The 286032-nt window shown below is 35.7% G+C and overlaps 27 protein-coding genes, 2 long non-coding RNA genes, 1 other non-coding gene and 1 pseudogene across 35 annotated transcripts in view; 19 read left to right on the top strand and 12 right to left on the bottom strand.

The window, feature by feature from the left end:
• Positions 1 to 7229: 7229 nt before the first annotated feature.
• LOC110721008 (uncharacterized protein At4g26485-like) lies at positions 7230 to 9083 on the bottom strand. The gene is made up of 3 exons (XM_021900133.1): positions 8559 to 9083; positions 8254 to 8446; positions 7230 to 7699 (listed from the first exon to the last, which is right to left on the bottom strand). Exons 1-3 carry the CDS (start codon positions 9043 to 9045, stop codon positions 7426 to 7428), a joined length of 954 nt encoding a protein of 317 aa, XP_021755825.1. The 5' UTR covers positions 9046 to 9083; the 3' UTR covers positions 7230 to 7425.
• An 18079-nt stretch (positions 9084 to 27162) lies between these two features.
• Positions 27163 to 29729, bottom strand: LOC110721009 (uncharacterized protein At4g26485-like). Its single transcript, XM_021900134.1, has 3 exons — positions 29029 to 29729; positions 28685 to 28877; positions 27163 to 27586 (listed from the first exon to the last, which is right to left on the bottom strand). The coding sequence occupies exons 1-3, from the start codon at positions 29519 to 29521 to the stop codon at positions 27313 to 27315; spliced, it is 960 nt and encodes a 319-aa protein (XP_021755826.1). The 5' UTR covers positions 29522 to 29729; the 3' UTR covers positions 27163 to 27312.
• A 15272-nt stretch (positions 29730 to 45001) lies between these two features.
• On the top strand, positions 45002 to 45421 carry LOC110720789 (F-box protein At4g19940-like). Its single transcript, XM_021899827.1, has one exon. The coding sequence runs from the start codon at positions 45002 to 45004 to the stop codon at positions 45419 to 45421; it is 420 nt and encodes a 139-aa protein (XP_021755519.1).
• Positions 45422 to 51618: 6197 nt separating this feature from the next.
• On the bottom strand, positions 51619 to 54764 carry LOC110721010 (F-box/LRR-repeat protein At4g14103-like). The gene is made up of 4 exons (XM_021900135.1): positions 54486 to 54764; positions 52985 to 54020; positions 52764 to 52910; positions 51619 to 52675 (listed from the first exon to the last, which is right to left on the bottom strand). The coding sequence occupies exons 2-4, from the start codon at positions 53990 to 53992 to the stop codon at positions 52388 to 52390; spliced, it is 1443 nt and encodes a 480-aa protein (XP_021755827.1). The 5' UTR covers positions 53993 to 54020; positions 54486 to 54764; the 3' UTR covers positions 51619 to 52387.
• A 1958-nt stretch (positions 54765 to 56722) lies between these two features.
• On the bottom strand, positions 56723 to 58477 carry LOC110720790 (F-box/LRR-repeat protein At4g14103-like). The gene is made up of 4 exons (XM_021899828.1): positions 58473 to 58477; positions 57341 to 58409; positions 57118 to 57264; positions 56723 to 57043 (listed from the first exon to the last, which is right to left on the bottom strand). The coding sequence occupies exons 1-4, from the start codon at positions 58475 to 58477 to the stop codon at positions 56723 to 56725; spliced, it is 1542 nt and encodes a 513-aa protein (XP_021755520.1).
• A 976-nt stretch (positions 58478 to 59453) lies between these two features.
• On the top strand, positions 59454 to 60808 carry LOC110720792 (protein FAR1-RELATED SEQUENCE 5-like). The gene is made up of 3 exons (XM_021899829.1): positions 59454 to 59501; positions 59974 to 60136; positions 60273 to 60808. The coding sequence occupies exons 1-3, from the start codon at positions 59454 to 59456 to the stop codon at positions 60806 to 60808; spliced, it is 747 nt and encodes a 248-aa protein (XP_021755521.1).
• A 212-nt stretch (positions 60809 to 61020) lies between these two features.
• LOC110720793 lies at positions 61021 to 62662 on the top strand. Its single transcript, XM_021899830.1, has 3 exons — positions 61021 to 61258; positions 61355 to 61960; positions 62079 to 62662. The coding sequence occupies exons 1-3, from the start codon at positions 61021 to 61023 to the stop codon at positions 62660 to 62662; spliced, it is 1428 nt and encodes a 475-aa protein (XP_021755522.1).
• A 13234-nt stretch (positions 62663 to 75896) lies between these two features.
• Positions 75897 to 80450, top strand: LOC110721011 (annotated as a pseudogene).
• A 1111-nt stretch (positions 80451 to 81561) lies between these two features.
• LOC110721012 lies at positions 81562 to 99502 on the top strand. 3 transcript variants are annotated; one of them, XR_002511384.1, is made up of 10 exons: positions 81562 to 81848; positions 85928 to 85972; positions 87457 to 87525; positions 88429 to 88545; positions 90685 to 90781; positions 90954 to 91016; positions 97298 to 97971; positions 98076 to 98213; positions 98296 to 98376; positions 98455 to 99502. It is a non-coding gene; the product is annotated as an uncharacterized LOC110721012 (long non-coding RNA). The 3 variants fall into 3 exon arrangements; XR_002511385.1 differs by lacking the exon at positions 85928 to 85972 and having other exon boundaries at positions 98303 to 98376; XR_002511383.1 differs by lacking the exon at positions 85928 to 85972 and having other exon boundaries at positions 81563 to 81848.
• Positions 99503 to 101911: 2409 nt separating this feature from the next.
• On the top strand, positions 101912 to 104501 carry LOC110720768 (B3 domain-containing protein Os06g0112300-like). The gene is made up of 3 exons (XM_021899809.1): positions 101912 to 102341; positions 103435 to 103736; positions 103950 to 104501. The coding sequence occupies exons 2-3, from the start codon at positions 103437 to 103439 to the stop codon at positions 104256 to 104258; spliced, it is 609 nt and encodes a 202-aa protein (XP_021755501.1). The 5' UTR covers positions 101912 to 102341; positions 103435 to 103436; the 3' UTR covers positions 104259 to 104501.
• Positions 104502 to 108610: 4109 nt separating this feature from the next.
• Positions 108611 to 109629, top strand: LOC110720769. Its single transcript, XR_002511356.1, has 3 exons — positions 108611 to 108779; positions 108909 to 109021; positions 109130 to 109629. It is a non-coding gene; the product is annotated as an uncharacterized LOC110720769 (long non-coding RNA).
• A 615-nt stretch (positions 109630 to 110244) lies between these two features.
• LOC110720794 (putative F-box/kelch-repeat protein At4g22430) lies at positions 110245 to 111549 on the bottom strand. The gene has a single exon (XM_021899832.1). It carries the CDS (start codon positions 111547 to 111549, stop codon positions 110245 to 110247), a length of 1305 nt encoding a protein of 434 aa, XP_021755524.1.
• A 628-nt stretch (positions 111550 to 112177) lies between these two features.
• Positions 112178 to 115866, top strand: LOC110720795. The gene is made up of 4 exons (XM_021899833.1): positions 112178 to 112461; positions 112544 to 112600; positions 112689 to 112839; positions 115721 to 115866. Exons 1-4 carry the CDS (start codon positions 112321 to 112323, stop codon positions 115864 to 115866), a joined length of 495 nt encoding a protein of 164 aa, XP_021755525.1. The 5' UTR covers positions 112178 to 112320.
• LOC110721013 (B3 domain-containing protein Os06g0112300-like) lies at positions 115173 to 118856 on the top strand. The gene is made up of 3 exons (XM_021900136.1): positions 115173 to 115335; positions 117526 to 117661; positions 118091 to 118856. Exons 2-3 carry the CDS (start codon positions 117530 to 117532, stop codon positions 118394 to 118396), a joined length of 438 nt encoding a protein of 145 aa, XP_021755828.1. The 5' UTR covers positions 115173 to 115335; positions 117526 to 117529; the 3' UTR covers positions 118397 to 118856.
• Positions 118857 to 120181: 1325 nt separating this feature from the next.
• Positions 120182 to 129460, top strand: LOC110721015. Of its 2 annotated transcripts, XR_002511386.1 has the most exons (11): positions 120182 to 120330; positions 122016 to 122240; positions 122340 to 122462; positions 122563 to 122606; positions 122728 to 122844; positions 123034 to 123126; positions 123252 to 123355; positions 123450 to 123616; positions 124582 to 124703; positions 128341 to 128441; positions 128832 to 129460. XR_002511386.1 is itself a non-coding variant. In XM_021900137.1 (8 exons), exons 3-8 carry the CDS (start codon positions 122370 to 122372, stop codon positions 123590 to 123592), a joined length of 594 nt encoding a protein of 197 aa, XP_021755829.1. In that variant the 5' UTR covers positions 120182 to 120330; positions 122016 to 122240; positions 122340 to 122369; the 3' UTR covers positions 123593 to 124840. The 2 variants fall into 2 exon arrangements, 1 of the variants encoding a protein (XP_021755829.1); XM_021900137.1 differs by lacking the exons at positions 128341 to 128441; positions 128832 to 129460 and having other exon boundaries at positions 123450 to 124840.
• An 802-nt stretch (positions 129461 to 130262) lies between these two features.
• Positions 130263 to 131688, top strand: LOC110720796 (F-box/LRR-repeat protein 25-like). The gene is made up of 3 exons (XM_021899834.1): positions 130263 to 131096; positions 131172 to 131244; positions 131390 to 131688. Exons 1-3 carry the CDS (start codon positions 130263 to 130265, stop codon positions 131686 to 131688), a joined length of 1206 nt encoding a protein of 401 aa, XP_021755526.1.
• A 5242-nt stretch (positions 131689 to 136930) lies between these two features.
• On the bottom strand, positions 136931 to 138345 carry LOC110720797 (putative F-box/FBD/LRR-repeat protein At5g56810). The gene is made up of 4 exons (XM_021899835.1): positions 138110 to 138345; positions 137452 to 137719; positions 137185 to 137316; positions 136931 to 137074 (listed from the first exon to the last, which is right to left on the bottom strand). The coding sequence occupies exons 1-4, from the start codon at positions 138343 to 138345 to the stop codon at positions 136931 to 136933; spliced, it is 780 nt and encodes a 259-aa protein (XP_021755527.1).
• A 1077-nt stretch (positions 138346 to 139422) lies between these two features.
• Positions 139423 to 141867, bottom strand: LOC110720770 (F-box/LRR-repeat protein At3g26922-like). Its single transcript, XM_021899810.1, has 4 exons — positions 140756 to 141867; positions 140335 to 140466; positions 139866 to 140191; positions 139423 to 139747 (listed from the first exon to the last, which is right to left on the bottom strand). Exons 1-4 carry the CDS (start codon positions 141674 to 141676, stop codon positions 139735 to 139737), a joined length of 1392 nt encoding a protein of 463 aa, XP_021755502.1. The 5' UTR covers positions 141677 to 141867; the 3' UTR covers positions 139423 to 139734.
• Positions 141868 to 153711: 11844 nt separating this feature from the next.
• On the bottom strand, positions 153712 to 155497 carry LOC110721017 (FBD-associated F-box protein At5g56370-like). The gene has a single exon (XM_021900139.1). The coding sequence runs from the start codon at positions 155422 to 155424 to the stop codon at positions 154450 to 154452; it is 975 nt and encodes a 324-aa protein (XP_021755831.1). The 5' UTR covers positions 155425 to 155497; the 3' UTR covers positions 153712 to 154449.
• An 873-nt stretch (positions 155498 to 156370) lies between these two features.
• Positions 156371 to 161097, bottom strand: LOC110721016 (F-box protein At4g09920-like). The gene is made up of 4 exons (XM_021900138.1): positions 160710 to 161097; positions 157406 to 158367; positions 157105 to 157275; positions 156371 to 157002 (listed from the first exon to the last, which is right to left on the bottom strand). The coding sequence occupies exons 1-4, from the start codon at positions 160765 to 160767 to the stop codon at positions 156769 to 156771; spliced, it is 1425 nt and encodes a 474-aa protein (XP_021755830.1). The 5' UTR covers positions 160768 to 161097; the 3' UTR covers positions 156371 to 156768.
• A 4852-nt stretch (positions 161098 to 165949) lies between these two features.
• On the top strand, positions 165950 to 166542 carry LOC110720799. The gene is made up of 2 exons (XM_021899836.1): positions 165950 to 166168; positions 166234 to 166542. Exons 1-2 carry the CDS (start codon positions 165950 to 165952, stop codon positions 166540 to 166542), a joined length of 528 nt encoding a protein of 175 aa, XP_021755528.1.
• A 4441-nt stretch (positions 166543 to 170983) lies between these two features.
• LOC110721018 (AP-5 complex subunit zeta-1-like) lies at positions 170984 to 181763 on the top strand. 3 transcript variants are annotated; one of them, XR_002511387.1, is made up of 17 exons: positions 170984 to 171275; positions 171381 to 171521; positions 172770 to 172861; positions 174788 to 174884; positions 175425 to 175468; positions 177054 to 177142; positions 177747 to 177838; positions 177933 to 178079; positions 178693 to 178840; positions 178993 to 179069; positions 179533 to 179604; positions 179739 to 179786; positions 179868 to 179995; positions 180074 to 180221; positions 180514 to 180721; positions 180999 to 181233; positions 181330 to 181763. XR_002511387.1 is itself a non-coding variant. In XM_021900141.1 (16 exons), exons 1-16 carry the CDS (start codon positions 171174 to 171176, stop codon positions 181046 to 181048), a joined length of 1683 nt encoding a protein of 560 aa, XP_021755833.1. In that variant the 5' UTR covers positions 170984 to 171173; the 3' UTR covers positions 181049 to 181763. The 3 variants fall into 3 exon arrangements, 2 of the variants coding, with proteins under 2 accessions (XP_021755833.1, XP_021755834.1); XM_021900141.1 differs by having other exon boundaries at positions 180999 to 181763; XM_021900142.1 differs by lacking the exon at positions 172770 to 172861 and having other exon boundaries at positions 171166 to 171275; positions 180999 to 181763.
• Positions 181764 to 184573: 2810 nt separating this feature from the next.
• LOC110721019 lies at positions 184574 to 190200 on the top strand. Its single transcript, XM_021900143.1, has 3 exons — positions 184574 to 188357; positions 188491 to 188595; positions 188735 to 190200. The coding sequence occupies exons 1-3, from the start codon at positions 188031 to 188033 to the stop codon at positions 188867 to 188869; spliced, it is 567 nt and encodes a 188-aa protein (XP_021755835.1). The 5' UTR covers positions 184574 to 188030; the 3' UTR covers positions 188870 to 190200.
• A 29589-nt stretch (positions 190201 to 219789) lies between these two features.
• LOC110720771 lies at positions 219790 to 221813 on the top strand. Its single transcript, XM_021899811.1, has 4 exons — positions 219790 to 220238; positions 220563 to 220628; positions 220744 to 220818; positions 221364 to 221813. The coding sequence occupies exons 1-4, from the start codon at positions 219942 to 219944 to the stop codon at positions 221487 to 221489; spliced, it is 564 nt and encodes a 187-aa protein (XP_021755503.1). The 5' UTR covers positions 219790 to 219941; the 3' UTR covers positions 221490 to 221813.
• A 7086-nt stretch (positions 221814 to 228899) lies between these two features.
• On the top strand, positions 228900 to 230050 carry LOC110720801. Its single transcript, XM_021899837.1, has 2 exons — positions 228900 to 229392; positions 229476 to 230050. Exons 1-2 carry the CDS (start codon positions 228900 to 228902, stop codon positions 230048 to 230050), a joined length of 1068 nt encoding a protein of 355 aa, XP_021755529.1.
• A 1522-nt stretch (positions 230051 to 231572) lies between these two features.
• Positions 231573 to 237782, bottom strand: LOC110721020 (electron transfer flavoprotein subunit alpha, mitochondrial-like). The gene is made up of 8 exons (XM_021900144.1): positions 237602 to 237782; positions 236102 to 236284; positions 235331 to 235542; positions 234620 to 234777; positions 233855 to 234013; positions 233657 to 233709; positions 232539 to 232679; positions 231573 to 231925 (listed from the first exon to the last, which is right to left on the bottom strand). Exons 1-8 carry the CDS (start codon positions 237680 to 237682, stop codon positions 231839 to 231841), a joined length of 1074 nt encoding a protein of 357 aa, XP_021755836.1. The 5' UTR covers positions 237683 to 237782; the 3' UTR covers positions 231573 to 231838.
• Positions 237783 to 239448: 1666 nt separating this feature from the next.
• LOC110721021 (anaphase-promoting complex subunit 10) lies at positions 239449 to 242638 on the top strand. The gene is made up of 7 exons (XM_021900145.1): positions 239449 to 239732; positions 239964 to 240152; positions 240248 to 240308; positions 240420 to 240512; positions 240608 to 240678; positions 241965 to 242069; positions 242162 to 242638. The coding sequence occupies exons 2-7, from the start codon at positions 239974 to 239976 to the stop codon at positions 242229 to 242231; spliced, it is 579 nt and encodes a 192-aa protein (XP_021755837.1). The 5' UTR covers positions 239449 to 239732; positions 239964 to 239973; the 3' UTR covers positions 242232 to 242638.
• A 5074-nt stretch (positions 242639 to 247712) lies between these two features.
• On the top strand, positions 247713 to 263271 carry LOC110721022 (protein disulfide-isomerase 5-3-like). Its single transcript, XM_021900146.1, has 15 exons — positions 247713 to 247996; positions 249278 to 249368; positions 250052 to 250146; positions 252073 to 252130; positions 254814 to 254998; positions 257041 to 257098; positions 259295 to 259335; positions 259468 to 259542; positions 260738 to 260794; positions 261020 to 261086; positions 261203 to 261349; positions 261523 to 261747; positions 262186 to 262338; positions 262428 to 262505; positions 262585 to 263271. The coding sequence occupies exons 1-15, from the start codon at positions 247956 to 247958 to the stop codon at positions 262660 to 262662; spliced, it is 1449 nt and encodes a 482-aa protein (XP_021755838.1). The 5' UTR covers positions 247713 to 247955; the 3' UTR covers positions 262663 to 263271.
• Positions 263272 to 263528: 257 nt separating this feature from the next.
• Positions 263529 to 263601, bottom strand: TRNAK-CUU. Its single transcript has one exon. It is a non-coding gene; the product is annotated as a tRNA-Lys (tRNA).
• A 662-nt stretch (positions 263602 to 264263) lies between these two features.
• Positions 264264 to 265940, bottom strand: LOC110721023 (early nodulin-like protein 1). Its single transcript, XM_021900147.1, has 2 exons — positions 265304 to 265940; positions 264264 to 264974 (listed from the first exon to the last, which is right to left on the bottom strand). Exons 1-2 carry the CDS (start codon positions 265482 to 265484, stop codon positions 264517 to 264519), a joined length of 639 nt encoding a protein of 212 aa, XP_021755839.1. The 5' UTR covers positions 265485 to 265940; the 3' UTR covers positions 264264 to 264516.
• Positions 265941 to 281504: 15564 nt separating this feature from the next.
• Positions 281505 to 286032, top strand: part of LOC110721025 (TBC1 domain family member 25-like) — a 10238-nt gene continuing 5710 nt past the window's right edge. The window contains exons 1-5 of the mRNA XM_021900148.1: positions 281505 to 282136; positions 282667 to 282762; positions 283279 to 283382; positions 284599 to 284873; positions 285805 to 285927. Coding sequence (XP_021755840.1) covers positions 282041 to 282136; positions 282667 to 282762; positions 283279 to 283382; positions 284599 to 284873; positions 285805 to 285927 — 694 coding nt within the window. The 5' untranslated portion in view covers positions 281505 to 282040. The remainder of the gene's footprint in view (positions 282137 to 282666; positions 282763 to 283278; positions 283383 to 284598; positions 284874 to 285804; positions 285928 to 286032) is intronic.

Here is a 286032-nt window from a genome sequence, read left to right on the forward strand (position 1 = left end):
AACACCCCACTAATATCATTATGTAAGACATGAAATTAAGTACTACCAATACCAATCTACTACTATTTCATTTGATTAATATCAACGTCGTTAGGCAAGCAAAATAGTAAGCATACTCATAATATGATTATGCAAGAAGCAGCAGAAAATGAAGTAGCTAAAGTATTTATACATTTGATTTAGAAGACAGTGCAAACTTGTAGGTTTTGCTGGGATTACAGTCAAAATCCTTATCGCCTCCGAAACCGTACTTGGTGTGATAGCCAGGATACTTGCTAGCCTTGAACTTGATTTCTTGAATTAGATTTAGTCCTTGATCAACTCCGATTTTCGGGATATCCCATTTTAGATAAATTCCATTCGATTTCGAGGTAATGTGTATTTCACCATCTTCATTGATCATCTTCTTTGCATTTCTTATGAAACCCCTTACAAGTTTTTTATGTGTACTGCAAAAAATAAGAAATATATTTTGGCTAATTAAGCAAAAAAAAGAGACTCAAAATGTTATAGATATAATAGAAAAGAAAATACATGCTCACCGTATATCATCATCATCTTTACCAAATTTCCCACTGTGCGGAAAATTATAAATGATACGATCAAACACCAAGCTGCCAACAAGAGGATGTTTCGCCATTTTCATGGCGTCGACATCGTGAAGGACCGTGCTACCTCGAGTCACCAGCTCTACCTTGTTGCTGATGAACTTCCCATAGTTTTTGATTAAAAAGTCTGTTAACATATGCACAAGATTACCAGGGAAAAAAAACACACACACACATTTTTTGTGAATTTTGTTGACATTATTAAACCATCCAATTTGTTGCACAATAACTTTAACATCTGTTTTAACACGTATGGTCAAAGTTATAAAAGGTATTAAGTTTAAGACTACACATAGATATGATAGTAAGAAAAATACGACCAAGTTTGACCACTAAAAGTGAATATTAAGATTATTTAGAAATGAAGGAGTATATTTTTTGAAGGGAAATGAAGGAGTATTTAATGGTTCGAAGTTAAAATATTTTTATAGTAATGGTGTTGCTAGTAACTCAGTAAGGTATGTACCTTCCGAATTGAGCGAAGTGGCGGTAATGTTAGTAGCAGTACCAAAAGCAACAGCCAAACAAGCAGAGAATGAGAAATCACCCTCGCCGACGAGTAGTATCCTTTGAGCGCTGTTGTATTGCCCTATTTTCTTAACACTTGAGACAACATGACTAATTGTAGTAGTAACGTTTTTTACCAAGACAGCTTCTGGTATCACTTGGTCAACATGATCTTTTAATAGTTGTTCTTTGAATGTCTTCTTTTTCTTAGCATGTTCTTCATAACCACTGCTCAAATCAACCACAATGTTTGAGTTGTTTGAATGATCCAAGTTGTTCTCATGACTTTCGATTGTTTCGTTTGGACTCGAACAACCCGAGATCAGTTGAACGTCGTGGTGATCGGATATGTTGATGCAATGGCTTTGTCGTTGGTTCTCATCATTATGAGATAACTTTTGGTAATTGGCCTTATGATTATCTGATTTTAGTGCTTCATTTTTTGGCTTTGGACAAATCTTCCTCCATAAGTTGGACAAGATTTGACCCATTTTTTGTATAACTCTTAGAAGATGTGAGAAAATGTTTGGTAATTGGGTTCCATTTTATACATAAGACTACCACTTCAAAAGTAATTAGCATTAAATTTAAGACTACTAGAGTTGCACGCCTGATTAAAGGAATTATTGGATGTTAATTGGAATTTGAAAGGATGTTTATTAAGTTTCCGAGGAGACAGAGAAATTAAAGGAGGTTGGAGTAACAGTTTTACTAGAGAAAAGAGTACATAGTTTTGAATTACGATAAAAGAGTAATATTGAAGGTGAATTTATCTAGTTGCATGCATAGTTTTGAATTATTTTTTTAATAATTACTCGTACTAACCTTTGAGATTCACTAATAAAGCTCAAAAATATCTATACTTTATCTATCTATCTCTATCCCTACATTTTTAAAAAGTATCATAAAATTCTTATGAATAGTGCTTGGACTATTATATTTAAAATGTTTATTTATTTAATTGGCCCTATTAATGTTAATGAGTTCTTTTTTTTTTTAAACCTTGAGAAAGTGTGTTGATATTTATAACCCTAAAAATATATTTGTTTACATGTTTTCCTCACTCATGCTAATAACAACTAAAGTTGTGAATTTGTGATATAAGGCCAAACCAAAATAGATAATCTAGAGTCCATACATTGTGTCACGTCATCATTCAACAAGCATTCCACCACATTAATAAGGAAAACCAACGAGAAGACCCCCATTTATCTCACAGATAAACAAAATAAGTTTATCTCAACTAACAAAAGGGAAAAGCTAAATTTTATATTATAAACACAAATTCTTGATTAAGGCTGGTAGTAGTTGGAGTAGTAGTAGTAATAGTAATTTTAGAATCCTGGCCTCCCTGGATTATTCTAAAATTTCAAGGGTTCCCCTTGGAACATTCTAAAATTCCAAGTGTTCCCCTGCAACTGTAAATTGGTAAAACTAATCCCCCCAAAGTTCGGATTATTTAATAATAATCCAAACTTGGGATTATTTTTACCAATTTTTCCAATAAAAAAACACATCAAATTTAAAAATGGTTTTTGGTGGCGATCGAGGTGATGGTTAGTTGTCGGTGGGTGTTTGGCAGGAGGAGAGAACGTACTTAAGTTAGAGGGGTGAAATGACATGAAGTACACGTAATTAGGATAAGTCTGTCTAGTAAAACACAAGCGTGGTATATATTAGTACTTCAAATTAATGACTTAAAGTATAGCTTATCTAATTTGCATATTTATTATAAGGACTTTTTGTCATAAACTACCTATTTTATAACACTTTTTTGCGAGAAACTACCTAATAAAAAAATATTGTAAGAAACTACACATTAATTAAAAAGGTAAGTGTTGTAAATGACTACCCTAGGTCAGAATGGCACCGTTGACCAAGCTTTTTCAGCATTGACCCCCTTGCCCCTCACATGACTTTTAATTATGCCTTTCCCTCCGTTTCCCCCTTAATTTTCCCTCTAGCTCACCCAAATAACCCCTAATTATCCTCCCTAACAATATTAAGTATGCAAATTATAGTACAACCATCATTTCATTTTATATGAGAAATATAAATCTGCACAAAAAGAAACTCGTAAATAAAGAAATACGATTATCGTAGAAAGAAACAAATGTACCTTTATGTCACATATGTTATACCCTCCCTTGCTATCATCAATTTATAAGCATCAGCTTTACTCTTTTTCTCGACATTAGACAATAGAGAATCTTTGATTTTAGGTTCTAAACCAACCCATTTTTCTTGTGGAAACCTCGTTGCCTTAGTTATATCATAGCCATTATGTTTTTGAAACTCTCTGGTATATCAATATACCACAATCCAAGGGATATAATATGTGCCAACTTTATCGAACTGCATTTGTAAGTCCTAAAAATCTCATACCCATACGGGTTGTAATCTCATACATAAAAAGCCGGATTTCTGAAGGTATCAAAGAGTAACCTCAAAAACAACATACTATCAATTAATGGAAGGCTCTCCACCACTCATGACAATTATAACTACGGTTGAATTTAGTCGATACTAAATTTTTAAATATAGACAACTTTTCAACAATTAAAATACAAAATGGAGCAACATTACTTGATTAAACTTTGATGATGTTGGAAAAATTAATTGCATGAACTAGGTCTAATTGACAATCGTCCTCCAAAACCTCTCCACACGAGTTAAGACCCTTCTTACAACAATTACGCATCCAATAAAACCAGAATTGTTGAATTCAGTTGTAACTCTTAATAAAAACGATAGCAACAAAAGAGGTTTGTCAATTCATCAATTTATCCATTCTTGTAGTTTAGGTGGACATGGAAATAGTAACAGCGTTGATCTCACTTTTATTATTAAACTCGTAATAAATGTCCCTAATTGATCTTGAAAGCACAATATGTTGAGCTAACATAGCTTCTAAAGTTCTAATCAAAATTATGACTATGTAACCGAGGTATAGAAGATTATATTATTACCAAAAAGTGATACGGAGTATGTATAGAAGATTATATTATTTCTTCATGCGTGTAACTAGAGCTGTCAATTCGGGTAAACAGGTCGGGTTAGTGTGGGTCGGGTCATATCGGGTTAATGATGTAACCTATGCGAGTCGGGTTCGGGTTGGGTCACGTCGTCGAGTCGTACATCTTATCGGGTTTAGGTCGGGTCAATAAAAGGTCGGGTTACATTCAGGTTAGATGAATAATAGGTCGGGTTTATTCGGGTTTTCACGGGTTAATCGAGTTAGGGTCATTCTCGGGTTCGGTTCAAGTCAATAATTAGCGGGTTATAATCAGGTCGGGTCATTCTCAGGTTCGAGTCGGGTTCAGTTCAAGTAATTAATTTGCGGGTTATATCAAGTCGGGTCATTTTCATGAGTGAGTCGGGTTCGGTTCAAATCAAAACTTTGCGGGTTATAATCAGGTCGGGTCATTTCCAAGTTGGGTCATTCTCGGGTTCAAGTCGGGTTCGGTTCAAGTCAATAATTTGCGGGTTATAATCAGGTCGGGTCATTCTCGAGTTCGGGTCATTTTCGGGTTCAAGTCGGCAAGTCAATAATTTACGGGTTATAATCAGGTTGGGTCTTCCGAGTCGGGTCATGTTCGGGTTCGGGTATCAAATATGAGTTAATCTGGGTTTCAGGTTGATTTTAGGTCCGGTAATATTGGGTTCGGGTACAATTTTTTGGGTCGATTTGTTAACAGTTTATGTAATGACGTTCACATTTAATCATTATCAATTTCTTCATTTATTGTAAGATAAATAATTTCAGAGAAGTTTAAATTCGAGCTAATAAGTTCACGTAAGTTTAGATAAGATATATATACATTATAAGTTCATATTAATTCCAGTAAGATAGGTTTAGTTTAGATTTTTAGAAGATAAGTTCAAACCCTATTCTGATCTATTCACATTGTTTTAACTCATTTTAGGGATAACAATTTCAGATAATTTCATGTTCGATATCACATGTTCAAATAAGTTATTAAAATTTGTAATTTAGATGTTCTTTCATAAATTTAGTATGGCATATCTTTATATGGGGTTAGTTGGTTTTTTTTTTTTTTTTTGGCTTGGCAGTTATTAGAGTTCCTTTTTTTTTTTTTTTGTGGTTTTTTTTAATGGTTGGGTGGTAATGTGTGATGGATTAGGGTTTTCACCAAATTGCTAGATTTGGGGGTTTGAAGAGTTCTAGTTGAAACCAACATTGTTATTATTATATAGGATAGGATATATGGATTTTCTGATAGTTGAATATTTGCTATATATTGGGTGATTTGTTTTCTTTGTCAGGCTTCATCTCTTGTTCGTTGGTTATACTGTTAAAAATGACTTGATGAACTAACTGATATCAATTATTCTAATGTTCTTCTGATGGTTTTCTGTTTGTTTATGTTAACTGATTTGGTTTCCTTTGCAGGTCTTCATAAAACCCCTTTTAGCCCGTCCATTTACTCTGGAGGGCTGCAAGTTCCGTCCGTCTAATACCTTTGGTGACATTAGGGCTGCCATTGTTCGTGAATTAAGGCCTGATCATGACCTCTATGAATTTAATGACCCTAAAACAGACTTCCTGAAGATTCCCGGTGATTTCGGTGTATTGGAGGATGATTGGACTATAGCATCTGTATCCGAGAGCTGTTGTCCTACCTATATTACCATAGCTATCGTCCCCCCTGCTCTTATGGGTACACTGTCATGCCTTTGTTGCTGTCACTGATCTTACCCCCCACCAGCTTGACCTGCTAACCTTCCTTGACACTCCTCAGCATCATGTGAAATACCTTTATGGTTGGGATATGATGGACGAAGCTGAGGATTTTGGTGTTTATTATATTGAGCGTTTGAACATCAAGTGGCTTGGATTAAGGCCTTCGGACCTTGAACGCTTTCCTGCTGATGTCTTTGATAGTCTGGCCTTGCCCCGGCCACGTGATTTTGATAATGTCCTTTCCAAGATCCAATGGAATCCGCATTTCAGTAGGAACCAAGCATGGGTTAGAGAATTGGAGCTCTTCAAAGCGAATCAAAAGTGTGTAATGTTCCAGCCTAGTGGCCCTCTGAAAAATCTACTGTCCAAGAGACTGTTTGAGATGGATTGCGTTTAGCTTCCACCTTAACCCGACTAGTAATGCAGAGAATGCAGTGCCCTTGGTGGTTTGTTTAAATACTAGAGATATTATGAGCATGTACTCTTAGCTGTTTTATGTAATCTAGCTTTTTTATGATGATACTCCGTACTATATACTCTAGGTCTCTAGCTGTTAATGTTTCTAATATGGAGTATTAATTTAGCTATACTACTCATGCACTCTATTTTAGAATCTTCTGAAATCTCATCTGAGTTTTGTATCAGCGCCCTCTTGGAGTTTGTCACTTGAAGATGTGTTTCGGTTCGATGACCAACTTTTATACTTCCTACATATTCAATTATTTGCATCACTTGAATAAAAGTTTTATTTAACATCACTTTCCCTTTTAATTGAAAATGTGTTTTAACTAGAATCATACTCTGTCAAAAAAAAAAAAAAAAAAAAACAATCATACTCATTATTCACTCTTCACACTGATATCACTCAAATATAGGTTTGGTTATGACGAGTCATTTTACCCGTCAATCAAATTAGGTTAGGTCCACTCAAATTCGGGTCAAAGTCTGGTTTGTTCGGGTACATATTGGATTTGGAATAGGTCAATTTTGGGTCAAGCCTTTTCGGCTCAAGAGAATCCGGGTCAAGTTTAAACTGAGTTTAGTTTGGACACAATAAAATTGATTGATTTTGGGTCGTCAAATCTTAGTTATGCTTCCCTTATTACCATTAGATATTAGAATGTAGACTGTAGAGATGAAATGTTACATATTAATCCAGTAATATTTGTAAAAATAACTCATTAACGTGTACAATTTACGAATCAGTGTGTATGTTGTCATCAAGATGCGATCATGAAAGTTTACCATCAAAGAATTCAAGACACATTTACAGTAAATAATTATGTTTTACGGAGTATTTTCTAATATGCAAGTTACTCCGTACCTAGCTTAAGTTTTGTGCTTGATTACTAGTCCATACTCCACATATCGGTGGTGTACTGTGTACAAGAAGAGATTTACACTATATATAAACAGATAACGTACTTTTACAATGGCTACATGTACACTAAATCTGTAGCCACTGTAAAAGTTTTTAATCCAAATAGACCATAATATACATTCAACACAAGCTTAATTTAAGATCAATGTTAGATTTGCAATAAGTTAGGCAAGCAAAAACAATAATAACAACATCAACAAGCAATTTCAACTTGGATCCACCTTTTATTTAGAGGACAATCCAAATTTGTAGGTTTTACTAGGATTGCAATGGAAGTTCCCATCTCCTCTAAACCCATACTTGGTCTTATATCCAGGATACTCGAGACGTTTAAACTTGACTGCTTGAATTAGATATAACCCTTGATCACTTCCTAGTTTTGGTATATCCCATCGACGATAAAATCTACTAGATTTCGAAGTGATGTGTATTTCACCATCTTCTCCGATCATCTTCTTCGCGTTTTGTAAGAAACCACTTATCAGCTTTTGATGCATGCTGCAAAGCATTCAAAAAGTTCTAAGATGCACATTGAGATGCTTTTAGACTAATCCCCTTAGAAAGAAAATAATATTACGAGTAACATTTCATATTCATACTCAGTAACATTTTTACTACTTTTTTGTTTGCAATTTTATTTATTGGAAACACTACTATCACAAAGACCACCTTTTCAGTGGTTAATCCATAAGGAGATATTGAGAACAAATATTATAGGGTTGCAAGTTTGCAACAACTCACGAAAGTGGTCTTATGATTTATGATGGTAAAACGGTCTTACACAAGTGTATTATTATTAAACTTTTAATTTCTTCAAACTACATAATAATTCTTTACTTTATTTTTGTTGAAATAACAAAATTGATTTTAGTATCCAAGTTGACCCATTTCGGGAGGTCCTTATTTTTTTGGTATTACACTCTTAAAAAAAATAAAACAAAACAAAACAAAAACAAAATCAAAATCAAAGGAACCCACAAGCATTGCTTTATCTATCTTCAAATAACTTTATGGTACGGATAGAATATGATAAAGAAAAAGCTTATTCTTACCGTAATTCATAATCACCTTTACCAAATTTCCCAGCATGAGGAAAATTGAAAATCACACGATCGAACATCATGCTACCGACGAAGGGATGATTCACCATTTTCGTGGCATCGACACCATGAAGGACCACACTACCTCTAGTCTCCAACTCCGCCTTATTGTTGGGGAACTTGCGGTAGTTTTTGGTTAAAAAGTCTGCAACATTATATTGTTACAAAGATACACATTTTATTTTTCAATCTAGTTACAAACTTGATCTTATAACATCGCATAAACAATTACAAGCTCAAAAAAAACATCGCGTTACCTTCATGGTTGAGAGAAGTTGCAATAATATTAGAAGCCGATGTACCAAAAGCAACAGCCAAACTCGCCGAGAAAGAGAAGTCGCCTTCACCAACAAGTAACACCCATTGATCACTAGTGTACGGCCCTATTTTACCAACACCTATTTTACTCAACACTTTCTGTACAATTTCCGCTATAACTTGATCATAAACATAATCTACGACAGATTCTTCGTTACTTTCACTGATCAAATCGAACACAACGTGGGGTGCTGGTGATGAATCTAAGTTGTAGTCGTCATCATCATTATTCCATGGAATACCAGCTCTTGATTCGGAAACCGGCTGAAAATGATCGGATATGTTGATGTAGTAGTGGCTTTCTAGCTGATTATTCTGATCAACATAATAAGTTTGGTGATTATTGGACAGAAGATCTTTTCTTTGTGTTTCATTTCTTGATTTTGGGCAAATCCAACTCCATAAGTTGGAAGATATTTGACCCATTTTTTGGACTAGCTATAATACTGTATGACTAAAATCAATATTATGAACTTTCATATATAGAGTGTATACTTATAATAATTAAAAGAGCTTAATCTATCGATTGGAAATAGTAAATCGGATTATATTATTAAATTATCTGCATTAATAGTAAGTTGACGACTTCGTTGACTTCACCTGAATTTTGATTGGCACCTAATTACCCAATCAATATTCCATTTGATTAATTAAGAGAATTTTTTTATTGAATAGTTATAAAGTGAACAATAATGGGTTGCTACTATCAAACTTCAAGCTAAGGAAAGCTTCAAGAGTTCAAGACATTCCATGTAAAGTATAACGAGTAGTTTAATAGGTACGGAATTCCCTATTACGAGTAGCTAACTTCGTGTATTACATTTTACATACATTGATACAAGCATATCCTTAAACTTTTATGAGTACTATTTCTTCTTCTTCTAGTTGAACGTCATAATCCCATAAACGAGGTCGACTATATGAACCAACATGAGGACTTTTCAGGAGGTCACCCATCCTAATACTACTCTCAATTATTGTGGCTCATGTTTGCATTTGTTGTCACTGTCCTACCATAACCCTCCTCCTTTATCCAGGCTTGGAACTAACAGCAGGAAGCCCACTAATAGAGTTAAGCATATCAAAGTTTTAAAAAGTAAGAGTATTATTTAAAATAAAAAATTAAAATAAACCAAAACTCATCCAAAAAAAAAAAAAAAAAAACACCATACCAACCCTATATACTAGGCGATTTCTATCTATTTTTTTATTATTATTTGTGTAATTGGACATAGCCTTTTTTTAAGTTTTGGGACTATGGTTTAGTACTTTAGTGGTATGAAACACTCTGTAATTAAAAACATAATAATTGTAATAATTAGCAATCCACTCATTTGTCATTATGCTTGTTGGGTTCCTTTTCATGTTTATTTAAGTTAAACGTATACTAGCTCCCACCGTCCCTCCATCTCTGAATAATTGACATATAATTTTTTTCACTATTTATATAGTACTTTAAGCTTGAGTATAGTTTTCCTTTTTCCTAAAAAAAAAAAAAGCTTGATTATAGTTTTATAATAACATACTAATAACAATAAATTTTATCATAAAATATGTTGTTATATAACTAGGTATTAATTATAAATTTTCATAATATCAAAAAAAATTTACTGCTTATATTTTTTTAGTGATATTTATATTTTATTCTATATAACTAAGTAAGGTCAAACTAATATTATGTATGTCAAATTTACTGTATCAATTATTCTGAGATTTTGTACATTTTTATTATATATATATATATATATATATATATATATATATATATATATATATATATATATATATGTATATATATATTTTCTCTTTTTTGAAGTCAAGGGGACACAAGATATAATGTATGCAGTAGATTTAAATTCAAAGAACAATATCGTAACATTTTTCATAAAATACTACTCCATATTTCGTACTACATATGAGTACAATATATGGAGTATAATTCTACTCCGTATTTTTTTACATCATGCCGGAGTACTATAATAAGTAATTGCAATTTGCAAATTAGATACCTTTTTCTCAACAAAAATAATCTTATACGTACAGTACTATGACATTGTCGTTATTGCTTTGATGACAATATTGAATGACGTGAATAGACTATCGTCACTACCTCATAGTGATATTTTAGTCATCCAAACCTACTGCTTTCAGATACGAGCATTATTCATATTAAGATTGTTAAAAATATCGTAAGAATTTTAATAATTTGACTGTACTGTTATTTATTTTATTTATAACACATTAACTTAGACCATTATTGATAGTTTAATATTATGGGTGTAAACTATTTACCTAACTAGGTTAGATCCCGTGTCATGTACGGTGATCTATAATTATATATAGTTATAAATTATTGATTGATAAGTATCATAATCATAAATTAATTGAGTAATAATAAAAGTATGTGATATGTTGATTTAGTATTTGCATTTTTTTAGTTGTAGCTTCTAATACACAACTAAAACAAAAGTAGGAAAAAAATTTGAGCAATATTTTTTCTTGTTGTAAAACACGTCATAAATTATTTTAAGAATATGATTTTTGGTTTATAGTTGTCCAAATTTTTATTAGAAAGATTTTTTTGAATATTTTTATTTTAAATATCATAATTATTACGTATTAACATGGAATATTTATAATAATTTCTTTCCATAATCAATAGTTTTTTTTTTAAAAAAAATAATAAGTAAGGACACAGCAGGAGATGACACGTGTCATTGATGATATGTCTTTTAGTATATACTAGATAGATAGATTATTCTCGTGCGATGCACAATTTGAAATATTAACTTTTATATTTATTTTTTTTCATACCAAAATTTAAAACAAAATATTATCCCAAAACAGATAATGCATCAATTATTTTTTAGAATAATTAGAGCACATGGAAAATTTGGATGATGAAAGGGGTACTTGAGGAAGTATTGTTAGATAGTATAGACTGTTTTTCGGAAATTGATACTTATAATATTATAGTTGACCAAAAATTTATTAAAATAAAATAAAATAAAAATCATAAAATGATGACATCATTTATAGTTTTAGAGGGAATTTTTTTAATGACATGACATGTTGTTCCTATTTTCGTATTAGTTATACTCTCTCTGTCCCACAATATAGTTCCCGTTAGTCTATTTTGAAGACCTAAAATGTTGTTCCTGTTTCTATTTTTGGATAGTATGTAAAGACCATTATACCCTCATTTTTTTTTACTTTATTCATTGTACTTTTTAAATTATCCTTGAATTTTGCACATGCCTTGTACTTTTTTCCACTTTCTCGATCTCTCTAACTTTTGTCTATAATTGTACTTTTCACTTTTTTTAATGTACTTTGATTAGGGGATTTTTATCCACCAATCACCGTCTGACAAGTGGACCAACCAGGTTCCGCCACGTGTCCTTCACGAAGGCCAACAGGAGCCTGCCACGTGTCAATCACAGATACGTCCTCTACGGACCAATTTAGACGCGCCACGTGTCCACCCATGCCAAATGGGAAAACCGGCCATCAAGGCCCAACTCAGTCTAGAGGCCCGATCAGCCCTAGGTTTACCTTAAACCTAGAGAGTGGCACGCTTCTCAAGGCTATAAATACTCAATTAATCCTCATTAATTACAGAGTGAAAAAGTAATCAAGCAGAGTAGAACAGAGTTATTACGGAACATCAACAACCGGCTAATCTCGCTAACGACGCAGATTACCAACACTAAGCACTCTCACCTAGAGAGATCTCATTACTTTAATTTCTGTATTGATTACTCCTTAATCAGGTACTAACTTGACCGTTGGAGGCGGAGCTCTCAGGAGTCTCCGTTATTTTACAGGTACAGGCGTCCGGTTCCAGTCTCGGAATTGTAACTCTCCCGCAGGACATCAGAAAACCCCGAAACATTTGGCGCCGTCTGTGGGGAGAGTACTTCAGAGATGGCATCCAAGTCTGTACCGACTCCAGAAGAGAGGCGTCCCCTAGACGACCCTCAAGTTCAGTCGGACCATGATACCGAAAGTGAATTTGAAGTTGAAACTCATACAGCTCCAGACGGGACCCTAAGGGCCCGACGTACCCGCCATACCGAAAGGAGGGAACGGGAGCATCTTCAAACAGGAAGCGAGCCAGCAGGCGCACCGCTTGCTCGGCAACAGCCGACTGATGGGTCTGCTCCCATCACAAGGAACGAACTCATGACCTTCATGAGGGACTTCAAGGGAGAGATTCAAGAGTTGATCAACAAAAAACCGCCTGCTTCAGTCAAAGAGCAGTCGGCCAAGAAACCTTCCACTTCACTGAAGAGGAAGCCAGTGCAAGGGCGAGAGGCGACTCCCCATCCTAAATCCAAGAAGCGGGAGCCACCTGCTCTTGATTTTACAAAACTCCGTTATCCTACGGGAAATAGGAAACCGGTTCGTCATATTCAGGCGGACGGGTCAAAGCAAACGTTCACAGATGCTCGGCTCCTGCTAGAGCAGAAGAAGAGTGACCGATTATCAGAGTCGGCTTCTACTTCAAATTTTCAGGACAGTTTGCGAAATGCCTCGATGAGGCATACTCAGTCGTACCATGAGAGTCAGTCAGGCGGCACCTCCCGTCAGTCCGGCTTTCATAGTGCCCAGGCGGTACCAAACTTACCGTTTGTGCCGCAACAACAGTATTTTATGCAGCCACCTCCATTTGGTGGACCTGCAGCAAAAAACGTCCAACCTATGGACTGGCAGCTACGGCTGCTTAGACTTGGTGAACAGCCGTCGGCCTTCTCCAAGGAAATTACTGAAGCCGCTCAGCCGGCCAAAGTAAAAAATGTTCTAGTAGGCGCCTATGACGGCACTACTAACCCAGAAGACCATCTGATGGCATTCACCAACCTGATGTACCTTCAAGGGTTGGATGATCCCACTTGGTGCAAGTGTTTCCCAGCGACTCTCAAGGGAATTGCACAGCAATGGTTCGGCAACCTGCCGACTGGTTGTGTAAATAGCTTCAGGACGCTTGCTTATTTATTTGCCTCCAACTTCGCAATGAACATCCCTGCGAAGAAAACGACCCTTGATTTGGGAACAATTCAGCAGGGCGAGAAGGAGGGGCTTCGTTCCTACATCAGGCGGTTCAACCTGATGAGAATACAGATTCAAGGGTTACCGGATGAGGTAGCTTATACTGACTTTTTTAGAGGTCTCAAAGACGGGTCTACCTTCAAATTTGATTTAGTTCGAAAGAGGGTGGCGACTCTTCAAGAGGCCTTGATTGAAGCAGAAGCCTATATACAGGCGACTGATCTGTGTACGATGAAACAGTCGGACGGGAAGAGGTTCGACAAAAGAGAGGGACGACAGAAACAGTCGTCCAACAAAGATGAGAAAAGAAAAGAGGTCTGGGCGGCTGATTCCTCTAAACAGCCGACTCAGAAAAAGAAAAAAGAATTCAAACCATACTCCCCGAAGTATGTGTTTAACAAGGATAACCAGTTTATCCTAAAAGAAATAAAGGGACGGCTCTCAATTGAGAAGCCGCTCCCCATGAAGGGTTCTGCAAGCAACCGGAACCAAGACAAAATCTGTGCTTATCATGATGACGTTGGTCATCACACCAATGACTGCATCAGTCTCATGCGGTACCTAGACCGCTTGGCTGATCAAGGTGATCTTGACACTTATGTCAAGAAATCTGCGGGGAACACTTCCTCAAAAAAGCAGTCGGCCAAAAAGAATCAACAGGCCGACAGTTCCGATACAGATGATGCAGTCGTCTACACCATTGCAGGCGGCTTCTCAGGAGGCGGCCCCACTATTAGGGGCAACAAAGATAATATAAGGCGGTTAGATGTAAATTCCGTTCACCAAGAACGGCCGTCCAAATATACATTTCCTGAGATTGTCATCACTGAAGAGGATCTAGGAGGAATAAGGGGGCCGCATGACGACCCTCTCGTTATTGAATGTAAAGTGGCCAACCAGAGAGTTGGTCGAATCCTCATAGATACCGGGAGCTCCTCTGATCTCATCAGCAGCAAATGTCTGTCAAAACTGAAATATCAGACGGACTGCATACATCCGGCCTCCCACCCTTTAATAGGGTTTGGAGGAGGAGTCGTCCACCCACTGGGACGAGTAGATCTACCCATTCGCCTGGGCGAGAAAGGGGAAGGACGACACATGGTAGTCCGGTTCCTAGTAGTAGAGGAACTCTCGGCCTACAACATGATTCTGGGTCGACCAACCCTGAATAATTCCAAGGTTGTTATAATCCCGTCTCTTATGCTGCTCAAGTTTGAGAGGGATAATGGAACAGTCGGCTCCCTAAGGGGAGATCAGAGGATGGCCCGAGAGTGCTATCTCTCGGATGTCAAGCCCACTGTTATGGCCACTGGGTCAAGTGGAGAAAAAACAGACCTTGACAATGTCAAGAAGAGTGCGCCTGTTCAAGAAACAGGCGACAAAAAGAGAAAGGCGTCCCACACAGAGTCCGCAAGAAAAGCAAGAAAATAGCAATCATTGGCAGAGGAGCGGCCGGATGAGTTCCGCCCTCAGCCGGCTGGTGAGCATGCGGACCTGATATTAGACGACTCCCGTCCTGACCGAACAGTCAAAGTTGGGACGACTGCTCTGAGAAACCTTGGTGACGACTTTCACAACCTGTTGAAAGAGTACAAGGACATCTTTGCATTTGAAGTCCATGAAATGCCAGGCATTAGTCCTGATCTGGCAGTACACAAACTCGCTGTGGATCCGAAAAAGAAGCCGGTACGGCAAAAGAAGCGGAACCATGGTGAAGAAAGAGGTCAGGCGGCAGCCGCCGAAGTCAAAAAATTACTTGATGCAGGGTTCATTCGGCAATGTTACTTCCCAGATTGGGTTGCAAATGTGGTGCTTGTTAAAAAGCCGAATGGCACCTGGCGAATGTGTGTAGACTACACAGACTTGAACAAGGCGTGCCCTAAAGACAGTTACCCTCTGCCTAAAATTGATAACCTGGTCGACTCAACAGCCGGACATGCGTTGATGAGTTTTATGGACGCCTACTCTGGTTTTCATCAAATTCCTTTATGGAAGAAAGATCAGGAGAAGACGGCCTTCGTCACTGATCAGGGATTGTACTGTTACACGGTCATGCCGTTTGGTCTTAAGAATGCCCCGGCTACCTTCCAACGAATGATAAACACAGTGTTCTTTGATCAGATTGGGAGAAACGTCGAGGCATATATTGATGATATGATTGTCAAGACTAAACTTCAGAAAGATCATCTGACGGACCTCCGAGAAACTTTCGCCACACTCAGGCGGCACCATGTCATGCTCAATCCCAAGAAATGTGTATTTGGAGTTGAGTCTGGGAAATTTCTCGGATTCCTTATCAACCAGAGAGGAATAGAGGCGAACCCTGAGAAGGTACAGGCGGTCATTGACATGCAGTCGCCACGTACCGTCCGAGAGGTTCAGAAGTTAACAGGTTGTCTGGCGGCCTTGGGGAGATTCCTAAGCCGATCAGGCGACAAATGCCTATACTTTTTCCAGGCAATTAAGAAAAAGGCAAGGTTTGAATGGGGGCCGGATGCTGAGGCCGCCTTCCAGAAATTAAAGGTTCACTTGCATTCCTTGCCGAGGCTGGTCAGCCCTTTGCCCAAAGAAAATCTCTACATGTACCTGGCCGTCTCTGATCATGCGTTAAGCGCTGTGCTCCTTGCTGAAAGGGACGGCTGTCAACTCCCGGTCTACTTTGTCAGTCACGTACTGAAAAATGCCGAGTTGAGGTATCCCCTAGTGGAGAAATTTGGTCTTGCACTCTTCATGGCTGTTAAAAAATTGAAGCCCTACTTTCTGGCACATGCAGTCGTCGTGTATACCGACCAACCAATCAAGCGGCCCCTTACCACCATGGAGTCGTCCGGACGAATGATCAAATGGGCCATAGAAATGCAGAGTCTCGAAGTTACTTTCGAGCCTAGAAAAGCAGTGAAGGGGCAAGCCTTTGCTGACTTTATTGTAGAAATGACTCGTCCTCCTGACTCTCAAGTTCCAGACCAAGTCTGGAAGGTATATGTGGACAGAAGCTCTACTTCAAACGGTTGTGGAGCAGGCGTCGTATGTCAATCTCCAGAGGGCGACCGGTTCGAGTATGCTCTACGCTTCAGTTTTCAGGCTTCAAACAATGAGGCAGAATATGAAGCTTTACTAGCCGGGATCCGCATGTGCAAGGCGGCAGGGGCAAGAAAAATAGACGCCTGTTCTGATTCACAATTGATAGTGAGTCAGTACAATGGCGAATACGAAGCAACCCATCCGGCCATGATCAAGTATTTACAGGCGGTCCGACAAGCAGTCGGCTCCCTTGAGGATTTCCATCTGATCCAAGTGCCGAGATCAGAAAACAACCAGGCAGATGCACTTTCGAAATTAGCATCATCCGCCTCCTCCGATACTCCTCGAACTGTTTTTTGGGAAGTAATGGAGAAGAGAAGCATCGAGGAAGACCCTATTGGAATCCTAGACAGAAGCTCAACCTGGATGGATCCTATCAGGGCATATCTGACAAACGGTACCCTGCCGGATGATCATCAACAGGCGGCAGCACTAAAAAAACGAGCAACCAGTTTTGAAATAATAAAGGGAGAACTTCACAAAAGGGGGTACCTTCAACCCTTCTTAAAGTGTGTTACTCCTGAAAAGGGACGAGAGATACTAGATGATCTTCACTCTGGTTTCTGTGCTTCCCATATAGGTGGTAGGATGCTTGCTCAAAGGGCAAGGCGGCAGGGCTACTTTTGGCCTACTTTGGAAGCAGATGCAATGGAGATGGTGAAAAAATGTGACAAGTGCCAAAGGTTTGGCAAATTAATTCACCGTCCGGCTACTGACCTCACTACCATTCACAGCCCTCTACCGTTTGCTAAGTGGGGCATGGACATTCTGGGTCCATATACGCCTGCTACAGGCGGCAGAAGGTATATTCTTGTTGCCGTTGACTACTTCACTAAATGGGTAGAGGCGGAGGCTGTAAAGGGAATCAAGACGAAAGATGTAATTTCATTCATTTGGAAAAACGTCATCACTCGGTTCGGGGTTCCCATGTCTATGGTTTTTGATAATGGTCCCCAATTTGAGACGCCTGTTCTCAAAAGCTGGTTGGGAGACCAAGGAATTGCACACTACTTTGCATCTGTCGGCCGTCCACAAGCAAACGGCCAGGTAGAAGCCTTTAATAAAATCATCTCAGACGGTCTCAAGAAAAAAATTGAACGAGCAGGCGGCCTATGGGCGGATGAACTACCACATGTTCTCTGGGCCATTAGGACGACTGAAAAAGGGGCGACTGGAGAAACTCCATTCCTCCTAACTTATGGTGCAGAAGCTGTTCTTCCAATAGAACACTACGAGCCGACTCTTCGAGTAATGCTATATGACGAAGAGGCAAACTGGGAAGCCATGCGCCTGGCATTAGACTCACTTCCTGAAAAGAGGGGCAATGCTGTCTTGCGCCATGAGATCTATCGCCTGAGAATGACTAGATCATACAACAAAAAAGTACACAGGCGTCCACTCAAAGTAGGGGACTTTGTACTTAGAAAAATGGAAGCAGTCGGTAGGGCTAATGAGTCTGGCAAACTAACTCCCAACTGGGAAGGACCCTACCGAATCTATGAGGAAGTCAGGGACGGTACCTACCGTCTGGAAACACCAGACGGACAACCGTTGCCTCGAACTTGGAATGTAGATAACCTTAAAAAATATTTCTTCTGAGAGATGTAAAGTAAAGAGCTACTTAATAAAGTTTGCACTTACTATTCAATTTTTGTATTACGAGGGGCATGCCGTCTGTACCTTTACAGTCGGCTACTCTCCATTGAGTTTTTTCACTCTATCTTCAGAGGGGCATGTCGTCTGTACCTTTACAGTCGGCTACTCTCCATTTGAGTTTTTCACTCAATCTTCAGAGGGGCATGCCGTCTGTTCCTTTACAGTCGGCTACTCTCCATTGAGTATTTTACTCAAACACTTAGCTAAAAAGACTAGGGCCTGGCCGACCCTGTGCCTAACAGGCGGCTACCCTTCTTTTACTTAGCACCTACGTTCACCAAGAACTTACCAAGGCCACCGACCGAATGATCAGACCAGGCGCCAAGCCACCTGATCAGATCTACAAAATTAATACGACCTGTCCCAACATCATAGCAGGCGTCCGACGGCATCCCTCCGGATGAAATTCGTCGCAGAGAGCAGCTCCCTTTTGGGTGGAACATTGTTCTATAAACTAATTACACGGCACCTATACGACTGTCCCCAAGGGCAACCACGTAGCCGTTTTTGAGACAAGGATAACTCTATCACTAACCAAACCAGTGGTAGCAGTTGACATCTGAGTCAGATGACCGCCTGTATTACTTGGGATAAATGCGGGGGGTACCTATTGAGTTAATAGCCAACAAACATTGGCGAATCAAGGGGTCTAGCCGGCCTACGCCGCCTGGTACCTCTACTTCTCAAACAAAAGTGACGGCGACTGAGTAACTCCAAAGTTAACTCATAGTCACTCCTTCAAATTTGGTATGGAATCTAAAAAGTTTGAGTCGTCCGCCTGTTTTAAACAAACAAGGGCACTCGAACCCCTATTCCTACTGGATAACCTATTGAGTTAATAGCCAACAAACATTGGCGAATCAAGGGGTCTAGCCGGCCTACGCCGCCTGGTACCTCTACTACTCAATCAAGATTGTGACGAATACTAAGTAACTCCTATGTTAACTTAATAGTCACTCAAACTTAGTATGGAGCCTAAAAGGTATGAGTCGTCCACTTGTTTTTAATAAACAAAGGCTCTCAACCAATACTCTTGCTAGGTTAACAAATTACGAGTTAAAAGCCAACATTGGCAATAAAGGGAAACAACCGGTACCCGCCGCTTGTTTTCCTACTTAATTCCTTGGCGACTAGGTAATTCTATTTACTTGGTCAGACAAATTGAATAAAGAGTTCGAATACCGATTGAATAAATGGCCGACTGATCATCTATCCTGGAAACAGACAACCAGTCGTCCAGGGGCATAGGCGGCATACTTACTATTTGTACCTGTCTTAACATTCGGCCATACACAACAGTCGGTCTAGTGAACAAATTAAACATTCGGCCATACACAACAGTCGGTCTAGTGAACAAATTAAAAATACTTAGACAAATTTGAACCAAAACAAAAATTTGATTATGAGCCGGCCATTAAAGACCAGCAGAATATTCAAAACCCCGGCCCCCTGGCCGGGTAATTACAAAGCAAACGGCACGCAGGCCGTAAAAAGAAAAAATACTTAAAGCTTAAGAAGGGGGCAGTTCAGTATCAGCAGCTGCCGCCTGGTCAGCACTCTTCTTGCTGGACTCGGCCTTAGCTGCACCCTCTTTTGATGCCTTACCCCCAAGTGGCACAAGCGCCACAACCGGCTCTTCCTCCTCCAACGCACCGTCCAACGCCTCTTCTTCAGCAGCCGCCAGGATCTGTTGATTATATATTTCCGAACACTGGCGGTACGTTCTTTCCCATGAGGCAAAGTCGGCACTGGGGAACAGTCGTTCCCAGGTCATGCGCTGGATTTGAGCGGAGTCTTCCACCATCTCCCGGACGAGCTCTTGTTTCTCTTGCTCGGCCTTATCCGAGAGCTCTTGGGTAAGACTCTTCTCTTGGTTCACCAGGCGTTCTTTTACGTTGGCCAAAGATTTCTCCATGGCTTCGTAAGAGTGCATTTTTTGGCGAAGAGGTTTCAGCTCGGCCTTAAGGTTGGTGACGGTCGCCTCCAGCTCGTCAACCTTCTTTTGGGCTGCCTCTAACTGGGCCCGAACAGCGGCGGTAGCCTGCGCCTGATAATAAAGAAGATCAATGGTCAGTACTTCATTTTGGGCAATTTGAAACATTGCCTTATCACAGCTGGAGGCGGCCATAGCCTTTGCGGCCTTTACCTCTTTGTTTTTCCGATCAATCGGCTTGCGAAGGCTGTTGACTCGGAGCAGGGCCTAAGTACAAAGAAAAAACAGGCGTCAGTTTCCAAATAAAAAGTTAACAGGCGTCCTGGAACTCAAAAGCTCAAAAATATACTAAGTATACCTCAGCAAGGACCCCTGAAATTCCATCAAGGTCAAGGGTGCCGGCACCCCTGACCGCCTCCCTGTCAGATGGAGGAACTACTTTAACCATAGACTTGGCTACCTCAACCAAGTCAAGTCCCTGGGGGCCGGCTGCATTAAGCGAAAGGAAAAAACAAGTTAGACCTAGTCAAGAAGGAAGCAAGGGTGAGTTTTTACAAGTGAGGGTCCATACATCTAGGCGGCCCCGCCTGGGTTTTTGAAGAAGTGGCCGGCTGCTTCTCAGCCGCCACTGTTTTCCTGGAAGACCCAGGAGAGCTTGCAACAGTCGTCCTCCGGGCCTTGGGGTCCGGCTGTTGCGAGGAGGAAGCCCTTGGAGTGCCAGACTGAAAACAAAAAGAGTTAGTATATGCATAAGACAACTAAAAGAGGAAGAGTTTTCGAAGTTTACCAAGGGTGCCTCTTTGTTGGGGGAGTCGGCATACGACTGCTTCATGAGCGAGGCCCGCAACATGGCCGCCGCAGTCTTAGATGCTGATATTTTGCTCATGGCGTCAGCTGCAAGAAATAAACAACAAAGTTAGTAAAAATCTCAAGTAAACAAGGCGTGAAAAAAAAACAGAGTATTTGTCAGGCCGGCTACCTCTAGAGCACCGACTGCCGAGGCCACAGGCGGCCAAAAAATACTCGTCATAGAGCCACTTGAAGCTCGGGACGCAGTTTAGGGGTACTTGCTCTCGTACCCCTGAAGTAGAGTTCACCCTAGTCTCTACTTTGAAGAGTCCTTTGTCTAGGATCTCTTTTTTAGCCTTTGGGGGAACAGGCGGCATGCTGCGGCCGCCTGCGAGAAGAGGCGGATCCCTATTCCACTTGTTAAAGCGTTTGTTCAGCTCCGTGTCTGAACCCTCGATAATAAGGAAGGTGTTCCGCCAATCCTTCCATTTGTTCGCCTTACCTCTCGTCATGAGGTAACCCCTATGGCTTGTTAGTTGGTACCAGCCGGTACCTCCCGACTTAGGGGTCCGGCTGAGATAGTTCATGTGGGCGAAAGCCTCAAAACTTGGCTCCACCCCGTACATTTCGCACCCGGCCACATAGCCGAGTACGTTTACCCAAGAGTTGGGGGCTAACTGCCATAACCCCAGATCATACCCATCTAAAATCCGCTGAACAGCCGGATGTAATGGGAAGCGCAGTCCAGCTTTGATGGCCGCCACATAGCAGCCAAAGCAGCCGTCACCATAGCTGGTACCAGCCGGCCAGACGACAGTGTCTTCTGGATCCGGCACGAACAGTAAAAATTCCGGGCCCATTTTGTGGTTAGCAATAAAGCTCGCCACGTTGTCTTGCATGGTTGCAATCCGGCCCCGGGGTACCCTGCAGTAGTAGGGGGCGTTTTCCTCTCTGTAAGAGGCGGACGGCTCTGCCCAATTATCCCCCTTCTCAACTGCATAAGAAAGTCTCGCCTCTTGTAGGCGGCTATGTTTTTCTTCTGAGCCTGGAGAACTGTGTCCAGAAGAGCTGGACTCAGACTCGTCCTCTGACGAGTCCGAGGAGGACGACTCCTCCCCTCTCCTAGAGGGGCCCGCCTCCTCTCCCTTAGAAGGAGCAGAAGGAAAATTAGACATGTCAACGGTAAGATGGGAAGGGAACACCTTGGCCCCTCTCTCAGAACTGTCGGCTTGACAGTCGCCTCGTTCTACATCTGGCGCCTGGTCAGATGTTTCACTAAGGAGCACCCTTTGGGAGGAGCCGTCTGAGTTTGATATCTTAGCAGTCTGTTTCGTTCTGGCCATCACGTTCTGCATAGACACAGATACAGTCGGACTTTGTATAAAGAGCAAAGATGGGTCCAGAAAAGGGCAGGCGGCACTCCTAGTCCTAGATTCAGCCGTCCCCGGTGACCGGCTGATCACTAACTTAGGTCGTGTCGTGTGCTTCCGTGGTGCCATTTCAAAAAATAAAAAGAAAATTAAGAGTAAGAGAACTGAGTTACCTGAACGAGTGACGGTTGATGAAGTCCTGGAAGTTCGGGTCAGTCGGCTTGTCAGAACAGGCGGTAGGCAGAAAAGGTCCGAAATGTCAGAGCAAGTTCAGGGGTCCGAATGTTCTCGCAAAGTTCTCAAATGTGAAAATGACCGAAGTCAGCACTTCCTTATATAGGCAAGGTGAGAAGGCGAAAGGTCGCTTCCAAATTCAAAATGTGGGCGGGAAAATCTCTCGGCCGTTTGCAAGGTGACACCTGTAGCAGGCCGTCGCCTGTCACCGTGCGACACCTGTCACAGGCGACACGTGACCAGTCACGTGCCACCTGTGAGGGGCAAATGATTAGGGGATTTTTATCCACCAATCACCGTCTGACAAGTGGACCAACCAGGTTCCGCCACGTGTCCTTCACGAAGGCCAACAGGAGCCTGCCACGTGTCAATCACAGATACGTCCTCTACGGACCAATTTAGACGCGCCACGTGTCCACCCATGCCAAATGGGAAAACCGGCCATCAAGGCCCAACTCAGTCTAGAGGCCCGATCAGCCCTAGGTTTACCTTAAACCTAGAGAGTGGCACGCTTCTCAAGGCTATAAATACTCAATTAATCCTCATTAATTACAGAGTGAAAAAGTAATCAAGCAGAGTAGAACAGAGTTATTACGGAACATCAACAACCGGCTAATCTCGCTAACGACGCAGATTACCAACACTAAGCACTCTCACCTAGAGAGATCTCATTACTTTAATTTCTGTATTGATTACTCCTTAATCAGGTACTAACTTGACCGTTGGAGGCGGAGCTCTCAGGAGTCTCCGTTATTTTGCAGGTACAGGCGTCCGGTTCCAGTCTCGGAATTGTAACTCTCCCGCAGGACATCAGAAAACCCCGAAACATACTTCATTCACTTTCTACTCTCATTTCTTAAATACCGTGAAAAAACAGAAACAGAAACTATGTATTAGGACGGAGGGAGTAGATTTTATTGATTTTTGATTTTTACTTTTTTTTTTTGAAGAAATTGATTATTGATTATTACTTATCTGATCAACTTATTTGAATTTATTAAACCTTAAACTTATTTTAGTTGTAATTTAAACTTGAGTAACCTTATCAGAACTTATTTTCCTGAGCTGAACTAATCTGAACTTAATAAACCCAAAATAAGTGAAAATAGTAAGGTGAACAAAACATACCTTATTTATAGTGTATAAGAAAAATAAATTGTGCAATCTTGTTATTTTCATTTTTAGTATGTACTATCTTAACAATATCAACATTCTAGATTTTTTTTAATATGAGTAATATGGTTTTTATTTTATTTTTTTTTATTTTGAGGAAGAGTATTATGAAATTAAAGTTCGCTATTTTAAAAAATATAGAATGCATATGGAAATATTGTAATGGCAGAATAGTAATTTAAATTTTAAAGAATGGTGATGATAGACTAAAAATATACCAGTCTCATTCCTTTTAACTTCATATAAAAATGCATTTTCATTATCATTTGAATTATTAGAAATTTAGAATATATTAAATATTAATTTTCATAATTTTGATAAATAACTTATTAAATACAAAGTACTACATATATTTTTAATTTTTTCTGAAACTAAATATAAATAATACTGTGTATTATTAAAACTAAAAGTTTTTCCTAAAAAAAAGAAAAAGAAAAAGAAAAAAAAAAAGTCTCATATGAGAAGGAAAAGAGAAATGGCAGAGGTACGAAAAATTGCAAGTATTATTAATCAGTTTAAAAGCTAACTAAAGTGAAAAATAAATTATGAGAATAGCTTTTGAAAAAACAAAGCTAAAGTGCGTGATAATGGAACCAATTAGTCTTTCTTGGTGGCTTAGGAACAAAGTATATTGTGTACGAACCAAACAATATTAGTAAAACTGTAACTAAAATTAAAAATAATTATACGTTTTCAAAATTAATGTGTTCCCTTTTAATGGTTACATTTTAATTATTTCTTAAATTAAAATAATTATTTTTTTTACACATTTTCTGCATATATACCTATTTTTCATGAAATTATCCTCATTTATCAAAATATTTACATATTTCCAATATACTATTTATATTTACAAAAATATTTACCTAGGTTTATTTTCCACTATCTTATTTTCCTTATTAACCGTAAAAAACCACCAATTGTAACCTTCTTTCAGGAAGGGATAAGAATCGATCTCAGGATCACCTGAAACCGGTAGGAAAGCTCTTACCAACTGAGCTATTCCTCACTCTCAAAGGGAGTACATCTTTGATACATGTATATCCTTAAACTTTTAATAAGTTGTAATTAGCAATGGGTACAATTAATACAATTAGGTACGTCTAATCGTCTATACCTATACCCTCTACATGTTTACCAGGCCATATTCTTTTAATTCTCTTCGATTACCTATGTGCTTTTGAAAAAAAAAAAAAAAAAACTTTTTGTTGTTGATCTCATTACACCCAATTTATTTTGTACAATATTTTTTTTTTTAAAAAAAAAAGTTTACACCAATAATCCCACCTTTTACAAGTCTTTTCAAAATAGTCTCATCTTTTAATTTTAAAATATGAGAAAAATTCCACCTTTTAGTGATATATTGGTATCTTCTCAAAATGGTCCAAGTGACCTACAACCTAAAGAACCGGTAAATTTTTTTAACATGTGTCGTCTAAGATGATCGATGTAAGCATGACTTGTTTTAGTAATAGTTAATAGATTGGATAAAACATTTAGAATGGTAGAGTCCAATAGAAACGACCAGAACACTAGCCATAAATCCTTCAATAGTAAGATACTAAGATTAAAAGTTGTAAATGAACCGCTAAGATTATAAATGAAAGGATTGAAACCTTTGATAGATATAAGGTACTATAATAATGATTTCTTTCGATGATAGGATGTGAATCAATGCCATCAAGGCGAGAAGGCATAACTCTTTTTGCTCCAAACACGGTTGGTGTAGCGCATATTCTTGGTTGCATGTTTGTGAAGCTAGAATAGCTGCACCACTGCTAAACCCAGTTGTTTCTTAATGAAACGCAGCACTAACTTCTTCTTCCTCATTTCCTTAATGTTATTCCCCGGGATTCCTTCTTTCCTTTTTCTTAGTTTCCTTATATCCTTTTTCTTAGTTTTTTTCTTTCCTATAATAATTTTGATCCCAATTTTATCTCCTTTGTTTTCTCTTTCAATCTACATTTTCTCCCTCATTTGTTTTTTCTATTTTCTTTCTCCTCTGTTTTCTCTAACTTTGTTTTCAATTGATTTCGTTGTCCAGTATGGGTTAGTTGTTATTCTCGCATAGATCGTTTATGCAGGTAAGCTTTGTGTGTTGTTGATTTATGATTAGGTTTATTTAGGTTAGATTTTGCTTAATTCGTAATTGTATATTATTTGTAATTATTATGTAATTAGTTAGGTTTATGAATATGTAATTAATATGAATTGATTTTCTAATTTTTCGAAGTATTTGCATTGGGTTTTTTTTTCTGATGAATGTTAATTTCATTGATTATTTGTTGATTTCGTGATGATTCTTGATGAATTTCGATTGATTTTGTGAATTTGATGATTCAATTATATAATAATTTTTGATGCGCTGATTGTGATGAATGTTATGAATTGATTATTGATGCTTTGCTATGAGTGTGATATTAATTCTGCTTTTTCAATGAATGTGATTAATTGATGATTTTGTAATTATATTAGTTCATATTGTTTGTTATTTTGATTTTGTTTTTTTGTAAAATTCAATATTTTATATCAAAATTGTAGATGTGATGAAAAATAATACGTTTTCTGAACATTGAATTTTAAATATATGAACATCATTTTATTTATTTTTATGAACATTTCTGATTAGTGATATTATGAATAAATTTTTTAGGGATATTATGAACATTCTGTAAATTAATTATAAACAAATTATGTTAAAATTATGAACAATCTCTGTTATTATGAACATATATAATATGTTTCATTATTTATTACGAATATATATCGTAGACAACACATGTCAAACTATCTTGTCGCCTTGATACCAGTATGAAATGGATTGTTTTACTATCTTAGACGACACATGTTTTCTTTATTTAAAAATTACATAACAAATTTACCAACAACATATATTAACATACAAGTATGAAATGGATTGTTTTATTATTTTAGGCTATTTTATATCATATTAAAATCTATCTATCTAAGTCAATTCTCTTTAAAATAGTGTTTGAACACTTCTTTTCTAATAAAATGTTTATTTACATATTTGGCCTCATTGATGCTAATTGTCTCTTTTTTGAACACTTACAAATAGTGTACGGACATTTATACCCCTAAAAATATTTGTTTATACATCTTTCCTCATTAACCGACAAATAGAGTTGTGGCAACCCAAACCGGAAAAGCTTCTCGGACACAACTAGCTATGACGCACGTATTGTACGCATTAGCCGCCCTAGTACTATTAAGATTTAAGAGTATTAACAGATATATAGTTACAGTGGCTAGCTAAAACTTTGTAGCCATGCCACTATAAGCTTTTAATCTAAACCATATAATTTGAGATACAGAAGTTCAATTAAGATCAATGTTAGACTAGCACTAAATTAAACAAACAACATCAATAAGTATTTTAAACTTTTAATTAGAGGATAATCCAAATTTGTAGGTTTTACTAGGGTTGCAATGGAAGTACCTATCTCCTCCAAACCCATACTTGGTCTGATAACCAGGATATTCGAGACGTTTAAAATTGACTGCTTGAATTAGATATAGCCCTTGATCACATCCTAATTTTGGTATATCCAATCGACGAAAAAATCCACTACATTTCGAAGTGATGTGTATTTCTCCATCTTCTCCGATCATCTTCTTCGCGTTTTGTAGGAAACCACTTATCAGCTTTTGATGCATACTGCAAAGCATTCAAAAAGTTCTAAGATGCAAATTGAAATGGTTCTATTACACTTCCCCGAAATATATAAACACTTCTACTGTGCTTATTACTTTGTTTCGTAAAATTCTTTTCTATTATATAGTTTAAAATACTTAGTACTTTCATAAGGTCCTTCAACCTTTGGATTAAAAATAAAAGTCCTTCAAACTTTGGATTAAAAATAAAAGTCCTTCAAACTTAATCTTTACTTCTTTTTTTTTCGTAAAATTCTTTTCATTTATTGTTTAAAATATTTTATACTTCATACTTGGCCTTCAAAAAAAAAAAAATAAATAAATAAATAAAGTCCTTCAAAAACTTAATCTTTAGTACGACGGAGTACAAGTATATTCTTGAGTAAATAACAAAATCAATTTTTTTTAAAACCCCGAGTTGGTCTACTTGGGGACTAGGCTTCTTGGACTCTCAAAAAATTAATAATAATCACAATAACTTAGCTCACTTGTATTGCTTTATCTATTTTCAAATAAATTTATAGTAGGGATAGAGTCAGTGTCGGGGCTCAAATTGCAAATTATTTATGGGGCCTTGTTCAACTTTTTAAAATGCGGCCTTCTGCTCGATAAATTTAATACCTAATTTTTATTTGATAAAAAAATTAATTACATCAGAAAATTCGTCAAAATTAAATTAAAATGGGAAAAATAATTTTAGGAGATGAAAAAATTTGAAAATGAATTGAATAATTGAAGAATATGAAGATAATAATAGAAAGTAAATAAAAACAATAAAGTTTTGGAAGATATAGAGTTTTTTTGGGAATTAGAATGGTAGATTGAAAATTTTTGGGAGGAAAGATTTGAATTGTTGTCCACTTCATTTAATTTCCCAAAAAAATTAATAAATTGTGAGATCTCATATACACAGCAAACTTGCTCTAACAACTACTCCAACTGCAATTTCATAATATTATACCAAACTTAGTTACAAATACCTAGACTTTGGGGCCCCACAAATTTGGGGGCCCTATTCCGTTGACCACCTAACTCCGGCCCAGAACTACCTCTGGATAGAGTATATATATGAATATATGATAGAGAAAAAACTTGTTCTTACCGTAGTTCTAAATCACCTTTACCAAATTTCCCAGCGTGAGGAAAATTGAAAATCACACGATCAAACGTCATGCTACCAACGAAGGGATGATTAACCATTTTCGTGGCGTCGACACCATGAAGGACAACACTGCCTCTAGTCTCCAACTCCGCCTTATTGTTGGGGAACTTGCGGTAGTTTTTGATTAAAAAGTCTGCCAATTCAATACTTTCACGACATTATATTATTGTCACTACAAGACACATTTTATTTTCAACATAGCTACAAACTCGATCTTATAACATCGTGTAAACAATTTCAAGCCCAAAAAAACATAGTTGAACGAGCTAATTAAGTACGGGTACCTCCAAGGTTGAGCGAAGTTGCAATAATGTTACAAGCCGATGTACCAAAAGCAACAGCCAAACTCGCTGAGAAAGAGAAGTCGCCTTCACCAACAAGTAACACCCTCTGATCACTAGTGTACGGCCCTATTTTACCAACACTTGAATCATTAGATGACACATAATTTACCGCGGTTGTAACATTTTTTTCTAACACTACTTCCGCTATAACTCGATCATCACCATAGTCTATGACCGGTTCTTCGTTACTTTCACTGATCAAATCGAGCACAACATGGGGTGCTGGTGATGAATCTAAGTTGTTATTCCAATCGGAAACCGGCTGAAAATGATCGGATATGTTGATGTAGTAGTGACTTTCTAGCTGATTATTCTGATCAACATCATCAACATAATATGTTTGGTGATTATTGGACTGAACATCTTTTTTTGTTGTTTCATTTCTTGATTTTGGGCAAATCCAATTCCATAAGTTGGAAAATATTTGACCCATTTTTTGGACTAGCTATAATACTGTATGACTAGAATTTTTGTTACAATGAACTTTCATAGTTCCATTGATTTCCTTTTTATGAAAATAAAAAAAGGTACCGCTATTATAAAATTTATAGTAAAAGGAGCTTAAACTATCAATTGGATATAGTAAATTGAATTATAATTTAATTATCTGCATTAATAGTAAGTTGACGACTTCATTGACTTCATCTGAATTTTGATTGGCACCTAATTACCCACTCAATAATACTTTATTTGATTTTATATATTTTTTATTTGCTTAACAGAATTTTTTTAATTGAATAGTCATAAAGTGAACAATAAAGACTTGCTAGTTTTGTTAGGAAAAAGGAAAAAAAAAAAAAGACTTGCTAGTTTACTTTGTTTCCAATAATATTCGTTGCATGCTAAAAAAAATAATAAATTTGGAGTATTAAGACATTATTTTTTTATTATGAATTAAGTAATGAAATAACATACTAAGTATTAATCTCAAATTTACATTATAAAAATTACTTTGTACTCGTATGATTTATATCTCATACTCCACATAATATAAAATAAAATACTCCTTATTAAACTTCATAAAATTTAACTAAATTTCTCTTTCTAAACATGGTGCATTGTCCGAGACAATAACTACGCAGTAGTTGTAATTTAAATTACAAAGAATGATGATGAAATTATGAACGAGTACTCCGTAGTATTTATTTTAATCTGGGAATAATTAAATGTAATTCTTAAAGGGAACACCTAAAATGACAAATGTAACCCTTTTGCAAAAGCGGAGAGAGTATGGAGTATTAAATCTGGAAGTCTCTAAAATAACCGGTAAAAAAAAAAAATTGGTACTAGATTAAAAAAAAAAAAAAGAAAAGGACTAAAAATAGAAGAGGTACAAAAAAATGCAAATAAATTTTAAAAGCTAATTAAAGTGAAGAAATTAATGATGAGAATAGCTTTTGAAAAAAGTAAGTTAAAGTCTTCCTTGGTGGCTTAGGAACGAAGTAATGAATTGTGTACGAACTACACCAAAATTATAAAAGTGGTTGGCTTTATAAATTTTGCATCAGATCATTATAAAACTTAAATACTAAGGTTATATTTGGTTAATCGGATTTTGTCTAAATTTGTTTTATATGAACTTATTATTATATAGAGTGTGTATTTTATGTGAACTTATTTTATTTTTCTTAAATTATTTTGTCTAGATTAATTTTATCAGATATTTTTATTTAAATACTTTTTTTTAAGAAAAAACAGATTTCATTGTTTGGAATTAACTAAATTTGTTAAACGAAAGAAGAACACAGCTAGGGTTTGTGTTTAGAAAAAAAAAAACTCTAATTTAGATGGCCCTTGATATCATGTTAAATTTCAATAAAACAATTAGGAGAAAATGGCTTAATAAGCCTTTACCATTAAACACGTATATATAGGCTTACAAGTTACAACATTAACCTAACTTACAAAAAACTCCTAAAAAAATATGTACAAATATATTCACAAAATATATCTAACTTAACACAAATATTTCCTAACAAAATTTATTTTTTCGGAATTAAGATAAAATAGTTAGTTAAATAAGATATTTGCAAAAAAAAAAAAAAGTTAATTAAATAAGATGAATCAAACATTAGCACACACGTTTGATGTACGACTGGTCACACCATGTGGCCGCTTGTAAAATAACAAAATAATCTAAAGGGTAAAATAAGGGGGAAATGGTGGAGTAGAAAGAGAAATTGAGGAAGAAGAGGGAAAAGGAAAAAAAAGAAAAAAAAATCTAAAAAAGTCACGGGCCCAGCACGTGACTTTATTTTGGCCGGAAAACGGGAGTCAACGCCGGAGTTCTGGTCAACGGACCCTCCTCACAACCCAAATGCCTTAAAAGGACCTTTGGTGCCATCTTTTTCATAAAAGGACCTTCCTCACAAGGTGGTCACCTTAAAAGGACCATCCTCGCAATTTTTCCTTTCTTTTATTCATTCTTTGAGAAACTTTATATTCAAAAAAAAAAAAATACTTAATGCTTATGTTCATTTTGGAAACCTTTATCATAAACAAGGTTTCAAAATAAATAAATAAATAAATAAATAAATTCATAAACCATATGTTCACAGTCATTTTTTTTTTTAAATTCATAAACGATATGTTCACTTAACATCCTATCTGTTTCGGGGTTTTCTGATGTCCTGCGGGAGAGTTACAATTCCGAGACTGGAACCGGACGCCTGTACCTGCAAAACAAACGGATGCTCCGAATGATTGGAGATCCGCCTCCGACGGTCAAGTTAGTACTTGATTAAGGAGTAATTAATGCGGAAATTAAAGTGATTGGGTCTCTCTAGGTGAGAGAGTTTAATGTGTGTAATCTGCGTCATCTCCCTTAATGAGGATTAAGGGAGGTATTTATAACCTCGGGAAACGTGTCAATCTAGGTTTAGGTTAACCTTGGGCTGATTGGGCTTCCCTCGGAAGTTGGGCCTAGGTGGCCGACTTCTCCATTAGGCATGGAGTATGCCACGTGTCATGACATAATAGGTCCAAGGCGGACGAATAAGCGTGTGTTACGTGGCAAGCCCTGAGAGGTCCAACTGGGGAACACTTGGCAGGACCTGATTGGCCCACTTGGCGCATTCCGATTGGTGGGAGCAAAATCCCCTAATCACTATCATCTCACAAGTGGCACGTGACTGGTCACGTGTTACCTGTGACAGGTATCGCCCTGTAACAGCCGACGGCCTGCTACAGGTGTCACTCGGCGAGAGGCCGAGAGATTCTCCCGCCAAAATTTTGAATTCCGGAAGTGACCCTTCGCCTTCTCACTTCGCCTATATAAAGGAGTGTTGACTTCGGTCATTTTCACACTTGAAAACTTTGTGAGAGAACATTCGGACCCCTGAACTTGCTCTGACATTTTGGGCCCTTTCTGCCTACCGCCTGCTCTGACAAGCCGACTGCAAAGGATTTTCAGAACTTCATCAATCGTCACTCGTTCAGGTAACCGTCGGTTCTCTTACTCTTAATTTTCTCTTTACTTTATTCTTTTTTTGAAATGGCACCACGGAAGCACACGACACGACCTAGGTTAGTGATCAGCCGGTCACCGGGGACGGCTGAATCTAGGACTAGGAGTGCCGCCTGCCCTTTCTGGACCCATCTTTGCCCTTTATACAAAGTCCGACTGTATCTGTGTCTATGCAGAGCATAATGGCCAGAACAAAAAAGACTGTCAGGATCTCAAACTCAGACGGCTCCTCCCACAGGGTGCCGATTAGTGAAACATCTGACCAGGCGCCAGATGTGGAATTGAAACAAAGCAGCTTGAAAGCCGGCAGTTCTGAAGGAGGAGTCAAAGTGACCTCTTCCCATTTTACAGTTGACAATTCTACATTCTCTCCTGCTCCTTTTAAAGGAGAGGAGGCGGGCCCCTCCGGGAGAGAGGAGGAGTCGTCCTCTTCGGACTCGTCAGAGGACGATTCCGAGTCTAGCTCTTCTGGCCATGCTTCTCTGGACACAGAAGAGAAAAACAGTCGCCTACAAGAGGCGAGGCTTTCTCACGCAGTTGAGAAGGGGGACGATTGGGCGGAGCCATCCGCCTCTCACCGAGAGCAAAATACCCCCTACTACTGCATGGTACCTCGGGGCCGGATCACAGCCATGCAAGAGAAAGTGGAGAGCTTTATCGCAAACCACACAATGGGCCCCGACTTTTTAGTGTTCGTGCCGGATCCAGAAGACACAGTCGTCTGGCCGGCTGGTACCAGTTATGATGGCGCCTGCTTTGGCTGCTACGAGGCGGCCATCAAGGCTGTGCTGCGCTTCCCACTACATCCGGCTGTTCAGCGGATCTTGGATGGGTATGAGTTGGGGTTATGGCAGTTAGCCTCGAACTCCTGGGTCAACGTACTCGGCTATGTGGCCGGGTGCGAACTGCACGGGGTGGAGCCGAACTTCAAGGCTTTCGCCCACATGAACTACCTCAGCCGGACCCCTAAGGCAGGCGGTACCGGCTGGTATCAATTGACGAGCCACAGGGGCTACCTCATGACGAGAGGTAAAGCAAACAAATGGAAGGACTGGCGGAGCACCTTCCTTATCATTGAGAGTTCAGACACAGAGCTGAACAAGCGCTTCAACAGGTGGAACAGGGATCCGCCCCTTCTTGCAGGCGGCCGCAGCATGCCGCCTGTTCCCCCCAAGGCTAAGAAAGAGATCCTAGATAAAGGACTCTTCAAAGTAGAGTCGAAGGTGAACTCTACTTCAGGGGTACGAGAGCAAGTACCCCTGCACTGCGTCTCGAGCTTCAAATGGCTCTACGACGAGTACTTTTTGGCCGCCTGTGGCCTCAGCAGTCGGTGCTCAAGAGGTAGCCGGCCTGTCGAATACTCTGTTGTTCCATGCATTTCTTGTTATGACTTTTATTAACTTTGCTATTTGTTTTTGCAGCGGACGCCATGAGCAAAATTACCGCCTCCAAGACTGCGGCGGCCATGTTGCGGGCCTCCATCATGCAACAGTCTTCAACCAACTCCCCCAACAAGGGGGCACCCTTGGTGGGCTTCGAACCTTTCACCCTCTTTTTGGAGTTGTGTTTATGCATATACTGACTCTTTTCTTCTTTTTTAGACGGGCGCTCCAAGAGCTTCTTCTTCCCAACAGCCGGACCCCAAGGCCCGGAAGAAGACTGTTGCGAGCTCTCCTGGTTCTGCCAGGAAACATGTGGCGGCTGAGAAACAGCCGGCCACTTCTTCTAAAACTCCAGCTGGGCCACCTAGAAGTATGAAATTGTCCTTGTAAATTTTAGACTTGCTCCCTCCTTTACTAGGTCTAATCCGTTTGTTTATGCTTGATGCAGCCAACCCTCAGGAGCCTGACTTGGTCGAAGTGGCCAAGTCTATGATCAAAGCCGTTCCTCCAGCTGAAAGGGAGGCGGTCAGGGGTGTCGGCACCCTTGACCTAGACGGGATTGCAAGGGTCCTTGCTGAGGTATACTTAGCATATTTTTGAGTATTTGAATTCCAGGACGCCTGTTTTCTTTTTTGTTTGGAAACTGACGCCTGTTCCCCTTTTTACTTAGGCCCTGCTCCGAGTGAACGGCCTTCGCAAGCCGCTTGACCGGAAGAACAAAGAGGTAAAGGATGCAAAAGCTATGGCCGCCTCTGACTGTGATAAGGCAATGTTTCAAATTGCCCAAAATGAAGTTCTGACCATTGATATTCTTTATTATCAGGCGCAGGCTACCGCCGCTATCCGGGCTCAGTTAGAGGCGGCCCAAAAGAGGAATAGCGAGCTGGAGGCGACCATCAACAACCTTAAGGCCGAGCTGAGACCTCTTCGCCAAAAGATGTCCTCATACGAAACCTTGGAGAAATCCTTGGCGAGCGTAAAGGTACGCCTGGTGACCCAGGAGAAGAGTCTTACTCAGGAGCTCTCGGAAAAGGCCGAGCAAGAAAAGAAAGAGCTGGTCCGGGAGATGATGGAAGACTCTGCTCAAATCCAGCGCATGACTTGGGGCCGCCTCTTCCCCAATGCCGACTTTGCCTCATGGGAAAAAACGTACCGCCAGTGTTCTGATAGATATAATCAAGAGATCCTGGCGGCTGTTGAGGAAGAGGCGTTAGAGGAGGAGGAGCGGCCGGTAGTGGCGCTTGTGCCGCTTGGGGGTAATGCATCAAAGAAGGATGCAGCTGAAGCCGAGGCCAGCAAGAAGAGTGCTGACCAGGCGGCAACTGCTAATATTGAAGATCTGCCCCCTTCTTAAGCTTTATGTCTTCTTTCCATGGCCTGCGTGCCGTTTGTTTGTATTTACCCGGCCAGGGGGCCGGGGCTCTGAATATTTTGCCGGTCTTTAATGACCGGCTTCTTTTTAATGAATATTTTTGTTTTGCTTCAAATTTGTTTAAGTATTGAATATTCTGATATCCAATTGTACACTATACCGACTGTTTTACATGGCCGATAGTTGCAGACAGGTACGGATAGTTAGTCACGCCGCCTATGCCCCTGGACGACTGGTTGTCTGTTTCCAGGCTAGACGATCAGTCGGCCATTTATCCAATCGGTATTCGAACCATTTTAAAGACTGGATCCCCTTTAGGCAGGCGGTCCTGTCATTTGTAAAATTAACCAAGTAGGAAAGTTGTTTCCTACTTGTCATGCTTTTAGGCTAGAGACTTTTGGCCGTCTAGGCCGACTGTTTCCCGCCATATTTAATCTAGTGTGAACAGGTGCTGTATGAACACCTTTTTAGTTTCATACTAAATTTTTAAGGAGTGACCAAGTAAACATGATTGTTACCTAGTTTCCAAGTAACTGAGTAGTAGAGGTATCAAGCGGTGGGTACCGGTTGTTCCCCTTTATTCGCCAATGTTTGTTGGCTTTTAACTCATAGGTTGTTAATCTAGCAGGAGTAGTGGTTGAGAGCCCCTGTTTGCTAAAAACAGGCGGACGACTCATACCTTTTAGGCTCCATACTAAGTTTGAGAGAGTGACTATGAGTTAACTTTGGTGTTACTCAGTCTCCATCACTCCTGCTTGAGTAGTAAAGGTACCAGGCGGCGGAGGCCGGCTGAACCTTTTGATTCGCCAATGTTTGTTGGCTATTAACTCAAGAGGTACCCCCTGCATTTATCCCAAGTAATACAGGCGGTCATCTGACTCAGATGCCAACTGCTACCACTGGTTTGGTTAGTGATAGAGTTATCCTTGTCTCAAAAACGGCTACGTGGTTGCCCTTGGGGACAGTCGTATAGGTGTCGTGTAATTAGTTTATAGAGCAATGTTCCACCCAAAAGGGAGCTGCTCTCTGCGACGAATTTCATCCGGAGGGATGCCGCCGGACGCCTGCTATGATGTTGGGACAGATCGAATTAGTTTAAAGATTGGATCAGTTGGCTTGGCACCTGGACTGATCATTCGGCTTGTGGAATTGGTTAGTTCTTGGTGAACGTAGGTGCTAAGTAAGAGGAGGGTAGCCGCCTGTTTAGGCACAGGGTCGGCCAGGCCTTGATCATTTTTAGCTAAGTATAAGGGGGTGGTTGTGTGCTTTGGAACCAGTCGGCCCTCTTCTATGGAGAGTAGCCGACTATATATCCAGACGGCATGCCCCTATGGTGATAGAGTAAAATATTCAATGGAGAGTAGCCGACTGTAAAGGTACAGGCGGCATGCCCCTCTGAAGATGAGTAAAATACTCAATGGAGAGTAGCCGACTGTAAAGGTACAGACGGCATGCCCCTCTGAAGATAGAGTAAAATACTCAATGGAGAGTAGCCGACTGTAAATGTATAGGTGGCCTGCCCCTCTTAAGTAAGAATAAAAATTAAACATGGAGAGTAGCCGACTGTTTGTCAGTAGGCATGCCCCTCTTAAGTAAAAATGAAAACTGAGTATGGAGAGTAGCCGACTGTTTGTTAGTAGGCGTGCCCCTCTTAGTACAAAATTGAATATTAAGTATGCAAACTTTTATTAAGTAGCCCTTGACTATTTATATCATTCAAAAGAAATATTTCTTAAGATTATCTGCATTCCAAGTTCGAGGCAACGGTTGGCCGTCTGGTGTTTCCAGACGGTAGGTACCGTCCCTGACCTCTTCACAGATTCGGTAGGGTCCTTCCCAGTTGGAAGTTAGTTTGCCAGACTCATTAGCCCTTCCAACTGCTTCCATTTTTCTAAGTACAAAGTCCCCCACTTTGAGTGGACGCCTGTGTACTTTTTTGTTGTATGATCTAGTCATTCTCAGGCGGTAAATTTCATGGCGCAAGACAGCATTGCCCCTCCTTTCAGGAAGTGAGTCTAATGCCAGGCGCATGGCTTCCCAGTTTGCCTCTTCGTCATATAGCATTACTCGAAGAGTCGGCTCGTAGTGTTCTATTGGAAGAACAGCTTCCGCACCATAAGTTAGGAGGAATGGAGTTTCTCCAGTCGCCCCTTTTTCAGTCGTCCTAATGGCCCAGAGAACATGTGGTAATTCATCCGCCCATAGGCCGCTTGATCGTTCAATCTTTTTCTTGAGACCGTCTGAGATGATTTTATTAAAGGCTTCTACCTGGCCGTTTGCTTGTGGACGGCCGACAGATGCAAAGTAGTGTGCAATTCCTTGGTTACCCAACCAGCTTTTGAGAACAGGCGTCTCAAATTGGGGACCATTATCAAAAACCATAGACATGGGAACCCCAAACCGAGTGATGACATTTTTCCAGATGAATGAAATTACATCCTTCGTCTTGATTCCCTTTACAGCCTCCGCCTCTACCCATTTAGTGAAGTAGTCGACGACAACAAGTATGTACCTCCTTCCGCCTGTAGCAGGCGTATATGGACCCAGAATATCCATGCCCCACTTAGCAAACGGTAGTGGGCTATGAATGGTAGTGAGGTCAGTAGCCGGACGGTGAATTAGCTTGCCAAACCTTTGGCACTTGTCACATTTTTTCACCATCTCCATTTCATCTGCTTCTAAAGTAGGCCAAAAGTAGCCATGCCGCCTTGCCCGTTGAGAAAGCGTCCTACCGCCTATATGGGAAGCACAGTAACCAGAGTGAAGATCGTCTAGTATCTCTCGTCCCTTTTCTGGAGTAACACACTTTAAGAAGGGTTGAAGGTACCCCCTTTTGTGAAGTTCTCCCTTTATTATTTCAAAACTGGTTGCTCGTTTTTTTAGTGCTGCCGCCTGTTGATGATCATCCGGCAGGGTACCGTTTGTCAGATATGCCCTGATAGGATCCATCCAGGTTGAGCTTCTGTCTAGGATTCCAATAGGGTCTTCCTCGATGCTTCTCTTCTCCATTACTTCCCAAAAAACAGTTCGAGGAGTATCACAGGAGGCGGATGATGCTAATTTTGAAAGTGCATCCGCTTGGTTGTTTTCTGATCTCGGCACTTGGGTAAGATGGAAATCCTCAAGGGAGCCGACTGCTTGTCGGACCGCCTGTAAATACTTGATCATGGCCGGATGGGTTGCTTCGTATTCTCCATTGTACTGACTCACTATCAATTGTGAATCGGAACAGGCGTCTATTTTTCTTGCCCCTGCTGCCTTGCACATGCGGATTCCGGCTAGTAAAGCTTCATATTCTGCCTCATTGTTTGAGGCCTGAAAACTGAAGCGTAGAGCATACTCGTACCTGTCGCCCTCTGGCGACTGACATATGACGCCTGCTCCACAACCATTTGAAGTAGAGCTTCCATCCACATATACCTTCCAGACTTGGTCTGGAACTTGAGAGTCAGGAGGACGAGTCATCTCAACAATAAAGTTAGCAAAGGCTTGCCCCTTCACTGCTTTTCTAGGCTCGAAGGTAACTTCGAGGCTCTGTATTTCTATGGCCCATTTGATCATTTGGCCTGACGACTCCATGATGGTCAGTGGCCGCTTGATAGGTTGGTCTGTATACACGACGACTGCATGTGCCAAAAAGTAGGGCTTCAATTTTTTAACAGCCATGAAGAGTGCAAGACCAAATTTCTCCACTAAGGGATACCTCAACTCGGCAATTTTCAGTACGTGACTGACAAAGTAGACCGGGAGCTGACAACCGTCTCTTTCAGCAAGGAGAACAGCGCTTAACGCATGATCAGAGACGGCCAGGTACATGTAGAGTACTTCTTTGGGCAAAGGGCTGACCAGCCTTGGCAAGGAATGCAAGTGAACTTTCAATTTCTGGAAAGCCGCCTCAGCATCCGGCCCCCATTCAAACCTTGCCTTTTTCTTAATTGCCTGGAAAAAGTATAGGCATTTGTCGCCTGATCGGCTTAGAAATCTTCCCAAGGCCGCCAGACAACCTGTTAACTTCTGAACCTCTCGGATGGTACGAGGCAACTGCATGTCGATGACCGCCTGCACCTTCTCAGGGTTCGCCTTTATTCCTCTCTGATTGATAAGGAATCCGAGAAATTTCCCAGACTCAACTCCAAAGAAACATTTCCTGAGATTGAGCATGACATGGTGCCGCCTGAGTGTGGCGAAAGTTTCTCGGAGGTCCGACAGATGATCTTTCTGAAGTTTAGACTTGACAATCATATCATCAATATATGCCTCAACATTTCTCCCAATCTGATCAAAGAACACAGTGTTTATCATTCGCTGGAAAGTGGTCGGGGCATTCTTAAGACCAAACGGGATGACCGTGTAACAGTATAACCCCTGATCAGTGACGAAGGCCGTCTTCTCCTAATCTTTCTCCCATAAAGGAATTTGATGGAAACCTGAGTAGGCGTCCATAAAGCTCATCAAAGCATGGCCGGCTGTTGAGTCGACCAGGTTATCAATTTTAGGCAGAGGGTAACTGTCTTTGGGGCACGCCTTGTTTAAGTCTGTGTAGTCTACACACATTCGCCAGGTGCCATTCGGCTTTTTAACAAGCACCACATTTGCAACCCAGTCTGGGAAGTAACATTGCCGAATGAACCCTGCATCAAGTAATTTTTTAACTTTGGCGGCTGCCGCCTAACTTCTTTCTTCACCATGGTTCCGCTTCTTCTGCCGTACCGGCTTCTTTTTCGGATCCACGGCCAGTTTATGTACCGCCAGATCAGGACTAATGCCTGGCGTTTCATGGACTTCGAATGCAAAGATGTCCTTGTATTCTTTCAATAGTTTGTGAAAGTCGTCACCCAGGTCCCTTAGAGCAGTCGTCCCAACCTTGATTGTTCTGTCAGGACGCGAGTCATCTAACATCAGGTCTGTATGCTCACCAGCTGGCTGAGGGCGGAATTCATCCGACCGCTCCTCTGCCAATGATTGCTATTTACTGTCTTTTCTTGCGGCCCCTGTCTGGGATGCCTTTCTCTTCTTGCCGCCTGCTTCTTGAACAGGCGCACTCTCCTTGACATTGTCAAGGTCTATTTTTCCACCGCTCGACATAGTGGCCATAACAGTGGGCTTGACATCCAAGAGATAGCACTCTCGGGCCATCCTCTGATCTCCCCTTAGGGACCCGACTGTTCCATTATCCCTCTCAAACTTGAGCAACGTAAGAGATGGGATTATAACAGCCTTGGAATTATTCAGGGTTGGTCGTCCCAGAATCATGTTGTAGGCCGAGAGTTCTTCTACTACCAGGAACCGGACTACCATGTGTCGTCCTTCCCCTTTTTCGCCCAGGCGGATGGGTAAATCCACTCGTCCCACTGGGTGGACGACTCCTCCTCCAAACCCTACTAAAGGGTGGGATGCCGGATGTATGCAATCAGTCTGATATTTTAGTTTCGACAGACATTTGGTACTGATGAGATCTGAGGAGCTTCCGGTATCTATGAAGATTCGGCCAACTCTCTGGTTGGCCACTTTACATTCAATAACGATAGGGTCGTCATGCGGCCCTCTTACCCCTCCTAGACCTTCTTCAGTGATGACAATCTCAGGAAATGAATATTTGGAGGGCCGTTCTTGGTGAACGGAATTTACATCTAACCGTCTGATATTGTCTTTGTTGCCCCTAATAGTGGGACCGCCTCCTGAGAAGCCGCCTGCAATGGTGTAGACAACTGCATCATCTGTATCGGAGCTGTCGGCCTGTTGATTCTTTTTGGTCGACTGCTTTTTCGAGGAAGTGTTCCCCGTAGATTTCTTGACATAAGTGTCAAGATCACCTTGCTCAGCCAGGTGGTCCAGATACCGCATGAGACTGATGCAGTCATTGGTGTGATGACCAACATCTTCATGATAATCACAGAATTTTTCTTGGTTCCGATTGTTTGCAGAACCCTTCATGGGGACCGGCTTCTCAATTGAGATCCGTCCCTTGATTTCCTTTAGGATAAATTGGCTATCCTTGTTAAACACATACTTTGGGGAGTATGGTTTGAATTCTTTTTTCTTCTTCTGGGACGGCTGTTTAGAGGAATCAGTTGCCCAGACCTCTTTTCTCTTCTCGTCTTTGTTTGACGACTGCTTCTGTCGTCCTTCTCTTTTGTCGGACCTTTTCCCGTCTGACTGTTTTACCGTACTACAAAGATCAGTCGCCTGTATATAGGCTTCCGCTTCAATCAAGGCCTCTTGAAGAGTCGCCACCCTCTTTCGGACCAAATCAAATTTGAAGGTCGACCCGTCTTTGAGACCTCTGAAAAAGTCAGTATAGGTTACTTCATCCGGTAACCCTTAAATCTGTATTCTCATCAAGTTAAACCGCCTGATGTAAGAACGAAGCCCCTCCTTCTCGCCCTGCTGAATTGTTCCTAAATCAAGGGTCGTCTTCTTCGCAGGGATGTTCATGGCGAAGTTGGAGGTGAATAAGTAAGCAAGCGTCTTGAAGTTATTTACACAACCAGTCGGCAGGTTGCCGAACCATTGTTGTGCGATTCCTTTGAGAGTCGCTGGGAAACACTTGCACCAAGTGGGATCATCCAAAACTTGAAGGTACATCAGGTTGGTGAATGCCATCAGATGGTCTTCTGGGTTAGTAGTGCCGTCATAGGCGCCTACTAATACATTTTTCACTTTGGCCGGCTGAGCGGCTTCAGTAATTTCCTTGGAGAAGGCCGACGGCTGTTCACCAAGTCTAAGCAACCGTAGCTGCCAGTCCATAGGTTGGACATTTTTTGCTGCATGTCCACCAAATGGAGGTGGCTGTAAAAAATACTGTTGTTGCGGTACAAACGGTAAGTTTGGTACCGCCTGGTCGCTATGAAAGCCGGACTGACGGGAGGTGCCGCCTGACTGACTCTCATGATACGACTGAGTATGCCTCATCGAGGTATTTCGCAGACTGTCTTGGAAGTTTGAAGTAGAGGCCGACTCTGACAATCGGTCACTCTTCTTCTGTTCTAGCAGTAGTCGAGCGTCTGTGTATGTTTTCCTCGACCCGTCCGCCTGAATATGACGAACATGTTTCCTATTTCCTGGAGTAGGAAAACGGTATTTTGTGAAATCAAGGGCAGGTGGCTCCCACTTCCTAGATTTAGGATGAGGGGTCGCCTCTCGCCCTTGAACTGGCTTCCTCTTCCGTGAAGTGGAGAGTTTCTTAGCCGACTGCTCCTTGTCCAGAGCAGGCGGCTTCTTGTTGATCAACTCTTGAATTTCTCCCTTGAAGTCCCTCATGAAGGTCATGAGTTCGTTCCTTGTGATGGGAGCAGACCCATCAGTCGGCTGCTGCCGAACAGGCGGTGCGCCTGCTGGCTCGCTTCCAGTTTGAAGATGTTCCCGTTCCCTCCTTTCGGTATGACGGGTACGTCGGGCCCTTAGGGTCCCGTCTGAAGCTGTGTGAGCTTCAACTTCAAATTCATTCTCAGTATCATGGTCCGACTGAACTAGAGGGTCGTCCAGGGGACGTCTCTCTTCAGGAGCCGGTACAAACGTGGATGCCATCTCAGAAGTACTCTCCCCACAGACGGCGCCAAAATGTTTCGGGGTTTTCTGATGTCCTGCGGGAGAGTTACAATTCCGAGACTGGAATCGGACGCCTGTACCTGCAAAACAAACGGATGCTCCGGATGATTGGAGATCCGCCTCCGACGGTCAAGTTAGTACTTGATTAAGGAGTAATTAATGCGGAAATTAAAGTGATTGGGTCTCTCTAGGTGAGAGAGTTTAATGTGTGTAATCTGCGTCATCTCCCTTAATGAGGATTAAGGAGGTATTTATAACCTCGGGAAACGTGTCAATCTAGGTTTAGGTTAACCTTGGGCTGATTGGGCTTCCCTCGGAAGTTGGGCCTGGGTGGCCGACTTCTCCATTAGGCATGGAGTATGCCACGTGTCATGACATAATAGGTCCAAGGTGGACGAATAAGCGTGTGCCACGTGGCAAGCCCTGAGAGGTCCAACTGGGGAACACTTGGCAGGACCTGATTGGCCCACATGGCGCATTCCGATTGGTGGGAGCAAAATCCCCTAATCACTATCATCGCAAGAAATCATTATCATAGTACCTTATATCTATCAAAGGTTTCAATCCTTTCATTTATAATCTTAGCCGTTCATTTACAACTTTTAATCTTAATATCTTACTATTGAAGGATTTATGGCTAGTGTTATGGTCGTTTCTATTGAACTCTACTATTCTAAATGTTTTACCCAATCTATTAACTATTACTAAAACAAGTCATGCTTACATTGATCATCTTAGATGACACATGTCAAACTATGTTAAAAAATCTTCCCGCCAAATTAATATATGATGTCAACTTTTTTTGTTTTATTTATTTATTTTGTTTTTTTATAATTCTCCTTAGTGTCTTTTTTTTTAAGTAAGTTGTATAATTATATAGGTAAAAAAACATGCATCCATTTGTATATTACTTTTTAGATATTCTCAATACAACAAATCAACGATAAATATCAATTTTATTTTTTTGAAGTTTTTACTTATTTCATTTTTATACACACTACGTTCATTTATCCCACATGAGTTGCATTGCATGGGGTACTATTCTATTTTGACTTATATATTTGTAAATGCAAAAAAAAAAAAGAATTGAAGGAAATATAATTTATTGTAACAGTTAGAGTGTGTTATTAAGCTAACGATACGTGTATAGTTGTATACAAGCCTCGCCAATTCGCCAATCAATTACTTCTCATTTTAACAATTATCCGATCAATTACTAGACCTAATCAATGCCTTGGTGTAATCAACTAAACTACTTAGCTTGCATGACAAATTAAAACCTCAAACAAATTAAACTTATAATACTTGAACACAACTCCTAGTTTACACCTTACATGTTGTACCCATACAACCATATTGGTGTCTGTATCCATTCTTGTACAAGCTTTTTTTTTTTTTAGGGAAATTCTACACGGTAACCCTCAGGTGTTCACTTTTCCACGTTGTGCCCCCTCTTTTTAAAAATTCCACCTGTAACCTCAAGGTCCATTTATTGACTACGCTGTAACATTGCCATTAGCCCTCCATTACATGTTGCCGTTAGTGGGGCCCACTTTACACCTATTTAATTTTTTTCTCGATTTTCGTGCTAAAAAACCTTTCGTTAAAGGTTTTAGGGGTCAATTTAGTTCTTAAGGGACCAAATTGAGCTCGGATATGACAAAAAAAAAAAAAAAGTAAAAGCCCCGTTTTTTGAATTCTAAATTTAACTACGGAATCTGAATTCACAAAATGGGGTTTCTACGTTCTTTTTTGCAAAATTCGAGTTCAATTTGGATTCTTAAGGGATAAAATGACCGCTAAAACCTTTAACGGAACATTTTTAGCACGAAAATCGAGAAAAAAAATAAATAAGTGTAAAGTAGGCCCCACTAACGCCAACATGTACCGGAGGGTTAACAACAAGGTTACAACGTAGTCAATAAATGGATCTTGAGGTTACAACGTAAAATTTTTATAACGAGGAAGCACAACGTGAAAAAGTGTACACCTAAAGATTTTTTTTTTGTTTTTTTGGTAAATGAACACATAAGGATTACCGTGAAGAATTTTGCCTTTTTTTAAAAGGCTCATTTTCTCTCTCCTCTCCTAGTTGTAAACAAAACCTCCCGCAATCAAATCTTTCCATAAAAAAATCATCAAAAAATGTCGTTTGATCAAGATGATAATTCGGGCATATTCCCAGATCAAATCATATCCAAGATCCTAACCCGATTACCCGCAAAATCAATTTGCCGTTTCAAATCCGTTTCGAAACGATGGAATTCAATGATCTGCAACCCCAATTTCATCTCTTCTTACATCTCTTCGTCTTCTTCATCATGGTCAATCTTCGACAGATTCATCCGAGTTATCCAAGATGTAAACGATTCAGTACCCGAGTTCAAGCTTCAATGGCAGAAACCCCCAAATGTGAATAATCTTACTATAAACCCTAACAAAATTGGTGATGATACTAAAGAATTTTGTCTCGATGGTCTTGCTCCTTCTGCATTAGTATTAAATTCGAGTAATGGGTTGTTGTTAATTTCGATCAAGATTAAACGAGAACTTTCTGGGAAATGAATAGTCCAAATAATGTAGATGTGATTGATACAGATGATAGTTTGTTTGTAGTTAATCCGATTACAAATGACTGGGTTTCGATACCGATTGCCCCGGTTCCGATAAATAGACAGGGTAGTCTTGGGTTTGTGACACAGGTTGGAGATACTGGGGTTTTGGAGAGGTTTTTGATTGTGGATTATCAGCCTTTTATTGTGACTGATTATGGTTCTTTGATGTGTTTTCGGTCCGAAACCGGGAAATGGGAACGGATTCAGGCGAATTATATGCTTGGTGAGCATATATGGAAGGGTCAGGGGGCTCATGTGGTTGATGGGCATTTGCTCTTGGTAGACCCGAGGATTGGGATTATTACTTGGGATGACCCATTTGCTAGGAAGAAAATGGTTTGTTTACGGTTTATAGGGCTTCCAAGACAGTGTCAAGATTGGATGAATTACTGGTGTATTGATGTTAGTGAAGGGTATATACAATATTTGGAGGTGTGTTATGAAGGAGGTCATAAGTTGAATTTGTGGAGGGTGAGAGATTATCAAGCTGGTGAATGGAATTTGGTGCATCAGTTGTGTTTCAATGATATGTTGTCTGATAGTAGCTACTTGGTTTTAAGATTGTGTAAAGTGATGCCAATGCCTCATCTGATGCACCCTTTTGAAGCTCATATCGCCTTTTTTGCTGTGGGAACCTTTATTTTTTCTTTGGATGTTCGGAGTGGAAAGGTGAAGAGTTGCTGTAGTAGTTTCTCTAGCATGACTAAAGCGTTGGATAGATTCATAATTCTTGCAAAAGTTACTCTCCCAAGTTGGCTAACTTCTTTTTCTCCAATCTTAAGTATTCAACCATTTTAACTGTATGATTGCATTGTATCCAATAGTGCTATGATGTCGTATTGTCATACAAGTTTCTGTTACATTAAGTAATGTGTGATAGCTAGAACTTTTGTAATATCACATTATATCGTGATCTCTCTGATGTTAGTGTTCATCGTATCTATACTCCTATGACATGTGTGTGGTTTACTTGATTTATATGTTACCATTTGAGAAATCTGATTTTAATGGTCATGAAGTACTCTAACTGGAGGCAACTCTTTTAGAATTATTTGGGATTTCGTGCAGTTTATGGTTATTTTGCACGAGAGTTGTTGAGATCAAGTTTGGGAGTTTGCAGCTACTTTTCTGTTTGCCTAAGCATTGAAATGATGATAAAATCTGATTTAAAATGCTAAAATCCAGTATGTTTGGTGCTCTATGATTGCGTTAATGGTTTGTCTTTCAGAATCTTGTGATTTTTTGGAAGGGGTATAGACGTGTAGTTACTTTCAACTCAATTGATTATGTGTTTAAAATCATTTTTGCTCTTAAAAATTGTATTGTAGTCATACATATTTCTGCGCCACTCTATCCATTGCAACTTATCTCTTTATGAAAATGGCATTTACTCCATTATTTTAAAAAATGAACACGATTACCTTTTCTTATAAGCTTGTGGAATCTTCATTGGACTACCAAGAAGAATTTGCTGTCCTGGTTGAAACTTGGTCAATTCCTCTTTGTCTTGCTGTTGATGTATTTGCGGAAGGTCTTTCTCACATTTCTTATGGCTATTGTTATCGGTCCTTATCACTTATGAGTCATGAACTCATGACTCCTTGATTTTATAATTAGTAATAAACTAGGCTTATACCAACACATCTCCCCTTACCCTTCCCCCAAATGACAAAAGGTTTGTAATTCTCCAGTGTGCTCTCTTGACCAAGTGCTTGCATTTGATCTATTTTTCTTAGAAGATTTTCGTTAGGGAAAAATATATCTTTTTCATCGTGTTAGTATGTGTTGCCATAATCGCTGATGTTATAGCATGGATAGTAAGCTCTTTTCACCCTTGTATATGTCTTTTCTAAACCCATTTTGTATGATTAGCCTCTTCAGTACTATGTCTAACTTTCATTTTCTTATTTCAAGACCTAAGGCCATTCTTTATGTTGCATTTAAAGCGGTGAACCTTTAGGATTTTCTTTTATTTCATTTTACTTGTTCATGTTTACCCCACAGTATAAACTCTGTCTATCTTGCTCTATCCGCAGAGGCTACTTTGCTGAAAGAACAGGGCAATGATCATTTCAGGGTCGAGATCTTCAATAAAGCTTTGGATTATTATTCAAAAAGCATTGCGCTGTCACCAAATGCACTAGCCTATGCAAATAGGGCTATGACGTATCTCAAGGTTGGTAGATACCATGAAGCAGAAGTTGATTGTACTGAGACCTTGAAACTAGATGACAAGTACTTAAAAGCATATATTCGCCGAGCAGCAGCCAGAAAGGAACTTGGTGATCTTAAAGGCTATTGAAGATGCAGAATGTGTGTTGAAGTTGAAGCCTGATGATGAAGAAATCAAGAAGCTATATGCTGAAGTTAAGAAGGTACTGCTGTTCAGAGCATTTCTCTCATCTCATATTGCCTTTTTAAAAGATTTCTTACTGCTTTAGAGTGTGTTTGGATTGAAGGAAATGGAAGGAAAGAAAGGGAAGGGAAATGGAGGGAGGGGGTATCTTTTATTTGGATAACAAATTAGAGATGAAGGTAATTGGAGGGGAGAGAAATGGAGGGATTGACTTCTATGAAAATGATCCCTCCAACAATGGAGATATTTGGAAGGATTACTCGTCATTCTTCCTTCCCCTTCTTTTCCCCTTCCTCCCCTTCACCTCCCTCCCCTTCTTTTCCTTCCCTTAACTTTACCCAAACAAACTGTTAAGAGTTTGAATAAAAAAAGTCGATCATAACCTTTTTTACTGAACGACTGAGATTGTTATTAGATCTATGTATAGATTAGAGTCATTTGGCTGATGTTACCTCTTTGTTCTGGATTATAATGCAGCTCAAATTGTCCTTACCCCATGACAACTGCTCCACCAGCTCAGGATGATCCATCTATCATAAAGGCTCGGAAGGTGATTTTGCTTATGTAGGTGCCGCATAGCACATGAGTTAAGGATGCTGCAGATTGATTTGCTGTGGAAGATGTTGACATCTGGTATTATAGTACCTTGATGTTTCAGTTTTCTCATGTTAAGACAAATTCCACGAAACTAAACCAAATTAGCTTATGTGTTTATAGTTTCATCCTAAACGGTTTACCAATGCTGTAAGAGAATGCAGTGAATTACACAGAAAGAAGAGTGTACTGTCTGTTCTACTACTGTTTATATCACTCACAAATCACAATGCAGGTGTTCTCCTCAGCTCTTAGAATTGAATTGAGCTTATGTAAATTGAACCCCCCCCTTCTTAGTATCATGCTTCTGTAATGAACCAACCCACACCACCATTACTACACACTTACAGCAGGAAGAAGAGACAAATACAACAGAAGAAAGAGAAAGCAGCAGCAGCAACAGAGGCAGGGGAGCACTCTCCACCCACAACAGCAGCCTGCAACACCGTCCCCTAGAGCTGTAACCGTTGGTGTCCTATTAGTTTACTTTGTATTGCTTTTTATGCTTTTGGGAAAAAGACGGAATGTAGTACTTGTAGTAATTAAAGCTAGTTGCCACATCACTAGTGAGAATAGTCCTATATATAGGGGAAGCTTAGGAGAGAGGAAAATCATCCAGAAAATTGTAACATTGAGCTTTTGGAGACTGGTGGCCTAAAGTCACTAATTCTGCTACTATCATTAGTAATCAATCCGTCTTTCTCTCTAGTTATCCTCTTAATTATTGCTTAGCCCACGTAGTCCGTTGCAGCTTCTTTCTATATTTCTTTTGTAGAAAGAGAATTGTAGTTGAATCGATATGAACGAAACCACCTTTCAGATGGCAAAATGATTATACCGTCTAACTTCCAAACCAGGGTCTTGGGTCCCAGGATGGTTGATGTTGGTTCAGAATGAGTCTTGTATAGTTGATTGATGTTATATTTCAGTCATTTCATAAGTCAATCTATTATCTATACATGTCGATCAAATCTGGTTCAATTATATGGCAGAAAGAACACAATATTATTTATCAAGCCTTTGACAAATCAAAGAATACAGCAGCATAAACATTAGGAGTGGCTTCCTTTATCCATAGTTCCATACTGTCAACTGACAAATGTTGACATAGAATAGTGTTATAAACTCGAAAATATTACCCAAAAACCTTAAAAGCCAAAAAATAGAGGGTTAACTCTTACCCTATCTTAATCGAGCCATTGGAATAAGCCAGATAAGAGACTAATGTGGATATGATTGATAAAAGCCAGAGTTTGTATGTGGTTAATCCGGTTACACATGACTGGGTTTCAATACCAATAGCCCCAGTTCCGATAAACATGAAAACTGAGAAGTACTGTTGGGTTTGTGACACAGGTTGGACCTGCTCACTACTGGTGTTTTGGAGAGGTTTTTACTCGTGGATTATCAGCCTCTTATTGTGTTTACTCATGGGACTTTGCGGTGTTTTCAGTCTGAAACTTGGAAATAGGAACGGATTCATGCGAATCACATGCTTGGTGAGCATATATGGAAGAGTACGGTTGCTTATGAATATGATTGTCATTTGTTATTTGTTGATCCAAGGGCCGGGGGTCATCACATGGGGTGATCTATTTGGTATCCAGAGAAATGTTTATTATCGATTCATAGCGTTGCTAGTATGGTCTAATGATTGGGTGATTCGGCGGTGTGGGTATCTTAGTAAAGGGCATGTTTATTTTTTGGAGGTAATTTGAGAAGGAAGTCAAAGGTTAAGATTGTGAGGATTGACAGACTATAATGGCTGGGTGAAATAGTTCTCACATTTACCATGTTCGTCCAAATATGTATCTAAAATTCTCAACATCTTCCGACCTTCCCATCTTGTCTGCAGGTTCAGCAGCAGGCATCACAGAAAAACAGTGTGTTTTGCTTCTCACAATAATTGGGTAAATGTATTTGCCAAAACGGCTACTTCTACACCTTGGGAGTAAACATTAGACTAACATCCTTATTGAAACGTTGATGGTGTATCTTTTGAAGGGGCTCGCGATTCACATCCAAGTTATCATCTGCTTACGTTACCTAGTCCATTAGTCCAATAAAAGAATGAAGAGCTAGTAGCAGATGCCAAACAGTGACACACGAGACCAGCTATCTATAGGAGTGTGCCGTGGTGCTTGACTGCTTGTCATTGATGTAAACCTATAAAATCAGTGTATCAACAAGTTGTGTTATTAATCTATTCAACCAGACTAGAGCTAATTTTAACTGCGGCGTAAGAATAAGAAATGAATGAGTCAACACTGCCTCACCTTCGTCTCGAGACACTGAACAATGACTCTAATCTGCTCAAACATGATGGTTTTCTTACTGAAATAGCCATTATAAATGAAACCACTATTATATGTGCTCCAAGCTCTCCTCGTTATTGAATTACTCAAGCTTATCGAAAAATTTTAAGAGGCAAATTTTACTTAATAGGTAGGTCCTTGTGATAACTGGTGAACAACTAGCCAAAAGAGAGGTACAAGTGTGGTACAATTTTAAGAGGCAAATTTTACTTAACAGGTAGGTGGTTAGAAAGTTTTATAAAATTACACTACAAGTATGGTACAAATTCTTATACTCCGTATACACTATGCAACGTGCATCAAACTATCCAAGAGTATTTTTTTCTCATTTAATCATTAAATGAGCAAAATTAACGGATTATTATACAATTCTGAAACTAGCAATATGCAGTTTTTTTTTTAAAAAAAAAAAAAAAAAAAAAAAAAAAAAAAAAAAAAAAAAAAAAAAAAAAAAAAACCTAGCATATGCAAGTTGGTGCCACAGCTTATCCAAACGCCAAATGAGACCATAGTTGAAGTATTTGAAGCCGTATTCGAGGAATTTGAACTTTGAATTTCCATGTTCATGCTCTTATCTTGTTGTATAGCTTGTACTTGTTAGATTCCAGGTTACATCTAATTTGACAGAAAAACATTAATCTAGAATAATGATTTTACAAGGAAAACTTATTTCTAGGTAAAATATATTAACTTTAAAAGTTACATAGAAAAGGGAATGTCAGGGGTAGGGGAGAATTACGAAAATACGGTTTCTGCTTCCCCTAGTTTCCACCCAGCCAGAGACATTCAATCAACAGGGATAGCAGCAGAAACTTTGAGATTGCATAGCTGCCTTGATTCCAGCAAATGTCATTTGCAGTGCAAGCTAATGAGCCAGCCTCTGATGGTGCTCGCCATCAAAATGGTGCTGTTTGAGCTTTACAACTCGGAATCACATAGATACTATACGGCCTAGCCATCAATAAGTATTGCTTGATCACCTCTAAATGTGTAAACTTTCTTATAAAGAGCAGTTTCACAAATAACTTCTATTCCGTTTTGGGAGAACAAACTACAGGAAACAAACAGTAGTTGCTTACTTCTCTTGGACTTAACAACAACAAAATTTTCCATCCAAAACTTTGATGAAAATTATGTAATCTGCTATGCAGCAGAAGCATCAAGTCAAACACTCGTAAAGCCACCACTTGAGTCTGTAATAAGACCAAGATATGTACATGTATAGACACCAATTGATTCCTAAGTAATCTCAAAAGATGTAATGGACAGATTCACTAGGACATTAAAATGTTGTATACATCAAAATACGGTACCAATACTTACAAAATTCGAGAAAATCCAACTCTAGTGCAGTATACATCAAAACATGGTACCAATACTTACTATCAACCCCCAAGATCACTACAGCATACGCATCGGATGAACAACTAGCCAAACGGGAGGAAAAGCAGATAGTTCTAAGCTCACACCATTATGGTAAGTTGTTACAATGTTAATTCACAGATTTCATGACAAAACATTGCAACCACTTACACAAATCAAATTAGAGCAAACATAAAGTAGCAAAATAATGACATACAGACTCATAATTCAAGTACCAAAAGCAATACTACCTCATCTGAGTTGTCTCAATTTCAACACCAAGTATGCATCATTCAAATGCAATTGAGCAGGATTTTGAGGACTTCGGCAGCTCTAATATTTCCTTTGCTTTATAAATTAAGTCTCCTTTCCTTGATTGCCGATCCCAGCATATCACCATTCCCTTCAAACCATGAGCATTATCAAGAAAATACTTTATCATTCGCATCTCTTCCTTATAACCTTTAAAATCATTGATGTTAATGAACTTCAGTCGGGATTTAACACAAAAAGGCACTGCTCTAGCTTTAAGCAAGAATTTTCCATCAAGTAGACTGGGGTTCCATCTAGCCACTCCCTGTATGTGAGTATAAATCAGAATCTCTAGTAAATAATCAAGGAAAAAATATGAACTTGATTACGAAAAAATCAGTAAATAGCACAACCTGCGCCAAGGTAAGAGATTCCAGGCATGGCGAGCTATATAGAAAGTCTAATAGCACATCACTCCAACTGACTTCTTGGCCAAGGGTGAGGTCTAACAGAGTCATATTGCGAAAAATTGGCAGTTCGAAATCACCACTTGTAAGAGCCTTCAAACAAGAAAAGGAAGGTTAATTTAGTAATGTAAATGCTACTTAATAACAAGTGACATTCAAAATAATACCTCTAAGCATTGCGAAGACAAGTACAAGGATCGACAACTACAAATCCCTGTGATAAGATCAAGAATAGCATTGCAAAGATCTTGTTCATCATCGTAGTCATCATCGTTAAAACACACGACTAGATGAACCTCTATTACGGAGTTTAGATTCCTGATACTATACCGTTCAGCTAGGCATTGAGAGTACTTAAAGTAGACCAAATTCGGCAAGTCAATGTGAACAATAGAGCCATTAAGCTGATCAATAGGTCCACTCAAACCATCAATTAGCGTCAATCTTTTAAGTAAGTGATTAGTGAAGTAGAGATCTAAACCATTCCAATCACACCCATCTATCACCAATTCTTCAAGCAATGGACAACGTGACAACATCCCATTTAAGTCATGGTAATTCAGACTAGACTCATAGTATGCACTGAAACGAATCGAGCTATATCCATGGAATGTAACTTCCTTAAAGAAGAGTACTTTGAGTCTAGGGAATGTTACTGATGTTGAGACGCGCAGTATAAATTTACCATCCAACTTCAACACCACCAAATTCTCACAGAACAACTGAGGAAGTTGTAGCACACAAGGTATTGGCATATCAATAGATAACTCAAATTCATCAATTTCATGACAAAAGGCAGCAATTATCCATTCATATAACAGACAATACTCGATATTCTTCCCACATCTAAGCCGAAACTTACTAATATGTGACCTCTCCAATTGTGACAAAATCTGTTTCACAAACTCCTTAAAACTAGCATTATCACTTCTTTCATTTCCCAAATCATCTCGAAGACTTAAAGAGACCGAATCATCAAAATCAAGAACACTAATCAGTTTGTAAATGTTCTTCCATCTAGATGAAAGAACAGTAGTAGCAACAGCATGTTTTGTAGGAAGAAAAGATAGAATTCGACCTAATACTTCATCAGGTAAACTGCTGATTATGTCTTTGCTTTCGGATGAATCCCTCGAATTTCTACGAGTTTTACACTTTCTTGTACTTTCACCCATGTTTCCTTTAGACAATATTCATCAAACCCTAAAAACAAACACAGAAGACTATCAGTCCATCACAACATATTCACGTTTATAAACATGTTACTTCAAATTCTTACAAATTTCCATGGTACATCGAGAATGTGACACAACGTAAAATTACACCCGGGTGTATAATGGACATTACCACACTATCAATGTTGATAAATATGCAAATTGCACTGTGAAGAAAGACAGTTTCTTGGTAAACATATATAGTATATACATCAATTAATTTCAACTAAAATAGGCAAAAAGCTAACACAACTCTCTTAATTATATGGGGTAAAAACTAAAAATCATACCATCAAATCATCTTCTCTGTTTTACCTAAAATAAATGAAATTTTTGAGGAAAAAAAATAAGGGTTGGAACAAAAATCAAGAGCAAATTAACATTTCCTATCAATTATCATTGCAAAATTTACATAAAAAAACAAAGGATATAGAAGTAATCGAAAGAAACTTACCATATTGAACAATTCTTCAACTAAATCTTTCCCGTAAAAAAATAAAGCAGAAGAATTTGACTGTTTTGGAAGGAAGTTGAAAAGATTAACTTTAAGTTTGATAAAAAAAAATAATAAATAAATAAAAATAAATGAATGAATAAAGAAGTTGAAATTGAAAAGATAAACAAGGGGATGTCAATCTTGTCAAATGTCAATAATTTATGCAGTGCAGTAGTCTTGACTGTTGAGTGAATGTGAACTGATTTTAATTTTTTAATTTAATCTATTTAAAGATATGGCGGTTTAAAAGAAGTAAAAAAATGTAGAAACTGAAAAATAATGCCGCCTTAGTTTAGACAGTGTAGAGTAGGAAGTAGGCTAAATGATGAAAATGAAAGGTATTGGTACACGTGTTGTTTCCCCATTTTTCCCGTATCTTTTCCTTCTTTAAGCCTTGCTACAGTGCCAACTCTGCCAAGGTTTCATTTTCTTGTTTTGGTTGACTATTGAGTTTAATTTTTCAATAATCTTTCTATACATTTTTTAAAAATTATATGGAATGCCTTTTAAACTAAAATATGTACTATAATTTATAATATTAAATTTTGTTAATCAAATTATGCCATTGTTTACTAGTATTATAAATCTATTATCATTCAAAACTCGAGGTATGTTGTTTGGTTAAAAAAAAAACAAAAAAATTGCAAAACGGATGTGGAATTTCAATTTCTCACATATTGTGATATTTAATTTACCCACCTTCGTCTATATTATTCAAATTTACTACTTCGTCTGTTCCTAAATATTCTTCCGATTTTGATTAGTTGTATTTGTGTAAAAAAAATATAACAATTGAATATTAGTAATCTACTCGTTAAGACGAATCAAATAAAACTCAACATGAATTTTTTATATAACAAGAGTAATGTAGAAGTCCTTCAAAAAAAAGAGTAATTTAGAAGATCATCTTATTTTATGAATAGTGCCTCGTTTTCAATTGAGAAAAACTTTTAGAAACAGAGAGAATAATAATTATAATTACCATGAAAAGTTAATTCTCATTGCAATCGAGGCCTATAACATACTATGATTAATGATATTATTGACTTTAGCATGTTAATTGAACAAAAAATGGTGGTAATATTTATATTTTTATACACCGCACTATTTATACACATTCAACACTATGATTGAATAAGAACAGAGGAAATACCTATTAAAATCAACCATCAGAAAATGACAATGCAACTTGTTTGGCGGGTGCGCCTTCTTCAAGCTTGGGGTCACCTTTCACAGATTAAATAAACTTCTACTCTCTTTGCAAGTATTCTTCTTACTCAGGCGTAAACATTATGAGTATGCTTACGGTCTTCAACTCAAAAGTAAAATAAGTTCAAATATGTTAACCTTAGGAAAAAGATTAATTTAAGTTTAAAATAACATCATATTCTGCTATTTTGATTTAACTACACTGTAATAGATGAAAGACTAGATGGTAAATTCTACGGATACATAGTAATAAGCTTTAATACGGAGTAAGTTTAGATGATTTTAAATAAGTGAATCAAAAAGCATCTTTTACCTTAAACTTGCCTATCTTACATGTAGTAGGTTGTGTTGTTATGGCATTCAAGACTAATCACGTTTAAAAGTGCAGTTAACACCTTAATAATAAATGGCTTTCTGCCTATGCACCTGAAAATTCCAGAAATAGCCACTTTACGAAAGAAAAGATGAAAAAAAAAAACAGCTACTGTGAATCTGTAAAAGGTAAATTTCCTAGACAAAAATAAATTCCAGCATAATTTCAAAGATGTGACACATATTAACAGAGCATTTAAATGGTGCATACATCAAAATATCACAGCATAAATTAACTAATAGGCCCGAAATCACAAACATACACAAGATTAGTCATGAATGAACCTCCAAGGGGAAGCAAGCAGGCCCTGAAATCACTAACATATGCACGAAATTAGTTACAATTGAACCTCCAAGGGAAAGCTCTAAGATCACAGCATCATGGAAAGTTGTTACAATGTTTATGCACGGATCATGTGACAAAACACGGTAACTACTTCACCAAGCAAAATAGACCGCAGTGCACAAATTATAGGAAGAACATGACAGACGAGCCTCAAATAGTAAGTACCAAAAGACATAGCAGCTCTATCAGGATTTAGTTGTCACATTTTACTTGTTTCAAAATACAATATAAATGTGACAACTAATTCCACACGGACGAGTATATTGCATCACTTAAATGCGATTGAGCAGGATGTAGAAGACTTTGGCAACTCCAATATTTCCTTTTCTTTAGCAAAAGAGTCCCTTTTTCTTATTCTTTGATCCCAATGTATGACCATCTCCTCCAAAAGATGAGCATTCGCAAGGAAATACATGATCATTTGCATCTCCCCTGTGAATCCTCTGAATTCCTTGATGTTGATAAACTTCAACCGAGAATGAACACAAGGCGGCACTACTTCATCCATTAGCAAGAAGTCATCGTCTACTTCACCATCTAGCAAAAAGTCTCCTCCATCTTGTAGAATGTAGGTGCATCTCAAGAATCCCTGTGTACCAAAAAAGGTTGTATATTAGAATCTATAAGTAATATAGTAAATAATCGAAACATCTATTGAACAACCTGCTCCAAGGTAAGAGACTGCAAACAAGGAGAGCTATTCAGAAAGTCTAGCAGCACATCATTCCAGCTAACGTCATGGCCAAGAGCGAGGTCCAAACAAGTCAAATTACAAAAGATAGGCAGTTCGAAATCACCACTTGTAAGAGCCTTCAAACAATCAAAACAAAGTAAAATTTCAGAAAGGCAAACGCTACAAAACCAAGTTCAGCAATTGTGAATGTACCTCCAAGCATTGACGGGACAAGTTCAAGGATTGACATCTATTAACCCCGGTGATAAGATCAAGAATAGTGTCGCAAAGATCTTGTTGATCATCGAATTCATCATCATTAAAACAAATTTCAATACGAGCCTCAATGATATTACTCAGATTTCTGAAATCATATTGCTCTGCTAAGCCATCGGAGTAGTTAAAGTAAACCAAACTCGGCAAATTTAGATAAACCATAGAGCTATTGAGTTGGTCTAGAGGTCCAGTCATCCCAGACTCAAGTGTCAACCTTCGAAGCAAAGGGTTAGCGAAGTAAAGATCACCGCCATTCCAATCACACCCGTTAATCACCAATTCTTCGAGCAATGGACAACCAAACAGAATCCCATTAAGACCATGATCATCCAAACAAGGTTCATAACAGTTACTAAACCGACTTAATCCATTTCCTCGGAACATAATTCCTTCAAGAAAAAGGACTTTGAGCTTCGGAAAAGTAAATGGTTTTGAAACACACAGTACAAACCCACAATCCAACTTCAGAACCACCAAACTCTCACAGTTCAATTGATCAAGTTTTAGCACACAAGGTACTCTACAAGTAAATGCCATATTAATTGATACTTCAAGTTCAGCAACCTTATGTAAAGAAGCAGCATTAATCCAATCACACAACAAAGAGTTCTTGTATCGGTAGCACCCACATTTAAGCCGAAACTTGGTAATACAAGACATCTTACACCGCGACAACATCTCATTCACAAATCTCTTGAAACTAGCCTTCTTGCTATTGTTTCCCGAATCATCTCGAGAACTAAAAGTAATCGAATCATCAAAATCAAAAGTACTAATAAGTTTGTAAAGGTTCTTCCACCTTGATGAAAGAATAGTAGTAGCAACAGCATGTTTTGTAGGAAGTAAAGATAGAATTCTACCTAATACTTCGTCTGGTAAACTACTAATCCTGTCTTCTCTTTTGGATAATTTGGTTGTTTTTTTAAGTGTTTTACGATTTCTTTTATTTACACCCCATGACTTCTTTAGGCAATATTCATCAATGCTAAATCCTGAAATAGATGGACTAATGCATTAATGTACATGTTACATCATAAAGTAATGTATAAGTAATGTTGTAAAGACATACACCATTATTGTAACGAAACAAATTATGCAAATTAGACAGAAAAATTAGCTAATTAGTAAAGTACATTAGATTCAAGGGTTTTAGCTAAAATAATCAAATTAAACTTTCTATACTCAAAAAAAAGGGAAAAAAAACTTGGACCACATGCTAAGAATGCATGATAATTGCTAAGATTGAAGAGATTAAAGGCATCAAACAAAGCATTAACCCAAAATAAACAGAAAGAGAGAACCAAATAAAACAACTCACCAAATAATCACTGTGATTCTTCATATCATTAGATTTTCCATATCATATGACAAATTTTAAGCTAATGTTTTTGGGAAAAAATCATTTTTCTTGGTTGGGTATTTTTTTTTTTTTTTTTTTTTTTTTCAACCGGTTGGATTTTAAAATGTTGAAGATGGAAAGACAACAAATTTGTCAATATTTATGCACTTAGCTTAGCCTCAGTGAAGTGATGTTTTAAGACATTTTTGAGTTTTGACTAGTTTTTCTCTGTTTTTTAATTGGTACAGAGTAGTTAAAAAAAAGTTTAAAAGAAGAAATTTGCATAGTCAAATGCCATCCTATTAAACGTAGGACAGTAGGCCAAATGATGAAAATTACAGGCCTTGGTCTCCGAGGCATTAACCCATTTATCCCGTATCTTTTACTTGTTTATCTGTAGAGTCATTTGATCGATTTTGGTCCCTTTAATTGGTAAACTGTTAAACAACGCTCCTATTTTACAAGGCATTGCTCTCATTTTAACATGGAAGGATAATATTGTCCTTTGTGTAAGTTGGACTATATAATGATCCATTATGAGACATATGGGCAATTTCAATATAATTCCGACCCCTCCACTTAGTACCACGTGGTTAAAAAAATTCCCGAGCCCACCACATCCGACCCCATGACATCCAACCCCACCACATTTGATCTACCACCAAAAATCCAATTTTTTTTAAAAAAAAAAAATTATTAAGCTTTAGAACAATGGACGACAACAACAATCGTACACCAGAGGCATCGTCGGAGGATTCTGTAAGTCCTCATACTTTTTTTTTTTTGAAATGAAAACATCCGCCTAAAATATCTGGAACCACCTTGGTGGATCCGCTTAAAATTTCCGGATCCACCAAGATAGATCCGGAAATTTTGGGCGGATGTCTTTTTTTTTTTTATTATTATTTTTATTGATTAATTAATCAAATTTTTAATTTAAAACCAATTAATCAAATTTATTAATGTAATCTTTGTATTATTATTATAATTTTTATTGTGATTATTATTATTTTTGTGATAATTTATTAGTTAATGTTGTGATATTAGTTAATGCTGGTTTATTTATTATTTGCTTATTATTAGTGTTTTAAATATATTATTGTGATCAATCTTATTATTTAATTTGTGATTAGTGATATTATAGTATTATTATTGTTTTATAAATATTGTTATTAATATTATAATAAAAAAAATATTGGAGAATTTTGTGTGTTTTCTTTTATTTTTACAGGATTTGGAGTCTGAAGACGGCGGTGATGGTGTGAATTATAGTGTGAATTTTGTCACAGACACGTTATTTCCAACGTTTGATAATGCAATTAAATGGGCGGATGCTGTTTCCATAAATTTGGGATTTATTTTGGTTAAATCGTCTTACAACAAAACCAGAGATGGTCGGCCGTATCAATATTTGAAATATGATCGGGGACGGAAGAGCAAGCCGAGAGATTTTGAGAACGCAATACGAAAGGACACAAAAACCAAAGCTAATGCTTGTCCTTTCTACATCAAGATATGAATTCATCACAGACAGTTGGAAGATCCGTGCAAAAAATGATGAAAGTGGAACCCATAACCATCCAATGATTGTGTATCAGGAGGGTCATCGTAAAATTAGTGGCTTGAGCCCGGATGCAAAAAATGTTGTGCATGACATGACAAAGTCCAAGGTTGCACCGCATAACATCATGGCAACTATTGCAAAGCAATTTCCTGATGATCATCTAAACATCACACACATTTACAATTGCCGGAATGACTTGAGAACGGAGATGTCTAAAGGCAGAAGAGTTGTTCAGCAATTTCTTCATTTGGCGAGACAGAGTCAGTGTATTTATTGGGTCATGACCGATGACCTCGGCGTTCTACAACATGCATTTATGGTGCACCCAATCACGGTAAACATACTACGCATATACTCACATGCAATCGGTATGGATTCGACATACAAGACCAACCGATACGGGATGCCATTCTTTGAGATAGTAGGTGTAACATCGACAAATCAGAATTTCCTCGTTGGTTATGTGTTCATGCGCAACGAGTGCACGACAAGCTATCGGTGAGTGTTGCAGAGATTAAGGGAGTTGATTGGGTATGATAAAGAACCATCGGTATTTTTGTCAGATCGTGAACTTAGCCTCTGTGCGGCATTGAGAGAAGTGTTTCCAGGGATGTCGCATTTACTTTGTCGATGGCACATTAACAAAGATGTGGAGGCTAGGGTGACTGATATGTTCAAAAATAAGAAGATCGGTACGAGTTTTAAAAATGGAAAATGGAAATGTATCATGGATGCTACAACCGATGCGGATTATATGTTGCTGTGGATACAATGAAAGCTAGGTGGGCAAGTTATCCGGCAGTGATTACTTACGGTGAGAGAACATGGCTTTGTCATAAAATCAAATTTGTTACATTTTGGACGAACCAAGTTCTTCACTTTGGTAACACGAGTAATTGTAGAATTGAGAGCCAACATTCGGCAGTGAAGACGTGGTTTGAATCATTGATAGGTTCGTTGTTATAATGTTGTAGTTGTTGTCTTTACTTCGTTTTAGTAATTTTAATTAAAAATCATAATGTTTTTTTATAATCTGAATCAACGGCAGGTTCTTTGGATACCGTATGGGCCCGATTACATTGTCATATTGTTAATCAGATCATTGCAATTTGTAATAGTTTGGAGGCATCAAGATCGAAAATTGGTGAGAAGTACAGACAATTGTCACTATCACGTATAAATGGCAAAGTGTCTCAACATTGTTTGAAAATTCTCGATGATGAAACGAGAAGGATGAGGGAGTTAAGTTATCAGGTGTATGAGCGTTGTGGATGTGCAATGCGTGTAACCCATGGTTTACCATGTGCTTTCCAGATACATGATTCGCTAGTTGCATGGTCAGGCTTGTATATCAGGCAAATTCATTCATTCTGGAAGACCTTGGTTATTGGTGATGGTGTTGATATACCTGTGTTCGTTAACGATTCAACCGAGGAAGCTGCACATTTTTGTTCCCTGGTTGATAAGGTCATTGGTAGTGATCCTGCTATACTTCGAAATGTATCTCGCATCATTGAAGAGGAGCTGCATCCGGATCATACAAACCTTGAAGAACCACATGTAAACCACAATGTTCGAGGTCAACGAAGGAACAATGATACCAGGCGTGATCCTTGTTATTTCGAACATATAAACCGTCGAAACACTCAACGTGGTACACAACAAACATGTACGACCTCTAGTAAGTCATGAAATTACACGTATTTGCACTCGTGAATTACACGCCTATTGTTCTTGTAGCGTACTAATAAATGATCATTAATTTTGTGCAGAGGATCAATGTGACATCAGTCAATGTAGGTATTTGCACTTGCTTCCAAGACCAATGTTGCCTTACATCACGGCATGGAAGGATGTCATTGGTGATGGAAACTGTGGCTTTCGTTGTGTGGCTGACTTCTTCTTTGGTGATCAAGCGCAATGGTTTACCGCTCGGGAAACAATAGCAAATGAGGTCACCGCTCATCCAATGTTGTACGAAAGGATTTACGGGATTGGAAGGGTTTGGATGAATGTAGAATGTATTCGATGGGATGGTGGGGCAGTTGATATGTGGCATTGGATGGTAGCAATTCAAGATTTATTTCCTATTGCTACTTGGTTCAACGCAAGGGTGATTTGTCTCGGTATAGGTAGCGTACCAACCTGCTACTACCCATGCATAACGGTGTTACCGTTGCGGGCACGAAGCACGGTCAGGGCACCCTCTCGTGAGTTCGTGATCACTACAGTTGGTGGGTCACATTTCATCGGTCTTGATCTTGCACAAGATTCACCTCTTCCCCGATTGCAGGTTGGTGGACCGAGCACCACGAGCCAAGTGGTGATGGATGGGATCAGCAATATGAAGTCATAAGGAACATGTGGGATGCATTAATTAGGTAGTGGACTTATTTATGTACTTTCATTAAGGTTGAACAGTTATAGCTATGTAATATAGATAAAAGTAATTAAACTAAATTCCAACAAAACCAAATATAAAAGTGTCCAGTTCTTACATTACATGCCGAATACAAAGTAATATAAAATAATGAAGACAAGTAATAAAAATGCAACCACTAATACGAATAAAGAGTAATCTAAATCCCCATCATCGCCTTCTAGTCAACTATCAGCTGCTCAGTCATTGCCTTTGTTTCACGAAACATGTTGGGATACTCATCCAGTGCTCTTTGGTGAATCTCCATGGACTGACTCATCCACTGCAAATAAGAAAACAACATATTATAGAAATTACAATTACTGAAGTCGGAGTAATAGTATAATAAAATACAACTACTTACATAATCCGTGTTAGTCCTCTCAGGTAGACTGCTACTCCCAGCTGATGAACCCCCAGGAGATACACAAGGGTGAGAAAATCTATACAGCATTGCATGTAACCAGGAGCGACCGTAGGAGCTCGACGACCAAGTCTGGTGTGGGTACCTAAAACTACACTGAAAGACGAAGGAGGGACAAACCTAGTCCACATCATAGATGTCATCTCGGTCGGAAATTCTACCCGATACTTCTTCAAGTTGGTCGGTCTCTTGGCCTTCTCAGGATAATGCTCCTTGGAATGTCTGCACAAATCCAAGTTGTCGAACCACTCGATCAGGCATGCACGGCTCAATGATGCTATGGTACTGGATGCAGCCAATAAATAAAGTGGGTGGCACGTGTCATGCAGGATCAACTCCGTACGGGAGCCAGTTAACCTCACGGTCAATCAGCTCATCCAGTCTAGCACGAAAAGCTAACAGGCGCTCCATGCTCTTGTTAGGGCACCTCGATCTAACATCCCAAGCAGACGCACGAGGGATATTAAGCTCCCTCGTCAAGGTATCCTGCTGAGGCCGAAAGCACGGAAAGTACTCGTAAATCCACGCTTGCAGAAGCGTGAGACAACCAGTAATCGAATCAGCATCTTTTCGTGATATCGTACCCAACTGCCGATACAGGTAGGCTAGAGTAGCTAAACCCCAAGAGTACTCATTAATCGGAACACCATCAACAACAAGATCGTAGAGGAAGGAAGGATGAGTACGGTAACTACTCTTGTCTAAAAACAGTGATCCTCCTAGTACTAACTACATGTATGCAGTATAATGGACACTAAAGAGCATCTGCGCCTCCAAATTCGTACCAAAAATCCTCTCAGTCAACACCCCACTACCCTGCCAAATGGTTTTAGTATCGCACTTCTCATTCAACTCTTCCATAGTCATATCCATGGTAACTGAGCACGCGTCCCGTATGGCGTCCGTGTTAGGAGTAGTGGAAACCATGGAACCATCAACATGAAGCCTAAGAATATGGTACACATCGTGCAGCATGATCGTGATCTTCCTAAATGACATATGAAATGTGTTCGTATCTAGCTGCCATCTCTCAACAAAAGCAGAAATTAACGGCCAGTTGAGACGCTTAAACATAATCCCGGGTAAGTGAGACAGACCACTGCCATCAATTAATTCGAGGTGCTGCTGTGCAAGACGACCTCGCCAATTAACCAATTTTAAACACAACTATGTCCTACTTAAACAGCGCAAAACATTTCGCTCCGTCCCGCCCCATATATATGACGCCACGTGACCGCCAAAACTATAGATAACAATACCATCCTCAGGACCACCTGGCATCGACTGCTACGCTAACCATGTCTCTGCTGAGCTGGTAGTAGGTTGACCCGCTTGACTACTAACAAATCTCCCATGCTGACCCCTATATACCGTATGATAATCCTGAGGGTCATACTCTTCGTCTCGATAAGCATGACTTGCCCGTTCTTCGTCCTCATCGTCAAATGTAGGTAGTCCACCCGACGAGTACATGGGGAGGCTCCCTTGTTACTGATGCTCTCCCGACCAACTACTAGAAGACCCATATTGCTGCTCATGACGACGGTGCCCCCGTAATTACTGAACGACATGACTCCCTCCTAACAGACGCATTCAAACGTCTTGATATTGCATGACGAGCCCCCGAACCCTCAATCTACATTAAATAAGTACAAAATCAAATATCAGTAATAATTACAAATATAACTATTTGATTACAGTTGAACAACAAATATTAATATTCAAAAAAAATAATTTCAGAACAACACCATCACCAACAACATTAATAATAATAATAATAATAATAATAATAACAATAACAATAACAACAACAACAACAACAACAACAACAACAACAACAACAACAACAACAACAACAACAACAACAACAACAACAACAACAACAACAATATTACTTATAACAATAACAATAATAATAATAATATTACCAACAATAACAACAACAACAACAACAACAATAATAATAATAATAATATTACTAATAATACTAACATTACTAATAATAATAATATTAATCAGTTTTTTAAAAAAAATTACTCACGAAAAAAAAATAAAAATTGGAACATCCGCCTGAAATTTCCGGATGAACCAAGGAGGATCCGTCTGAAATTTCCAGATCCTCCTTGATTCATCTTACAGGTGGATGTATAGTGTTGCGAATTTTTTTTTCGATTTAAACACATAACTGTTCGCCTCCGGTGCCGCCGCCTCGACCACCGTACGTCACCCGGATTCGCCGCAAGTCCGCCATCACCGGATTTCTTCTCCCCTCCTTGGATTGGTGGCTGTTGGTGGTGGGTTGTGGGTGTGTTTACTTTTCTTCTCTGTTTTTTTTTTTCAGATTTTTAAATTTTAGAGAGATAAAACAAGAGTGAAGTATGAGAGTAAAATGTGATTTCAGAAATGAGTGTTGTTAGTGTCGTGAGTATTTATTTACGAGGGGTAAATACGGAATTTCAAGCAAAAAATGCGAGTCATGCCTAGTAAAATGGGAGCGACGTTTAACAACCTCATTTCCATAGGTATTTAAAATATTCATGAATTTTTTTTCATCATATCGTTTGATTGATATTTAAAAGCAAAAATGGAGGAAGTTATAATTTATGAGAATTATAATTTTCCACGAAATATGAGAACTTATTTACCCACCTACTTACGGTCAAACACAATTTTTAAAGTGTTTGTCTGTTTGGTTGCACATTTAAAAAATGGAAGAATTGAAAACTCTCATGAATTTGAAAATAAAGGACTTACTTGGTAGACCAAAAAAATGAGTATGTGAGAAGTGTAAAATCATGGGAATTTTTATTTCCCACAAAATATGGAAATTTGATTACCAAGCTCCCTTTAATAACTCAAAATTCCCATAATTTGTCTGATGACAAAATTCCCATAATTTGTAAATACCCATATAATAACCAAATACGTTTAGATAATTCTTAGGAAATTTGATGTGGGATTTTAATTCCCATGAAATACAAATGCCTATAGGAAATTAAACCTTTGTCAACCAAATAATAACTAGATTTAAAAATTTCCCCATGACAATCAAATACATTTGTGGATAAATTCGCCAATATGGGAGTTATCCTTGAGGAGAGGGTGGTTTATTTCGATGCTCCTCCGATCGAAATAAAAAACCTTATTTGGGAGGATATGGTCAGGGTGGCTTTGTGTTAGGATCCAACCTCTTTCATCATGTATTTTGCTTTCTTATGCCTTTACTTAGTTTATGATAGACTTTCAATGTATTCGTGTAAGTAGTTTAGGCGCTAGAGGAGATTATTGTGTTACTGTCATTTCAGTGTTCACTAGTATTTCTCCATGTAAACAATATAAAGCTCTATATGGAGCGATGGTTGAATGAATGAAAAAGCTCCTATTCGGGTTGCCTTGCTTTAAGACTTGTGTGTTGATTTAAGGATTTATAGATATTGTGCTTGCCTTGTTTTAAAGCTCCCCACCAAACCAAGAGACTCTCAAAGACGCCTACATCCTTGTCGGTTCCGCTTGTGCCCGCTTCGAAGTATCGGCCGTCACAAGCCCCGACCCTGCACTCGTTACTAACGATTGCCTCATTGAGATACCTTTGGTCCGTGTTGCTATGTGCCCACGAACCTCTCTCACTCTAGGCTTGCGCTCTTGTTTCTAAAAGATAAGAGCGCGCCGCACGATCCGGTGTCAAACCACTCGGACCGTGACAGTTGGTATCAGAGCCAACGCTGCATCGTTGCCTAAACTCGTGTTCAAGTAGCACGCCAGTGATGGAAGATAATCTCGAATACACCTTCAGACAACGGCTGGCCTGGCTCGAGGGAAATTCCGAACAATGGGCCTTCCTAGAGGAAAGGGTGCCCAAGCTCGAAGATATTGTGATCAAGGAGGATAATGAAATCAGCAATCTACGTTCCATAGTAGATGGACTGTTGGAGCAACTGAATTGTGTCCAGACACTAGCTGATGAGGCACTCGACAAGTGTGCCACTATGCATGCTCCTCAAGGCTTTGGGGGTAGTGGGGGTGCATATATAAATCTTCCCAAGCCCCAAACCTTTGATGGGGCAAGAGATTCGAATCAAGTCGACAACTTCATCTTTGACATGGAACAATACTTCCGGATTTGTCAAATAGAGGATCCCTTCAAGGTGGATACTGTCACCATGTATTTAGTGGAGGACGCGAAGTTGTGGTGGCGCACCAAATATGCCGACATTCAAGCAAAATGAATCACGCTTGATAGTTGGGAGGATCTCAAGAAGGAGATCAAGAACCAGTTCTGCCCGGATAACACCGAGTTCGTGGCTCGCACAAAGTTAACCACCCTACACCACAAGACTTCCATTCGAGAATATGTGAAGGAATATTGTGCGTGCATGTTAGAGATCCAAGATATGTCAGAGAAGGATTGGTTGTTCAACTTTGTGCGAGGTTTGAAGGATTGGGCGCAACGTGAGATTTGGCGCCAAAAGATAGACACTCTAGCTGGTGCTATAGCAGTAGCTGAGAAGTTAATGGATTACTCACCCGATAAGGGCCCTAATTAGAAGAAGGGGAACAATGGACAAGCAACAAGCACTCCTAGAAGCCAACACCCCGCCTCCCAAGTTAGCTCAAACAATGTTGGGAGTAGGTACAACAAGACTGTGGGGGACGACTTTAGAAGGAGTGGAGCTTCCTCTTCATCAAGTAAGGGAAGCACATCAACCTTCTCAACGGGGAACATACCCCTAACATGCATCCTCTGTCGGGGCCCTCACAAGTGGTTCGAATGCCGTCATAAGGGAGAAATCGATAGTCTCCAAAAGAAGTTATCGGCGATGACGGTGGAGTCAAAACAGACCGAAGAAGCATGCGAGGTAGAGCCCGATGAGGAAGAGCCCTCAAGACTGGGCGCGGTGCACATGTTGTACGCCATGGGAAAGGAAGAGCCCGAGGAGAGGTCCAAAAACACTGAGTTGATGTATGTAGAAGTGTTGGTGAATGGGAGGAGGGGCAATGTGATGATTGACACTGGGGCCACCCATAACTTAATATCCCAAGGAGAAGCTCGAAGATTGGGGCTGAAGCCGATTCAAGAAGGGGGTAGTATGAAAGCTGTTAATTCAGCCGCCAAGCCAGTTCATGGGGTTGCAAGGAACATCCCAACAAAGCTGGGGGATTGGAGCGGAAACCTGGATTTCACTGTAGCCACCATGGATGACTTTAAACTTGCACTCGGTATGGACTTCCTACGTGCAAGTAAAGCTGTCCCGATGCCCCACCTAGGGTCAGTATTAGTAGCTGGACAACAACCTTGCCTCCTCAAGACTTGCAAGATGAGAAAAGGGTCTAAAGGCCCCCTCCTTTCGGCAATGCAACTAAAAAAGGGGTTGAAAAGGAACGAACCCACATTCCTTGCTACTCTATCAGTGAAGGAAGATGAAGCCCCTCAGGAAATCCCCGCAACTTTAGATAAGCTTCTCACAGAATTTGAGGACCTCCTCCCCAAGGATCTCCCTAAGGTGCTTCCTCCTAGGAGGGCTGTGGATCACGAGATAGAACTTGTTCCTGGTTCGAGGCCCCCTGCTCGAAGCCCTTACCGTATGGCCCCTCCCGAGCTAGCGGAACTTAGAAAGCAACTGGAAGACTTACTAGAGTCAGGATTCATCCGCCCCTCGAAAGCTCCTTATGGAGCTCCCGTGCTCTTCCAGAAGAAACAAGATGGGAGCCTCCGATTGTGCATAGACTACCGAGCCCTCAACAAGGTCACAGTGCGGAATCATTACCCCATTCTGTTGGTGGCGGACTTATTCGATCAACTAGGGGATGCAGTGTTCTTCACGAAGTTGGATCTGAAATCTGGCTACCACCAGGTTCGCATTGCTCAAGGAGATGAACCGAAGACCGCATGTGTGACGAGATATGGAGCATTTGAGTGGCTAGTTATGCCGTTTGGGTTGACCAATTCCCCCACAACCTTCTGCACCTTGATGAATCAGGTGTTCCATGAATTTCTCGACAAATTTGTAGTGGTGTACCTGGATGACATTGTAATTTATAGCAAGAACTTTGAAGAACACCTTGACCACTTGAGAAAGGTGTTTGAGAAGCTGCGAAAACATCATCTGTTCGTCAAGCGAGAAAAATGTGCTTTCGCCCAATAAGAAGTTGGGTTCTTGGGACACTTTGTAGGTAAAGGCCGCATAAGGATGGATCCAAAGAAGATACAAGCAATTCAGGAATTGGAAAGATCCAAGGAACACTTCCGAGCTTCGGTCCTTTCTAGGCTTGGCAAATTATTACCGCAGATTTATCAAGGGATACTCCGAGTTAGCCAGTCCCCTCACCGACCTCTTGTAGAAGGATCGTCGTTGGGAATGGTCAGAGAAACAGCAAAAAGCTTTTCAGAAATTGAAAGATTCAGTAGTGAAAGAGCTAGTCCTCGCTCTCCCTAACCCCAACAAACCCTTTGAAGTAGAGACAGACGCTTCCGATTTTGCCTTGGGAGGAGTATTACTCCAAGATGGCCATCCCATTGCATTCGAGAGTCGGAAGTTGAACAGTGCGGAAAGGAAGTACGCAACACAAGAGAAGGAACTCCTAGCTATTGTGCACTGCCTTAGGGGCTGGAGACATTACTTGTTGGGCTCAAAGTTCATCGTCCGCACCGACAATACTGCTGCAACCCACTTTCTCTCTAAGCCTAAGTTGACGGGAAGACAGGCTCGATGGCAAGAATCCTTAGCTGAGTTTGATGTAGAGTTTGCATACAGGACAGGGGCTAGCAACAGGGTAGCAGATGCGCTGAGCAGGCGAGCAGACCTGGCACCCCTACAAAGATTAGCCCCTTTAACTTCAAGCAACGTCGCTACCTCTGTGCGTGATCAAGTCAAAGCTTACTTAGGAGATGATCCGATGACAGGAACCATCAAGAAACTGATTGAAGAAGGGAAAACTAAACGTTTCTGGATGGAAGACGGACTCGTTTACACAAAAGGAAAGAAACTCTTCATCCCTAGAGCAGGTGGTTTGAGAAAGATGCTCTTGAGGGAATGCCACGACACGCTATGGGCAGGTCATCCGGGTTGGCAAAGGACACTCAGCTTACTGAGCACAAGATACTATTGGTCGGGGATGAAAGAGGACGTGATGAACTACACAAGAACTTGTCTGGTGTGTCAACAAGACAAGGTCGACCGACAGAAATCCGGTGGGCTCCTTGAACCGTTACCAATCCCTACTCGCCCTTGGGAGAATGTATCCATGGACTTCATCAATGGCCTCCCAAAGGTGGACCAGCTCTCCGCAGTAATGGTGGTTGTAGATAGATTCTCAAAATATGCTACCTTTGTTCCAATGCAAAAGGCATGTGGTGCTGAAGAAACTGCCTCATTATTTTTCAAGCACGTTGTGAAGTATTGGGGACTCCCCTAGAGTATAGTGAGCGACAGAGACACGAGATTCACAAGCATATTCTGGTCAGAGTTGTTTAGGATGATGGGGTCAGAACTCAATATGTCATCAAGTCATCATCCACAATCAGATGGGCAGACGGAGAGATTCAATGGGTTACTTGAAGAATATTTGCGCCACTTCGTTAGTGCCAATCAGAAGGATTGGTTGAGATTCCTCGATGTAGCTCAACTTTGTTTCAACGCCCAAAAGAGCTCCTCATCAAACAAGAGCCCTTTCGAGCTGACCATGGGCCAACAACCTCTCTTGCCTCACACAGTAGCAGACACCGAGGCCGGACGAAGTACTCAAGCTCGAGAATTCAAAAGGGAGTGGGAGAAAAACACAGAGATTGCTCGGGCCTACTTGGAGCGAGCAACTAGGAGAATGAAGAAGTGGGCTGATCAAAACAGAAGACCGTTGGAGTTTGATGTTGGGGATATGGTGATGGTGAAAGTGTTACCCGAACAACTGAAGTTCTTGAGAGGAAGAGATCGAAGATTGATCAGAAAATACGAAGGCCCCATCCGCATCATAAAACGGATAGGGAATAATGCGTACAAGGTCGAACCTCCAGCATGGATGAAGATACACCCAGTCTTTCACGTCAGCCGCCTCAAGCCCTACCACCCAGATCAAGAAGACTCAAGCCGCAACATCAGCAACCGAGCCAGCATCAGGAGCAGACAGCGTAGCACTTCTTCAGCAGAGACCTGTGGATCAAGAACTTTAGTCTCCTTAGTCATATTTTGTAAGTCGACGAGGACGTCGACAGCTTAAGTGGGGGAGGATGTTAGGATCCAACCTCTTTCATCATGTATTTTGCTTTCTTATGTCTTTACTTAGTTTATGTTAGACTTTCTATGTATTCGTGTAAGTAGTTTAGGCGCTACAGGAGATTATTGTATTACTGTCATTTTAGTGTTCACTAGTATTTCTCCATGTAAACAATATAAAGCTCTATATGGAGCGATGGTTGAATGAATGAAAAAGCTCCTATTCGGGTTGCCTTGCTTTAAGACTTGTGTGTTGATTTAAGCCTTTATAGATATTGTGCTTGCCTTGTTTTAAAGCTCCCCACCAAACCAACAGACTCTCATAGACGCCTACATCCTTGTCGGTTCCGCTTGTGCCCGCTTCGAAGTATCGGCCGTCACAAGCCCCGACCCTGCACTCGTTACTAACGATTGCCTCATTGAGATACCTTTGGTCCGTGTTGCTGTGTGCCCACGAACCTCTCTCACTCTAGGCTTGCGTTCTTGTTTCTAAAAGATAAGAGCGCGCCGCACGATCCGGTGTCAAACCACTCGGACCGTGACACTTTGCCACGGTTGATGGTTTAAGTGTTTTGTTTTTGGGTTATTCCCTCATTTGCATAAAAAAAAATTAAAAAAAAAAATTACATTTGTGTAGTTTCTAAAAAAAATAAAGGAAATAATTTTTCATGCATTAGAATTTTCTGAATGTCTACGAGCTCTTTTACCCCAACTTTTCTTTCACTAAATGTCTTGACTTCATTGATTCGATTATAACCATTTCTTCTTCTTTTTTTTTTTTTTTTTTTTGGGAGTTGATGTAAATTATGAAGTGAATCACTCATTATATAATATTAGTATAAAAGCGGTATGAGGAAATCATGAGCTAATCAGGTTGCACATCCATGTTATCTCTTTAATTTGAAAGGGTTATATCACTCTATCATGTGAAAAAATATCAAACAAATCAATTACAAGTACTAATTAAGGCCTTGTTTAGTTACACTTTACTAATGGTGGAAATAAAAATTCATGGGAAGTGAGTATATCTGTATATGCATAGTTGTTTGGTTAACATATACTTCCTCCATTCTAGTAATATTGTAACAACTGGAATTTTACATTATTCATTACGCTTGTTTGACCACATTTTATGATTTATACGTTAAGTAAAATATAGTTATGTGGGGTCTTGTTAGATTCGTCTTGTAAATGCTTTTGGACAATATCAACTTTTTATACTCCCTCCATCCTTTATCTACATGCCTACTTTTCTTTTGGGGGGTTTCAAAACTACATGCCTAATTTTATTTAAAGAATGTACTTTATGACAATATTCCCTCTTTTTGATGAGTTGTCATCAATTTTCTTTTATTTTATTTTTGTACTTTTGACATCATTTTCCAACACTTTTGCTCTCTATCTCTTCAATAATTATCAACTTCTTTTTCTTTCTCTCTAACCCCACATGCGCATTTGTACTTCCCAATCAAGGGTTTTAAGGAATTTTTAAGTTCCTTAATTCTCGTGAAAATGGGAATAAGCATATAGATAAGGGATGGAGGGAGTAATTTTTACTCTTATATAATTATAGATATTTAGCATATAAAATGTGCTTTGAATTGCGTAATTTCATCCTTGTTGCAATATTTGTGGAACAGAGGAATTATGTGGGAAGTTGAATTTCCTAGGTAAATGGAAATTCCTCCAAAACATGAGAAATTAATTCCCCCACTATACCTTGGTTAATCAAAATTCCCTTATGTATTTTTGGATAAAATTACAATTTTACTCTCAAAAAATTAGAAAAGTAGTTAAGGTAGTTATAATATATGAGAATTACATAAGGTTAACCAAACAAAACATAGGAAATTAATTCATGAGAAATACAATTTCCTTCATATCAACCAAACATGATTTTAGCATTTCCTAGGAATATTAACTTCCCATGAATTATAAATTCCTATGGGTTTCTATTTCCCTAATGCAACCAAACGAGGCCCGAAAACTTTTGCTTACAAGTTACAAAGAATAATTTGACATGTTTAGTTCCACTTTTCAAGTCATTCTTACTTAGTTTGACTAAAATATGGTGGTTCAAATTAGGTAATGTTCTTTTGAGCTTCTGAGGGTGTAGTAGAAAAGTTGTCAGCAGACAAAGCAAGTGTCAACAAAGTTGTGTTCAACAAGGCAGAACAATTGTTATATTTTTTTGGTGTTTAGAGAGCCACAAGGGCAAAGGTGAGAATCAGTCTCAGAATCTCCCGAAACCTAAAACAATTGTTATTAATTATTACTTATTGATTTATTATTAATACTAATTAGAGTAGATGCATTATTAGCCATTTATCCACAATAAAACACATAATTTGGAGGAAATTTTGTGAAGAACTACCCCAAAATAGGTTGTTTTGTGAGCAACTACCCATTTTTATTTTATTTGTGAACAACTACCTGTAAGATGACAAATATTTGTCTAGCACTAACCATTAACGGATTCCGTCCAATTGAGCCGTTTGTGGGGCCCACTCCTATGATTTACCAGGCCCCAATTAACTCCCTAACTACCTTTCACCATCTTAATTTGACCTAAGCGAATATTTGTGCTCCAAATTCATCCCTTTTTCATAAATTGACAGGGCTTAAAACCCCTTTTTTTCCTCTTACAATTGTCCTTCTCTTTCCTACTCATCTTCTTGTTGTAAAATTTACAAGCCAAGAACTTTATGCTAGAGTTTGTTGTAGTCCAAGATGTTTCCATTTTTTGTGGAATGCCACAGTTGCATTTGCTTGGATATTGCAAAGCATAGTGGTATGAAGACTTGGACATCCTACCAATAAATATGAAACAAAATTTGCTATTTATTAATTATAATGCAATTGAATTCAAACCCTAACCCAAATAAGCAAAACCCCTAATTCAATTCTAATCCTAAACCCTAGAAATTTAAATCCCAAACTGAATTGAAGCCCTAAACCCTAAATTGAATCTCTAATTATGTTAATTGAAGTAAATTAAAACCCCTAAACCAATTAAACAAAGACCAAGAATTAAAACAATAGCTTAAAACATTATCTAATTTAGTGAGAAATTGTGTTTAATTGCTTGAATTATTTTCTTTGGATTTTTGGATGACTTGAGAGGGGGGGACAACTATAAGAGGAAAGAGGTAGTTGGGGAGAGAGTTAATTGGATGAGAAACCGTAGGAGTGAGCCCCACAAACAACTCAATTGGACGAAATCCGTTAGTGGGTAGTGCTAGACAAATGTTTGCCATCTTAGGGGTAGTAGTTCACAAATTAAAAAAAAACGGGTAGTTGTTCACAAACCAGCCTATCTTTGGAATAGTTCTTCACACAATTTCCTAATTTGGATTGTCAAGGTAAATTCAAGGTTAAAAAGAGTTTTTAGAACCCAACAACTCTTTAATTAAAATATTATGATGATTTTACCACAAAAAATAGCCCATGTTTTGAATAACCATCCATTTTAATTTTATTTTAAAAAACAACTCAAAAAGACAAAAAAAAAAAAAAATCACCACCACTTAACATTTTTCGTAAAGAAAATCATTAAAGCTAATGCTATTAAACAAAATTGTTCGACTTGCAATGATTTGAGGTAAAGATTGACAAAAAAATAATTGAAAATGCTTCGTTTTGCATATTAGAAATACTCACTGCAAAACGAAGCATTTTCGATATTGTTGTCAATTTTGATCTCAAATCAAACTCTTTTAAACCAAAATGACCCTCAAAACTTTAATGAGGCAAATTTTATACAAAAAATCGATAACTTAATGATGTTTTTATGGAAAGTGTAAATTGGTGGTGATTTTTTTTTTTGGTGGTATTTTCAAATAAAAATTAAAATGGGTGATAATATGATATTTTGAGGATGGTAAATTTTTTTATTTTTTTATTTTTTTTTGGTGAAGTGAAGATGGTAAAATATAAATTTTCCTTTATTAAACTCCCAAATAAGTTTTTTTTAGGATGTTCAAAGTAGAGCTGGGCATCGTGCCGTGCCGTGTCGGGCCTGGGTGATGGCGGGCTGTGCCGTGCTGGGCCACCAAATGACACACCCCAGCCCACGACACGACATGGCCCACGTGCCTGGCTGGCCGGGTCGTACCAGGCCACGGGCCAGCCCATTGTTTTTATTATTAATTAAATAATTTTATTATTAATTAATTATTTTTAATATTTATATTATTTTTATTTTTTATAGTTCTTTATACTTCGTATTATTATGGTTCTTTTTATTAATTTTATTTTTATAATATTTATTTTTATTGCTTTTATTTATAATTTTTTTAATTATTTTTATTATTATGGTAGTGCTAGCAGGCCGCATCGCGGGCCGTGCTAGCGGGCCAAACGTCCGTGCCAAATATTTTTTTTTTCACGGCACGGCCCACGGCCACCCTCGTTCCTCATGCCGTACCGCTAGTGGGCTCGTGCCATATCGGGCCGCTACCGTACTATGCCCGTGGTGCCCGCAGCCCGGCCCATGTCTAGCTCTAGTTCAAACATACGAAGTCATTAAGCTAAAAGCTTTCTCGAAAAAGCTCTATTCAACTAAGGCACAATCAATCAAACCAAACCTAGCCTTTTCACGTTTACGCTGCTGGTTTCGACCCCTCTCTCTCCTCCATTGAAGCGTGCTCTGAATTCTCCATTGAAGCGGCTTCTGAGCTATCTCTCCTCCATTGAAGCATCTTCTGAGGTAAGGTGTTATTTTTTTTATTTAATTTCGTTGAATATCAATTAATTTCTTATTCTAGGGTTTATCGTGATTTAATTGTTAGTATACTCAATTTAGGGTTTTCTAAGGTGGATTATTGAACTATTGGTATGTATATTGAAGTTATGAAAGATTATAGTGGGCCATTTTGTTGATATTCTCAACCGATAAAAATTGATGCTATTATTGGAGCCTAATTTTGATAATTGAGTGAAATTTGACTGCTAATGTGTTGCGGAGCTTTGTTTGCATAACACTTTGGTGTAAGAACAGAACCATGAAAATGAACCTTTTCTCAGGCCGCCTCTCCTGCCCTTGCTCGGGGATCGGCCTATCCCGAAAAATGAATTGAAGTTTTAGTGATGAAAAATGTTATAATGAGGTTTTTGCTATTCCTAGACGATTTTATATCTTGTTAAGTCTAGTTAGCTAGTGAGAATGATTGATGCCTAGGGTCGAAGTTGGTGAAGTAAGATCATAAGTGAGAGGATAGTGGTTAACTTTAAGCTGGTAAATATCCGAGTTAGGCTATTGCGAGTGAGACATTTTTGAAGAGTTAGCGTTTGTGCGAAATCAGGGCATACCTACATTTGCATCTTAATTGGCAATAGTAGTTGCTTGTTGAAAAGTTATGTCCATTTTGAAACTTTCTTGACCTTTGGACCTGGAGATAAAGGTGGATAACTTCGTGGTTCTTTAATTCAGACGAGGCTTCTCAGAACAGAGTCATCTGGTTTGTGAAGAATGTGCTTAGAGGGAGTGAGAGAAGGGGGAGGGAGGGAGGGAGATATTTAGGGACTGCTGAAACAGTAATTTGTCCGAATATGATTGTGGGAAAGATTTATAGGAGTAATAGGACTTCTTCCTTCTTTTCTTGTCAATATTATGAATTATACTTACTTAGCAATTTACCTTCTGGGTTTAATTTAGTGTAACCAGGGGTTATAAATAGTATTGTTTTTTTCTTACTTATTTGAGGCAGGCGAATAGTTTTAGAAATTTAGTTGATGTTTCTTAGCAAAATGTTGTTGGAAGTTCCAAAACCCAAAGTTGCAGCATACAAGTCAAAACTAAAAAAATACTGATAATGCTTTACAATTCTTCTGGATTTGTGTATGATAATATCTGTTGTTTATCCCTGGCTCCCTGCATCTGTGATACTTTTTTATTTCCTTTGGGACGCTTCTGTGCAGCCTGTCTTTTCATATATTGTGATACTAATAGCCCTTCAGATATTAGTTATATAGTATGTGTAAGACATAAATACAATTAAAAAACAGAATTCATCAGTCTCTGGGGCTTTAGATCCATGACATGCATATGTTGTTTTTAAGTGTACTGCGATGAATTGTGAATATACTGGGTGCAGGTTATGGTTTATGCAAACATAGAACTTCTAAACATGGTTCAGAACTTCAGATACCACCCCCTGTAGAACTGTAAGGGATTTCTCATCCAAACTCAAAGTAGATTGTTAGTTTTGCTGTTTTGTTCCTGTTGATTAGTGTTACTTTTATACATGATAAGATCACCCCCTCTAGGCCTTTTAAGGGGTTTCTCATCCTATAATAACAAAGTAGATTATTAGTGTCACTGTTTTTTTCCTGTTTATTTGTGGATTTTGCATGAACTTCAAATATGGTTGAGGGATATTACCTGTGGACCTCTAGTTTGATTAAGGGGTTCTCATAGTATAATAATAGGTTCTCAGTATGTGAGATGTGATTATAGGATAGGATTGCAAAATGGAGGTATCTTTCTTGTTGAAGCCACCACTTGTCCATTTTTTTTTAGTTAGCCTAGGTGTCATTGTTGTTAGCTTCTTTAGTGGTTTTTAGGCAAGTATAATATGGCCATACTTCAATTACTTTATATATATCATCTTCTGAGTTAAAGAATTAAAAATGATTGCTTGGGCTGTCTCTAAAATATTAGTGGCTGTTAGGTTTCTAAGGAATTCAATTAGGGGAGAGGAAATCAGCACCTACATTCTTGCTGGTTGGTTGTACCATATATGATTCCCCACCTCTATCCAAGGAATTGAGTTAGTTCTTATTGGGTTTTCAACAAACATAATTACAAATTAGAAGGGGTAGCTACCTTCACCACATAACCCTTAAACCAGGCCACTGCCAGAGACCCACATAAAATGTTATGGTTGTTAGAGACCGATGACTAACACCACCACATACTGCTGGACTCACTTCCGCGGGTTCTGCCGGTGTTGACACCATTTATAATTTACCTGTGTCATCAGTACTGGCAATCTATCTACCCTCACCAGCACCGCTGAAGCTGGAGTCAAATCTGTCACCATCGGCAAACATCAGCCCCAAACATAGCTTGCTGCTACCATTGTCAAACCTTCCCCTAACCTAGGACACTATCTTACTGAGACAATCATTCAAAAAAATGACTTGACTGAGCTATCAATAGACCACCAGTAAAGGAGATGGCGAGGGGGTAAAAAGTTGATCTAAAAGCAAAAAAACTTACGGCTCAATCAACACAAATTTTTTGAGTGAATTCTGAATATGGCCTGAATCTTGTCTTTTGGTGGTTGAATTGCTTCCAGTTGGCCTAATTCAACTACCAAAAGTCAAGTTTTAGTTGGGCATATGGCAAGGTAATAGCAGAAACACAACACTGTAATGCAACCAATTGCAACAGCTGGGTCCAGGCTGGTTAGGAAAATAGCTGCTGAGGTTGGTTGAGCTGAGAGTGGTGGATCAAGTGGTATGAGCAAGAGCAGTTGATACTGAGGGAAGCAGGTTCTCAGGAGGAAAATAAAGTAGTGGACCCAAGTTTTCCAAATAGCTTTATTTTGTTTGAGAAACCAAACTATATAAAAGGATATTAACCAAACCAAAATTTTAAATTTATTTCTTGATTTCTTTCCTCTTTCCATTTCCCCTTCGATGAACCATGCAGTCCCTCGGTTACATAACTCCACTAATTTATAAATTGTTATTTCTATGGATTTTTGATGAATTTTCCTGCTTTGTTGTTTCTTTGTTTTGGACATTTTGGTAGTGTGAGTCATATTTTCTTCATTTCCAGGGCAGGTGCAGACAGTTCTTCGGTGTCACTCAGTGAAGCTAAAAGCAAGATGCTGGCCACTACAAATAACAATGAAAGTGCCTTATCTGTGGCTGGCCCTAGGCCAATGGAGTGGTCCACTGTGCCGTACAATGCTCCTCAGGCCCCTGGGCCAAATGGGAGACAGCGAACATCAAGTTTGGAATCACCAATCATGTTGTTGACCGGTCACCAAAGTGCAGTATATACCATGAAGTTCAACCGGAAGGAACAGTCATTGCATCAGGTTCACACAATAGAGAAATTTTCTTGTGGAATGCGCATGGTGACTGCAAAAATTTTATGGTTTTGAAGGGTCACAAGAATGCTGTCCTTGATCTTCATTGGACCACTGATGGAACCCAGCTAGTTTCAGCTAGTCCTGATAAGACAGTAAGAGCATGGGATGCTGAAACTGGGAAACAGATCAAAAAGATGGCTGAGCATTCCTCATTTGTTAACTCATGCTGTCCTGCTCGGAGGGGACCACCTCTTGTTGTGTGGGTCTGATGATGGAACTGCAAAGCTTTGGGATATGCGTCACAGGGTGCTATTCAGACATTCCCAGACAAATACCAAATAACTGCTGTTTGTTTCTCTGATGCATCTGATAAAATCTACACCGGTGGGATTGACAATGATGTCAAAGTGTGGGATGTTCGCAAAAATGAAGTTACTTTGACCCTCCAAGGCCACCAGGATATGATCACTGGCATGTCTTTAAGTGCTGATGGATCTTATCTTCTCACCAATGGTATGGACTGTAAGCTTTGCATTTGGGATATGCGCCCCTATGCTCCTCAAAACCGTTGCGTTAAAGTTCTGGAAGGTCATCAACATAATTTTGAGAAGAATTTGTTGAAATGTGCGTGGTCTCCTGATGGCAGCAAAGTCACTGCTGGAAATGCAGACCGGATGGTTTATATTTGGGATACAACTACTCGGCGTATCTTGTACAAGCTCCCTGGCCATACTGGCTCTGTGAATGAATCTGTTTTCCACCCAAGAGAGCCTATTGTTGGATCATGCAGTAGTGACAAACAGATCTACCTTGGGGAGCTGTAAACTGGTGTTTCTTTCTTATGGAAACACATTCAACATTAATGTCGTATAACGGTGTAACTGATTTCATCTCTTAGGTTCATTCATGTATTTACAGGAGACAGGTCTAGTCTAGCCAGTTTTACATAAGCAAAAAACTTGATGCTTTTGTAGAGAAAATTCTGTGATGCTTCAGATTAAGTTGAATTGGGAATCCTGCTTTTTTCCTGTCCTACTCTTGGATTGGAATATGTGTGCAATGACTGTTCTGTATTTTCCACAACTTAGGATAAGTTGTTCTCACTTCAGATGCTGTTACCTGATGAAAATTTAGCCAAATTTGGAAAGAATGTATTCAATAATGGTGACTAATCGAACTAAAAATGTGAATCAAATTGAAATTTTAGGTTTGGGGTTGATTTTTTTTTGATAATTTGTATCATCCAAATTTAAAATGTAAGTAGCCGAATTGGAAAGCGGAACCAAATTGAATTCAATTATGATTTATTTATCTCAAAAATGAAGTCAAGTGAAAATGGGCTATTTTAAAGTCATGATGTTTGGCTTGTCAAAAATATAAAAAAATAGTCATGATGTTGGGGACACACATAAGACTATAAGAGTGACTATAATTGGTAAACATGATACTTAAGTACATTATTATTTTTTTCAAGCCCGAATAAGCATTAAATTAGTTTAGTTTCTTTCTTAAAAAAAACAAGTTACGGTTCTCTAATATACCATGTTTTACAACATGGTTGCTAGGGTAAGGGGGATTCAAAAGTTGAGTAAGGATTAATTCATAAAAGTATGACCGATACCATATTTTAATTGTTGACGAGAATTGATCCATTTTTTTTTTCTCCCCACCAAAACCTCTCATGAGCAAACTTTTGCTCACAAGTGAAAGTGCTTTAAAAGAAGCCTAAAGACTAATACAAAGATGAGCAGAGCCATGTTGTATAGGTCCACGTGTCATGCTAGTGTGCCTCGTGTTCAAAAAGATTGTCCCAATGGCCCAAAAAAAAGGCGTGCCTAGTTGGGCTCATATCGATATTTCATAAATGGAGCCCATGCACAACCTGACTCCCGTGTCGTGCCAGTGGGCCACTTTAATTTATATGAAGTTTTAATTTTTGGTAAATTGATTAAAAAATAATTGGGTTTAAATATGAGCTTATGATGGACTCGTGTCGGGGTGAACCTTTTTCGTGCCGTGCCTAACTAGCCTAACCCATTTCTATCTCTAGTTAAGCCTGCTATACATAGCAATTTGAATAAAATCATTTTTATTTTCAATTTTCAACTAGAGCTTTTTAGACGAGAACAAAAATTAAATTAGAATGAGCTCAAAGCCTATAACCATTAACCAATTGACCATTGATGTTATCTAGATTTGACGGTTGAGAATATATGCGGGTCTTTAAACACCTTGGTTCTGCAGTGAAATTGCACCTCTCTATCTCCTCCATTGAAGCGTGCTCTAACTTCTCCATTAAAGCTGCTTCCGAGCTTTATTTCCCTTATTTACTTCCACTTTGAAGCTTTTCACCGTTGCACCTCTCTCTCTCCTCCATTGTAGCTACTCTGAGTTCTCCATTGAAGTGACCCCTGAGCTTTTTCTCTCTCATTGAAGCTGCTTCTGAGGTAAGATGTTTTTTCATTTTTATATTATCAGCGACAATTAATTGCACAATGTGGGATTTAATTTCATGCTATTATTAATTTAATTGTCAGTATAGTCAATTTAGGGTTTTCTAAGGTGGAATATTGAACTATTGGTTGTAATTGCTGATGTTATTTGAGCTTCTAACGAGCGATTTTATTGCCAGTATTTTGTTATTTGCAATTTATGTTCAAATTCTTAAGTGAGAAGATAAGTGGGTGAGAAAATTTAATCAATTAGGATGACAATATTCAACTGTTTGTCATATTGAACTATAATTTCGTTGATGTTGTAGCGAAATTCGAATGTACAAGTATATAGTTCCTTGATTGACTCTTTCACATTTAGTGGGTTAAGTTAAAAATACTCACAATTGATGTTCAAGATAAACTTAAGTAACTTCAACTCTTCATTTTGTTCAATGTACCAATTTTCAGATACCCGACACTCGGTCAAGGGTATGGATTTGTTGCTAGGCACTAGGCAGTTTAATTACATTTATCCTGACATTTCCATCATTTTGAACCACCTATCTTTACTGAAACATGATGAAATGGAGATGGAAGGAGATCAGAAAGTTATGTTAGAGTCTTTAAATGGTTTTGAGATTATAATATTAAAAGGAATCATCAACCTAAAATGTTTGTAAGTGTATTTGTAACTTGCAAAGCACATATAAAAGATAGAACTTGTTCACACATCTCTGAAGTTTTAAGCTTTGATGTGAATTGTATCATTTTTATGTACCCGACATTCATACCCATTTTTTATTAGCATAGATTAAGACTTTGAGGAAGTATAGAAGGTAAAATGTTTCCATTCAGTGTTTAATGATATAGCCTAAGAAAGTTATCTGATGCCATATGATGGGAATCATGGGATATTGTGAAAGATTTTTTTTTTTTTAATTTTTGGAAAGAAGACATTATTTTGACTTAATGATTGTGTATAGTTATCTTACGGGAGGAGATTCTTTAGATAGGGTGAACCAGTCTCTACGACTCTGCCCTTATTTTCCTCTTTGTGATCGAGGATTGTTTATTAGTATTTTATCAAGCTCTTTTCATATTAGTGTATTGTATATTGCTGTTCTTTATTTGCTGGGAGTGGAACAAGATGTACCTTTTATATTTGGACAAGATTGTCAAAAGGGTTAGAAGCTTCCCAAAAAGCTACTTTCTCCAGTTTGGATGCATTTCCCTAATCTGAAAATTTCATATTAATTGCTCATAATCTTTTCCAGTAATTGTCGCTCTTTATCTCTTTCCTCATCACACGAGCCCGTCTTTTTATCTCTCTTTTCACATGGACTCCTTAATTGGTGTGCCTTTTCCCCATGTAGTGATTAATATAAGCAGGGGAAGTATATTTTTGTAATAGTTGCGAATAGGGTTGAGAGCATGCATAGGAATTTCTCATGGGTTTCTTTTGCCAACAAGAAAGTTACACATATTGAAAAAATCTGTACTAAGAGAATTGGGGGTTTAAATTTTAAAAATTTGCACCTTGCCTTATATTATCACAATTGTGAAGCACATTGGGTTTTTGTGTTACACGGGGTACCTCATCAATCAATCAATCAATCAAAGCCTTAATCCCATAAATGGGGTCGGTTAACATGAACCAAATTTGATTATTCAGTGTGGTCATCGACATAAATCTTACTCCTCCATCCCTTACGATCGATCCAATGCTTCATCCTCATGCACATCCATACACTTCATATCCTTCCCAACTCCTTCCAACCAAGTCATTTTCGGTCTCCCTCTCCCTTGTTTAACCCCTCCATGGTCCCACTCTTCCACTCTTCGCACCGGTGCACCCTTGGGTCTCCGTCTTACATGCCCAAACCAACGCAGGCGATTTTCCTTTAGTTTATCTGCAATGCCTGCCACACCCACTTTCTTGCGAATAACCTCATTTCTGATTCTATCTCTTAGAGTGTTCCCACACATCCATCTTAACATGCGCATTTCTGTAACCTCCATCTTTTTAATGTGCTCCTTCTTAGAAGCCCTACATTTTGTACCATAGAGCAACACTGGTCTTATGGCACTCCTGTAGAATTTTCCCTTCAGCCGTAAGGGAATGCTTCGGTCGCATAACACTCCCGGGGCCGCTCTCAATTTAAGCCACCCCGACTTAATCCTTTAGGCCATGTCTTGATCAATGTCACCATTCTTCTGATGATTAACCTTAGATACTTTAAACATTCACTCATGGTCAAATCCTTTCCATCCAAACTCACCACTTCATTGCTTGTCCCCCTTTGAGTACCAAAATAATATACCAAATACTCAGTCTTACTCCGACTTAGCTTAAACCCTCTAAATTCCAACCTTTGCCTCCATTGCTCCAACTTGGCATTAACCCTATCCTTAGTTTCATCCACTAAAACGATATCATCTGCAAACAACATACACCATGGAACCTCATTTTGAATTGGTTTAGTTACTTCATCTAGAACCGTTGCAAAAAGAAAAGGGCTTAATGCAAACCCTTGATGCAATCCGATTGTAATAGGGAAATCTTTTGTCAACCCTCCACATGTCCTCACATTTGTTGACACATCTCGATACATATCCTGAACCAGGTCCACGTACCTTCATGGGATACCTTTCTTCAACATTCCCACCAAAGTACCTCTCTTGGCACCTTGTCATAAGCCTACTCTAAATCAATAAAGACCATATGAAGATCCTTCTTCTTTACCCTATAAAACTCCATCATTTGTCTTATCAAATGGATTGCTTCCATAGTAGATCTCCCCGGCATAAAACCAAACTGGTTATCCGAAATGCTTATGCATGCTCTCAACCTATGTTCAATCACCCTTTCCCACAACTTCATAATGTGGCTCATAAGCTTGATCCTTCGATAGTTAGAACAATCTTGAGCGTCTCATTTGTTTTTATAGACCGAGACCAAGGTGCTCTTCCTCTAGTCTTACGGGATCCTTGTAGCCGTCCATATCTTGTTGAAAAAGTCTGTTAACCAATCAATACCAATCTTACCTAAACACCTCCACACCATCGGTACACCATCAGGGCCAACCGCTTTCTTAGGCTTCATCTTTTTCAGTGCAATCTCCATCTCTACTCTCCTAATCCTCCGCACATACTCCATGTTGATTTCTTCATCACACACGGAGGTATCTCCTATCACAACTCCATTACTTCCATTAAACAATTCATCAAAGTACCCCTTCCACCTATCCTTGATGTCCTCCTCTTGTACTAGGACGATGTGGCAAATAAATCCATGAGATGGATTCAAAGGGGCTATAATAACCTTAAGACTAATACTGTAAAGAGGGGTTTTTTTTATCCAAGGGAGGTTTTTGCACATTCGCTCAGCTACAAGCTATTTTAGAATCGACATGTAAGGTGGAAGGCTTTTAGGCTTATTTGGGATTCTTTCCTTTTTAAATATAGGCTTATGATGTCATATGTGTTTAAATAAGAGTTTCTGACTGGAAGCAGATTTTGGTGGGTATTTAGATTTATTATAGATAGCAGCTTCTGTAATGCTGTCTGCTGTGAATGTGATGAAAAATGTTGGCACATTACACACCTATTCTGTTAGTGTAACTGGTCACTATCATTTTGTCCGTGAAATCAAAGGATGGCTTAAGCAGTTAAGCTTAAATTCTTGGTAGTTGACTTAGAAGCATCTCCAATGTCAAATCTTAGTAAGAAATAGACGTGGAATTAGGTTTAGAAGAAATGTACACTTGTACAGTGTGCTAACAGGAATGGGAAAATTTTCCATATCAGAGTAGTCCTCATATTTTCTTGCAGATATATAACTTAATTTAAAATCCAGTCTTGGATTGAAGGTTGCTTTGTTTCTGTATGAAGAGGAGAATTGTTGGAATGATGTATGATTTAGGGTCTTCAGTTTTTATTGTTCATGTTCAAATTGTTCTTTCAGGGTATTTTAAGATTGATGCAGGTCTCTTTCTGCTGTCAGTGGTTACATACTTAGTTTTGTTGCAATTCTATACCCAATTATCAATTATTAGTATTACTAATGTAAGTCTTCTTTGCTTCTATCGCAGACTCAAATTTTGTTCTATTGATGTTGAAGTTGATGTAATCAATCAGTAAGATGACATCTGTATTGTTTAGAGGGTTGCAAATTCGTCCTCTGTGTATTTATCCATTTTCTCTGTTGACTAAAAAAGCGGGTGTTTTATACTGCACATCTAATAACTTACATACCCAAAGTGTAACAGCACAAGATAAACCAAAGTCACAGTCAAAAGTTGTAGCTCGAAACCACAACAAAACACTTGACAAATTATTGACAGACTATGAAGCAATCATTGGTATAGAAACCCATGTGCAGATGTGATTACAATTATGGTTCAGAACCGAACACCAATATTTGCCCTGTTTGCATGGGCTTGCCTGGTGCCTTACCGGTTTTGAATTCCAAAGTGATTGAGTGTGCAGTGAAACTTGGCCTTGCGCTCAATTGCAAGCTGTCCTTAAATTCAAAGTTTGACAGGAAGCAATATTTTTACTTCAGGAATTGCGCCAATTCAAAGGAATATATTGAGGATATTCGTGGTTGTTATTTTTTGCACTTTTTTCTCAGTGATTATGCCAAGAAAACCATGCCCACTTTCTTATCTTCTTCTGTATCAACTTGTCACTTGTCCACTAATATCCAAAAAAATGCAAGTTTCAATGATAATGTCGTAGAAGCGTGGAAGTGAACCTACTGTAATAGAACAATGACCTACTAAAATGCAATGAACTGATGTATGGGGGAAAGAAACTTTAGGCTTTAGCTTTACAAGTTAGCTATGGGTAGCTTGGGAAAAAAGTTAGGGAGTTAGTTAAGGAAGACATTTATAAACAGAGAAGATTAGGGAGAGGGAAGTCATGTTGAATGTTGATGAGTGTTTTGCACTTTTGCTTATCTCTTAGGTAGTTGATTGGGAGAGAATCAAGCCTCTCGAATGCATTGATATCCTTCTTATTGCTGTATTCCAGTCGGTCATCAATCAGATCATCTTCTTATTCCTTACTTATCATATTCAACTCTACATTCAGTCCATAGCTATGATAATTCATAGCATATTAGTCCTGCTGAGGTAGGGTTTTCTAACCGACAAAAAAAAAAAAAAAAAGTGATAAATCTAATTGGTGATGGGATAATAGATGGGATAGTGAGTTAGTGACAGACAACATACTGATTACCACTTTGATTCAATGGTCCTGTTATTTCCTTTAACTTTTCCAAGTTTGCTAAGTTTAAGGGACGTGAAATTAATGAATTCTAAGATTTCTAACCGAATCTTACCAGGATTTGTATTAGTTGCCTTTGGGCTTTACTCTTACTTTAAGCATATTGATTCTCAAAGTTCTTAATTTTGTCTCTTAAGTATGATGTTATTGTGCCCTTTCTGTGGCAAGGAGAGATTAACTGTTCCTTTTTGATAAGAATAAGACTGAATATTAGCCTCAATTAGTGTTGCCTTTTTGGTTATCTCTGATGTTACTCTTATATGCTTTGTATGCCATGTTACTCTTATCTGCTTTGTATGGCGTTACACTTAGGCCGTTTATTGTACTGTAGATACTATTTGAGCTTATAGCCAAAGGAGGAACTGTCAAGGGTCTCATCAAGGAAAAGAATTTGGTCCAGGTAAATAGTTTTGCTTATATGTATAATTTTATTTTGAAATATGTTTTTTCTCTTGATCCTTTTGTTTTTTTTTAAAAAAAATTTCATGATGTCTTGGGGGGAGGGTGGGGAGATGATTTTGGAGGTTATGCATTGCATTGTCAGACTGTTCCAGACTGTTCGTTTCTGTGATATGAAACACATTAATCTGGTTTCTTGGTAATTTCATGTTTCCAAGAATTTTATTTTAATCTTACCCTATTGACATTAGAAATTGAGAACTTTGCTTGCCATTTTGATTGCGTACTTCAGTGCATTATCTGATCTTATTACCCTTTGCATATCTTGTGCCACTAGAAAATTGGAAATCCGAAAATGTAGTTTATGAATATGAGCTAATATATGACTGATGTGGTTAGCCAAGCTGCTGGAAAGTTGATCTTTTGAGATTCTGGCTTGATTTGCCTTTACATATTATGTCCTTGAGTTGGTCAATTTGCGTGAAAAGTTACACAAAGTTCTAGCATAAGACTGATATATTGTATTAAGATGAATCAAAAGTATCATAGCCAGCTCGCCAAATGAATATTATCCTATCATTCCTATGTCTTGAGTAAAAGCCACCCCCATCTATTATACTTTGACAGTAATTAGGTCCCCCAGTAAATAGCATCCTTATATGTCAACCAGTGTATACACCAACTGTATCATATTGCTTATGATCTGCCCAACACTCTCACAAAAGGGGGAAAATCCAAGAGACGAGTCTCTGGTACTGCTGCTAGATTCACTAATTCAGTGCTCTGTTATATTAAGAGTTAGTCCAAGAATACTGACTAGAATGCTAGTCTCTACAATTCTGCTTGTCATAAACTTAACAAAATAACTTGCTATGATTTACTTCTTGCCTTGATGAACTTGCAGATTACAAATCCAGCTGAGATAGAGCAAATGATTGATAAAGTGCTTGCAGAAAACCCAAAGCAAGTTGAACAATATCGTGGAGGCAAAACAAAGCTGCAAGGTTTCTTTGCTGGCCAGGTATATCATCTTGTGTATTTGATGAAATCTTTATCCTGTTTTTTTAATCATTGTATGGTATTACGTACATTATGAACATTTGGGCTTTGTAAAAACTAGAAGTTCTGGATGTGTAGGTGATGAAAGAATCTTTAACCTTGAAAGTTTATTGTTACCTTTTTAGATTTTGGTTCTTGTAAAATTGAACAATAAGTCATTCAATTTAAACCAATATATATTGAAGAAATTTCACTTTTGCTCCAGCAAACTTGAGGTATCATAGTTTCTAACTACACTAGATTCAGTTGATGACACGCTAGATCTTCATCTGAGTGTTATAGTCACTATTATATTAGGAGAATTATGGATTGTTTTCAGGTTCTATAAGCTCAAAATCAGTTACGAAGTATGATTAGTGGTTAATTACTTAATTATATGATACTCCATTATAGCATGATAAAATGCTCCATTAGACAGTCCTTGACAAAATTAGATACTAATAAGCAACTTTCTACACCAGAATTTGAGCTCATTTCATAGTCGCTTTAAAAATTACTTTGGTTATCAACTGGCTTGCAAAATGTTAAGAAAAAGAAGCATAAATTTAGCTTCTTAACTTACAATAAACTTTTTCATTCTAAGATGCTCATGACAGATACTCCGTACTATCATGCTTGCACATTTGATGCTAGTCTTAAATTGAAATAAATAAAGCAATGCAATTAAATAGAACGATCACATTCCCTACCATATCTCACCCAATTAACATAAAGTATACAGTATTATATCTTCATTGTAATTCATACGAAGTATTAAACAATATTGTATTACGATGTAGTAATGTCATCCCCAACTCATTAGGTGGTAGGCCACGAGATGAATGTAAAATGGAGTGGTTTTTTTTAAGAAAAAATATATACTTGTTTTTATTTTATCATTAGTTTATTTTATTTACACATTATTATTCCGTATTATTTAGGGATGAGCAAAATTATCCGAAAAATCGGAAAATTCGAAAATTTGAACCGTAACCGATCCGAAAATTAGGGTATCCGATCTGATAACCATAATGGTTCGGGTATCCGATCCGATAATTTCTTATCGGGTACGGTTATTGGGTATCATTTTAAAATTAACGGTTATCCGATCTGATAAGCAAATTTTTCAATTTTTTTCCTACTTAAATCTATTTATCCAAAATCTGAACTCTTACTTTACTTCATAATCACTTCATAATTTGAATGATTAGTAATATTATTAGTAATGTGGTCAAGATCATATGGTATTATTGTTAAATGATATCATAATAACTAAATTATAAAGTCTAAATTTTCATTATTGGATATCATATTAGGTACCTGATAACCGATTCGAAAATCCGGGTATCCGAAGTTTAGGTACGCGAACTTATTGGTTCGGTTCATTGATATCATTTTTAGTGTTATTGGTTATCGGTTACCTAAACCGATAATGTTAACGGTACGGATACCCGAACCATGCTCACCCCTTATTATATACACCTTATCTTTTTATTTGTCCTATAATTCTCTGATTATGGATTCTTCTTACAACCATTAACGAGTGTATGATCTATAAACCCCAAAACCAGATTTATTTACACTATTGAAATAGGAGCGTATTAAAACTTTAGGTCCAAAACAGTGATCAGCTTCAATTACCAGGAGCAAGGCAGGTAATTTATCACAGTAATTTCTTACAATAAATGAACCCCTCCATCCTCTCCCTAAGAAAAAATAATTTCTTTTTACATAAAAATAAAAATAAAAAATGCAAGAAATAAATACTACACCTCTCTAAAAAATAGTTGAAGCAAGTCAGAAACAAAATTAAAAGCAGCCCAGCTGAGGCATTCTTTTGCTCTGACTTTGACCAATAATCTTACCATCTTTGCAATCTGTAGCTTACTTTCAGGTATTTTTTTGGTCCAATTTTATTTTTATCTTACCATTTTTTTGTAAGATTATATCTTTATAGCTTACTTCAATTCCAACCAACACCTTTATCTGGGGTTGTTTAATTTCACTTTTTCTTTGATTGGGTATCTTCTGTTTTCTTCATATTTACTCAATTTGGTAAGATTTACAGATCGTTTGATAGTCATTGTGAAACTGTTACTAAATTTGTACACATTATTGTCAGCACTTTGGAATTCAGAATGGAACAAATAGAGTTGGGTAAAAGGAGGCGTCCGATGCATGAACAGACCGAAGGTGAATTCGACGTGGAACAAGAAATTGTAAGTTTGTAAAAGTTTAATTGAAAATTTAATTTTTGAATATGGAAATTATAATCATGAATTTTAAATTACATTAAAGGTACCAAAGATTAAATGTTAGAATGAGAAGTTGGAATTGAAGTTATAATTGTGAAATGTAATTTTGAATTTTACCTGGTATTTGTAATTGCAGATTGGACCAAGTGGAAATGGGATTGTTCACAACACAATTGATTTACTTCCTGGACTATTTCCGGTAATGCTATCTGTTTTTTGAGTTCAACCGCACTATATTTTGGGTAGTTGTGTTACAAAACAAGCTGACGTAGTTGATGAATTGTAGGATAACTGTTGAGATAAAGTCTAATCTAAGAGGATATGCTGATGCTGATTATGCTCAACTGAAAGTCTAGATGACTACTACAAAAGGGGGGTGAGTTGTAGTATAGGTAAAATAATGAACTTTTTGCGGAATTTAAATTAAGTAAAAACAGTAGAGAGACATGATATGAGTGTTTCTAAATTTCCACTATGTAAATTAAACTCTTTTATTAGTGAATAAAAATCCGTAACAAGTTCCACAAGAGCGGAACTTGTTCCCAACTCTCTCAGAAATTTCAACTATGAAATATCCTTCACCTCACATATTACAACTCTTACAATCCCCAAGATCTTAATTACAACAAGTAATACAAGACCTAATGCACTTAATATAAGAAGTATGGAACTCTCTTCTCGTTATTACTCACTGGAATATTATGCTCAAGAAAAATTGCTGAGATAGATTACATGGGTATTTATAGAGAGTAAGCTTAGTCATTAACCTCCCACTATAATCACGTACACATGTCAACACCCCACTAACATATTGTGGAGTAATCGTGACAAATGGTGATTATGATGGAGGTTTCCTAGCCTTACTCAAGAATCCACTATCTCAACAACTTGCTAGATATTAGCTTTGAGAAAACCATATAAAGAGAACAATAAAACCGTTTGTTGACTTCTTCAAAATAATATTTTTTAGAAGATAATTTGTTAAAAAGATATTTATGAAATACTTTATTTAAATACTAAGATAAAGAAGATAATTAAACTAAAAGGATAATAATACAATTCTATTTATTTAATTATTGAAACAGTAGAAAAGATATTTTTGTTTCAAAAGATAATATCCGATTTTATTTAAACAGTAGACTAATATAAAATATCCTTTTACAAACTTATTAAAAACAGTTTTATCATAATTCTCAAAAACAATTTTTATATTCCAGTTTAACGTTGTTTATTTTTATCTTAATAACGTGCCTCATTGAGTTCCATAACAACTTATATTGTAGGTGCTTACAATTAATCTAAAATGAGAAATTGCACGAGGTGTTTTCATGAATGCTGCTCCACATTCTTTAGTTTGTGTTCCTACTCCGGAACGGATTTTGTTGCTTGAACCTTTTATTCACCAAAGACTTAAAACACTCATTAGTCAAGTTTGTCAGATTGTCCATCAAAACCAAAAGGGTCAACAATATTCCCCCTTTTTGATGATGACAAACACTGACAAACTTAGGCAAATAAAAATCGTTCAGGCATGCAAAAGAAAACTTAAAAACATAAAAACACTTAAAAAACTAAAACTTTATTAACTTAAACAGAACTAAAAAAAACTTAAACTTATTGTCTAACTGAAAAAAATAACTTATTAACTTGAATAACTTATTAACTTGAACCTTAGCAAAAACACTTGAAGAAATATACCTCATGAGATTTGTTTAGCCCAGCAACACTTTAGCCTCCATGAAGTTTGTCATTTTCCCCCTTTTGGCATTATCAAAAGATCAAAAGAACAGTATGCTATACTCCCACTACGCTACGGAGGGGGTAGTAAGCTCAAATATAGCAAAGTGAAGGCAAGCTAGGTACCAAGCAATCCACATTACGCATATCATCAAGCATTAATCATAAAGAGCCAAGTTCCGTAGGAAAATAGAAAGTAAAGATATTAAAACATTCAACAGAAGGTTTAGTTAAAAATAGTACAAACCAAAATAAAATGAAATAGTTCAAAGTTTTAATGAGCAATCAATTTGAAAGTGCTAAGAGGCAGGGTGAGCTGGGGAATCCTCCTTCTCTTCAACATCCTCAAAAGCAACTTTGTGAATCGTCTTAAGGATTTCCTTGTGACTTTTGGTAATTTTAGCCTCAGCAGCAAGACAGTTATCTTGTGCTTCGATCATGGTTTTCACCCGCTCTTGAATTTTATCACCCATAGTCTTCACCATTCAAGCCATGTCATCCAACTTTGCCATCACCGTTGCAGATAATTTGGCAAGATCTGCCTTCACGTGCAGAATTTCAAAAACAGGAGCACTTGTTCCAGCAAAGGCAGCAAAGCCTTTGGCTGTGATGGAGGAGGAGGCTGGATAGGAGAAGGCTGTTTTGGTGGTGGTGGATCGGGAACAGAGGAGGGTTACGTTTCAAAAGGAACATGGGTAGGAGTAAAATCCGGATCAGAATGGTCAAAGGAGCTAGTACTTTTGATAGGCTTAGGATTCGGGAAAGGTTGTTTTGACAAAAGATCTTTTACTCCTTCTAAGTTCCCCCTTAAACACAGGAATAAAAATATCCTCCTCTTCACTCTCGGTATCCTTTAAAAATAGCCTTTTTCAACATTATCCTTTAAAAATTTTATCTTTTTATTTTTGGTTCAAAGATTTTAAGTGCAATCAACTAAATTCATCTCCCATATTCAACCGTCACTTAACCCCCACTCAAAATACACTTCCCAATTCACCTTTTACTTTCTCCTCATCAATACTCTACCTTCATCCATCACTTCAACCCAATTACTCTCAAACCGTCATCTCTCTCTCTCTTTCCTCCATTACCCATTCATCTTCCTCCCTAATACCAAAGATGAAAACCAACCTCAACACAAAGCCGACACCAAAACCCTCCATCTCTCACAAAACTCAACCAGAATCCATGGAGAATGAACCAGTTTCGATTGCCGTAATCCACCCTTTCGCTCCACCAAAACGAAAAGCGGCAACCACAGAAGGAGGCAGTCAGAAAAGACAAAAGGCATCCTCAACCCCTAACTGGAACTACACTCTCGGTTTTCACATCAATTACGATTGGTGTGCTGTTTGTAAGTTCTCCGAATTTTTGAGATTAATTGAATATCAACAATGGGTGTACTTGTTCCATAAATGTTCAATTTCTCCTGTTTACCAAAACCTTTTGGTTGAATTCAAAGACACATTTAAACATGAGAATGGAGTGTGTTCAGCCATTGTAAAAGGAAAGAAAATTAATTTTGATGCACAATATTTGGCTGATTTGTTCCAAGTTCTCAATTCCGGTCAGAGTTCCTATCTTAAACATAAACAAACTATTCATGTAGGAACCACCAATGATTCGAAAATTGTGAAGTGTTTATAGGAGGAAATCTGAGGGTAGTCACCTCAAATCATAGTGTTTTATCTCCTCTCCACAAACTCCTCTTCACCTTCACTTGGAGGGGAATTCTTCCACGACTACAAAAACGTAGCACCGTTTCCCTTCTGGATGCTACGATCAATTATTGCCTAGCCAAGGAAATCCAAATCAACTTCCCTAAATTGATGATTAAGCATCTCGTGTACTATGCTGACAAAAATACTATTCCCTACGGCCCTCTTTTCACTGTCTTGTTTCAATCTTTTGGCATAAGCATGGAGTCTGATACTCCTACCTACCTCAAACCGAAAAATATTCTCTGTGAACAATCTCTACTTAGGCTAGGAATGGAAATAGAGGGAGGGAAAATTCAGTTTATCTCTCGTACAAAAGCTGGGAAACATAAAATCAAAATTGAAGGGAGAGAAAAGAAGGGGAAGGGAAAGGTTGAAAAGTGTGCTGACACTGTCCTTGAGAGTGAGAGAGATAGTAGTGAGGGAGATAGCAGTAAAGACAAAAGTGAGGAAATACAATATGAGGGGGAAGAAAAGAAGGAAGAAATAAAATCTGAGGGAGAAGACACGAAGGAGGAAACACATTATGAGGGGGAAACCATCCAGTTCGGATACCGAGAGTGAAGAGGAGGATATTTTTATTCCTGTGTTTAAGGGGGAACTTAGATGGAGTAAAAGATCTTTTGTCAAACAACCTTTTCGGACTCCTGAGCCTATCAGAGTACTAGCTCCTTTGACCATTCTGATCCAGATTTTACTCCTACCCATGTTCCTTTTGAAACGGAACCCTCCTCTGTTCCCGATCCACCACCACCAAAACAGCCTTCTCCTATCCAGCCTCCTCCTCCATCACAGCCAAAGGTTTTGCTGCCTTTGCTGGAACAAGTGCTCCTGTTTTTTGAAATTCTGCACGTGAAGGCAGATCTTGCCAAATTATCTACTACAGTGATGGCAAAGTTGGATGACATGGCTCGAATGGTGAAGACTATGGGTGATAAAATTCAAGAGCAGGTGAAAACCATGATCGAAGCACAAGATAACTGTCTTGCAGCTGTTGAGGCTAAAATTACAGTAAGTCACAAGGAAATCCTTGAGACGATTCACAAAGTTGCTTTTGAGGATGTTGAAGAGAAGGAGGATTCCCCAGCTCACCCTGCCTCTTAGCACTTTCAAATTGATTGCTCATTAAAACTTTGAACTATTTCATTTTATTTTGGTTTGTACTATTTTTAACTAAACCTTCTGTTGAATGTTTTTAATATCTTTACTTTCTATTTTCCTCCGGCACTTGGCTCTTTATGATTAATGCTTGATGATATGCTGTAATGTGGATTGCTTGGTGCCTAGCTTGCCTTCACTTTGCTATATTTGAGCTTACTACCCCCTCCGTAGCGTAGTGAGAGTATAGCATTGTTCTTTTGTTCTTTTGATAATGCCAAAAGGGGGAAAAGGACAAACTTCATGGAGGCTAAAGTGTTGTTGGGCTAAACAAATCTCATGAGGTATATTTCTTCAAGTGTTTTTGCTAAGTTTCAAGTTAATAAGTTATTCAAGTCAATAAGTTTTTTAAGTCTTCAGTAAGACAATAAGTTTAAGTTTTTTGTTTAAGTTTTTTAAGTTAATAAAGTTTTAGTCATTTAAGTGTTTTTACATTTTTAAGTTTTCTTTTGTATGCCTGGACGATTTTTATTTGCCTAAATTTGTTAGTGTTTGTCATCATCAAAAAGAGGGGATATTGTTGACCCTTTTGGTTTTGATGGATAAACTGACAAGCTTGACTAATGAGTGTTTTAAGTCTTTGGTGAATGAAAGGTTCAAGCAACAAAGTCCATTCCGGAGTAGGAACACAAACTAAAGAATGTGGAGCCGCATTTATGAAAACACCTCGTGCAATTTCTCATTCTAGATTATTTGTAAGCACTTACAATTTAAGTTGTTATGTAACTTAGTGAGACACGTTATTAAGATTAAAATAAACAACGTTAAAATGGAGTATAAAAATTGTTTTTGAGAATTATGATAAAACTGTTTGTAATAAGTTTGTAAAAAGGATATTTTATATTAGTTTACTGTTTTAATAAAATCGGATATTATTGTTTTATAAATAAATTAATAAAATTAATTTATTATCTTTTGAAACAAAAATATCTTTTCTACTGTTTCACTAATTAAATAAATAGAATTTTATTATTATCCTTTTAGTTTAATTATCTTCTTATCTTAGTATTTAAATAAAGTATTTTATAAATATCTTTTTAACAAATTATCTTCTTAATAAATATTATTTTGAAGAAGTCAACAAACGGTTTTATTGTTCTCTTTATACGGTTTTCTCAAAGCTAATATCTAGCAAGTTGTTGAGATAGTGGATTGTTGAGCAAGGCTAGGAAACCTCCATCATAATCACCATCTGTCACGATTACTCCACAATATGTTAGTGGGGTGTTGACATGTGTACGTGATTATAGTGGGAGGTTAATGACTAAGCCTTCTCTATAAATACCCATGCAATCTATCTAAGCATAGTACACTTTCTTGAGCATAATATTCCAGTGAGTAATAACGAGAAGAGAGTTCCATACTTCTTATATTAAGTGCACTAGGTCTTGTATTACTTGATGTAATTAAGATCTCGGGGATTGTGAGAGTTGTAATATGTGAGGTGAAGGAAATTTCATAGTCGAAATTTCTGAGAGAGTTGGGAACAAGTTCTGCTCTTGTGGAACTTGTTACGGGTTTATTATTCACTTGTAAAAGAGTTAATTTACATAGTGGAAATTCAGAAAAACCCATATCATGTCTCTCTACTGTTTTTACTTAGTTTAAATTCCGCAAAAAGTTCATTATTTCATCTATACTACAATTCACCCCCCCCTCTTGTAGTAGCCATCTAGACTTTCAATAACTCGCTAAGTGTGGGTGGTTATGTGAAAGCAAGAGGGCAAGTGATTAATCAATATTCTGTTGCAATGCGCAGAGTGAGTTACATGTTTTGAGTGTAAATATTTAGATGGAGTTTATGTATTTTTTGTTTGTGTAAATGTACCCTAATGTATCCATTTTTTATGTCTTTAATCAATGGCAGCCCCCTAATATGAACTGTCGGGTTGAGTCATTTGGAAGAATATGCCAGAAATTTGATGAAAGGAGGACAAGATGGGTATGTGAGATGGGATTTGGTGGACTACTACATTTGGCTTCCCATATGCATCTTCCCCGACAGTTAGCTTACTGGATAATGACGCGTATTGATCCAATTAATAGGTGGTTAATTGGTACAAATGATCAGTTGTTTCAGTTTTCTAAGAACCAAGTGCATTGGATTTTAGGAATCCCCCTTGGGGGAAAAAAAGTTCCTACAAACAAGCAATTGTTCGGGGAAGTTCGTTTGAAGGTGCAAACAATATTATTAAAATATGGAAGATCATGGGACACCAAACCAACAATGTGGTCGGACATACACTTCAGTTGGCATTCCTCTTACACTACAGATGATGGATAGATTGGAGGGACATTTTGAGGCGCATGAGGAAGAAGAATTCAAAACGTTATTCCTAATCATTGCCCTTCAAATGATATTATGCCCTAGACTGGCATCTGACTTGTTACCGGCGTTGAGTTGTTCTATGGATTGCACAAACTATGATTGGTGTGAACTGGTTTTGTCAAAATTCATAGAGAGTGTGTCAAGTTTTGCACTGACGTTTTTATGCAAATGGGTTTGCCGGTGGATGCGGTGGATGTGCAATATTTGTTGTAGTGAGTATCTAATTTCTTTGGTAGTGATTATGATATCTTCAAAAATGTTGTGAATACACTTTGATCTTTCCTATATGTAACAGCATTATTGCCCTTCATTGCAGATATTCTATCTGGATCGCCTTGATTTGGGTCCTAATGAATGGGATATATATCCTCGAGTTAAGGCATGGAGCATGGCGCGCATTGGATATGCAGGAAAGCTAGACCGAACTATATCTGGTGACTATGGAAAAATCGGGGTAAATATAGTGAATTACCATGTTTTATAATATCTCAATTTTATCGTCTCTTGTCACACCTATTTTCATTATAATTTTGAAGTTGATAGATGTTGCATATGGCGAAAGACACTCTAAGGTAGCTAGGGACACATTTGGACCCCTGGAATCTCCAATGTATAACGTGAGTGTTGTTATGACTAGAACTATTGATGAGCTTCATCAGTACCAATATTTTTATACTTGTTGAAATGCTATGTAGGATGTTTCTGAGCTTCTTGTCGGTAGAACTAGAGGTAGGCGTAGACGTCCGGACTTATTTGCTTTACGATGGGGTACGAAGCAAGTATATGAAGATACTACCACCCCCCTATACAATGAAAAATCCACCAGCACTGATGGTGTGTTGAAAATTCAGCAACCAGTTGATTTATAATGAAACACTTTGGTTAACATGTAGTACTATTTATGCACTTTTTATCATACAACTTAATATTGTACTTTCATTTCAATACAATCATTAAGACCTGGTATTGTGAACTATGAAATCGTTGTGTGAGTTTTACATAAACTGTGTTTGAATGTCATGGTTTTAAAGTGACCTTGCCATTGGTTATAGATCAAAGGGGAGTGAGATAGAGATCAATATATCTTATGATTAGCAAGAGTTTTGAGAGCATGCACCATGTACGTAATGGTAAATCTAATTTATAGCTAAATATTATTTATATACCAGTTGATCTGAAGATTTAAAAAAAGTAATGGATTTTGTGACCAACTTTCCATGTTGCATAGATGTCAATCATGTCATCAGGACACTCATAAAAGAACTTGCTTTGTACGCATTTTTACTCTAGTTTTATTTTATTTTATTTTATTTATTTATTTTTATTATTTTATTTATTTTTTTGGGATTAAATGTGATTATTTTTAAAAACAACTTTATATACTCGTAATTTCATAAGAAGCTTCTTAATATTTATATTTCATGTTATTTTTCTGTACCACAAATTTATAGTTGTTATTAAAAGAATTATTGATTCGTAATGTAGTGAAAAAAGGCAAAGGAAAATCAGTATTTAGTTGTCTCTTTATTTGTATTATAGGACATTTTTGTTATTCCAGGATGAATTAATGTAATTATTAAACCACACTCAAACACGTCTTCCGGAAACTGGACATCAAGTTAGGTTTGATATACATAGAGTCATACAGATATGGAAAACAAAATGGCTATTCCGTATATGTCTTGTTTTTATTTTATTGTTTATTACTTCCTCCGTTCTTTTTTACTTGATTCGCTTTGACTTTTACACTACTCACCACTCCTCTTTTGACAGTTTTTTTTTTTTTTTTTTTTTTTATAATAGGTAAGGAAAAACATATTCATGTGAGATCTTTTTAAATTCGTCTCAATAAGTACTATCATAGTATATAACTTTTATAATTTTTACTTATGGAAAAGTAAAGTTATTGATTGTTAAAGTTTTGCATTGGCAAGCGTGATAAAAGAAACAGGTCAAGTAAAAAAAAACAGAGGAAATATTTCATATATGCATTTTTTTTTTCTTTTATTACCAACATTAAGGACAATTATTTTTTTCTTATAAAAATGATGAAGGTAAAAAAAATTACCCACTTATTTATATATGTCTTTTATTTTCTATTTTTTCTTACACTTATGTTTGTAAGTCGTATTTTTCAATTTTCGTCATCATCAATATTAAACTTTTATAAGTCTAATGTTAGTACTCCCTTCGTTTCTTTGGTTTTCCGGCTTTTTCCATATTAGGTAGCTACTACCCTCATAGTTTCATTAAATTGCGCGTATTCATGTACAATAAAGCATCCAATGGAGATGATCTAATAATCGTTTTACTTACCTCGTTGTACTCATTTAAGGTTATCGCACGGGTTAATAATTTTGTATATAATATTTAAATGTAAAAATGATCTAAGTTTAATTTATAGTATACTTTAAATAGTTAAATCGGATTTATATTGCGTATACATTATATTACTGGTACGAAAAATTATAGAATTTAAATTGTTAATTCGGATTTATATATGTACGAACAATTATATGGTTCATAATTCTGATTAAATCTATATATAAAAAATTATAATAATCAAAGATAGACAATACAATTGCTCCATTCCGATCCACCCTTTTGTACCATAATGTAACGTGGTTCATTATATGAGCGCCATAAAATCGTATAACATGTTATTATGCGTCCAAAATTGAATAAAAGGTCTGTTGTTTAGGATTAATTAATTTTGTGAGGGAAGTCAAGGGTTCGACTCCTATTCTTAGCCACTAGCTGTACTTTACTCCTTATTTTTAATTTTTTTTTACCGAACTAATGTTTTACTCCTTATTCTCTTACTATACTCTTTTTTGAACAGAAACCTAGAGTGCTCTTTTTTATTTTATTTTATTTTTATTTTTTGTTTTTTTTCTTTTCTTCTTCTTCTTCTTCTTCTTCTTCTTCTTCTTCTTCTTCTTCTTCTTCTTCTTCTTCATCATCTTCTTCTTCTTCTTCTTCTTCTTCTTCTTCTTCTTCTTCCATTTATCGTATCTTTGTTGTTCTCTCATTCTAACGACTAATCTCTTTATTTATCTTAATTTCTTACACAAAATTATTGATATAGTTTTTAAACACAAGTTGCTGAAAATTTACGAAAATATATTTTGCTACATTTTAGAAGAGATCGATAATTGGCCTTGAATACTAGTATTGTAAATGAAATTGTATTAAAATATGTAGCAGCAATTCCGGACTACCTAAGAAATTTTGAACAATGACTTATGGCTTGTTCTTTTCAGCTTAATTTCAGTTCAATTTAGTTCAGCTCCAATCAGTTGAGTTCCTAATTTCCTTCTCTCATAAACAATTCAGTTCAATTCAGTTCAGCTCAGTTCAGTAAATCAGAACATACCCTTACTTGAAATGGTCTTTAAACCACCAACTACCTACAATAAATTCAATATAGTTAATATCTAGCTTCACCATCAAGTAGCCCACACAGTACCTAACGCTATAACTGGATATAAGGAGCAACGTTAAAAAATCGGTTGTCTACGTGTTGCATCCTACAGCTGACTCAACAGGGCTGACATGGCGTAAAAGATTGACATAGTAATTAAAACAATCAAGAAGATTAACTAGGCAACACCCTTGGGAATAATACCACAATTTTGATTTCTAATGGAGTAAGAATAAAAATGCATTTAAAAATGCACTTTGTTGGTTTGTGCTATCATCAAACGTGGACACCAACTTTAAAGGGTATTTAGGAGATTATGGTGTGAGAAAACGTAAAAAGTGGGGATATAAAGTTAATTTTGCCCAAATTAATGATACATTCCAAAATGATGTTACATAACCATGAGACAGTGAGACATGAGTTTGTTTGATGATACAATTCACATCAAATTCTATACATCGGATATAATAAAGTTTGATATGAATATTATCCGAGCAAAATAAGTTGAATCCTAAATTGGACAGATCGGATATAGACCTTATATATGTGACATGTTGTCATTCTTAATTGGCCAAAATTACACATTTGGTGTGTGTAGGGAAGCTTTTTTTTAAAAAACATTGGTAGAAAATAAAAAGTGTAACTTAAAAAAGAAGGGAGAAATCATTTAATTTATTTACTACTCCGTACAATATAACTCAATTTTCTTACAACTCTCATTTGTAAATGAGTACAATAAAAAAATAATTATAAAAATAGAGATAGTGTATGATCTAAAATCCCATTCGGCCATCTCCCTAAACCAAATTTAATTACACCATTGAATTACGAGCCATTATAACTTTAGGTCCAAAATTGTGATCAACTTCCAAAGTGTAAGGCAAGTAATTTACCACAATAATTTCTTACAATAAATGAACCCCTCCAATCCTCCATCTTACCCCAAGAAAAAATAATTTTTTTTTACACACAAAAAAATAAAAATGCAAGAAATAAATACCTCTGAAAATTAGTTGAAGCAAGTCAGAAAAATAAAATAAAATTAAAAGCCAGAAGCAACCCAGCTGAGGCAATCTTTTGCTCTGACTTTGAGCTATAGGGGTGAAACAGAAAGTCACCAAAATCTTACCATTTTTGCAATCTATAGCTTACTTTCAGGTACTTTTTTTGTTTAAATTTCATTTATATCTTAACCATTTTTTTGCAAGATTATATCTTTATAGCTTATAGGTACTTCCAAGCAACTTCATTATCTGGGGTTGTTTAATTTTAGCTTTTCTTTGATAGGGTATCATCTGCTTTCTTCATACTTGTATTTCTGTTTTTGATCTGACATTTTTCAGATTGATTTACTTACTGTATTCATTATGTGTTGCATGTTTGATAATCCTCCTTGATCATCCACTATGAATTGGGCTTTTGTTGTCTGTTCCTAACTATTCTCTTGATTTTGTTGTCTTTTTTTAACATCTTGTTTTTATTGTAATGGATGTCTAGTGCATTGAGCTATCTAATCCCTCTATTTTATTCCCTTCGTCCCAAATTGTCATGCTAATTTCTTATTTTTCACGGAAATTAAGAAAAGTAGAGGAAATGTAAAATCACGTGTGAATTAAATCGAAAATAATCACAAAAAGTACCACAATTTTGTTTTTTAGTAGAGCAAGAATAAAAGTGCACTTTATTGGTTTGTACTATTATTAAATGTGAACACCAACTTTGAAGAGTATTTAGGAGATTTTAGTGTGAGGAAATGTAAAAAGTGGGGGTATAAAGTTAATTTTGCCCGAAATAAAGATTAATCTACCAAATTGATGGTACATAACCATGAGACATGAGTTTGTTTGAAGAAACAAATCACATCAAATTCTGCCTCCGATATAAATAAAGTTTGATATGAACATTATTCGAGCAAAACAAGTTAGATTCGTAATTAGGGTGGATCGGCTGTAGACCTTAGGAAATGTGACATGTTTTCATTCTTAATCGAACTAAATTACACATATGGTGTGTATAGGGGAGAAAATTCTTAAACCTTCTAGTTATCCTAGCCTAAGTAAAGAATAATTGTCCTGCTTGATTAATGTTGCTCTATGTTTAGCTAGCCATTAACTATATTAATGCTGAACAATTTCGAAGCTAGCTAGTTCATTACTTTCTATTAATGTATAATCTGTATCTTTACGTTGAAATTTTCGAACAAATATTTTTTGATTGTTGATATTATGAGCCTTTAAATTTCCTGTTACAGAAATGAGTGACGAATTAGAACCACTGCAAAATAATGAGCAAGTAGTAGCTGAACCAGAGTCTGATCATGCAGTTGAACTTGAACCTGACCATGAACCCAAAGTTGATCCTGTACCAGAACTTGGAGTTGAACTTAAACCTGAACGTGAACCCGAAGTTGATCCTGTACCAGAACCTGAAGCTGAACCTGTGCCTACAGATTCCTGCCAGGATGTTGATATCGAGCCACTTTCAGGAAAGCCTTACTTTCCTATAGTTATTGTGAAATCACATATCGGCCTTGTTGCTTATAAATATCAAGTGGTATGCTTTCTTATTAACTTTTCATGGATCATCTGATCTGTTAAAATTTTAGGAACAGAAAGCTTTAATTTACACTCATGTCATGAAACTTTGTGTCGAAATAACATGATACATATATGTACACTACGCCACAGCACAATTCCTAGCACATATGACATATTCTAGGTGCTTTAGAAGAATGACTAATGTCTTTCAATTCTTTGATGATACCAGATATTACCTATACAATTTTCTCAGGCCCTTCCCAACAAAACAATCCCGGTCATCTTAACTCGTGGTGGAAACAGTTGGGAGACAACTTATTTTGGTGAAAATGCACCGTCTTACAAAAGGTTCGACTCTAGGTGGAGAGTATTTGCTGAGGACAACAATCTAGAGGTTGGAGATGTTTGTGTTTTCGAGCTCATGGAACAAAGTGATACTTTGCTCAAGTTCAAGGTTCAGGTCCTTCGAGGCGACTTTCCATCTATGTTACTAAACAAGGAAGATGGTACCATCAACAATCCCATAGTTGTTGAATGAAATTAGTCATGCTTCTTTCTCTAGTATGATTTGCTAGGTTGTTTATTAGTAAGTAGTCTTTTGTTAACTTGTTTATGCAATAGCTGTGCTATTTGACATATAGCTTGGTATGAGCGTATGCCCTCTCCGTTCATGTGGTTTTTGTCTCACTGGCTCGAGCAAAAATTGTAATATATGGCTGCTATGTATAATTGTATACAAGTTAGTATGGAAGTACGCGTAAACGAGCAGGGTTTTGTTTTGAAAAAGGGTCAATGGATGTCATTTGCTTCTTAAGCCTGAAATAGTGAAAGCCACAGGGCCAAAATGACATAGACGGCAAAATTTTAACCAATTAAGCTAGTTGATCATCCATAAGCAAAGAATTCACTAGGACTAAAATAAAGTAAGGTGTTACATTAGTGTTTATTATTTATTTTTTCCTCTCTAAATCTCTATATTAGAAAGCTGCAAAAATAAATTGAGAGAAATTAGGAAAAAAAATTGCTATATCTTGTAAGAGAGGAAATAATGAAGATTTTATTATTTTCCAAATGATGTATTAGACCCTAATTTTTCGTAAATATTGCTCATTATCAATTATATAATTATCATGGTTCAATAAAAAAAAAATTATTACTATAGAAAACTATGAATTTCTTAAGTGTACCAAAAAAAAAAAAAAAAAACCTATGAATTTCTTAATGTGTGGCCATGGTATGCGTACAAAATAAAATAAAAAACCTTAATTTGAAGCCCAATAAAGATTAAAAAAGACTAATTAAGCTACAACTACAATAAGAAGGGAAATTGCAAAGTTATCTTAAATGTACTCTAACAACCTATTTTACTCCGTAATAAACATAAACTCCTACTACAACATAAATTAGGATATCATGAATGTTTATATACGAGTATATCATAATTATATGACGAATATTGGGATATCTTTAGACTTTTTTCCTTTAGCTTTATCTAGTCTAGGAATATAGAGAAATCCTTGAAATTTTACATACAGTAAAATTTTCAATTGTCTTTAACCCTTGAAATTTTAGCTTTAGCTTTAGCCATGGCAAACGAGAGTTGTATAGAATTACAATTGGAAAATCTAACCGATGAGATTTTGATTGAAATCCTTATTCGACTACCATGGCAATCAACCCGTCGATTTAAGTGCGTCTCCAAGAGTTGGATGTCATTATGTTAGAGATATCATTGTCTTAGAGATATGAGATATCGGAAAATATATGTGTGATATATTTTCCATAGATATCATTAAGAAAATAATATATTTAGCTTTATTTATGTTAAAGATATTAATTAATTAGATTATATATTTTTAGGTTTATGGTTATGTTAGTATATCTTTTAGGAAGATTGTTTCCTATATAGCTTATGAGCGTATGTTTTGTATAAATACTCTACCTATTGATGAATAACATACAAGCCTTTCCATTATCACTCTTCTCTCTAAATTTGTCATGGTATCAAAAGAAGGTTAGATCTTGGGAGGAGCGTCTCACAAAAATTTCCCCCTGTCGGTAGGTTAGAAAATTAAACCCACCGGTGGGATTCATTATTTTTAATATATATATATATATATATATATATATATATATATATATATATATATATATATATATATATATATATATATATATATATATAAAATCTTCCGTTGTGCTAGTGTCTTTGAGATATCTCTTTAATATTCTTTTTGATGCAATGATCATGCATAGCTTTGTGATGTTGTTTATGGTGGATCATGGTGCTCTGCCAAGATAAAACCAAGCGCATCATGCTTGGAGTTAAAGAAAAAAAAAATGGCAAACATTAAAAAAAAAACAGCTCTTTTGTATCGTGAGACAAGATATTTTGGTTTTCCTTGTGTCGTGAGACAGGGTTTATTTGTTGGTTTTTCTTGTGTTGTGATACAGAGTTTGTGATTTGATTCGAGCATGATTTTGCTCCTTTTGATATGAGTTTGGTTTTGCTCTAAAATAAAACCAATAAGAGATTTGAGCGTGATTTGCTCTATTTGATTGGAGCTCGGTTAGGAAAAATCAAATTGTTCGAAAAGAATGACGTTCTTGCTTGATTGGTGACTGGTGAATTCGAAAATATGAGCGGTCTTATCATTGAAAAAGAAGAAAAAAAAATGAACGACATCACCAGAGTAGTGCATCTCGACTTCAACCAAAAGAAAAATTTACAATCGCGTTCGTGTTATTGCCGTTACGATTGCTGGAGGGTGTTAGAGATGTAAGATATCGAAAAATATATGTGTGATATATTTTCCGTAGATATCATTAAGAGAATAATATATTTAGGTTTATTTATGTTAAAAATATTAATTAGATAATATATCTTTAGGTTTATGGTTATGTTAGTATATCTTTTAAGAATATTATTTCCTATTTATGAGCGTATGTTAGTTTTGTATAACTACTCTATCTATTGATGAATAATAAACAAGCCACTCTTCCCCTAAATTTGTCACATTAATATCGAATCCATACTTTGTTCACCGGTTTCGCCATCATAATAATAATGGTAAGGTTAATAATAACTTGCTTGTACCTGTTACAGGAACTAGGAAAGTAAGGTTTGGTGAAAACTTAACCATTCAAATACAAAGAGTTTTTCCAAGTTCGAAATCTTCTCTTAAAGACTTGATTCTAATTTCATTCGATTTCTTGCACAAGAAAGTCGAGGAATTTAATTTGTTAAGTGTGTCGAAAGACTTGTATATGATCCATGACGAGAAACTTAATCTTTTGATATGTAATCCCTCGACAAAGCAGTCCTTCGAACTTCCTTGTCGATGGAACTTCGATAAAAAAAAGCTCCTTTTATTGGCATCCTTTGTAGCGAGGATGATCCGGCAATATACAAGGTGGTTATTGGTCGATTTGTTGATGTCGAAAACATTCATTATAGTATCAAATTCGATGTCTTCTCATCTGATAGTGGCTGTTGGAGTAGCTTTGTGGTTCCGGTCCCCTCAAACTATAATCGAGTAACGAGTTATTATAGTCAGAATCAACCTGCTGTGATATGTAACGGCTGTTGGACTTACAGCACGCTTAGTGTAGTTGTATACGATCCTTTCGACAAGCCTGACCAATGCGACTACATCAAATTTTCAGAGGAATTTTTTGATGACGAGGATGATTATATACACTTCTATGACAGCTTTCGCCTAAGCAATGTACAAGGGTGCATACGACTATACAATACACGCGTTTATGATAGAGATTCAATTGCAATCTTTTTGGGACTATTATAATCATGCTTGGAACGATAAAAAGTTCAATCTTAGTAGTGTTAATCTTGGTAGTATGGCCGTTTCCTCTTGTTATAGGAAATACAGTATGCAAGTTAAAGGTTTTGATCCTTTCGACGGAGATGTTGTCTATGCACACGCTTTAACATCAGGCCAATTTCTTCTAATCGACATGAAAGCTTTAACGGCACATACTATCGCCGATTTAAGTCGTCCATTTCCTTCGATCATAAACTTATTTCCTTGTTCCTAACTCCCATGGCCAACTCCGATTTAAGTTAGCCCTTCACTTTTAAGGAGTCTTTGATTAAATATTTTAATGTATGCCTATATTATAGGTTCTTTTGTTTCCATTTGAATTGTTTCCACTTGAATAAGAATGTAGTCTTCTTTTTATTAATTTGTTGTTTTATCAATTCCAAAATTATAATCTAATTATGTATGATTACTAGTCTCGCCATCTCAAATGTATATGCACGAAGTAGGCTTTACTTGCTTATACAAGGGTATCCAAATTATATTACTCCGTATGTTTTATTATCACTCCCTCCGTCTCTAAATGATGTTGCTACTATGACTTATGAACAACATTTAGTGACAGAAAGAACATATTTACCAGCTTAATTAATTAATTACGATTTCCCCTCGTCATACTTTCTCACTTCATTCTATGATCCCTCGAACCCTTCTTATATCTTTCAATTCCCCAAATTCTTTATTGTCAATTGCATCAATCCATATAACCATATTTCTGCAAATCAAAAGATTGACCTGAACATTTTCCAATTCTAGTTAGATGTCATGTTATAGACTTATAGGTTGTAATAATTGATCCACTACTTATTGTCAATTGCATCAATCCATCTCTTACGTTACATGATAATAAATACTCCATTCCTTATACTTCATGCATCTTGTACACTCCTCAGTGTGACCAATCATAACTCGAAACCTATGCTCCCAAATATCTGGCAAATAGTACTTTGTTTTAGCTCTACGAGAAGCTTAATTAGCTTGCACTTGGGGTCGCAATCTCTCTCACTCTCCTATATAAAAGAGGTTACTAGTAGGCAAAACAAACACGAGTACATAAAAATAGTGCATTTTATCTCAAACATACGAGTTCATACAAGTCCTTGAGCAGTGAGGCATATTAGGGACCTGTTCCAGAGATTGGCTTCTCGGCCAAGTGAGGTAACTAAGGTGGCCAAGGCAGCACATCTGTGAGCCGCGACTATGTCGAACCGAGCTATGTCGTAAGTCTTAAGTTTACAACCTTTACACCATATTTAATTTTAGTAATTAAATACGGAGAGTTTAATTAACTAATTAGTCTTATAGTTTATGTTTATCATAGTATTGTATGGATTGTTAATGTGTTTTAGAGAGATGAAACCAAGAGCGAATACTTGTGAGGATATTGATATCGAACCGAAGACAGGAGCACCATTCTTCCATGTCAATCTTACTAAGACGCATGTTTCTCCTCTATCAACTGGTATGTTTTTTCTTTCATCTCTTTCAATTTATAAGAATATAGGTAGATAAAAAATATGATGCATTTTATTACGTTATTGAAAAGTTTCTTTGATTACATCAATATCAGACAATACCGGCTGAAGGTGTTCGACTCCTTCCTAACATCGAAGCCCCGGTGATCCTCACTCGTGGCACTGAGAGTTGGACGATGAATTACATCGTTAATGATATAGTAAATAAAAGGTTGGATAAAAGATGGAAACAGTTTGCTGTTGACAACAAACTTAAGGTAGGAGATGTTTGTACTTTCGAGCTCATGTCGAAAGTTCCAGAGGTTGAAGGTTCAAGTCCTTCGAGGTGACTTTCCAGCTGCTCTACTCAATAGCGATGAAGAAGAAGACGAACAAGAAGAAGAAGTCAAAGAAGAAGAAGAAAAAGGAGAAACAAGCTATAATCCTATAGTTGTTGAGTAAGAAAACTATTATAGGTTCAACCAGTATTAATTTTTAAGGTTTAGTTTTAAATTTAGTTTGTAGAATAATTTTGATGTTTTTAGGGAGCGTTGAAGTATGTATTTCGAATCAAGATGAGATTGTTGAGTCCGAAAACAAGCTAAGGCAATGTTCTTATTAGGCTAGTTGATTATTAATAGTAGTAACATAATTATTAACTAAAGTAATTATATTATATTATGCTGATATTAATAATATACTTACAAAAAAGTTGAATCAACCATGGGAGTAAGTTCAAATTAAACGACAAGTTATCAACCCTTAAAATGCTAGCTAAATCAGATTATGGCCTGAGTTATTCAAACTTAGTCGTCCTCATCCCTGCGTTTAGTTGACTGAAAAGTTAAGACTCATCAAGGATCCAAATGAGATTACCCCCCATTTATATAATTTAAAGTCTCTTTGGATCATAAAGAGCATGAAATCACAGCCATATTATAACACATTGATGTCATCACAAGACCTAACTTCTAGCTCATATAGTACATTGTTGTGATATACCATCAGTTGGACAGTTGCAGCTTTAAAAACATCTGGCCCAAGACTAGTTGTTTCTAAGAAAGCTCCCACATTGAATACAAGGTACTTATTGCAACGGATTACTTAAAGGCCAACATTGAATGCAACATAAAGTTTGTGATTAGAGAATAGTTTACAAGTTCAATATAGCATCAATAAACCTTGAAGATGGATAGACATAACACACGTATAATACAGAGATATCACAACACTATTCTACGAACAGGCTAGAGCTAATGAAACATTGAAAGAGCCACTTACACAACCGGGGAGGAAGCAAAGTTGGCCAACACGGGAGCACAAATGGGATAACATACTTATGTCCAGTGAAGCTAGCATCAGCCTCCACCTTTTGAGTCTGAAGATTATAGGAAAAGATTCGATCTTCCGTGCTAAAGAAGACTATATCAACATCAAAAGGATGGATGAAACAAAGCCGGGGCAGTGACTTATCCACACCACAACACAGAACACTCTCAACATCCACACGAGACAAATTGAACACCAAATTCCATTCGTTCACACCAGATTCAAAATCTTTTAACCTCCACAACGTCAACACAAAATCTCCTTTTCTAAACATCTCCATATAGTGAATATACCCTCCAGCCCCGAAAATGTCCCGTTCATCCTCCAATTTCAGAGTATTAAAGGGCTTCCTACACCCCTTAGGAAGCGGAATAAACCGACATCGAGCCATCTCCTTCTCCTCCTCAACACCGCGAAAAGGGTCATCATCATCCCAAGTAATCACCCCACAACTTAAATCAACCCAAAAGAAACGTCCAGCAAACTCAAACACCCCTTCAGCCCTCCAAAAATGCATCCCAAGCATATAACTAGCAGGTTTATCAACCCATTTGCCGGTATCCGACGAAAAGCACAATAAAGAACCAGAATCACTCCCAACAATAGGCTGATACTCGACAACAATAAACTTCTCCACAACCCCATTACAAGAACAATCAAGCCTTGACATAAACCCTACAGAATTCAGCTTATTTATCGAGCCCTCGAGTTTCGGAAGTGGGACCCACTCACCGGTTACTGGGTTTATGACAACCAAAACAAATTCCGTTTTGTGATGAGAAAATTGATTAGGGTTTTTCTCATATTCTTTAAAGGGATCTCTTTCGATATGAAACGAAACCAGAAGCAACCCATTGCTAGAAGCTACAATTACAGGTGGGTTTTTGGTAGGTTTCCACTCACTAGTAACTGGTTCGTAAATTAAACGATGATGATTTGCAGAAAGTGATGAAATGTTAGGGTTTTGAGCTGGGTTGAACTGAGTTACCTTCTCTTTTGACTCGGTGACAAATCGATCAACGATAATCCATGAAGATGAAGATGAGTTGTGAACAATGTAGGAAGTGACGAAATGGGGGTCACAGATTAAGGATTTCCAGGTTTTTGAAACACATTTGAATCGACAAACGGATTTTGCGGGTAATCGGGTTAAGATTTCTGTGATTACTTCACTGGGAAATCGACCCGGAAATTGTTGATCCGACATTTTTAAATTTTCGGGTTAAATTTCAGATTTTTCTGTATTTTTACAGCATAGAAGAAGAGAGAACCTGAGTATTAATGGAGTCTGTAAATAGAAAACATAACTGCTGATGTCATGTATGTACACATGTCTCTTTCTGGAACATTTTTTCCCGCCAAAATAATTAACTTGGGTTACGTTGATAATTGATATGGGATGTTCGATTGTTCATTGGGCCCTTCACCCTTGTGTCTAACTAGGCTCACTAGTTATTATGTTACATTTCCATGAAATTTATTAGCGTTTCTAAGTCAAATTCCAATTATTTTTACGTTATTCTGTCATATTACCTAAAGTTTTTAGGTGTTTAGAGAGCCACAAAAACGAGTAATGAGAATCGATCCACTTCTTTTTTAGTGAATGTGTATAGTATTACTACATTTTCTTACCTTACAAGATTCTAACTACAGTACCTTATCTTACATACGCCATTATACTCCTCCGTGTGACCAATCACAACTCGACATCTATGCTCCCAAATTTATTGCACATAGTTACTTTGTAGCTCGATGTACTAGAAGCTCAATTAGCTTAGCTTGCACTTGGGGTTGCAATCTCCTTTCACTCTAGCTTCTATATAAAAGGGGTTACTAGTAGGCAAAACAAATACTACTCGTAGTACTAACAATACGAGTACACACAAGTTCTTGAGCGGCTAAGTGAGGTGACTAAGGCCAAGGCAGCAGTGCAGCACGTTCGTGTGCCGTGACCAATTCCACCTTGTGTTATAGAGAAATGAAACCAAGAGTGAATACTTGTGAGGATATTGATATCGAACCGAAGACAGGAGCACCATTCTTCCATATTATTCTTACTAAGACGCATGTTTGTCCTCGCTATCTATTGGTATGGTTTTTTTTTTTTTTTTTATCACTTTCAATTTACTAGAATATAGGTAGATAAATAATGCAATAATGGTCCATTTTATTACGTTATTGAGAAGTTTCTTTGATTACAGCAATATCAGACAATACCGGCTGAAGGTGCTCGAATCCTTCCTGACATCGAAGTCCCGGTGATCCTCACTCATGGTACTAAGAGTTGGAGGATGAACTACATCGGTAAAAATGTAGTACATAAAAGGTTCGATAATAGATAGATAGAAACAATTTGTTGTTGACAACAAACTTAAGGTAGGAGATATTTGTACTTTCGAGCTCATGTCGAAATATCCAATGAGGTTAAAGGTTCAAGTTCTTCGAGGTGACTTTTCGGCTGCTCTACTCAAAAGCGGCGAAGAAGAAGATAAAGAATGCAAAGAAGAAGGAGAAGAAGAAGGAGGAGGAGGAGGAGGAGGAGGAGGAGGAGGAGTTACAAGCTATAATCCTATAGTTGTTGATTAAGAAAACTATTATAGGTTCAATCTTGTTTATTTCTTATTAGTTCATTAAATTTAGTTTGCAGAATAATTTCGATGCTTTTAGGGAGCACTAAAATATGTATTACTCCCTCCATCCCTATTTATTTGCTCCATTGGACTATTTATGATCTTCAACACGTGTTTTAAGACGTAAATATCTCTATTTTCATATGCGTAAAAATTATAAAAATTTAATATTAATAATGTATATAATGGGAAGAATCAAACAAGATCCCCTTGACTACATTATCATTATAAATTAATGAGAATTTATGGTCAAAGATTTTAAAGTTTGTACTCGATTTTTGCTATGGGACAAACAAATAAGAACCGAGGAAGTACGTATTTCGAATTAAAATGTGATTATTGAATTCAAAAACAGGTCAATGTTCTTGTTATTAGAGCTAGTTGATTATTATTAGCTAAAGTAATTATATTAGCTATGTGCTGATAATAATATCAAGACACATACCTATGTCTTATTCCTACATTCTCTCGCTTTTATCAACTTTTTTTTTGTCAGTATGTATTTATAATGGAGTCTGTAAATAAAAATATAAATTGCTAATATCATATTTGTACATGTTTCTCTTTCTGGAACTCTTTTTTTCCCTACGTATATAGTTGTATGCTATTACCCTTATCGGAATTTATCGGAATAATTTCGATATATTTTTTAAGTTTTTCTTACATTTTATAATAATTAAAACATTTTTTTACGTCTATTTTAAAATAATTGCAACACTTTTATTTGGTAAGAATAAACTATTATTTGATTACTTCTCTCTCATTAATCACATTCGACAAATATTTCATTATCTTCCCCTCCTACAAACCCTACTTAGTCCCGATACCTTAAAAAATACTTACCTCCGTTTTTTTACACGTATTTCAATTTAGGAAGTTTATTTTTGGTTTACACGTTTTCTTTTTGGGTAAGTTTTATACCTTGCTTTTTTAGTGTACTCCACCTGCTTAATCATTCTCTCTCCTATCCTTAATATGCGTGCCTAAATTGAACGTATCAACTAAATAGAAACGGAGGAAGTAATATTCAGTAAAAAAAAATAGGTCAGTAAAAATCAGTAACTTTAAAGAAAAAAAAAATAGGAGGGCAATCGGGGATTCGGTGGTACATTTTTTCTCTTTTAACGGTACAATAGTACAATTTTTGTGTACTATTATACATGTAGTGGTACATTTTGTCATCATATTTTCTACCACCGATTTTTCTTAAATTTTCATTATTTATAAAAATCAATAACTATATACTAAAAGACACACCAGCAATGACACGTGTCATTTTATGGTGTGTCCCTTATTTTAATTTTTTTTTAAAATAATCTTTAGAAAACAAATCTTATACATAAATATAAAGATAGCAAAATAATACATAAATAAAATATTTGACAAATCTTATACATAAATGAAAAAGATAGCAAAATAATACATAAATAAAAGATTTGATAGGTCTTTCCATAATAGATACATGGACAACTATATATTTTTTTTTGAGAAAAATATAAAATTAAGTAAAAAGAAATAAATATTACATCGGATTTTTAACATAATTGTGCTAGAATGTGTGCCAGAATGTTATGACTACCTATTACAACAATATTTTTTTTATTTAGTTATTTGTTAAAACCCACTAATAAAGTAATATGAATTTCAAATATTAAAAAAGTAGTTGATATAAAAGATTTGATGTACCCTTCTACAAATAAATATTAACAACTATTAATTTAAGGAAAAAAATCAAGTTCTTTACATAATTAGTGACATTCATTTGGACTACAGAGTGCAATGTACAACGTTTTAAGAAAATTCATTTGGTTAACAACAAGAAAACTGTATCAATTTATTGATGATAAATATATGAACAACACATATTGTCAAATGCATTTTAAAAATAGCTATCTATCTAATAAACTCTATTATAATAATTAGATGCATTATAGACTCTTTTATAATAAATTCATTACTCCGTATAATATTTTAGAAAAATTCATTATTAATTTTAAAAATAGTTATTAACAATAACTGTGCATGACACGGGACCTAACCTATATCATTCTATTTGCAAGTAAAATATATAGGGACTATGCGTCAATACTTATTCGAAAAAGTTTGCCAAATGCGGACTACGAAGTAAAATTGACAATACATTAAAGTCATTGAATTCTTGTAGACTTGTAGAGTTGTAGTGCGTCCGTTTGACGGTCAATATCATTACATTATTAGACACCAAAGAATTCAATTCAACAAATACGGAGCTCAAAACATTCCCTTCTCACCGGACTCAACCACAGAACCTCCGACCACAGGCTCTCTTTTACGGCGTTGGCATACAACCCCACTACTTTGATTCTTCTTCCTCCTTTTCAAGGGTTAGTTCAATTTTCTTTTTACCTTTTAAATTATTGTCAATCAAATTTGAATGTATCTTTGTTACATTTATGCAGTTTTTGTTTGATCTGATTCTAACAAGTACAACATTCTTAAATTATTCTTGCTGTTTATAGTTAAATTAAAGAGAATTTTGTTTGATTGCACAGACAAATGAGAATTTTTGTAAAGTAAAAAACAATAATTCTTAAAAGGGGTTTGAGAGTGGTAATAATGTACAATATTTCCCTTTTTGAAAGTGATATTAGATCAATTTGTTGTAATTCGTAATTTGGTTTTGCTAATTGTGATAAATTAATATTTAGCTAGTCTACATGCTTCAAAGACTAAGTATTGATCTTTGATCCTGTCTTTGGCTATTAAAAGTGTGGAAGAAAGAACAAGTTGCAATAGTAGTGGGCAATCAAATACTATTGAATGATAAATTGGTTACTCCAATTGAAAATGATCTTTTCTTGCAAGTTAGTGACATATATTGTGATGGTTTATGTGAAGAGCAAGTTGTAATATAAAATGCGCGATTGGATGATAAATTGGTTACTCCAATTGAGAACGATCTTTTCTTGCAAGTTAGCTATGATAATGATTTGAGATGCTTTCAAATTATGGACTCACATTAAGCATAGTTTTAATCTTGTACTACTAGATTTCATGTAATTTTCCCCCCTAGAATTGGTTGTAGTTCGAATTGTTGATTTGAGTACGTGTTTTATCTTAATTGCACCCTGATATAAGAGGGGGGTGAATTGTATTTGAGGTGAAATCTAAAAACTTTTGCGGAATTTAACTAAATGAAATAATGACGAGAGAAGATATAGGCTTTTCCAAATTTCCACTATGTAATCAAACTCTTTACAAGTGAAGATTCAAACCCGTTAACAAGTTCCGCAAATTAGGAACTTGTTCCCAACTCTCACAGAAGACTTCAGCAGCGAAGCTTCCTTAACCTCACCTTACACAAACTCACAATCCCAAACCGCAAAGTGCTTGAATACAATCTGTAATTACAAATACCTATTACACTCAAGAATATATGAAGGAAAATAACTCTTTTTATGTTATTAGATTGCTACTGGAATTTTTATGCTCAAGAGTTATGTTTTTCTGAGATAGTTTGCATGAGTATTTATAGAGAAGGCTTAGTCATTAACCTCCACTATAATCACGTCCACATGCCAACACCCCACTAACAACTTGTGGAGTTATCTTGACAGATGGTGATCATGAAGGAGGTTTCCTAGCCTTTCTCATTAATCCACTATCTCAATAACTTGCTAAATATTAGTTCTGATAAAACCGTATAATCAGAGATTTTTGCAACAATGAAACTGCTTGTTGACTTTATCAAAAGTTTGTTTAAAAAGATTTTATTTTAAAAAGGATTTTATTTGAAAAGATAAATTATTTATTTATTTTAAAACAACTAAATAATTATCTTAGATAATTATCTTTATTCGAAAATAGAGGACTAGATAAAACATTTATAAATTATCTTTTTCCTTAAAAGAATTATCTTTTAAAAACTAACTTTTATTCCAGTAGTCTTTTTGATAACATAAGTCATTGAGTTCCTTTCCGACTTTATATTATTGAGTGATCACAATTAAAACTAGAACGTGAGATTTGCATGAGGATTTTTAGAGAATGCTACTCCGCATCCAAGTTCCTACTCCGGAACGAACTTTGCTTGAACCCTTTATTCACCAAAGACTCAAAACGTTCATTAGTCGAGTTTGTCAATTTGTCCATCAAAACCAAAAGGGTCAACACACCCCTTCGCTCTAACTCTTGAATTGGTCGACAAAATTGATGATCATTTTCCCAAGCTCAACTTAATGTGTAATTTGTCAGAATGGGTCAAATTGATTGTTTATTAGAGGGAGCGTGACTCTAGAGAGTCTGGATTTAAGAGTGACTTAAACTACGTGTAGGAAGAAAGAGGCGTTTGTGATTTATTTGCTTCATTTCAATACTACAAAGTGCAAACTAGTGACTTTAAACAACTTTGCTTTTGTTATTTTGTTAATCTTTCCTTGAGTAAGAAGTGATCTCTTATACTTTAGTATTCCAGCAGCTACTCTGCTAATGTTTAGTATTGCTCTGATATAATAGGTATCTCTTATATGAATGTTTTGATTCTTGATATGTATGGAACTTTTTGTATTATGAAGAGATATGAACGAGGAGCAGCAACTTGATCCTGTATCTATAGATACCGAAGAGGATGAAGAAATTGAGCCACTTTCGGGCAATCCCATGTTTCATGTAACTCTTTACAAATCACACGTCAGTAGTCCATATCAATTGGTAGGATTTTCTTCTTACTCTCTTACGTTTCATTAATGTATGGAGTTGTGGATTTAAAGAACAATATAGCGATTTATAGTTTCATTCTTATCTTCATGATTGAGGTTAGATTCATTCACTAGATGGCTCATAGAAATTTGGTGCATAAATGAACTTTTATGATTTTTGCTGTCATTGTGACTTTTTGAGGTAGCATTGATGATACACACAACACTACAACACCTGCTTATTGACCTCTCACTTTTTGTCACACTCTCATTGTTAAAGCTCTTAAAATTACTTCATCAGCTATTTGCGGGCTTTCCCTATCGAGTCCAAATGAAATCTCTTGTTGTCAAACAACGTATACATAGTTAGCTTGCATACAATCCTTACAAGGATGACACACTGAGTCGCTGACTATAATTTCTGATTGATTGATGACTTCAGACAATTCCTGCAGAAATTACTCATATATTGCCCCATAAAACAGCCCCAGTTACCCTCACTCGTGGCAAAAAGAGTTGGGAAACAACTTATTTCGGCAGACATCCAACCCATAAAAGATTTGAATTAAGCTCGTGGAAAGAATTTGCTGTTGACAACAAGCTCAAGGTTGGAGATGTTTGTATTTTTGAACTCATGACACTTAGTGATGAGGCTTTGAAGCTCAAGGTTCAAGTTCTTCGAGGTGACTTTCCTTCTATTTTACTAGGAAATGACGGTACAAGTGATAACCCCATAGTTGTTGAGTGAAGATTATGATCAAGCTTCTTTAAGGTCTTGACTTAAATTTCTTAGCTTAGAAAGATTTGGCTTTTGTTTAAGAAAGTATTCAAGTACTGTATTATAGGCTGAATTGGAGCATCCAGTTCATTGAGGTAAAGCACGTTGGCACCACCGGTCTGCGACATAGCTTGCTACGAGTCAGTGACCTTAGCTTGGCCCGAAGATACATAGTAGTAGTGTAGTACTGCAAATTTGTAATATGGAGTTGATGTACTGTTATGTATATTGGATTATGTAGAGATTAAGGTTTTCCAAATGAAGGGAGTGTTATTATCAAAATTAGTTGATTATTGTGTTGGAGGCTTGGAGCTCATTGTTGTAAAATATATTTAAGCATACTAATGTTGTTAGCTGCTCTCTAGAAAAGTGTTGAGCAAATTAGTGGCAGTGAACACTACTCAAGGTAATTTGGTGTTAATTTTTTTTATTGTATTTTCAATTATTATTGGCAATTTGATGAATTGATCCTCATAGGCTAATTATAATATGTATGGGTCATTCAGTTGAAATTATCCCAAGTTTTAATTAAAAAAAAGGATAAATAGTTATTATTTTCATAGCTAGTAAACAAGCTAAGAATGGTCATTGTTATCAATTTGTCATCGGTTAAAACAAGTTTAAACAAAGCAATATTCAAAAGCGTAATTTTATGGTACTTCCTCTGATTTCTTTTAAATGCAATACGACTTCTCATTTCAAGCTTACTAATGTGTTATTTCAATAATAAATATCTTTTATTACTAATATGGAAAAAATTTAAAATTTTGATATTATTAATAAACTATAAAAGCAAGACGGATTTAACAAGATTCCACATGATTATATTTTTTCTTAACCATAAATCAACAAAGCTAGTCAATGTAAAGTATATGAAATTATAAATAGTGTAAAAGTCAAAGTATTGTATTTAAAAGAGAACGAAGGAAATATAAATTAAACTAATATTGTATGATTGACTATGTAAAGATTTAATTATTGTCTTGGCAATGTCCATTGATAAGTAAAGAACACAATAGTTTACATAGGGATTAATAATTTTTTAAAAAAATGTTCTTAAATCAACAATCAACTTAGTTTACAAAAGAACTTGTACCACATTAATAAATGAGAGCAAGGCTGCAAGCCAGTGCAAGGAGCCAGGGGAGAAGAGTTATAAAATCAAATTTAGGTGATAATGTGACAAGGCTTTGTTTTGTGTGGAATACATTTTTTTTTCCCCTGTATTTCTTATTAAGGAAAATGCTATACATAGTCGTTAGGGCTACATATAAGCATTAAATTTACACTAGAAAATCGTATAAATTTAGGGAATCATAATAATATAAACATTAATTACACTAATTTGCGCGTGTTTTTGTCATGAATTTCTAATATTATACAATTTTCAAGAGTGCATTTAATACTTATATATAGCCCTTAGCATTACATATTGCAAATTTAAACGCCTTTTACTTTCGTAAGAGTTTACTACTTTTTACCCAACTACAATAGTTGGGTAGCCATTATATTTCATTGAGTTTACTACTTTTTGTACTCCGTAATTCGTATTACTTCTCTCCCTTTAACAATTCAAGAGTTAGAGTGAAGGGGTTAAATGAAGGGTTTGGATCCGGTTTATAGTTTCGATTACTCTAAAATGGTTGGTTAAATGAAGGGTTTGGATCTACGGTTTACGGGTCAAACCAATTCATTCCAACTCAATTTCGGGTAAAATTATCGGATCAAGTCAATGTTTACATCTGTACATACACGTGTCATCTATTTTCCTACTTAATTTTCCCTTTTCTCTTTTTGGAACCTTTTCACTTTGCACTGCACGGCACTGTACACTCTTCCCCTCTCTCACCTCCACTGAAGCGGCTTCTGAGCTTTCTCTCCCCTCCACTGAAGCAGCTTCTGAGGTACGATCTTTTTATTTTTTATTTTATTTCGTCGAATATCAATTAATTTCATAGTCTAGGGTTTATCGTTAGTTTAATTGCCAGTATAGTCAATTTAGGATTCATCTAATGTGGATTATTGAACTATTGGTTATAATTACTGAAGTTATGAAAGATTATAACGAGCAATTTTGTTGATATTCTTAAGCGAGAAGAATTTTATGTTATTTATGGAGCCTAATTTTGATGATTGAGCCTAATTTGAATGCTTCGAGCAATGGGAGGGTTATAGGATAATAGGAGTTTTGGAGATTGAGAATTTGAGATGAAGAGATTTTTGAATTACTTATCAATTTTTAACATTCTAGCAAATATAGTCTATTCCAAGTGCTAGTATAGTGAGTAAAGAATGAAGAGCGAGGTTTCGATAATCGATATTAATGGCTTAATGGTGAAACCTTGAAGATGAAGATCTTAGTGGATGTAGCAAGAATTGTATAATTCGCTCCTATAGAATTAATGTATGGACAAGTAATTGCCTGTGCTTTACTGAGATTATAAGTTCTGTTCTGTTTTCGTCCAAACTCATTAAAAGTTATGGACTTATTGTTAAGCAAAGAATTGGGATTAAATTTGAATGCAATTTTTATAATGAAAAAAGGGGAAGCTGCTGCTTTTGGAACTAATTAAGCTACTACAGCATTGAGGTGAGTAGTTATAGATTGAAGTCATTGAACTATTGGACAGTGTATAAAGTTTATCCTTGATGATATGTTTACTTATTTGGTTCAGTTTGGTGACCTATTTTTAAATGTTCTGTGGGTTAGTCTAATAATAAGATCATCAATGTAGCTGTCCACGAGTCTAATTAATCACTTTGTTAATCCATTATTACCAGTCCCTTGTTGATATCCCCTTTTTATATATTTTGGTGAAGTGCTGTATATGTTTTGAGTTTTGTTTTTTCTTCTTTTTCAATTGTATAGTGTGATTGCTAAAGTTGGTTCTTTTTCTAAAAAGAATGCATATGTTGTTTATAAAAATATTTGATATGATTGTATATGATTGATGGTCTAGAACTCTAGATACCCCTCAAGTTTTATCTATTGGATTTAGGACTTTAGGAGTAAATTTTTGACAATCCTTGACTTGAGATTATTCTGAAAGTTTAATTTCATTTTAGATGTGAAAATGTACTTGTGTATTGTTTTCAATTCTAAGGAAATTACAAGAATGAGTCAGTTTGGGGTGAGGATGCAATAGATTATTGATTTTTGTTGAACTTGTTGGTAAGATATTGAGTTATCTTAAGTGATCTGTTAAGAGTCTCTTTAAATTAGAAGCAAGGCCTTTTGGCGTAGGATTTACTTATTTTGTTGTTGATTAGTAATAAAAGAGATGTTTAGAAATTAATGATTACTCGTACGATCTTTTTTCTTTTCTTGGCAGACTTTGAAATTTCTGATTACTTTTGTTTTTTATTGTATGGCATGAATTAAACAGTGCTGCATGGTTACTATTGGTTGGCTCATTGGTTGATGACCAAGATTAGCAATATATATGGGTCGTGATGTATTATCTCAGGTTTTGGGACATATAGGTGGATGATCAAGTTTAGCATCAATTTGTCTATAGTGCGTTTTCTCATAATTTGGCTCATAGGCTGACTTGAACTTACTATTAATCTTGTTTTTGGTCGAATGTAGAATGCTGTCTTAGTCTTACTTAAAGACAATAGAGAAGAAAAAGAGAGTGAAGATTCCCCAGTAAGTGGAGTGAGCTACTGCAAGTTGGTTTTGTGAAAGAAATATGGTAGAGCGATTCTTTGATGGCGGTAGCACCAACTCTGTTACCACTGTTGCTGTACAACCTCAAGAAGGCTGTTGCTCTACATCTGATCCAATTACGCTGCTCACTGGCCCTCCATCCTGGTACTCATTCTCTTAGTCTTAAGTAATGCAAGTTCCTAAGTATGTATCTAGAAGTCAACAAATTTTAAGAAAAATGTTTTTTTTTTTGTCGGTGGGAAGACATCACTTCTATTTCAGTTTGCTTTGAACATGGCAGCTCACTGTCAGTCCACGTCACAGGGATACATTGTCTTTATCTGCAATCGTCGCCATTTTGAAACCAAACCTCCTTTCCTCTCTCAGGTCTCTTCTCTTCCCCTCAAACCCCTGTTCTCCTACACATGCTGACTTGCTGATTTATATAATTGATTACGGAGTAGTAAAAGTGTCTATCCAATTCCAGGGAGTTGATGCTTCTTCACATATCTTTCAGCGAATTCATATCAAGTTAGTTACTACTGCTTCAATTACTAATGATAGTTTTGCATTGGTTGACTTGCATTTCTTTTTCCATAATTTTCTTTTTTAATTTTTAAAGTCTGTGGCTTTTGCGGTTCCCTGTTCCCAGGTATATAGATGATTATGATGATGAAGGCATCAAGAAATTTTTTGCTGCCTTCCATCATCTTCATCCTTTGCCCATTGCTGTTATTATTGATGATTTTGGTGACTTCTTTCTTGAAAGGTATAATTTTCTCCCTCTCTCTTTCTCTAACTTAATTTACTCTTGTTGAAAGTCAGAGCTTGCATCCTTCATTTGATTACACATTTTAGAAAGAATGGCCTTACGATGCCTTAACTTTGGCTGCCTGATGAAAATTACATGTTATTCATGAATTGCATAATACTAAAATTTCCTTTATACTGGATAAAGCAAGTGTCAAATGAAGTATAATAATCCTCGTGGAAGGGACTTAGCCATGGTCCGAGTTTTAGCCCTTTGTCATAGTGCAATCATCCATGCCAGGTGAGTTTTAAGAGTCCTTTTACAACTAAATAAATTTATTTGCAAATTCCTTTGCTTGCCTTTGCAAGTACTGATTTACCACCTATATGACATTAGTCCCTCTGTTTTTGGAATTCTGTCACCAGTAAAACAACAGCTTGCCAGCTTTTGCTCTCTGATACGTATCATGGAGACTTTCCTAGACAATTTATCTACAAAAGATGGATTTCGTCTATTTTCACAGTCCAAGGTAGGTGGGTTCATTGAATTTTAGGCCGGGAGATAGAGAGAGAGAGAAATGCAGTGAATGAGTTTGATGTAATAATTCTTGTTTTTGGTCAAAGGTGAAGGTGATGGATCTGGCTCATTTCTTCTTAAACATAGTGTGCATGTGCAAGGAAAGAGCATAGGAAAAAGGAGTGCTAGATACTCTATAGCACTTCAGTACCTGGTTTTGGAGGGATTCAGGGAAGACACACAGATTTGAATGTGTGATGTAATATGTCACTTGGTTAGTTTTATCTACTCTAAATGCTTCTCAAATCTGAAAACTTGTATATGCAAACTAATTCTAGGTGTTGGGAACTTGCAATATTTCTACCCCAGTATACGAGATTAGCATGTACTGTTTTTTTTTTTTTTCTTTTTTTTCCCTTAGAGATAGCTACGTCTGTGTTTTATGTCGGATATCAACTGGTTGATCTTTTTACAGCTCGTATACTATAAAGCAGGTCTTTCAAACTGTTACTTGTGGAAACATTACTTTATAAAAGAATGTTTACAGTCCTTATCACCAAGTAAGTTGAACCTTATGTCAACATCAACAGAGTCGATTTTGTAAAAAGAAAAAAAAAAAAAAAAGGAGTATGCCCAATGTTAGGTTTTACATGTCTTAATACTTAAATTCAAGAGTAAAATTTGATTACAAATGGCATGCCAAGTGTAGAGAACTCACTAAATGTTACATCAAGTGTTGGCATACAGGACAACCATGTAGCTACTGTAGAAGTTGATGTAGCTAAACATGATGTTTGCACAATTTCTGGTATAGTGATGTAAGGACACGCCAAATCCTTGAAAGCTTCACTGTATAGGTTGAGAGGTTATGTGGGTCGTTTGCATTTGTTTTGTTATGATTGTGTAGTATCTGAGTATTTCTGTAGTATCTGTGCAATTAATATTTGGTTTTTAAGGACAAGTACTTCAAAAATTAAAATATTTGTCCAATTAGAATAGCTAACTTGATTTTGAGACGAACCTATATATTTTCACCCAATTAAAACCTGATTCGGTGATTCCACTATTTCCCTTTACAATTGCTGCTATTTATCTATTTTGCATCTACACTTCTGTTTTTAAACGCATTGTGACATTAACGTTGACAACTTTTCGATTGTTTTGGCACTTGAAAGATTTGCTTTTAGTTCTGTTTTTGATGGGCAATTTAACTGAACAGTCCTTGGATTATTGTGTCAGCTTCTGGAGGATCAATCCATCACTCCTCCACCAATTATAATGTGATATGAAGGTTTTGGTGCGTGTTCATGTGGTTACCTTTAGCCTGTGATTTTCAAAACAAGCTGACGTTGATCGCAATGGTAAACTTCTTTTCATTTAAGTTTTTTTGTTTGTTATTCTAGCACCCTATTTTCTATAACTCTTTTCTTAGTTAATATACTCCATTCAGTTTCTTTATTCATTCTACTATCATAGCATGATGAACTTGTTGAATCCATTGGATGTGGTACCCACTTCCTAGGGTGCGTTTAAGTAGTTCTTTGGTTAATTATAAAATATATATTTCCTAAGATGCCTTGGAAGCTGTATCTCCCATGTACTTTAATTTTATAGGAAGCATGAACTCTTGTTTGTTTGATAATTGGAAGAAGATTTTCTATGGAAAGTTTTACTTACCTAGGGAGACCCAGTTAAGCAACAACTTTCTTTTTATGGAAAGTAGAACCTCCTATGTTTCTCCAACCAAACAACTTTGCATTCTCTCACTTCCTATGAAATTCTACTAATTGATTTTTTTTTTCTAATCTTTTATTTTAGTCAAATCAAACAAATACCTAATAAACATGTCTCGCTAAACTTCCAATTAGCATAGAATTTGAAACTTAAAATACGCCTCTTTACTCTATTTATATTATTTGACCACTTAATTAACTTTTCTCATTTCATATCATTTGTGATACAAAATATTGATATATTATCATTTATTTGTTTAAAATATCAATGTATTACTTGTTAGTTTAACTACTTATACATCGACTAACATGTTCTGAAAATTTGTCTTTGACCTTACTTTTGTTGTCTTGCACATTTGCACCTATCTTTAGCAACAAAAGTTTCAAAGTCTACTTTAGTAAATTTTCAAAATAGCTATTACATCAAACTCTATTCTCAATTTGAAATTTAAGATTTTTTTTGAATTATTTATTTATATTTTTTATGATTTAATTGTTGTGAAAGTATTACTTAGGTCTTTAAATGTTATGAATGCACTTTAGGAAAAAGTTAGTTAATGCATTGGTATTCGAAACAGACAAGTAATAGTGCATTGATATTTTGAATGAACAAATAATAATAGATCGATAATATAACAAGAAAAATTATGTGAGATGAAAAAAGTTAGTTAAGTGGTCGAATAATTTGCAATGAAGAGATTGTATGGTTTCCTCTTCTAGAATGTGAGTACTCCATAGAATATTCTATACTCATATCTAGAATGGAGATTGTAAGATTTGTAACGCTTGTAAGGAGTCAAAGGTGCAATAAGAACTTGTTATTTAATGGTGTTGTGGCAGTTTTCTTTACAAATTAACTAGTCCAGGGGTTTTGAGTTGCAACTGATGGAACATCACAGCAATGTACTATATGAGCCTGAAATTGGGTCTTATGATGGCAAGGATGCTTTATATTAATATTATCGAACACTATGCTTCTAGGCTTGCGCTACCATTACCTCAGCTCATATGTTCTTTAAAGTATCTTATGTTGTTTTGTCAAACGTGTGCACCTTAAGTTTTGTCTGTAGCAAATTATAAAAAAATTATGATTTATAGTGTATTGTGTATTTTGTTTCTTCTCCAGTTATAGCCCTTATAGGTGAAGCTAAACCAGTTTTGACATTCTGCCTGTCCACTCCTCGCAGTTTGCTTTTACAGTAATCACTCCTTCCCACCAAGATTGTCATAGTGAATATTTGCACACCTAAAGCTCCTTTGAATAATTATTTTCTGTAAGGTGTAGTTTCATAAATCAGAACTTCTGCAGTATTCTTTTTAATTGCGATTTTACCTCCCATTCTTATTGTAGGAAGAAATTTATTATTAAATATATCCAAGTTTAACACAGAAAATCTGGGGGATATTCATAAATAAAAGTAAATAAAGGTAAGACTGCAGGGATAGATGTACATGATAATATGCAGCTGCCTTCTCGAATTTCTTCTTGAGGCCTGAGGGAGTGGCTTATACATGGGACTAAATAGTTTGATGGTTTGGAAAACAGGAAATGTATGTTTATCCTTTCTTCTTGAGTCATGTGCTCTAAGCTTGATGGCTCATTTTAAACTTTGATGGTCTATTTAATGCTCAATTTCAATAGTTTAAGATTAGTCAGTACTTGAATATACTTCTTTTTTAGCTTCCTTGCAACTTAGGAGTACGGATTTTATATTGGATGTGTAAATGTTAGGGCCAGTTAGGATCTAGGCTTGAATCGAGTTGGTTTATATATATATATATATATATATATATATATATATATATATATATATATATATATATATATATATATATATATTTGGGATCATGTGAGAAGTGTTCTTATGGTGAGAAGTGTGAGAAGCAATTACAACCCTTAGATCTAGAAAATCCAATGGCTGCTATTCAACCCACATCATTAATGGAATTATCGGTTTTCACCAACTTTCATTGCACATGTAAGAACAAAAACTGCTCTTAATATCCCACTAATAACCAACGACAATCAAATTGCCCCTATACTACTTCAACCCTTTCTACTTTGACCACCTGGAAAACAAAGTCCTTGCCACCTCACTTGATCGCTCTTTGGCCTCCACAACCACGTACTACTTCCTATTCTGACAAATTGGTTTTCGTGAGGCCGGGTTCTAATGGAAATTTTGAATGATGTTTTTACCATTATGAAGGATAAAATTTTAAACATGGAGAATTTATAATTCATATTCATTCAATTGTTTTTGGGAGAAAAAAACGCAATTGATTTATCTAGGTCCATTTTTATAGGAAAAGAAACTAATGTATCTATAAGGTGATTTCAATGTATTTGTATTCTACTTTGGATGTATCTATTATGTTCTTTTAATGTATCTAGAGCTGTTAACAAATCGGCAACTTAACCCCTGTTTTAACACTATGACTATCCTATTGCTAAACGAAATATTGTACTCTTTAAATTGACTTTTCAAGACTTGTCTCTAAATTTGTTTACTTTATGTCATCCCATTGTGAAGATAAAGTTCTGAGTACAATTTCTTGTAATTTTATTTGACAAGAATCACTCAACTTAAGCACTATGAAAACAGAGCACCTGTAACTTTTAAAAAATAGAACATAGCTCAAATTATACTATCTTATGTACCTAAATTTACTTAGGTGGTTGCTAAAATTATGATTTGGGCAGTAATGGTTTAGATGGCTTTGTGCGTGAGTGCATGATTTAGTATTAACTTAAGTAATACTACTGATAATTTTATCTCACCCATTTTACCTCCACTAGATTTAAATGTATACTATAATTTAATACCTTATTTTTTTTTATATTTTATGCGTAATATTATAATTTTATCTCACCCATTTTACCTCCACTAGATTTAAATGTATACTATAATTTAATACCTTTTTTTTATGCATAATATAATTTAATACATAGTGTGCGTGACAAAGTATTAATTTTAACAATGCTAATCATAATTTTGTGTCACTGGATTTTAATGTATCCGCAACATATTTTTAATGTATCTACAGTGTATTATCAATGTATCCTCAATGTATTACCAATGTATTTGAATTTCTCACGCTTTTCACGTTATGGATACTTCTCACCGGATCTCAACCCTATATATATATATATATATATATATATATATATATATATATATATATAACAGTTTCCATCAGAGGTGCATAGAGAAAAGTGTCCATTACACCAGTTCATTGTGTTTTAAAATCTGTTTGTTTTCAGGTGATTTTTTTTTATATCTACACAGAATATTATTACTCAGTCAGATGGAGCAAACTGCTGAAATCAAGACCTTGCATGAGATGGCTATGCGCGGTATTCAGGTTTGTCTGTAAATCATGGAATCAGATTTGTATTCTTATACCTTATTTTCCAGCCTGATTTAGGAATTAAAAGAGGGGATGGTAAAGGAATGGATGCTTCACCGATGTTGAATTCATATCTGATTAATAGGGATAAACTCTTGCAAATCATGCACTATATATTTTGGTGGTGGCAGAGATGGGAAGAACTATTCCTTAAGTGTTTGGTACTGTTTGATTAAAGGTCTTTATTTTTAAGAGTTATGAATTCTAAATCCCAGTAACTGGCATTAAGCAAGGGCCTTAAAACTTACCTCTTTCAACATCTTGTTGATATCTTTTCTTCATCAGTCAATACAAGTGGAATTTGAACTATATTGATCCCTAATTTTGTTATTGTATCCTGGCCAGGCTTCCACTACGGGGTCTGCTTCTGCTGTTCATATGGAGTGTTAACCGTGCACTGGTTGATTAGTGTGGTGAAAGAAGATGCATATATTGCGGCATTGCATCAACAGTAGGTTGCTTCCATTTCACTAATGAGTAAAAAAAAACCTTATTCAGCTTAATTCCTTAGTTATTATCGTTGTCCCTCTAATACTTAATTAAGTAGCTGTTTCAGCTGGCATCCGATATGTTAATGTCTATCGTTGCAACTTAGTCTTGTATCTATTGTAGAGATGACTTGTATCTATTGCATGAGACTGCAAGTCTGAAGTACCTTTTAAGTTAAGATGGTTGTAGAACTTCACCTGTTTATGAGTTGTTATCATCGGAATGCTATGAATCGTCTAGTTGTTTACGAGTTGTCATACAGTGGTTGGTATCTTGTTCTTACCCTCTGTTACACCCTTTGTTTACGAGTTGTCATAAGTTAAGATGGTATCTTGTTCATACAGTGGTGGGTATGGATGGGTAAGAGTGGTGATCATGGTGGGTTGTCTCAAAAGAGGGTGGTGAGGTGGGAAGAGATAGATTAAGGCCTTTGTTTGGTGAGTTTGTGTTCTTTTGTAGGATCTATCTTTTTGTTCTCTCATTTAAATACATACTGTAATATTTAACTTGCTGATATTAGCGAGATCACCTAGTCGTTACAAATCAATTACTGTCTTGATTGACAATTTGACACCTTCCTTTTTTTCCGAAATCAATTTGATTCCTTGATTTGTTCCTTTAATGTGATCTTGAACCAAGTTCATCTCCTTGCTAAGCCTATAAAAATCGAAACCATTACTCAACAAATACCAACGAAAAATAGTTGTTCACTCAAAAATAATTAATCTCTAGGCAATAATTATGACTTCCATCCGTCAACTGTGAGTGCTCACAATTAAGAAAGCCATGCCAATCTTACTCGTCTTTTAGGACGATGGTTCATCTCCACATCTTGACAATTCTTGATTACATTACAATCACATCCAGATGAACTTTTATTGCTTTACTTGCAACAAATAGCTGTTGTTCTAAAAATCACTACACAACTTGTATCTAGCAGGCCGTGAGCCCGGGAGTCACCAAAGATAATCAAACCATTCATTATTCACTTGGGCTTATGTAGCCACATCTAATCTCCACTGGTAAGGGCTATATTTTTTTGGGGGAATACTAAGCGTTTTTTGGGTATAGCAGCAGATTAGCAACCATAAATGAGGTGGGCTTTCAAGATTTCAGTTGATAACATTATTTCCTAGGCATACTTTATGTAGATGCACTAAATCATGAAGTCAAACAATCGGATTATTGGAAATGAAGAGCATTCTAAATCATCAATGTTTCGGTTACTAGGCTATAGCCATATATAATTGTGTCAAGAAATATTATTGTGCCTGATTCTAAGAAACTATGGTGCAGATTGAAGGGGAAGATAGGATTAGTGCACTCTCAGATACACTTCTTTGTATTATTCTCTCTTTTCTACATACAGATGCGTCTGTTAGAACCAGTGTATTGTCCAAGAGATGGAGATATGTTTGGACAAAAGTCCCTGTCCTCGATTTTGCTCTCGTAGATTCATCAAACAAGTCATCTTTCATAACTTTTGTGTACAAGGCCTTGGTCCTTAATGATGCACCTGAGCTAAAACTCTTTCGCTTGAGTAATGTTGGCGCAGTCGAAGATTTTCATGTTCATTCATGGATTTGGTCTATGTTGAGACGCAATGTGTTGGAGGTTGGTCTTTGTTCTATCGACAGAGAGACTAAGCTCGCTGAAGGGCTGTTTGTGAGTGAGAAACTCAGGGTTTTGAAGTTAACTGGAAAATTTATTCTTCCTGTTAGTGCTCTGTATTTTAAGCTTCCAAACCTTGAGATCCTCCACCTTTCGGGGGTCATACTTGAGGATAGTCTATTGGATATACCTTCGGTCTTCCCTCGTCTTAGAGAACTTGCACTTCGTAATTGGTCAGTAATGAAGATCCTAAACATTCATTCAGCTTCTTTGAGGGTGCTAAAAATCATGTATTTTAAGCTAACAACAGAAATACAGGATATAGTCATCGAAGCACCTAATCTCGAATACCTATCTCTTTCTGATAACTTTTCATTCTATGACATCAAGGATGTTTCCTCATTGATTGAAGCTAAGATTAATGTTTGCAAACAAAATTGTGGAATGCTTGAGCTTCTCTGCCATATTTCAGGCTTAAAGACTTTGCTATTGTCCATAGCAACAATTTATGTAAGTCGTCGTGTGTACTAAATTATGTGTTTTGTTAGAATTGACATCTGATATGATCTGTTATCGGCTTTGCAGCAGGCTCTTGCAAACGTGTACCCTCACCAGTTGCCAGTGTTTCACAACTTGACCTGTTTAGAGCTAGCAGACGGTACATTGTCCTTTGTTCTACATATACTCGATCATACTCCAAATCTAACATCTTTGATCGTGCACAGACACATTTACTCTGTGAGTTTCGTCTCTTCAAGTTTCGTGTCAGAATATTTGTCTATTTTCCATTTGCTTGAATGTAGTATGGATTTTGCAGGATGATTGGACGGAGTACTGGAACCCATACCCATATTCAACACCTAATTGTTTATCAAGTACTCTGAAGGTTATCAAATTTTACGACTTTTGTGGGGCTGAAGGACAAGTGACTATGGGAGAATATTTCTTGAGAACAGCGGGAAGGTTGAGGGTGATGAAGATCCACACAGTTCATCGAGATGCAGAGGATGAAATGAGCGCCTTGCTAAGGCTATTCAAGGTTCCAAGGGTCTCGAGCATGTGTGAATTCACTATATGCATCCCAGGGAAAACTCAGTTTTAAGTCTTCATTACCCTCTTTATTACGCGTTTCAAGTTTCAAGTAGACGGCAATCTCTGGTTAATTGCTTCGTATTTGATTCAAACTTTCAACCAGACATAACACAAGATCAATTTATGCGTGGTTATTGTGATTTTTTGCTGCTTTCTCTTTTCAGAACCCTTCCCAAACAAAGCATGTATTCCTTTAGCATGGGATTAAACACTCGCGAGTATGGCAGTATGTTTAATTTTTGCTTCATAAGTCATAACTTGTCTGATGTCTTAATCTATATATATATGCAAGGGCAGCCAACAAAAAAGGAAAACAGCTGAAATCAAATTCCGTAATATCATGTTCAGTATGATGCAGTAAATTAGTGAAGATAATGAACAAATTAGTTAAGTTTTGTGCTTGTATTTGAATTTAAAATGCTAATGAACAATCGTTAGCCAAGGGTTTTTTTTTTTTTTTTTTTTTTTTTTTTTTTTTTTTTTTTTTTTGAAACAAGTTAGCCAGGGTATTTTGAAAATTAGATAATACACCCGGGTGCACCATGCTCATAGTGCACCCGGGTAAACAAAAAAAGGCGGAAAGAACATGTAGTGTTTGATAAAGAACATACCAATGTTTGACAAAGAACATACCTTTAATATGTTCTTTGAGTGTGATCAGTGTGTTCTTTGAGTAAAATTATATGTTCTTTACATTATAACTTATGTTATTTAACATATGTCGATAAACATATATGTTTTTTTGGGTTTAATAATACAAAGTATGTTCTTTGAATTTGGCGTGTATGTTCTTTAAGGTCGTAGTGATGCCCAAATTCTACTTTTATTATCATATGTCATATTTAAATTACTTTTATTATCGTATATTCTTTAAGTTTGATTAGTGTGTTATTTAGGTATTAACTATATGTACTTTACAATATAAATTATGTTCTTTTAACATATGGTATTTTGAAATTTGATATTGAAATCTTAAATTATTTTTAATTGAAAATAATATTAGAGTAAAAAAAATAAATTATTATGGAAAGTTGAATTTTTTTTGGAGAGATAGAAAACTATTTTTTGGGGAAATGATATCTTTGGTAAGGATTTTTTAAGAGGTGATCAACATTGGCATGACTCGCATCCCGACCCGATCCGGCCCGAAATAGGGTGGGATTGGGCAAACCTAAAAATACATTTTTAGTTAAAACTCAAACCGGGTTAGAAAAAAGCCCGAAAACCCGCTACTTTTCTACGGGTTTGGGCACGATAAATTATGATATGGCCCGGCCCTACTAGATTTTTTATCACCTCTAAATTTTTTCCGTTAATAATGTGTAATTTTTCAGAAAATTTAATTAAGTTTTAATCTCGTTCTTTTTATTATATCTTTATGTTCTTTGGTAATGCATGTTTTTGTCAAATACAAACATGTTCTTTATCAAATACATGTATGTTCTTTATGAAACACAAGATGTTCTTTCCGCCTTTTTTTTATTTATCCGGGTGTATGATGAGCACTGTACACCCGTGTGTATAAACCACGAATTAGGGTATTTAAGTCTGTCAAATAATCTGTTTGAACCTCTCTGATATGCCCGTCACTATTCTCAGAATCGCAGTTATCTTCATTGATAATTGAATATAATCATCCCTCATTAGACAGCCCCTTTTTTCGAGCTTAATATCGTTAATTCAATCAAACAACACCATGATAACATGTAATCGGAGCTCAGTCTGTAAATTTAAGGATACTAAGTCATTGAACAAAGCTGCAATATATTTTTTTTGGTTCATATGAGGGCGGGGATGAGAATCGATCCCAGGATCACCTGGAACCGGGAGGAAAGCTCTTACCAATTGAGCTGTCCCTCACTCTCACAAATCTGCAATATATGCTAGCAAACAAGTGAAAGGTGACAAGTCTGGAGCTGGAATTCTTGAGCTTCTTCAGCAAATTTCAGGCTTACAGATTTTGCAATTATCAAACACAACCATAAAAGTTTACTTTGTAGTTTGTACGTTGTAACTATTGATATCTATTACGTTATACTTTCATATCTTTGCTACAGTCCCTTGAATAATATTTTCAAATATTATTGTTGATCGTATATCTAAAAGAGTAACCATTTTGAAAGGCAATGAATAGATGAGGAGTTAGAGATTTGAAGAGATTAAGGAAGGCAATAAAGAAATTCTTATAAAATTAAAGGTTGAACTTACGAGAAATAATCAAAGATGACGTGTCATTGAGAGGAGGAGGAAGTCGTGTCATTGTAAGGAATGACGTGTCGTTGTACGACTTTGCCAAGCATATTTTAGCTCTACCTGACTTATTATTGGAGAAGAACAACACTTGGGTGTTGGTTGAGTTGCCCAAGGGCAAGAGAGCACGTTTTTGCAAGTGGATCTTTCGAAAGAAAGAAGACCGGATGGTACAATTCGGTATAAGGCAAGACTTGTGGTAAAAGATTTTTCACAAAAGGAGGGCATTGATTATCATGAGATCTTTGCTCCGGTTGTGAAGTTAACCACTATAAGGATCTTGTTAGTTATAGTGGTTTCAGAGGATTTATTTCTTGAGCAAATGGATGTAAAAAAACGTGTTTTTACATGGTGATTTGGAGGAGGAAATCTACATGAAGCAACCGGAAGGGTTTCAAGTTCCGGGTCAAGAGAACTTGGTGTGCAAACTTAAACGGAGTCTATATGATATGGGTTGAAACAAGCTCCGAGACAATGGTACAAGAAGTTTGACAATTTCATGCTAGCAATGGTTTTGTAAGAGTGGAAGGTGACCATTGTTGCTACTTTCAAAGGTATGACAATGGCTATATCTATTTACTTTTGTATGTTGATGATATGTTGATTGCAGAAACTAGTACGCAAATTGTCAATGACTTGATGATATGTTGATTTATCATGATTGATGCAAGGCCTCGAAGCTCACCTCTTTCAAGTGAGTTCAGGTTGATTTAGGAGGATTGCCCAAAGGCAAGGGAAGAGAAGGGCAAAATGGCCGTTGTTCCTTATGCTTCGGCCGTTGGTAGCATGATGTATGCTATGATTTGCACTAGGCTCGATATTGCCTACGCAGTGGGAGTTGTGAGTAGATTCATGTCAAATTCGGGTGAAAGACATTGGGAAGCCATGAAGTGGCTATTGAGTTATTTGTTGGGTACTTCAAGTATGGATCTTTGTTTTGGAAGAAATGGAGTTGTTTTGGAAGGTTTTGTTGATGCCTATTTTGGATGATGATATGATTCAAGAAAAAGCATTTCGGGATATGTGTATACTATTGGTGGTACGGCCATTATTTGGATGAGCAAGCTTCAAAAGTGTGTCTCTATGTCTACGATGGAAGCCGAGTATGTGGCTATGTCGTCAGAAGCGGGAAAGGAGATGGAATGGTTGAAGGGTTTCCTTGAGGAAATGGGCATGAAACAAGATGTTTGTGCGTTGTATAGTGATAGCCAAAGTGCGGTTCAATTAGCTAAGAATCTCATGTTTCATTATCGCACTAAACACATCAAGAGGCGTTATCACTACACTAGGAGTTGGCGTAGGATGGCACGATATGTTTGAGGATGATTGCCGGTTCCAAGAATCCGGCGGATATGCTCACTAAAGTTGTTTCTAGTGACAAATTGAGGTTGTATAGGACCTCAATTGGACTCCATCATTAATTTGAAGGAGTGTTGCGCTATGGTGAAAATAGTTTTGATGAATGTGTTGAGTGTCCTCGAGGAATGAGTGTATATGTAGTAGTCTATGGTGCATGATTGATCCTATCTCCAAGTGGGAGATTGTTAGGATTAGTGTAGAGATGTATCTATGCAAGGAGGCATAAGGAGAGAAGCTAGGAGCTGCCTTTGGTTGTGAGTTCGTTCGAACAAGGAGGAGTTCGGTCAAACTTGTGAAAAGTTCGGCCGAACTTGCTTGGGTTCAACCGAACCCGGTTTTGAGGCAGTAGCGACATGGACTTCAGTTCACCTTCCAACAAAGGAGCGACCGAACATCTAGGGAGTTCGACCGAACCACCCAAGGTTCAACCGAACTCTGGGTAGGTTCGGTCGAACCTCCCCTGCCCCCTGTTCGTCGCTTCATTTTCAGCTTGTGCGATTTGTTTTAATCATAGCCCTTGAATTGTATTTTATACCTAGACAATATATACCTTTACTAAGCCTCTTTATGATGTATTCACAAACATTTAAACACTAAGAGAGGGTTTGAGAGAGTTTGTGAGGAGCATTTGAATTCCATACAATTCATGTTTGTAATTTTATATTTCATTCATCATCAATATTACTCCATAGTGCAAGGGTGAGTTTTTTTTCTCCCGATTCTCGGGTTTTCCCACAGTAACATTGTCTCCCTTTAACTTGCTTTAATTTCTTCATGGTTGTTCTTGATTGTTATGCTTGCTTGTTCATTTTCTCTCGATTCTCGGGTTTTCCCACGGTAACATTGTCTCCCTTTTACTTGCTCTAATTTCTTCATGGTTGTTCTTGATTGTTATGCTTGCTTGTTCATTGTTGTTGTGGGTTGATAGCAAGTGAGTTTGAGCCTTTGATCCTTTCAGATATAATTACCAATTTGAATAATTAATAAACTATTAGCTGACATATTTCAAACGCAGAGAAGAAGAGTAAAACCAGACAAGAGTAAAACCATGTTACATTATTACTAATGTTTTGACAGACACCACCAGTCAGCATACAGCAGTGATCTTCAGTTTCTATGCAACAGGAAGGCAGATTCCCGAATTTTCAGAAAGGAAACTCTTGCTGGTTAAAAATTAGGTGAACACCTAATGAACTTCTGGAAAGGACTGTCTTCAAATACTGATTAAAATTTGCAAATTCAGCAGCTTTCATCGGTCAGCTGAAGTTTTACACCCTTGTGAGTTGTGACAATGCATAAATGTCAAATGTATGAATCCTCATTGGCTACCTTAATCATCAGAACTGTAATTTCAAGAAATTAGTTGGCATTGTCATATGGTAGTACTAGTACATTATTATATATTTATGAAGATCAAAGCAGAAGGAAAAAAAGAGTCCATTAAATCTGTAAATCCTTTACCTTGAGTCTGCGTACTCTGATTCGCTGTCTGACTCCAATTCAGTGTCACTGTCCTCAGACTGACAGTAATAGTCTTCATTGACAACAGTGATTTCACATTGATTTGAAGCCCTAGGAATCATTAACAGCGTTTTCAGAATGTCAACCTCTGTCACTGGATCTAGTGATCTGCGCGTATAAATTTAAAGCTCCTTAAGCAGCATGCTGTTGCCTAAGAAATATTTTATGACTTTAAATCCTTCATCCACATCAAATCCATGATATTCGATCTTATTAAGGGGCAATCCTTTTATTTCTAGTTTGATATCAGGCCAATCAAACATCAGCTGCCAACAACATATATAACATGGTCAGAGTATCATTCAAGAATCAATATAAAAAGAACAAATAATTATTTGTCTATGACGAGTGTAGAACAAGAAGCTACATATTATACCTTGTATATGGTAAAAGATGCAAGATTTGGAGCACGTCTTAGAATTTGCAGTACAGTTGACCAAGCAGTAAATCCAACTTCCAAGTGTGTTAAATTCTCAAAAATTGGAATCTTATAGAGAGCAATTGAACCCTGAAAATAAAAGGCAATGATACATACTTATAAAAAAGTCGAGGATAAAACTTCGTTGTAAAGAACTTACAACCATAATGAATACACACCAAAGAGATTGTCTAAATAATTGTTGATCCATCTGACAACACTTACATCTAGGATAATCTGGTAGAGGACAAGGGTCTGTGTGTAACAGAATTTCTGAAGAAAGTTAATCCATCTAACACTTGAAGTCCAAATATTTAGCCTAACTTCAACCAGAGATGATAGATCAGTCACTAAAGACTGCATGATATCAATTGATAGGTGAAGGACTTCTAGGGTTGGTGTTTTGAGAGTGATTGCTTTCTTCTTATAATCAACTGCAGAAATACTTAGTGTCTTGACTGAAGAGGAACACACGGAAAAAAAATTCAATCCCCTTGCAGTGATCAATTATCAGCTCATCAAGCACAGGACAACTAGATAAGAGGCTAGTTAAAGGGTCACCCTCTTTTAGAAATGTGACTTTGATAAGAGAAAGGCGCTGAAGGCAGGCAAGATTGAGTGAACTTGGCAAAGTGAGAGCAAAGCCTTCTAGGTTTAAGACAACAAGCTTTTCTATATTCGCAAAATGGGCTAAGGACATAGTGATCGAGAAATGCTTATTAGTAAGACAAAGCTCTTGCACAAAGAGAGTAGATATAATGGTAATCCATTCATGAAAATGAACATAGGAAAACCCCTTAAGGACTCCAAATTGACGCGTTCTAAACAAGGGGTACGATTAAGGAGAAGGATCCTGTTTATAAAGTTTCTGAAACTAACATACTGCTCTCGGTTGAAGACAGTCTCTGTACTAATCATAGAAGATGGTAGATCAGTGAAATCGAGGACAGGAATCTCTGTCCAAACATACTTCCATTTCTTTGATAATATGCTAGTAGCTACAGCACATCTTGTTGGGAGAAATGCCAAAATTCGACAGAGAAGTTTTCTAGGTAATTTACTGATCCGATCTACTGCTGCTGGGTTCAATAGTTTATTGCGCTTTGGCTCAAGCGCCATGTCTGCACTAAACACTTTGATGCAAGAACACACGGTTAGTGAAACAATCACATTATTAGCCTTATAATTGTACCAGAATCGTCAGTATAACCATGATAAAACCCATGAACAATTCACAAAATAAGGAAAATTTCAAAAAACATTGCAACTAACAAAGAACAGAGGAAGTTTAATTTGTAAATGATGAAAAAATTATACATACGACATTTACAATAACACACTAGATCTTCAAAACAATAATGAGACATCAGGGTAATAAGAAAAAAAGGAAAAAAAAAAAAAAACAGATTACACCAAAGAATATACTTCTATAAAGTGGTATGATAAGTAGACAAATTCTCGGATGATGAAATATTCAGATTAACATTTACATAAGCATGGCAATCTTCACATACAAAAATATTTCAAAGAAATACGTATTCATACAAAAATGAAGTACCTGTATTAGTATGGTGGTTGATATTCTTAATCTCCAAAGCTCCACTATTACATGGAGGTTGGCATAATGATGCTGAGGATAGACAGAATATTTCAAATTACCGTTCCAGTTACTCGTCAGTCGTCACTGTTTCTTTATAAACTAACCCAGACTTGCCAATGACGACAATTTGTAAGTGCGACTATGTGACTGGATTCATCGTTCTTGGTAAATGAAAGCATTGGAAATTGCAGTACTTTGAACCATTTGAAGAGAGTATTTGATAGGAATTCTGGGGTAAAGTTCAATGAACCAGACATTGGAAAAGCTTAATATGCATTCTGACTGTCACTGGTGTATATGTATTAATTGAAGAATTGACTGTATTGAATACAAATTTTCTGGTACGGAAAACAAACATAAAATTCATTTTATGGTATTTGATAGATTGAATGGTCGATACTCCTGTTGATTGCATCTTAAAGTCTTAAATTAAGATCAATGGCTACGAGTAAAAGATTATGCAAGTGTCAGGAATATCATTCTAGAAAATTCATGTCAAAGAAATTGTCTTATGTTGTGGCACCATTTGGGACGCGATATTATTACCAATTTGAATAATTAATAAACTCTAAACTGACATATTACAAATGCAGAAAAGAAGAGTAAAACCAGACAAGAGTAAAACCATGTTACATTATTACTAATGTTTTGACAGACACTACCAGTCAGCATACAGCAGTGATCTTCAGTTCCTATGCAACAGGAAGGCAGAATCCCGAATTTTCAGAAAGAAAACTCTTGCTGGTTAAAAATTAGGTGAACACCTAATGAACTTCTGGAAAGGACTGTCTTCAAATACTGATTAAAATTTGCAAATTCAGCAGCTTTCATCGGTCAGCTGAAGTTTTATACCCTTGTGAGTTGTGACAATGCATAAATGTCAAATGTATGAATCCTCATTGGCTACCTTAATCATCAGAACTGGAATTTCAAGAGATTAGATGGCATTGTCATATGGTAGTACTAGTACATTATTATAAATTTATGAAGATCAAAGTAGAAGGAAATAAAGAGTCAATTATATCTGTAAATCCTTTACCTTGAGTCTGCGTACTCTGATTCGCTGTCTGACTCCAATTCAATGTCGCTGTCCTCGGACTGACAGTTAAAGTCTTCATTGACAACAGTGATTTCACATTGATTTGAGGCCCTAGGGACCTTCAACAGCACTTTTAGAATGTCATTCTCTGTCACTGAATCTAGTGATTTCCTTGTATAGATTTTGAACTCCTTGAGTAGCATGCTGCTGCGTAAGAAATATGTTACCACTTTAAAACCTTCATCCACATCAAAGCTATAATATTCAATTCGTTCAAGGCGTAGCCCCTTTCTTTCTGGCTTGATATCAGGCCAATCAAACATCAACTGCCAACAACAACATAACAGCCATTTCAACTATCAAGAATAATCAATTTAGAAAATGAAGAAATATTATCAGAAATTACTAATTCAGCAAATAAATCATAAGCATGCAATGCAGAGGATTAGTATGAGGTCAGCTAATAGACCTTGTGTATAATGAACGATGCAAGATTAGGAGCATGTCTAAGGATTTGTAGCACAATCGACCAGGCAGTAAGTCCTACTTCCAAGCATGTCAGATTTTGGAAAGTCGGCATCTTGATAAGAGCACTAGATCCCTGCAAACTCAAGCCTATAATATTAGAAGTTTCTCCAAATGTTTCAGGCCATTTTATGAAATGAGAATTAGAGGCAAAAATTGCAAATACATAAAAGCAGAGAATATTATGTTATTGGCCTTGTTTTCGTAGCAACTAACAATCTTTATTCAATGATCAAAAGAGTCGGACACTAATCCTGATCTAAGCATGCAGGCAGAAATTACCTAGGACTCCTGAAATTACCCTGCATCAGAATATATACAAGAATATATGAATCCAAACAATACACTTAATAAAAAGCACTTACATCTAGAATGATCCGATATAGAACCAAAGTCTTTGTGTTACAAATTCTCTGTAGAAGCTTAATCCATCTGACACTTGAAGTCCAAATATCAAGTCTTGCTTCAACCAGCGATGGTAGATCATCCATCACAGATTGCTTGATCCCAATCGATAGGTGAAGGACTTCCAGATTTGGTGCTTTAATGAGGATTGCTTCTTTTTTGTGATTCACTGATAAAATTCTTAGTGTTTTAACTGAAGAAGATGACACTGAAAACTTTTCAGGTCCCTTACAACGATCAATATTCAGCGTTTCAAGGACGGGACAACCGGATAAGATGCTAGTCAAAGGATCATGCTCATCTACAAACATGATGTTCGTAAGAGAAAGGTACTGAAGGCAGGGAAGATGAACTGAAGACGGTAAGGAGAGCTCAATGTAGCCTTCTAGATTTAAGACAACAAGCTTCTCTTTAGCAAGTAAAAAGGATGAACTTAACTCAACCACGAGATGTTTAGAAGTAAGAAAAAACTCCTGAACATAGCGCCTAGCTAAAACTAATATCCATTCCTTTAAGTGTGAACGAGCAAACCCCTCATAGATCTCAAAGTGGACACGTTCTATACACGGGGCACCGTTAAGGAGTAAAATCCTGTTCACATAGTCTTTAAAACTAATATACTGCTCTTTGTTGAAGATAATGTCTGCCTTGTCCGAGTTTATCATTGGAGATGGCAGCTCAGTGAAATCGAGGACTGGAACATTTATCCAAACAAGATTCCATCTCTTGGATAATACAGTAGTAGCTACAGCACTTCTTGTTGGCAGAAATGCCAAGATATGACACAGGAGTTTGTCAGGTAATCCACTGATCCGATCTAAAGATTCAGAGTCGACAACTGCATCTAGCTTCGAAGGTGACTGATGCTTAGACTGAATCATGTCTCTGCATAAACATGAAATTGTGAAACGGAGTATTAGTCTTTAGAAATTGTGGTTACGAGGAGCTATTCGATGTCCAAAACAGAACAGTAACGCAGAACTGCAAGTTTGCAACATATAATTGCTCGATTTCTTTTCGTGCATCAATATGCACAATTCGAGTATCATTCATTCTTACTGATTCAATTTTACTTCCATTAAAACACCTGCAAAATTGTGAAACGGAGTAAGAGTCTTTAGAAATTGTGGTTACGAGGAGCTATTCGATGTCCAAAACAAAACAGAACACATAATTGCTCGTTTTCTTTTCGTGCATCAATATGCACAATTCGAGTATCATTCATTCTTACTGATTCAATTTTACTTCCATCAATACACGAAAAATTATGGAGTATGACGAACACTCCAAAATTAACTCGATCACTACATCACTACATAAGCGATAAGCAGTCCAGTAAACATAAAAATAAAAGTACACTTCACAATCCCTTGTTCACAACTTTCTGGTCTGAAGTGGTAGGTAAAATTGAAACTATATTTAAAATTTAAGATTAATAACATATATGAAAACCTAAGTAACAATTTAAGTATGAAATTAACAATGCAATATGCAGCAAATCCAATGAAATGTGTAGATTTGGGCATAGGTGATAAACATTGATCATCGATCAACTGCCAATTCATAGTGCAATGCATAAATTACGAGATTCTAAAGCATAGAATTCGCAGCAGTATGAATTATTGAATCAGAACTAACCTAGGTTTTTCGCATTCCAAATCAATAAATGAGAAAGTTAATTGCAATTGAAATTGAAATTGAAACTGAAAATTAAAAAGCAGAACTATTTATAACAATTTGAATTGCAGTACCTTTAATTGTGCAGTAGTAGATGACGAACTGACGAATTGGAAGAATTTGAGACTGACAAATGATAATGGCGCTTTAAGAAACCGAGAGATAAGGATGGAGAGTTTGATACTAGTATTAAAATTTCATTTGAAATTTAAAAATAAATTAATAATTTCCCACCAAAAATTTGTTTCACATGGAAAAGAGAAGGTCCAATTTCATTTTAAGGGTCCCGTAAAAAAAAAATTCATTTTAAGGGTAATAGCTTTTGGCCCATGGCAATATTATGTACAAGCTGAATATCAAACATGAGAAAATAACATTTCCACCGGTACAATAGATAAAATACTCCTTTCTTGAACTTTCTCGTAAGGTGTTGAACAGGTGTGGGAGAATTTTTGCCCTTTTATAATTTCTCCTTGCGTTCTCATGTGGACAATCTGTCCAATGATTAATAAAAAGCGGTGCTAGACTTCTTTTTTTTAAAAAATAAAAAAATATTCTTTCCTTTTAAAAAAATAATTTTTTAAACATATTTGTGTTTTGTGTGATCGTTTAATAAAATTAAAAATTTATGAAGATTTGATATTATGAAAATACAAATTAAATTATAACACATCTAACAATATCCTGCTAATCTTGTTTCGAAAAAAAAATATCAAAAATGATAATAATGATGTTTAAAAAAAAAAAAAAAAAAAGACAATGATAATCACAAAATATGGTCAAAATTTTATAAGTTTATCCTAGTAAATGTGAAGATAAAAAAGAACGTAACGCATATTTCCGTTCGAATAAAACAAGTTTAAATAATAAAAAATGTTCTATAATAACAATTCCAAACATAATAAGATGAATGAAATAGATGGCTTCAAAAAAAAAAAAAAAAAAAAAAAAGATGAATGAAATAGAGGGCATATAAAAACTCAAGATACTAGAGGCTAAAACCATGATAGATAACCAAACAAAAACCAAATAATTAAACCACTTGTAGCAAGATTCCAGTGTTTAAGTTTATATGATTACACAAGTTTGTTGATTAAATAGGAATCTAGCTTTGATTACTTTCTTTAATCTATTCCTTAAATTGCAATATAGTCAAAAGTTACTTCCTCTGTTCATTGCAAGTATTTAAAAATGAAACAAGCATGTAAAAATAAACAAGACGAACACTTGTAGCCAGATCCCTCTTACAAGTTTACTAGCAATTTATTCTTTCATTTAATATGCTTAGGCTTAATGGGACTGTCACTCATCATATACAACAGAAGGATCAAAGATTCTAATTTAGTGCAACCAAACTGAAGGGCCGAGCAAAAACATTCTAGTTTTACATGAATACATGGTCAGAGTTCATTCGTTCAATGATGAAAGATTTGTAGCACAAACTACTCCGTAAAAGTTATAGACACGAGTTCGAGGGGGGAAGAATAACAGCTGAAGCAAATCCTGATAACATGTTCAATACAACACGATTATTTTAGTAAAAGTATAATCCTGAAGCCTCTTTTAGATCATTTACCTGTGTAGTATAAAATAAAATTAAGCATTTCAGTAGCTAGCACAAAAGTTTAATTTGTTGCCTACATTTGACAGTAAGCTTATCTTTCAGTTTTTTAATTATGATCTTGGCACGTACAAGTTGGGATAGCAAAAATGTTGGTTGTCTACATTTGACACGGAAGCAAGTTTAGGCCCTGGAAACTTTGGATAGCCCTGTAATAGCATCCGTTGCTCGTGCACTAACCGGACTTCTCAAAGTGATTCTGAGTGCCTGCAAGAGAGGCGCGTTTTTTAACAGATATTCAATCAATAAAGTATCAGATTTCGCCCCATCAAACAAGTGAATGGTAACAACTTTCAGGGTTGGTATCAGATAATTCTTGGTCACAGAAGTTGGAAGTATAGGTAGGTGTATGTCATACTCTTCGTCGATACAATCTCTGCACTGAAATTCAAGAAAAATAACATGTAAGTCACAAATTATACTATCAGCAACATAACCTTTCATAAGACAGGATACTTAAATTAGTACTTACCCAATAATCAAAAGAGGTGACATTTGGAGCATGCTGCAGAATCCATAACACAAGATACCACCAAAAGTTTAAGTGGTTTGTGAACTTGAAACCCCGGCTCATGATTAAATGAGTCAAGTTCGGAAAGAACAGGGGCTGATCAAAGTTAAAATTGAAAGAGCTTGTTGAGTTAATCCGTGGTTTATACACACGGGTGTACAGTGCTCATCATACACCCGGATAAATAAAAAAAGGCGGAAAGAACATCCTGTGTTTCATAAAGAACATACATGTATTTAATAAAGAATATGTTTGTATTTGACAAAAAACATGCATTACCAAAGAACATAAAGATATAATTAAAAGAACGAGATAAAAACTTAATTAAATTTTCTGAAAAATTACACGTTATTAACGGAAAAAATTTAGAGGTTGTTTGGGTCCAATTTAGTCCAATTGGGCCTAGGCACTAAATGATCCAATTAAAAGCCCAAGGTCAAGGTTCAACTCTCCAATTGTGCTAAAGTCAAAGGTCAGCCCTCAAAGCAAGCCAATTGGGTTAAGGCCCAACCTCTCCATGTATGAAGAGGTATAAAAGCCATCAATATTCATACATTCATGATTCATTCATTGATTCACATTCACATACATTCTCATATATTCTCATATATTCAAGCAAAGCCTCAAGCAACTAATTCTCTTGCATAGTGTTCTCTTTCTACACATTGTACTGACTTTAGCATCGGAGGGGCCTTCCTCGGCAACACCCCCGAGGCTAGTTTACGTGTGTTTACTGTGCAGGAAACCTTCGGCCCAACATAACGTGGACGGAATCTAGTCTTCTCCGTTTCAGCGGACCTTCGGCAAGGTCCCATTGTTTTCACCCGAAACAATTTGGCGCCGTCTGTGGGGAAGACTTTCAAAAATCTTTAAGCCAAATTTCTAACCAAGATCATCTTGCAATTATCTTAGTAGCAATGGCTAAGAACCGCAAGAGCAAAAGCCTCCGTCAAGGAGCGGGCGAAAAGCCTAAAACCCCTACACCATCACCCTCGCCGGACCGGGACTCTCCCAAGGGTGCCGGCTCGGGGGGAGGATCATACAAGGAGGATTCCCTTTCTCCCGTAATTCATGACTCTCATTATAGGCCGAGTCACTCTCGGTCTAGCAGGGGTGAGTCCGATCATAGGACACATTCGGTGCCCCAAAGCCAACCATCGGCTGCGCGCCCTCATTCCCATACTCGGCCGAGGATCCCTTTGACGGGGCCCAGCTCGGAAGAGGTGGCAAGAGCGCTGGCAGTGCTCATGGAGGCGATGAGGGCACAAAATATGCCACCACCTCGTGATCGAACTCCTCCGCATACCCGGCATCAGCGGAGGAAGTTAGACCATGATGGTGGGAAGCTTCCTTCCTTCCGGGAACTGGAAGAGTGGGAAGAGGATTCCTGGAAAAATGAAAAAGAGAGGAAAAAGAACCCTCAATTTTTAAAAGGATCCTCCTCCTCAAGACCAGAAGCGCATAAGAGCAGCAGCTCAGCTTCTCGGCCAGAATCTACTCACCGAGAACCTGAGACTGCTCGCCGAAGCGTCCTTGACCGACTCGGCGGCAAGGAACCGAGCGTGCGCAGTCGCCTCTCGTTCCCTGCAGCCGAGGCCCAGACTTCCCAGCCAGGGACGAAAACCACTCCTACCTCTCTAAGAGGGCGGAGCGCGGTCCCTTCGGCCAAGAACAAGGGCAAGGCCGTTATGCTACCCGCCAGTTCACCATTCGAGCAATGGATACTGGAAGAGCGCGTACCCACGGTTAAAATACCGTCGCACATCACATATGACGGGACCTCGGATCCGAAGGATCACGTGGCCTCGTATGAGACTCATATGCATCTTTGCCCCAGATCCGAGGCGACTTGGTGCAAATATTTCCCAACCACTCTCAAGGGGGTCGCGCAAGCGTGGATCTCCAAGGGAGTAAGGCAAGGCTCCATAACAGGGTGGGATGATCTGTCCTCCAAGTTCAGGAGCAAGTTTTCCACGGAAAACCGCCGAGAGAAGACTACTGCAGAGCTCATGAGTCTACAACAGGGGGAAACCGAAAGCCTCCGAGACTATCTGACCCGTTTCAGTAACGAGTCATCCAGCGTCTCTCAGCTGGACCAGGGGCTAGCCGTTTTTGCAATGCAGAATGGCCTTCAGCCTGGAAAGTTCCTAGACTTCATGGTCATGCATACCCCGCAGACCTTGGAGGAAGCTCTGAATGTCTCGGATAAGTTCATCCGAGCCGAAGAATGGAACAAAGCGAAAACCCAACCTCAATTTGGGGGAGGGAAACAAAGGCAAATACCCTTGCCTGAAGGCCAAGGCCATAAGGCAAAGGGAAAGTCAAAGGCCTCGGAGCAATCTTTAGCCAGCGACCTAAAGAAGGAAAGATCTGCCTCATACACAGGCAGATACGAGTCCTACACTCCGCTCTCTCTTCCACGCGCCAAAATTTACAGCGTGACGAAGGAGGAGCAGAGTTACCGAAAGCCGAGACCACTCCCAGAGTGGTATCAGCGAAAAAATAAAAATCAGTGGTGCGAATTCCACGAGTCTTCGGGACACAACACCGAGGAGTGTATCCAACTGAAGGACCAAATAGAGGACATGGTCCGGAAGGGATACTTGAAAAAATATATCGCGGATCACCGCGAGAAAAAAGAGTCCGAGAAGTCAGCAAAGGACTCTCGGCAAGACCTCGACTTCCCCCGGAAAAACAGTAAAAAGCCGGAGGGGAAATTCCCTCCGATCAATGTTATCTCGGGAGGAATATACTCTCAGAGGGAGCACAAGCGACACCTTAGAGCTTTGACTCACCAGGTGAACAACGCTGACATTCAATCTCCCCAGTCGCCGGTGCCGAACATGACGTTCACAGCCGCCGACTGCCGGGGGATTACGTTCCCTCACGTGGATCCGTTGGTGATCATCGCCACGGTGGCCAACCACGACGTCAGTAAGGTCCTTGTTGACGGTGGCAGCGGAGCAAACATTCTGTTCCGAAAGGCCTACAATCAAATCAAGTTGAAGCCCAAGCATCTTACGCCGGTACCCTACCCGGTATCCGGGTTCAACGGGGCTTCAACTTATCCAGATGGGAAGGTGACACTTCCTGTCACCATCGGCTGCGATGAGGCAGCCAGGAATGTCATGATTGAATTTTTGGTCATCGACGCTCCTTCAGTGTACAACGTGATTTTGGGGAGACCCATAATTCATGAGATCCAAGGGGTCGTCTCAACTTATCATCAGCTGATGATTTACGTCTCAGACGCCGGCTTCCCCGAAAGGATACAGGGCAACCAAAAGGACGCCCGAAGGTGCAACTACCTCAAACCAGCCAAACCTGCAATCCTAAAATTTGCAATGCTAAGTAATGAAGCATCATCCAACATAATTTTGTAGAAGGAACTACCCAGCCGAGTGCAAGAAGCTAATATATCAACTTGTACGAGTATTTTGGAATAACATACATACAAATTGGAAGAAGCCAAAAGGCCTCACTTTTGTATCATGGGACAGCTTAATCAAACATCTTTGTTGCTGGATGATATAAGAAAAACTTACAATCACATCCAGATTCCAGGCATTGATATTAATTATAGGAAGATGTCTCAGTTTAAATGAGTATAATCCAATTACATTACAGTTTAATCGTATTAACAGAGAGGTTTTGTATCACAATATACATGTAATAAAAATTGACATCCATAAATTCATGCCAGTATATCCAAGGAGAAAATTAATAATATCCACAAACTCACTCCAATCCATATTAATTAAACACTGTATGCAAAAACGCCAAATCTTTAACCAGAAAGGTTAATATGATTCAGAAGGTAAGACCAATATGGCTTCTTAGTATGAATGAGAACCAAGAATTCGTTTTCAGTTTCATCAAAACAATCAAATGTTACACCAGCTATCTCACATCTTCAGGCAGGAAGTAAGAATAAGAAGGTCTTAAAGCATAGAAAGCATTTATTCAGGTATTCCCTGAAGAGTAGTTTTGCACTCTTGCACAATTCATCGATGTTCATATAAGGTCCTTGATACTGACAGAACACAGAATATAAGCAAGTCATATCCCTTTTCTGGAAAACTACAAAGTAACAACTAACAAAACATAAACTCTGTAAACAGAATTGTGAATAACCTTCTTAATGAAACATAGCATCTAAGATCCAAAAAAAAAAAAAAAAATGATAAGGGGATGTACTTGAGCAATGTCATTGGACATCATAAGGAGCTTGGCTTTCGTAATCTCTTTGAAGTGATTACAGACAATGTGACAAGGCTAATCATCAACAAGAACAGATCAATCAATCACCAGTTTATCATGAAAAGAGAATTTTTGATGCACATACAGAAATGTTTATCATTCTTGGCTTCTCACTTCTTGTTTCTTTTATAACCAGCTCTTCATGACTTCATCAATAACTTATCAACATAAAGCATCTAAGTATTTCCATTTAATTGACAAAACATTTATCAATAAAACAAATTAGTTTGGAGAAACGATAGGATCAAAAGATATGACCAGGTGATACTACTACCCGCACCTCCATCATACAATTATAATGCAATTTTCCATAACTTATTACACTATTGGCTATCTAACCAATAATGGACAACACTCAACATTGAAAGAGTCAAAAAATAAATAAAGCTTTTATTAAGGGAATCTTAGACAAAGAGTAAGTTTGGATCATACTGATATCAGCATAGTTGAACAACATGAGCAAATCAGCACTTCAACAACGTTAAATGTTTCCTGATTTCAAGTTTTGATTACTTAAACTAACAGAGAAAATCCAAAAATTAGAGACCTACGTACCATAAAATTGTCTGATAATTCTTAAGATCAACAAATTACAAATTGACATGCAGACAAAGCCATGGGAAATTTCAATTAGAGACCTACGTACCATAAAATTATTATGGAAAGTTGAAATTTTTGGAGGGAGAAAAAACTATTTTAGAGGAACTAATGATATCTTTGATAAAGATTTTTCCCGTTAATGTGTAATTTTTCATAAAATTTTAATAAAGTTTTTATCACGTTCTTTTTGTAATGTCTTTATGTTCTTAAATAATACATGTCTTCGTTAAACACAAACATGTTCTTTTTCAAAAACTTGAATGTTCTTTTTCAAACACCTAAATATCTTTCCGCCTTTTCTTTATTTAGTCGGGTGCACCATATGCCTTTTTTTCAAACACCATATGCATGGTGCACCTGGGTGCACAGATCATGCATTATGTTTACCAACCATTGCACCCTAGCTTAGAGCATACAAGAACTTAAAAATATTGAATCAAACAAATAACAACCCATATAATTTAATACAAAGCTCACCCCCATCATATTGTCTATGCCATAATTAACAAACCAATTAACTAACTTTCACGATTGATTTTCCTTAGTTACATTTTCATTTTGATTAGCAAAATTAAACAAATATACATGAACATAAAATAGTGAATCAAATAATACGGAGTAACATATATAATGCAAAGCTCATTTCCATCGTATTATCAAATCCTTAATGAAATTTATTGCGCATCTATCAGTTTTTCATATAGTTCGTATATCTCTTCTTTTAGACTCTCCACCCAAATTACTATATTTTTTGCTCTAGTACGAATTTAAAATGGTTTAAACACATCAAGTATCTTAAAATCCATATCTCAAACCCCCTAAGGTATGTCGATTAGAAACCTCGGGGAAATAGGTTTGGCTCATACCAATACTTTTTGGTATCAAATGAAAGAAAAAATTATTTTATACTCAAACTAAGCATATAGTATAATAATCAAGTTCCAAGTACTATAGAATAATATAGTTCACCCTATTAAATGGGTAATTGAGGATCATACCTAGAGATAAAGTATTAATAATCAAGTTTCAAGTACTATGGAGTAATATAGTTCACCCTATTAAATAGGTGATTGAGGATCATACCCGGGCCCAGGGCGGAGATTAATGTTTACAGAATCTTCAGCAGTAGTAGTTTTTAATACAGACCAGGGGAGGGGTAGATAAATAGAAAGTATGGTAACAAAATATCCAATTTTTTCGTTCCTTGCTTTCTTAGCCAACAACTTTATTTAATTTTATTCAATTGTGGAGCCCACAATAATGAAAAAGTTGTTGATTTATTCACGAAAATGCCCTCATTGAGAAACAGGGAATTTCCCATATATATTTGCTAGCTTGTTGGTAGTCCTTTCCTCAAAAGATAGCTTAGCTTAATCCACGGCACGGTTTTAAGCAGAACCCTGCAGGTGATGACATTAGAGGTCAGCTTTCCTATATGTTGTAATGTAGTTTTACAACGTATCATCAGTGGCATCACAATTTTACAACACAAATTTAACAAAAAATAGACAACATACCCGGCCTTAAGGAGGAGAAACTACTAGTTTACACTCAGATGAGGCCCTGGGAACTTCGTTGAGCCATCCAATTATTGCATCCATGGTATTTTCAACAACGTTACTACCCTTGAGCTTGATTCTGACCACCTTCAAGTTTACGGCGTTGTTCAACAGATATTCCAGCAGTATCTTATCAGTATCAGCCACATCCAACAAGCTGGCGTTAACGACTTCAAGGGTTGGAAACATACATTTGGGTAAAGTTGAATGTGCTGGTAGCTGTGGTTGGTATTCCTCTAGATTAGCAAGATGTGGAAGGAATTCCTCAAGGTTTAGCTGACCTAGGTGCGGTAGGTAGTCCCCCAAACGTACATTGGTGCCATATTTGCCATCTTTGCTCTGAAGTACCAAAGATATTAACCACTGAAATTATTGGAAACACTCGAGTTTAAATAGCTGGACTTACCGAGAAATAATCAAAAGATACGATATTAGGAGCACACTGCAAAATCCATAGCACAAGATACCGCCATGAAAAGTTTGAGCAGTTGGTTAAACTAAAGTCGTAGTCCACGATCACATGGGTCAAGTTTGGAAACAAAGGGCGTTGATCACGCTCAGTATACCCGGGAGCAGACTTAAAATTAATTAGATGCAAAACAAAACAGAAAATAATTGTATCAGATATTACAGTGACAAAAAGCAGAAAAACTTTAAAGAGTATATTGCTTACCTTTTTCGTTGCAATATCTAATTTCAAAGTCGAATGTTATCTCAACAATATCACGTCGCATTATTTGTGTAATCCATGAATGATAACTGAATCTATTAATTGTTTCCTCTCTTAATGAACTTGAATCATTACAGAGCAAGACTCTATCCACAAACGCGTTGAAACCGTTGACAGAATTAGAATCATGAATACATGATTCTAAAACTCTTACACTTCCCAAACAAAAATGAATACATGATTCATACTAGGATGGTGCAGTAGTAATTATGTCATGGGAATCTTAAAAAGATTAATTGCAATATGCATGCCTCCACAATTTACTAAAAATTTAGTTTTTTATTTGTGATGTAGATTACAAATACATTTATTGATAGATAGGGTTTAAAGTATGACAATTAATCACACAATAACATTTTCTTAAAAAACTTGTTACTCTCAAATGAGATAGGAGAAGCCGAGACTGAATACAACGAAGAGCAAAAGGCTTCAAATCCCCCACAAGCTAAGTAATGAAGTACTATCCAACTAACATAATTTTGTAGAAGGAACTACCCAGCGAAGTGCAAGATGATAATATAACTTGGACAAGTAATTTGAGATGGAGGGAGTAATATACATGCAAATTGAAAGAAGCCAAAAAGCCTCACTGCAGTATCATGGACAGCTTAATCAAACATCTGTAATGCTGGATGATATAAGAAAAACTTTCAATCACATCCAGGCATTGATATTAATTATAGGAAGACATCACAGTTTAACTGGATATAATCCAAGTACAGTACAGTAGTCGTATTAACAGAGATGTTCTGCATCACAATTAACACATAAGCTAGGACAGAGTGACAGACATCCGAAAATTCATGTCAGTATATCCAAGAAGAAAAATATAAATATATCCACAAACTCACTCCCATCCATATCTATTAATCACGATGACAGAAAAGATGTGATGCAAGTTTGCGCAAACTCAGTATGCAAAAATGTCCAATCTTTAAGCATAAGGTTAATATGATTCAGAAGGTAAGACCAATCTGGCTTATTAGCATGAATGGGAACTGAGAGTTCATTTTCAGCTTCATCATAACAGTCACATGCTCACATCCTACACCAGGTATTTTACAAATTCAGGCTCCTGAATGAGAATGTCTCAAAGCATAGAAACCAAATATTCAGGTGTTCACAGAAGATGAGTTTTGCAGTGTTGCACCATTCATCGCTGTTCCTAACAAGTCTTTGATACTGACAGAGTATAAGCAAGTATTTATCCTTTAAAATAACAGGTTATATAAGGAAAAAAAAATTAACTTTTTTTTTTTTTTGAGCCAGAATTGTTAACAGAATTTCAATAAACTTCTTATTGAAAAATTAAAGTACTAGATTCACAAACGGAGGATTAGAATGCTTGATAAAATGTCAGACAGAAAATCCAGGCAGATTCAGAAGTATTGTTTTTGAGTAACTATTTAATGACAAACACATTTCTAATATATTCAGGTCATGTACTCGAACAATGTCATTGGACAGCATAGGGAGTAAGGCTTTTGTATTCTTTCCGAAGTGATTACACACAATATGACAAGTAAAGGCTAATTATCATCAAGAACAAATCAATCACAAGTTGATCATGAGAGGAAAGTTTTTGTGATGCACATAGAGAAATATAATCTTGATCTCTTGGATTTTCTGTTCTTGTTTCTTTTATAACCAATTCTTCAAGAACTTATCAACATAAAAGTAATTTTGAATACACTAATCATCAAAAGGAATTAATAACATATCATCAACAATCAATTCATCATAAACATCCCCAATCGGTACAATAAATTTAGTTTAGAGAAATGATAGGATCAAAAGATGTGATCAGGTGATGCTACCCACACCTCCTTCGTACAATCATGATCTTCCTGCTTTAGTAATCTTCCAAAAAAATTACACTATAGGCCTATAGCCAATCTAATCAATACATAACACGTCAACATAGGAAGAGTCATAATTAGAGCTTAATATAAAGGAAACTAAGACAAAGGATGAGTTAAGATCATACTGTATATCAGCATGGTTGAACAACATGAGCAATTTTAGCACTTCAACAACGTCAAATGTTTTCTGCTTTCAAGTCTCAAAATGACTTAATCTAACAGAGCAAATCCAACAATTAGAAACCTAGCATAACATGGTCCAGAAGTTCTCAAGGTCCACGCATAATTTTACATGCAGACGAGGCCGTAGGAATTTTAAATAGCTGTGAAAAAGCATCAGCTGCCATAGTTGAGTTCTTCTCGAAATGAATCCTGATAACCTTTAATACAATTGCGTGTTGTAAGATGTATTCTATCACCGCATTATCAGCAAACGTTCCTCGAAAGTTGTCAACGTCTATAGCTTTTAGAGTTGATGAGAAACACTTGGGCACAACATTTGGAAGTGAAGGTGACTCTTCCATTGTGCGCGATTCAATCTAAAATTTCAAACAAACAGAGATTATAGATAAATTTATGTTTAATATTGGTGAAGCCAGCTTAGATTGAAAGATAATGTACTCACCTTATATTTAAGGGACACAAGATTTGGGGCGTGTTGGCACATTTGAAAGAGTAGTATTATGTGTAAATTTTGCGATAAATAACACATGGTTCTGACATCCAAACATGTCAATTCAGGAAACAAGGGTTGCATTTGAGCATCAACCATTACAGCCTGCAAAGAAATTTCCAAATAATGATGAAATCGTGATTTTGTCATACATTCTAAACTTAAACTTCCGAAAACATTGAAAAGTGCTGATCACAGATATGTATATTTAAAAAAAAAAAAAAAAGACTAATAAAAAATTCTCTAGAGTTACAAAAAAATGGTCTACATATAAGCATTATATAAAGTATATTTACCAAGGGTGTTGGAATCATTAGATTCAAAGTCTTCATGCTGTGAAAGTGCTTGAGAAATTCAGCAGCACTTATACCATCTATCATTCCGCAGATATCAATGTCAGCTTCAACTAATGAGGGAATGTTAATGTCAAACTCGCAACAGTAAACTTGATCCTCAATAGAAATATATTCTAGACTTGGAGCTTCAATTATAACAAGCCCTTCCATCCGAAATAGAGTACCTGCTACTGTAAGTCTCTTTAAAGAGGAAGATTGAATACGTAAATTTTGCAATCCATGACAATGATATAGAAGGAACTCATTCAGACAAGGTAAACCTGACCAAATATTATTCATAGAATCATGATCCTCAATATAACAGAACTCAAGGTGGAGAATCGAGAGGATTGGAAAGGAATACAAAAGGCGACTGCCTTTAAGGGGGCACCTCAGCTTTAACACCTTAAGTTTCTCACTCACAAGACCCCTTGCTTCAGGTGTTCCGCAAATAACATCGATCTCTAAAACATCCCGTCTCATCGTATTCCTGATCCATGACCAGACATGCATGTCCTCAATCTCCTCATCATCTTCCTGGTATAAGTTAAGGCGAAAGAGTCGTATGACAGGTGCATCATTGAGAATCAAGACCCTATTCACAAAGGTTGTGAAATTTGAAGAAAGTTTGTCTTTGGAATAACTAAAATCCAGAACAGGAACTTCGGTCCAAATGTATTCCCATCTTTTAGATAATATGCTAGTAGCCACAGCTTCTTTGGTCGACAAAAGCGATAAGATTTCAGAGAGGAGGGCATCCGGCAAATTGCTAATCCTGTCTACCTCTTCAGTTTCCGCCATTTTGGATGTTTTACTTCACACCAAAGAAAGAAGCACATAAATACATAAAGTGGTGAAAATCAAAAACAAAAAAAGAGTAAATAAACAAGAAGAGGTGGATACAGAATTGAAATGTAAACACTTACCAAGCTTTGGCTGACGGCTTAGTAGCTGGAGTGTAACAACGTTGATAAATATATAGCACTATATTTGTATTGAGATAATTAGCTGATCTTTAGATTTTTATAGGGAGAAATCACAAGGACTAGAATAATCTCATTGTATAACAGCTAGCAATTATTACAATTCCCTCCTTGAGTTCTTGGAATACCAATCAACTATTTAGTTTCCCAGAAAATGTTTTTCTATTTCCCAAGAGTAGAAGTGTAAGAGTCTCCTGAATTTAATGAAGGAAGTAAGACTAAAAAAAAAAAAAAAAAAAAAAAGAGAAACAATTCTCCAATGCTCCATACCGGAAGCTCCATGAGACCTGCCCCTGACAGGATTCGAAATCAAAATGACAAAGCACTGAAAATCAAATTAAAATATAAATTAAGGGATCGAAAACTAAAGGAATATCTTCCGAGTAGTATATAGAATTGTAGACAACAAACCAGTAATACATACGCAAATTGCCAGAAGGCAAGAGCTTCAACTGGAGTTCAGGACTATTAAGAGCTCACTCAACCACGCCTCTACAACCTGGACAAAAGTCACAAAACAAGGTGAGCGGAGCCCTTGATCACATCAACAAGTAATTAAACCAATTAAAGGAAATCGACGGCTACATCAGACTTGGTTATGATAAATAAACAACTTAAATTCAATTTATGGAGAGATACACATCTCAGAAACCAACCCCCATATCGCCCCAGCAGTTGGTTGCTAGGAGACTAGAACTCCCCACCCCCACAGGCCACACCCCAAAATAGAATAAATCCAAAACAGTTCATATCTCTACAACAAAATACATGAAGATGTCTTTCATTTAAAAACTATTTAGATTTCAACTTACTATAGACCAAGTATTCAAACTTTTAAACTGTGCAACTGCACATGTGATATATGAGTTAACACCTAAGAAAAATAAACACAATGTATTATAATCCTTTCAATTAATGTAAAATATCTGAAATTGGAAACAATATCTTCTACAGAAAGAAGTTCTGCATCATGCCTTTCAAAAAAAAAAAAAAAAGTTCTGCATCATACATTGAGCAACTCCATCAACATTCACACCATACAACCAGGGCGAATGAGCTAATTCATATCAGCAAACTTAAATATCTCCAAATTACAACAAAAGAAGCAACACAAAATGCAAGTTTCTCATCAAAAGGTCTTCAAGCCAAAAAGTAGCTAATCTTATTCGACGGGTGCAGTATAATTAAGCTGGCATTTGAGCATGAATGGACACTGACAATTTATTTTCAGCCTCTTTAGAACATTCACATCCTGCACCAGATATTCCACGTCTTCAGGCAGGAAGTTAGAATACAGCTCCTGAATGAGAATATCCTTCAGATGAGATTGCAGATAATCAGGCGCAGCCTCAGGCGGATTCCTGCGCAATTCTTCTACGTCCCTTAAAATTCCTTGCTGCAAATAAAAACATTGTAACTAATAAGTCATGTATATTTTTCAGGGAATCCCTGGAGTAAGTAGCTATCACATATTCCATAAACAGAATTCTGGGCTAACCTTATTATATAGGGTAAGAGCATCCAAATCAGGGGAGCATTTAATAAACTCCGTCACAAGACTCACAAGCCGTTCCCTGCCAAAATCAAGATCCAAACCAATACCTAATGCCAACGTATTCATGTTGTAAAACCTTGGCAGATTTGGATCAGCGGTGGCTGCACATAACAACTATCCAAGAGAAAAATCACAGTGTTAAGTATCATATCAAACCACATCAATACTTGTGTGAAGACTATGATCACTATCAATAAGTAGTGAGTGAAACATTAATATAATGTATACAAATAAGATAACATACCTGAACGACATCAATAGACAAAGTAAGGAACTTGGCGTTCACTAATCCTTTGAAGAGATTACAGATACGTTGATGACAATCATTGTAGTTTTCAGCAAGAACAGCAGTTTCGCGGAGATCCAGATGCACATCAATCAAAGATGCCAAACTCTTCACCTCAAAAGCATCTGATATACGACCTTTGACATGGAAGTACTGAAGGTTTGGGGCATTGATGACAAATTTATAGGGGCAATCTACTGATATATCAGTCACAAATTTATAACTAAAAGAGAAACTTTTCAATGTAGGTATGGAAATATCTATCACCCTTGGCCTCTCCCTTATGATTTCTTCTATTACCAACTCTTCAAGAACTTGACAACCCAAAAGCAAGTTTTGAGTACACTTGTCATCTAGGTACAAAACCCTCCTAATTTCAAGAACCTTAAGCATAGGGAAGCATACCACAGAAGGGACAATAATAGGCATGCGAGATAATTTCAATACAACAAGTGAGTTGGACATGAAAAAGTTCCTAGGAAACTTCATAAATTCTTTTGGAACAGACAGACAAAAGTCAAGTTCGAGCTCTAGAATATGACGAGAAATGGCTACATTCAACCATGTATGAATAGGAGCAGCAGTATAATGACACTCATAAATGAGACGGAATTTTTGGATATGAGGAGTATCATTAAGAAGCAATACTCTATTTACAAATCTCTTGAAGGAGATCTCTGAATCCTTACTTCCATAGATGTTGAGGAAAGAGAAAAAGTCTCGATGAAAGCTAGCATCAATGTCAAGAACAGGAACAGAAGACCACAGATATTTCCATCTAGTTGACAAAACACTGGTAGCTACAGCATATTTAGTTGGGAGAAATGATAAAATGTGACAAAGGATGTCGTTAGGCAACCCACTGATCCTATCTACACCTCCTTTAGAGCCGTAATCCATCAGATCTGCTTCTCTCCCTTCTAAGGTAACAGAAAGAAAAATACCATGAATTAAAGCTCCTCAATTTGATTCTAGCAAAGTATATAGTACTAAGATTCATAGTTCATTCAATATATATATATATATATATATATATATATATATATATATATATATATATATATATATATATATATATATATATATATATATATATATATATATATATATATATATATATATATATATTTAAAAAAAAATTAAAAAAATAAAAAACACCTAAAAATTTTGGGGGGGGGGGGGAATCTTATATCTATAAGCATAAAATCCAACTGTAACTCATAATTTTATGGATTCATTTGGCAGAATTAATTATTCATTTCCAAGCAGAAGAGAGAGCTAACCTTTGGCAAGATGACATGGCCATTTAACCAGGGCTTTAGTTCATCTCTACATTAAAGATTGGTGAATATGAAAGTAAAGGTTTCTCAGCCTTGCTCTCTACAACATATGTTTCTGAATGTTCAGATTTTCAATGCAATCACAAAATCCATACTGCTCACTAAACCTCAATGCCTACCCCTTCAAAACACTCCCCAAAATGATAAAAAGATGAAAATTAAATCAACCACATAAATAAATAAAACAAGCAGGCAAAAATAAAAATTGCTCCACTGCCATCAGTTCTGTAAAAACAAAATGCAATCACAGCCAAAAATGTAGAAACACAAGAATTATTCACAAAGTCCACATAAACCTAAAGACAAAAAATAAGTAAATAAACATATTGTCTATCAAAATTAGTATGATAAATTAAAATACGTACCTGTATGAATCTTCATAGTAATGGAAACTAGAAGTTTTCATCAATATGTGAGAGCTGGAATCTCATTCTATCAACTTAGATTTGTGATTTATACAAGACTAATTACAAGTTTCTTGAGATTATATCTAATTCACACACTAGAAATTGGACCAAAACAAGCAAAGTAAAAACTGATTTCCTACCATTAATGAATATGATTTTTTTCCATATGCGGAGCAAAATCCAAATGTTTCCATATATGTTGGATATTTTTACTTCCTAGTATCTCTTTTAGAGACATGAAAAACAACTTCCTCTGTTTTTTTTTTTTTTACTTGCAACATTTTTGCTTTTCAAGTTTCAATCAAAACAACTTCAACGGTTAATGTCTTTAATTATACATTTGTAAAATTTATAACAATTAAAATTTTAATAAAGTACACATTGAGACAAATCTAAAAAGATCCCATATAACTATGTTTTTCTTCAAGTTAAAATCGCAATGTGTAATTGAAGTAGAGTATGTGAATACCATCCACTTTAGAAATGTCTTAAGTAAAAAAAAAAAAAATTAATAAATAAATGAAATCACGCATTTATTTGACCAATTGCATAGACTTCCACTTGTCTCTTAAATCCTTATAAGCATAAAGCCATTAGGGGGGGGGGGGAGCAATCCATTGCCATCCATGGAACTTGACACACAATACAATTTAAAAGATGGAACAACATTTGGCATGGATGGTACAGCTTAAATTAAAAAGTTATCAGCACAAAGGATCACATATGACCAAGTCCTCAACCGTAAAAAATGGATTATCCAGTAAGCTAAAACAAAGAAAAACCAGTTTATTGGACAACAAGATTAACCAGAGCCAAGTCCTAAATGGCTACATACAAGGATCCCTCACTGGACACTTTCTATTCTACGCCACCATCCAATCAAAGTGACATAATCCTCAGTCTGCATTGGAATTTCTACAGCATTCCAGTGAAATCAGGATACAGCATATTCATAAGGATTTGGGATTGCTTTTCTCCTTGCAATTACGTGAATCAAAAAGAACCATTGTGGCCTCTAGCTTGTTGCATTTTCACTCAAAAAAGGTGAGTGTGTGTGTGTTGGGTGGGGTGGAGGGGGGATAAAGGATAAAAATGCCAGATTATTTAACTAATCATGTTCAGGTTGATTCAACTAATGTCATAACTAATTCAATATGAATGAGGAATCAAGGGCCAAATAGCAGCTTCAAAGAGTAAAATTCAATAAGAGAATGCAAACACCAACTGCGTCAAGCAATTCAATCTCTAAGAAAAATAATCCTTTAAGACCTATGACTAAGCCGACCCACAAAATGCAACATAAATGAGTGAAAAAATATAATAAAAGAATAATGGCCAATCAAAGCTTTTAAAAAGCATATTGTAAGGGGCAACTAAGGCATACAATAGCAGAGTTCAAATAACCAAACCATCAAAAAAGCAATAGAGTAGCACCATTAACAGTTTTGTTTTTTTTTTCGAAGATTCACTTGTTCAATAATTAATAGATTGAATTTAGAAAAGAACATGACTTACTTGATCTTTTCTCCAGTAATATTGAATTCCAGTCCATTTGCAAAATGACGAAAATCATCTAGAGGTTGAAGACATCATAATTTCACAATAGCTTTGGGGCATTGGATATTTTTAAGCGATACCCAAAAAGGTTGGAGTGTTGTCTGCTTATGAAGGAGGAAATTTACAATTTCCTCCACTCAATAGCAGTTTCTCAAGAAGACCACCGCATCAATCTTACTGTCACACCAAAAGAGGAGTCGAATTGTGAAGACGTCAATGAGCAAACAGCAAAGGCATACACATGGATAAGCTCAGCTTTTAAGCATGAAAGCAATACTGTACGTCGACAATACAAACTCGTTTTTAAAACAAACCGAAAACGAATGGTTGGAAATACAACTTTGATTATAGAGATAATGCAACTTAAGCCTTTTTGACATACCATGATAATACAATCACACCAAAATATCCATAACTATCGAATATATACTTCAGAAGAGGAAAGAAGGAGAGATCGCTATGTAAGATATACTTTGGAAGCGATTTTAATATTTAATTTAAAATCAAAACATCTATTTGCAAGATTATATAAGCATTTACTCAAAAATATCCCAATAGAGTGGGGATGTACAATTTGCAGATTGTTAGAAATAATGATACCATTATAAATAAAGATTAAATCAGCAAAGGCAATACTGACAGTATTATGCTCTGTACAAAACAGTTCGGAAGCAATGCCTTATACTTCCAAATCAATTTATCAAACTTTGCATAATCCGCTACTTTAGTAAAAGACTTTACCTACTCAAATGGTTTAGCCTAAAATTGGACAACGATTTCATATCCTTAAAACTAATTGAAACCTAGGAAGCAATAGTAATTTCATAAATTCATAAATTAATATAGCTCACAATTCCATTCCTGGCTGTATGTTTTAAAGAATGTAATTCTTGATTGAAATTAAGAAAAGACATAAAAGAACACCTTGGAGCATGAAGTGTAAGTCACTTGAAGCCATGATGTTGGATTTTCATTTAAGCAACCACCTCAAATCTATAACATGATTCGAAAGGGGAAGAGAGGAATGTGAGTCTGCGACAAGGTAAAATAGGTTGTACAACACATATGCAATGTGTACTTATGTGCTAGGTAAGACCATCAACACTCTAATCTCCACAAATGCATGCAATGTGCATTTATGTGCTAGGTATGATCAGCACTGAAGTGTCACTGAAAACCTACCAAATATGGAGAATAAAATGAGGCTTAGCTGACATTTGAGAAGATTCAAATCTAGAACTTCTTTTAGTAAATGATCCTTCAGAAAAGCATAAGCCATGCACTTGGAAAGATGGATTCAACCAGCAATCAGATAAAATTGCTAACATAAAATATACCATGATATGAGAACAAGACTGCTTGAGCCTTCATAGATTGGTTTTAGTTCAAAAAGCATTACACGTCCCCATATAACTATACTTTTACAAGATAATATTACACATGCATGCTATAAAGGGCATCAGCTATCACTCAAAAAGTTCCTTGGAAAGACCAAACTCCCATCACCACAGAAATGAAGAAACAATATCAATGAATATTTGTCATTCAGATTCACCAAGCTGTTAAAGCAATGAACTCCATGAAAACCAAAAGGCCTCACTGAAAACACAATTGCCCAAGTGTTGCAGTAGAAATTGATTATGGACTACGTATTACTAAAAGATGGAGCAAATTCATGCATTTATGTTGGCTAATATCAATCATGCAGACAGCCAAAGCAGAATTATTTCCATCACTTAAGGAAAGCATACAAAAGATAAAAAGAATATCCACAAGCTTATTTTATCCTCTATTATACCTATTTCCATCACTTAAAAAAGCATAGAAAAGATAAAAAGAATATCCACAAGCTTATTCAATCCTCTATCATACCTAATTGCTTCTCCCAACAAAGAATGTTACAACATCCCATAATTTTTAATCAGATGAAGGCTTCCTTGACAATTTTTACGTATCATCAAGCATAAATACAAATTGAAAATCAAAGATCGCTTTCCAAAATATTAAGGACAGAGTAAGAAAGTAATGCACCTTATTAATAACGTGTCTCATGTTCAAAAGCTTCATGTCATTTATGAGTATCATTATAGTGATACTCATAAATGGTTGCATGTGGCCATACACCATACTATCCAGAAGCTCAAACTCAGCTTGAATTTGTTTGTTTCAGAGGTACTTGAAAAAGCCGCCTCAGAAGTTTTCATAGTCAAGACCCTCATTGTATTAAAGTATCAAGCACTTCTCATATTGAACCTTCTCTTGTTTGCATCATAAGGCTTAAGCAAGTAATGTGCCTAGATGAGAAACTGAGAAGTACAATAAGAACCTGCTTTCCAACTGTAAAGTTCTTGAAGAGTCGTAGAAGAAAAGCAGCTGAGGGTGATGAATGTATCCATACATAAATTATAAAGTTTGACTTTTGGTAAGAGATTTATGATCATTGTAAAAGTTGTGTTACCCGTCTAAATCTTTCAAATGCCCAAAATATTGAATACTTTGTCTTAAAGGATTTGGCAACTTTGATCAATGCGCTTCTGAATCTTTACCAAACAACTTGTCCAGCAGATCACTATATCTATCTTCAATCACTATAGCACTATGAAACAGGCCACCAATGGTGTAGCAATTTCATCTCCATGTAAATATACATCATACAGTTTCTCATGATGAAATCTTTAGACCTTTCCCTCATAAACAGTAACAGCCAAGTGACCAAGCTGCCAGTCGTGAAATAAACTCTGGAAACTCCCATGCATACACTTTTTTAAAGATTTGATTCCACCAAAACAGGACCACATAAGCAAACCATTTAAAGTCCCTGAACAAAGAATTTACACAATGATGAATAACTATAGTTAATGCAACTTAATTATAGTTTAGCATCAACAAAATTTCAACAACTTTGTTTCTCATTTGACAGAGGTACAATATGAACTAAAAAGGCTTGTCATGGATGTTCAATACTATTGAATCTCATTCGATCAAACCATGCTGCAAATGGAAACTATAACTAGAATACATACTTGATGTACGCCAACAATCACGTGAGTCATCACAAACATTTAGTTGCATATCCTATTCTGATACCTTTAACCCCAAATCATTGAGTGAAAATAAGTTCATTCTTTTTAACTGTATGAAACAATTAATCTTCTTATCTACCATAGCAACATAATCCAAGGAACGGAACGAGTTAGTTTTATGATTGAATTAAATTTCGGATATGTGCATTATGCAACACTTAATCAAGTCTATGCCCCCTCCCTGACATATATTTTCCCAAAATTTGAAATTTTAGTTCATCGCTCTTAGTTAAATTCATTGTAAACCCTTCTCTCAACTCTAACTTCAACCACCAAATTTTCATCAAGTTGGCCTCCTTGTGCCAAACCACCGCCTTTTTTTTTCAGTTTCTGAATTCTAATTTCTAACTACTTATTCATCTTGTTTTTGATTTTATTTATGATTATAATTATTACTAATAATTCTACTTACATTACTCTCAAAGAAATAGTTTGCCTAATTTCGAACCCATAAAATTGGAGTCTTCTCCTCAACAATTGTGACATAATCTACGGCTCTATTTAGCAGTTTCAGATACCCATTAAAATACCACATTGCCCAGATTACAACAATTATTACAGTGAAACTGAAAGATTTTCAATTAGGGTTTCGTAAGTGGAGCTTAATCAATTATCATCTTTCCTTATACAATGGTGCAAACAAAATTTAGCCCAATAGACTATCTTCAGAACTAACAAGAACATAAAAGATTCTAAATTGGGCAAAAAATAATTTTAAAAAATGAAGAATAATTTCAGAAAAATACCAGAGAAATTGAAGAAGATGATGAAATCGATTATCAATTCCATTTCGCCGTTGTTTACGATAATTTTTGGTAAAATTCGATCAAAACTTGGGTTTCATATATTGTTTATTTTTCTTTCTCTCGATAAAAATGATCATGTAGAGTATACTACGTACAAATTTTTTTTTATGCCCGGATTGTTAGTTAAGTTGGGCCCTGATTTTTTTTTGGACTTAAAAAGGTAAATTCATCCTAGATTGTTACTATTTTTTTTATCTATATTTATTTATGGAAAATGTTATACATGATCCTTAAGATTACATATGAGGAGTTAAAAAATAAATAACAATCTCTCCCAAAAATGAATAAAAATAAATAAAAAATTAACATTAATTACACTGATTTGCACATGATTTGTCATGCATCGCTAAATTAATACCAAATAAGAAAAGTTATTAAATGCTTATTTATAGTCCTAAGGGCTTCATATAGCATTACCTTTTATTTATTATTGAAAACTCCATATCTTTAGTAATATTTTTAAATTGGAGAATGCATATTAATGTGAACTAGCTATTGACATACGTAGTATTATTTACGGAGTAATAATTCTTTATCTTACTGATAAATATACACATAAGGTCAAATTTATATTTGAAATCAGATCATATCAAAAAAATTATCTAGTGAGTTAAACGAAACCTTTATACAATGTATTTATTATTTTATTTCAGTTCAATCATTATTTGATTCTATTAATTGTAAAAAAAATTGTAATGATGTAATATTAGTACTGGTAAAATAGATATAGATTATTTCAAGCCGTGAATGAGCATTTCTTAGCCTATAATAGCTTTTGTCTTTAATGACTATACTACAATAGAATTTAGATGATACCTGTTAAAGGATGATGATCAAATATGATCAAGTTGGTTGCTCATTTCTGCTAATGAAGAATATTCAGTTTATTCCCTGCCAGTTGTCCTTTTTGTCATTTTCTTTGTTTGTTTCTGGTTGTATTTTCAGCTCTTATTTTGTAAGTTTCCTAGGAAAAATCCTAGTTGTGTAGTGTCACTCTGTAAGTGGGTAGAGCCTCATATATATGTAATGTTGTGGGCTGCTTTTAGCTCAGAATGAATGAAATGAAAAAACGGATGGATGAGCAAACCTAAAAATCACTGTTTCATTGCTTTCTCTCTATTTCAGTGTAACTTTGTCTTCATGGTATCAAAGTCGTAGGCTCAGATCTAGCCTAAAAAAGTTCTATTTTCAGCAAAAAATTGTTAATACTTTGTTTCTTTTGCATTTCTTCTTATAAAGTTTGAATCTTTCATTAAATAAAATAAAAAATAAAAAAAAAATCTTCTTGTTCATCATGCCAACTACAACTATGGATCCTATTAGCCCAATATATCTTCACCTTTCAGATGGTCAGGCATTATTTGTTGGGATTGAGAAACTCCATGGACCTTCCAACTTCAGGTCATGGAAGAGACCCATGGATATTGCTCTATCTGCAAAGAGAAAGTATGGATTTGTGACTGGAACACTAAAGAAATATCTTGATGATGATGTTAAATCAAAAGCATGGGATACTTGTAATAGTATGGTCATTTCATGGATACTTGGATCAGTTTCAGACTCGATCAAGCAATCTATTATGTTTGTCAACAGTTTTACCAGATGTGGACAAAACTGGAAAGGAGATTTTCTCTCACAAATGGGTCTAGGAAATACAAACTTAATAAAGATTTGTATGAGACCAAACAACATGGAAAAAGGATTTGTGAGTATTATACAAGAATGAAAGCAATATGGGAAAAGCTGGAATCACTTCATGCCCTTCCTGTAATCACTATAATCACCTTTGAAGTGAATGCTTTCTTGACTTCTCTGAACAAGCAAATGGAAGAACACAAGTTGTTTCAATTTATGAATGGTCTTGATGAAGTAACGGACCTCAAAGGAGTCAGCCTCTTATAATGACTACCTTACCCTCAGTAGAGACAACGTGTTGTTATTTGGAACAAGTAGAATCCCAGAGATCTTTATTTAACAACATTAAAGAAGAACCAAAGTCCTTAGTGATGTTCAACAAGGGATCTAGATCACCTTTAGGGGGAGCGTCGTCAGGGGGAGCACCTCTAGGAGGAGGTGGTGTTGGAAGAGGTTTTGCCACATCCTCGAGAGGAGGATGCACAGCTTGTGGAAAATCAAGTCACGTTACTGAAAACTGTCGGACACTTGTTGGTTACCCACACTGGCATCCTAAGCATCAGCAAAAACCTTCTGGTTTTGCACCTCAAAAAGGGAAAGCAAAGTTTACTCTAGGAAATAGCAAATGGGGAGGAAAGAATAGGAATGTGAACAACAGATCTGCTGCAAATGTGACAAGCAACCAAGGTGAGTCTGGTGGATCAAGCACAAGCTCATCAAATCAGTTCACAACTCAACATATTGAAGCATTGATGAGAATGCTCCCTAGACAGACACTTGGTGATGGAGATGATGAAACTAAAAGTAGCTATGCATGTATGGTGTCCTGTCACTTTGCTGAATCTATTGGAAATGAGTGGATTATTGATTCAGGTGCTTCTGACCACATGACTGGTTATTTGAATACTATGCATGATGTTGTAAAAAGTAAAAATAACCCTCAAATCAATCTTCCAATTGGTCAAACTACTACTATCTCTCACTTTGGAAATGTGAACCTAGGAAATAAACTCACATTGAAATATGTCTTGTATGTTCCTAGTTTCAAGCATAATTTGATCTCTGTAAACAAGTTGATGTGTGATTCTCACAGTATAGTTCTTTTCTATCCTAAGTATTGCAACACACAAGACTTGGAGTTCAATATTGTTAAAGGGATAGGAAGAATGAAATTTGGTCTGTACTATCTGGAAAATAGACCACTAGAGACAGTTGTTAATCAACTAAAAACTCAAATTTTCAGAAAAGATTTGAGTGCAGGGAAGATGGCTATGAATGTGAATACCTATATGAGTATCCCAACTGTGGTGACAAATGTTTTAAAGTTGAGTAACAGGACACTTTGGCATCACAGATTAGGACATGCTCCAATGAAAAGAATTGAGAAAATTCATGAACTGAAAGGGATGAATGAAGGGAGAGGAGAAGTATACTTGACATGTCCTCTGGCAAAATTCACTAAACTTCCTTATGATGTGAGTGAGTCAAGAGCAGAAGAAGCATTTGAACTTATTCATATTGATACTTGGGGACCACATAGAGTGTGCACAAAAGGAAAGTATAAATACTTTCTCACTACTTTCTCACTATTATTGATGATTACTCAAGAATGACTTGGGTTAATCTCATGGTTCAGAAATCTGATGCATACAAAGTTCTTGAAAACTTTGTAAAGATGGTGGAGACTCAATATGGAAACGACTCAATATGGTGAAAATACTCAGATCAGACAATGCTCCTGAGTTTGAAGATCAGATTTGCAGACCTCTCTATGAGAAGCTGGGCATTGTTCATCAGACTTCATGTGTAGGGAGGCCTCAGCAGAATGGAAGAGCAGAAAGAAAGCATAAAAATATTCTGGAAATGGGAAGAGCTATAAGGTTTTAGGCAGGGCTTCCTTTGAAAAACTGAGGTGACTGTATTCATGCTGTTGAGCACATTACTAACATATTACCATCTGTTGTTTTGAAAGATAGGAGTCCATATGAGGTGCTCAGTAACAAGAGACCTGCATATGGAGAACTGAGAACATTTGGCTGCCTTGCTATGGCAAGTAACCCAAGTTTATCTCATGAAAAACTTGATGCAAGAGGTATACCATGTATATTCTTGGGATATCCAATGACACAAAAAGGATACAAATTGATTAGCTTGATAGATGGGCATGCTTTTGTATCAAGAGATGTGAAATGTTATGAGAACATCTTCCCATATCACATTTTTCACACTGCATTAGCTGATAGAGAAGAAGAAATGAAGAATGATGAGAATCAGGACTGGATAGATGATGATGAGGGTGATACTTATGATAACACCGAGAATGGTGAAAATAAGGAAGAACAAGCTGAGATAGGGGAGTTAAAGAGATATGAAGAAGTGAGTATAGAAGAGATCAGAAGGTCTTCCAGACCAACAAGATCCCCTGTATGGAATAAGGATTATGAGGTAGGATCTGCTACTCTAAGCTATGCAAATGCAGTGAGAAAAATTGCTGACACACCAGTAAGTTCAAAATAATTGTATTATGGTTTCTCACTCAAAGGAACCTGATCCTGTATACTTTAAAGATGCAATGAAGAATACTAAATGGTTTGAAGCCATGAATAAGGAATTGAGGCATTAGAAGGGAACAATACATGGGAGATCACAGATCTACCACCTAGAAAGCATGCAATTGGATGCAAATTGCTCTACACTACAAAATATGATCCTAAGACAACTATGGTTAAGAGACACAAGTCAAGGCTGATTGTTCTTGGAAATAGGCAGAAGGAGGGTGTAGACTACAATGAGACCTTTGCTCCTGTAGCAAAAATGTCAACTGTCAGATCTTTTTTGGTAGTTGCTGCCATGAAAGGATGGGATGTTCATCAAATGGATGTGAAGAATGCCTTTCTTCATGGGGACTTGAAAGAGACAGTTTACATGAAGCTTCCTCAGGGTTATCCTGGAAAAGGTTTCAGGTTTGGGAGAGAATTCTATGGTGAGAATGCAACAAGTAGGCCTGGAAAGGTATGCAAACTGATCAAATCTCTATATGGGCTGAAGTAAGCACCAAGACAGTGGTATGCTAAGCTTAGTTGTGCTCTCATAGGGAGAGGGTATAATCAATCCAAAACTGATTATGCCTTGTTTACACAGAAGCATGATAAGGGATTTACTGCAATACTTGTGTATGTTGATGATCTGATCATCACTAGAAGTACCATGGAAATGATCTCTAAAGCTAAATAATAATTGAAAGACATGGGTGAGCTTAGGTATTTCCTTGGAATAGAAGCTGACAGAACAAAAGCAGGAATATCATATCTCAAAGGAAATACATCATGGACATTCTCCATGAATATAATATGACAGGGTGCAAACCTCTGAGGCTTCCTATGGATGCTCATGTAAAGATCACTCACAACTCTGGCACTCTACTTCCTCATCCAGAAAAATATCAAAGATTGATTGGGAAATTAATCTATTTGACCATAACCAGGCCAGATATTGCTTTCACTGTTCATACCTTAAGTCAATTCATGCATGCTCCTTTATCTGCTCATTATCAGGCTGGTATTAGAGTGCTAAGTTACCTATTTGGCTCACAAAGTCAAGGTATTTTATTAGCAGCAAATTCAAGTGCAAAGCTGGCAGCTTACTTTGATAGTGACTGGGCTGATTATCCTATCACAAGAAAATCCACTTCTGGATTCTGAATTTTGCTTGGTGCCTCTTCTATCTCTTGGAAGGCTAAGAAACAGCAGGAGGTTGCTAGGTCTACTGCAGAAGCTGGGTACAAATCAATGGCTTTGACCATTTGTGAGGTAATGTGGCTCAAGCAATTATTGAAGGATCTAGGTATAAAATCTCTTAGAAGCACTCCTTTCTTTTATGACAATCAAGCTGCTCTGGCTATAGCAGCTAACCCTGTTCAGCATGAAAAAACCAAGCATGTGGAGATTGACTGTCACTTCATTAGAGAAAAGGCAGTTGATGGTACTGTTGTTCCAAGATATGTTCAGTCTGCAAATCAGATAGCTGATCTTTTTCACTAAGGTGGTGTCTACAGATCAATACTCTCAGCTACTCAGCAAGCAAGCTGGGAGTTCAGAAATCTTCCTCTCAGCTTGAGGGGGAGTGTTAAAGGATGATGATCAAATATGATCAAGTTGGTTGCTCATTTCTGCTATGAAGAATATTCAGTTTATTCTCTGCTAGTTGTCCTTTTTGTCCTTTTCTTTGTTTATTTCTGGTTGTATTTTCAGCCGTTATTTTGTAAGTTTCCTAGAAAAGTTCCTAGTTGTGTGTTGTCACACTGTAAGTGGGTAGAGCCTCATATATATGTAATGTTGTGGGCTCCTTTTAGCTCAGAATTAATGAAATGAAAAAACGGCAGGATGAGCAAACCTAAAAATCACTGTTTCATTGCTTTCTCTCTATTTCAGTGTAACTTTGTCTTCAATACCAAAATACTTTTTCATTCATTAGTACAGAGTTTCGTAGAAAATAAATTTTATTAGTATTAAAATATAATTGAGATGAATATAGTCATAAATAATTAAAGTTATTATTGTACATGGTATAGACCGAGAAATTTTCAAAACACGGAGAGAGTAAGACTTTTAATTAGCCTCGTTCCAGACACGACTCACTCAAGAGTACTAGGTTCGTAAGCGTGTTCGACTCGATTCGACCCGTACCCAACTACCTAGCTGACATGTTTACCACTAAAACAATAGGCAAAAGTGCAAAACAATACAACATTACCCGAAATCCTCCTCTTCTCTCTTCGCTTCCCGGCGACTCATCGTCAAACTCCCAAGAACAATTAGATTTTGCAAAAATAACACCCAATTTCTTCAACAATCTGCAATCAAAAACCCTAAATTCACGAGCTTAATCGTTGAAAATAAATGGCAGATCGTGATAGAAACTGGGATTTCTACCTCCGAACACTCTCAGCAAGTGCCAGGGACTCCACTTCACCTGCTTCCGACCCTTCTCTTCTTGAATCCGTCAGTTTTTCTCTCTCCTAGGGTTTTTCCCCGTCCTCAATTTCTCTGAAATTATTCAATTCAATGTAAAATTTTGATGAATTGTGCTTGAAAATTTGTGAGCAGGTAAAGAAGCTTTGTGAGCTTTGTAAAGCTGAGAAGTCTGATGATTTAGTTGCTCGAATTTATTCCTCCATTATCAAGCTATTTCAACGTTCTGTTGCTTCTCTCTCCCAGTCTCGCTCTTCTCATGGCCTTCTCTTGCTGGTGAGTGATTACATTTTCATTGATTTTGGGATTTTATATTAAAATGTTGTTAATTTGAGCATTGATTATTGATTTATTTCTGGGGAATTTGCATTTTATTATTGTTAGAAATTGGAAATTGGAAATTGGAGGGCGATATAGTTGAATTGGTTTTCTACAAACTTTTTCTTGAACTTAGAAGGAGGAATAGTTTTTGAGTTTTTGTGTAATCGAGTGTTAGGCGAATGGGTTTTCTTGACCCGAGGGGGTTTATGCAGTGATATGTTTATAAATGAGTGTTTTTCAGAGGCGAATGAGCTCTCTAAGAGCTTGAGTGCTGAGAAAAAAGTGAATGTATCTATGATGATCATAGTCGGATATTACTTATGTTTTGAGGGCTTTCTGGCCTTCTATCAAGTGCTTTTTTACATATGAGTGTTGTGGAGGTTGGGTTCTTAAGCTAACTGTTAACTCGAGTTATGGAGAAGAGATGAATTTCATCTGCAAAAGCACGTCATGTATTCAATGAATTATTTGCCATCAGATATAAGCAATATATATGTATGTTGTGTACTGATTGGCAAATTCTGTTGGTTTCTTTTATATCCGTCTCCTCTTTTAGTTTTGCCTAATCCCATAGACAGTATGTGGTTTCTTTATTCAAGCTTGATTCAGAATCTTGGATATAAACTACTGATTACTTCAGATTTCAGATGTGGATAGAAACGTTAAAAGTTTTAAACCTTATATCATGGATAAAGAAAGTTTTGGAGAATTGTAAAAAGGTTTAGGTTAGAACATTACTTTTGTGCTAGGTCTCAAATTAAAGCCTGGTGGATCTACTGCTCATTGGTATATTGAGTTCATGACTGCATTACCTGATAGCCTGTCCCCTGACAAGCAGAGAGCTATTTTTTGAAAACTTCGAAAGCTTTTTATTTTTTTCCTTTTGATTTCCCCTTTTGGAGGAAATATGAAAATTTAAGCGAACCATGTAATGGTAAGCCATAGTTTCTCATGGTGGTGGTGACATGCAAAAGTTATAAGTAAAATACAATATGCAAAAAGGTCTTTAAGATCAATAACTCAGGCATTTTGGCTGCAAAACAGTATATCACATATCAACCTAAGGGATGAAGACATTTAAACCTTGAACAAAGTCCATCAATAGTTGAATTCTTAGTTCTTATATATAAAAGTATATACTTATCAAAATTGTCAATGAAGACATTTTTTTTTTAATTCCTTGTGGTGTTTTCTTCTCAACAGGCCATTCTCCAATTTTTCTTAGACTTTGGAGAGTCTGTTCTTCATGATGCTGATCCCAGTCTGAGGACATTTTTTCGTTCTTGCTTGAGCCGGTGATTTATCCTCTCCTTCATATCTGATAATGCTAAACTGTTAATGTCTGATGTTCCTGCCCATAAATGTGCGTAGTTGTATTCACAGTTAGAAAAAATGTCGAAGGTGAACTTTTTTGTAGTTATAATTCAGTCTTTTAAAAAGAGTAGACCTTAATGTACACACGTTTGTCTATTACACAAGTTTAGTTTGTTTTGATATTATTAGTCATTATTAAGGGTGCTTTCCTGTATGGAACTGGATTTATCTAATGATAGCACTAAATCCCGTATTCCTTTAGACCTATCAATGGGCGAATTTGAGCGGTATGTGAACATTAGTAAAGATGCTCGATTCTTCTCCAAGCTTGTAGAATTTGTGCGTGTAGACAGTTGATTTTTACAAATTATGTTCTAAGCATATACATGGTTTAGTTCGAAGGTTTGAACTGAATGCATATAATTAGTATTGGAAAAGGAATGAGCAACCAAAAAGATCACCTCCATTTTATGTATTTTCTTACACACATTAATTATTATGGAGAAGCTTTTGGGATTAAACCCTTAATATGTACAAACTGGAAGACAATGAAATAGCTGGAATGATATGTCTGAAACTGGATATTGATTGCACACAGTCCATATTTGAAGAAGCTGTAGGCCAGTAGTCCAGCACAATTGAGATGCAATTAGCTGAAATACACTTTCTAAGAATCTTTGTGGGGGTATTTGAGGGTGACTTAAATTATCCAGAAAATACGAAGGTAGTGTTTTGCATTATAGAAGGCTCATTTTACTATTTTAGTGATGTTTAGTTGGTGTCTGCAGTCTTATACCATCTTAACCTTGTATAAAGTGACTCTGTGATTGGGTCAAAGCTGGCTAGTTATGAAGGATTGAAGCCTAAATGGTATGTAGTGCTTTGAGATCATCAAACCTCTTGAATTTTTTTTTGGCATTATTAGAGGCTCTGGTTTGGGAATTGTTATGCCGACTTTCATTAGAAATTTAGAATGCTAGGTAATTGAAGATATATTTTCTTACTTATTTTTTTTGGTGGAGTTATAAGCTGTTAATCTTTAATATTAGTGAATTGCACATCCATAGTGTATATGTAATTATGTAGTGTGTTGGAGGCAGCTGTATTAGCATATTATAAAAAGCTGGCATCAGAATTATATATTCCCTTATGTTGCTGACCTTGTAGTATGAGGAATGCAATTGATGTAGTCTAGAAGTGAAACTAGTTTACACAAATACACAGCATAATATTGTACTCCAGTTTTGCTTAAAGGTGCTTTTGTTTTAGCTCAAAAAAGATGAAACCACTATCTAGAAACGAACTTCACTATCAGCACCACAAACACGAACACTTAATCTTTATAAATTCAACTATAGCTGAGGTCTAGATAATGTCACTTTTAGTTTGATAAGTTGAGGCTGGTAAAACAGTTGTTTCCTAGAGACATGCTGATAAAATTTATTTTTTTTTGGCAAGGGAAGTAGTGAAAATATTCTTAGCTTAATGCAGTCAAAGGTGAGATAATGGGGTTGGGGGTTGGAACTCTTGGAAGGAGAAGTAATGAAAATGTTAGGTGACCAAAGGGCTAAAAATGAGAAATATGCATACTCATGTACATAATTATTTTGCAATGAAGAAAATATTATTGTATATAGTTTAGACTTTGGAGCCATAGTACATCTACAATCACTCTTGTCTTTTAAATGAGCCCAAGATGGGAAGGTATTTGTGATTATGAACTGTCACTATATAAAAAAAAAAAAAAATCAAGAATTATGGGCAACAATGAATGTTTTGAGGATAATAAATTCTCAACCTTTCTTCTGGTAATTGTTAGAGTCGTGGCATTCTTCTTCTTCTGTCTTTTTTTAAAATTTTGGGAAGTGGCCTAATATTTACTATCAATATCTTAATGTTGACTGCAGTGATTTCGCTGACCCTGTCATTGCAGAGGCGACAATCGAATTTCTTCTTGTGAATAAGAAGAAGCTTCAGACTTCATTTCCAACTGTGCTACCTCAAGTATGTTCTGGAGCTGTAATACTTTCTGTATAGGAGAAGTGCACACTCATAGAATTTTTCTAGGTATTGCTGATGTCTTATAAAGTAAAGTTGCTTCTTTGAAAAATTAAATTCCTTTCGGCACAACACACGTTATGAAAATGATAAGGAAGCTGGAGTATATCTGTAGTAGGTGTAATTGCAATTTTTCTGTAGGATGCAAAACTCAAGGATTAATAATCCTCGTTCCTTTATCAAATTCTATTCTTTTTGCTCTCCCAAGTTTTTTTTGCGGCTCATATTTCTCTGACACTAATATTTCTTAATCACAGTGTGCAACTCATGGTTGCTTTTGCTTCTATTTCTGCCATCAAGTTGATTATATCCTATTCCTGAAATTTCTTATAAATTTACCTCTTTGTAAGCTTAGGTTCTAGATGGATTTTTAATGAGTTCATCTTGTATTTTTAAGGCTTCTGAGTTGAAATTTAACTTTTCTGATGTTAATTTAACAAGATGGAAAGCAAATTTGAATTATTAGTTTGTTTCATGTGCTTGCAGTTCTTTCCCTTGCTATTGAAGCTCATTGCATGGAATGGAGAGAAGTAAGTATTTCTATTTTTGTTTCATTGTATGCTATCAAATGGTGGAAGTCTTCACTATGTTCAAATTCTTCGGAATCTTAATGATTGGTGCTGATGGTTTGCATTGCTTTATATGTACAGCTGATAGTAGGTAGTTGAGTGCTTAGAGTATATCAACTAATATTCGACACCTATCTATTAGCCCCCCCCCCCCCTCTCTCTCTCTCTCTCTCTCTCTCTCTCCCCTGCTCCTGCTGATAGTTAAAAGGATCCCATAGCATCAGAAGTGTGTAACAGCCCCTGGTTTTGGCTTGCCTACACTGAAGTATTGGTGGATTGGAAAGCATTGGTCTGTTGCATTTTGATTGAAGCACTTTGTCTGAGCTTAAGTGAATGGATCTTAGTTTTTTAGAATCTACGAAGTATTGTAAGTGTTGCAGATTGTTTGGCACATAGTTTTTGGAGGTTTAATCGACTTAATTAGAATAAGATATAAGTGGGGTAGTTGGGGTATTAAAAAACTATAAGAAAGGATAGTGGGATTAACTGTTCATTGAAAAGTAAGGGATGTGAGAGGAGAGAAATGATAAAATTAGTAAAAGTGAAGATCATGACAAGAGAGAGATGTAATATTAAAATGTAGTTGGGTTTGCCATGGAAGTGTAACCCTTTTAAATAATGGCCTATTAAGGCGAGCGTAACACTTAATAAAAAAACAAAGACAGTATGTTTTTTCACGTGGAGAGATGCATTGCTAGCACCTTAGCCTTTCTATTCATGCTGGCATTTTGAGTCTTTCAAACCATCAGCTTGACCTGTGTACAATATCCATCAATCGTTGTTTTTGTTGCTTGAGCTCTTCATTCCAACCATGGTATCTGTAATCCTTCAATATGGAGTTATTACATCTCTGGCTCTTTATTATAAACTTTTAACTGAACAAATTCATTGAAATGGGTAGATCAATGCTTGGATTGATGCATCTTTGATCCATGTTACACAATTGTTAGCTTAGATCAAATCTTGGTCAACCAATATTCTTCGAACAAGACCACAGAAAAATTAGTATTTGCGGAAAAAGAGCTAGAGTAATTTAGAAAAATTGGAAAACCATTTAGTATCCGTGATTGGCAGTCAGTCCTGTGTGAGCCCTGTCCATAATAAACTTATTGTGCACCCATGCATAAGTAAAATTCATTGGTAATAAGCTTATGTGGTTAGTTGTTCCATTCAGACATCACCAGCTTCATGTTCTGCTACTATATGTATTATTTAAACTGCAAACACTATTCTTGGATAGCTGGCTACCTGGCTGTTAAGCTGATCCAATATGGATGTTCTCATTGAAGCAGCTTTTTACACTCTTGTCTGGTATTTAAACATAGATTATGATAATGTTGTATAAATCTTTGAAATATCAAATATGCATTTATGTAAACAAGACCTGTATATGGTGCAATCATATTCGTACATGTGCACCTTGTGATAAATTCTGTTATATATATGATAAAGTTAACATTTGAAGTTCTTATTCTACTCACCTACCGTAATCTAATTCATCTAACTTAAGTATCAGCTGATCATTATATATTAATTTACTTTGCAGGATTGAGAAATCATTTCTGAAGATATTTCCTGCACTAGTAGCTCCCGGGTCATTCTTGGCTTTATTTCCAGCTATCGCAGACTTGCCTGGTGAGTTTGCAATAGTGTGTCATATGCCGGAAAATGTTACTGAAAAGTCTAGAGTGATTTGTGTTTCAAAATTGTCTACATGCCACATAAGATGACATTGTAAAGTCAAACCAACTGGTTTGCACATGATTCTCTTAAAAGAATCCACTGTTGCACGTTCATGGTTCAACTTTGTTAGTAGGGGAAAAATAGCCCCCTCTCACTAGCAGTAACTTTACATGTGATGATTGTTATATCTTTTGCAATTGTCCTAGCCTATTACAACTTCCTATTAATTCTTGGTAAGCAGCTTTCATCCGAAGCCAAGTGCTCATTTGGGTTTGGCAACTGACCATTGCTGTCTCATTTATAGTTATGTTAGCACATTTAATCTCAAACTTTAACCATTGTAGATAGTTGTTTAAGTTTTCTAGGTTGGACTTGGGGGAGGAGGAGGGAGGGAGGGGGGGGGGGGTGTTGAGGCCGTCGTCAGCTCTCTATGAGAACAAATTTCTGACCTTTTTTTTCTTAACGAATCTTAGTCTAAAGGAGTTTCCATCTTATCATTAAAGAGAGTTTATAATAGTGTTATGTGCTTGTGATAATTACCTTTTGGCTGTGCTAGTCCTGGTTGTTGCTCTTGAGAAGGTGGAAAAAAGCTCTGGAACACTGGTTGGTAACAGCATTGCTTCAATCAAGAATAGTACTGCTCCTGAGGTGAATTTGATGAAACTAGAACTTTTCAGTATCATACTCCTTTTAATCTGTTGTCTGGACAATTTTGATGTACAATAGATGTTTTTGGATGCAGATGCTACTTGCCTTAATGGATGAGGCATATACTGGCTCAACCATAGCTGGCGGAGAAGGTGACTCTGAATCTGAGGATAGCAATACTATAGATGTTGCTGATCCTGCTTTCCTTGATCTTCTTAAAGATGAGAATGACTTTATCACTGTATGAATCTCTATTTATGATTATGTTTTCACATATTTCTGACAAATTAATTTTATAATAGTATAGTAGGGATTTTGGTGTTGGGTTCTCTATGTAATTTACTTCTCTTTGATATAAAGATGACATGGCAAGGTTTTAACCTGAAGGTTAAAGAGTTATTATTATCAATTAGGTTGAGCATGAAGGGGAAGAGGCAGAGGGTTGGGGCTAGGGGAAGTGTTAGGTAGCTTTAAGCATGTTCCAGGTCGGGAGCTTTAAGCATGTTCCAGGTCTAGACCCTGCACTTTGCATTTTATCTGCTTTACCATGCCTTTTGGCAGTGTCCACTTGAGAAGCGACATGGAAATTCATAAATAGCTAAAAGTAACCTGATATACCTGGTATAGACCATTGGGAGAAATATTTTTTATTTACTATTTACATAATCCCTTTAGATGATATTTATCATCTTGTATGTTTGCCATTTAGTGAATTATGCCAATTACCATAATCAACATTTAGGTTCATGTGATAACAAACTTGACTGAAACTGGAAGCGTTGCACTTGCTAACTTTACATTTTGTTTACTGCGTGAGACAAAAGGTTGACTTAAGAAATGATGGTATGTTTCAGGAACGTCATTGGACATCACCTGCAATTGCTTCAGCATTACAGGCTGCTACAAGTGGTGTTCAGTCTGACCGGTTAAAACAATCACTAAAGATTGCACCTCGCCTGCTGGATGTATATTTTGCTATAGCCTTACGCGATGTCAATGATTGTATGAGACTTCTTCCATTTTCGTCTGTTTTACCTTACTACTTCATAGTGTAAAGACTTGTTGCTTAGGTCATTGTGCCACCTGCTGTTATAGCCACTCTGTCATACTGTAATACATTAATTCTGAAGCATCTTTGCCTTTTCTTTTGGCAGCCTTGATCTGTGCACTTATTCCCATGCTTATGTTAAGACATGCTGCTATATTCCCAGACAAAATTTTTTCATATGAGGTAATGTGCATTTGATTTGTAGGAAGTCTAGAACTTTTACTTAAACAAATATATTGTCCACTTTGCTCATCTACTTTGTCTTGATGTATTTAGACTTGTTAAAAATCAACATTTTTAAGAGCATTAGGCAAATTCAAATGCAAACCTATTTCATAGCTGCATAGGCATTATGTTCATAACTTAGGCTTTCATTTCTATGATGAGGACTTCTCTTCTCTGCTTGATATGCAATCACAAGCTATTTATTTCATTGAATGCAAACTTTTGTTTTGATTCTTGTTTAATTTTTAAAATCAAAAGTTAACATATATATGCCTAGATGTTTGCTTAGAGTATACAAATAGATGTTCCAGTTTCTAATTTCATGATTTTGATAATTTTTTAGGCTTTCTGTTTGTTGCTCTGATACTCCGTATCTTGCTAAGGGAAGTATCAATTATTGACAATTATACTTTTCACACAGGTCAGAAAAAGACTTTTGGAATTTATGCTTGCTTCATTTCAGCGATCACCAGATTTTATCTCACTTCTGAAGGTACCTTAGTGGCTGTATATGTGTCATATTTCATAATTGTGCTGTGTGCTTAAACTTGAAGATGAAATCATCTTTCATTCTTTCAATTTTAAAACTTGTTTCCTAAGAATTTATGGCTTTCTAATGCTCTGCAGAAACCTATCGTGGACAGACTTAGTGAAGCTTATGACAGCCAAGAGAAGGTTGAACAATCACGTTTAATTTTAGAATGTCGATGTATTTGGTAAATGTATTCTGAGATTTGAATGTATTTTCTTTGGTAGACAGAGTTGGCTTTACAACTTTGTTGGGCTATTGGAGAGCATGGAGGGGGCGGTGAATCTCACAAAGATGCTGCTCGTGAACTTTTTGAAAGTTTGGAGTTACTTTTATACGAGAACCTCTCATCTAGGTAAGTTCAATAGTACTTCTTGTTAAAGAATAAATTTTTGGTGTCTTTGTTGATTGTATTTTGCTTTAATTTTTGAAGCCGTCTTGGTCTAAGACAAGGCACCACTAGCACAGGCTCTGAGAAGGCGGGACAGTCCAGACTTCTTTGCTTTGTTATAACAGCTATTGCCAAACTTGCTACTTATCACCGTGAATTACTACCTAGGGCTCGTGTATCCTTAGCAAAGGTTTGAATTTCATTTGAAATTTATAATTAATCTTGGATTTCCTACTGGATCTTGCGATATCCGTCAGCTTCTTGTTATTATAATGATGTCTCTCATGACCTTGTCTGGCTTTACCTAGGACCGTCATTTGATTTGAGTTTTGGGGATAAGGGAGTATTTTTAAGCATTCCCAACTGAAGAGAACAGGGAGGGATTCTGAAGTGTTGTCACTGTACAATGTTTTGTGAAATACCTGCCTAGAATTAAATTGGTTTAGGCTAAGTCCATGGCTAACTGAGTATTAAAATCTCAGGTAGTTCGGTCTCGATTATCTGATGCAAGGGTTTGGACAAGGGCTCGTGATTGTTTGGGTTTACTGAATGAGCCTGCAATATGTATGTCTGTGTTGGGATCGTCACGACATCCCCGGGGAGAGAAATATCCAGGAACTGTGAACTGGAGTGATGGTGGGACTAAAATGATTGCTCATGTCCCATTTTATATCTTGGCTGGACAAGCAGGTTAGTTACTTGTTGAAATTTGGTAGTTGTGTAAGGTATTTTTCTGTTCCTGATTACACTGTTACTATTGGATCAAATCCATGTTTTATTGTACTCGTTGTTTCAGCTGGTGTGGCCTGACTCCTGTGGGTTCACATCCTTTTAAATTTGATAAATATAAATATACTTTTTCTATGTGAATTGCGTTTGGATTATACCTTTACCCAGTTTGCTTTGTTTGAATATGAACAACTTATGTAGAGCTAGGTGGCTGACTCAAATTAATGTTTCTTTTCAGGCCCCCCATTTCATGATTTTGCATTCTCAGACATCCTTCCAAACAGATGATTGATGCAAAATCTGCAACAAAAGATATTGAATTTGTTTCTGTTTATACTTTTTGCTGAAATTGTGACCTGAGTAGAATCTCTCTCTTGCCTCTTGGGTTCGATGAAAGCTGTAATTTTGTGTCATAATGCCTACTCAACTGTTTCAAAGTTATTTCGAGAGTAAGATCGTGGGTGAAGGTAAAGGTTGTGCATCGATCCCTTGCATGTACTTTCCTATCCAGATGAGGCGTTATGGGACTTATTTTTGTTTTGCATTCCATTTCCATCTGCCAAGCTCAGGATTTGATTGCCTCTCATCCTCATGTTATGCTGCCGCTCTTCAGACCAATACTCTGGCTTATCTTCAAGCTTTGCTCTGGGCTGAAGTGATCAGTTGTTGCAACTTATTTGGAGTGCACTTTGCAGAGGACAGCTTCGGAACTCTCAAGTAGTTGTACAACATAGAATCTCTTTTTGCTATATTCAATGAATCTCTACTTTATTTCTTGCTACTGGACAATAAAACCTGAATTCAAGACTTGACTTGTATTTCAGTCTGTCTGCACTTTGCAATAAAACACCCTCCAAAGAGGAAATATATGTAAAATCTTTGATTATGTTTTGCTGATTCAAGTACGTAATTATTGTGTACGATGAGCCATCAGCATTAGAGGAAATTTGTACAGAGCAATGCCTGTGAATATGGCCATGCAATGAACACCTTCAGGTTTCAACATTATGCGCCCTTCAAACTCAGCCTATCCTAGCTGCGTATGTACAGATTATAAACACTTGAGGTTAGACTGATAACCTTTTATTAACACTCAAATTTAATAGACAGCGTTGGGTTAATTGAGGGATTTTCAGTTCATGTTTTATGTATACAGAATAAGTTTAACATTTACTTAATATCGTTTACTTTTTCTGCATTTTATTTTACATTGGTCAATTATGGTGTGACAGACATATGTCTAATTTCTACTCCAATACTCCCTCATCGCTTAAAAATTGTTACATATTTACGAAGTTAAGGAGAGTCAAGACCTATTTTAAACCTAAATATATACATTATCATACACGTAATTATTATAAAAAGTTGATATTAATTAAATTTGCGTGGTAACAAACCCAAATAAAATCTAACATGCACTTTATAATTTCTTACCGTATTGATTAATAAGGTCGAAAATTTGACCCCCCCAAAAAAAATTGAAACAAGTGAAAGCATTTTTGAGAAGGTAAAAACCTCTTTCGGCCCTTTGTCTGAAATTCTTTATGAAATTTTCATCAAAATGCTCAGTAAATATAAATTATATATCCAGTAAGAGTTTTCAGTTTGTTCCCTAGTTGTCTATGATCAAGGTACGCGCCCAAAATTATTCACATTAGTATTTGCCTGATTTTTTTCAAAACCCTAACAATTGTGCATTACTGCATTGCAATAATAAAATTTTGTTCATATTAATTTAATTTGATGAAATTGAGCATTTCTGATTTCCATAGCCTTTAATTAATTGCATGTAATTGTGTACTTCGAAAGAAGATTAGAAACTACAGTATGATAATCAACTAGAGAACACAAGAAACTACTGCGTTTTTTTTTAATGTATTAAATCTTGATTTTTGGTTCTTGGAAGTATCATTCTGTCCCAAGCCTATTTAAATATTGGATCCTCAAAGTGTATGGTGATTTGATAATGGGGGACTATAAATTAGTCTCTTTTGTAATGTAGCATGATTAGAGGTTGATTTGCATACGTTTATCCGGTTGCGATTTAGAGGATACTTGAATTGCTTAGGTAGCTGGCGGTTAGGAAGCACGGGACCTTATAAGACCTGAGGTTTCGCCGTTTTTGAAACCTCAATTGTTTTCGTGATTATAATTCATAGAAGTGGTTGAGACTTAGCTGTTCATTTCTGAAACCCGAGTTGTTTCTGTGCCGCATAGGTTGGCGGAAGTAGCTTAGTGGTATAGCATAGGCGCATAGCCTTAACAAGGGTGAGGTTGGCGGATCAAATCCCTCTTTCTGCTCCCGGCTTGGTCCTTTAGTTCTAAGGAGTGGAGTAGGCCAATGTAGAGTAGAGTTGTGTCATGGTTAATATAAACCTAGTCTCATTGGTGGTGGAATACTTTATTTTGTTGAATGAGAGAGTTTGCGGGTCCTTAATTTTTTTAATTTTTTTTTTAGCAATGAGAAAGGAGGAATATTACAATTAGTATGTTGTTTCTAAACTAGAAGGGTCAAGGAGTATTTTGTGGCGGATAACAAAGGAAAGCGTGAAGAGTATTTTGGGATGGAGTAAGTAATGTAGTTACTTTAGGGGTGAACTTGAACTAATACATTTAGCCGCTCATCATTCCATCAATAGATTGGGTTGTGATGGTGATGAAGTTGTAGGTGCATTTAATTTTCCAGGTTTTGTTTGATTTTGGGTCTTTACAGTGGAAACTCAACAATGGCTATAAGCCTATAACTTAATTATAGGAAATGAATAATTCTGATCTCAGTATATTAGTCATCTCATGTACTCTAAATAGTGAAATGTAGTGAAATGTTGATTGATTTTTCTATTACAGGATTATAGTAAGATTAAAGTGATTTTAATAGCTGCTGTGGTCTATAGTGTCTAGTAATACTAATTTAGAATGTGTAGGAGCTGTCAAATTTTATCACAAATTCACAATATGTTGTTTTTAGAGGTAATTGACTGAATAATGCTTTGTAAGTTAAAACCTCCATTGGTAGACTGTTTCTATTGTCATACAATTTTTTTAGATCATGTTGATTACTTTCATATTGTGGGCTATTTTGTCTATTACTTGTGAGCTCTCTGTAATAATCAAATACTCCATCTGTTTCATAATGCTAAGACATGCTTTTGAGTTCGAATATTTATTGCTGGCTGTTATATGCTTTGAGTCAAGTAGTATTGGTATTAAAAAAAGATACTTTCTTAAATTACAATATGTTTATTCTAAGAAAATTAACAGTCAAACTATGCGAGTATTCTTGGCAGTTCTATACATTGAGGCCAAGGTTGATAATATAACCCAATTTTTTAATGTTTCAAATTTTGGTTGAATTTCAATCTCTCTTATGATTTGTGTGACTGATCACAGATTCCAAAAGCTACATCTGCTTCCAAAATCTTTTGATTTTTTTAATTCTTTAAAGCATATGGTAGTCTTTAGGAGAATTAGGACATTAATTTTTTTCAATCAATAGTAGAATATTAAATTAAATGTGTACCAGGCTTGTTGAGCTCTCCACTATTTTAATATCTTATCTTATGCACGCCTCATGTTATATTGTTTAATTTTACATACTATTGATCTCTTTCTAACGAAGATTTTCGTCTTTTGAAACATGAAATTCAATTTTACACTAAAATATTGACTATATGAGGTGTACGTTACGCTATTACATACATACCTTGACAAAGACAAATGGTGATGACTGCTGCAACAATATTAATTTTAGCTGATTTTTGAAACTTTTTTCCTCTCTCTCTCCGTTCATTATATGTAAATAGTCCCAGTTAGTTTGACTGATATTATATTAAATAATGAGGGATTGGAGCCACTAGAGGACTATCCCAAATCCGGGACACATCTTATCAGTTATCAGTTACTCAAAACACTTGTACTTTGTTTTGATCACTGTAGCTCTTAAGCCAAGAGATTATCTGGGATATATTTTGTCAATTTATGTTTGAAGAATTCCTGTGTCCCAAAGAAACAGCCATCATCTATTCTGTACAACAAAGTCATTCACCTTCAGTTCTTGACATCAATGACTTTTTTGGTGCACGTAGTTATTCATTTTACCCTCAACATAAGAGATTATTAGTCTAATGATGTATTTTTTGTTTTGCCACAGTCTGCTGTCTTACCCTTTTACGGCTCTATCTAGTTTAATTTAAATGCTTGGAAGATTTGTCTGTTGAAAGTAAGGAACCCAATTGGGAGAGAGGCGCGCAAGCGCTGGTGGGGGGGGGGGGGTTTAGGAATATTCTCTGCTATCCATGCTGAACAAGCTATGTTGGTTCGTATTTTCCTCACAATATATTGTTTTTTTTTTTTTTTTTTTTTTTTTTTTCAGTTGATCAGTATACAATCTGCTGTCCTATGCTACAGAAACATCTGCATATATGCACGCGTGGGAATGTTGATGCGCTTTGTCATCAAGAAATGATGTCATCCCTTGAATGACTCTCTACAAGGTATACATTCCTTGGACGCAAAGTAAAAATATAAGCAAGACAGCACGATGTAGTATACTGAGTATGAAAGCAATCCTACTGCTTGATTGGAAGCCCACCAAGGAGTTCAATTTCACTTCCCCATGTTGTGGATTATTGACAACCATGAACATACCTCTATGTGGCTTTTACTAATTTGTCAGTTCCTCAAACATGCGAAGGAATTCTACGTTAAGTAGAGAGGATGTCCTCATATTTCCTAATGTAGGCGGCAGGTGAGTCTCCTATCATACCTTATGCATTTATATATAAATTTTGTTTTTGTTTTATTTTTATTAGTATGGTTAGAATCTTCAAAATAAATCATTTGTACGTGAGAGTTGTCATGGCATGGATCAGGTAGTACCTTCTGGTCAAACATAGACATTTAATAAAGGCTTTACATAGAATGAGCAAGAAGCAGGTTAACGACAGGTGGGAGAGTCAGGCATGAGGAATGAAACGTGCGCGAATGTTATAAAATAATGGAAGAAAATCCACATAGGAAATTGTATTGTATTTGGAATCTTTCTTCAAGGGAATCATATGTGAATGTTGCATGATTGATTAGTCAATTGGAATATGTGAAAATTCGAAGAAGATAATATTTGGACAATTAGAGAGTAAAATTTGCGGCTAAATCTGGAGGCTCTGTCAATCTGGTTGCCAATATATGAATATGGACTTGACCTCTTAAATGATCTTTGACTGTAACTCTGATGATATGTGTTGCAACAAAATTATGGATTTCTTTTCTGTTATATATAAATGAAGATTTTGTGTAAATTTCATATCTCGTAGTATTTGGATTAATCAATTCAAATATGCAGATTCAGAATAATTTTTTGCTCTTATGTTTGACAAATAATCTGTTTCTTTGTGATTAGAAAACTTACCTTGATTTAAAATTAATTTAAATATTCATAAATTAAGATTCTAACTCAACTTGAAGCTATTGCTTTCAATGCTTCTGTTGTGTTTCCCATGAGTCAAAGTGATTGTTTGACAGTAGTTGATAGTTAATGAAATATTGAGCCTCTCTAATGATGTGTACCACCATTATCTAGCTAGATATGGTCGTAAGCGAGTAATCTTGGTAGGACAGAGACTAGGATGGTTGTAGTTCAGTGGCTACAAGGAAATAAGCCGTTTTTTGTCAAACATTTCAGTCTCTGATTATCAGGAGTTTGTTAGGACCAGCTTCAGCCCTCATCATTTAGGCCATATTAAATAAAATTCTTCTACATAAAGAACCTTTTGAGAAAGTATAAGCAAATTAATATATAATGAGTCAAATGAAGATTGATCACTTAAAATGTTATGGTCAAATTTGATTAGTATAATGTTTATTATCCTTGCTGAACAAGTTCAGAATTATCTCAAGCTTAGTATTCCATCTCTTTATTTCTGGCATTCATGGTTTTCCACGACTACTACCGTACTACGTGCTGAAAATAAATGTTATATCATTCTGGATGTTTTAATATGCACTTTAATAGGGTTGGTCAAAATGGGATATTTGAATTTTCTTAGAAGCTGATAAGCATATCGCCTAAATTATGCTGAACTCTTCTGCTAAAGATCTGGAGGATCTGAAAAATTAATAATATAAGAGTTAATCAGGATTCATGGCCACTATTATACCAAATGCTTATTAAATAATTCAGATTGTTTATCTATTATGCTTATCAAAACACTTTTCAAGTTTTCAGACATAGCCGTTTATTTGCACCTGCTGAAGTTATCCTCTTCAAATATAGGGGTCAAATATGTTTTCTATGAGTTGCCAAAAAATAATGTGGTTTGACATCTCTAATAGGCGCACAACTACCTGGCTGCTGAGGGCAACTAAATTAGTTCAGCTTAACAATAGAATAACTGTTGAGTATGGGTTTTTACCTAGGAAGTAGAATTAGAATGACTGATTAGAATTTATACAATATTAAATTTATAAGTGATGCCATAGTCATTTGTGCACTCGTATAGTCCTATACATTGGTAGAGGGTAAGATGCCACTACTAGATTTTTTTTGTTCTGTGTTTTACATTATGGTTGTTGAAAGGTAAATAATTGTGCCACATAAGGTGTTTATAGGTTGCACCGGATATATTCTGATGGTCAATGATGTTATCTCACCAGCTTGATGTCAAATTATCAAGTATATATAGCTTGTTTCTTGGCATTCTTATTTTCACTTATTCTATGGTCCCTCTTATGTGCTCTTCATCTATTAATTTCTGAAAAGCCGTTTAACAATATCAACTTTTTTAGACGAATAACTTGACAAAAACATCGTTTAACTATAAATCTTTGAAGGATTTTTCTGAAATAATGTGACAAATACCTGTGTTTCTTAGGACTGTGATATATTATGTTTAATAATTTTAAATTTTATAATTTGAAATTTTGTTTCCATGGGTTAATGTTATCTTGTAGAATATGCTTCCCACGTGAGATATTGACTTGGTGATGGGGTGGATGTCATGATATTTTACCAAGTCTTTTTAGATGACTTTCCACTTTCCATGCCTTAATTTTGTTTGAGTGGAAGGCAAGCTCTAGAAATGAAACGTGGAATATATTTTTGGGTGCAAAACTAACTAAAATTTATTAAATACCTCTATAAAAGAACTCATCCCTCAGCATTTAGGCCAAACTTGAAAACCTTTTAAGCCTCTTTTTTTTTTTTTTTTTCCCTCTGCTTTTGCATTAATCTTCAAAACCTTCTAACTGCTTTATTTTGGTACTTGGTGATTCAATGGAGGATTCTATGAGCTCCACAAACCACAAGAATAAATCTAATTTTTCTGGTGATGGACTTGAGGTTTCTTCGGAAGACAGCGGTTGGTCTTCATACTTCGACAACTCCATAGCTAGCAGTAATGTGGAGGATACTGTCACCTGTTCTGGTTCTGAAAACTCTTCCATATTTTCTGGTGCTGCTGTTTTGGTAAAAAAGATGAACATGAATAATGATGATCATGTTGCGTCAGCTAGGTCTGTTGCTAAAAGGAGAAAGATGCTGACAACTTATATTGATCCTGACCTGGAGGACACTGCAATATCTCCTGTTTGTAATTCTGAGGTAAGGAGTAGCTCTCATGTTAAAACCTGCAAACCCATTATTAGTTTGTTGCCATAGTGTAAAGTTTTCTTGTTATTTCTTAAGGTTTCTTTTCAACTTCCCTTGATACGATATCAATGTTTTTGTTATTCAGACTCAAGACTTGGAACAATTGCAAATAAAATTACAAGAGACAGGTGGTTTGAACATTTTACCACCAGTGCAACAAGGGAAGCATGACTTTTTTAGCCTTTTTCAGGTATAATACAACTATCTAGGAATTGTTTCAAATTTATTGCCTGCATTGGTCTGAATTTGTGCCAATCAATGTGGACGTTCTTCACTTCTTTAATAATTCACTTAACTAATTAAATTTTTCTGGCATTGCTTTTCTGCAGGAAAAACAAAATACCTCTAACCAGACTGGAGAAGTACCACACTCGGGTTATATTGGGAAAGATATCAGCTATGCAGGTCTAAAGGAAAAGGGACTCTGTTTGGTTCCAGTATCTTTGTTATTTCGAGTTAGGTAAACAAAGACATGGAAGATTGGACATTTTACTTCTGATAATTCAACAGGATATGGAAAAGGACGATGATCTTATACAACATTGCTATCAGGTCACACTATATTGGGAAGGAAATGGTATTGCTATATTTCCTTCATGGATCTCAAGGATGCAAATAAGCTTCCCTACAAAAAGTCTATCTCGAAGAGCTTCTCAAATAGTCTTTGGCTAGAAGCAGGAGGCTGCGTACATCTGGGCCTTCCCTGACCCTGCCTCACTGGTATATATATGAGTTTTTGATCTAGTTGTTCTTGTAGTTGAGCATAATTACATGAACTGAAAATTACTGAAGTATCAGCTCTTGATAGAATAGTGGTTCAATTTGGTCAGCCGGCATGAATGAATGAATAGCTATGTCTTATACCCTTCTTTTGAGATTGAAGGGGACTTGGAGGCCAAAATCACTGGAGTGTCAGCTTATGTGGCATATGTTCAGAGTCTGGGTTTATGCCTTTATGCTATAAAAGATCATTTATGCTTTGTAGACCTGTGGTCATAAGCTGATAGGTACTGTGCTTAGTATAATAACATCAGTACCAATCCTGCTGCTGCCAACGCCAAGGAACAAGGGCATATGCTTTGGCAGATTCTGTATTACTGGAGTAGAATTGCTGCTTCTGCTATCATCCTCAAAAGGGTTTTACAAACACCTTTTTTTACCCCCCATGTGTAGTAGTCATGTCCACAGTTGCCTCCTCTTGCTAAGTTTGTGGCGAACAACCTTCCTCTTTTATGAGATCAGCTACCCTATTATATGTTTTATCCCATATGAAGGTTTGCATGTATTAATGAATACCTATTACCTGTTGAAGACGTGAATACAGACTCCTTAATCGTAAATGTGAATAAGTTTAGTGCTGGAGCCCAGAGGTGGCTGCTGTAGTGCTGTGGAACTTGAATCGTTTGTGTTATTAAAAATAAGCCTATATCCCTGATTTTGACTTCTTCAGATATTGTATCAAAATTTTTTTTTTCTTATTTAAATGTATCCTTAAATGTATTTAGCTCAGGACTTTTATTTATTATCTGTTACACAGATCAATTTTTTTTTTCTTATTTAATTAAATGTATTCCCATGATGTATAAACTATTGTAAGGCACATTTTTTGATAATTAATGCAAAGGTACTGTATGGCTGCATTATTGTATTCCTAATTTATGGTTTTCCTGGCTTGGCTGTGTTATTGATGCATGTTTAGTTTGTAAATTTATTTACTTATATTGTTATAACAAAGCACACTATCTGCTACTGATAGAGGCGAAATGTTTATCTGAGCATCTTCAGAGCGTTTGGTCTGAAATTACTCGTTTGTCACATTTGATTATACTACATTTGCTGATATATTTATCTTTCTGCCACAATGTTCAGTAATACTACTGCTCATGGGCCAAGATGATGAGATTGATGTCTTTGGTCTTAAAATGGGACAGCATGATTGAGCTGAGTATTTCCAGAGTTTATGTGGAAACCTTCACACATTTATTCATGCTGTTACAATTTCTATTCCAATTCTTTTGTTACTTGGACTACAGTACCAATTTCATAGGATTGCTAATTATTCTTGATGGTGTTTTAACATTGAGTTTGAAGAATGGGGAATCTATTGTGCGCAAGAATATAAGATTTTTGACCCCCTTTTGGCCCGTGTACGCTATTCTTAGTGTTGTGATTCATTCTTGTCTCATAATCGTGGGAAGAGAACTATCACTATTCTGGAAGCTCCACATGAACTTGATTTGGATAATTGTGATATTTGTTTGAATCTCGGTCCATTTGAGCCACCTGAAGTCTTATAATTGTTGTCTTCAATGTATTAGCAGAATCCTGGAGTTTTGTGATAGGGCTATGAGGATAGTTCTCTACTCAGAGTACCTAGCTGCACTTCTCAGCTCAATCTTTTCAATGAGAAGGTAATCAGATCATTACCAAAATGATTTATTACACGTCATTGCTAAAAATTTGCTATTTAGGGATTTATCATGCTTAACCGAGTGTTGGTGAGTGAATGTGTATCACTCATATCAGAATACCGTATCTGTATATTTTCTGTTTTATCTTTCTTTTTGTTAACAATTATTCCCATTGTAGCGTGCAAATCAGAGGCTCATCTACGTAACCTGGAAACCCTTTCAATGTTGTGAAGTTCTCTCATGGACCTATTAAATTTTGCAGGACATAACTGTGAATTCTGAATAAGGTTGTTACATTGGGATCATATGGCAGGAATCTGAGGAAAATAGAGAGAAAATTATAAGTGTAGAAGAACTAAGACCTTACAACAGTAAAGTATGATGGAGGATAATATTGGTCTCAAACATAGTATATTTTGCCCAGATTGAAGAAACATGTACTAGGTTAACAAATCCAATCCTATCAGTAACTGTCGTGTCTGAAGAGGGGGAAGAAATACAGTTATTCTGCTCAGCCATCAATTTAGTACCAGTATATAAGAGAACTAAACTAAGGCATGCATTCCTTTTAACTTGAACTGGGGTATTTTCCTTGGATGATTAGCTCCGGGGATTGTTAAAGACACATTAACTTATCTACTGATCTCTGAGTAGAAAACATCAGGTCCCAAATAGAGTCCTACTAACAGTTCAGTAGTAAGCAATTGGTTTACTGCTGTGCGCGTTTGGGTTTTAGCTCTGGCAGGAGGCTGTTGTGCAGGACTGCTCATTTGCTTCGATGTGTAGGGCTCAGTTGGATCACTTGGATGCATTCATAGTCTGTTTTGTCTTCAGCATTAGAATGCTAAACGCCTAAACTTGGGGCTAATTCATGGTTCATAAATCATTCCTTGGTGAAGTGAAAAGAAAAGGGCCTCTACTGCAAGCTTCACGTTTCAGAAATAATCTGTACAACTCTGTTCACTCAAAACACTTGCTTCTCAAGCATGAGTTTCGTATAAATTTTCATATTTATCGCTTTTCATGCTCGTATTTTATCCGTACCAATATGTGTATCGATTGTTCATGAGCTAAACCAAGTCATATTTCATTGTATATTAGCTACTAAGACTTACCAGCAGAACTGGGTTATTCAATCAGTATGCATTATCAATTTACTAATTTAGACGACGACAAATGGAAAGTTTCTGATTACATAAACACGCATTGTCCCTCTAAAGCTCTAATGCTGCTCGACTTGTATGGTAGTTGGTCCCTCGTTAAAATATACAAGTATCTAGCTTTCATTGTTTTCACACTTTTCATAATTTTCAGGCCGAAGTTGATGATCCTGTTTCTTAAAACTTCTAGAGAAGCAAACTGAGTTCGTTCATGATAATTTTAGGATGCCTTCATATGAGGCTATGATCGACTTTTGCTCCTTGTACAATTAGTGGTAAAGATTGTATTTGTCAAGCAAATTGCGTTGATAATTTTAGGATGTTAGATTTATCATTGTATCGGATGTGGCGTTGATTGAAATTATAATTTCATAGGCCTGTACTAACATTATACTACGTATTCACTTTCTTCACACCCTCCCACCTTACGTGTTTAGTTTGACTTTTGCACTATTTACGTATACCATTTTAGTTTGCTTTGATTAATGTTTAATCTTTATAGATCAAACATATTCATAACTCATATGAATATTTAGCTTGTTATAAACATATACGTATTATTTTCAAATGTTAAATTTAAGGTTTATACTTATTGTTAATTAAAGATATTACTTTTTAAAATTTTACATTAACACTCAAATAAACCGATGGAGTATCATCATAAGCAAAAATTAGAACACCCCCTGAGAAGAGCATCTTTCTTCATTCAGCAGAAGTCTACAAGACTACAACTTAACAGGTGGCACGTGTTAAGGTACGGTTGGATACAACACCAAATTTGTATACATATGACTATACTAGTATTAAATTATTATTAATTTGTACATAAATAAATGCGAAATTCCATCAATATAAGACTAATTATAAAATATTAGTACTCCATATAAATTAAATCTCCTTATGTAATTGTTTCGTAATTTGATTGGTATAGTGATCACGTAAAATTATTAAATTTTTTTTTGTGAATGTAATATTATAAAAGTCTTTTAAAAAAGGCTAAATGATAGGATTGATCACAATATGTCAACCTTATTTGTCATTTACTTGTAAAGATTACAAGCTTCAATATATAATTGCTCATTATATCACAAGAAGATATACTACAGATTATGCGAATAAATTTCCTAGTAATTGCTCATTATATTATAAGAAGATATACTACAGATTATGCGAATAATTTTCCTAGTTTCCCTTCTATCAATTATTTCATTAAGCATGAATCAAACATTTATAGATTAAAAAATGAATAAATTTTAAAAAGCGTTCAAGATCCTTGTTCTTGGACCAAAGAAGAATCATAAAAGTAATAGAATTATGATGAAGTCATCGTAGATTTAGAAAGTAATTGACAATCTTATAAACTTTTTTTTTATAAAAATTAAAAAAAATTGATTATACTTCCACTAGGATCTATAAATATGTTCACTGAGCATTATTTACATGTTCTTTTCTTGTACTTATATTTATTTTATTTTACTCAATCATTACAATGGTGACATCATATTATTATAATTTATAAGGTCAAGTGACTCAAGTCATAAGGTTTTGTAGTATTTATTTTATATTTATTAGCTAATCTATTATCCTTTCTAACCTCATATATTTATCACTAGGTTAGTCCCGTGCGATGCACGGTTTAAATAATAAAAAATTTACTTGAAAGTGTGTAATATAAATATTTTAAGCAAAACATAGCAAATCGTAATCCCTCCCATTAGATTAATTGAGTTAAAATGAAGGATATGATGTTAATATTCTTATTAACTTCATAGCTATAATAAAAACTTTAAAATGTTAGCGTTTTTTTTTTTATTCATTATAGAAAATTTGAAGAATTAATAAAGAGTGAAAAATCCAAACTCTACAATCACTAATAAAATGTAGAAGATTTTTTTTTAAAAAAAAAAAAAAAAAAGAAACTATGTTGGAGGAAAAAAAGAATGTAAAAGAGACCAATCGTCAATTATTTTTAATCAATAGGAATAGAAATTGTGTATTTAGTCAATTTAGTTATTAAAGTTTTTAGAAAAATGTACACAATCATTTTCAAATATTAACTTTACCTTGAAAAAGTTTTTTTAAGAAAAGAATGATGCCAAAAATAGTTTTGGAGGAAAAATTTATTATAACAAAACTGACACATGGATAGTGATGATGTCAGCGTTAATTACTTTAGTATTAGATATAGATTTGATTTTGCTGAAGTCATACATTTATCTGATCCAAGTCAACACATATTTGCTTTGTTAAATAATAACAACAAAAACAAATTCCTGCAAACAATAATTCATCTTCAAACAGATCGGGTGATCAGGGTATATTTTGCAATTAATAACTTATATCTTCAAACGTCATAACTTCCTTGTTATTCGTTGAAATTTAATTGGTGTGTGATCGACTTGTTAGAAAGCTCTTTAAATCTAGTTTTCAATCTAATTAGAAATACCCCCCTTTTTTAATTTATAGATCAAATTTAAGAGCAAAAGAGTACACAAGAGTCGGTTTTGGCAATTCTTTCAATTGACCAACCCTTTGCTTCTTTCTAAGTCAAATTAGTCTCAAAGAAATGTATGTATTGCGAGCTTCCTTCCATTCTGTTTTGAGAAAACAGAGAATTTTTTTGATAATTAATAGACATCACAAATTAAATTTACTGCTTTCTGTTTGTGGATCGGAGTGAATCTTGTATCTCAAAATTTGTATGACTAATGCCTAATGAAAAGTATAAATTTGATTAACACAACAAAAGTTTGAGATAATTGTATCAGTATCATGTATATTCATTTGTATTGTATATTCACGTATCAAAATTTTTGTACAGGAAAAATTTCTGCTATCTAATAACTATAGACATTGAGAAGAGTTGATCTAGTCTTCACCAAATGCCTAAATAATGATTCCAAAACTTCGTCGATTTCTTGAATTTCTGACTCTAAATTGACTAATTGTGACATCAACATTAACTTTCTTCTTTTGGTTGATCAACTCAAGAGTAGCATCAACTTGGCTGATAGATGTTGCTGCTTCCTTCTCGGATTTTTGTCCGACAAGTTTTGAGAAAGACCAACTACTTTTATGGTAGGGTCGGTCGAACCCCTGCTGCTCTATTTCTATGGTGCGATTTCAGCCCGTGTGCTTGATTAATTGCTAGCCCTTGGATTGTCATTTAATACCTAAATTATATAAAGTTTTACTAAGCCTCTTTTATATGAATTCACAAAACATAAACACATAGAGAGGGTTTGTGAGAGATTTGTGAAGAGAATTTGAATGTCATACCTTCATGCTTGTAATCTTGATTTCATTCATCATCAATACTACTCCATAGTGCAAAGGGTGGGTTGTTTCTCCCGATTCTCGGGTTTTCCCACGGTAACATTGTCTCCCTTTTTTTTTTTTTTTTACTTGCTTTAATTTCTTCATGGTTGTTCTTAGTTGTTGTGCTTGGTTGTTCTTCATTGTTGTGGGTTGATTGCAATTAGTTTGAGCCCTTAATCCTTTCAATTGGTATCAGAGCCAGGTTTAATCTTTGGTGTTTTAGTGATTTAGGGTTTGTGTTAAACTTGAATTTGTGATTGAGTTACAAAGTTTGGGTCTTTAGGTGTTCAAAGTTTGAATCTTGGGCGTCAAGTTGCATTCTTTGTTGTTGAAAACCTACTGTGAACTTTTTGTGTTTGATTTGCAATGGAAGAAGGCAACTTGAGAATTGAGAAGTTTGATGGGAAGGATTTTGGGTTTTGGAAGATGCAAATAGAGGACTACTTGTATCAAAAGAACCTATATTTGCCCCTTACTAGTAAACCATCGGTTATGAAGGAAGATGAGTGGAAAGTATTGGATGGACAAGCTCTTGGAGTGATTAGATTGACATTGGCAAAGAGTGTTGCTTACAATGTCAAAGATGTGACAACGACGATTGGTGTGATCAAAGTATTATCCAATATGTATGAGAAGCCATCGGCTATGAACAAGGTGTTCTTGATGCGTAGCTTATTTGAAATTGAGATGAATGATAGTGGTTCCGCCCTCGAACATATAAATGAATTCAATTCGATAATCTCTCAACTAGCTTCAGTTGAGATCAAGTTTGATGATGAAGTGAGGGCCTTGATTTTGTTGTCATCGTTGCCTAAAAGTTGGGATACCGTTGTAGCCGCCATTAGCAACTCTTCCGGAAAGTCGAAGTTGAAGTGTGATGATGTGAGGGACTTAATCTTGAGTGAGAGCTTGAGAAGGAAGAACTCGGGTGAGTCATCAGGTGGTTCTTATTCTAGTGAAGGTAGGAGACGTGGAAGACAACAAAGAGGTGCTCAAAGAGGAAGATCGAATTCTAGAGGGAGGAATGGTCGAAAGAGAAGGTGAACATTGTGTGTTGGGGTTGTGGTGTGAAAGGGCATAGAAAGAGGGAATGTCCTAATCCCAAGAAGAAGGGTGGTTCAAACCACAAGAACCACGATGATGCTAGTTCATCGGTTAGCTTGGCATCAAGCGATGAAATTGGTGATGCATTGATCTAGAGTGTTGATAGTCCCATTGAGTCTTGGATCCTTGAGCTTCATTCCATTCTTCTCCATGTAAGGAGATTTTCCGAAATTTCAAGAGCGACAAGTTTGGAAAGGTGTACCTTGCGGATGATGAATCGTTGGATATTGTGGGGAAGGGAGATGTCATGATCAAGATTTCAAGTGGGAGCTCATGGAAGCTTGAAGATGTTAGGTACATACCTAAGATAAGGAAGAATTTGATTTCGGTGGGTCAACTAGACTCAAGCGGTTTTAGAACCATGTTTAGTGAGGGTACTTGGAAGGTGTCGAAGGGAGCTATGGTGGTGGCTCGGGGCACGAAGACCGGTACTTTGTACACTACCCTAGGGTGTACAAGCATGATTACTACAACCGCAAATGATGAGACTAAGCTTTGGCATACTCGGCTTGGTCACATGAGTGAGAAAGGGATGAAAATGCTAGCTTCAAAGGGTAAGTTGTCGGGGTTTAAATCAATCGACATGATATTTTGTGAGACATGTGTTTTTGGAAAGAAAAAGAAGGTGTCTTTCACAAAAACCAAACGGTCCTTGAGGATGGAAGGAGAAGTTAGAACTTGTGCACATGGATGTTTAGGGCCCATATCCCATCAAGTCCCATGGTGGTTCTCACTACTTTGTTACTTTCACTGATGATTCAACCCGGAAAGTATGGGTGTATTTCATGAAGTACAAGTCGGAAGTAAATGAGAAGTTCAAGACTTGGAAGGCGGAAGGTTGAAAATGCTTCGGGCAAGAAGATTAAGGCAATCAAGTCCGACAATGGAGGAAAGTATGAGTTGGAAGCTTACAAGAACATTTGTAAGGAGCATGACATTGTTTTGGAGAGGACCATTCCCGATAAACCTCGCCAAAACGAGGTAGCGGAGCGGATGAATAGGACCTTACTTGAGAGGGCAAGGTGTATGAGGTTGTTTGCGGGCCTCCCAAAATGTTTTTGGGCAGATTCCGTTAGTACCGCGGCTTACTTGATAAACCGTGGACCTTTGATGCCTTTGGAATTCAAGATACCGGAGGAGGAGTGGAGTGGTAAGGAGGTGTATTACACTCACTTGAAGACCTTTGGTTGTGTGGCCTATTTGCAATCCGAGAAAAGAGACAAGCTAGACCCAAAGGCCATCAAATGTTACTTCATCGGGTATGGATGTGAGAAATATGGTTATAGATTGTGGGATCCTAAGAATCGAAAGATTGTTAGGCATTGTGACATCACTTTTGATGAGAGCTCCTTGTACAAGGACAACTTTGGTGGGAAATCCGTTGATAAATAATCAATTGGAGATGAGTGGGAATTTGTTGAGCTAGATGGTAAAGTTAGAAGTGGCAAAGAGGTTGAACAAGTAGAATTTGAGGTGCCAATTCAATAAGTATCTCCTCAACAATTCTGTACAAGGCAAGACTTGTGGTGAAAGGTTTTTCACAAAAGGAGGGCATTGATTTATCACGAGATCTTTGCTCCAATTGTGAAGTTAACCACTATAAGGATCTTGTTGGCTATAGTGGTTTCGGAGGACTTATTTCTTGAGCAAATGGATGTAAAAACCGCATTTTTATATGGTGATTTGGAGGAGGAAATCTACATGAAGCAACCGGAAGGGTTTCAAGTTCCGGGTCAAGAGAACTTGGTGTGCAAGCTTAAATGGAGTCTATATGGGTTAAAACAAGCTTCAAGACAATGGTACAAAAATTTTGACAATTTCATTCTAGGAAATGGTTTTGTGAGAGCGGAAGGTGACCATTGTTGCTACTTTCAAATGTATGACAATGGCTATATCTATTTACTTTTGTATGTTGATGATATGTTGATTGCGGGAACTAGTATGCAAATTGTCGATGAAAAAGAAGTTTTCAAGAAGATTTGAGATGAAAGACTTGGGTGAGGCCAAGCAAATACTTGGCATGAGAATTGCTAGGGATAGCTCAACGGGTGTGTTGAAGTTATCTCAAGAGGAGTATGTCAAGAAGGTGCTTACAAGATTTAACATGATTGATGCAAAGCCTCGAAGCTACCTCTTTCAAGTGAGCTCAAGTTGACTAAGGAGGATTGGCCAAAGACAAGGGAAGAGAAGGACAAAATGGCCATTGTTTCTTATGCTTCGACTGTTGGTAGCATGATGTATGCTATGATTTGCACTAGGCCCGATATTGCTCACGCAGTGGGAGTTGTGAGTAGGTTCATGTCAAATCCGGGTGAGAGACATTGGGAAGCCGTGAAGTGGCTATTGAGGTATTTTTTGGGTACTTCAAGTATGTCTCTTTGTTTTCGTAGAAATGGAGTTGTTTTGGAAGGTTTTGTTGATGCCGATTTTGGAGGATGTTATGATTCAAGCAAAATCACTTCGAAGTATGTGTATACTATTGGTGGTACGACCATTAGTTGGATGAGCAAGCTCGAAAAGTGTGTCTCTATGTCTACGACGGAAGCCGAGTATGTGGCTATGTCAGAAGCGGGAAAGGAGATGGAATGGTTGAAGGGTTTCCTTGAAGAAATAGGCATGAAAAAAGATGTTTGTGCGTTGTATAGTGATAGCCAAAGTGCGGTTTAATTGGCTAAGAATCTGATGTTTCATTATCGCACTAAACACATCAAGAGGCGTTATCACTACACTAGGAGTTTGGTGAAGGATGGCACGATGTGTTTGAGGAAGATTGCTTGCCTGTTCCAAGAATCCGGTGGATATGCTCACTAAAGTTGTTTCTAGTGACAAATTGGGGTTTTGTAGGACCTCAATTGGACTCCATCATTAATTTGAAGGAGTATTGCACTATGGTGAAATTGTTTTGATGAATGTGTTGAGTGTTCTTGAGGAAGGAGTGTATATGTGATAGTCTATGGTGCATGATTGATCCTATCTCCAAGTGGGATATTGTTAGGATTAGTGTGGACATGAATCAATGCATGGAGGCATAAGGTGAGAAGCTAGAAGCTGCTATTGCTTATGAGTTTGATCGAACAAGAAGGAGTTCGGCCAAACTTGTGAAAAGTTCGGCCGAACATGCATGGGTCCGATCAAATCATGTTTTGAGGCAGTAGCAACAGCACTTCCATTTTCTAGCATAGGTGCGACCGAACCTTAAGGGAGTTCGACCGGACCGCCCTAGGTTCGACTGAACTCTGGGTAGGTTCGGTCGAATCCCTGCTGCTCTGTTTCTACGGTGCGATTTCAGCCCGTGTGCTTGATTAATTGCTAGCCCTTGGATTTTCATTTAATACCTAGACTATATATAGTTTTACTAAGCCTCTTTTATATTAATTCACAAAACATAAACACATAGAGAGGGTTTGTGAGAGATTTGTGAGGAGCATTTGAATGTCATACCATTCATGCTTGTAATCTTGATTTCATTCATCATCAATACTACTCCATAGTGCAAAGGGTGGGTTTTTTCTCCCGGTTCTTGGGTTTTCCCACGCTAACATTGTCTCCCTTTTTTTTTTACTTGCTTTAATTTCTTCATGGTTGTTCTTAGTTGTTGTACTTGTTTGTTCTTCATTGTTGTGGGTTGATTGCAATTAGTTTGAGCCCTTAATCCTTTCACCTGCTCCACCGAAGCTTCACAAAATAATATCAAAGGCTAGGCTAGAAATATCGGGGCCCCTTCTACTAGCTCTAACAGGTTTCCATTCACTAAATTTAACCTCATGCTCAATCAAGTGTGCCAACCGTTCCATACAAATGACATAAATATACGGTGACAAAGGGTCTCCTTGCCTAATACCCCTAGATGGAGTAAAAGACTCTGTCGGTTCTCCATTCCATTAAATTTGAAGCTTGGCTGAGGTTATGCAATTCATAACAATATCCACCAACGTTTGCGGTAAGTAGAGCTCCATTAAAGAATCTCGAATAAAACTCCATCGAAGACGGTCATACGCCTTCTCAAAATCTATCTTAACAGCCATCCATCCAACTTTTCCTTGTTTCTTCCTCATCGAGTGCAACATTTCTCGAACAATCACAATATTGTAAGAAATTTGTCTTTTTGGAACAAATTGGTTTATATTAACCAATTAGAACTTATTGCGTTGCTGATTAAGTACTGTTTTCACCAAAAAAAAAAATTGAGCGTTTATACTAGAACTTATTGCGTTGCTGATTGCCATAGTCTACTAGTTTTTTTATTTTATTTTTTTAATTTTTTTTTTTGACAAGCCATAGTTTATTACTTACAAAAAAGCTTTCTGTAGATGCTTTCATTAAATGAATGATAAATTAAATTTAACTTGACCTCTTTTTTAAGGATGACAAAATGAAAAAGAATCACAAAGATCTAAAAAGATTCTTGTCGAATCAGGAGTATTTTCACCGTCTAGAAGAAGAGTGTTAACATCATAAACTTTTTGTTCGTCCTCATCAATAATGTAATACAAAGCGATAATATAATAAGCGCAATATTAGTCGTACTTTCTAATTTTGTATACCTTACAATTAAAAATTAGGGTTGAATAATATTTTTGAATAGAAACAAGGATTTTAAGTGTTTATTTGGTTTAATTGAAAAAATAAATTATAGAGTGATTTCTCAGGGATAAAAAAAGTGAAGAGGTTATTTCCAAAATATAATTTTTGTAGCTGTGAAAAGTTATTGTATTTGATTAACAATAACACATACCTTCTATTCTTTATTATACCTAGCTTCATTCATTCTAAAAATAATTGTACTTTCCCATAAAAGAATCAAATAATTAACTTAGTCAAAATGTTTGCTCATTACTTAGGTTTGGAGTTTTTGGCCCATACTAATCAAATATTGAACTTAGTCAAAAGCTTATTGAAAAGAAAAAAAAGTCAATGTTTTTATATAATGCTTGTCTACAATTCGCTAAAATGTTAAAGCAACAACTCGGCTTTAACCATTCCATTTCGACAATAACATAAATTTTGCATTCCTTTTGCTCACATCTTTGTTCAAGTAAAGGAGGAATAAGCGCCCAGCAGATGAGTACAAAATTGTTTTAGGCTAATTATTTTGGTGTTTAAAGTGCCACACGGGCATGTGATGAGAATTAATCCCAAGATCACCTAAAATCAGAGGGGGGCTTTAACCACTTAAGCTACCCCTCACTCTTTGTTTTAGGCTAATTAAAGCCACTATATATATATATATATTTATTTTTTTCCGTTTTTGTTCGCTGGTGTCACACACACTAAAAATAGAGAAAACATCTACTATATATACGAGTACTAGCTGAATACTTCAGAACATCACTTGCATTGAATCCCTAATGCAAGTCTACGTACTCTAACTACACACTCTTATATATAGTTGTGTTGGAGACTTGGAGGTAGGTGTTCATATCAATTGCATTCTTAGCTTAAAAGTACAGAAATGGAGGCTATGGAGCCGATCTTCACCAAAAGGCTAACTCAAACCGATGTTCGTGTTAGGCTGTCGTGGCCAACTGAACATTTGCATCTCTTGCAAAGTTCATTTATCGATCTTAACCGATCCCCGAGTAGGGATGATGAGAGCAAGTTGGTTTTTAACTTTTTAAGGTGTATGACATGGAAGGGCGCAATGCTTGGTCTCTAACTTGCACCACTAGGAAGTTAGGCAAACATCCTAAACATGTCATATCCGGTGGATGGACTAGGTATGTACTCTTCCATTCTCGTCCCCTCATATACCGTTGTTTTATAGTCAATTAACGATTGAATTGCTAACGTACATTTAATATCAATGAAACAGGTTTGTTAGTGACAATGGATTACACGAAAATGATGAGATCACCTTTTACAAGAATCTTGATCCTGATTCGTATAATAACAAGCCTTTTTTCGTTCATGTGAGCGACAGGGATTGAATAAGCATATTACTTTGTATGTAGCTTTTCATTTGTGTTTCCGGGGGATCGATCGAGTTTGATTTAGTGAAAGGCTCAACTTGTCTAAGAGTTTATATGAGTGTACTGTAATTTGTGTTCTTCATTATGTTGTTATATATTATAATTATAAGTTTGTGAATTTGCTGTTATATATACATAATAAGCTTCTTCTGTGTTAAAGCAAGATTTTACAACTACGTTTGTATCATTATCCGCGTATCTTTTTAGGTGGGTTCAAATAAAATAACACTAAATTTAAATTAAACGTAAATATGTTTATTACGTATTATTTTGTACACATAGTGTACATATATTGCACATATATCATACATATATATATTGACCTACGTCAAAAGTTTATTATTCTCCTCCTTTAGGCCATTGCTTGATGTAATCAATTATAATCCCCAACATAGTACATAAAAAAAAGAAAACAAAATTACAATTTTTCTCGAAGTATTAGCAATCAATTAGGATATATGCAAGACATTTTGTGATAATTTCCAGCCCTTTGCAATTAAAAATTAGGGTTGAATAATATTTTTGAATAGAAACAAGGGTTTTAAGTGTTAATTTGTTTATTTGGTTTAATTGGAAAAATAAATTATAGAGTGATTTCTCAGGGATAAAAAAAAGTGAAGAGGTTATTTCCAAAATATAATTTTGGTAGCTGTGAAAAGTTATTGTATTTGATTAACAATAACACATACCTTCGATTCTTTATTATACCTAGCTTCATTCATTCTAAAAATAGTTGTACTTTCCCATAAAAGAATCAAATAATTAACTTAGTTAAAATGTTTGCTCATTACTTAGGTTTGGAGTTTTTGGCCCATACTAATCAAATATTTAACTTAGTCAAAAGCTTATTGAAAAGAAAAAAAAAGTCCATGTTTTTATACAATGTTTGTCTGCAGTTCGCCAAAATGTTAAAGCAACAACTCGGCTTTAACCATTCCATTTCGACAATAACATAAATTTTGCTTTCCTTTTGCTCACATCTCTGTTCAAGTAAAGGAGGAATAAGCGCCCTGTAGATGAGTACAAAATTGTTTTAGGCTAATTATTTTGGTGTTTAAAGTGCCACACGGGCATGTGATGAGAATTAATCCCAAGATCACCTAAAATCGGAAGGGGGCTTTAACCACTTGAGTTAGCCCTCACTCTTTGTTTTAGGCTAATTAAAGCCTCTATATATATATATATATATATATATATATATATATATATATATATATATATATTTATTTATTTATTTATTTCCGTTTTTGTTCGCTGATGTCACACACACTAAAAATAAAGAAAACATGTACTATATATACGAGTACTAGCTGAATACTTCGAAACATCACTTGCATTAAATCCCTTATGCAAGTCTACGTACTCTAACTACACACTCTTATATATAGTTGTGTTGGAGACTTGGAGGTAGGTGTTCATATCAATTGCATTCTTAGCTTAAAATACAGAAATGGAGGCTATGGAGCCGATCTTCACCAAAAGGCTAACTCAAACCGATGTTCGTGTTAGGCTGTCGTGGCCAACTGAACATTTACATCTCTTGCAAAGTTCATTTATCGATCTTAACCGATCCTCGAGTAAGGATGATGAGAGCAAGTTGGTTTTTAACTTTTTAAGGTGTATGACATGGAAGGGCGTAATGCTTGGTCGCTAACTTGCACCACTAGGAAGTCAGGCAAACATCCTAAACCTGTCATATCCGGTGGATGGACTAGGTATGTACTCTTCCATTCTCGTCCCCTTATATACCGTTGTTTTATAGTCAATTAACGATTGAATTGCTAACGTACATTTAATATCAATGAAAACAGGTTTGTTAGTGACAATGGATTACACGAAAATGATGAGATCACCTTTTACAAGAATCTTGATCCTGATTCGTATAATAACAAGCCTTTTTCGTTCATGTGAGCGACAGGGATTGAATAAGCATATTACTTTGTATGTAGCTTTTCATTTGTGTTTCCGGGGGATCGATCGAGTTTGATTTAGTGAAAGCCTCAACTTGTATAAGTTTATATGAGTGACTTTAATTTGTGTTCTTCACTATGATGTTATATATTATATTTATAAGTTTGTGAATTTGCTGTTCTATATATGTAATAAGCTTCTTCTGTGTTAAAGCAAGGTTTTACAACTACGTTTGTATCACTAGCCGCGCATATCTTTTTTGGTGGGTTCAAATAAAATAACACTAAATTTAAATTAAACGTAAATATATTTATTACGTGCTATTTTGTACACATAGTGTACATATATTGCACATATATATATATATATATATATATATATATATATATATATATATATATATATATATATATATATATATATATATACCTACGTCAAAAGTTTATTATTCTCCTCCTTTAGCCCATTGCTTGATGTAGTTAATTATAATCCCCAAAAAAAAAAAAAAAAAAAAAAAAAAAAAAAAAACAAAATTACAATTTTTCTCAAAGTATTAGCAATCAATTAGTATATATGCAAGACATTTTTTGATAACTTCCGGCCCTTTGCAAGAAATATTAATTAAGTTTCGATGCTTTGATCACTTACCAGTTGTGTGATAATAGTACACCTTACAACAACAGGACTCCGTGAGGGATTTTGAGATTTGATGTTGGCAGCAATGTCTACATCATGAGGCTCTCTTCCTTCAGGCGTGGTTGCTAGAATATTTACTCCTGGTGCTGCAATATCAGGCTGCATAATGTTGGGGATAATATTTAGTTAGTTAGAAATAGATGTACGCTCTATCTTCAACCAAGCAAATGATGGTCGCTCTTACCTTGAGAAGGTTTTTAAGGCCTGCTGCAAGATCTCTAGCTGAGAAATAGGCAATTGTTGGTGCTGGCTTAAATGTTGGGATTGTTTTTGTAGCTAAGATTGTTGCAACCGAATTTTTTCAACAAAGTTTTTATACAATTAGCTCATAATAAACTACATATGAGAAAGAATGATAAACATGATCACACTAGGACGTAATATATACGTACTTGTACAGCTACATGTGCATGCAAATGAAGATGATGTTTAAGAGATAAGGAAACCATATCAACACCATCTTCTATCATGTCATCAAAAGCTGCCAAGATAGCAGATCCAAGGCATCCGTCACGAAAGCACACGCGATACATAGCTATGTGGGATGTTGGAGATCCTCCTTTTGCTGCACCGTTAGCTAAGCCATAGTATGAAGCATTTGTTACTGAGACACCTACTTCTGTTGATGCACATTTACTGTATGGTTGTACGGTAACACACTTTTTCAATTTTTTATGATCGCAATATATAGGAATGCACCAATCTAAGAGTATGTATAATGAGGAAAATCATAGAGATAATAATGAAAGACAACATGTAATGAGGAGAGTAGGGATCTAATTTTTTATACTAGTACAAATGTTTGATTGCTTTTAACAATTGACTATTCAATATAATTCGCACAAGAATAACTTTTTTGTATCAACTCTCTAACCCTTAAATGAAGTTGCAAATTGCAAAACAATTAACTTGGCAAAATGAAGACATTGGAGAGTATATATTATTCCAACTTGATAATTAAACTTACGTTAGTCGTGACGTACGTAAGTCGTGACCTCATTATTATATTCTCAATTCTTCCATTTGAATGTTTGACCATACGTTCAGCGTTAATCAACATTAATAATCTTTACTTAAATTTGTACACTTCTTCCTAATCAATTTAACTGATAGATATTATAGTTATGATAATATTTGTCGCAGATTAGGATAATATTTGTATATATTCTTTATCCTTATCGTACTAGGATTACGAGTCTTGTAAAACTCTATATATATTGATCAATGGTACATACTCCAGATTGAGGAGTTTTCAACACCAATGAGAATATCCTGAGGGAGATGTTGCCTTATACTACTGTCACAAATCAAATGATAGTAAATATCCCCTACCATCAAACCAAGATATCAAAACACATGTGAAATCGAACTATCAACCTTGCATACTTATCATTACACTTGGGTCTGGGAAGTGTAGTGCATCGCTCTGTAGGGAACGCCCCAATGGCACGCCCTTGCTCATTTGACACCACACTTAGGCAATGTGGCGCGCGCGCGTCGCTTTCGGGCGACGACCTAGCAACCATTGCATACTTATCACTACACCTGGGTCTAGGAAGTGCACTGCATGCGTTGCTGGGTAGGGAACGGCCCCACGAAAATATCAGTTTGGCTCATGTCATGGGATGTGACAAAGTTTTTACACTGGCTGTCACTAGCCTACCAAAAGCCTCCTCCATTATCCAGGCTTGGGACTGGCAGTAGGAAAACCCACTGGCAGAGTTATGCATTTACAAGTTCACCTGGGCAAAAATGGCTCAAATAAGGCCTACATGACATCTACTTTGTCCATTTTTTACCTTTCTTATCAAATGAAATCATTCTTTCTCATAACATGTCAATATTAAATAGTTTTAGGTTTATAAGGCTTGAAATCGTATGAAAGGAGCAATTTACTAAGTTTTAGGGCGCATTTTCATCCAAATTCAACCAAATAAGGCCTATATGACTTCTACGTTGTCCATTTTCTAGATTTTTCTTAACAAATGAACTCATTTTTTCTCATAACATGTCAATATTACATATTTTTAGGTGGCTAAGGTATGAAATCACATGAAATGAGCAATTTTCTAAATTTTAGGACGCATTTTAATCTAAATTCAACCAAATAAGGCCTATATGACTTCTACTTTGCCCATATTCTACATTTCTTATCAAATGAACTAGTCATTTCTCATAACATGTCAATAATACATAGTTTTAGATGGGTTAGGTATGAAATCACATGAAAGGAGCATTTTACTAAGTTTTAGGACGCATTTTCATCCAAATTCAACCAAATAAGGCCTATATGACTTCTACTTTGCCCATTTTCTAAATTTGTTATTAAATAAACTCATTATTTCTCACAACATGTCAATATTACATAGTTTAGGTGGATAAGGCTTGAAATCACATGAAAGGAGCATTTTACTAAGTTTTAGGACGCATTTTCATCCAAATTCAACTAATAAGGCGTATATGACTTCTACTTTGCCCATTTTCTACATTTATTATCAAATGAACTTATTCTTTCTCATAAGATGTCAATATTAAATAGTTTTAGGTGGCTAAGTCTTGAAATCACGTGAAATGAGCAATCTACTAAGTTTTAGGACGCATTTTCATCCAAATTCAACAAAATAGGGCCTATATGACTTCTACATTGCCCATTTTCTAAATTTCTTATCAAATGAACTCATTCTTTCTCATAACATGCCAATATTACATACTATTAGGTGGTTATTGCTTGAAATCACGTGAAAGGTGAAATTAACTAAGTCTTAAGACGCATTTTCATCCAAAATGAACCTAACTTGTTAATTGCTTTTTTTATGTTGTTTCAAATCATAGATATTTATAACTAAGTATCTTAGGTGTAGTTTAGGTGTTAATTCAACCATTAAGCTAAAATCTTGGAAAATGGAAAAATTAGAAGTCATTTTGGCCATTTTGAACCATTAATACTCTAAATGAACCTAAAACATGTCAATATTAGTTTTTTTTTGTATGTAAATTAATACTCTAAACGAACAACTTATGTGAACGTTTCTTGGCTATGCTCTTAGGTTTTCGACTCCAGCTTTGTTTATTTAATCTATTTGGAGTATTCTCATGATGTTACTGGACCTATACAGTGTTGTTACCAAGCGCACGTTTTGGGTTAATAACATTGTTTTGGGATGTGTTGCTGCTGATTGAGTAAGATTCTAAGGTTTTAGATTATTATGCATGTGTTTAATAATTTAATTTTGCATGCATGCATTTCTTATTGATTATCTAATTAACAGATCTATAAAGGTAGTTTTAAACAATAATATTTTATTGGTAGTTTTGCAAAATCTAATTTTCTTACAATAGTTAATTAGTTATAGCATTAGGGGTTGATTATTTTGTATGTTTGCTCTTTCTGCAAATCTCAAATGCGCTCATCCTTTTTGCTTTCTGTGGGACTTGGACAGTCGCCTACGCACTTGACTATCCATTACACATGTGCAAGAAGTGTCCATGTGCAGGCTATTATTTTGCAGTTTTCATGAGTTTTATATGTTCAGTGACTATTCTACTTTCATTTTGTTTCAGCTATATCAACTTAAAACCAAACTGGTAGTTGGGTTTACTTGAAAGTTGTAACAATTTAGGCTGTACAACTATTTAAACGGCTAGTTCTTGTAACAATTTAGGCTGTACAACTCTTTTAACGGCTAGTTGTCTTATTAGTAACACGAGAAAATTTGTTGCATTTAAATACTCAAGTGTTGTACTGTACTATTTAGGGGTAAGTAAAATTTCAGGTACTTGGAATTGGAAACGACATGCTAATATAATCAAGACATGCTTGATATAGAAATATATACAGTCTTCAAGCTTTTTTTTATTTTTTTTCTGATATAAGAGGTCAATAATAGACTCTCTGTTTTTTTTTTTTTTTTTTTTTTTAGATATATGAACTCTTGGTGAATTGTGGCACTCTAGAAATAGTAGCCATGCTTGAAACTGACAGTAAAACCACTCTTGGTTCAAACTAATAGCTGGACACTTTTAGACTTTTGTAATCAAGCTTTCTCTTCATTGATCTTTTAATAGTACCTTTGTCTTGCAATAAATCTGTGGAATGAAAATGGATGAAGTTACTTCTTGATATAAAATTTGGAAGATCTACACATTGTAACTGTAAATTTTGAGAAATTTATGGACAATGTTGGTGAGGTTTGACCATTAAGATTGAATGTGTCATTATATATTGAGATGAAGATATAAGCAATTTTCCGAGTCTTCTTTCTGATCCAGAGAAACTGGTGCATCAGCTCTGTATGTAGAGCACCGTATGTTTCACAGATCCTGATAGCTCACTAACATTCAGCTATTAATATGGCTTCATCTATTGTTTTTCTATATTTTCTTCATGCTGTTATTTATAGTTTCCACCCCTTGACTTGCCTTTGGCTTATATATTAGTCGAATTCTTCTGGAATTTATTGTTGTGAAGGAATAGAATTGACATTATTGACTTGCTTCTAGCTAAAATTTTATGAGATTTTGGTGACTGGTACCTTTTTTTACTGATTAATTGATTATTATGGTCAGATGTCTATTCTTGCTAATTCATGGATGATATGGTTTAAGTTACTATGTCGTTGCACTTCTAACTGAATTGAGTAACATGGAAACTTTTGTGTCAGTATCTTCATCTTGTAGTTGTGTCCCTTATACCTTGAAATTATAGAAATGAAAAATCACAAGTACATCAGCTTAATCAAGACATGCTTGATATGTGAAGCCCATTGAAAATTATAGAGGTAGTGGCAGTCTCCATTTGATCAGCTCCACTAAATACTCTATTCAGTATGCAACAGACTTAAAGACAAGAAATAACATAGTACTCATAAACAAAATATACATAGCAACTTACAACAAATATATTACTTACATAGATGTCAGACTCAAAGTTTGTTTATCAGATGTCAGATGCAGAACACTAGAACACTAGAATAATATAATCATATATCAGCAAGTTTCACACATTTGATTTACAAATCAACTATAATATTTTTTTTGACATTAATTAACTGTAATAACCAACAATGACACGTGTTAATTTCTAGTGTAACCTTATTTTATTTTATTTTAATAAAAAAATAATTAAAAATTTTTAGTTAAGGAAGTTATTTAAAAAGATTTGATTTTGTCAACAATATAAATGAGCAATAATATTTACCTTTCTTATATTGATATGCAATTAACTATGGAGAATTAATAAGGAAACAAATAATCTTATTTAAGAAGATGTAATGTTGGTCGAATATTTTTTAAGAATATTATCTTGATTAAATATACAATAAACATTTACAAAATTTTCGATTTATATTTTTTCTAGAAATCACTTTGAGCAAAAATATAATTCAGTTACATAAATCAACTATAATTATTCAATTAAAAAAAATGAACTACACTCTTCTTAATCAATTTTTATATAAAGTTAGTCTAATAAAATATGTTATCATCATCATTTCAGTAAATCGTAGATAATGTAATAAAACAATCTGTCTATATAAAACTGATTTTTTATGGACTATATATAGAGAGTTTAAATTAATTAAGAGTGTTTTTTTTTTTTTTTAATTCCTTATGTTTTAAGTTTATACATGGCAAATCATGTTATATTTGATGACATCTGAAAGGATAGTTTACTCTTTGATAGTTGTGCTTTTTCTCATGCTAGGTGGACGTGTAAACCGTATCTCACTTAGTTGCTACTTGTTAGGTGAGATATGGATTAATTACTCTGAATATGTTTTTATGGACCCTTTCCACATAGCATTGAAACTCTGGTAAAACTTGATTTAAATTAATAAATATCTTTCCTTGAAATAAAAAATTTAACGTAATATTCCATTATGTTTCAAAGAATATATATAGTATGTAAAACAATCGTTCATGGCACAGGGCCTAACCTAGTTTCCTTAAAACCTCACCTTAACTCTTTCTTTTTATACTTTAGGCACGATAATCAACAATTTGACATCTTATTTTGATTTGTTGAATTTATGCATTTTTATTATCCTTAAACTATGTCAATGACTACCCTCTACTACTCTATATATTATATACACACACATTACACATACAAATCAACACCATTCTAATAACGCTTTTTTCTCTAGCTATACATATTGATGTTTGAGACATATGGCCTCTTTTAAAACCCAAAATTGCTACCTTACTATTTTTTCTCTACTAATAATTTCTTTTCTTTGACCACTTCTAAAGCCGAAGTCAACAATCTTTCAACTAATAATGAGTCCTTTTCTCTTCACTCTGTGATTCTAGAGGAGCCCCGTATTAAGTCTTACATACTTAATTGGAGATAAGGTGATCCTTTGTCCCCTAGAAAGGCCTGTATTGTTGCTCGTTTTGAAGACGGACCATTCCTCATGCTCGTGGTGGACCTAAAGTTGGGTTAGGTTGATCAAGTTAAGACTAACCTATTGTCAGGGTATTCTATTTCAACTTTAGAGGAGATGTTAGCTGCCTTGACTGCACCATTTACTTGTGTTCACTTTAACAACATCATCATTGACCGCGGGGTTGACTTTAAGGATTTGGTTTGTGCACCTTTGTCTCCAAGTATGAATTCTTATTACATCTAATTGTACTTATTTAGGGCTTGTTCACTTCACCTTATAAAAATAAGTCTCGGGTCTAATAAGTTCAGATAAGTTACAATAAGGTTCAATAAGTTTAATAAGGTCTAATAAATTTAATAAGGTCTAATAAGTTCAATAAGATTTAATAAGTTTCAATAAGTTAAATAAGATCTAATAAGTTTCAATAAATCTAATAATAAGGTCTCATAAGTTTCAATAAGGTTCAATAAGTTTTATTAATTTAAATTAGGCCGAATAAGTTCCAACAAGTTCGATAAAGTCTAATAAATTTAATAAGGTCTAATAATTTCAAATGATTAAGTTCAAATTATATATATATATATATATATATATATATATATATATATATATATATATATTATGATATCTTTGTTGCTATTATAAACTATAAAGTCAATATAGTTAGTTTCCATGATTAAAAAAGTTGTCAATGAAAGAAATATAGTAAGAAAAATAAATTATAAATATTAGAGTTTTATATTCTAGAAAATAAGTTTTGAAGGGAATAGAACTGCACCAAGAAATGACATGTGTCATTCTAAGTATTTAATTTATTATTTAATTGATTTTTGATGAAAAATGGATGGGAGGAAAGTATATATATAATATATTCATATATATTTTTGTATTAATCTAAAAGAGGAGCTATAATACATTTTTTTTTTTTGAAGCAATAATACAATTTAATATATATAGGGTCGGAATCCGGTGAGAACCACATCTCTACGTTTCTTATACTCTAGCTTATCCATTGTTGGTTGTGATTTGAACTTATTGTAACCTACTTGTATTTTGTTTTTTTTTAAACAACAAATGTGATAGATTTATGAAGCAAAGAGTAGAATAATAAGTCAAAATGAACTTTTGAATTATGAGAGAGTGGATACTAGAAAATTGTAAGGACAAATAAGTTGTACTATTTGACAGTTGATTATACAGTTGGGATAAGAAGGGACTAATTCCTCGCCATCCAAATTTTTATAGAAGCACAACAAATTGAAAGCACATCCCACTTGTCCAAGGAAGTATTCTCCACCATTAAAATAACAAAAAAAATCAGCGCGTTTAGTGTGCGGCTCGCCACACCACGTGGTCGTTTATATAAGATCAAAGTAACTTGTATAACACTGATCAATTAAACACTATAACACTGACTGAGTAATCCTTATAACACAAATAAAGTAACTTTCATAATGGCTGATCACAAGGTGTGATCAGCCACATATAAAAGAATTTGTGAAAATTAAAAATTTCGTGATTAATTAATTTTATTTAAATTTTTGTTCTTGTGAATATGTTGTTTAAATATTTACAAAATTATTGATAAAGTATGTCTTTATCGGTTAGTGGTGTCTTAAACTTTTTTGTCGTGATTTTTATGATCATCTATTTCATTATTGTTCCCTTTGTAATCACTTGATTATTGTATGATTGATAGTGAGGAAACATCATTTATTTAATTTGTCATCATTAAAAGAAGATTTTATAAACTCTTATGTTGTATGACTGGAGTTTAGCAAGAGGGCCGGATCATAAGTTGGTGCTCAATGCATACAAATTTATAATATATTTCCTCGATTTTGAAATTTCAATAGTAACCAAGTTGATTAACACATAATTATGATCATTTATAATTATTAATTAGTAATAATTTACTAAAGGTTGATGTTATGTACTATGAAAATGTACAATGACACTTATCTGTCATTATTACTTGATAACATTTGCTTTCAATAACTTGATAAAAATAAGTTGACAAGGTTAGTGTGCATCAATTTATTGGGTCAAGTTAGGATCAAAATAACTATCTTTTATGTTGTAATACTAAATTTGTATGTAATCAGACTTAATATCGACACAGGTGATCTGTATTAGATTTAATAATTATCTTGAAAACGAAAAAAAGTACATGACACACGAGATATGAATCTATAATGAAACAAGTTGGCCAAATTATATGATATGATATGATGTCGATCTTTAGAAATTAAAGCCTACTCAGGGAAGCATTTGTCTTGTTACAAGTTTCAACAAAATTCTTAAATAGAATGGATGAAATTGGTGGGTCAATTTGTTTTGGGCTGCAACTCCACATGTTATAGCATGTGGTATGAAATTGTTGGGTACACGTGTGCTTGAATGCTCCATGTGCATTGTTGATTCTTGATTGGGCATTGAAAGCTCCATTTCTCCAACTCATGGCCCATTTTATGTTCAACAATTTTTACACCAAGGCAATTTTAGAATTCTTTTGGGTTTATAACATGCAATAGGATGTAGACATAACTCTATGTATAACCTCAAGCACTATCAACAAAACCTAATGATAGAGCTAGACATAGGTCGGGTCGGCACCGGGTTACTTTGGTCAAGGCTTGCCACAAGAGGTGTTGCAGTGGGTCATGAGCCGTGTATATATGAATCTTTTTTTTTAAATTTAGTACAAACACAACGAGCTGACCTGCAAGCTATCCACTCTCTTTAAAACCATATTAACAAAATATCTTAATAATGTTAAGGAGGTTTTTGCCACGACGCAATGCATTATGTGGTTTAGATAGTGCATGGGCTTTGATTATGGAAAACAGGCATGAGCCTCACTAAACAATTTTTCCTTAGCCCGTTTTAGGCTTGACACATGGACCCTGCACAGCTAGCTTTACTTGATGATATGTTTAAAATATTCTATGGAATTAGGTTTTAGGCTTGGGTTAGTTGATGAAATAGTTTTTCTTTCATTTCAAAGTAATAGTGGTAACTAAAGTATGACTTTTCACGATCCGATAGATAGGCAATTATAAAATATGGTCGGAGTAATTAATTATAATGACTATGTAATTTGTAAAGAACTCATACTTGACATTATTTATTGTTTATTTTCTTCTAAGTATCTATTTTTCTTCTTATGTATATTTTCATTATTCGACAAACTATCAATCATCATTTAATATATGTATAAATTATAAATGGTGATGGTTAGTAATAAAAATTTAACAAAGAAAGATACATTCATGTCTTATGAAACACTTAAAATTAGAATCAAACATTGACATGTGACTTTTGTTATAATTCCACATTTCCACATAAAAATTCATTGCCATTAATTATGAACCTTCAAAGAGCAACTGCTCATAATTTATCAATCTAGACAACGAAGTTTCCAAGTTGACGTAGGATTTGAAGGCCAAGTGTAGAATGAAGTTGCCCTAGTAAATAGTAATAGTAGTAACTACTCCAACTGTAAGGTTGGATGTATCGTTAACTGATTAATTTATGGACTGAAAGTATATCCATGTGAATCAATTAACTATCTTCTCTGATCTGCTGAAGTCATTAAATAATTTGTGCATATGAATTTAAGTGGTAATCTTTGAAAAATTATTGTACCATGAACTTTACACAAACATGTCAATATTTATTTGGCCTTTAACTAACCTCATAAGCCAAAAGATGTGTGGGAAAATATAGATGGTTATTTATTTATTAGAAAAGTGATATTTTGCGCATGAATTCCAAAGCTCCTCCATTATTTTAAATTTCAATTCGGGGTTAAAATGATTTAATACACATTGATATAAAATATGGTGAGGACAACATAATTTGAAATAACTATCTCGTTGAATTAAAGTTTAAATTAATACATATCATTGATAGGTCTAATTAATGGATATTTTTTTAATCGTTAGATAAGTGAAAATGTCAATGTGTGATTGTCACTACTTTAGCCTTATCATTTAATTGAGTTTAAGCTCATTTAATTATAAAAACAACCATGATTTTCGAGCCAATCTTCATTATTATTTGGCAAGCTTCCTTATTGGTTGTTCCTCGTTAGACTACATAGATTATTAACTTACAAATTGTATTTAAAATAATAAGTTTTGTCCCCCTTATATTAATATGAAACATAATAAGCTTTCCATCTAAAATATCACATACTAGTATATATTTATTGAATACGTAGCATAATTTAAACTAGCTTAGTAACAAGATAAACGAAATCCAATCGTATCCAATAATCCAATGAGGTATATATACTACCCACATAACTCAATCTATCATTGTTGTTCAAGGTCATGACTAGATTGACTACTACCAAACTTGTGACAGACATAACTTGAATATATAACTCCAAGTTTATATTAGTACAAACAAATGCAAAGAGATGTTTTGTCACACCCATAAAGGACCTCCACAAACATCAAAATATTTCTTACAACAGGCGGCAGATGAGTATGCTTGTCAATCTTTATTACTTCAATTTTTTATAACTTTTTTTAATTATATTTTTCATATAAATACCTTATTTTATACAAATATATGTGGAGGGGAATATTAATATCTGATTGGTCTATGCCGTTATTATTCCATGTGGCTCAAATACAAGTGCATATGATAAAGTATACGAAAGGTGACGCAACTAAACTCACAGGTGGCTAATAACTAATGATTAGTGAAGATATTAGGTTTAGTGACAAGTAAGAGAGAAAAAAATTAGAAAATAAGAGGGGTGGGAGAGAAGTAAGAGTTTACAATTAGTGACTTGTTACAAATAATAAATTTGGAACAAAATCTTCTACAACAAAAATAAATATTAAATAGCTAAGAATCTTTCAAATTGTCATTAAGAGATGATGTAAGTCAATGATTATAATATAATTAGAATTTTTAATTTTAAGCTTGTTTTATTTTATAATTAGCATATATCTATCAATGAATCTCATATTGGATATATGAGATAATTAGTAAGTATATGTTAGTTGCTCTCTATTTCAACGGTTGTTAGTTTTTTTACTCCCGTAATAAATTAAATACATGTGAAATTCTAGCAGTTGAAAATGATGATCATAGAAGAAATTTAATGTAAGGGTTTACATATATTTAAGGCCATTAGAATTTAGAATAAGCTAGCTAAGAAAATTTCATGCATGCAACCATAAATACTTGATTTTAATGAAAATGAGAATGAACTTAAAAAAGTAATACATCAAATATGATGAACTTTAATTTATCAGACTATAGAACCAACTCCATCCAAGAAAACTATACCTAATAGATTCATTCATATACCTATTTGATTCTTCTTTATCCATCTACTAACACACCCTAAATTTAATTATAATAATTCTCATGCATGGAATGAAAATTAGGTGATAACCACTTACTAATTGGTTTTTTTTTTATCACCAATGATCACTAGAGATGATATCATGCATGAAACTATAATACATACCGACCTCCATTTCGAAACAATAAGAAATATAATGTCCAAGATTCCAAGTAATGAATACTTTTTGTCAAAATGTGTTTATTTTAATTATTAGCTATTCTTACAATACATAATCATATGCATGGAGTAATGTTAAGTGACTAAGTAATACTTTAGGGTAAATCTAAATAAAGTCGTACATATAATTAAATTATATCATGAACCATTAACGAGTTTTATAACATAACGGACATATATATTATTAACAAATTTTGCATTTTCTTTTTAAGAAACTTTTTTTTCTTTTTTTTTTTTGGATTTTAAGAAACGAAAATTTTAATTTTATGGTAATTTAAAAGTAGCTAGAGGGGATACAAAACATGTCAATTACTTCAATTTTTACTTGCTGGATGTGGTGTCTTAATATAATAAGTTTTGAGTCCTAATAAAATACCTCTACTTTGTATCATTGTTATGATAGATGTCTTTATATGGAATTTTGATTATGGAGCACAATACAACAACATCGATATCTAACAGATGTTTTATGCAAAATTTTCCTTGGATTATTATTGGATAGAATTTTTCCATCTGGTACTTGATTCAAGAGAATATGACACAACATTTCAATTATAATCCAAGGAATTGTTAACATTCTCGTGTGACATTATATTGTTTCATTGATATATATGTGGATGCCCACTAAGTTTATGCAAAGTGTATGTTAAGGATGAGAATTAAATTCTTGATCGAATCATGTTTAAATTATTGCTTATTTAATTAATTTGCTTTTAAGACTCTTTTTACACCAAAACATTATCTAATATAATCTTTTCTCTAGGTTAACTAGTTTAATTGGTTTTTCGTATTTTATGTATTAGCTAGCTCGGTAACTAATTAACCATGCACATTATATTACTCGTTTATATAATTAATTAAATTAGTTAACATAAAATTATTGTGTAATAGTTTTGTCATCCTTACGTGTGATGGTATATGTTATTACAAATTTGAATTTCTAGGGTATTAACTTCCTGTTTTCTATATATTTGTTGAAAGGATCTTTAATATAATGATAAATTATTAAATCGTGATTATTATTCAAGTTTCAAACTTAACTATTTTGTAAAAGATTCCCTATTTCATTTCCTCTCTATCAAAGGATTGCGTGTCTATTTCAGATATGGGCATAGGGCTATACAATTTGCAAATTTGAATTAGAATCTTTCTGTTGATTGATTATATGCTAAATTTTTAAATTGAAATGAAAGAAATGTCAACAATTGAATATAAGGAATCAGTGTCAACCAGTAGCAAATTGTGTTTAAAATATTATCCCAAAAATAAGCATCTAGTAATGAATTTCAAATAGAAAAAAAATCAAAAGATTGCCAAGTCATATGCCTTATATTAGTTGCTAAACCACTAATTCAACAATTAATTATGGTTTGATGATTCCGGCTGAAGTCATACATTATCTGCTCCAAATCGTAAGGGTCCTTTTTGCTTTTTTCTCAATGACTGACTTGCAACTAAGTTGATGAAGTTGACATGTAGTGTGACCAAATTTTATCTCTCTTTATATCGTGATATTTTATTCCTTGACTTTTTTTTTTTTTTTTTTTCTGATTTACTTAATATTTTTTTGTATTCAATTCGTTTGATATGATTCAGTTTTTCATTTTGGGATGTTTTATAAAGTTCAATTCACTTTTATATCATTTTTTTTTTACAAATTTTTTGGTACCTTAATATTATGCTTTTTCAATCCGTCTAAGTTACTTTATCGATCTAATGTAGTACATTTTTTCTTTAGACTATCAACTTTTTATGGCATACTGTGTTTCATATATCATACAGTATCCATTTTTTTCTTACACCGATTCACTTTTTTTTTTTACTTTTCTTATAATATAGAACTTACCGTGATTCAAACTTTCAGATTTGGAAAGAGTATTATTATTACCCTAAATTAGTTTGTGTACTCTAATATAGAACTATAGAAGTAATAGTACACTATATATGGATCCCACAATAGTTATTGCCTTCAATTATGCATGAAAAGTTCTTGCTTGCGAGGTTGCAAGAAGAGATTCCAAGTTCTCATGACTCCCCTTCTTTAATATGTATTCAAAGTTAGTTGTCCTTTTTCATCCGGTAAACAAATTATCACAAAAATACTGATATGGAAAAATATTGAAAGAATCTGTAAGTGACTTTGAGCTATTAGAGACCGATCGAGGTGGAGAGTACGGACCATTTACGTGTTTATAATAGGTTAATTTCTCTCGGTTACCATTTCGTGGGACATACATTTCATATGTACGCAACATGAGATTATTCAACATACACCAACTACGGAGTACTAGCCATCTTTGATAATATCTGTTGTACAATGGCTTAGGTTTAGCCATTTAGATATATACATATTATTCTTTTGATGAGTTGTTAACATCTCGATTCCTTTTAATTAACATTTGAATTTTAGAAATACAAATAATTCAAATTTTGATCAGTTGGTGCCTTATCTTGGTGGTTGTAAAAGTACCTCCAAATGACATCCAACTTGCACTATCAACAATTATAATATTTTTGTAGTTATATCCATAGTAGGGTTACCAATACATCATGATAACCTAGGTTCCACAAATCACCTACCCTTCTTTTGCCGTGCTTATTTATTGCTTAACCTAAACAAGATTCTTCTCTTTAAATCATCATGAAAAATGATATAAGATGAGAATTATTATTATTATTGAATATTCTCATGAGATTTTGATTTACTCATTTAGACTTTAGTAAAAATGAAAAAAAAAAAAAAAAATTATTTTTATTTTTATTTTTATTTTCTTGCAAAGATAAAGAAAAAGATGCAACTTGTAATTATTAATCAATCCAATGGGCCCACAATTTTATAACCACAAAATACAACTATACTTGCTATAAATGTGACCTTCCAGCAAAGAGCTGTTTTCATAGGTGTTAAAAAACAGTTGAATCAATACATTGTCAACATAAACTCATTATTCATACAACAATATAGTATAACTCGATACTATTGTTTAATTTGTTGTTGTTGTTTTTTTTTTTTTTTAGAACAAATATACAAGTATGGATGATTCAATGAGCTCCACAAATTACATGAGTCAATCTCAATCTTCAAATTGTTCAGAAGAGAGTGGTTGGACTTTGTACTTTGAAGATTTCTTAGCCAACAATAACTATGATAATATTCAAGATCAAGATGATGAAGATTATGAACATACTTCCTTCTCATCTTCTCAGCACCGTGCTACGCGAAAGCTTTGCAGTAGTAAACTAATCTCCCAAAATAGAAAAATTCACGCCAAAAAGTTTGTTGATGAGGAGTTAGAGGATACTGCTAGTTCTCCTAGCCACAGTCCCAAGGTACGTACGTATTATCATTACTCCCTCTGTCTTTTTTTTTTCTTTCTGATCAATTTCCTTTTTGGTCCGTTTTTTAGTTGGTCCCCATTCGTGATTTCATAAAGTTGGAGAAAGAGAGGAGTTAGCATGACCTGTTTTTCTTTTTTACACAACACGTGTCATCTGCAAGTCAAACATGAAAGATTTAAAAAACGAAGGGAATATAATCAATATATATATATATATATATACTATTAGAAATTTATTGTATGAACGTATATCCTTTATTCATGGTTAGTTTTGTTCAGATTGACGACTCACCCATTTGCTTCCTTATTTGCGTAGGTTAATGATTTGAAGGACTTATACATGAAGTCTAAACAATTGGATACCCAAGATGTTTATTATCAGGTACGTTATTACCAACTTATTCAACAGAAATAATGAATTCTCGTATTATTTTTATTTTTTAATGTTTGTGGAGAATATTAAGTTTATATTTGTTTGTTAAATTGTGTTATAATAGGCTTATAATTCCAGCCATTTTCAGAGGAAGCATACGAAGGACGACATGTACACCTGTTTGTCACATCCTTCACAGGTAACTATAACACATATTTATCAAAAAAATTGTACATATTTTTACTGGTACATTTGTTTTTTTAGAAACTGTACTGTTCTCGATTGCTAAGGATATATGTAAATGCTACGGAGTTCTTCGTACTTCGTATGTAGATATTGACATCAATGGTAAATTAAAGATAGTGGTAATACCGTAGTAATAACAAGTTTTATCACTACAAATACGAATAAAAGATACAAGTATATGTATTGCACAATATGCAATATGAGTATTATTTGGTTTTATTAGACCAAAAAAAAACATTGTTACCTAGTAGTTTTTGGTGCATTTGGTAGGAGAGCTTAGCTTGATTTGTGTAGCAAACATGGCTTACGTGTAATCGGTCTTAGTCTGATTGGACCGTTCTTCTTAAGAAATAAAAAGATAGTATTTGTCAGCTTTAATTTAAAGTCAAATATGACAATTAAAATTTTTGTAAACACGTGTGTTAAATCATAAAAGACGGTTAATATAGAACGAAATCAAAGGCATTATATTAATATTCTACTTTGGATTTTATGCAGGAAATAAATGGGCTAGCTTCACAGAAGGAAGGGGAAGGCATTGATATGGATTTTCTAGAGACCCAATTGAGGAAAAAAGGACTTTGCTTAGTACCAATGTCAATGTTATTAAATCAAATTAGTTGAAATATTCAATTATGCAGGCCTAGTTTGTCAGTGTAGCTTCCTCTTTATGTAAATTGAGTAGGGGAGAACAAAAATGGGATTTCTCTCCATTCAATTTAATGATTATTCAATAATAATGGAGGAAATAGCTAGGGTTATTTAGAATGTATGAACAAGATCCTTTAGGCCAAATGTCTTACTATGTAAAAAGTAATATTATTTGACTATAAATTAGGTTTCATGTCGTACTAATAAAGAATTTAAATGTATCTATATATTGTATTCTCTTATTGCTTACCTGAGCTGGTTACCCCATTTAAAACCCAAATTAAGTTCTTCAGCTCAAAATATCATTTTTATACGGTAACACTCTCTTCGATCCTACTTATACTTCTTGTTTTCCGATTAAGAAGAGTCAAAAGTTCTTTGTGAAGGCTAGATAGGCTTGAATAGCTAGTCAGATCAGGCGGTATGTGGTTATGATGGTTGGTCGAGGGTTGATGTGAGTAGGCGTGGTGGTCAAGGTGATGGGTCAACAATGGGAGATTAAGAGGTAGGAGGAAAAGGGAGAATGTTTTTTGGGGCTTAGATGCATGTGGGGATAGGAATGGGAAAATTTATATCCCTAACTTATACTTAAACCCTTAATTAGACTTCCTCTCTAGATATATACTTTGCATGCACGTTTTATATACTTTCTTCGTTTAAAAAATAATACAACATATATGGAATTAAAGGAGGCACAAAAATTAAGGATGTGAAAAAGGGGAAAGAGAAAAGGATAATAGACTCCACTTATGACTTTCCCATATAATTAAGAAATTTTTTTTAATACAACATAACACGTATGTACTTGATAATTTCATAATTATTAATTCTAAATTTATGTACTAGTTTAACTGGTGCACTATGTGTATCTGTTCTGTATTAATATTCCATATTGTAAGGTAAATTTACAATTTCGTAGTACAAAAATTTATATGGAATAAAACATTGCAATTCAATATTTGTGAAATTTACTAAATAGGAATAACTTACAATAATTTTAAAATTGAGCTAAGGAAACACAAAAACAATGATCAACACTTGATAGATTTTTATAGTTGAATTGGTCTATAGAGTTGCATAGATAAGGATTCCCTTAAAGAAAAATTAAAGTTATATGGTATATTGGAATTACTCCCTCCATCTCTAATTTTTTCTTGTTTTAATGGTGATTGTCTAAATAAACAAAATAAAAATAAAAAGGAAAAAATCTTAGAGATAGAAATTATTTATCATTAACTTCAAATTTTGGTCCTTTTGATCCATCATAATCGAAAGTAAAATTAAAGTTTTGGTCTTTTTTATATCCATATTATTCTTTTGGATTTATAGGTAGTTAGGATTCAGACCAAATTGTACGACAAAAATTAAACAGACACAAACTACATACAATCATGAGTTCATGACAATCATTTGATTGTCGTATAATTACTTCATCTATGCTCTAATATTTGTACTAGCAATATTTTATTTGCGATTCTAAATTTCTAATCAAGCCAATATGCAGCTGTAAAGCTAAGCAAACTCATTATTCTAAAAAAAAAACATATAAATGTATATTAAAAAAAAAAAAAAAAAAAAAACAAGCTTTTGCTTTTTATATGAGAAGAATATCATTAATAATAATAAAACATAATACATGTAAAATTACTATAAAGATTAGTAAAGCACATATTTCAGCACAACTCTAATCTCCAACGCTTCAAGCTTGACTAGCTAGAGGCTAGAGCAATGTTTTTTGATATTTCACATATTTCCTGGTGAAAGCCTACGTACAATTTGATCTGTTTTATAATTGTTTTGATTAAAAAATTGACGAAAGACTCCAAACCCTTTTTGAACCTAGACCACTTTCCTAACTATTTACTCCATAATAAAATTCAGCATACCAACTTTTAAGAATTAAAAACCCAAAGAATTGAATAAGTTGGTGATAAATTCGCCTTCTCACATATATATGGATTGAATAAAGAAGAAAAAGTAGATCAGAACATTGAAAGAAAATACGGACAATGTTCTGTATGTAGAAAATAGTCTAATTTCTTCATAGTAAGATCCTAAGCTAGCTAGAAGGAGGTTTATTTAAATAGAGAGAGCTAGGAAAGAGAAATGGTAATTTGTGTAGATTGTTATACAAAATTATTATTGGTAAATGGAGCATGCTTGTGAATAAATCTAGGATTGAAATGTCAAAATTGGAGGTTATTTTTTCTTTCTAAAAGGCTCGCAAGAAAAAGAAAAAAAATTAAGAGAACCTCCAGGAAAATAGTCAAAATACCTAGTAAAATCAAAATTGGAGCAAGTACATGCAAAATATGCGCCTCTTTTGGTATATGTTAACCTCAGCACATACAAATATCAAGTACATATAAATATGTAAAATAATAATTCAAAAAAAAACAGTCTAATATTAATATTTTACTACGTTATTAAAGACTTCGCGAAATTATAAATACCAAGTATTATGCAGAATGCAGACTCCTCCATGATGTCAATTTCTCATCTTTATGTGAAGATTTACCTGCATTTATAAAATGAGGAACTTCCTTAAAAACTACACTAAAATTCTGAATATAAATTTGCTGGTTTCTCTTTTTATATTGTTAGAATTCAGGGCTTTTAGGGGTCTTTTGATTCAACAAATTGGAATGAAATGGATTGGGAACCCATATGGAAACCACATACCTTAGTAGCATAGAATTTGAAATGACAACTTTTAAAGTCGCATTTGTAATTCCCAGACATATCCCTTGCTCCTTCTACTAAGCCCATCAGCCTATTAACACATTACCAACCCTTCAATTAATTTTTCATCAAGCTCACTTCATCTCCTTCTTTCACCATCACTACTCCTTGACGTCTCTGCAACTAAATGCTTTGTCATTTCATCCATTGAAGGCAATCATAGATAAAGGGGCTACCATAAGTCCTAATAATATCAATTTTCACAATTGAAATTCAAGCATTATAATACAGGGAATTGATTTAGGATTTCAAATGAATTCCTTTATCCAAACACTACCTTAATGAATTCCAAATATACTAAGTACGTCAATTAGGTATAATATGATCTAAAGATATTTAGTGATAAAAAAACGTTCAGCAATAAAGTGTGTCATAAATCATTTTTAATGATCTAATATGAACTTATTTTTTCTGATTTGATCTGAACATTTTTTTTCTGAATAAGTATCAATAAAATGAACTAAAACATGGCCTAAGTTTCAACCAAATTTGACAAAGTTCAATTAGTTCCAATTAAGTTTGAAAAGGTACAATATCCCCTCTCCTCTCTCCAAAAACCATAGCCTCCATTATATTGTTGAATTTTGGAGGGACCTCCATCGATTTTTACCGGTGGAAAGTAGGGCGGCCAATCCCTGACCCGACTTGATAACCCGACCCGAAGTTACTGAGAGAAACCTGAACCCGACCCGAACCGAACAACCCGAATTCGACCTGATTTGACCCAAATTTCATATTTCGTAATATTATTAAGTTTTACACTTTTTTTGAAGAGTCTAAGCACAACCCGAAATTTGACCCGAACCCGACTTGCTAACCCGAATTGCCACCCCTAGTAGAAAGCCCCCATCTTTGTTTTTTGTGCGTCTTTACCTTTTTTTTTTTTTGTTCAAGGTTTATAATAACTTTTCCTCTTTTAGGAGGAACGTTTCTCCCTTGTAAGAAAGGGTTTTTCTACTTTTTAAGGAGGATTTTTCTCCTTCAAAAGAAAAGGTTTTTCTTCCCTCTTTTGAGAGGGTGTTTGTTTTTTTGTTTGATGGATTGTTGTAGAGTTGTTTCATGGTTAAAGATTTGTGCGGGATCGAAAAAGAGGTTAATCTTTCGATTACAACCAGGCAAATCAGGCGAAAATTTTCATCACGGCTACTACAAATCGATAAAAGCCTTCGTTGAAGAAAACTGTAAATCTCAGCGGCGTGAAAAAGGGTATAAAGAATGTACGATTTGCAACAACGATCGTAACTTTACTGAAAATATGTTTTTATTTAATTCAATTGTCATGTATCTATTTGATATAAATCTCTTGTAGATGTCATATGACTTTATTTAAAAAATAAAAATAAAGTACAATAAGTTCAATTAAGATCAACCTTGTCGTATAAGGTTAAGTTTTTTAAGTCCATATTATTTCCTATACTTTCGGATCCTACTTGTAAATAAGTACAACAAAAATAAGTTAATTTCAATATTAATAAATAGAATAATGTAAAACCGCGATTAGTTTAGTTCATACTTTTTGGGAGGAAGAGAAAAAAAAAGTTTGACTTTTGGGTAAGTATACAGTAGAGTATAAACTGCTTATTCAATTAGCGGTTTACAAACCATGTTAATTTGTGACTTAAAGTCTATTAGGGCTGACTTTAAAAACGGGTATCTCTAAATCTAATAGTTATCATGAGGTGACTTAAGTGTGTAGGTGATAGCTGGTTTCAAGATCTTTCCAACCATAAGTCATTTGTGTAATATGATTAAAAAAATAAATAAATAAAAATAAAATAAATTATGATCGTTTTACGAAAAATTGCCGAAGAATAGGTTGCTCGTACCTCCTGTCCTTTCAAATTGGCTAATATCGTCCGCTGCATTTACGCCGACTTTTAATTTTTAATTTTGTTTATCAGTAATACATTTTCGCTTAAAACTTATTTGTTTTTATTATTATTATTATTATTATTATTATTATTATTATTATTATTATTATTATTATTATTATTATTATTATTATTATTATTATTATTATTATTATTTTCGTTAAGTTATATTAAATTATTAAAAATTATACTTGTATTTCAGTCAGTGAATGCGACGAAAGCTTGTGGAGTGCTCAGATCTTCTCGTGAGTTTGGTATTATGAAGTTCATCATTCACGGGTTGTGGATAATTGGTGATTCTGTAAAGCGGTTTGGGGTACCTTTTGATTTTAAGGTAAGTCAAATGTAAATGTGAGACCTATTTTGCGTTTTACAAACAAAAAAATATCAATTTATCAATGGTGACGGCATGAGAGTCTCAAGTAAATGAGGGGAAAAAGAGTGAGTTGGTGATGACTAATGTTGAACGTCTTTTTCTTATTACGAAAATTGAGGTTTAAGGTCTATTATCTAAAGATCCTCAAGGGTTAAATAGTCTACACAAAAAATGAAGTATTGTACTCCATCTGTATTTTAATAAGTGTTATACTTTGATCAAACACGCATGTTGAGACACGACTTTGACCATTAATCTATCTAATTATATGCTAGTAAAATAATAAGAAAATTGATATTATGATAGTATACATTATAACGAATTCCACCATGGATTATAAAATAATACTTGTTTTTTATATATTAGTAAATTAATCAAGTCAAAACCATTACATGAATAGTAAAAAAAAAAAAAAAAAGTCAAATTATAACACTTATTAAAACACGTAGAGAGTATAAGAATCAACAAATATTTTACTTTAGTATCATTAATTAATTAATGTGTACTATATAATATGACACATATTTACTATACTTTGATGTGAAATTGAAATGGATTTGTATCTACTTAGAGTTTCTATCTAGTTAGAATAGATTTGAAATCTTTGGGGTGGGGGTGGGGGTGGGTATGAAATCATAGAGGTTTGGAATAGAGTTAGATACCATTAGTACAAGACTCCATGGCAAAAAATGCTCAACCAAACATTAGAATGGCTTTTACTCCATTCCAAAAGGCCCAACCAAACATCCCCTAATGTGCAATTAACAACATAATAATGTAGATATAATAGGGAAAGTCTTGTATGTGGCTAGCCATACGGTGTGGCCACATTGGTTTATAAGAGTAATATTCATTTAAATGTATGAGTAACCTCATTTTTTCATAAGAGTAACCCGATGTTATCCATAAAAGTAACCCAAATTCATTATACGAGTAAAATCAAGTAATTTAGAAATAAATATCCCCATTTGTTTATTTAAGTAACCCATATTCTGTTGTTTTAAAAAATGAAGGAATAATTCCACAAATTTAAGAGAGTAACCCCTTTTTCTCATTTAAGTAACCTACATACGTTAAGGTAACCCTATTTGCTCATCACCGGACCCCTATTACTTACTTAATTGTCTTATAGTATGTGATTATGTGAAGTGGTCACACCATGTGGCTAGTCACATATAAGAATTTGTGTAGACAAAAATAATAAAGGATAATTTTTTTTTTTTTTTTTTTTTTACACAAACAGAACGAACAAACAAAGGATAATATTGGACACACAAATTTGAGAAATTAAATTGATACACCATCTGTTTCACTACTTTTATGCAGCACTATTTACTTTATGATGATAAAAAAAATTGCAACACTACTCCTTTTAGTAACTCTTATAACTTGGGAGGGTTTTTTGGTTCCTTCTAGGGTTTCTTTCTTGGGAGAGTTTTTCTAGCCTCCATTGCTAGATATTTCTGCTTTTTTGAAGGTGTTCCTTCACTCTTCTCTTTTTCTCTTTCATCTCTTTTTATCTGGTCTCAATTGTAAGTTTTTGTGGGGGCTTCCACTGGTATTTTTACTGGTGGTAAGCCCCAAAAAAACTTTTTAATTGCTTTCAATAATTGGATCTCATCTTTATGATGATGATTATCCTATTAGGCTTATTTCTTTGTTTGTTCGTCTGTCAAAGATTGAAGATTTAGGGTTTCATAATCTCCGAAAGTATCTAGAAGACCATATAAAGTTTATCACCCAAACAACTATTCATCCATGGATCTCAAGCCGAATTCGTGCTAATTCACAGATTGTATTGCTTCGGATGAAGTTTTTTATTAAGGCGATTGTTGATCGAATCTGCGATGTAACTAGTTCTAAGGTGATTTGTACTTGTGTTGGAATTTTAGATTTTCTAGAAATTGTTTGTAAGTGCCATTTGGCTATCTTTCATTGATGAAATTATTTTTCTTCTTGGGAAAAAAAAAATAACTCTTACAACTTAATTCATTTACTTGTATAAAATAAAAAATAAAAAAAAATAAAGGCACAGGATAGAAGTGGATACCGTGAAATTAAAGAGGAGCAGTGGAGAATAGCAGTATGCTTATCCGAAATTTTTTGTACTAGTAATTTTTTAAAATTCCAGTCTAAGTAAGATTTTTTTACTAGTAATACTACAACAATTCGGACTTCTTGGGTTCTTATCTTGGCTACGGTGGTAGTTTCTCATGGCGGAGTATATGGGGATCAAAGGCACTCATGAAAGAGGGGGTGCTATGGAGAGTGGGTAACGGGGACAGTATTAATATTTGGACTGACCCATGGATTTGTGATGATGAGGGTCGGTTTACAACTAGCGCCCCTACGTCGGAGCTAACAAAGGTTAGTGATCTAATAAATTTCGAGAACATGGCTTGGGATTATGAACGGCTGCAAGTTCATTTTAATGAAAGAGATTTAAAAGGCATTCTTGCAATCCCTTTAAGCTCAAGAACTCCACCAGATGAATTGACACGGGCCTTCTCAAAAAACGGCATGTACAATGTGAAGACAGCCTACATGCTTGGTAAGGGTTGCAACCTTGATGACTTCCACCGTGCTTGGGTTGACATATGGAAGGCGAATGTAATCCCGAAAGCTCGTAATTTTCTGTGGCGGCTATGTACAAACACGATCCCTGTTCGTTGGCTCTTAAAGCACCGTCACCTTATGGAAATTGACTTGTGCCCATGGTGTGAATGTGAAGCCGAAACCTGGCAGCATGCTTTCTTTGAGTGCGAGCGAATCAAGAATCTCTGGGTCAAGTTGGGCAGTGCAGAGATGAGAAAAGATGTGGGCTCTTTATCTCCATGTGACCTGATTGAAAGTTGGAAGGATGTGGAGAAAGAAGTCATGATCCGAGGCATCTATCTAATGTGGGGAATATGGCAGGATAGGAATATGAGGTGTTTCAAGGGAAGGATGCTATCGTGGATTTGCTTGTAGCCAGGGTATTGAGATGGGTCGAGGAAAGTACCAACTTATCCAAAGCCTCCAACAGAGCTGCTGCTGTCAGTCTTTGCTCAAGCCCGAAAAGATGGACTCCCCCTCCTATTGGGACCATCAAGATTAATGCAGATGCATCTGTAATGAGTGATGGCTGGGTTGGGTTGGGAGTGGTTGCGAGGAACGATAAGGGGGCAGTTTTGTTTGCAGCATCGAGAAGGATTCGCGCATGGTGGTCGATCGAAATAGCTGAGGCGAAGGCAGTCGTTTGGGCAATAAGCTTCGGCTCCAAGTTTGGATATAGCAATGCAGTAATTGAGTCAGATTGTCAAGCCATTATCACAAGACTTACGAAGGAGGCAATGTATAGCACTGATTTGGACTTGGTGTTAGGCGATGCAATGGCACAGAGCACTCCCTACGGTAGCATACAACGGAGTCATGTGAGACGGGAAGGCAATACGGTAGCCCATAACCTTGCAAATTTCATTCCTTTCGATTTTGAGCAAATTTGGGAAAACTTTGTTCCCCCTAATGTAGCCCCATATGTACTTATGAATGCTATTGGCATTTAATTTACTTGTTTGCTTCCCGTCAAAAAAAAAAAAAAAAAAAAAAAAATTGTTTTCAAGTCACCCGATTTTCATTGGACATAAAAGATTATTATTGACAAAAACTAAATATTAGTCCGTATCTCTTTTTTTTTTTTTTTTTTTTTTTTGTTTTACCTTAAATTATGAAAAAAGTAACCAGTACATGGGTGTAAAAGTATGATAACAGTATGTAAATATAGTAAAAGGTTGGGTGAATGTAAAAAAAAAAAAAAGGGATTGTTAAACACCGCCCTCAAATCTCCAAATAACGCCCACAAAATAAACCTAATTTACAAACTTACCCTTATCTGTAAACAAAAACTACCATCTCTATTCTCCAATCACTTTCACCGCTACCAATTTCACTCCACTCTAAAAACTTTCAAAATTAAATTAGAAAATTCAGCAAAATTGTAAATAAAAAATAAAAATTGATGGAAATCAAAGAATGTGAATGTGAATGTGATTAATTAAATTTCTTAAAAAAAAAAAACAATTAGGCGAAAAAAAAAAAAATCAAAGATGAGAAGAAATTGGGTTTGTAATCCCATCTCGCCACCTTCCCCCACTTTCTTCCTATTTTCAGGAGAGAGAAATTGGGTTTGTATTTTGCTTCTTCCCAGTACAACATGCATTTCATTACAATCCTCATCAACCACCACCTCCTCCCTTTACTTACAAAATCACCACCACCCACACTTCAAAAACATCCGAAACTGTAGATCTACGCATCACCATCTCGCGAAAATGCCTGTAGGACAAGGGGAAGGCCGTTGTGGGGGATGCCGGCGCATCAAAAGTAATTTTTTTTTATTTTTCTGAAATGGGCGGAAACGCCCAATTATTTCGAAATCTCTACGCCCAGAAATTTCGAATTTTCGACGGAGATTCGTAATTTTTAGGCGTTTCATGTGGAACCGCCCAAAAAGTTCGAACCACCGTCCAAGATTCGAAATTTCTGGACGTTTCCTACTCTGTTGTGCAAAATTTATGGTGGTAACCGATGGTTGTTGCCTCGTTGGTGACTGGTGACCACTGATCATAATTTACATAGTTTGACAATATAAATTGGGTAACTTTTTAGTTTATGCCTTTGACTAGCTAATATGTGAGATTGTGAGGAAGTGAAGTATGAAATTGTTAGTTTGCATTGACTGCGAGAGTAGGGTAGCCAACGGGAAGGACTTTTATATGTTTTGTGATGACCATTAGTAAATAAAATCTCAAGATTTTCTAATAAAACCTGTAGAAAAGCTCAACTTGGACGAGCCAGATCCCAGATGTTTTTGTCTGTTAAAAACTTTTGAACTAAATACTTATTTTGTTAATTGTAATTTTTTGTAAATTATATTTGATTAGTTTTATAACAAGGGTAGGAGCGTATTTTTAGGTTATAAATGCGGACGTTACTTGGAGATTCGAGGGCGATGTTTAGCTTTCCAAAAAAAAAAAAAAAAAAAAAAAAAAAAAAAAAAAAAAAAAAAGGGTAAATATAGTAAGTAAATACGGAAACGTACAAGTATTATAGGCAGGGTTTTTAAAATTTTATAACAATATATTGATAAGGAGTATGTTATTTTTCCAGGGAATACAAAGTCTAGTTCATTACTGTACAAGGATATGAATGGAAATAAATGTTTCCACAGGTCCTGAACTGCTACAACTAAAATTGAGGGCTTGTAAATAACAGCACCTTGTGTAAGACAGGCCTTGTCAATTTGTCATATTGATAACTTGATGGTCATATACAGTGAGCCCTGTCACTAAAATTTACAATTTTTTATTTTTCTCCGGAAGTTTCTCTAGCAACTCTGGTATTATTTCGAACAGGTCACCAACAAGCCCATAGTCCGCCACCTGCAAAATAAACGTATGCTAAATTCAAATTCAAAGAAAAAGATTCTTCAAAAAAAAAAAAAAAAAAAAAATTTTGAAGAAAAAGATAGTGTGATAGCAGCATTCTGTGATAAACTGTGTTATTGGAAGGGTGACTGGAGGTGATTCCTCAGGCATAAGTTTCCAATTTTCGGTAGGCAGTACCTAATACTAATTTCCATGCATAAATCATATCATACTAGTTCCGACTATATATTAAGTTCTTATATGCAATAAGGAGAAAAGTGATCATACTAATTCCCAAATTGGAGGGCCAAGTTTTATATCATTCCTGAATTAGTGCATCTATAACACGCCTTAACATGATCTTTTCCGTGGTAATATGTCAAATTAGGTTATGGGTATTGCACTATTGCATTAGTTCCACATTGGCTCACCAATATGCAATCTGATTTCCAATTCCTAATCACTGAGAAAGAACGGAGGGGAGGAAGATGTACATTCGCATAATTGCTGTGATTCAGCGTTTCTAGATGCAAATGTACTTTCATGAATCAAGGGTACAGAAAATCAAATATAAATCTTCAGTTTCATATGCAATTAAGCAATAAAGATAAGAAAGCTGTTTTCCTACCTGGAATATGGGGGCATCTGCGTCCTTATTTATTGCTACAATCACTTTGGAGTCTCTCATGCCAGCCACGTGTTGAATGGCTCCTGATACCCCAAAAGCCATGTACAGCTCTGGCGCAACAATTTTTCCTGTCTGTCCAACCTGAAACAAAGACAAAGACAGGAAAAAAAAAACTCGAAGTTAAAAATGACCGTGTTCAGTAAACTATATGATGAATAATTTTATATTTATCGCTCTATATTTCTATAAGCACCAACAGTGAGTTGAGTGTTGCATACTAAACGTCAATGGAAAACTATCTAGGGAACCTACTATGGATCAAAAACAGAGATTGTATTGACGATAAAAGCTTTCTGTCTGACTCAGCTAAAATTTAACTTTACACTGTAGCCTTCCCATTTGTGAAGGCGTCCATAGCTCTATGCAATTTGGATGTCGATGTTGATGTTGTTATACTAATATCAGCGTATTGTTGGAATTTAATATTGTTGAAGCACTAGATAGGATATTTAATACTTTGTATTTGTTTAGCCTTCAGTCTTTCACCCCACCTACACCCCCTCCTCCCCCTCCCTCACAACACAAACACACACACACACAAAAGATGTATGAGTTTTTTTCTAAGAGGTTTTCTTTTGATTCCATGCAAAATACTTACCTTAATAGATTTGACGGCATTTTTTGAGTTCCAAGATTTTGAAACTAAGTCTTGTTTGAGCTGTTAATGTAGGAAGTGATATCTATTTTAGAGGTCCTTAAAATGATTACACAATTTGAAAATGTTAATGTTGATCTTTTCATAAAAAGCTTCAACCTGCACCCTTTCATAGTGAAGCTACAAATATTAAACACGGGGCGTTTTTTGAGTTCCAAGATTTTGAAACTAAGTCTTGTTTGAGCTCTTAATGTAGGAAGTGATATCTATTTTAGAGGTCCTTAAAATGATTACACAATTTTAAAATGTTAATGTTGATCTGTTCATAAAAAGCTTCAACCTGCACCCTTTCATAGTGAAGCTACAAATATTAAACACAGGGAACTAGACAATGAAAACAAAAATACAGATCTTAGATCAAGCAGTCTATAAGCACAATAAGGATTCAGGGTCACTGATTTACCTGTAATTCATTGGGAATGAATCCTGCATCAACAGCAGCACGTGTAGCTCCAACTAGAAGGAAGCAAGGAAAAAATACAGGTTAATTACCTGCTATGTTACACATGTTAAGCACAGAAGAAAAGTGTAAAAGATATTTAACTCAAGCTCATATTTATGTAAAGTAATTAACAAACATATGTTAAATGTTTTTAAATACCTGCTGCATCAAGTTTCTCAGCAAGCTTCTCGATCAACTTGAAGTTCTCAGCACTTTTTAAACCTCGTCCTCCAGTCACTACAATGCGTGCATTTCCAAGGTCTGGGCGCTCAGTTTCCTGAGTGCTACGCTTAACAAATCTAGATTTATCCAGAATTTCTGCAAATGAATTACCAGAATCAGAGCTCATAAAAACTATACTTAAAAGCACAGATATATACATGTATTTCATGGGAAATTTTGTCAAGAACTACCAATTAAAGCGCGTGTTTTAGAAACAACTACCTATTAATTTTTTTTTTCAAAAAACTACACAAAGTTGTAAAAAGTTTAATTAGCAATACCACTCTAACAATTCCTGCTAGAATCTCCGGCATGTGGCTCCCACTTTTTACCTTTAAGAAGGGTAATTTAGTCAATTTAGATGGTGATTTTACGAAGGAAAGGTAAAAAGTGGGACCCACATGCCGGAGATTCTAGCCAGAATTGTTAGAGTGGTAGTGCTAGTTAAACTTTCTATAACTTTTTGGTAGTTTTTTGGAAAAAAAAAAAAATTTAATAGGTAGTTGTTTCTAAAACACGTGTTTTAATTGGTAGTTCTTGACAAAATTTCCTAGTTCATGACTCGGAATTGTATAAGTTGCTGTCCAATACCACCTTGAGGCTCTCATTTCATATAATCTAATTCAAAATTAAAATGGCAATGGCTATATTCACTGCCAAGTGTGACAACAGAAAAAGCTTGTATATAAACTAAACACAGACCTTCACCAAAGGCTGAGAGATCAACCTGAGTAATAGGAGCAGCATCGGATCTTGTTTCAGATGCTGGAACTGGAAATGAAGGAGCACGGACAGTCAAGATGCATGGAGACTCGCCAGTATATTTAACTGTACAAAGAGCATTTCCAGCATATATTGGCCTGTCATAGTCATTGACACATAAAATCCAGTGGGTTTTAGAATAATAGTCTTAGCAATTTTATCAAGAAGAAAAAGGAATAATAACAACAAAATCCAAACTAGAATGATGAATCAGATGCATGAACCAAGAATCTATTTTAGGTGGTCATCTACAAAGATACTATTCCTCCATTCACTTTTATCCAGTGCTACATGCTCTTGCAAACCAACTTTCATCATATCATTATTCACTCCCTAGATCCAAGTCATCTTTAGTCTCCCTAAACTTTTTTTTTGAAAATTCCAATAGCCAAACCCTTCACCTTCATGGCCACTGCATCGTATTTTATTCTCCCTTATATAGTTATATAATCCTCAATATCTGTAACTTCAACTTTCCCCAAATATGTACATTCCTAATTTTATCTTTCAAGGTGTTACCAACTTAACACACATCCATCTCAACATTACATCTATGCTACATGTATTTTTTAATGTACTTCTCCTTAAAAGTCCAACATTTGTATGCTTATTTTGTGAGATAACAAAAGCAGATAGGAGTAGCAAAAATACCTCACAAATTGATGAGACCCAGGTATCCCAGTTACATCAGTTACTGGAGAAACATCTAAAAGCGCAGCTGCACGGGGCAATATATTTTTACCAAATGAACCAGAAGCAGCAAGAATATGTGTGTATCCACCTTTCTTCTGAACTAATTCAACCAGATTTGCCCAAGTTTCAGCTAAAGGATGCATTAATTTATCTGAATCGGCCACAAGCACCTACAAGACATATCATTAGCACAAGATAGTACTATTTTTACACTTTACTAGTTCAAGGTACATACTTCTAAAAAAGATAGGGTAACCATGATCATCCAATAAAAAAGACATCTTTTAGCCCAATGGAAGAATTAGCTTTCAAAAATACGAAGTAGAATTTTAGAGATTTAGAAAGCTGCTCAAGGCTTCTCAGAACAAAATACAAACGGATATGACAAGTTTGTATGGTAAACAAGTCATTGACAGCTATTTCCAACTCTTACTAGAAAAACCACCAATATTCAGATGGCAACTCCATGAAAACTTTTCTTCCAAAATGGCTAGATTTGACCACAAATAGTAGTGAAATAAAAAAATTCAACTTCCATTGGCTATCCAGCTCAAATTTTCAGTAGTGTCAAAGTTGCTTATTTCTTTGTTTTGTGTGTTCTTTGTTTTACCACTTATCTCAAAATTCTTTGTTTGTTTCTACTTTGTTCAAAGATTTTAAGTCATATTATAAACGCCAAGTGAATGATATTATCCTATAAGTCTACATTAAATAAGAAAAGGCACATACCTGTGAAACTAAGGGATGGCACAAGGAAGCATGTGTTGCAGCTTGTTGGAGAGAAGGACCAGAACCTGCCAATAGCATGGAGATCGAATTATCCTTACTTAAACACTTTGCAGCCTCTACAGAACTAATAGACGATGACTTGATGGAACCTCCTTCATGTTCAGCCAACACCAACGTGCTAATCTGTTCCATTAAACAGTAGATGTAGCCTCATTAAACACAAATAAGGTGATCAACTTCATGCATTCTACAGAATCACAATATGATGATAATAATTGATTATTGATACACATGTTACATGTGTAGGCTATAGCCACTTCTAAAATAGAAATTGATCTCCTTGATTTAACCACATGTTAAAAACTAGAGTAAGTATGCAAGATTTGAAAAGAAAGATTTGCTTATAAAGTTGCAACATTTGATCAGTATATCAGAAAATGTAAAAGTGAAGCAACAAACTACACGAGGTGCAAGCATTGCATAAACATATGATGATGGTCACAACAGCATAAAAATAGACAGTTGAATCCAGAAGACATGGAGAGAGCAATTACTGAGACAGGCCAAACCAAGAACCACATTCACCAGACTCACATACCATTGTTTAAGTTTCAATAAATCTAAACATCTAAACATAGAAGAAAGATGTTGAGCAAAACATAACACACTTTCTAATACAGATATATGAACAATAAAACAATAAGGAGCAGCAAAGGGAAGCTCAATTAGTAGGAGTTTCCCCTCTTGCATCTGCATCACAGGTTTAATGTTCACCATGAATTAAGGGTTGGGTTGGATTTGTAGGTTCAGTCCTCAAAGAAGGCAACATTTACTCGTTACAACAAAAACACACACAGATGGACCATTAACGAAAATTATAACCGAGTTGCACACTCTTTTATTATATCTAAAACAGAAACGTGACATTACAAATCAATTTCACCATTAGACAAATGAAGCAATCATACGGCCGCTAAAATAAAAACACACAACAGCAATCAGACTATCTATCGCGGAGTTAGAAGTGCACATCTCAATCGAAGGAGCTAACTAAAACTCTATTGCAGTTTACTGATGAATAAATTGTGTAACAAGGAAATTTAATTTTCAAACTTTCAATAGCTAATCTTCCAAATAATTACAACCACTACTTACTAGCATTGCAAGTAATCATATCAAAAATATCAGCCCTAATTAACCATGATTTTCCACCATAATCAAATATGTATTTCAGTGATTACTTTCAATTTCCAAACAACAATTGCTAGTCACATAATTCAAATTCAATTGATCAATCAAACAGTAAACTAAGTTCGAATTCAAACAGTCAAACAATTACCAACCATAAATTAACAATCACCCATCCAAAATCAGTGTTAATTGGTTAAAATTTCGATCTAATAATCAAAAATCAATGGATAATAACTTAAATTCGATGGTAATGCAATGATCAACTCCCTCGTCCCAAGAATTTGAGATGATTGAAAAAGAGAAGCTTACAAATCGTGAAGTGGTGGATTGTCGGAAAGAAAAGCTTGCGTTGCGAAGTCGGAAAGCCTTAAGCATTGCTCCAATCGCCATTGAAGAAGAGAGAGAGAGGAGAGGTTGATTGAGAGGAGAGAGAATAGAAAAACGTAGAGGATTTGTATTTGTACTTGTTATTTAAATTGCTCCTAATTGACACATGAAGATTGTACATGCACTAGTTTAATTGAAACTAGAGTCATATCAATCCTATGATATGAGTCATTAAGCTCATCCATGTCATTGGAGAATACTCCCTTCGTTTTTAAATATTTACTGTATTTTTAAAGCGGATGGAGTAATTTTGAGTTAAAATTTTGTTAACTTGAGCTCCGATCCTCCTTACCTTCCTCTTTTTTTTTTTTTTTTTTTTTAACTGTGGAGTTCCATGGTAGAATTTCGCCACCAAATGGTGGAAATTATGCATTGGTTTGTGTAGAGGTGGGACCCACACTAACAAGCATATACTCTCTTCGTTTTTTTAAATGTATTACTTTGACTTTTGTATTATTCACATATTGTTTTATTTAATTTTTTTACTATTAAAAAATAAAATATTGTTATTATATAGTATATCATTAAATAGTCACAATGTCTATTTTCATAATTTAATTTGTAACAATTTTTATTAATAGACAACTAAATATATTACTCTAACGATCAAAGTTACGTCTCGAAAAATGTATCAATAAAACTGATGCAATTAAAAAAATCAAGGGGAGCATAAAAAAAAATAAAAAAAATCTCCAACATCGCAACCAAAATGGCATGTTATGGAGGAAGTTTACGAAGAATACATTGCAAAAACTCGTCGTTTTAGAGTTTGAAAAAAATGGTGAATTATGTTGTAACGGGGGAATGTATTAAGTTGGTGAAGGGTGATAATGCATTTATCTTTATAGCTTTTGCATTTCAATTGCATTTTATGAAAAAGTTACTAATGTATGTACGTTCCTGAAAGTTTTTTACACTTTCGTTTTAGTACGTTTTTAAAAGTTTTTTACGCTTTTATTTTCATAGATTTTGGAAAGTTCTTTACACTTTTACTTTATTTCATTTTTTGTAACATTTTTCACTCCCTCTATTATACTTTATTCAACACTTCTTATACCAACCACCTTTTTACACTCTCTTTTACTTTTCCTACCTTTTTTTTTCTTACCCCACTCACCTTATTTTCGTCTCTTCCATATTTTATGGAGTACCTTTTTTCTTATGCCTAATTGCTATCTTAGGTTTTAAAGAGGTAACAAATATGTGGAAACCATTACCCTCAAGTAATGGTAATGGTAATATTTGGCATTTGTAATGGTTCAATACGAAGTACTTTAATTGAATTCATTTCCAACCAAATAACACTCTTACCAAAGAATCAAACATGCTCTTAAAGTAGCTGAGTACTACCTCTATTACATTTTATAGATAACTTTTGAATTTTTTTATGTACTCCCTCCGTCCCCAAATTTTCTTTCCATTTGGACTATGCACGTTTGTCAATGCAATACTTTAACCATAAATATTGTTAGTTGATTATTAACGAAAACTATAACAATTGAATACTAATAAACTATTCATTTAGACGAATCAAATAAGACTCGACATGATTATATTATGTCTTATATATTAAGAGTAATTTAGAATATTTTCCCACCTTAAATAGTGTCAAAATTATAAATGGAAAGAACAAATAGGGACGGAGGGAGTATCACAAATTATACCCAAAGTAACACATAATATGTAACAAAGATAGTCGATAATTTCTGAGTTAAAAACTTTTGACACAAGAATGGAGCATGGAGTATATGGGATCTTATCCTCCTTGGGCTCCTCCTCATTGTCAAAAATGTCTAGCACTCTAGCCTATTAGCTTAATCACCTATTGGAATTTATTTTTTTAGTAGATAAAGAGAATTTCAACCTCTAACAGGTAACCCGAAGGCTGACACAAGTCACACAACATGCGGAATTAGTACATTCAGGCATTTAGCCATGTATTTCATATTTGTAATGAACTAGTTTTCACATTTCCCCGCTGTTGACAAGGTATTCAAACGGGCTAAAAAGTCGCGGGCTTCCAAACTATCTGCGGATTCAAATTATAATCAAGGTCTTCTCCCTTTTCTCTCTCTTCCTAATCTTTTTCATTTCAATTGCTATCAATTGTTTGGGTTACGAATTCCTTACAAATTTGAGATTTTTTTGGGTGATTCTGGGTTAAATTCATTGCATTGAATTGATTAATTCAAATCAAAGCTCTTGAATTTGATTACATTTTCATCCCCTTTCTTAATTTAATTGTTGGATTACATTTTCAATTCCCTTTTCCGGAAAATTCCAGAACTCCCAAAATGGCAACAGAATCATCTGAAGGAGAAGATGAAGGAAAGCTAGTCGGAGGTAGCAAGGATTTGGTTGTAGATGGTGATTTGCGCGAGATGACGAAGAATGCAGCTTGGAGTGTCAGTTCTTGTAAACCTGGTAATGGCGTTCAATGTCTCCGAGATGATAATTTCGAAACGTATTGGCAGTTAAGAACACTTCTTCTTTTCTCTTTAATCTTCAATTAGGGTTTTCATTTATATAATTATAAAGTTTTATATGAAATTTATGTTCCTTTTGTAGGTCTGATGGAGCACAGCCTCATATGATTAACATTCAATTTCAGAAGAAAGTGAAATTGCAAGTAATAGGGTTTACTTAATTTGATTTTAAAATTTGATTCGTTTGTTGTTGTAATTTGTTTGGTTTTTGTGGTGTGGTTGATTATTGTTGTCTGAAATTAATTTGGTTTCAGCTTATTGTGCTGTATGTCGATTTTAAGCTCGACGAGAGCTACACACCTAGTAAGATATCGATTCGGGCTGGTGATGGGTTCCATAACATGAAGGTAGTTTTAAAACATCAAACATTTGAATGTTATTGTTCCTTGTTCAAATTATTGTATTGTTGGGTTTTTTTTTTGTAAAATTTACATTAATGTAGGAAATAAAAGCTGTGGAGTTGGTCAAGCCATCTGGTTGGGTGTATATCTCATTATCTGGAAATGATGCACGGTGATACATTTCGACTAATATTGTTGTCTGATATTGGTTTGGTAGCTTACATATTAGTCATTTGTGAACTGAAATCACTTTAACCACATACATTCTTGTGAAGCTAATGGCTTTAAATCCAATGCTTGCTGTTTTTTATTTTTCTAATTTTGGATTACCTTTTTCTAAATCATGGTTGAAGCATTAAACTTGTAATGTTACGTTGTGAAAATATGTCCTCCTGAGATTTCTCATCAGTATCCATAGCTTGGGAGTCAGAAATGGACAGAGATGAGCGATTTTTAGCTTTGTTACAGGCGCTTCTATAGTCATAGCCAGAAAAGGTAGCTGATGAGCCTATAGGTTATTATAGTCCAATGATTTTGAGGAATTAATTATTTAGAATAGTATTCATATCTGGCTGATGATTGAATCTTCCAATTTTTTGGAGCATGAGAGGACGCACAAGAGGGTGCTTCTTTCTCCGGGGATTGGAGGTTTAGGGCAGTAAGGTTCTTATCTCTGCATTAGCATATTAGTATAGCATTCAACATAATGGAAATATCAATCTTATCTGTGAATATAACTATATGTGATCTCAATATTTATCTCCTTGCATCAAAGCCAACTTTCATTTTGAGACCAAGGCTTTGTTGTTGTTGTTGCATTAAAACCAACTCTCATTTTGAGATGAGGCTATGTTGTTGTTGCAAACCAATTAACCAACTCTCATTTTGAGACTGAGGCTGTTGTTGTTGTTGCAAACCAACTCTCATTTTGAGACTGAGGCTTTTTTGTTGTTGTTGCATCAAAACCCTCTCTATGCTCTGACCTTTCCTTGTGTAATGGCGTATAGTAGGTTTATGTATTCTGTGTCTTCCACATACTGCATCAATCTTCATGTCATTATCTTGGTAGCTAGCTGTTGCTTTGAGTAGATCCTTTCCTAGTCATCATCTTGGTGTCAACATGCTTCAACAGTTCATGTTTTGGATCCAAAAGTAGATCTAGGCTTGAGGTTTGGAAAGTTTGGACTCGTTGAAATCCTGGAGCCATATTTTCTTATATTTCTCTTCAGATTTACTGCTACTTTTGTATCCTACTTCGTATATCTCATTGTATGCTTTTACTCTATTTGCTTAGATGGTGCTTTTAGCTATGAGCTTTTACTTCAGAATAGGGAGTTGGATCATACTATTGAATAACTTCGTGTTAGTTTACATTAATGATCTCAAAAAGATGTATTTTAGACTTTAGAACACCTGTTTCTCGAGCCAATATCTGATAAGTGTTTTGCATATTTACAGGGAAACTTTTGTTAATACTTTCATGCTGCAAATTGCTGTTTTGTCAAATCACCTTAATGGAAGGGATACCCATGTGCGCCAGATAAAAGTTTATGGACCTAGACCGTATGTTTTTGTTGATTAGTTTTTCAATTCTTGCTTCATTTGTTGCCTTTTCCTCTGTCTAAATCATCATTTTTGGGTATGAACTGTAACAGGAATCCTGTTCCGCGTCAGCCATTTCAGTTCACCTCTGCTGAGTTTTTGACATACTCCACTGTCAGATGAGGATAGTGAGATGCCATTGTTTCTGTATCACTGCACTGCTGTATGCCTGTATATGTAGTTTTTATTGTTGCTTTGAGGCGATCTTATTTTTTCCTTTATTGGTAACCAAGGGATGAAGCTATAACTGCTGATTGGCTGCCTTGCAAATCTTGTTATAGAAGTATACCAAGCACTCTGCCTGAACTGTAGGAATTAGCTAAGGATTGGCCTGATTCATATGGTATTGCCTAATGAAAATGTATAACCGCTGATTCGCAGCCTTTATGCTTTTTCCCATAATGCTCAACTATAGATAGGTATACCTTATTTAGTTGTTTGTACTCCTAAATGATAAGTCGAGGATGCTGATTTGGCTTCCAGCTGATTTGGTTTGTTTCCGGCAATGTCTACATTTGTTCAATTTTGCACATTTTCTTCCATTTTACTTTGGTAAACCACTTATGGAACTTGTAAGCATTTCTAAAGTTATAACAAAAATAAAGTATCGGATTCACCACTGATATTAGCAATCTCGGCCAATAATAAATTAACATGTAGAATTTCTGTTCGCTTCCATTGTAAACTGATGACACCCCAAATCTAATTAGGGGAAAAAGTCTAAAAATATCCTACTTGTATATGCGGTGCTCTAATTTGTGCTAGGTTGTAAGTTGGAATATGGTAATTTACTTGTCAAAATTAGAGTTGAAAGCCAATTTGGATCCTTGAATTATCAAAATTTGATGGTTTAGATAGTTTTCTTGTCGTCAATGACATTTTTGTCTTTTACAATTTGTCAAAATGGTTCCTAATCTTCTTATTTTCAATACTATTGAAGCATTTTCATTTACCTTTTTTCTAATTTAATTTACTTTTAGTAGCTTTTCTATACACTTCAATGAAATATGGAGTAAACAAAAGCTTAAGTAAAACAATTTTTTCTTGCCTTGAAGAGTTTTGACAACTGGTTCTTACTTCCTCCATTCTTTTTTACTTGACCCGCTTTGACTTTTACACTATTTATCATCCCATCTTTGACCGTCTTTTGTGAATTATATGTAAGAAAAAATATATTCATGTGAGATCTTGTTAGAATCGTCTAAATAAGTACTATTATAGTATATAACTTTTTAAATTTTTATTTATAGAGAATTAAAGTTATTGATGGTTAAAGTTGTGCATCGACAAACGTGATAAAAGAAACAGGTCAAGTTATAAAAGAACACAGGAAGTACATTCTAAAAGGAAATTTTGTAAATTTCAATTTGTAGTGCATTTTCTATTAATGAACGAAAAAACTTCTCAACATGAAATTACTCTTTAAGATAACTTATTTAATGCTGGTCATGAGCTCATATTGCAATTTGTAATTGCATTCTAAAAAATACCACAACTCAAGGCGTTTGTATTGCATATGATCAACAAAATACATGGCACGTTTTAGCTGAAAACATGAATAGTTTATGTGCCTGACGCATACAAACAAACAAAAAAAAAAAATTAACCTTTCTTGGGTGGGGGTGGGGGTGGGGGTGGTCCTTTACTCCTAACATTGATTAGGGTTTGAAGTTGCTTACACAAAGGTTTACAACTTTCCTTGCATATTGCCTTTGTTGCTTGGTGTACTCTCATGCATACCTCCATGCACGCATCTGGGCAAGGCGGAATAGGAGGTAGCGGCGGCATTGGTAAAACTACCTCCGGAGGACCTTCTTTAGCATTACTTGATTGTGATAAAATTATCATAACCATAAAAATCATCACACTCACCCCCTTCATTCCCATTCTTATTTTCTTGTCTACACAAAATTTAAACACCCCCTTTGCAGGGGTGTTTTTTAGGCTTGAGTTGAAGACAAGAAATAAGAAGAAAATAAAAACTTATATTATTAGGATGGAATTTGAGAATGTATAGAAGAATAGATTATATAGGTTAACTTTAATAACTTTTAAATGGTCTATAAATTAACTTTAAAATTGTTGTTAGTATGTTATTATTAGTTAGGATTAGGTAGAATTAGTTGGTTATATTCTATATATAAAACACGTTATTGTTAATTGCTAATATTTGGTTGTGTTTACATTTTGAAAATATATTTCAACAAGTCTATAGTTGGGAGCATTAAACATTGAACATTTGCATTATTTGTGGTTTGGTGTACTTTTAATTTATTTTGTTGTAGTTGGATATGATCCCCTACCCCTTGTAAATGTCAATCTATCTCTACATAGAATAAACACAAGAATGAAGTGCCATAATAATCTCTCTACACCCGAAAAAAAAAATAATAAATAAATAAATTTACTTGTAAAAATAATTAATTACAATGTATTATTTGATTTTTTTTTAGAAAAATGACAAATATTGTTGCATTATTTTTGAAATTTAAATGATTTATACTTTCTCGGATAATAGACGATACAAATTTTTTGAGTTATGCCACTCATTTATTCTTAGATCAACTTCGTATGGGAGCCTAATCAATTACAACACAAATATGGAAAATTTAAACTTCCTTATTTTCTCTCAAAAAATGTGGGAATATTGAAAAGGCTACATGAATAGAAATACACATTTTTTCTAAATAAAGAATTTTGCACTTTTCTAATGCTTACTCTCAAGTATACAAAGAGCGGTGCTTTATTTTAGCTTTTTTACACTTTACAACCAAAATAATTTTGATCGAATTTATTTTGTATTTACAACGGAGTAGTTTTGATTTCATTATATATATCATATGACTTTTCTATTGATGAATTAATATTACTCTCCATTACTCCATTAGTAGCAAATGTCGTCATAAAACTTCATTATTAGGATTTTTTTCCAAACTAAGCTTTCTTAACAAAATATTTTGCAAAGTGTACTCGTGGCCAAACTATTTACCAGACTAAGCTTCTGGGGTAAAACGTTGTCTCGGACAGCGTTTTATACCCTTGTTTTTTAAAAAAAAAATTAAAGTATAAAACGCTGTCTCGAACAGCGTTTTTACTTGTTGACTTTTTTTTTGTGATTTTCTTAATTTCTGATTTTAAAAAATAAAAAAATAAAAAAAAAATTCAAATACACATAAGACGCTGATTGAGATAGCGTTTTATGTACAATTTTTTTTGTACATAAAACGCTGTCCCAGACAGCGTTTTTCTGCCGGACTGCATTACCAACAGCCTCCCCACTCCAAATTCTGCCCTCAACACACCACCCCCAGCCTTCAATTAGCCACCACCCTCAAACACCACCCTCGCCACCAACCCCTACCGTCCCACCACCACCAACCACCACCTCCCGCCACTTTCGACCACCCTTATGCACTTCAAAACACTCAACCACCCCCTACAACACTACTACCACCCTCACCACCAACCCCAACCTTACCACCACCATCGACCACCACCAATCACCACCTCCTGGGACTTTCGCCCACCCTTAAGCACTTCAGAACACTCCGAACACCCCCAACAGCACTACAACCACCATGAGCCACCACATTAACCACCACGGGCCATCGCTTCTACCCCGTTTCTCATTATGGAGCCCAAATGTCTTGTGTTTGATATACATCGGCCTAGAAGGATCTATTTTGTTTGACATAAGTCCGATTTGGACAAATAAGGAAATTAAACTTCAAACCACACACAGATTCATTCAAAAAACATTTATTATATTAATAATGTAAGTGTTATATACATCATTCTAGAAAATCCGACTACAACAAATAAATCATATAATACTATCCCGACTCATTTATTTAGGGTAATGGTTCTCTATCCTGTCTGTCGGCCCCCCGTCTAACATGACGCTGCATGTAATGAGTAATGGTGGTGAATGGGTCTCGGGGCGGTGGGGGAGTCTGCTGGCTGGACGAAGGGTCCCCTGGGTAGGGGTGGGCGCAGAACTATGGATGATGTAATCCTCTGCGTCTCTGGGTGACGTAGGATCACCTCCATCGCTACTCTGGCCGAGATCGAACTGTGAATGGACGGAGTGGCCATCATGACCGTCCCGCTGATGGACGAGATAGCCGTGACCATATCTTTGTAAGGTAGCCATGCCCATATCTCACACCCGCTCTGGCTCTGGTGGGCCCGTCTGCAAGGGCGACTAATAGTGCATCAACCATCGCCACCATATTCGTCGCCTGCAGTAATCATCGATTGGGTACATATAGGCACCATTTCTACATATATCTCAGTGGGAACACCCTTCTTTGCAACAACGCTCCTCAAAGCTTTTAAATGTTTATTTGTAGAAACAGGTAACACTTGAACCCCATTGACAGTCTCAAACCTCATTTTAATGTTTAGTTCAACATTCCTTGGGTTTGAACCAATACTACTATGAACCTCGTTCATCAAATCATTGAAAGTCATGTTCGGTTCAAGTGTTAGTGGTTCCACATTTCCTCCACTATACTCGACACGGGGTCCATCGAACAGAATTTCACCTCCCCATCGGCATAACAACGTAACACAACATTTTGTGCAGCCATATTCTACATAACAACCAAAACACATTATACATAAAGGCACTAACTCATCCCTAAATCGCCATATTTAAACAAAAATGTACATACTTTTCAAATTACAACAACTTAGAAGCCCTAAATCACCATTATTAAACAACAATGTAGGTTATCACAATTACTCAAAAACTAACAATTATCAACCATTAACAACAATTATCAACAATTACCTAAACTAACAATTCAACATTTTCAACAATTATCTACACTAACAATTTAACATTTTCAACAATTATCTCTACACTAACAATTCAACATTACCAACAATTATCAACACTAACAATTCAACATTATCAACACTAACAATTCAACATTATCAACACTAACATTCACAAAAAAAAATCAACAATTATAATTAAAAAACCTAGATTTTAAAAACCTAAGAGAAAGGGGGCAAGTACCTAATTCGACAAGGAAGTGAAGAGAGGGGGCATCGAAGCAGTCGGCGGCCGGTCATTGGCGGGCGGTGGTAGGAGGAAGACGTCGGTGGGTGGGGGATTTGGGTTGCGTGAGAGAGAGATTGAGTGAGGGAGAGATTGGGTGAGAGGAATGAAATGGGGGAGTTTGAGTTAGAGAGGAAGTTGCCTCTGTTTTACAGCAGCGATAGAAACGCTGACTGAGGCAGCGTTTCATTAAACACATAAAACGCTACCTCAATCAGCGTTTTACTACATTTGATTTTTTTTGTAAAAACATTTTAAATATAACAAAATACGAATTTTTATTTTTATTTTTAAAAAAAAGTCAACAGGTCCTGACAGCGTTTTATACTTTAATTTTTATTTTTTAAAATCAGGGTATAAAATGCTGTCTGAAATAGCGTTTTACCTTACAAGCTTAGTTTGGTAAATAATTTTGCCACGCATTCACTTTACAAATTTGTTTTTGTACATAGCTTACTTTGGAAAAATATCCGCATTATTGTTCCACGGACCAAATAACGGACCAAATAAAAATTACAGTACTAGGGAGTGGTGCGCAACTATTCATATCAAATAGAGAGCAACCTGCCATAAAATACACGCTGCCGTAGCTGCTAAATGCATGACGTGCGCTTAACACTATTCATCTCATCTCACAAGAGTGAGATACCCAAGCTCCATTTTTTCCCTTGAGATCTCCTTCCTTTTATCTCTCTCCTCAATTCTCTCTCACCAGATCCCTAATTTTCATTCTCATTCTTCAATTTCCTCAATTTACTAGCAAATATAGTCCGAACGCCATGATTTCTTCTAGCAAGCTCAAATCCGTCGATTTTTATCGGTTAGATGTCTTCTTCTGTTCTAATTTCATTTGGAATTTGATAATTTTATGATTTTTTAATTTATTGTTCTGTGATTCGCATTTTCTGGCTTGAATTTAATCTGATTTGTAATGTGTTTGGTTTTTATATCATTAATTGTTGTTGTTTGTGCTCTGAATTTTGACATTTGAGTAGCTTAATCGAGCTTGAAATTGATTTAATTTAAATTTTGTTTATAGAATTTTGAGTGTTTAAAAGGAAATTGTTTAGGAATGTTGAATATTTGAGCATTTGAGTGGATGCATTGTTGATATGATTGTTTTTGAAAATTCAAACTTCGATCAATTTGGACTGTAAATTGTATCGGATTTTGAGATTATATTATAACAACTTTGTTGTACGGACTATATGAATTCTTAGTTTGATTGTCTGTAGTTGTCGATTCGTGTTGGTCTGGTTTGTTCTTAGTTAGCAGTGAAGATGCATGTTCTTGTTTTGCTTTACAAATTGGCCATGGAATATGCACATCATTACTCCCGCTAATCTGAAATATTAGTATGTTTATCCATATTATAGTTCAGTTCTTCAGTATTACAACAATTTGTATGATATACTCCTTATAATGATTCTTGTTTACAAATAAGAAATGTATCTAAAAGTTTGACAACTCATTGTCTTTCATTGTTGTAAAATGTTTTTTTATTATTCGAGGGAACATCTTTGGAAGTGTATTAAAACTTAAGGGATATTGGAGTATAAAGTTAAAGAGAAATTTGTTTCTTTACTTTCTAGAAATACATTAATTATCATGTATCTTAGTGAAACCTTTCCAAAGGGCATGCTTCGATTGTGGGGTAGTGCATTGGGTATTAAAAGTCAAATAAAGAAAATGAAGGTGTGCAAGGAGGACATTAGTGATGGTGGTGTGGTGAGAAGGAAGCAGGAAATGACTATTACTCTCAATTTGGAAGTAACAATTAGTCAATTATCGTAGGGTGGTGGTGGGTACCTATTATCCCCATGATGCGGGTAATAATTCTCTCCATCCCTCCCTCTTTCTTTCTTATACAGCCACTACCTTATTCTCTTTACCACCGCCTCATCCCCTTCATCACTATCTCTACTCTCTTATATTTTATTTATTTTAACTTAAATTACCTCTTTAATGCATTACCACTAATCCAATCATGCCTTAGGAGGAAATGATGGGGCATTTAGAGAATTAATATTGTGTCCTAGAAATTAATATCTGTAATTTTACCTATTTGTGTTGACTGATCTTTTCTCCATTTTGCATGCAGAAAAATTCCCAGAGATTTAACAGAGGCATCATTGTCAGGTGCAGGATTGTCCATAGTAGCTGCCCTTGCCATAATTTTTTTGTTTGGGATGGTAAGTAGCTCTTGACTGGTATCCTTAGTTTTTGCAATCATGTGCACATTTTCCTCAACGCAGACATTTTTTTTTTTTCCTTCTCTTCACCCCTCACCCAAGATGTTCAGTATGGTCTGCTTTTATGGAGTGAGACAAGTCTGGCTAGCTGAATAGTTGCATGCTTAAACTTGAATTTTTGAGGCCCATGAAGGCTCAGTTTTGAAGTGGTTGAGATCTGAGTAGTCTGACACTCTGTCATTTTGTAACTAATAGTCCATGCTGATGCTCTAGCTTGTTTAATTACTTGAGCTAAATCTGTGGCACTTTTAAAAAGTTGTTTGGCTCCCAAACTCCAATGAGTCTTTCTGGACTTTTCCGGTGATTATGGGCTTTATGGCATAAATTTTGTCACATAATTGGTGTGTCAAAATGAGATAAGCTGCAGCAGAAGTATTGCTATGAGCCATGGATATGCAAGTGGCTCAAGCTATGCAGGGCCTTGATACCCTACCTTTGAATGAAGCAATGTATTTTCCTGAGGCCAACATTAACTTCATCAATTCTGACATAAAACAAAACAAAAGTTATTTCTTGCGAAAATATTAAATAGAAAGTTATTAATTTACCCCCCCCCCCAGCCAGTAAGCCTATATCAGCTGTCAAATGTGTGACTGGTAACAACATATATGGTATCTTTGCAGGAGCTAAGCAGTTACTTGGCCCTCAGCACCTCAACATCTGTGGTAGTTGACAAGAGTCCTGATGGAGAATTCTTACGCATTGATTTCAATATGAGGTAGGATAATACAGGAACCAACTATCTTAATCAGTTTGTTCTATTTCTTTCAGATTCTGTCTTTTCTCTCTCTTGCTCGCTCCCCTTCTTATTATTTTTTTTATATACAATTAACCGTGCAAACTGGACTTGAATTACTTCGTATTCTTAATCGTTGCTTACATCTGCATTATATTCTTGTTTCATGCTGCTGCTTTTCAAGGTTTTTGGGCGATATTCTGATCAATACATTTGGTGTATGTAATTTCGCATATCTACCTATCCTAAAGTTAAAAAGCACTTTGATAGAAATGTTAGATGTTTTTAGAGTAAATTCATTTTACTCTCATTAAATTTGTTTAATGACTGTCTTCTGTTGGTTTGAACTTGTTTTTGCTCTTTGAATGCTCCTTGGGCCAATCAATAATAAGAAATATTATAGCTTAATACCAATGGTGTTCAAAAAAACAGTGATGACCTTAAGTCTTAAATTAATACTGTACATAAAGCTTTATGGAGTTTTTTTCAAGCTAAATTTAATGAATACTTTCAGATTGTCATTGGAATTTGTTTTTATGTTAAGCCTGTGGAGGGTTTATATAAATCTGACCGAGACAACCAAATGACCTTCTTTCTATCCAATATTCACAGAAAAATAAAAGAATGACGTGGCAGTGATTCCTGTCACTAGAGATGAGGGTAGATTGCCAAAACCCTCCAAAACCAAACAATCTATCCATGAGCAGGCCAGCAGGGATAAACATACAAGCTTTATCTTGAGACAAAGCTTTGCATGCTATATCACAAATGAAACATAATCATGAATATCATACCTTGGGGCTGGCCCTGTGATTCACACTGACTTGTCAAGAACTGCAGATGTTTAGTAAATCTGAAACACCCCTCTTTCCGTATTTTGATGTCTTATAAAACTAAAATTGCAACAGAAACTGGTTGATTGATATATGGAGCAAAAGGTGTAGCATTACATTGGAGACAAGTGATGGCATGGGGAAATGTAGTTGACAAGGATTCTCCCATCTTTGAAACGTTTAGATGTCAAAGGGAGCTGACAATCTTGTTTCTATCTTTAACAAGGCTGAGCAGGACCGATGAACAAAGAATATAAATCCAGCCTAGGGTGAACAGGGAACATATAGGTGCTTGCTTCATAATTTGTCAATTCTTAGACAAGTGCAAAATTGGTTGAAAACAAATCTCTGACTTCCGCTGAACCGATGATCATTATATACAAAAGAAAACTATGGAATAATTTATGTTGATCCTTTGATTTTGGTTGGACAAATGATGATGTGGTATAGAAGAATAGTAACTAGCATGGGAGTAGGCAGTTGTAAGGAAAACCTCCTATCATGTTTACAATATTCCATATACACTTATGCTGTAATATTCCAATGAAGGGCAATATACACCCTTATGAAATCTACTGATTTTCTGTTGGGTGTATTATAATCTAATTATTAACTTACTAAGATTCTTACATATAGGGTAAATGTTTTTATTTCCATAATTTATGCTGGTGTATCAAGCATATATGAGAAAAACTGTCAGTTTTTGTTAAAGGATAGCCCGAGAGATTTTCTTCATTAAGTAAGCTAGTTAAAGCCTATAGCAGTAGTGTAATTGGTGTCCTCAGATGTTATAGCCTTTTAGGTGTAGAGTATCAGTGCCTGACTTTCTGCTGTTCATTGCTACTAGTGGTTCATCTGTGGATTTTTCTATTGCTTCTTGTTCTTGCTGTTTATGTCATTTCCTTGGTACTACTCAAGGTTTTGTTTTTAGGTTGCTTTAGCATGCTGTTAACTTTGACAATTTAAGCTTTATCGAGCCAAATCATCCTTTGCTTCTTCGTTCTTTTATATGTTTCTTATAAATGTTGATTAGTAATGCTGTATGCTAACATATTTCATAATATATTTTTTGTAGCTTTCCAGCACTCTCTTGTGAATTTGCTTCTGTGGATGTGAGCGATGTGTTGGGGACGGTAATTACTATCATCCTATTGCTTCCGTTGATTTTTATGCTTTATGAAATAAAAAAAGTTCTCTGCAATCATATGAATCCAGCAATGAATACTGTAGGGGGGGGTGTCTTTCTTGCTTGGGCATGAAAAGAGCATAATAATTCTACATTGCAACTGTCATGGACTAAAGCTTGCTTGACTCTCACACACACACAATTAACACAGAAAACAGAGAGGAAAGATCGAATCTTTGATTGAAATATTGAAAATGGGGGCTTCTACAAGCTAGCAACTTTAGGCATTAGTGACTTGAGGTCACAACGCTCCTAAAGATTCACTCCAAAATCTGCCTGCCTGTTCCTTTTCGCTCTCTCTCTATTTTTAATAAAACTAAAGACTATTAACCTAGTAGTATTAGACTGCCCATAACGCCCCTCCTTAGGTTAGTTTATTACAGCAACCAATTTAGCACTTGGTTTTCTCAACATTAACTCTTCTTTACTCTTCTTTGGCATTGTATTATACTGCTTTAATGGACAAAAAATTAAAGTGGCTCATCAAATTGCATGTGCTTCTTAATATTTGTTAATCAACAACAGTCCTTGCATTTTGGACTAGTGATCTAATGGTACAGACTATAAGCAATTATAGCTCTTTGTTATCATAGGGGAGATATTGTGTATCATCGAACTAACTATTTTTAGTTCATGGGGGATTCTTGAGAGGAATTGGTTTGGCGTGTGATGTTAATATACTTGAGGTTTTTCTTACTGATTTTTGCATTTTCCGTAAAATCTCTAGTGTTGTAGCTTTTGTTGTTTCTCTCTGTCAATTCCAACTTCTCACTATCAAACTTACCTTTCTGCTGCAAAAGTGTAGATCTAATATAATAGTTTGTCATTAGATACCAGGTTTTTGAGTATTTAATGTATAGTGGGTGGCGTCCAGGTAAGGGTCTTAGACCATCTTCAATGGTGAGACTTATGGGAATTTTTCTAGGAGAGAGAGAGTATTTTTTGCAAAGGATACCAATAAGTTGGTATCTAAACTTAGCAACTCCAAAAGAAAGTTGCTAAGTTTAGATGCTCAACTTTGGGTCTCATTTGACAAAAAGTGTGGGCCCTTTATCAATATTATAATATATTTTGTAATTTATTTAAGTTTTAATTTTTTTTTTTGAAAAACTTACAATATAGATTTGGTGGGCCATAAATTGAAAGTGACATTAGTATACTTTAGAGAGTCTCACCATTGGAAAATTAGACTTCACATGAGTTGCTAAATTGAGAAGTGGGTTGGGTATCACCATTGGAGGTAAACAGCCCCGTTCCTGGAAGTTTAAAGGCCCTAGGCATAATGTAAGAAAAGGGCCCCTTACGTAAACATTTTTTTTTTATACGCAATACATTTAAATAAAAGACAATGAAAATAACTTGAGTTAAGTATAGGAATAGGGTCTATCTTTTTCATTTTTTCACCTTTTGGGACCTCCTAGTTTTTTTTTTCACCTTTGGGACCTCTTATTAACAATCCGGTAAGTTAACTCATGTTTAACTCATCGGAAAAAAAAAAAAAACTCAGTCCCTTCATTAATATTTTGCCCAAAAAACTCAGTCCCTTAATTAATATGATGTCAAATCCAAAAAACATAGGTCCTTAATTTGATTTCACCAAGGTAAGATTGCTTTTTGTTTATTTCTTCACTATTTTCATATTACATAGAATTTAGGGATTGCTGCTTCTTGTTGTTGCTGTTGGTGGCGAGCAGGGGTGGAGGTTTGGGTGCCATAATATTAATTAGCCAAAATTAAATATCTTAACCGTTGCCATAATATTAATTAGCCAAAATTAAAAGGCTTGAATTTTGGTAATTGAATAAATATGAAATGGTGTAATTGGAAAGATTAATATTTTGGAGCAAATACTCATAGAAACTGGAAGATTAGGAGAAGAAGTGAAGAGGTTATATTACATTGTAATCTCTACCTAATCGACAGCCAAGTATTTTAATGTTAATTGCTAAATCAATGCAGTAATTATGTTTTTAAAAAGTACGGAGTAAAATTCTACAACTATGCAAAGTTGCAAACTGATTTTTTTAATATTTTTTAATTTTTGGGCCCTTGCACTCGAGGCCTACCCTCAGGGGCAGTCTTGGAGGTAAAAAACAACTCATTTTGTATTTCAATACTCAAAGTTGAGTTTCACCAATGGAGATGGTCTAAGGGATTGGGCTAGTGGGCTTTTCTATTTTGTAGAAAGAAGGATTGGTTTAATTGTTTTTACTTTTAAGAAAGTAGCTATTATAAATTACATAAAATAAACGAAGTATAATTCTATTGGATATTAATGAAAATATTGAAGCTTTTGTAATATAAAATTTATTTGTAAAAGTTAAAATGACGTGCCCTTGCACCTGTATCCAAATATCGGATAGAGATCCTGTGTCCTAACTTTTTGGAATTTGCCAAATCGGACACTTGGACACGTGTCCGACACCCGTTCCTGAGTTCATGTAACTTAGGTGCCAAGTATGCTTTGGGACTAGGTAATTTGTTCAAAAATTGTCCGTGGTTCTTATGGGTGGATAGCTGCTAAACATCTTTTAAGTCCTACAGTTATTATACTCTTAACTCTTTTTTTTTTTCATAATCATTTTCAAATACATTTTGAGTTGTCTAAAGTTATGATATTTGATTTGCAGAACAGGTTGAATATAACCAAAACAATCCGCAAGTTTTCAATAGATTCGCATTTGAGACCAATAGGCCCTGAGTTTCTATCCGGAGCCACTACAAATCTCATTAAGCACGACGATGATGGTGAGGAAGACTATGGTGAAGGTTCCCTTGTTTTAAATGGGCAAAATTTTGAAAGAGCCGCACAAGAGTGAGTTCTATTCAATATAATTAGTTCGGATTTTTCGCCATATACCCCTGAGTAATTTTTTTATTCACCATATATCCATAAAATTTTTCAAATTCACCATTTACACTTAAGTTTCACACAAATATCACGAAATGCCCTTAATGGCTAACAACAGTTAACTCCGTTAGTCATTAAGGCTAAATTTGCCACGTGGCTGCATCTGGTAGGTTATTTTTTTTAATTATTTAATTAATTTATTTAAAAAAAAAAAAAAAACCACCTCTAACCCAGCTACCTTCTGCCAACCACCAAACCCCAGCGAGCAACCTCCCCAAAACCGCCGGCCTGCCAGCCTCCCCATCACGCCGATGCCGCACCTCCCCCTAACCCCACGACGGCGCCGCACTGCACCTCCCCGAACCACCGCGTCGTGTTTTTCCTCCTGCCTTGAACCGTAAAAAACCCTCCCGACAAACCACCTGATCCGAAAATCAGGCAACCACCCCCAATTCCAAACCCGAAAACCTTCGCCGGCATCCCAGATTCGCTCCCCCGCGTTGCCGCTGCTGACTTTAGCCGGAAACCATCACCCCGAAACCCTAAAATCCCAAAATCAAAACCCTGATTTGCGATTTTAGTTTTTTTTTTTTTTTTTTTTTTTTGGAGTTTCGTTGTGGTGGTTAAGGGGCAAGGGGAGAAGCGATTGGTGTTCACCGTGGGGAGGGGGGTTTGGACACCGGCGGTGGGGAGGGTTTTTTGAGGGAGAGAAGATGGGGTTTTTACTATGGGGAGAAGGTGGTTCAGGGGTTGTCGAGGTTTGGGGCCGCCAGCAGGTCGGGTATGGGTCTGGGTTATGCCGGCATAAGGGATCAGGCGAAATCCACGCCGGCGGGAGGTTGCATGGTGGTGGCTGCTAGACTGGAATTTGCTTTGGTGGTGGTTGTTATTTTTTTTTTAATTAATTAAATAATTATTTTAAAATTTAATTAATTTAAAAGGCAGCCAATTATTTGTCGCCACATGGAAAATTTAGCCTTAATGACTAATGGAGTTAATTGCCGTTAGTCATTAAGGGCATTTCATGACATTTGAGTGAAATTTAAGTGTATATGGTGAATTTGAAATTTTTTATGGAAATATGGTGAATAAAAAAATTAATCAAGGGTATATGGTGAAAAATCCGTAATTAATTTTATGTTCTTTTAAGGTTCTGTTCGTTCCTTGTGTTTAATTTAAAGATAGTTTGTTATAGAGGTATTCAAGAATGAAAAAGAGGACGATGCACCTTCAATTCTCTGTTATTTAGTTCACAAAGTTTGCATTTCTTTTTTGCTCATTGGACATTGGCATGATAAAATCACCCCAAAAACCTCTCTTCTCATTTCCTTATCTGTTATCTCTATGCTCTTCTTTCTTGACTTCTGTGCTTCATTGACCTTGCTGTGGTTAGGTTGGACCAACATGGTTCCCCACTCCAAATTTTGGTGGTTTTGTAGAATTAGTTAAAGTCTCAATTTTTAAGTGTGTGTGTGTGTGTGTGTGTGTGTGTGGGGAGGGAGGGGGGGGGGGAGAGAGGGAAGAAGCAGGTTATTGTGAAGTAGATGTGAAAATGATGAAAAGGCTAGTGCGTGGGAGAAAAGACTAAGAGTTGTTCAAAAAGGTGTTAGAGCTTCTGATTGTTTAACCGAGAAAGCTAGCCAAGTACCAAGGGATGGACATAGCCATTGGCTGGTATGGTTTGGGAAGAGTTATAAAAATAGTTTATTTCCCTTTCTTTATTAACTGTAAATTAAACATTACCCCAGAAATTTTTATTCTAATTCCGGTACCAACAAAATAAGGGTTATAGGCTTTGGTTTCTTTCCTGAATTCCTTCCCTTTCTTTCTCGTTGTATTTTCTCTTTTTGCTTCATGAACTACGGCCCCTAATTTGATTGATGACACTATGATACTTTAGTGTCAATAGTAATTAAAAAAATTTCATGTCTAGCATGGTTTGTTGCTCACTTGATGATCCATTAGAGAAATTTCTGTTGGTTGACAATAAGTTTTTCTTTTTGCAGGCATGATATTTTGGTAGTTAATTTTTATGCTCCATGGTGCTACTGGAGCAAAAGACTGGTACTCCCTCCATCTTGCAATTAGTGTTGTTTCAAGAAATTATTTTTCTTGTCTCAAAGTAATTGTTGCTCTACAACACAAAAGCAATGTTTGACAATCTTTTTCCCATATACCCTATCCTTGTTATATATCTACTTAATACTCTATATCAGCTTCCAAGTAAATTAAAAACATTTAAAGGCACAAAAATCAGTTTGATAAACATTAATTTCTATCACCTCTTTAATTGATGCTTGATGCTGTAAAGCAATATTTATGGTGAGATGGAGGAGTGTCATATATTCTTCATAAATTGCCTGAATACAAGTATTGGTGTTAAGTGTTTAGATAGAGTATTGACTGCAGTCTATGTTTGAGCTATCTGTCTACCTTTCTTACAAAGTTTTAATTGAAAGGGAGCAAAAAAAAATAATTGAAAAGTTAAGTTGTTGAAGCCTTGGGCTTGAAGATGTTATGGTTGAAGCTTTGACCATGAAATGTCTTAGATAGTTCCAATTATTGTAAGTTATGAATGGGGTTTGATTAAAATAAAGGGCTACTTGGCAGAAAATGTTTTTGCACCATACTGAGGGACCAGTTTTTTAAAAATTACTTGGGTGTGCTCTGAGATACGAAGTAAAAGTTACTGAGGGACCATGCTGCAGGCTGTAATTTGATATTCACTTATAAGTTTCCTAGTCTGGAGCATCGTCTTGTAAACGGTTTTGTTACAAGTGATCATGCCCATGTCTGTGGATAATCGTCGTTTAAAAACTTTCAATGCAGTATATCTGTGAGCTTGTTATCCAGAATAGTGAAGCACTAGATAACATCATTATTGGGATCAAAGTACAGCAACAATTGAACCATTTATATATTTGGGATGGAATCGAAAGAAAATCAGTAATATGACTACGACGGCAAGTATGTATGAGAGCGTGTTATCCCGATTAATGAAGCACTGGATAACACCATTGTTGGGACTATAGTATAACAAAATTTGCCCCTTTCTTTGGGATGCAATTGGAATATTGGACGACAATCGGTAATAGACTTTGCATGCAAGTATGTTCGTGTGCATGTTATCCAGAATAATACAGCACTGGATCTTATCATTGTTGGGACTTTGAGTACAAAAATTGCACCACATTTTATTTCTGCAGGTGGAAACTTAGATTGCCATTAGTCTTTGGCTGTTTGGTCCTTTTGTCCCGTCTGGTTGACTTTTGTAATCTGGTCATAGATCTAAAAGTGGTAAGACTTTAGGCCATGGCAACCATGTTTGACTTACATATAAGTGACTGAGTTAGGGTCTTGGTCTCTACTGCTGCTGGTGCATGTTAGTTAGCCAACTTAAATGTGTTGAACTCTTGACTGTTTGACCACACAGAAGTAGCCCAGTATATATATATTTCTGTAGACAGGATCCTTGGAAGTCAAGATCTATACATCCTTATATCAGATAAATCAGGACTGATTGAGAGGCCCCAATTTACTCTGTCTGTTTTATAATAATCGCAACACTAGGCATTGCACAAAGTTTTAGGAAAATTATATGGTGAGACCAAAGGGGGAATATATAAAGTATAGTTAGTGGGGATATATCTAATTGTTAGGAGATAGAAATAATAAAATATTTGTGCAAGTGGGGTTAGTGGGAGAGTAATAATTTAGTAGTGGGTCCTTACCAAATACAGAAGTGTTGCAATTAATACGAAACAAATGAAAAAGGGAAGTATTGTGATTAATACGAAACAGAGGGAGTGTCTTCAAAACCAATGTATGGTGACATGCTTATTTTTCACAAGCCTGTTTGTCGAGTACAATTTCTAAAACAAAATTATCTGAAACAAAATGTCAAAACCTGTTAGTTATTGAGACCTAGGATACCCAAAGCTCCGTAAGACCTCTAGAACTAACATTAACTGGTTTGAACTGAAGATAGTACTGGTCATAAGTGAAATAATGGTATTGATGCTCTTGCAATATACACCATACTTTAGGTGTACTTAACTCCATCCAACTATCCAAATATCACTAAATTCACAACATTCCGAAATCGGAAGAGCTTAAAATGGATATATACTGCTATGTCCAATGCCTACTACAACTATGCATCTGAATTCATCATCTGCAATATATTCTATATTGCACTTGTTCAACAGTATTTTCTGCTGGAACACATTGTTGATATAACATTTTCAATTTTCCTTGCAGAAACCTTCATGGGAAAAGGTAGCGATGATCATGAGAGAGAGGTATGCTGTTTATAATTTCTTTTCCTCTTAATGCATGTTGATGAGTCACTGGAACATTTCTCAGTATCATATCCGTCCATAAGGTTGTGCTTGGTTATGGCTTTCAACATTAGTCTGTTATTTTTGTTGCAGACATGACCCAGAAGCTGATGGGCGTATACTTTTGGGGAAAGTTGACTGCACTGTACAAGTTGATTTGTGTAGGAGGTATACTATCACATATTTCTTTTCTATGGATATCATGGTGATGCCATGATGTCTGAAAGTATGTGAAAATATTAAATGATCCTGTTAACTACTACACGACTGTTTTACCAGCAGAACACATTTCTTGTTTTGTCCATGTGTTATTAAATGTTTTTTTGATCACCTCTGTTATAAATGTGAAGAAGTTGGTAGTTTGAGTCTTGAATTTTGAGGTTGTTTGAATTTTTGAGACGAGTATGAGATGTATGAAACATGCTGCAGACTGTCATCCATCTGACTGTTCAAGTTTCTATACTGTATAAGCTGTCAGAATAAATTAAGAAGGGTTGGGGGAAATGTAAATCGTTTGTCTGTGATAAGCTCTTTGAATTTGGGGGTGTGGTTTGGTTTCATTGTTATAAGAACAAAAGTGTTCACTCCACTTTGATCCCCAACAAGAATCCTCTGGCAGTGATTTAGTTTTTAGGAGAAAAGGCTTGTATTTAAAATTTATGCGGATACCTCCCATGACATTTTTTTTTTCCAACATTTGGTTGGGAAAAAAAAATTACTGTGCTACCACCAGATTCACCACAAAATCAAGAACTTTGTTCATAAAATCTTAACTCCTGCAGTTTCATGCCGTTGTTTTTGCTTTAATGTCCTTTGCAATGACATTTGTAGGGCTTTTTTTATTTTATTTTATTTATTAATTTATTTATTTTATTTTAAGGCTAAAATCTTAACTCCTGCAGTTTCATGCCGTTGTTTTTGCTTTAATGTCCTTTGCAATGACATTTGTAGGGCTTTTTTATTTTATTTTATTTTATTTATTTATTTATTTATTTTATTTTATTTAATTCTTCAGCTCAATTTTCTCTTCCCTACCCAGTTTTGAAAACCTCAGAAATATTCTCCTCAGTAAGTAAATGATTATATTCCAAAGAAAGAAACGTTACCTGTATATAATATACAAAGTTCTAAAAGAGAGATTTATCTTCTAGGAACTAGGAAGGGTCTCTCCAAGCCTAAGAGCTCAAAATTCCTTTAACAGTTGAAAAATTCTAGCAAAGACTTCAGTCTCTTCATAAAGTTCCCAGAGCTGCCAAAATTGTATCATAAATGTTTGATTGGCTGCTTTTAACACTTAGTTGTTGCTCCTATGATCCTATCTGCTTTTTGTTGCATTAATATTGTCTTCATGGAAAATTTTCAGGCATCATGTGCAAGGATATCCATCTATCAGAGTTTTCCGTAAAGGAAGCGATGTGAAGTAAGCTAAATTTGATTCTCATTTTTTCCCGACATTTTCATAATCTTACATGTCACTGCACAACACCAAGTCCAACTTTGATGAATCTGATCCAAAGCAATATAAATTGTTTCTTGTTCATCTATCTGTAATGACCACCACTGTATGCTAGTGTTGAGTTCCTTTGTTATCTGGATCATCTCAGTTTCCCAAAGTCCCCATTTTGATTAAACTTGTTTCTAATAGGAATGAGCATGGACATCATGAACACGAATCTTACTATGGGGATCGTGACACTGATACTCTTGTTAAGGTAAAAGATTTTGTCTATCGACGGGACATCCGTTCTGGCTTTTATTTTTCCTTGGGTTGATTTTTGTTGCCTAGAATTGCATTTAATTCTTCTCATTTCCCCATCTTTTTCTGTAGTTTATGGAATCTCTGGTTTCAGCAATCCCATTGGGAAACCAAACTCTGGCTCTCGAAGATAAATCTAGCAATAAGACTCAGAACATAAAGAGGCTAGCACCACCTTCAGGTGGCTGTAGAATTGAAGGATTTGTCCGTGTTAAGAAGGTAATTGAACTTATTTTCTCAGCCCTGAAATTATAGTTGTATGCATATTCTGATTTTCTATGTGTACTTGATGTGTGATTATTTGATGTATTGTTGTTCCTTGGTTTCTCTACTTAAATTGGACCATATGTTTTTTTTTCTGATTAGATTGGTGTTATTGCTGTACCTTGCAGGTTCCTGGAAACCTTATTGTCTCTGCTCATTCTGGATCACATTCATTTGATTCATCTAAGATGAACATGTCTCATGTCATTACCCACCTTTCATTTGGTAAGAGAATTTCACCCAGGGTTATGACTGATGTCCAAAGGATCATACCTTATCTTGGTGCAAGCCATGATCGATTGAGTGGTAAATCATATATCAACCAAGACGAGGCCTCAAATGCAATGGTTACAGTGAGTTTCCAGCTATCTCTGTTTGTCTTATCTGTCTGTAACTCCGATTTCCTTGTAGCTACTGGCATTTGTGTAGGCATTTTAGAAAATTTTGGGTGATATTGGCAACTTAATCGCTGGCCAAATGAGAGTTACTGAGACTAAAATGGATCAGCGTTTTTGGGGCTTGAAGCTCAAGCCTTACTCTTTTATCCCAGGCTTTAATGTAATTAATACTCAAATTTTAATTATTCTGGTACGTTAGTGTTTGCTAAGCCCGAATCAATAAAATTTGTGCTGGACTACTCGAAATATAATGTATATAGTAGAAGTCAATGAATGGGCTAACCTGATATTTTTAAAAAAGTGGATTATTATTGATATAGATTGGCACTGTTTCTTTTATGCTTTTCTTTGTAGTGCTCATCTTGGCAGCAACTAATTTTTTGATAACTGCAGATTGAGCATTATCTTCAAGTGGTAAAAACAGAAGTGCGATCACCTAACGAACATACATTGTTAGAGGAGTATGAATATACTGCACACAGTAGTTTGATTCAGAGTCATGACATCCCAGTCGCCAAATTTCATTTTGAGCTCTCTCCCATGCAGGTCCGTCCTCCTTACTATGGAAATACAAGTGCAAATTATGCCTCTATATGTTGAACCTGGCACCTTTAACCCTTTTCTTTTATAAGCAGGTGTTGATAACAGAAAATCCCAGATCTTTTTCGCACTTCCTTACCAACATTTGTGCTATTATTGGGGGTGTTTTCACGGTTAGTGTTCTTGTTCATTTCCTTCCTCATTAACAAAACTTTCGTTTGTCACTTCATGAAGTTATTTGTTCTGTTTCAGGTAGCCGGGATCTTAGATTCAATTCTGCACAACACAATGCGGCTGATAAAGAAAGTTGAGTTAGGCAAAAATTTTTGATAGGAAAGTGAGTTTATCTCTCTTTTTATCCCTGTGGCGGAGTAGGCTCTAGTGTTGCAGATGCACAGTCTTCCTCATTGCTCGAACATTTGGAATTCAGGTGTAGAAATATTGATTTTGCAGCAGGCTACAAACAATGTGTATAGGAATGATCGACAAACATCTGGAGTTCTGGACTTCTCTATCTCTCTTTTCTTTTGAGAAATTTCATGAATTCCCTAAGACACACGGTCGCTTTGATTGCTCTAGAATTTATGAATTATTCAAATTTTACCTTATTGGTAATGAAAAATAATGTACGCAGAATCTAGTGGAATTGGAGCTCCACATCTTTTGGCTTGCATAGGGAGATCTGAAACCTTTCAGAGAGTTCTTCCCATGTCCTTAAAACAGACTTGTCGTAGATTACAAACAGATACATTATCTATATTATAAAAAAAACTCTCCTAAGCTTTATTTTAGTTTTGCCGAAGCTTTATTTTCTAGAGCAGGTCCGCCATTCTATCTAGAGGACTGCCAAGGCTACCCTGTTGTACTAGTCGCAATGTTTGTTTACAGCTGATATTATAATTTTGCTACACCAAGGTCGTCATTGCGGATTTGCGGACATTGACTATGCCTACCTGAGTACCTGTTCTCTCCCAAAACTGTATTTATTCTTTGTGAATTTTTGGGAGGTTTTGTGACCAAAAATCAACCAATTTATCTACTTTTTACAATTTGTTATCCAATAAAAGTTGAACTTTCATAAAATAGTTATGCCTCAAAAGGACATTCTTTAAACATGATATGCTTTTTAACTATTAGCAGATGCTAAAAGTCTCATGTGTGCAAAAAAAAAAAATTGCATGGGAATGAAAAAAGAACGCCCACCGTGGGGCTCGAACCCACGACCACAAGGTTAAGAGCCTTGCGCTCTACCAACTGAGCTAGACGGGCTTTGTTGATCATGTTACAAATTGTAATTTATTTTTACTAACGTATGGCACAATTTATTACCCTGTTACTATTGCTGCTGTTAATTCGGTTGGGTTGAGGGCACAAGGCATATATTCCTCAGGTAACATTGTAACAATACTGTAATTCTGCAACAAATTCCCATGTGACATACATCATTAACGGTTGGGTATTATCGTATAATCCTTCCTTCTCAAATACGAAGTAATATTATTTTTGTACATATATTGAGGAATTAATTATTGCATTGATAGTCAACATTAATCAGAAATATTACATATATTGAAATTTTAAATAGATTGGTAGTTTGCATTTACCTGATCTTGTAAGTAATAAAGTAATATATACACACAAGTTTGGTAATAAATGTATTATTGAAATAGCTAAGATAACGCATATATAACCTACAAAGTGTTGTTCACTTGGTAAGATTCTTACCTTAAATCTTAAAGTTTGAGGTTTAAATCATATGTATCGAATTAGATTTGTACGAGTACATAATAACTTAGCATTGTCAACTGTAAAACAATTATTTATATAATTTGATGTTTTAAAAATCATCTCTTTTGTATAGAAAGATAATATAAATGAAATTGATTGAAGTTTAGGGGGGGGGGGACAGAAAAATTGAATATAAATGTACATTTCACACAATATAATGGAATCCATTTATTTTTGCCTATACATTTAAGTATATAACCCTCAACTTGAGAGAATCACAAGACCAATATGACCTCTTTTATTCATCAAACACAACAAATAATCACAAAATACCAACTTTCTTGAGAATCAAAATCACAAGAAAATACATTCATCATCACAAATTAAAATAAAATTAATAAAAAAAGGAAGAAAATCCTCCACCATACATACATATCTTCAACCATGGAGGATCAATCAGAAAGCTAGGATAGCAGAAGAACCAACAAATGCACCAAAAACACCCATAAAACTCATGACAGTTGAGGCTGCACCATTTTTCTTAGGTGGGTTAGACTCAGCTGAAGGAGCTAAGTCAGCTGAGGGACCTAAACCACCTGCAGGAGCTAAGGTGGTGCCGTTGTCCATAGGCGGGGAGGCGATAGGTGGCTGTTGATCAGGGGAAGGTGCAGAGGCCGAAGGCGAAGGTGGTGAGCTTTTGCCACTTCTGTCTGCCATAACTACAACTGCAAGCTTCTCGTTTTTGTTACAGTTGTCTTTGTTACCACTGATGAAGTAGTAAGGGCCTGATTTGCTGAACTTGAACTCTGTATTACCATCAGTGTACTTGGCTATTGGTGAGGTTGTTGTGCAGCTGCTGTAGTCCTCTTTTGATACTTGAAGCACTGAATCGCTTGATGATGGGTACTTAAACACTAGAAAATCGGAAAAATCATGCATTCTTAGTTAATTAAAAGTTGTAACTCGAACATGTAAATCATGACTTTGTGATTGTAATGATACATAAATGACGTGGTATGTTATTTAGGTGTATAGTATAATGTTTGTATGAAAATGTAGCCTAATAATATATTGATAGTGTACATTATCAGAATCATTTCGAAAGTGAACAAGTGTACTAGTTCATGTATAGTTAAACTTGTTGTATTTCAAACATGTAAATTATGTACACTTGATTTGATGAACAGAGTATATCATAAGAAAAAGAGAAATAATAGAGGGTAATTAAAAAAAGAAGACTTACATATTGAATCACCAATTTGGAAACGCATTCTTTCAGCCCATTGATTATAAACATTACCATTATCAGAAGGAACAGACCAACCCTTAGAACCACCTACTGTAAATGTAGTTGCATCACCTCTTTGCATAAGCAATACAAGACTAACGAGCCCGAGCGCATTGACAAAGAAACTCTTACCCATGGTGTTTAATTGAATCAAAGAAAAAAAAAAAAAAAAAAAAAAACTCTCTCTATATATATGGCTCTTAGTTAAGCAACAGGCAGAGTGGCCGAGAGCGCGACGAAAATAGAGAGGTTTAGTTAGAATGAAGTGTAAGACTCTTTGGTGAGATGAAATGAGTTGGAGTGGTAGATGGGTTTATGTAGAGGAAATGAGAATTGAGAAGGGTGTACTTTACAAGCTGTGGTAAGGAAGCTTTTCTTTCTTTTACTTAATGTTATTCTGATTCTTGTTTCGGGTTTCTTAGCATTTTGAGCAAAGTATAAGAGCATATTATTGTGATGTACTTTATTATGCTATATTATCTTGCAGTTTTTGCCTGAGCTGTTTCTATTCTTTTTTCTTGCTTTTGTTTTTTTGGTGATGACTTTGGATGGAGGTTAATACTTTGCTTTGACTGCCATCCAGAATATTCATATCTTGTGTCACACTTATATTAGCAAATTACTTGTACTACATACATTACTTGGTTCCTCCATTGGGAATTATAATATTTTTTGATATGCGGGATTTGGGTGTTGTACTTGACACGGTGTTGATTGACTTTTTAAATTTTAATTTTTTTTCTTCATATGAGGTCACTATATGTTTGGGTTTTGCATGTGTTGTGTCAAAGTATTAGAGGATCTGACAAACAACACCTGACATACAACAAGGTGTTGAATTAACATAACCGAAAAAAGTTCAAATGGAAATTAGATTTTATTATAAATTCATCTTTAACACACCTAAGTCCTAACTATAGTGGTAGACTCTGAAATGAAGACAACTAATACATGACCAAGAGAACTTTATACGTTATACATTTATACATACAAATCCTAGTAAAATCAATTATGACCTCCATATTCAAATAATAAGTCACATTTAAAAAAATAAAAAATAAATTCTAGTAAAATTAATTGTGACCTCCATATATAAACAATAAGTCATAATTCTGTTTTTAAATTTCACATATTGTCATGTTGAAAAAGTTTATTTTGACAATGGTTGTCAGATTGAACATCATAAAAACACCTCAAAATCAAAATGTAGGTTGTTAGTTCAAAGTTACTCAATTTCAAGCCAAATGAGACTCAATATCTAAGCCCCGGAAGCCAAAATCTTTTACCAAAAGCCCAATCTAGGACCTAACGTATGACTGACTTAAATACATTTTATGGATTACCAAGCCATTTGGATCAAGCCTAGACTTTGCAAATGGCCCAAAATCTAAACTTTCTTTTCTGTTTTCAACTTGGCCCAAAATCTATGGCTTCTTTTTCTGTTTTACAAGTTACTGAGTTAGAGTGTTGAAATTGAAGTGTTACCATGATAATGTACGAGATAGATTCATATATCGAGAAAAGAAAATTCATAGTTAGTACAGAATTAAAAATAAGGTTTTGGTTATTTGTGATTAAAAGTTATACACTACTCCCTTTGTCTCTTATTTTTTGCCCCATATTATAATGTTACTTTATTAAGTTTTGGTTGAAAAAAAGTGATGAGAGAGAAAAGTCATGGGGTTAATGGCATGGTTGTGAGAGTAGATAACTGTTGTTTCTGGCTGTATTGTGTATTGTTGTTTTGTTACTTGTTTTGTCTGTTTACTATGTCTAGTGATGTGTACCTTTCCTAGAAGGTGCCACAGCACTAGCCATAGTTGATCCCTCTCCTGTCTTGGAACACCCTTCCTAGAAGGTGGTTCCTTGAGGGTTAGGGAATGTTAGGAGGGTGTTTGCCTTTGTATAGGCTTTGTAGTTTTGGAGAGTTACAGCTTTCCTCTTGCTTGTAAGTTATAACTTTGTTCCTTTTGGTAATAAAATCACTTACTTACCAAAAAAAAAAAAAAAATGTGGACCCATATGTCCAAAAATAAAATAGGGCAAAATTAAAAGAACGGACTAATAAGGAAATTGGGGCAAAAATTAAGGGACAGAGGGAGTTTTTGATAGCTAAAATTGGATTTAGGACACGAAAACTTAAGAATACATCAACTACACTCTAGCATTTCAAACTTTGGGGACGTGTCAGCCAAAGTCAACGTTGTTAAAAATGTACACTTGTAATACAAAGCTCCCTCCATTTATGTTTATTTGTATTAGACTATTAAATTATCTTGTTCATTTTCTTATTTTACTACTTGTATAACTTTCTTAAATACTACGGATTAAAGTAAATTTAAACTAGATGTAATCATGCAATCAAAGGTCACACGCTCTTCCCTTCCAAAAACGTGACCCGTCTTGAGCTATACAGTTGATTAATTATTTGGATTTAACAATAGTTTAAGAACATTTAATTTATTGCATAATGTTCTTTTCAAACTCACTAATTATATTGAACGGGACAGTCCAATCTTTTTTGGGATAATAAAAGCCTATAATACCAAATAAGTCACACTTTTTGCCTTTTAAAACATGTCTAATGATGTCTAAAGCAACACATATATATCACTTAGATTGGTTAAGACAATATACAGTACTCAGCCATGAGTTGAAGGAGTATATATACAAGATAGAACACTCTAACAACCTAACGGCCTAACCGCCTAACTAACTAACTAACTACCTAACTAACTAACTAACTAACAGATAACCATTGTCAAAATATCTTAAGGGCAACAATAATAGTCAACGGTCAACGATAAGATTAAAAAAGTCCAAAATTCCAACAAACCAAGAATCGATCTATTCTAACTGACGAATATAATACTCTCTCTATATATAAATATAGCTTAGAATTCTACTCGATCTCCACCCCATTTACACAAAACAAACTAAACTAAGTGTCATTCATTCAATTCATACAAAATAATACTTGAAATCTTTCTACTACTCAAGATTTCCAAGAAAGTACGGTGGATCGATCGCCATTATTGAAATCTTCCTTGAAGTGAGCGAACATCATAATAATGTCTGACTATACCCAAATACCGGGAAAAAAGGGCACAAAGAGAAAGAATCCGGACACTACTCCGAGCAGTACTTACAGTCAATATGATGCAGATTTCAAGAACGCAGTTGAAATGGTTACGGGTGTGCCGCAGCCGCAACTGCTGCCTACAGATAAGTACGACAAAATAGTTCAACAACTTGTCGGCTCTGCTGCAGCAGCTGGCCTTGATAACCTTATGCCATTAATCGGACATAGCGGCTCGGCTTCCGTTGTACAAGCCGAGGAGTCTTCAATTATCGGGTCTGCTGCAGGAGCAGGATATGATGCCGATGCCTCCGCGTTACCTAGAGAACAATCAGACTAATGAAGATAAGCAGTTAATTGATTTTTTTGGTTTGGAAGACTCAGACTCGGCAACGTTACCTGGAGATCAAGGCCCGGCCGCGATTGGAGATCAAGACACGGCAATTAATAATCAGACTAATGAAGATGATAAGCCGCAGTTAATTGATTTTTTTGGATCGGAAGACTCAAAGTTTAGGCGAAGACATGACCCGGACTCGGTCGGACATCAAGGCTCGGCATCGGTTGGACATCAAAGCTCTACTGCTACGCTTCAACAAGGCTTACCGTCGTTCGGAAATCAAGGCTCGGCGTTGATTGGACAATATGGCTCGGCTCCGGTTGGACAATATGGCTCGGTGTCTGTTAGTCAAGGCTTGCCGTCTTTTGATAATCAAGGCTCGGCGTTGATTGGACAATATGGCTCGGCTACGGTTGGACGATATGGCTCGGTGTCTGTTAGTCAAGGCTTGCCGTCATATGATAATCAAGGCTCGGCGTTGATTGAACAATATGGCTCGGCATTGGTTGGACAAGACTTGACGACGCCAATTGCAAATCAAGGGTCAAACTGGACTGATCAATATGGATTAGTTGTTGAAAATCAAGGGTCAACCTGGATTGGACATGATGCCTTGGCGTCACATGGACAAGTTGTACATGGTCAAGTCTCGGTGCCGGTTGGACATCAAGCAGTCCCAGCGCCGGTTGGACATCAAGCAGTCCCGGCACCGGTTGGACATCAAGCAGTCCGGGCACCGGTTGGACACCAAGCAGTCCCCACATTGGTTGGACACCAAGCAGTCCCGGCACCAGTTGGACACCAAGCAGTCCCGGCACCGGTCGGACATCAAGCAGTCCGGGCACCGGTTGGACATCAAGTAGTCCCGGCACCGGTTGGACAACGCTTGGCAAGCAATAATAAGACCAATGATGATAGTGCTGTGTTTGATAAGTTAGAGGAATGGTTGGACGAAGACCCCTAGTACGTTTACGTGCATGATGAATGGTATCCCAGACTTTCTTGATTTTCTTGATTCATCATCATTAGTGTTAATTAGTTGATTCTTTAAAGTGTTAATTAGTTGCTGTGTGTAGTTGGTTTGTGCGTGTTAGACACAATATTATGTAAACAATATTGTCGATACATAGTAGGATAGTTAAAAACGCTAAATCTGGACAATATCATTTACATAATATTGTGTTTTTGCACATGTATGTGGGCATCTTAATTTCGTTATGTAGCGTATTCCATTTGTATGTGTGTATAAAGATATTACTAGGTATTATATTCAATATCAGCTGTTATACTTCTTAGTTCTTACTATCGAAATAGAAATAGAGTAACTATATATGAAAAACTCATAGATGCGCAATAAATTTCATTAAGGATTTGATAATACGATGGAAATGAGCTTTGTATTATATATGTTACTCCTTATTATTTGATTCACTATTTTATGTTCATGTATATTTGTTTAATTTTGCTAATCAATATGGAAATGTAACTAAGGAAAATCAATCGTGAAAGTTAGTTAATTGATTTGTTAATTATGGCATTGACAATAGAATATGATGGGGGTGAGCTTTGTATTAAATTATATGGGTTGTTATTTGTTTGATTCAATATTTTTAAGTTCTTGTATGCTCTAAGCTAGGGTGCAATGGTTGGTAAATATAATGCATGATCTGTGCACCTGGTAATATAAAAAAAAAGGCGGACAGAACATTTAGGTGTTTGAAAAAGAACTTGCAAGTTTTTGAAAAAGAACATATTTGTGTTTAACAAAGAACATGCATTATTAAAGAGCATAAAGACATCATAAAAAGAATATGATAAAAACTTTATTAAATTTTTATGAAAAATTACACATTCACACAAAAAATCTTTACCAAAGATAGATATCATTTCCCCAAAAGTAATTTTTTTCTATCTCCAAAAATTAACTTTGCATAATAATTTTAGTGTTCTCTCTCTAAAATATTTTCAACTAAGAAAAAACCAAGATTTCATTTTCAAATTAAATTTCAAAATTCTAAATAACATATCTTATAATAACATAAGTTATAATGTAAAGAACATATAATTCATACCCGAATCACTACTAGAAATAGGCCGATTTCCGACGGACTTTTTCAAACGGACATGTATTTCCGTCAAAAAATTCAGATTCCGACGGATTTTTATTCCGTCGGATATTTAGACGAATTTTAACAATCCGTCGGAAATTTCCGACGGAATAAAAATCCGTTAGAATATATCTATGGGATTTCCGACGAAATATTCCGCCGGAAATTTATCAATCCGTCGGAATTAAAATCCGTCGGAATATATTTATATATATATAAAAAAAACCCTCCTTCTCATTTCATGCGCCTCCTCCTCTTCATTTCAGCTTTTCTCTTTCTCTCTCCTCCTTCTGTCTCCCCCTCCTCATTTCAGCTTTTCTCTTTCTCTCTCCTCCTCCTTCTCTTCCTTCACGCCCCTTCTCTTTCCTCTACACCCATTCTCTGTTTCTCCTTCTCTTCCTCTCTCCTTCTCCTTCTCTACCTCTACTCCCCTTCTCCTTCCTCTATACGCCAATTCTCCTTCCTCTATGTTCCTTTATTTCCGGCGGGTGGTGTGACATCGAGTGAAATTTTCACTCATCCACTACTAGAAATAGGTCAAATTCCGAGGGACTGTTTCCGAGGGACACTTATTTCCGTCGGAAATATTAGAAATTCCGACGGAATTTTTGTTCCGTAGGAAATTTGTCGAAAGTTTCCGACGAAATAAAATTCCGTAGGAAAATTTAGGCTGTTCCAACGGAATATTCCGTCGGAACAGTAAAGTACCAACGGAAATATATCCGTCGGAAATTTCCGACGGAATCTATCCGTCGGAAATTTCCGACGGAATCTATCCGTCGGAACAATAATTTTCCTACGGTAATCAAATCCGTCGGAAATTTCCGAGGGATTTTTCCACATTCCGACGGAATAAAAAAAAAAAAAAAACAAAAAACAAGTTCCCCTCTTTCTCCATTCTTTCTGTGCGCCTCTTTCCCTCATTTCTCTTTCTCTCTCCTCTCCTCTCCTCCCTCATTTCTCATTCTCTTTCTCTCTCCTCTCCTCTCCTCCCTCATTTCTCTTTCTCTCTCCTCTCTTTCCTCTTTTCTTTCCCCTTCTCTTCCCATTAACGAACCACCATCAACAATAAGGTTCGAAATTCACAAAATTAAATCAGAGTTCTTGATCTCGGTTTTTGGGCGAAATTCATAAAATCAGAGTTTCGATCTCGGTCAACCAACATCAACAACAACAACGACACATTCATTGTTAACTACGTACGGCCAACCAACATCAATAACAACGGTGTAAGCGTTTACGATCTCGGCTTTTGCGCGAAAGTCTCATATTTTTGTAGATCTAGTTTTAAATTAAGCTAAATTGTAGATTGATTTACTTAGTTTTTTATGTAATTGTTATTTTGATTATAAATTTGATTAGATAATTGTATTTCCTTTAAATTTTAATGTATAATTATTGGGTTTTTTTTTTTTATGAAATTCTAATTAAATAGGTAAATCTACTGGTTTTGATTTGTTTGTGTAGTATTTTTCGACTTTTTTGGCTTAATTTTCGTAATTTATTTCGATTTTTTACGAATTTAGTGGGTTCTTAAGTTATCGAGTTTTATTTTTTTATTTTTATTTTTTTTTTTTTGGGGTGAACGGTGGTGGGGTTAGGGTTCGTTTGAGGTTGGCGCTGGAGGAGTGCTCAGTGGTGAGGGCTGGTGGTGGTTAAGGGGGAGGTTAGGTGGTGGCGTGATTATTTTCCGGCTTTTATTTTTATTTTTTGGGTTTGGTTTGGTTTGGTGGGTCTGAGTTAGGTGGAGGTCGTTGGGTGGTGTGGTGTGGTGTGGGTGGTGTGGGGGTGGTGTGGGGTTAGGCGTGGTGTGGGTGTGGGTGGGTTGGAGGTGGTTAGGCGTGGTGGTGGGTGTGGGTGGGTTAGGGGGTTGTTAGGTGGGGAAGTGGTGGCTAGACAGGGTGGGGTAGGGTGGTTGGGGTGGGGCTGGTTTTTTTTTTTTTTTTTTTTTTTTTGCTGTTTCCGACGAAATTTCCGTCGGAATTTTCCGGCGGATTTGTATCCCGTCGGAAAAATTCCGACAGGCTTTCCGGTGGCTGGAACACCTCTTCCAACGAGAAAATTCCGTCGGAGAACATTGTTCCGACGGAATTTCCGATGGAAAAGACCGTTTTTCCTACAAATTGGTTTACGACAACCTATTCAGTGTTTTCCGACGGAATTTTACCGTCGGAATTAGCCTGTTTTCTAATAGTGATCGGCTCTGCTGCAGGAGCAGGACATGATGCCTCCGCATTACCTAGAGAACAAGGCTCGGCAATTCATAATCAGACTAATGAAGATAAGCAGTTAATTGATTTTTTTGGATTGAAAGACTCAGTCATAATTTACACACTGGTATGATGGTATCCTATTATCTGAGACTTTCTAAATGTGTTAATTACTTCGTTATATAAACGTACGTAGTTGGGATATAGACTATACATAATATTGTGTGGTTTGTGTCTAGCTTAGGGTCTAGCAATAATCAGTAGAATTGTAATAACATGCATGCACTATTATCTTATTTTTTAAGTGAGTATGTAATAATACTCTTTAAGTTTTTCAAGAAAGAGTAAAGAGTGTGAGACTACAGATTCTTTTATGTTGCTCATTTGTGCACTTTAATTTTCGTTTTGTAGTATTCCATTTGTACGTAGTAAAGACATACTATTGGATTCAATATTATTATACATTGTTGTTTGCTCTCTATTCTACTCGTTACTATCGAAATAATAGACTAACTACGCAAAATCAATCACCAAATTTCAATTATTCGTTAAGGTATTGATAGTACGCACGGTGGAAATGAGCTTTGTATTAAATATGTTTTTAAATCATTTGATTCAATATTTTATGTTCTTGTATGATCTCTATATTTTATTTTGTTAATCGATATAAAAATTTAACTATGAAAATCAGTCATGAAATTGATGAGTTCGTTAATTATGGCATTACCAATATGATAGGGATGAGTTTTGTATTAAACGAATTACTCGTACTATATGATTCAATGTTTTTTTTTTTTTTTTTTTTTTTTTTTTTGACAACATGATTCAATGTTTTACATTCTTGTGTTCTCTAAGATATATAAAAGGAAAAAAAAAATAGACATTGAATTTATTTTAATGCCTGTACAACCAATATGGAACACTATAATACTTTGTTAACAATCATCATCATTTAATATGATGAGGACCATGGAGTGGAGGGACATACAATTTGTCCCTCCATCTCCCCTGAGAGTGACCTGGGTTTGATCCTCGTCCCACCCCTTCTATTTCCAATGATAGGAGGGGCACCCTCCATATCTTATCGTGTAAAAAAACAAAAATAATCATTAAATTTCAAATTAAAGTAGTTAGGCCAAAATAGGTTATTTTCATTTCTTTTTTTATTAGTTCGAAAATATAATTTTAATGGGCTTAACAGTGTGTTTGGATAAAAAAAAGGGAAGGAAAAGAAGGGGAGGGAGGAGAAGAGGAGGGGAGGGAAAGGGAGGGGAGGGGAGGGAAGAATTGGTGAGTTTTCCTTCCAAATCTCTCCATTGTTGGAGAGATCAATTTTCTACAATTTAATCCCTCTATTTCTCTTCCCTCCAATTCCCTCCCCTCCTCATTTGTTATACAAATAAAAGATACCTCATCTCTCCATTTCCCTTCCCTTCCTTTCCCTCCATTTCCTTCAATCCAAACACACCGTAAAAGAAAAGGAATAAATTGGCAATTGAAATTTGTACTAGATCTGACTAAATTAGGACTCTATATAGTCTATATATACTTCATTTGGTCAAGACTTGTTTAAATAATGGGCTAAAATTGCAGTAAAAAATTTTCAACTAGACTTAAATATTACCAATTACCATTTTACCGTGATAAAAGGCTATACTTGTTTGAGCATTTAAAACTTTGGGCACGAGTACGCCAAAGTTCATGTTTTCTAAAATGTAGACTTGTTATACAGCACTCCCTCCATTAATATTTTTTTTTTTTTAAAGACAAAGAGTAGCCGATATTATTAAAGCATAATTACTTTGGTGGTATTTTAACTTGTATTTGACTACTAAACCATTTTTAATTTCTTATTTTATTGTAACTTTTTTTAAATATTATGAGTAGGGATAAATTTAAAATAGATGTAATCGGTCACACACTCTTTAATCCAAAAATGTGGCCTGTGTTAGTTGAGCCATATAAGTTGATCAACTGAGCCAGACTTAACAATTTAAATACAATACAAATATCACATAATGTTCTTCTCAAAGACCAAAATCAAGTGGCCGACTGATTCAATCTTCTTTACGATAAGCCTATAAGTCAATTTTTTGTCTTTAAAAAAATGACTAAAGCAATATGTTTTCGTACTTACCACTTAAAATTATCCAATGTAGGGTTAAATGTATATAAAAATATCGACCATGGTAAATGAAAAGCAACACACTTTATATTATCACTTAGAATTATCCAATTTTTGGTTAAATGTACATGGTATATAAAAATTCCGATTGTGGGAAATGAAAATGGACTCGAGCATAAGTGCATAACCAAACTTGTAATTTGCAGAGGAGATACAAGACCCTAACCGCCTAACTAACTAACTAACTAACGGACAACCGTTACTAAAAATATCTAGTTTGTATAAACTAACAATAGTCAACTGTCAACAATAGGATTAAAACCCACAAATTCTAACAAACCAAGAATTCATTTTTACTAATCACTCCACTTACACACAACTAACTAATAAAACCCTTATTTTCTGTTGCTTACAACTTAGCTTCTATTCATTTCTTTCCTACATAATAAAATTTCAAGATTTCCAAGAACGTACACCGGCCATACTCCCTTGAACATCATAATGTCTAACGATCCTCGAAAACCGCCAAGGGCGCCGACGATTGACCAAACGGGGCGTAAGAGAAAAGGTAATACTCAGGACGATCCAATCAATTTAGATGATGATGGTGAAGAAAGGCCGCCAAAGATAAAAAAGGATATTATTGTCAAAGTTCATACTCAAGAAGATTTCAAGGCCAACGTTCAACAGTATACAGGGAAGCCACTGCAATCGCAATCACAGCCACAGCCGCAACCACAACCACAGCCCCAGCCGCTGCCGCTGCCGCCGCCGCCACCACGACTTATTAGCAACCAAGTAGATGATGTTCAAAAAATTTTGGAGGAACATGGACTTGATCATGGACAACTTGGCTATCCGTTGTTTAGGCGAAGACATGACCCGAACTCGGTCGGACGTCAAGGCTCGGCATCGGTTGGACATCAAAGCTCTACTGCAACGCTTCAACAAGGCTTACCATCGTTCGGAGATCAAGGCTCGGCGTTGATTGGACAATATGGCTCGGCTTTGGTTGGACAATATGGCTCGGTGTTTGTTAGTCAAGGCTTGCCGTCATATGATAATCAAGGCTCGGCGTTGATTGGACAATATGGCTCGGCTCCGGTTGGACAATATGGCTCGGTGTCTGTTAGTCAAGGCTTGCCGCCATATGATAATCAAGGCTCGGCGTTGATTGAACAATATGGCTCGGCATTGGTTGGACAAGACTTGACGACGCCAATTGCAAATCAAGGGTCAACCTGGACTGATCAATATGGATTGGCATCGGTTGTACAAGGGTTGACCACGTCAGTTGTTGAAAATCAAGGGTCAAACTGGATTGGACATGATGCCTTGGCGTCACATGTACAAGTTGTACATGGTCAAGGCTCAGCCGCGTCATATGGTCAAGTCTTGGCGCCGATTGGACATCAAGTAGTCTCAGCGCCGGTTGGACATCAAGTAGTCCCGGTGCCGGTTGAACATCAAGTAGTCCCGGCGCCGGTTGGACAACGCTTGGCAAGCAATAATAAGACTAATGATGATAGTGCTGTGTTTGATAAGTTAGAGGAATGGTTGGCCGAAGACCCCTAGTACGTTTACGTGCATTATGAGTGGTATCCCAGACTTTCTTGATTTTCTTGATTCATCATCATTTATTTTTTTCAACAAACCTTTGATTCTTTAAAGTGTTAATTAGTTGCTGTATGTAGTTGGTTTGTGCGTGTTAGACGCAGTATTATGTAAACAATATTGTCGATAGATAGTAGGATAGTTAAAAATGCTAAATTTGGACAATATCATTTACATAATATTGTGTTTATCAATGATGAATTAGTTTAGTTCGTCAGAATAATTACAACATGTACGTTTTTCAAGCAAAAATAAGATTAGAGATTCTTTTGTGTATAATTTGCACATGTATGCGGCATCTTAATTTTCGTTATGCAGCGTATTCCATTTGTATGTGTGTATAAAGATATTACTAGCTATAATATTCAATATCAGCTGTTATAGTTCTTGGTTCTTACTATCGAAATAAATATAGAGTAACTATATATGAAAAACTAATAGATGCGCATTTTAATAAATTTCATTAAGGATTTGATAATACGATGGAAATGAGCTTTGTATTATATATGTTACTCCTTATTATTTGATTCACTATTTTATGATCATGTATATTTGTTTAATTTTGCTAATAAAAATGGAAATGTAACTAAGGAAAATCAATCGTGAAAGTTAGTTAATTGGTTTGTTAATTATGGCATTGACAATATGATGGGGGTGAGCTTTGTATTAAATTATACGGGCTGTTATTTGTTTGATTCAATATTTTTAAGTTCTTGTATGCTCTAAGCTTGGGTGCAATGGTTGGTAAATATAATGCATGATCTGTGCACCCGACCACCCGGATGCACCATGCACATGGTTAAATAAAAAAAAAGGCGAAAAGAACATTTAGGTATTTGAAAAAGAACATGCAGGTTTTTGAATAAGAACATATTTGTGTTTAATAAAGAACATGCATTATTAAAGAACATAAAGACGTTACAAAAGAACGTGATAAAAACTTTATTAAAATTTTATGAAAAATTACACATTAACGGAAAAAATCTTTACCAAAGATATCATTTCCCCAAAAATAGTTTTTTCTCCCTCTAAAATATTTTCAACTAAAAAAAAAATTCAAGATTTCATTTTCAAATTAAATTTCAAAATTCAAAATAACATATAAGTTATAATGTAACGAACATATAATTCATACCCGAAGAACACACTGATCAAACTCAAAGAACATACAATAATAAAAAAAAAAATGATGTATGATAATTTGAAAACTCAATTTATACTCCATATTGCTATAGTGTAGTAGTTATTTGATTCAAATAACTCAATTTCTCAAAAACCAATCAGAATACTATATACATATCAACTTTTAATTTTGAAAATTGTGTATAATTGAAATGTAATTACCTTATAATCTTATATACTCAATACTGATGTTGAGGTAGAGCTCATCATAATATGCTTGGCTTCAAAATTCAATAGTACATTTTTTAATTTGATTTTTACTTATGTATGTGATGATGAAATTTTGAGTAATTAATTATTTTACCTTCATTTTTAAATCAGAAAAACTAATTAATCGTGTATGTGACCTTGAAAAAAAAGTTAATTTGGACTAACTTAAACATATCCATCCTAACAACCTAACTAACAGCATAACTAACTAGTAACTACTAACGGATAACGCTCCAAATAAAATGTCTACAAGTATAAGCCAACAATAGTCAACGGTCAATACTAGGATTAAACTCCCAAATTCTAACAAACTAAGAATCCATTATTCAGTTATTCTACTGACCACTACTATATATACTACTCTCTTCAACTAACTAAACCAAATTAAAGCCCATAATTTTGTGCATTCTTACAACTTAAAACTCAAGCTAAGTTTTAAATTCAATCTTTCTCCTACTCGATCAAGATTAAATTTTTCCAAAAACGAACCCTTGACATCATAAAAATGTATAACGCGAAAGATCCCGGAAAACCGCCGATGAAGAACGACCAAACAGGCCGTAAGAGAGATACTCCGGTGGATAATCCGATCGTTACACACCAAAGGCCGCCGAAGGTAATGCGCCGAGAACATTATTTGAATGATTTTGTTGAAAATGTTATGGGAATGCCACGGCAGCAGCCTAGTATTATTGACCTTACTACTAACCAAGAAGTTGTACAAACTAACCCTAACAGTGATACCTCTACTCTTCAAGATGCTCCAAGCGCAGCACCATCTGATCAACATGATGGCTTGGCAGCAATAACATTTGGAAATCATGGCTCGCCTTCGTTTGGAGATGTGTCCACAACATTTGTAAGTAATAATGATGGCTCAAGCTCGGCTTCGATCGATCTTAATGCGGCGGTGTTTGGGAATTATGACTTGTCAAATGTTGGACGACAACTTGACCCCGTGTTGTTAGGAAATAATCTTGATTCGCCGCCGGCTTTTGGACAAGATGGCTCAGCCGCCGCAACTCTTGGAAATGATAGCTTGTTGGCTTCCTCTGGAAATATTGCCCCGGAATCATTTGAGTATCCTGCCTCGGCGTTGTATGAAAATCTTGGCTCATCCTCATTTGAACAACTTGCGTCAGCGTCCGTTGAACATTTTGGCATGCCTTCTTTGTATAATAATAATAATAATAATAATAATAATAATAATAATAATAATAATAATAATAATAATAATAATAATGATCTTGCTCCGCTGCCACCCGTTGAACATTATGCCTCGCCGTGGTCATATGGACAGCTTGCCCCGGATTCGTATGGACAGCTTGGCCCGTACGGACATCTTGACTCGGCGTCGCATGAAAATCTTGGCTCTTCAACCAATGGACAACTTGCCTCGGACTCACATGGACATCTTGATTCGGCGTCTCTTAAAAATCAAAGCTCTTCGTCGGGGTTGAACGCAAATCTTGGCTCATCGGTCGTTGAAAATCTTGTTCCTTCGTCAGCTGCTGGTCATCTTGGGTCGGGGTTGTACGAAAATCTTGGGTCATCGTCCTTTGAAAATGTTGTATCATCATCGGTTGAACATTTTGGGTATGGATATGGCTTGGCAAGGAGTACTAGAGATGCTTATTTTCAAGGAGTGTTGGATCATTTTATCAAATACTGGAACAACTTAAAGAAGCCGCACTAGTTTATGTTCATGACTACTGCTTCATGAACGACTTTCTTGGTCCATTATCATTTCATTAGTTTTACATGCTTTATGTCTAGTGTTTTTATCTTCTTTAGTGAGTAATTAATACTCAGTAATTAGTTTTTCACAAATAATAAGATTAGAGATTCTTCTATGTAATTTGCTCATGCAGTGATGTAATAAATTAGTTGTCATATTTCATTCGTATTAAATACATTACTATTGAATTTAGTATAATACAATTTATACATTCTAACAACCGTTGTCATAACAAAAGTTAGAACCCTTTACATATATGTGCATGCCTTATCCATAGTTGAAACTTGTAGGTAGAAGTCACAATTGAATGGTATGATTAGTTTTAACTTATTAAAGTAGAAGTTACAATTGACATTTAAATTTTAAAATACAAAGGAGTATTATTTTGTAAAAGTTGTCAAATTAGCCTTATAATTCCAATCTATTATCTATTAATTAATGTTAATCTTATTGAAATGGGTTAGGTTGTTTGTTTGATAGATGGTAAAATTAGCTTATGGTGTGATTTTGATTATTTATTGCAATTCAAATTTAGATTGTATAACGAAGTTCATGCAATTTAAGTCAAATCATGTAGTCTTTCTAAGTGCTAATCTTGGCTAACTAACTCGACTTGCTTCCGTTAGAGTTTGAGCAATCAATTTCCAAACTAAACTAGCCCGATTGGATTTAAGTGGCCAGTCTATTTGAATTGAGAGGAGGAGGGCCATGTGCATAGTTCGATCTAAATGCAATTTCTAGACTTATACTCCGTATTAAACTTTTGCTTGTCCCATTATCCCTTTATCGATTTCGGACAGCTTTATTATGAACAGATGAATCGGTTAAAACATGCTATCTTTATTTACGAGTGACTCAACCTAGCTAGATATGTACATACAATTTACTCTTTAATAACAGTTGTCATTACCTTGTGAAAAATTTTCCCGCCTTCTTCACTTTTTTTTTTTTTTTTTTTCAGTTTGACAATCATATTTCATATATACCCATATGAAATATTTCTGAATATATTTTACATACTTTATATTTTATAATATTATTGTCAAAAATATTTAACAACCGTACATTGCACGGAACTTTAACCTAGTTTAGGCAATTATTTGCTTATCTCATAAATTATCAACTCATTTTTTTTTTCATACTTTCGTATTTAATAAATCATGAAATTTTTGATTTTTTTAAAGTACCCATTAGTGCAAAATAATGACAACTCATTTGGTACGAGTATTATTTTATATAGTATATAATTAATTACGGTTACAACTTAATTAAATATGAAATCAGAGCTAATAAATCAAACATAACCTTCCAAGTTAGAGTAGTTTGGAAATTAGCTAGTGATGTAATGCATACAAAAAAACCTAAAAAAAACACAAGCAAATCTCCGCGAAAATGGCGAGTCAATGAGGGGTCTTAATATTCACGCCAATGTAATTATCCTTCCTTGTCATCTTCTAATAAAATTAAAAGCAAAATTAGTTATAACCCAAAAAAAATAACCATAAATTTGACTAACTCTGAAAATCCAATACATAAATAAAAAAAAATGTAATAATAATATATCCATCAATTAATTAATTGTTATAAAAAAAAATCAATCAATTAATTAATAATACAGAGATTCTGAGGAGAAAGTCACAGAGAAAGAGAGAAGTTGGTTTAGGACATCCTCCCATTTTTGTTTGACGAAGTACAGCCCACCATATCAACCCCTTTAACAAGAAACATCCCAGAAATTATACCCATTTTTAAAGAATCATTTTTCCCATTTATAAAAATCAATTTTTTTCCCCAAAAATATATAACTAAATTGATTTTCCTTGATTTCTTGCCTTGAATTTTGTGCTATTACCCAACTCCTGATCTGGGTTCCCCAAATTTTGTGAACCATTTTTTGGGATTTGAAGTTTTTTTTGCTTCTGATTGTTGGGGATTCCAAGCTCAGGGTGTTGTTGGGTTCAACAAAATTTTGATTCTGCAGAATTTTCTGATTTTGGGGGTAAAAGATTATAATTTTCTGGATTTTGGGGGTTGAAGATCAAATTTTTTATTATTATATTTTTTATATAGAATCTTGATTTGATTCATGATGATGTGGAGGGATCCCGGGCAACCTGCAGATTCTTACTATGAAGTCAGACCTGAAATTACAGATGCTCCAAAAACCAAGTTTAGGATCAAGGTTTGTTGGCATTTTTATTTTTTATTTTTTGGCATTTATTTTCAGTTATTAATAATTAAAACTGCTGAATGAATGCTGATTTTTTTTTTCACATGAACATTGCGTGATTTTGCCAATTGCAATGGTTGCATAGAATGATAGAATTGCGGGAGTTTGGGGAAAATGTTGAATGCTTCTTGTTGTTTTGCTTGGTTAATGAGCCGGTTGTCGGCTTTAAATCAGTTTTGCTGGAGACATGATTGAATTGGTAGGATCTTATATGTACAAACAATAGAATCGGGCAGCTAACATGCTGTTCGTATCCACCTGAACTCGGATAGTACTCGAACGAGGTTTGTGAACGGAACTTTGATAGGCAACAGTGCATTTCGATTAAATGCAATACACATTGTTGATTTTCTTCTTTGAACATGATTAGTGTTTGTGGACTGCTGTCTTTATGGGCTGTTTGGTTTAGAAGATGTTATGTATCAGCTGGACTTGTTATTGATAAATATGGATCTATGTTAAATGTCAATTTTCTTTTTCAGGCTGGTAAAACATTGAGTGTAAGGAAATGGCAATCAGCTTTTACTGCAGATGGCGAACTTGATATAAGCAAAACACTTGGTAGGATACATCGCGGGGTAAGTTTGGCTGAAAAGCTTTCGTCAGCTTTATGTATGCTGCTATCCTACTGTTCTACTCTTAGTTGCAATTTTAGCCCTTAGACTTGTATTGCTTTCAAAGGTTGATCTCATTCTAAAAAATGACATGGTAATTTGTAAGTATCTTTTAGGCCTTGCATATCTTTAAACGAATTATGTTTCTTCTGAAAGCTAGTATTATGTGTATATCTAAATTAATAAGTCCTAACTTGTGATCAAACATTCCCATTTCAATATGAAGAAATTAAAACTTGCAAACTGTATGTTTTGGTCCTAGTCACATGGATCAATATACATCACAAGTTCCCATGGGTCTAAAATGTTTCTTTAACCTGTTGGCAACCATTTATTTAGCAGGAATTGAGAAGCCTATTATGATAATGAGACCTAGGGCATCCTATGTTTAGCTCTTTGGTCTTCATTTTTGAATATTTTTCATTTTTAGAAACGTTAATGTAGATTAGAAAGTCTTATGTTTGAATATCTCCTTATCAGGGGGTCCATCCATCAATTAGGGGAGAGGTTTGGGAGTTCTTGCTTGGATGTTTTGACCCAAAGAGCACATTCGATGATCGATCACAAAAACGGCAACGGAGAAGGTAGTCATTTCAACTATGTTTTTGAATTCACTTCTTCTAATTTGAATAATACATCACTGTTTCTTTTTTTTTTTTTTTTGTTGGAAGACATACATCACTGTTTCTTGAAAAAAGTAGGAACTAGCAAATCTGTTGTAGATAAAGAATTGGTGGTTTTAAGAGTTTTGGAAATGTAACGTTATCAAATCCTACTTTACTAGTGCTGTGGGCTGTGGCTACAGCAAATTACCAGATGTGATCGGCATTTTGCTCAATCAATGATATCAAATTCAGACACAAGAATTACTATCTGGTTTTGATACTCTAGATGTGATATGAAACAATGTCATAGTGATTATATTCGTTACAAGTTGTTATGAATAATGTGTAATGCATTGCACATGCCTGATCCATTGCAATTGGTCCTCCTGATTGTCTGGCCTTGTGGAAACAAGGCTTCACTGTTTGTTTGGTTTTTTATTCTGTCTTTGGAGTCCTATGGTTCTGGCTCTTTTCTGACTGTCCCTGACTCCAGTCAATTCTTTAATTTATATGTTGCAATGATCTTTCTAAACCTTGTCGAATCTTCTTCAAAATTGTCGGCTTATTAGAACTCACTTTCGTTATGTAAAGTCCGCGCTTCTATGATGTCAACAAGTGCTTCAATTTCATAATGTGAAAATCTTTATGTATCTTCTAGTGTCTTGCTGTTCACGGCTTCAGTTAAACTACTGCCTTGTGTGATTTTGAATATACTGATGCAGCTACTTTTGCGGGCCGCTGAACTTGTATTATGATTTGGTTTTCTGTATTTCAGTTTCCAACTTGTTATATAATAGTGGGAATGGTAATGGATTTGAAAGCTAGTTTGCTAGGAAATCTTATGTTCATTACCATGTCATTGGAACTCTGCCTCCAAACGTGTGTTTTTCTACATAAATTTCTATCAGCACATGATACCACCTTCAAAAAAGGTAATGAAAGTTTGTGAAGAGAAAGAGGTGTTTGAGGAGGGAGTAGCATTATCATAGGTATTGGCATGATCTTTTCTTCACAAACTTACTTATTAAATCATTACCATTACCACTATTAATTACCACCTACCAAACAGGCTGTAATAGTTGTGTTTGGTAATTGGTTGCATGGAAAGGGTCACGGTGGATATTTATGTCAGATTAGCAGAACCTAATTTTGTGGATTTTCTGTTTACTTATCAGCCTGTTATGTGCATTTGCAGGGTGCAATATGCTCAGTGGAAAGAGGAGTGCCGTCTGATGTTTCCCCTTATTGGCAGTGGTAGATTTATAACAGCTCCCATAATTAATGATCGTGGAGAGCCTATTCAGGATCCTTTGGTACTCTTAGAAGCAGATCTAGGAGATGGTGCTGGTGCTGGGAACAATGCTTATGGTGCAGGAGCTTCCAGTAGTCAAGGAATGGACAATGTAACAAAGAATAATGGTCCCATGTCCAAGAAAGAAATTCAGTGGAAGCTCACTTTACATCAAATAGGTCAGTGTTCGATAAACTATACTAATTTGTGATATATGATTTAAAGTGTTGGGTCAACTGTCATAGTCACTGGCAAGGTATTTGCCATTCCAATCTTATTCGAAAAACATCCTCTTATTGATCTCTGTGGTGACTGCTGTGGGTTTGGCACTTCTAGAAATCTAGAATTACAGGTGAATGAGAATTTTAGCTGTAAATCTCCTCATATATTGTGATTTCAGTTTATTCAGAGCTCTCTATGTGAAAGTTGTTGATTATGTAGTTCCATGCACTCACCATTACTTGTACGGTTGTACCCCATCCGTTTCATACTAATAGGTATCCATACTTTTTCAGGTCAAACATTTCCGAAAATTTTGCTGAAAGTTGTTGATAAAATCTTATAGTTACAAGTTTGACAGTGATTGCTGAACTCTGATACATGTCTATTAGTGCAAATAATTTCAATTCTTATGAATATATACTGAGAGAAAAAGGATTTTTGTTTTTGGGTGGGGTGGGGGCCTGGGGGGTGGGGTGGAGGGGGTGTCTGAATTCAAATGTTGTGTCAACTATTAACTCCATATTCTCTTCTGCGAATGATATATAATTTCTGCCTGTTTGATATTCTTAGAAGCATTGGTTGTGGTAATGTCATGATGTACCTTGAAGTCATTCAGATTAGAAAGCCTTGCTTACTTTACACTAATTGAAAGATTTCTCCCTTGTCATCCTGAAGTGTTACCAGTATTGTCTGCATTGCTTTCTTCCCTGCCACGGGTACTCGGGTAGCTCAGATGACATGTTGTGTTCTCAATCGAAAAGATATTTACTTTCTATTTCCATTTTATGCCCTAGTGTTGGAAAAGCTTTTCTGTATCTTGGTAAATTTTTTTTTTTTTTTTTTTTCCCTGTGATTGTCCTAATTTCTGGACAAATATTTTTATGGCAGGTCTTGACGTGAAACGCACTGACAGGGCTCTTGTTTTCTATGAGAAGCAAGAAAATCTTGCTAAACTTTGGGATATATTGGCTATTTATGCCTGGATAGATGGAGATGTTGGGTACTGCCAAGGTCAGTTATCAATGAACTCCCTTTTGTTTGAGCCTTGTTGAATTTAAGATTAAACATTTTAGCTTTATGTTAAACTCGGTTCATGTTAATAGTTTTATGTGGTGC

The sequence above is a fragment of the Chenopodium quinoa genome, unplaced genomic scaffold (assembly GCF_001683475.1).
Source record: "Chenopodium quinoa cultivar QQ74 unplaced genomic scaffold, ASM168347v1, whole genome shotgun sequence".
NCBI lineage: Eukaryota > Viridiplantae > Streptophyta > Magnoliopsida > Caryophyllales > Amaranthaceae > Chenopodium > Chenopodium quinoa.

What these genes read in the sequence shown, in the direction of transcription:
- LOC110720793 (XM_021899830.1), top strand. Translation starts at nt 61,021, where the DNA reads ATGGAAATGTATCATGGATGCTACAACCGATGCGGATTATATGTTGCT. An exon ending in GTGGTTTGAATCATTGATAG is followed by an intron (nt 61,259 to 61,354) that starts GTTCGTTGTTAT and finishes AATCAACGGCAG; the next exon opens with GTTCTTTGGATACCGTATGG. An exon ending in CCGTCGAAACACTCAACGTG is followed by an intron (nt 61,961 to 62,078) that starts GTACACAACAAA and finishes AATTTTGTGCAG; the next exon opens with AGGATCAATGTGACATCAGT.
- LOC110721016 (XM_021900138.1), bottom strand. Translation starts at nt 160,767, where the DNA reads ATGATTTTCGTCATTTTGCAAATGGACTGGAATTCAATATTACTGGAG. An exon ending in ATTACTGGAGAAAAGATCAA is followed by an intron (nt 158,368 to 160,709) that starts GTAAGTCATGTT and finishes CTGTTACCTTAG; the next exon opens with AAGGGAGAGAAGCAGATCTG. An exon ending in CTCTTACCCTATATAATAAG is followed by an intron (nt 157,003 to 157,104) that starts GTTAGCCCAGAA and finishes TTTTATTTGCAG; the next exon opens with CAAGGAATTTTAAGGGACGT.
- LOC110721009 (XM_021900134.1), bottom strand. Translation starts at nt 29,521, where the DNA reads ATGGGTCAAATATTTTCCAACTTATGGAATTGGATTTGCCCAAAATCA. An exon ending in AACTTCGCTCAACCTTGGAG is followed by an intron (nt 28,878 to 29,028) that starts GTACCCGTACTT and finishes TTGAATTGGCAG; the next exon opens with ACTTTTTAATCAAAAACTAC. An exon ending in AAAGGTGATTTAGAACTACG is followed by an intron (nt 27,587 to 28,684) that starts GTAAGAACAAGT and finishes AATGCTTTGCAG; the next exon opens with TATGCATCAAAAGCTGATAA.
- LOC110721023 (XM_021900147.1), bottom strand. Translation starts at nt 265,484, where the DNA reads ATGGGTAAGAGTTTCTTTGTCAATGCGCTCGGGCTCGTTAGTCTTGTA. An exon ending in CCAAATTGGTGATTCAATAT is followed by an intron (nt 264,975 to 265,303) that starts GTAAGTCTTCTT and finishes CCGATTTTCTAG; the next exon opens with TGTTTAAGTACCCATCATCA.
- LOC110721008 (XM_021900133.1), bottom strand. Translation starts at nt 9,045, where the DNA reads ATGGGTCAAATATCTTCCAACTTATGGAGTTGGATTTGCCCAAAATCA. An exon ending in AACTTCTCTCAACCATGAAG is followed by an intron (nt 8,447 to 8,558) that starts GTAACGCGATGT and finishes ATAATGTTGCAG; the next exon opens with ACTTTTTAACCAAAAACTAC. An exon ending in AAAGGTGATTATGAATTACG is followed by an intron (nt 7,700 to 8,253) that starts GTAAGAATAAGC and finishes AATGCTTTGCAG; the next exon opens with CATGCATCAAAAGCTGATAA.
- LOC110720789 (XM_021899827.1), top strand. Translation starts at nt 45,002, where the DNA reads ATGTCGTTTGATCAAGATGATAATTCGGGCATATTCCCAGATCAAATC.
- LOC110721018 (XM_021900141.1), top strand. Translation starts at nt 171,174, where the DNA reads ATGGCAGATCGTGATAGAAACTGGGATTTCTACCTCCGAACACTCTCA. An exon ending in AGCTATCGCAGACTTGCCTG is followed by an intron (nt 177,143 to 177,746) that starts GTGAGTTTGCAA and finishes TGGCTGTGCTAG; the next exon opens with TCCTGGTTGTTGCTCTTGAG. An exon ending in CTTATGACAGCCAAGAGAAG is followed by an intron (nt 179,787 to 179,867) that starts GTTGAACAATCA and finishes TTTCTTTGGTAG; the next exon opens with ACAGAGTTGGCTTTACAACT.
- LOC110721021 (XM_021900145.1), top strand. Translation starts at nt 239,974, where the DNA reads ATGGCAACAGAATCATCTGAAGGAGAAGATGAAGGAAAGCTAGTCGGA. An exon ending in AATTTCGAAACGTATTGGCA is followed by an intron (nt 240,153 to 240,247) that starts GTTAAGAACACT and finishes TTCCTTTTGTAG; the next exon opens with GTCTGATGGAGCACAGCCTC. An exon ending in TTATCTGGAAATGATGCACG is followed by an intron (nt 240,679 to 241,964) that starts GTGATACATTTC and finishes GCATATTTACAG; the next exon opens with GGAAACTTTTGTTAATACTT.
- LOC110721022 (XM_021900146.1), top strand. Translation starts at nt 247,956, where the DNA reads ATGATTTCTTCTAGCAAGCTCAAATCCGTCGATTTTTATCG. An exon ending in TTTGAAAGAGCCGCACAAGA is followed by an intron (nt 254,999 to 257,040) that starts GTGAGTTCTATT and finishes TTCTTTTTGCAG; the next exon opens with GCATGATATTTTGGTAGTTA. An exon ending in TTATTGGGGGTGTTTTCACG is followed by an intron (nt 262,506 to 262,584) that starts GTTAGTGTTCTT and finishes GTTCTGTTTCAG; the next exon opens with GTAGCCGGGATCTTAGATTC.
- LOC110720795 (XM_021899833.1), top strand. Translation starts at nt 112,321, where the DNA reads ATGAAACCAAGAGTGAATACTTGTGAGGATATTGATATCGAACCGAAG. An exon ending in TTCCTGACATCGAAGTCCCG is followed by an intron (nt 112,601 to 112,688) that starts GTGATCCTCACT and finishes ATAGATAGATAG; the next exon opens with AAACAATTTGTTGTTGACAA. An exon ending in CGAAGAAGAAGATAAAGAAT is followed by an intron (nt 112,840 to 115,720) that starts GCAAAGAAGAAG and finishes GGCTATTAAAAG; the next exon opens with TGTGGAAGAAAGAACAAGTT.
- LOC110721020 (XM_021900144.1), bottom strand. Translation starts at nt 237,682, where the DNA reads ATGGCGATTGGAGCAATGCTTAAGGCTTTCCGACTTCGCAACGCAAGC. An exon ending in GGGTCTCATCAATTTGTGAG is followed by an intron (nt 234,778 to 235,330) that starts GTATTTTTGCTA and finishes TGACTATGACAG; the next exon opens with GCCAATATATGCTGGAAATG. An exon ending in TGAGAAACTTGATGCAGCAG is followed by an intron (nt 233,710 to 233,854) that starts GTATTTAAAAAC and finishes GCTTCCTTCTAG; the next exon opens with TTGGAGCTACACGTGCTGCT.
- LOC110720797 (XM_021899835.1), bottom strand. Translation starts at nt 138,345, where the DNA reads ATGGCGCTTGAGCCAAAGCGCAATAAACTATTGAACCCAGCAGCAGTA. An exon ending in ACTGTCTTCAACCGAGAGCA is followed by an intron (nt 137,720 to 138,109) that starts GTATGTTAGTTT and finishes GATCACTGCAAG; the next exon opens with GGGATTGAATTTTTTTTCCG. An exon ending in CATCTTTTACCATATACAAG is followed by an intron (nt 137,075 to 137,184) that starts GTATAATATGTA and finishes TGTTGTTGGCAG; the next exon opens with CTGATGTTTGATTGGCCTGA.
- LOC110720801 (XM_021899837.1), top strand. Translation starts at nt 228,900, where the DNA reads ATGGCTTGGGATTATGAACGGCTGCAAGTTCATTTTAATGAAAGAGAT. An exon ending in GAAAGAAGTCATGATCCGAG is followed by an intron (nt 229,393 to 229,475) that starts GCATCTATCTAA and finishes ATTTGCTTGTAG; the next exon opens with CCAGGGTATTGAGATGGGTC.
- LOC110720794 (XM_021899832.1), bottom strand. Translation starts at nt 111,549, where the DNA reads ATGTCGGATCAACAATTTCCGGGTCGATTTCCCAGTGAAGTAATCACA.
- LOC110721017 (XM_021900139.1), bottom strand. Translation starts at nt 155,424, where the DNA reads ATGGCGGAAACTGAAGAGGTAGACAGGATTAGCAATTTGCCGGATGCC.
- LOC110720799 (XM_021899836.1), top strand. Translation starts at nt 165,950, where the DNA reads ATGGATCCTATTAGCCCAATATATCTTCACCTTTCAGATGGTCAGGCA. An exon ending in GGGATACTTGTAATAGTATG is followed by an intron (nt 166,169 to 166,233) that starts GTCATTTCATGG and finishes GTTTGTCAACAG; the next exon opens with TTTTACCAGATGTGGACAAA.
- LOC110720771 (XM_021899811.1), top strand. Translation starts at nt 219,942, where the DNA reads ATGGATGATTCAATGAGCTCCACAAATTACATGAGTCAATCTCAATCT. An exon ending in CTCCTAGCCACAGTCCCAAG is followed by an intron (nt 220,239 to 220,562) that starts GTACGTACGTAT and finishes TTATTTGCGTAG; the next exon opens with GTTAATGATTTGAAGGACTT. An exon ending in GTTTGTCACATCCTTCACAG is followed by an intron (nt 220,819 to 221,363) that starts GTAACTATAACA and finishes GATTTTATGCAG; the next exon opens with GAAATAAATGGGCTAGCTTC.
- LOC110721013 (XM_021900136.1), top strand. Translation starts at nt 117,530, where the DNA reads ATGAACGAGGAGCAGCAACTTGATCCTGTATCTATAGATACCGAAGAG. An exon ending in TCAGTAGTCCATATCAATTG is followed by an intron (nt 117,662 to 118,090) that starts GTAGGATTTTCT and finishes TGATGACTTCAG; the next exon opens with ACAATTCCTGCAGAAATTAC.
- LOC110721015 (XM_021900137.1), top strand. Translation starts at nt 122,370, where the DNA reads ATGGCAGCTCACTGTCAGTCCACGTCACAGGGATACATTGTCTTTATC. An exon ending in AACCTCCTTTCCTCTCTCAG is followed by an intron (nt 122,463 to 122,562) that starts GTCTCTTCTCTT and finishes ATCCAATTCCAG; the next exon opens with GGAGTTGATGCTTCTTCACA. An exon ending in GTCTATTTTCACAGTCCAAG is followed by an intron (nt 123,356 to 123,449) that starts GTAGGTGGGTTC and finishes TTTTGGTCAAAG; the next exon opens with GTGAAGGTGATGGATCTGGC.
- LOC110720790 (XM_021899828.1), bottom strand. An exon ending in TGTCCCGTCAATGCTTGGAG is followed by an intron (nt 57,265 to 57,340) that starts GTACATTCACAA and finishes GATTGTTTGAAG; the next exon opens with GCTCTTACAAGTGGTGATTT. An exon ending in AGTCTCTTACCTTGGAGCAG is followed by an intron (nt 57,044 to 57,117) that starts GTTGTTCAATAG and finishes TTTGGTACACAG; the next exon opens with GGATTCTTGAGATGCACCTA.
- LOC110720768 (XM_021899809.1), top strand. Translation starts at nt 103,437, where the DNA reads ATGAGTGACGAATTAGAACCACTGCAAAATAATGAGCAAGTAGTAGCT. An exon ending in TTGCTTATAAATATCAAGTG is followed by an intron (nt 103,737 to 103,949) that starts GTATGCTTTCTT and finishes TGATGATACCAG; the next exon opens with ATATTACCTATACAATTTTC.
- LOC110721019 (XM_021900143.1), top strand. Translation starts at nt 188,031, where the DNA reads ATGGAGGATTCTATGAGCTCCACAAACCACAAGAATAAATCTAATTTT. An exon ending in CTCCTGTTTGTAATTCTGAG is followed by an intron (nt 188,358 to 188,490) that starts GTAAGGAGTAGC and finishes TTTGTTATTCAG; the next exon opens with ACTCAAGACTTGGAACAATT. An exon ending in ACTTTTTTAGCCTTTTTCAG is followed by an intron (nt 188,596 to 188,734) that starts GTATAATACAAC and finishes GCTTTTCTGCAG; the next exon opens with GAAAAACAAAATACCTCTAA.
- LOC110720792 (XM_021899829.1), top strand. Translation starts at nt 59,454, where the DNA reads ATGGACGACAACAACAATCGTACACCAGAGGCATCGTCGGAGGATTCT. An exon ending in AGGCATCGTCGGAGGATTCT is followed by an intron (nt 59,502 to 59,973) that starts GTAAGTCCTCAT and finishes TTATTTTTACAG; the next exon opens with GATTTGGAGTCTGAAGACGG. An exon ending in TTACAACAAAACCAGAGATG is followed by an intron (nt 60,137 to 60,272) that starts GTCGGCCGTATC and finishes AATTCATCACAG; the next exon opens with ACAGTTGGAAGATCCGTGCA.
- LOC110720796 (XM_021899834.1), top strand. Translation starts at nt 130,263, where the DNA reads ATGGTGCAGATTGAAGGGGAAGATAGGATTAGTGCACTCTCAGATACA. An exon ending in TGTCCATAGCAACAATTTAT is followed by an intron (nt 131,097 to 131,171) that starts GTAAGTCGTCGT and finishes TCGGCTTTGCAG; the next exon opens with CAGGCTCTTGCAAACGTGTA. An exon ending in CTGTTTAGAGCTAGCAGACG is followed by an intron (nt 131,245 to 131,389) that starts GTACATTGTCCT and finishes GCTTGAATGTAG; the next exon opens with TATGGATTTTGCAGGATGAT.
- LOC110721010 (XM_021900135.1), bottom strand. Translation starts at nt 53,992, where the DNA reads ATGGGTGAAAGTACAAGAAAGTGTAAAACTCGTAGAAATTCGAGGGAT. An exon ending in TGTCTTCGCAATGCTTAGAG is followed by an intron (nt 52,911 to 52,984) that starts GTATTATTTTGA and finishes TCTTGTTTGAAG; the next exon opens with GCTCTTACAAGTGGTGATTT. An exon ending in AATCTCTTACCTTGGCGCAG is followed by an intron (nt 52,676 to 52,763) that starts GTTGTGCTATTT and finishes ACTCACATACAG; the next exon opens with GGAGTGGCTAGATGGAACCC.
- LOC110720770 (XM_021899810.1), bottom strand. Translation starts at nt 141,676, where the DNA reads ATGATTCAGTCTAAGCATCAGTCACCTTCGAAGCTAGATGCAGTTGTC. An exon ending in TATATCGGATCATTCTAGAT is followed by an intron (nt 140,467 to 140,755) that starts GTAAGTGCTTTT and finishes TTGAGTTTGCAG; the next exon opens with GGATCTAGTGCTCTTATCAA. An exon ending in CATCGTTCATTATACACAAG is followed by an intron (nt 140,192 to 140,334) that starts GTCTATTAGCTG and finishes TGTTGTTGGCAG; the next exon opens with TTGATGTTTGATTGGCCTGA.